Source organism: Grampus griseus (assembly GCF_964374135.1).
Source record: "Grampus griseus genome assembly, chromosome: 3".
In the NCBI taxonomy this organism is placed as follows: domain Eukaryota; kingdom Metazoa; phylum Chordata; class Mammalia; order Artiodactyla; family Delphinidae; genus Grampus; species Grampus griseus.
This window is the reverse complement of record NC_139019.1, coordinates 28105974-28353980: the sequence shown is the minus strand read 5'-3', so window position 1 is coordinate 28353980 and position 248007 is coordinate 28105974. Positions and strand designations below refer to the sequence as shown.

Here is a 248007-nt window from a genome sequence, read left to right as displayed (position 1 = left end):
GGCAGAATGCAGACTGCTTTAGAAAGTGAGAGCAGCCCCAGGGCATGGGGTCATCCTGGAAAGTGCGAGTGGTTCTGGGGCCTGGGGTCCTAGGTTTTTATGGATTAAGTAATTTCATAGGCTAATGAGTGGGAGGAATGTTCTCGCTATTTTGGGGTAGGGTGGGGATTTCCCAGGAATTGGATCACTGCCCACTATTTGGCATTTTATGGTCTACCTCGGAACCGTCATGGCATAACGGAGAGTGATTTTTAGGATTACAATGAAGGTATAATGAGCTAAAGGTCAGTGACTGGACTATTCTCAAAGCCACCTTGTTTTCAGCTGGTTCCAGCCAGTCTTTATCACGTCCCAACAGCTGCCCCTTTCTTCATTATCTAGCATTTGTATACTGCTGCTTTCCCTCCAGTCTCAATGGTAAGTGTGCTTGAGTTCTGTTCACTAACTCTGGAATGGAATGCTAGTAATCTGGGGACAGTGCTTTTACAGCGGGTTCACGTACTCTCCTTTGATCCTGATTACCGTAAGCTTTGCTATTGCAGAAATCACACAGAGGAATCATGTGTATAGGGTACTTTTAGACTCTTCCAACCCCCAATCAAATGGGATTAGCTCCAAATGATTCCAAACTCAAGGACTGTGAGACCTAAGAACAAGGAAATGCAAATAAACTTTCTCTTGGGTTGTGTGATTTTTTTTTTTTTTGGCCACGTTGGGTCTTCGTTGCTGTGCACGGGCTTTCTCTAGTTGTGGTGAGCAAGGGCTACTCTTCCTTGTGGTGCATGGGCTTCTCATTGCAGTGGCTTCTCTTGTTGTGGAGCATGGGCTCTAGGCGCTCAGGCTTCAGTAGTTGTGGCTCATGGGCTCTAGAGCGCAGTTTAATAGTTGTGGCGTGTGGGCTTAGTTGCTCTGCGGCATGTGGGATCTTCCCGGACCAGGGCTTGAACCTGTGTCCCCTGCATTGGCAGGACGATTCTTAACCACTGCACCACCAGGAAGTCCCTGGACTGTGTAATTTCTTAAAACACATTTTCCAGCTTCTCAAGGCAGGGTTAGATACCTTCTTTCTGAGCTCCCACGATATCCCATCCACTTGTGAGTCTCATAATGACTCTCACAAGTCTCTTGGCACTCCATTTACTTTTGAATTTTTCCATGCATCTGTCCATCCATCCAAGGAAAAATACCTATTGAATACCTGCTATGTGCCCGACACTGTTCTTTCTAAGCATTAGGGAAAGCAACAGCGAACAAATCGACAAAGATTTCACTCTCCTAGAGCTTCTGTTCTACCAGGGCTGCTAGTAAATAATATGACATCTCTGCAAGTTAGAAAAAGGCAGGTGGCTTAGGGAATAGGCAGCAACTTTGTGTGAATTAGGAAAACGCCTCTTCCTGCAGCCAGTCTCAGGCCCCTGCTAAGGGGTCCAGCTTTGGGAAAGGGATGAACCACCTGACATGGAAGTAACAAATTATATGGAGAAAAATAAAGTCAGGCAAGGGATCTGGAAAGTGATGTGGATGTGGGGAGGGGTATACTGGCTTATACAGTGTAGTTAAGAAGGGCTTCTCTGACAAGGTAGCATTGAGCAGAGACCACAAGGGAATAAGGGAGCAAATGACACAAATGTCGAGAAGAGCATTGTAAGATGTTAATAGCAAGTGCAAAAGCCCTGAGGCAGGAGCAAATTTAATGGATTCAAGAACAGAAAAAGTTTCAATTAAGAATGAAAAGAGAGTCGGACTTCCCTGGTGGCGCAGTGGTTGAGAGTCCGCCTGCCGATGCAGGGGACACGGGGTCGTGCCCCGGTCCGGGAAGATCCCACATGCCGCGGAGGAGCTGGGCCCGTGAGCCATGGCCGCTGAGCCTGCGCATCCGGAGCCTGTGCTCCACAACTGTGAGCCACAACAGTGAGAGGCCCGCGTACCGCAAAAAATAAAATTAAATTAAATTAAAATTTAAAAAAAAATGAAAAGAGAGACAGGAGAGTGGGTCAGCAGAAGAGGAGGTCATGCAGGGCCTTATGGGCAATCCATCCATCCAAATCTCCACCTACCCACCCACCCAGTGAATACTGAATATCTGCTGGGTGGCAGGCCCTGTCTGACCAGATGTGAGGTTCTTGTGAGCAGACTTATATCCACCACTGAGCCTTTAGCGTTCAGCACAGTGCCTGGCTTATTACTAGTGCTCAATAACACTTAAGAAACTGAGTAAGCTTCAGGAACTCTCCATTAGTAGAGATTCTGGCCTCTCTGTGTATATTGGGTTCCTATTGCTGCTGTAACAAGTTATCACAAACTTAGCAGCTTAAAACAACAAGAATTTATTATCTCCTCGTCCTGGAGGTCAGAAGTCTGCAATGACCATCACTGGCCTAGAGATCAGGTGTCAGCAAGACCGGTTCTTTCTGGAGGCTCTCGGGGAGAATTGTTTTCTTGCCTTTTCCAGCTTCTAGAAACCACCTGCCTTCCTTGGTTCATGGCTCTTCTTCCATCTTCAGAGCCAGCAGTGTAGCATCTTTAAATCTCTGACTCCTCCTGCTTTAAAAGACCCTTTTGATGACATCAGGCCTTACCAGGGTAACCCAGGGTAATCTTGTTTTAAGGTCAGCTGAATAACAACTTTAATTCTATGTGCGAACTTTATTCTCCTTTTGCCATATAACATAAACTATTTAAATTCCAGGGAATTAGGACATGAGCCTCTTTGGGGGAGTGTTATTCTGCCTACCAGAGTGTTTAACTTGATTTAAATGTATAGGTTTAAAGGATTAATTTACATGTCTGGGTTGCTCAAAACCTGCATATTCATTAAAAATGCCTATCTTCAGGAATGGCCTCAGACTGGCTCCTGGGAAATGAGTTCTGATCCATTAGAATATTCTGTCTGAGAACATTTTTGTACGCTTGACATTTTGGGCCAAGTGGTACAAATCCGATTAAATAGTTCATTCTTAAAATGTGATGTATGATGAATGCATGTCTTTGCTCTGGGGGGTCTGGAATCTGAATAGCTGAAATTGTTATGCAGGTACTTCAGCCTTCATGATAGATCCCCAATAAAGTCCTGGATACCCAGGCTTGGGTGGACTAATCTGACTGGCCAGACTTCCGAAGTGTTGTCACACATCACTGCTGGGACAATTAGCTATATCCATGTAACTCCACTGGAAGAGGGCACCTGGAAGTGTGTGCCTTGTTTCTACTGGATTTTGTCCCATATACCTTCAGGCTTTGCTAATTTTAAGGAAGGAGGATGAGAGGATGTTCTGGGCTAATGGTAACGTTCTATACCTTGATAGGGTTTGTTGCCCAGGCATATTTACTTGTCAAAACTTATCAGATGGTACACTTAACATTTATGCATTTCATTGTTATGTAAATTTTACCTAGAAAGAATTTCAAACAAATACTAAAACCTAGTTAATGATATGTGTACTGAAATTTTCAGGGTAGCCTGTGTGGATGTTCTGTCCTTATTTTAAAATGTCTCAAAAAGAAACATAGACCAATGGATGGAAATTGGGATAGATAAGTGGATAGACATGCATACAAGGCAAGTCTAGTAAAATGTTAAGGCTTGACTCTAGGTGATGAGCACATGAGTGTTCAGTGTAAACTCTTTTCAAGTTTTGTTTAAAAATGTTCCTAAAATTTGAAAAATTCAAAACTGGAACAACAAACTCTCCATTTTTACTGTGATTTTGAAACTGAAGTATTGATCTCAATAACGTTTCCTCAAGGTTTTTTTTGAAAAATAAAGTATAGGTTTAAAAACATCTGAAGGTGACAGGTAACTCTTACTACCCCCCTCCTTTATTAAAAGCTTACGTTATTTGGCTCTCCCCCCTCCACATCCTCCACTAATAATCTGACATCCAGTCGCCGTTCCTGAAATATTGTTTCTTCCCATTTTTAGGGCTTGGTTTATACTGAATGTACAGAAATGTCTCTTTCCTTCTCTTCTACTCGCCTCCACCTCTTGGGGATTTACTCCTCAAGGGAGCCTTTCCATCTCCTGGAACCCACTTTGATTGCTCCCTCAACCAGGTCCTATGACCCAATTATGGCGACCGTCGTAGTTGAGCTTTTGTCCTTTCTTTCACAGATATGCCACACACTCTCCGAATGCTGGACAGTTCTGTGCCCTGAACAGGTGAACAGAAATTGCTCCTGTGAATGCCTCCGTCTGTTACTTTCTCCAGCTCACTCTTTGCCTTGCAGTCTGCCTTTTAAACCTTGCATCACCCCCATCTTTGCTGGATGGTGTTTCTACTGCTGTCAGCGCCCAGCATTCCACAGTGAGGCCACGTGGCAAAAGGTTGTGCATCGACATGTTCTGGGAGCATTTTCCCCACGTGGCATATCGTGTGTTTATCTTAAGATTGGTGGGTTTAATTGTTAAAGGCTTTGGAGTCAGTCTGAAAGTGTATGTAAGAAAAACAAGTTGATGACCCTTCTGTAACCAATGTGAAGAAAAAGGCCATTCTTGCCCACTCACTGTGATGACCCATATGCTATTCTACTTTTATCCTCTGCATTCCTGTATCACATGATGGAAGCTAGTGTGAAAATGGGCAATTTGAAAATTATCCAAATGGTCCTCACACATATGCCTACATAGCATAGTCATCACATCATTTTTAGGACTGTAAGATACTGGAAGCAGATTAACTGCCCATCAATGAGGAGTTAGTTTAAAAAAAAAAAAAAGCACGTACTATGAAACATTATGCAGCAGTTAAAAAGGATGTGTGTGCTGACAAAGAACAATCTCCAGGATGTTTTAAGTGGAAAAAATATGGTCCAGAAATTTCTATATTTAAAGGGGAAAATAAAATACATGCCTACATGTACATACAGACATAGAATGTGTCAGGTCATTCAAGAAACTTAACAGCTGTTGCTTCTGGGGTGGTAAACTAAGAATCAGGAAGAGAGATTTATTTTCAGTTTATCTCATTTATCCTACAATTATATCCCGTGATCTATAACCACTGCTGCAGGATGACAGTTTCTTTTCAGACCCTGCCTTTGGCATATGAGGCAGTTCTTTTCATTTAAGAAGTCTGGTTTGGATTTATCTAGGTTAAGTGCTCACTTGAGTGTCACCAAGAAATCATCTTCTGGGACTTCCCTGGTGGCCCAGGGGTTAAGACTCCACACTTCCACTGCAGGGGGCGCAGGTTCGATCCCTGCTGTGGGAATTAAGATCCCGCATGCTGGGAGGCGTGGCCAAAAAAAAAAAAAAAAAGAAATCATCTTCTGAGTTGAATGGTTGGCCTCTCTTGAGGTGAGTTCTCCTTTCAGGGTGCACACTCGATAATTTAAAATAGTAATAACCTCAGACACTATTTGCATTATTTTCATTGATATCTTTTGTCCTTTTTCTTCCCAGAGGTGGGGCTTGAGGAAGGGTTCAGTTGAGTATGTACGGTATGCCTTGGCCACAGGAGCTGAGAGCAAGGCAGTAGAATCGTATTGTTCGCAAGGGAAATGGCCTTAATGAAGGGAGATGGCCTTGTTATGCTGTGTTATGAAGAACCATGTTAGCTATTTAAATAATTGCACCCATTTTCATTTGTCTGGTGTTTTAATTATGCTTTCAACCTGGAAGAATTCACCCTACAGGAGTTTTTTTCAGGAATGAATTAACCTTGTAATGTGATAGGATAATGTAAGAAAAACCACGTGTATGTATTACTTTTTCAAAAAAGCAAAGAAAAAAAAGAGAAAAAAAAATCTAGTGGAAGCTTTTAAATAGTTAAAAAAAAAAAAAGACTACAGATCAACTGAGAGGCAATTTTAAATGAAAGAACTGTGATGCAAGTGCCCAAAAGTGGGTGTTGCTTGGGGTAGAGTTCAAGGTGACCCCAGGAGCTAGGGGACGAAATGATATGACACACTGTGTGAGAGACTGCAGACAACGGCCACCGGTGGAGCACAACACGGTATAAAAACCTTTGCCCCGAAATGCTAGTTAGCTGAACTTCAGAAGCGGTACAGGCATGCCTGCGAAGGTGCCCCAAATCAACAACAGAGATGCAAAATGAAACAAAAGTTTATTTTCTGCAATACTTTCTGTAAATTACAAAGGCAAAATGCTAAACTACAGCATGTAACTTTTCAATATTTAACCAGAGTACTTGTAATAAATATGCATCCTGAAACAAGATAAAAGGCTACACTTTGTCAGGCTTCCTACAAAATGTCTCAAGTTTTACACTCTGCAGCATTTCTGTGTGGAGCTGGGAGGGGGATGGTTTTGTGTTTTCTTAAGTGCTGTGACAGAAAGTCCTTTCACAGTTTTCTTTGGAGGGTGTTCGAAATTGCCGAACTATAAACAACTTAAGAAAGGTAACACCAGGCTCGAAAGCCGGTGTTGCTTCGCTGTCGTTGGTCCTCATCCAACACAGTGCTACCAAGTGGCCTCTGAGCCCAGGCGGCCCTGTCGGAGCCGGCCTATGCTTTCAGTTCTATACTTTAGAGATTTCCGTAATTCAGTTTACATCTCTCAATAAGATCAAGGCTGTAAGGGAAGCTGCAAGCAAGTTAACCTGAAAGTAAAGTGAACAGGAATGTTTTCTCCCAAGACCTCAGCTAGGCACCATAATGTTTACCAGGATTTTTTGCTTCAAAGTTGAAAAACTCGTTGGTACTAACAGCCCTTCTAGAGATAATTTACAGGTGCTGGTAGAGTTGGGGCATTCAGAAATATTCAGTGGGTAAGAGGATTTACTATATTCAGAGACGTGCTACAGCTCTGAGAACACGATGGCAGGAAGTCTAGGGGTGTTGGTGGCGGCTCATTTTGAGTTTGGAATACAGAACCACCTCCTGCTATAGCTGAAAACCCGGAGGAAAAGGTTATATACTTTTTAAAGTCTTAAACATGATTACCTAAAAAATATTTTGCTGATACAGTCTAATGTAAATTTCACTTACTTAGGGATTTAGATATGAAAACATCTTTAACAGCCAATAAAAATATTGTAGAGGAAAAAAAACACTTTTAAAAAATTGAGGTTAAAAATGATGAGGCATTTCTTTTGGCTGTAAACACGCAATTTACTATCCCTCGTTGAACACAAATGTTTGGATTTCCTGAGCTTCGTGCATAAGAAACAGCAGGAGGCAAGTTTGCATAGAAAATTTGCAATATGTCAGCGGTTTACTTAAAAAGAACTTTTAAGGGCAATTTGCTTTTGTTTTAAAACTTCATATCTAAGTTAACAGTGCTCATCAAACTATAAGATTGATAAGCGGGGTGGTGAGAAATATAAGGCAGATGGGAAAGAAAAAGATGGAATTAGCATTTTTAAATCCACAAGATACCACGATAAAGGGTCTAAAGCATGCAGCTCATAACTAGTGCCATACTAATTTGGTTAGAAATTAAGTCATGTTTGGGGGATAGGAAACCAAAGGCAAAAAGAACACTGCTGTGCTGAACGGCACAGCCTGAGTGTAGGAACGGAAGCACGGCTGCGTGGAGCATCGATGTGTCACTCAGTGATGAAGTCCCTCAGCTGGGCAGGTACCAAGGAGGATGCCTGCCACCAGCGTGGACGATCCCAGCTCTGGAATCAGAAGGGATGACAGCATCTTTCGCCTCTGCTGCTTCGAAGTTTCTAAGCGGTTCTGAGGAGGACAGTCTTCTCCTGGGACCCATCCTCAGAAAGAAGCCTCTGGAAAGGGAAGAAGCTCTATTACAAGGGTCACAGTGATACCACGAATGAGAACAATGGCAGTGGTTGCCAGCAACTCCGGATCTAACATAAGGTGGACAACAAGGGGCCAGTGTCCTGCCAAGGAATCCACTTTACTTCTTCTGGGACTGGTTCTTACACATGGTGAGGATTTGCTTCAGTACTTTTTGGACGTCTTCATCCATCTGGCCCTAGGAAATTCCAACAAAAGACACTCATTAGAATAACCTACGATATCATGACTTGGACACAAATCACGCAGGACCATGGGGGAGCGAGGAAGGAGGTGAATAAAAGGCAGAGGCTGTTGCCCCACAGGAACTTCAAAATGCAGAAAACAACAGAGGTAGAGGGGGGGCTGAACACTGAAAAGCTAAAGCACTTGTTAGAAAAATAACATCAAAAAGGTGTAAACCAAAACAAAAGAAAACAACACTCAGAAACTAAATCCTGGCACTGCCTCACCTGGGGAGTGAGATGGCTGGCTGGGATGAGCCCTTGGCTTCCCACTGCCCTCCCACCCTCCCCGATCTTCAAGGAAATGTTGGCCCTACCCATTCCCACATTTCTAGGAGGAGCTGAGTCAAAGACACGACCCTGCTCTTTTTCCTCCGGAGGATGAGGGGGCTGGGTCTCCTACCAGACTCCTCAGCAAAGGGTTTCTGGCATCTCAGTAGCGAATGTGAGCCCAGCCAGCCAAAGCACCAACAGTTGCAGTAGTGAGATGGTACGGATAGCTCTGAGAATATCATCAAACCCGGAAAATAACACCTAGACCCCTCCTCCTGATGGGCAGCTGCTCCCACACCCTCCTTCAAGCTCCCAACAAAGGAGGCAGCTCCTGGTTAACAGGGCACGGGGCTCCCAACACAAAATCCAAAGCAAAGCAGAAGGTGTTCTAGAAAGCTTTCCAATGAAGAGCTGTCTTCTCAAATTCTCATCTGCTCTACTAGTTTCATGATGGGCGTTTGGGCAAGATCTGCTGTGGTATCTCTTTAGGATCCCCAGACACCATACCTGCACAGCGTACAGAAGGTGCATTCTGTAAACTGATATCACTTCCTGGTGTTGTTTCTTGCACTCCTAGAAAGAGATAATTTGACATTGTTCAAGAGCTTAGGAGACCTTTAAAAACAAAAACAAAAAAACTAGGAGAAAGCTGCGGCCAAACGCTACCCTAGTGATTCCTTCCACCAACCAGCATACGAAGCTTTCAGAATTGCTGTGGACTCAGAGGATTGTGTAGTTTGGAATGCTTGTCAATATTCTTAAGGAAAAAAACTACCTGTTTCACATCTTGGTATGTCAACCCTAGAATAAAATTCATGTAAAAAGTAGATATGATAATCCCGAATTTGTTTAAAAATATATATACATACTCAGGCAAAGAATACAGATATAGTCGCACAAAGTAAACAGTGCAAGGAACTATCTACTTTGTCAAATGCAAAAAGTTATTGTCTCTGAGTGGTTGGATTATAGGCAGTTTTAATTTATAGTAGCTTCTCCAGAGTTTTCTGTATCTTCCAACTTTTCTATCGTATACAATGACCAAATATTTATTAATTTAAAAAATTATTCTTTTAAAGAGAGTTATCGATCACCTTCTATATAGCCAAGTGGTGTATAATCCCTGGGGAATTCAATGATTTAGCTGTCAGCGTACCAAGGAGGTGAACAGGGTGACGGCACCAACCTCAAATGGTCCCTCAGCACAGCTGTTAATGATTTTATTTCTCCTTGTTGAGCTGTAATTCCAATTCCTCCTAGTGACTATTTCAAGGATCTCAACTCAGCTCTTAACTCGTCTAAGAAGAGGCCTTTCTGTCTACGTCATGATGGAAATTTAGACTATCACATATGGATCACTTTAAAAATCTACTGAAGTCTATCAGTAGCCAGTTTCACCTCCTCCCCAACAGTGTCAGATGTGAGACGTCCTTCCTATTCAAGGAAACCCTTTGAAACCTCAGTCTTTGAAGTTCCTGCCAGTAGAAGGTACGCTTGGTAGCCCTCTCTGTGCAGTTTCCTCCCACCTCTTGGTTGCCTCCACTCCATCATTTATAGCTTTGTCTTCTGATCACTGTCTTCCTTTCCGGTTCTGCTTCTGTCATCACTTGGCTGACTTCAGTATCCACGTGGATGAGCCACCCACCACCCTGGCCTCTCAGTCCCTCGACCTCAGCTTCATGACCTGTCCCTCCTTCCAGCCACCCGCTCTCATGGTCAGAGCCCTGCTTCAGTCATTACCTCTGAGATCTCAGTTGAAAGCATCCCACTCCCTCACCACCATCTCCCATCTTTGCAGCAAACCTGCTTTAGGCTTCCCCTGCCTCCTGCTGTGACTCTTCAGCCCCGGCAGATGCCTAGCTCCTTAGTCACTTCTCCAGCAGCCAGCCTTGGCCATCCATACTCCACCCTTCCACTGGAACTGTGGTTGCCATGGCTACCATGGGCCATCTAAATGCCACATCCCAGTCCCTGCTGCCTCCTACTCATCTCTTTGAGATTCAGCACAACCATCGCCTCCTGCAGGAAGCCTTCAGAGACTCACCCAGATTGGGTGAGCACATTGCCTCTCTATGCCCACAGCACGTTGGGCACCTATCAATGGACGCTTACTACACTGAAGGCAGGGACTGTGTCTTATTCATTTTTATATCATCAGCACCTTGTATATTACTGATACATAAAAGCTCATTAAATGCATATTGAATAACTAAGAATGACTGTATAAATCATTAGTACTTTATCTACAAGTCTGTGATAATCACTTGATCAGAAAAATGACCTGCAAAACACAGTCAAGAGCAACTTCTCCTTCCCTGACTACTCCTCCACTGCTCTAGTAGAGCTGGCGACACAAGAAAAGCTGGTTTTGTACTTTGTGGCCAGCCGGAGTAAGGACTGTAGAAACCTGCATTCACCAGTATTGAGTCTGTACTGAAGAAATCACAAAATCCAGGTCCTGTTTGTAAATGGAAGCTAGAGACAGTCCAGGATAGACTAACCTTCACGTGCAAAATGTAACATACCCTCAAGGACTAAAACTTTACAGACATTGTGATAGACTGACTAATAGCCCTCCAAAGATGCCCACATCCTAATCCGTAGAACCTGGGAGTGTGACCTATAAGGCCAAAGGGACTTGCAGATTAAGGATCTTGAGATAGAAAGGAAGATTATCCTGATTATCTGGGTGGATCTAAAACGTAACCACCAGGGTCCTATAAGAGGGAGGCAAGAAGGTCAAAGGTGGAAGGAGGAGATGGGAGGACGGAATCAGAGGCTGGAGTGATATGCGTTGGGGATGGAGAAAGGGGCCATGAGCCAAAGAATTCAGGCAAACTCTAGAAGCCGGAAGAGGCAAGGAAATGGATTCTCCCCTAAAGCCTCGAGAAGGAACCAGCCCTGCTGGCACCTTGGCTTGACTTTTGTGAAACTGGTTTCTTCGGACGTATGGATCTCGGGACCTGTAGTAATAAGTTCGTGTTGTTTTAAACCAAGTTTGTGTCGCTGTATTACAATAGCCATCGGAAACGAATACAGACATGAAAGGGCTTTCCTGGGTGAAATCAGGAGAGAGGCCAAGAAGCAGCTTCAGACATGTAGACATACAACTACCAGAGATCCTGGCCCCTAATAAGAAACAGCTCTCGCCGCTGCCAGAGACAGTGACGACCATGGCAGAAAAATGGAGAAAGGGTAAAAAGCGAGTGGAAGAGCGAACAAGAGGCCTCCTCCCACTGTCCTGTGGACTCCTCCCTTCCTTCTCACTGATACGTGTTACCCATCGCACTGCAGGCAATGACTGAGAAATCCATCCGCTCCCTCTCTGGCCTTCATCACAGAAGTTTGTAGTCAGCTGCTCACTGAGGCGCAACTCGCCTTCAGGCTGGGCGTCTGCCCGCTGGCTCCCTGCTCCCCCTGGTGTGCCGTCTGTCTCCCCACACCCCCAGCCAGGCCGCAGAAACACGTCCACTCACAGCCAGCTGCTGCTGCAGCGCCTCCAGCTGCTGGCTCTGCCTCTTGGACGAGCTCGTGGCGTAGGAGAGCTGCGAGAGGCTGTTCAGGGCCTCCTTCAACTTGGCGACTTCCTTCGACATCTCGTTTATCTGGCGAGAAAGGAAAGCTCTGTCAGTAGGCAAGAACGTGACAGCAGAAGCAAGACTCCACCTATTTTTCAACCTGTGACATAGCCTCTCCTGGCCTCTGGGACTGCAGCAACCCCTCTGTTATTTTTAAAAGAAAAGCCATAAAATGAAACATAAAATCAGATAAAAACAGATAAAATCAGGCAAACCAAACAAAGCCCTCTAAGGCCATTCCATGCAGACAAGAGCCCCCCGAATGAGAGACTGTGTTTTGGGGCCTGAAAAGGTAACAGAAGCTGTGACATGGATTTCCTTCGTTCACCCTTAAAAGGGGGACGGTTGAAAAAATAAATCAGAAACAGGATTTCAGGTATTCCTTATTCGAAGACAGCTAGGTCTTGCTCCATATTGCTGACGTGGGCAGTCAGGAATAAGTTTTAGAAACCCTGGTATCTCGGGCATCTTGCCTCGTAGTGAAGACAGTCGCCCACCTCCACCCCGTCTCTTGGCTTCAGGAGCTCTTTTTGAAACATTCATTATAATGAAGGAATAAAAGATAAAAAATGCTCTCATGAATGCCATTCAGAACATCTGACCCAGGAGACCGGGAATGCAGAGCAGATCCAGGCACGGAAGCATCATCCGCTTTTCCCTTTACTTTCCTCCTTCCTCCCCGCCCAGCCCATCTCACATCGCCTGCCCCTCACACTTCCCGCCTTATTATCCTGTACACCTTTGAAAATGGGGCCCGGGGAGGGTTTTTATACTGACTCAGAGGAAAGCTCGTGGGGTTTAGGGAAGCAATATCAAGTCTGGGAGTAATTGGGTTTTCATATGACAGAGGAATCTGTCTGGATTCCAACAGAGTAGAAGTTCAAGATGGGTCACAAATGCTTCTCAGTTGGTGGGTTCACTTCTGATCCCTGACACCTGGCAGGGCTTCTGTAAAATAATTTTTAAAGGGAAAACATGTCCCACACATGTGAAAATGCTTTGGTATGAGGGAAGCAGTAGAAGATGAGTTTTTTTTTTTTTAAATAAATATCCACCCTACTATCTTTAACGTGGCTTTGGGGACAGAGGGAGTCATGTGTGGAGCCGCTGACCATTCACAATAGGTCAGCGCTTACAAATGGTAAAAATGTTAACTACAGTAAGTGAAGGCTGAAAGTCCTAGCGTGTACTAGCTCGAAATTCAACAGCAGTACAGTCTCACCAACCTTCTTGTCTTTATCCTCTTCCAGTTTTGAAGCGCTTTCAGAATCTCTCTTCATTTCTGCAAGCTCTTCCTGAGCGTCCTGGCATTTTTGCAGAAGTTCATTTACTTCTTGCTCTTTGGATTTCAAGAGAGTCTGAATGTTTTCCCTTTCCCTTTTCATTTGTGAGACCTCGCTTCTAATCTGGGCAACCTCTGAATGGGCCTTCTCTTTCTCTTTCACGGAATCCTTTAATTTTGAGGCCAACACACTCACTTCGCTTTCCAAAGACGACTGGAGCTTCTCATAGGCAGACCTGGGCACCATCGCGTCGGTCACGGCCGCCTTCTCCTCTAGGAGTTGTTTCTCCAGCTTTGCCACCTCGCCTTCCTTGCTTGCAAGGTGCTCTTTAAGACTGCCTATCTTCTCCTCCATCTCTCTGGCAGTGGTCCGCAGCGTGGTTATCACTTGCAGATGCTCCGTCATGGAGACAGAGTTCTCTTTCTGCGCATCTACCAGCTGTTTGAGCTGGGTCAGCTCACTCAGCACTTGGGAATACTGCGACTTCATTTCACACAGGGCCTCTTCAGCCTTCGCTCTGGATACGCTGGTCACCTGCATCAGCTTCTCGTGCTCTGCCTTATGGATATATTCAGCTGTGACGTCTTCTAGAGATTTCCTCTTCCTGTAATCCTCCAGCTCGGCCTGGGCCTCTTTGTACAGCTGGGACAGCTCACTCACCTGCTTGTTGAGTTCATCTATCATCCTGTTCATGGCCTCTTTCATGTCCCCAGCTTCATCGCCCGCCTCCTGGGTCATCTGATTTTTCAGTGTATCTTTTAATTTCATGATTTCTTCTTGGGCCTCTTGGTATTTCTCAAACAAAAACGCCTTCTCCTTGTTCATATTCTCAATCACCGAGCAATACGAGCTTTTCATTTCCTCGTACTCTTCCCCAGGTAGCTTCATAACCACCCCTGTCTCCCTCTCTACAAGCTTTTCCTCCATCTCTCTCACTCTCTCTTTATTTCGTTCACTTTCTTCCAGTGCGTTCTGGAGATCCCGCTTTAGCACGTCTATTTCCTCCTCTGTGATCCTCAGCTCACGGAGGCCTGAGTCAGTATCCGCGCCTTCCGGTGAGACCAGACCTAGTTTCATCTGCTTCTGCACACTCAGGACTTCTTTCATAGCTTCCTCGTACTTACTCTGAGTTTCCTTAAGCTTCTGGCTGAGGTCGGAGCCGTTCTCTGAAATCTCCGAGTTGTTTAAGCACACCGACTCTGTCCTTCTGGCCTGGAGCTCGGCCTGCAGCTCTTTCCTCTCTGCTTCAGAGCTCTCCAATTTCTTCTGCAAGTCGTGTAGAATCTCCTGTAGTTGCTGGATTCTGACATCGCTGTCGATAGTGGATTTACTCAAGGAATGTGTTAAGACAGATGGAGATGGTCTGGAGTCTGGAGGAGGGGTTTCACTAGGTTTGCCCAGGGATGGGGCCAAGTCAGTTTCAGCAGAATGGTAAAAGTCAAAGCTCAGGTCTGCTTCTGCCTCCCTGGGTGTTTTGGCCTGGAAAGAAAAGGCAAGAATGAAATAGCACCAAAGGTGGGGTTAGATGAGCAAGCAACGGCAATGAGAGAGTGATTCCAAACCTTACACGTGGGAGAGCAGCAGGATGGCTCTGCACGCGTCCTCTTGCCCTGTGAAAAAATACGGTCCGGGACGCGGGAGTCGGACTAATGACTCTAAGCTTCTTCTGTGCTCTCTCAGGACAGATTATGTGTGCCACTTTAAAAATGTGAGATTTGTTTTGGCTGAAGAGCCTCTGACTCAAATTTTTCCTTTGTTTCTCATATTATTGTAGTTGCCAAGAGGGACAATGGGGTCAGTACAGCTACTTCTTATCAAGTTCTTAAATGTGCTAAGTGATCAACTTTACTAAGTGAATAACTGACTAATCATATATGTGTGTGCACATATATGTATATATATTGTCATATATATCATACTATGTATATAATCATATATAATTTACCAATTTGCAAAAATAGTTAATGAATAAACTCTCTCAAGAAACAAATAATTTGAAACTATAAAATGCTTAAGGCGAATTTTAAAAAGAAGAAACTAAGGTCAATGTCTAAAACAAAATATCACCTGACTAACCCTGAAAAACCCAATAGCTTGAACCCTACAGAACAGACTGTGTTGGCAATCTATTTACCTACCTGTAATTTATCTTGTAATTCCTTATTGTGTAAGGTAAGAGAAGCAACTTTTGCCTGCAGTAGGACCAGAAGATCTTGTTGGTCAGCTTCAGAACTTATATCCAATAAGCTATCAGCGCCTTGGAAAAGAGACAGGCAATTTAAAATAATATTTTAAAAATTAAACTGTTATTTCTCTGACCTCTTACAAACTCACTTTCTACCCAATCCAGTTCTTCTTCCTGGTCCAGACTATGACTGAAAGCCCCCTGCAGCTGGATAGATGAATAGCAATTCTCAGGTACTGGGGTTTCCTTACTGGCGTTCCCCTAACACATATACTAGGTGCCTGGATACAAATAAGCACATCTGAAAACTGATGGATTCGGTCACACATTTTCCGTTCACTTAATCAAGTGCCACACCTTGGTTGTTTTTTGTTCCTCCCATGCCTAATACATCCCATTCTGTGAATCCTTTCAGATAGATCTCTGGAATCTGGTTCACTTCTTATTCCCACATCCATCACTCTAGTTCAAACTTCATCACCATACTTGGTAACTCTACAAATGGCTTCCTAACAAATCTCTCTCTCTCTCCTCTAGTGAAAATGTAGCCTGTACCAACAACACTGTCAGACTAATCTTCCTAAAACATACTTTGATAGGGTCATTCCTTTGGTTCAAGTGCTTTAATTGCTCTCCCTCTAAAAATAACCTCCAAATTCCTTCATCTGGATTAAGGCCAATAGGATCTGGCTCCAATCTACTTTTTTTCAGGTTTATAACTCCTGATGTTTTTCTCTAGTATCCCATTTTCATCAGATTCAGCGCTTCCATCACATCCTCTATATTCTCAACACAAGGCTGCTTCTTTAATTCTTCATCCGTACGACTGCCCTCGTAGCATCTCTTTGGCTAGATAACTCTTAGGCATCCTTCAAGACTCATGGCAAACTCTGCCTCTTCCTTAAAACATTCTCTGACCACCCACCATGAAACAGCCTTCTCTGAATCCCACAGTAAACACTGTTGGTAAACCAGAACTATTTGAGATTCTACTGATTATCGTGCTGAAATAACCTTTAAAGCTGTGCTACTCAAAGTTCTCATTGAGACAAGACAAGAAACGTCCTCCAGAATGTCACTCAATGTACTGCTTCCTTCATCCAGAAAGTCTTCCTATGGAAACAAAATTGTCAGGTGGGCAAAACAGTGTGCTTGGCTGGATGACTTTCTGCTCTAAACTCCTTAGTTATTTTAGATTGGCAACAGTTTAGAGACCACACTCTGAATAGCACTGATCCAAATTTCTACTGTTACTTAAAAATTTTCTCAAGCCATTTAATGCAAGGATGAAAATTTTAATCTTTTTTTTTTTTTTTGTGGTACGCGGGCCTGTCAATGTTGTGACCTCTCCCGTTGCGGAGCACAGGCTCCGGACGCACAGGCTCAGCGGCCATGGCTCATGGGCCCAGCCGCTCCGCGGCATGCGGGATCTTCCCGGACCGGGGCACGAACCCGTGTCCCCTGCATCGGCAGGGGGACTCTCAACCACTGCGCCACCAGGGAAGCCCGAAAACTTTAATCTTAATTTGGAAGGATACAAAATGACATTTCTTCATAGAAATGCTTACTAATCATGTCTGGTGTCTAAACCACAGCTTTATGAGTGTTCTTGACAAAGAGTCTGGTCAGCTTGGAATGAACCAGGGGGTTGGGAGGGAGCATGAGGGTAATTCTAAGCAACAAAAATTACTTCTAAGCCATGATGGATGGCTTTTAAAGTATACAGTGTAACAACTGTTCAGTTATATTAACATTGTTCTCTGCCAGGAATATTTCTTAATATTTCTCAGTTCTGTAAGTTAAGGGCTCCAAACACATGTGAAATACATAGCAGACTAAGAAACTGAATGCTGGAGCAAAAAGGGGCCTTTGAAGTAATCTGCTCTACATTTCAAATTGATTCTGCATATACCGTCCTACATTCTTAAGAGGATAAAGCAACAGGATGGACTCGATACAATGAATTAAACCGTGTCTTGGTGAGGACAATATGATAGTGTGTGATTTCATTAACACTCTTTGTATGTGTCTTTTAAAAGTCAGAAGTAGAAAAGTTAGATTGTGGCGGCCGTGGAGGTGCTCAGTTGGCTCTCCCTTCAAGAAATAACCTGCTGCCCAGTTGTGAGGAGGGCCGCTAGCTGGCAGCGTACAGCCTATGGACCTCATCTCAAAACGATGTTTTAAGATGCATAAAATAAGCTGGGATGGAGAGAGAGAGTGGCACTGACATATACACACTACCAAATGTAAAGTAGATAGCTAGTGGGAAGCAGCCACATAGCACAGGGAGATCAGCTCCATGCTCTGTGACCACCTAGAGGGGTGGGATAGGGAGGGTGGGAGGGAGACGCAAGAGGGAGGGGATATGGGGATATATGTATCTGTATAGCTGATTCACTTTGTTATACAGCAGAAACTAACACACCATTGTAAAGCAATTATGCTCCAATAAAGATGTTTAAAAAAAATAGAATGTACAGGTTACAGTAATTGGCGACCTTTGTAACACACCAAACAACAAGATCTGGAAGCAGGTCTAATAACGGCCATAATTTCTAGCAGAGATACTGTAAATGATCTTTCAAGGTATCTGTAATAACAGCGAGGGGATATGATATTATCTGTGAATTTTCTTGGTGTCAGAATCAGTGATCTGCTAATACCACTGGGGCTTATTGCCTACCTTCATAATTGAAGGAAGTGCTAATGCTAAATTAGGAACGGATGAAAACAGAGATATATTTCACACCCAAGCTCAGGGACTCCTTAATCTAGGTGAAAGCCCCCTGAAGTAGAGAACACCGGGCTGTGCACCGTTGGCAGCCTTAGGGTGGCACCCTGGGTTCTCCAACTTCCCCAGACAGGGTACCCCTGCTTGGCCTTTGCTCTCTTAGAGGAACATGAAATAGAGATCGGTCAAGGGAACAAAAATGCCCCTTCATCTTACCCGTAGTACTGTCACTTAGTCTGTCTTTGTTTTCCCGTATAGAACTGATCTCAGCCTGCTGGAACACAAAAATGACTTAAAAGAATATTCCTGAATGGAACACGCTACAAAAGAATCAAGCAAATTTTCCTCCTTGAGTTTATACAAGTTGGTGCTATCCTACTAGAAAAACAGATAATCTCCAGGAAAGAAGATATTTTAAAATACAATAAAAGTGACAGTTATCTCCTGAGGTGCAATTTTTACTTAGAGGTTCCAGAGGGTATAGTCTCAAAATATTTTTCAGAAATTTCAGTAAGTATATTACAAATATCTTTGAAGATTATAATAAAATTAAATAATAGCTAATTTAGTGGGCTACGTGCTTAAAGCTTTAGATGGTGAATACTACTTTCATAACAGAGTCAAATAGAAGTTTCACTTAACTGGGTAATACATTAAAATACATTAGAAGCACTTTTCAGCTTTATCATTTCATAAATTAACTATTAATATATTATTATTAATTATTTTTAAGGGAAATGATAGTAAAGGAGACCTGTCACAGGAAATAAAGGTAGTTTTATAAGGGAATAAAAATTCTTATGGCTGTGGATTGACGATCCCATCAAGATTTCCTCTAAACCTGTATCCCTGAATATCTCTGTCCATTAACATATTGGAAAAATTCTTTACCTTCAAAGCCAGGTTCTCATTCCAAAACAAAATACAGTCACTTGCCAGAAATTGCCATGTTTTATCTAGATGAGCCGCAGACCATGATAAAAGAGAGAACTGTTCAGCAAAGAGACTTTTGAAAGGCTCAAATGCTAAAAATGAAGTGGCTCATTTTTGGCAAGTGCTTATCATAAAAAAAGCTGTATTTTCACTTAAAAAAATAAATGCTTATTTTTCAACTCTATTAAGGTACAGTAAACTACATCCATTGGAAGCTTACAATCTGAGGAGTTTTGACAGATACACACCCAAGGAACCACCACTATAATCAAGATTCAGAATATTCCCATTACCTCTAAAAGTTTCCTCATCACAGCCAATCCCTGCCATTCCCAGGCAACCACTACTCTCCTTTTTGCATTTTCTAGAATTCCTATAAATGGAATGTCAGAGGGGATGAATTTCTTTGAGCCTGGCTTCTTTCATTCAGCATGATGGTTTTCAGATGCATCCATCATGCTGCTTGGCCAGCACCTCATTCTCTTTTATGGCTGAGTAATATTTCATTATATGTATGTATCTCAGTATCTTTATCCATTCATTTGTTGGAGGACATTTGGATCTTTTCTAGTTTGGGGATATTTGAATGAAGATGCTATAAACATTTGTGTATATGATTTTTTGAGACATATATTTTCATTTCTCTTGGGTTAACGTCTATGAGTGAATGGCTAGATCATATGTTAGGTATGTTGAACTTTTCAAGAAGCTGTCAAACGGTTTTCCAAAGTAGTTGTACCATTTGACATCCAACCAACAGAGTATGAGAGTTCTAACTCTTCCATGTCATCACCAACAATTTGTATTTTTAATCTTTTTAAACTTTAGCTATTCTAAATTGTGTCCTTTTTATCTCTTTGTGATTTTTTTGAAAGAAATAAAAGTCTTTTTACACCTATTTCTGAAAAACATAATTTGTGATATTATTCTTTGGAACGCATTGCCTCCTTTGAGCCACCATCATATTAGAAGATACTAGGGTGGTAATTATAAGAGCATAACTTGCTTTCCTTGCCTTGTATTTTAATAAAATCTAGTTAAAGCAAGGGAAGTGATAGGTTGACAGAATCTTTTCCACATCAATGTGCATCCAAGTTAAAAGAAAATTCATTTTTAGTAATTCTTAGAAGGGAGAAAAGAATAAACAATTATGCCATTGAAATTTCATTTTAACAATTATAGATTTTACTTTCTTTCCAAGTACAATTTCCTAGTGATTGTTAGGTAAGCAGATATTAAATTGAAATACCCTCCCGTTCCTTAAAATACTTTCCAACCACAAGTCTAGAGAATCAGGTAGAATAAGACCTAATGGATTTTCTAAAATTCTAAAATAAATACATATTACTTTTATAGTCAGTAAAAAGTTTAATTAAAAATATACAATTAAAAAAATAAATTAAAAATAATATATAATTACTTCTTAGTAAGACATCAGAGAATAACCATTTCTTTCTTTTTGATTAGTATTATAGCAACTCAATTTGGTAAGATGACTGGTGATCTTAAAGTCTTATCTTTGTCCTTTTTTAATGAAGAAAATTAAATATTAGCTAACAAATATAATTGATTCATGCTACTCTTTTTGTATGGAGCCCATGCTAGGAAAAATAATCAAAGGGTGCTTTATGATGAAAAGGTTTGAACCAATGACTGAGAAATATATTCTGTTTCGCCCAGTGTTGTGTAACTTAAATTAAATCTATTATGTATCTTAAAATTCAATAATAAGTTGGACACAGAAAGGAAATACCTTGAAGGGTGGTTCAGCAAAAAATACTGATTCCTTTCCTGAAAGTGGTGTTGAAGTTATTGATCTTGGGGAAGACACATCACTCAACTAAAGAAACAAAGTGAAAACCATCAATAAAGAGTCCTTTTTCAAAGTCTTCTACAGTGCCAAAGAATTAGCCTATTTAACCAATGCAAATAAAATCTAACAATAATTATCCTTAGTTTCAATTAATTCAAGGGTAACATATTTTCAGTGTAATTCAGCTACCTCAAATACTTTTTGAAAGTTTGCCCAGTAGAATTAACTACGGAACTTCACTCCTATATTCACTAGAATTAACGTTAAAAATTTATAAAACTTCTATTGCAGATTAAGAATATTGTTAATGAATATGCTAACATATTTAACATTACTTACTGGATGAGATATTCTGCTCAAATATTTGATATGGATTATTCTTTTTATGGCCTATGATTCTTTTAATAACAAACCCTGGCCTGTTTTTATTTACCATTTCATAGATATTCAAGCTTCTTCCTCTGTTCAGTAATCACCATAAGCTCAGAAATGAAAGCTGTTTTTTAATATTAGTCAACCTTAAGTGTAACAGGAAAGGCAAATGTATTGTAACAACGTTTAATAAACCAACTAAAATTCATTTTCAACTAGCGCCTCACCAGCTACACATTCTCCCCCACTTTACTAGAGCTGTTAATACGAGCTCTGAAAGTACACTGAGCTCATTATCTCGAGGAAAAAGTTCCTGTCATGGATTTTAAGAATTTTGAGGTTTTTAAAAAAGATACGGTTCAATTCTTCAGTTTTGAAATAAGAATCAACATTATTTCCATACTAATAATCAAAATTCTTCATACCACTACTTGTAATTTAAAACCACTACAGAAAATTTCAAATGTGCATTTAAGGGTCAATTTTAAAACAGTTCTTTTTGGCCTAAACACAAAATGACAAAATTATGGCTTTGTTGTTATATGTTTGTTCATTGTTGGTTTTCTTTTATTTTTACCTGGGTAGGACTGATAGGAGGTGGTGGAGCTTTGCGTTTTTTTGGAGTTCCACTTCTCTCTGAGCTTATTTTAGAGACTTGATCATGCTGAAAGTTGTCACAGTCCAAAGAATGGAGGTGGGTTAGTTAGGTTAGTAAAGTCTGAGTAAATAGCTTCATCAAACAAATGAGAAAAACCTCAACAGTTCATGCATTTCTTACTTTATCCAGATCTGAAATCTGCTACCAACATAAAAATAAGTAATATGCATGCTCCAAGTTTTCTTCTAGCAGCCCATGCTTTAAAGCAAGAAAATAAAAAACACAAGACAAAACCAGATTAAGTTGGTATGGAGAACTGGGAAAGTAGAGAATAAGGGGTTGTTTACCACAACTTAGAACCCAGAATACATTCATAGTCTAGCTTCCATCTTAATGCAAAGCAGTGGTATTTCCCCGACCTTTTCATTACTTCCAGTCCTTTTCTTAAAGAGTATACAGTTGACCCTCCATATCCACAGTTTTCACATCCAGATTCAACCATCTGCATATCCCAGAATTCCAGATACAGAGAGCCAACTGTATCACACTATTTTATATAAGGGAATTGAGCTTCTGCAGGTTTTGTTATTCCCTGCAGATACCAAGGAATGACCATAAATATGGGAAAAAAGGGAGAACCTCAGCTCTGAAGGTTATGGATAAATATAACACAATTGGTACAAAATAAATTCACTATCAAGTATTTGCTGATTATGATAATTTTTTCAAGAACCTTGATGTATAAATAAATAAAACAGCCAAATATATATCTCATTAATAAACAGAGGTGACTATGCTTTTAGGAAAAACTCCAAAGTAACAGGGTAAACTTCTCAATTTCTATCTGTGTAAAATGAATGACATTTTAGAAAAGCTCTAATTAAAATAAAAGAAAATGCTAAATCTCTTACTTTCATTAACTAACATGGCTATGGACAGAGTTCTGTAATTCCTGCGATATTACAAGTAGTTAAAATACTGTTGTTCTCAGAGTTAAAATCACATCAAACCTTTTCACACCAGTAGGAAATATTAGTATATTTCAGAAAAAGATGAATATATAAGTAGCAAGTTTAAAGTTACATGCTTTGGAAATAGGGTAAATCATTAAGAAAATATTTACCACCTTACAATGAATCATTTATTCCAAAGACATTTTACTCCTTAAGTAGTTTCAGCATAGTCTTTATCACTTTCCTAATGGACCACAGAGTGGTTTAATTAGAACATGTTCAAACTCCCACAGGCAATGATGAAAAAGAATCTCCATCCCCAAAGATAAATACCTGCTTTGGTTTTGTTGGTGTCTTTAAATCTATAGAAGAAAAGTGAGGGAAAAAAAAAACCTATAAGAACCATAATTACTCATATGCACTTTGGGTGGCGGGGTATATAAACACACACCCACACACACACACACACCCATACACACAACATACACAATATTCAACACTATTTTTCTCCAGAAATATATTTAAAAGAATAATAAAATATATTGCACAAATTCCTTTAACCTTTGGGGAAAATGGAGTGGATAAATTTAAAACAACACTGGCTATTTTCTTTCACATACCAGCATCCTGAGAGATTTTTGATAATAGAAGGCTTTGAATTCCTGCATTTTCTGAGAGTTTGGAATAATGTAAGGCATTGTGTCCAAGAGAATCTACAAGGTTTAGGTCTGCCCCCTTTTTAATTAAGGCTTCCACAATGTTAGAGCTGCCAATCTCACAAGCCAGCATGAGAGCAGTTCTAAAGAATGAGGAGACAAAAAATTAGTACACAAAATGTGAAAACTTGTTGCTAGGAAATCATTTCATTTGTCTTAAAAACAGAGGAAAGAAGACTAAGTGCAGTTAAACCTGTACTACACTTAATTTTCTAGGAAATTCAAAGTGGAATGCTATCAAAATAAAATTGGGTTGCTGTTTTATAAAACTTCAGATTAAATCAGAACATTAAATATTAGGTCAAATAACATAGACATAATCTTCTAAATATGATGGAATTTAATACGATTGGCACAAATCTTGCCTTTTTTACAAATCAAGTTTTTTAAACAACCTATAACATTATTAAGACTGTTTTTAAAAAACAACCAATATGTTTACTTTTATTTTGCATGAAAAGGCAAAGGAAACGGCCTATTCATTTTAGCATTTAATAATCTCATCACAGACACAGTCAGCAATGATGCTCCCAGAGGTCTGGGGAAAATATTTTTTAAGTCAAAACAGATTCTTCTTTTTTTTTTTTTTTTAGTTTATTAATTTATTTATTTATTTTTGCTGTGCTGGGTCTTTGTTTTTGTGCGAGAGCTTTCTCTAGTTGTGGCAAGCGGGGGCCACTCTTCATCGCGGTGCACGGGCCTCTCACTATCGCGGCCTCTGTTGTTGCGGAGCACAGGCTCCAGACGCGCAGGCTCAGCAGTTGTGGCTCACGGGCCTAGTTGCTCTGTGGCATGTGGGATCCTCCCAGACCAGGGCTTGAACCCCTGTCCCCTGCATTAGCAGGCAGATTCTCAACCACTGCGCCACCAGGGAAACCCAAAACAGATTCTTAATTATCCAAAAAGGCAGAAATCAGTAAAAGAAAGAAATTAAAACTGCTTTAAAACAAACGATCCAAAATACATCTCTGATATTTTGAAAGCTTCTCAGAATGTGGATATCACTGAAATAACATGCTTTCTAATTCTGTGGTACCTTCCATTTTTGTCTCTGGAATTTACATCTGCTCCATGATCCAGGAGAAAGCGACAGACCTCACTGTGGCCATTTTGTACTGCAAGAAGCAGTGGTATATTCCCATCCTAGGAGGCAAATTCAGATTAAGATTTATAACTTAGATGACAAATGCCGGAACTGCAAAGGTCCTTATTCCTTCTACATTTATTCCTGACTTGTCCTGCTGGTCTTACATTTGACCCACCAAAGTAGTCTGCCCCCTAATAGGTCAACGTCACACCCTAACACTACCCTTGTTATGGAATCCCACTGACTGTGGGCTTTTCCTCAGGAGTCGGTCTCTCGGGCTGCTTGTTGCAACTATGATGTGAGGGAGAGTGGAACTCAAGGTATGTAAAGGCTCGAGGCAAGTATACCATGTTTATTGAGAAATGGTTCTCCATGGTTCTGGAGAAATGAAGGGTCGTTTCCATATGGCATTTGTAGGTCCCACTGCTCTAAGCAGTTTCTTCTAGTGAACTACACATATCCTAGTATCCTGCCATGCCACCAGTCTTCTCAGAAAGCATACCCTTTCATAATCTTACTAGGTATCGAAACATATGTTAAGAGTTTATTTGTTCATTACTGACACATGACTAGATAAAGGGACTGATGGAAAGAATGATTTGTTTAATATAACAATTGGCAGTTCCTTTAGAAAAAAGAATTAGATCCCAACTCATACAAACTATGTAAAATGGATTAAGAATCTCAACATTACAGTATGAAACGAATGAAAAAAAAATACTAGAATTTATAGGTGACAATTTCCAGAATCTTAATTTGAAGTGGGGTTTGACTCAAATTATGTAAACCATAAAGAGAGGCTTTTATTCTGCTCTTGCCTTGAACATACCCCACAAATGGGGTCGACAGTAATTTTAAGGTGGACGTATTCAAATAGGCAAAGGAAAAAAAAAAGTTACAATATATCCAATTATTTTAACATGGGGATATTTAAAAATACAATTGCTGCTTAAGGATTAAGTATCCACTCAAAGTCGAACTTCAGAATTTCTAGAAAATTATCTCTGTGAAGTTGTAATACTTTCTGGTTATAAAGTACCGAGATTCAGGGAGCGTGAATTTATTTACAGATTCTCAATGCTCACTTCGCAATGTCCCCATCAGGTATAACTTACACATGCCAAGTCCCATGCTACAGCAGGAAATTTAACCCTATAATCAGAAGCAGTAGGCATGTCAGTTTATTCTCAAAATAGCCCAGCAAGGTCAAAATCGGCTACAAGTGGTCTTTAAAATCGGAAAACCCTGGTACCAAAGGTAATATATGGGGTGCAAAAAGAAAATAATAGAACTTCTATTTAGACTTATTTTTTATTTATAAAAATCAAGAAATTAAGCCTTATTCGTATTTAGGTTGCTGGTAAGCCACGTGTCTATCCTTAGAAGCAAACAGAGGAAGTGCATGCTGCAAAACGTTTTATTAACGGTTTAAGGACCAACGGGGATAATACTTAAATCTGTTTTGCACAAGAGGATCTAGGTCAGAAAGCAATAGACTTTTACCAAATGCTTGGGTCTCTAAGGTCTTCGTGACTCCCAGAAGTAGCCCATGGTGCTCTAGACACCAGTGTCCATCTGCACCTCTAGTGGTCACCTGGTACTTACCAAATCCTTGAGGTTTATGGGGCTTTTGTGCTCACAAAGAACCTGCACAGCTTGAAGGCAGCCCTGTGCCGCTGAGAGAAAGAAGACACAGAAACCACAGCCAATCACAAAGCTACTCTCACAGCCAGGGGCATCAAACACTTCTATGAAGGAAAAGTTCACCTTCCACCCAGTTTGCATACGTTGCATTGAAGAGAAACGATGTCAGAATGGTTAAGTGGTGTTTTAAATTACTGTTTAATTTCGGTGTCATCCAGACCTAAAGGCAGTGCTTGCCAGTTGTTGCCTTTAGGCAAACCTTTGGTTTAGCTTTTCCTCAACTAGCACTAAAAGAAATTTGCAAATCTCATCATCCTGGACTTCAGTACCAATGTTTCGTCACTTGAAACTGTGTGACAGATAGTAAAACCAAATGTTGATAAATAAAACTGATTGATGTTCCTTTTGATCCCCAAGTAAAAAAAAAAATCTGTACCACACATTACCTGAAATCTACAAATGCTCATGAATATCTCTTAAACAAGAACCTGACGTTAATTAAAATATAATAACCAGGACAATTTTTACTAGTTGTTTGGCAGGCGACTGACGAATTCTAGCTGTATTCCTCCGTAAAACCCTACACAATTTGCAAACTGAGGAAAATGGGAATGATGTCTATGAATGACGACAGAAAACTGCATCAGGAATAACAATGGCAAGGTTAATGGCTTAAATAAGGAAAACGAACACTTACTGTTTCTCATGGCAGAAGAAGACAAATAAGAGAATGAAAGTTACCTGCATAATGTAAAGCTGTTTTCCCAGAGCTGTCGATACTTTCGGCTGGGCATTTAGACTGTAAGACAAAAATCAATAAACACGTAGAATAAAATTCAGTTCATCCTTTTCCTGCAAGGTAGGATGCAACTTCCTAAGAAAAGTATAATAAACATGAATAAGTCCCAACTGTTGTGCTCCAGGGGCCCAGGGTCTCATGGGGAGGGAGACTCATCTCCAAGTAATCATGACACAGGTGAACTGTCACCTCTTGGCTGCTTTGACCGTCCCCTCTCTCTTCTATCAACTCTGTTGCCAACAGATCATCCCCACCAGCTAACAAACATGCTCTAGGATTTCTCATCTCGATCCCACCTTTCCCCCCATTTCCTGCCCTAATTCTCTATCCGCCATCACAAAACCAACTTCCTGTTAAGAATTGTCCCACACAAGCCATGTTTCCTCGTCTCCCATTTATTCCTGGACTCACTGCAGTTGGGCGTCTGCCCTCAAGACTCCACAGGGATGGCCCTGATCCAAGTGGCCAGCCACCTTCGTGTTTCCAACGATGGCAAACATGCTTGCCCTCCTCTTACCAACCTCTCCCCGGCAATCCACTCCCTCTTCTCCAAACACTCTCTCCTTTAGCCCCTAGAGCCCTGCCTGGCCCATCCGATCTTGGTTTTCCCCCCACTGCTCTGGCCACGCCTGCCCCTTTAGCCAAACATAAAACTGTGGGGCTCCTAAGTGTTCTTTCTCTAAGCTCTCTCCCTCAGTAATCTCAACCACACCCATAGCTCGAAATCCCATTAGAAGCTAATGCCTCCCTAGTGTATATCTTAACAGTGACAACAGTACTGTGTAAGCATTGGCTATTAGTATGTGCCAGGTACTGTTCAAAGAATTGTTTTAAGGCTCTTGACAATCCTAGTTAGATACTGTTATTACCCCCATTTACAGATGAGGAAACTGAGGTACAAAGAAGTTAGTAATTTGCTCGGGTCACAGTAAGTGGCAGAGCCAGGATTCAAAGCCAGACAGGCTGGGCTACAGCCAGTGTCCATATCTGTACACAGCAGATGGCATCTCTGAGCCCCCGGCTTGACAACCCACAGCCTATTTCACATTTCCGCCTGATGTCTCAAACGCAGCACAGCCAACACTTCTGGCTTCCCCTCCCCGCCACGCAGCCCGAGCCGTCCCTGCCTCTGTCAACAGTGCTATCATCAGTCTAGTCACTGAGCCAGAAACCACCGAGTCATCCTTGATTTCTTCTCCTCTTCCTCCTGCCACGTCCTGTCAATTCTGTCCCCAAAACACACCCCGATCTACTCTCCTCCCTTCCTCCATTGTCACCACCTGGTCTGAGCCAACACCTGCTCACCTGGACAGCCTTGATGGCCACCTGGCCGTCCTCAGCTCTTTAGTCAATTCTCTATACAAATAGAGTGAACTTCTAAACCGTCAGTGTTGCTCTTTACTGCAAAGTCCTCCACAGTTCCACACTGTACTCTGAGGAATCACTGTCTGCCCATCATGACACACAAGGCAGCCTGGGCCCTTCTTTTTTTTTTTTTTTTGGTGGCCTCCCTGCACGGCATGACCAGAGATTACCCACGCCCCCTGCAGTGGAAGCGCAGAGTCTCAACCACTGGACCGCCAGGGAAGCCCCCTGGGCCCTTCTTTCTGCTCCTCATTGGCTTTGCCCCCAGCCCACCCACTGGCTTTCTTTCCTCCCCGGCTAGTTAGTGACTTTCCTACCTCAGGCCTTTTGTACTTGCTGTTCTCTCTGCTTGGAATGCTCTTCGCACAGCTGAGTTCTCAGCTTAAATATCACCTCCTCCCCGGGGGCCTTCCTGAACATCCCTCCTCACTCCCCTCTGACAATACTCTGTTAGATTTCTTCTCAGTGATGTGCAATCGGTCATGTGTATTTCTGTCTTCATTTACCAGAAGCCAAGCTCCAGCAGGATAGGGGCTGCTCTGTGAGTAAATACTCGCTGCTTGACAGAGCGCATGGTGCCCAGGGACCACTTGCTACAAGAGAGAGTGGGGGAGAGTTCATCTGAAGACTCTCACAAGGCTCTCTTTGTGCCCATTGCCTTAAGGAGGTGGAACTTTGAAATGGTAGCCACTGGAGAAGGGAAGTCTCTCCAGCAGACAGACAGTAAGAGCAAAAGGCCGGAGAGAGAGGGCGCAGGGTGAGGGGCGGCCCGAGATGGCAGTGGCCCCATCACGGAGGGCGTGGGTCGCCCAGACGAGGAGTGAAGCAGTTACCAGAGGAGTGCAGGACCCAAGGTAAGCAGCCCATTAGGAGGCCGTCAAAGCCTCCAGTTTTAACAACTATCCAGAAAGAGGAACAGAATTCAGACAGTTTGCAGAGAGCAGGCAATGGTGGAAATGTTTGTCTGCCCTTCAGTGGTAAGAAGAATAGAGATCATGTTACAGCTTACCATGTTTTGGCCTAATTTTAGAACAGCACAAGGAACTGTTTAAAGGCTTCAAAGATTCCAGGGAAAAACCAATCCATTTGCATAACCAGATATAAAATTACATTAGAGGCTAGAATATCTGGTCCTTGCCCATGAGGATTTCCAGCTTGTCAAGTTCATTCTTCCTTCAAATCAGAGCCAGATGCAAAGTCTGGATAGCCAAGCCAGGACGGGAATGGAAATTTAAAATACAAATAAGTTAAACAAAAATTTAAGGTTAAGGCCATGGGTGTGGAGGCAGGGAAGAAAAGTTCTATTGTAACTGTCTTTAGAGAGGAGCCTCAGAATAAAAATCATCATCATCATCTTCACAGGTGTTGATCTACGTTTCTTGAATTTCACTTCAAAGACCTGTTAAGGTTAAGCATTGCTGGTATTGGTGGTAGCTTGCATCAGGTAATGCAAGACAAGAAGCTATGTGATCAACAGACCAGGACAAGTTGAAGAATGTGCCCATGTTGCTGCATTAGAATTGCAAAGCCAAATTAAAGCAAGATGCTGGGTCCCAAACGATGCTCAGGAAGGCCAAGACAACAGCTCAAGAGAACAGACATTACTCCAAACACATACTTTATTGCTCTGTGCTGTTCCCGAAAACAGCCAGCTTGCATTTTGACTGGCATCAGCTGGAAGTTACTGTACAAACTGCTGTTGGGATTTCGCGAAATATTCATCTTTAAAGAAATACGGAAGTCACCCTAAGCAATCATTATAAACTTCCTGGCAAGGTTATCAAACCAGGGAGTTCACCTAAAATTATAAAGAAGAATAAAACCAAGAACTTGAACAAATACTAAGAACTAAAGGCTCATCAAGTTACATACAAGGAAACAGTGGCTGAAATTTCGCTTATCAGGAAAAGCTGCATTCTACTAATGATTGAGAGAGAATAAATACTAGGATACTGGAGATCCTGTATTATAAGGATCTCCAACAGCATGAAAAATTTTTTCAAGCTATGTAAAGGGTACAAGTTCTTCCAATAAGGAAAAAAGAGCTGAATAAAGCAGAGAAAAGGGCTGGATCCCAGGAAGACACTCCAAATTTTGATTAGGATCCTCTTCTCTACCAGCGCAACTGCTATGGAAATAATCTTCTCCTTGGCTATAATGAAGCTTCTTAGGAAACCCAGGTTCTGGGATAATATTTGAAGGAGTACGTGTGTATGTGTTTGTTCTTTCACCCACAAGGTTACTTTCAAATTTTAAAAATGACACGTTTATAATTTTCTGTTGTTCCACTTTACCTGAAGGAGCTTCTTGACGCATTCATGGTGGCTGTTCTTAGCTGCAAGGTGCAAAGCACTGTGTCCTAAATGGAATTAAAAAAATTGTTTTTTAAATCTCTCATCTCTGTAATGAAGACAACTATGAGGAAATAAATTGTTCTCCAACAAAGAGGGAATTGTTACTCTTGAGAATGAGGCCTCAACTTCTTCTCTGCAAAGTTCAGTGTGACAAAAGTGGGGAGAACACAGAGCATCCTGTCCCCTGGATAACATTCACAGGCCATGCCAGCTGCTGTCCTCTTGGGGTACAATCGAGCTCTGGGCTAGAAGCTGGCGGTGGACTCCTGGTATGCACCTTGGAAGTTCTGCTTTCAGCCGTCAGCACGGGTGCCAGACGCCCCACGTCCATAACAGTCACACCAGGCCACGACTGCCACTGGCCCAGGAACCCAGCAAAGGCAGCCAGAGAGCCAGCAGGGAGCACGCCGAACACCGGACGAAACCCCACTTCCACCTCTCGTTTCTCCCTCCCCCAAATGTGCTCCAGCTCTGTGTGGAAATTACCTGGAGTTCAGATGTCCCACGTTCTTACACGGAAGAAGGAAAAGGGTTATATAAAAACAACACACTAGCAAAGTAGCATCTTTTCACGCTCCCTTCACAGAACATTACAACATGAGACTCTCTGACCTTTCTGTGGCCAGATTACTTTAGGAAATTTTAATGCTATACCCAGGCCCCTCCCCGCTACCACCGAATGGGCCTCAGAGTTTCTATGGAAGAGGGGCTTAGAGGCAGCCCTACTAGACCAGCAGGCTCCCACCCAAGGGCCCTGGCAAATTACTCTTTGCTTGGCCTGGACCCTCCTCCTCTAAGATGACCACCCAGCTTGCCCTCTTACCTCCCTCGGATGCCACCAAAACACAGTCTTCTGACCTCATCTCTGGTCACAGACCAGCATCTCTGGTCTTTCCTGACCTCACCACTTAAAATTCCAGTTCCTCCCCCACCTCTTTTATCCCTACTTCCTCCTTCATTCTTTTATCCTTCATAGCACCCAGCACCCTCAACTCTCCCTTTCCACCCCACTCCTTTCTCTCCCTACACACACACACACACACACACACACACACACACTCTCTTATGTTTAACTGCTCTTCTTTCCCCACTAGAATATAAACTCTGTATCCCAAGAGCCTGCAGCACTGCTGGCACATAATAGGCTCTCGATACACATTTGCTCATTTGAATTAGAGGGTATGTCCACTACAGATGTCTGCAGAGTGGTATTTGGAGGGAGGGAACCAAAGTTACCACTGCCAGCCAACCCAATACACCTAGGAAACTCCTAAGTCCTGCGTCTGTAAACTGTTTGACCAAGATACCCCCAATGTAACACCTGTAAGCAACCCACACTTTGGAACAGGCTTAAAGCATGTTTCTCAGCCTTACTGCTTTTGACATTTGAAGCTGTGGAAGGTGGTCCTATGTACTATAGGATGGTGAGTAGCATCTCTGGCCTCTACCCACTGGACGTCCAGTTGGGACAATCAGAAATGTCCCCAGACATCGCCAAATATCCCCTGGATGGGTGGGAATCACCCCCGGTTGAGAACCCCTGGCTTAGAGGACCCCTCTTTTATATGGTGGTCCAGGACCCCTCTTTTATATGGTGGTCCAGGACCCCTCTTTTATATGGTGGTCCAGGACCCCTCTTTTATATGGTGGTCCAGTCTCCAAATACCATTTCTCCTTTCTGAATTAGTCTTTATAATAACCCTGACCAGAAATCCACTAATTATTAGGTTATCATATGGCTAGGAAATACCATATTTAAAATTAGAGGGTTTTAGGACCACAGTGAGCGGCACAAAAGCATGTGTGAGGTCAAAAGATCAGATTCCTTCTTTTCTGAGTAGCTGCACAGAGATTTTCTGGGTATGTGTGAGGGGAGTTAACTGATGGGGGTAGAACACTGACGCAAGGAATCCTTTGACCTCCTACCAAGTGGATGAGGGTGAGGAAGGTCAGGAGATGAGGGACTGAGACCCTTGGAAGCAGGAAGACAAAAGATCTTCTCTTCCCCTTCCTCCTTTTACCACAGGAGACCCCCTCCTTTCAGGATGTATAACACACAATAGTGAGTTCAGTTACACTATGGGTTAAATAGGTTTTGGTGGGTTAGCCTGGCCCTCAACCATCATTTATACCAGTGTTTCTAAAGACAAGCACATTCTGTGTTTTAAACAAATGCCTTACAGATGAACTTCTGGAACCCATCCTGATTGTAAGTAGAAGACTGTTTATGTCGTGTATGCAATGCCTTAACTTTTGTCTACCCTGTGGACAAAAGCTCTTCTACATAAATAGCACCCACTGGAAAAAGGCACAGTTCTCCAAAGACAAGAGGGGAGGGAGATTGAAACAATTCAGCATAAAATAAATAACAGGCTTTTATTTTTCACTCCAAGTGTTCTAGTCATACCTGGAAGTAAACGCTGTGTTTCTAGAGAAACAAAATTTTCTTATTCCTTGGCCCTGTGATGTGTTTTCCTAACCAGGAGCACAAAAGCATTTTTCACTTAAAAGCCTCAAAATTCAAATGATGCATCATTCCCTGGACATTACACTGGAGTGAGATGTCTCTCACTGCTACCATTAAAACAAAATTCTCTTTCCAAATGCAAAATTTTCTGGAGAGTATATTATATTAGTGACAGAACCTCACTGAAACGAGCCAGTGCATAAGTCTGGCCCCCACTCAGCTGTGGATCTGTCTGGAATATCAGGAAGCAACTTCCCTATAGGAAAATAACAGGGCAACCCTAATTCAAGTGCATCTCAGCAGAACTCTATAAGCGAACAGACCAGGGCTATTTATAAGTCAAGAGTCGTGGGCTATTCCAGGTGGTTTAAGAATCCTGTTATTGAAAGAGTCTAAGAAGGATGACCTAGCCATTGTAGCCATGAACACCATCCTCCAACCCACCTCAGAAAACAACCATTTATTCAGTGATTTAAGAGCGCTGCTGAAACAGAGAAGAACTCACTCATAGAGTGGAGGAACTACTACTGATGGCACTGAGAACACAGTCTTCAAGTGTAGGTGACAAATTTTTAAACCGATGAGGTCATAAGACACAAAGACATGACGAACAAGCACCAAAAGGCTGAAGTTTGAGAAATTATAGTTCCAGATTATAACATGGAGACATTTAGAAAAAGAAAGAGAATTAAATGATACTCGACTAGGTAAGGTTTAAAATATCTATTTAAGAACCAGAGTTTCAGAATGCTGAATATAAACAATAGAAGTGTAAATTAATTTGTTTCTTATTTACAACTTCAAATATATTTAAACAACTCTGTCCTCAGAAATGCTTATCTTTACATCAAGTTTTTAATCATTGAAGCATAAGTCTATTCACCTAGTTATAGTTCCAGGGGCGAGATCAGGGTATAAAAGATGTATTTCCTTTTTTAAATTTTATTTATTAAAAATAATAGATACATGTATAGTATAACTGAATCACTTTGCTGTACACCTGAAACTAACACAACATGGTTAATCAACTATACCCCAATATAAAAGTTAACAAAAGAAAACCCCACAACACTGTAAATCAACTATATTTCAATAAAAAATAATTTTTAAAAAATCTGTCTTTTTTTATTGAAGTATAGTTGATTTGCAATGTTGTGTTAGTTTCTGGTGTACAGCAAAGTGATTCAGTTTTACACAAACACACATACATATATAGAGGAGATTTCTAATAACCATTCTTACTATTAAATAGTTTTGAATTATCCCTTAATCTCCACAAAGTAGATTTGCATACTGTTTTATACAGAATCAAAAGATTTTTTTGTGTGTGGGTGTATCACCTGAAATATTTTCATGGCCAGGTTATACGGTTGGCCCTCCTGACATCCCATACACATGCGTGAACAGCAAATAAAGGACTATAAATCATACAATCGTTCTTTGGTTTGCCTTTAATCCAAATGAAAATACGAAATACACTTAGTGGGCTATAATTTGCAATTAACATTTTACATGACCCATTCCCTCAAGTGCCTGAATTTTAAGATGAATATTACCGTCTGTGTCTTCACATGGTGTCATATGTGAGTGGGATTAGGGGCATAATGGAATGGAGGGCCACCCAGAAATCCAAACGAAAGCTAAACCAGCACCTGAAACCCTAGGAAAGAGTAAGGGTTCTCAAGTGCCCCGTCCTGAGACCTCTGTGCATTAGGGTATCTCCGTACTTCAGTTCTCACTTTCCTAAGCCTCTCTTCTTCTACGAGAAAAGAAGTTTTGTGTGCAAAGGGATCAGGGAAAACGTTAGATATGGGAGCGTGACAGAAACTGCACATCATCCTTCAATCTGTTTCCATCTCCTTCTACAGCAAAACCTTCTATATTTTTAATTGGCTAATTTGCTGCCCAGAATTCCCAGCTTCCGTGAAAGCCAGGTGTGGCCACAGATCACTCTGTGGGCTGGGCTTGCCCTTCTGCCCACTGTGACTGTGATGCAGACTCAGGGGGAGCCATCCTGGGTCATTAGGACCAAGGCAACACCCTGGATGGTGGACCAGCAGGAGTCTGGGTCCCTTGGTGTGCAGCCAAGCTGCCATACCGATTTGGGACTTTCAACTGAGAGACAGAAAAGTCTATCTTGTTTAAGCCACTGGATCACACCGTGTCAAATGCATACGCTTGCTAATAAAGGGAGTCCGAAAGCTCATGCTTCAGATGAGCAGTGAAAACAAACAGAAGATTCTTTGGTCTTCTTCAATCTTCTGTAAATGCTTCTGTTTAATCCAATCTCATCCTCCCAGGTGCTAACTGCAGCCATTAAAAAAATAATAATAATAAATAAGCCTAGAAATCTGGGAGAAGTGATTTCTAAAGAAACAGACAGAAATGCCACTTCCTACATCAGTGAAGAACAAGAGCAAACAAAGCAACGAGAGGCGCTGGACAATTACGCAGGCCCTGTTCAGAGTCAGCGCTATGAGTTTAGGTGTGGACTTTCCCAGCTGATCGCTATATATACGCCTATGGCGTTGTTTGGCAAACAGGCAATAAGGAATGGGGGGAACCCCCCCCAAACCAAAAACATGAGTCATGAGCTTCTGCCAGTTTTGGAGTTTCTTTTTCTGATTTGTACTATGAAAGTATTTGGCTTGGGGATGATCACAATTTTTTTTTTTTTTTTAAGATGTGAAACCTCTGCAAAAGCCTGATGTGTAAAAGAGAATAAAGGTGATGTGGATGAAGTAGCAATAATCATCATAAAATAGGAGCCAAAGGCAGCGAGCACTCACTGTGTGCTGGGCGCTAAGATGCCCACACGTATTATCTCACCTAAGCCTCAAAGGCTATCTAAAATGACGATTGAGATGTACTGTACTGTACCCAAGGCCTTATCTTCTGACAGTGTTCTGCTCCTAAGATTGTCTGTAAAGCACTTATGAAAAGTCTCTGGTCAGGAGCTTCCCTGGTGGCACAGTGGTTAAGAATCCACCTGCCAGTGCAGGGGACACAGGTTCGAGCCCTGGTCTGGGAGGATCCCACACGCCGCGGAGCAGCTAAGCCCGTGTGCCACAACTACTGAGCCCGCGCTCTAGAGCCCGTGCTCCTTAACGGGAGAAGCCACCGCAATGAGAAGCCCGCGCACTGCAACGAAGAGTAGCCCCCGCTCTCCACAACTAGAGAAAGCCCGCGCACAGCAATGAAGACCCAATGCAGCTAAAAATAAAAATAAAATAAAATAAATTAAAAAGTCTCTGGTCGGACTTCCAAGCATTTTATGTGGAAGGATAGTTGATAAAGAAATAGATGCTAAAAACCCTTTGCTTCTGAACTTAAATCCAAGCACCAGTTTAAAATCATCCTGTAGACTTTGTGGATAAAAAGAATTAAAAGGGTTAGTGTAATGATATATTTTGAAAGCAGGTTTTTTCCAGAAACTCTATAGGGCAGTTGGATTTATGGTAACAGATTTTCATATGAGTTCTCAGTGGCTGTTGGGATTGAAGACGACTATATCTTAGAAATAATATGGCAATACTTCAGGTAGGTTTACTGAAAAGACAGCACCTATGAGAGCGGAGCCATTTAATTCATTCATTCGTCAAATGTTTTGGGCAAATGACGACCACTAAAGCACAGTGACTAATGTCCTTCCCTTGGATTCTGATACGTGTTCTTGAGGGAGAGATGGGACTGGGTGACAGAGCCGACAGGAGGGATGTGAGCAGTAAAGGCCATCACGTTTACCTGGTTCACTGTAACAGAAAAAAGTTTGAGAAGTGTTGTTCTACATAACACGACAGACTCTCTATGCACTTTTATATCCATGCCGCTTTCCCTTCTTTTGTTCCTGTGTTCTCTTTGCATGTTTTCAAGAAATCACAAGAAGTCAGTGCCTCACTCAGACTAAAGTAAAAGCAATAAGGCCAAGGACCAGAGTGCTGACCTCATTGTTTAAAACGTCAGGCAAGAGGGAAGTGACCGGCAGCTCTGAGACATTTCCAACTCATGGGATGTTTGGACCATGTTCTGGGGCTACAAAGTGCTGTGGATTCTCCCAGTTTCCATCAGAGTTGAAAGAAATGGGCTGTGGCAGTTCCCACTGACCAGCCCAGAGAAGCATCCAGGATGGGTCTGCAGTGTCCCCTCCAGCTTCTTTTTTTTTTTGGCCATGGCTTGCAGCACGTGGGATCTTAGTTCCCCGACCAGGGGTTGCACCCATGCTCCCTGCAGTGGAAGCGCAGTCTTAACCACTGGACTGCCAGGGAAGTCCTCCCCTCCAGCTTCTTGGAGGGCACTGTCATCTCAGCTGGCAAGGAAGAGGGAACTGCACTGGGGTGTCCAGGTCTCACTGCCCGATTCCCCAGGCTCTCAGAAACTGAGTGAGGGCTCTGGTAGTAAATACAAACTCCACCCACGTGGTGTTAGATGGCCACAAAAAACTATGCTTCTTAAAAGCTTTTAGTGCAGAAAATGATCATGGTAATCTTTTTTTTTTTTTAAGGCAGGATTTAGAGTTTATTATATAATGTGATCTCAACTATGTAAAAATGTGCCAGAAAAATCTGGTAGGAAATATACCTAAACGGTAAAATTTTTTTCTTCTTGGAGTAGAAGCACTCGTTATCTTCTTGGTAGTTTTCTGTATTTCCCAAATTTTCTACAATGAGCACGTATTGAAGAAACTTTTTTTTTTTTTTTTTTTTTTTTGCGGTACACAGGCCTCTCACTGCTGTGGCCTCTCCCGTTGTGGAGCACAGGCTCCGGACACGCAGACTCAGTGGCCATGGCTCACAGGCCCAGCCGCTCCGCGGCATGTGGGATCTTCCCGGACTGAGGCACGAACCCGTGTCCCCTGCATCGGCAGGCGGACTCTCAACCACTGCGCCACCAGGGAAGCCCAGAAACATTTTTTCCCTTTAATAAAAATATGGGGGAGAGATGTTTGGTTATGATGGAAATAACCAGATTCCTGTCTAATCTATTTTTTAACATCAAATGCAGTTAAACAAAACTGTATTACAGCTCAAATATATTCAGTCTAAGAAAATTCTTCTAGATTATGATTTTCTTAGAGAAGAAACCCTGTCTACTTAAGAGGACATATGTTTCATCAAGGCGACTGTAGCCACTCATACTGCCCTGAGTGTATGTGGTACAACTTTAAAAAGTAGTAACAATAAACTTTAAAACAAAATAACTGGGTCTTGGGATTAAAGATGATTTTAATTAGCAACATAGATTAGTGTTTCCTTCAAGGTGGTCACTTAGGGAAACCGTTCTTTCTTCTATTCGTATTGCCATTTCTCACAATATTTTTCTGGAGCTTTCTGTGGCACTGCTCAGGAAAATCATTCGGTTACTTCAATCACTCACTATTTTTGACCAAAAATGGTTTTACCAGGTTGACACTTCATTTATCTGACTTGACGTCAAGTGGCTCTTGGCCTGTCCTAAAAAAACGAATCTATTCTCAAAGAATAAAGGTTCCCAAACACTGAGATGATTTCTTTTTAATGCCACAGCCTTTATGAAGACAATTCCAAAACACCAGTTTTCCAGTCATGTTTTGAAAAAATTATATTTTCACAATACCTGATTGACTAATCTGCCCCAAGATGACTACTCTGAGGTGTCAGTGTTTTGGGGAAGGGAAAGTGATCCATTACGATTAATGAAAAGCCTAAATAAAGATTGTGAAATAGACTGATTTTATATTCCAGTAAAAACCACCAAAAGCCTATTAGAAGACAGATTTTCAAGTACAATATAGAAATGAAAAGCCATCAGTAGCTGCTTTGATCTTTTGGTGTGGCCAACAGGGGCAGAATCCCAGGCTGGAGACCCCAGGGGCTCCTTCCTGTAAAACAACGTTCATGAAAGACAAGACTACACTTCCTCTTCTATTTGCCTTAATCATCATTTAACAACACTGGCTTCACGTTAGAATCACCTCGGAGCTTTACAAAAAATACCAATTGGCTGGAAACGTTCGGACAATGGAATCTGAATTTCAGAAGGTAGAGTTTGGGTATCTATGTGTGGGGTTTTGTGTGTGTCTGTGTGCGTGCACTGTTTATTCTTTTCTTTCCTCTCCTTTCCCCCTTTCTCTCCCTCCCTTCCTCCCCTCCAGTTCCCAGGTGATTCAGATACACTAAACCACAGTAAGGGGTGCAGACCATGGGCAGCTGGTCCACATTAGGATCCTGGCTTCTGTCCACAGAGCTCAACTCAGCTAGTTGACAAAATGAGCGCCTACACAATTCATTCCATTCAGCACTTCATACCATGGTTCATAAAAACAAAAATTAGGGAAAGGTGCTTGGTCCATACAAATAATCTTAGAAAATAAAAATTTTTAATGGGGGATAAAAAGCATACAGTCTCTAGTTGACTAACCACATATAAGATGAAAACACCCGTAAAGGCACGAATAATGAAACCATGTCAGAGCTTGGTCAATGGAGTAGACTCTATGTTCTTCCTTTGGCTTATCTGTATAGATTGTAAGTTTTCCACAGTGAATATGTATCACTTTTGTGACACCTACTTTCCTGCTGGCCTGTTGACTTAAGAGAAAAAGACTACATACCGGCAGTATCTTGGGCTGTCACATCCACGCCATGCGTAACCATGACCCTGAGGCATTCCACGTGTCCTTTTGTAGCAGCAAGATGAAAACTGGAAAAGAGGTAACATAATCTCCTGAAGATTTCCACTCTTCAGAGTTCATCTCTGACCATGTTTTTGCCTCTTTGTGTACACTTTCTCTCACTTAAGCTCCACAACCATCTTGTGAGTAGGTATTATTATCAACCTCATTTTAAAGAGGAGGAAACGGAGGCTCAAAGCGGTCTGATAATTTGCTCATTGACACTTTTTATTAAGTAATGGATTAGGAGCTAGATCTTAGGTCTTCCAACGTAAAGACAAAGCTTGAAAAAAGTAAGACACAACTACATTCCTTGTCCCTTTAGGGAAGAAGAGCCAGTCCCAACTAGATCGGATTCCTAAATAAGAAGTAATTTATCAACTTTTTTCTGCTGTCTAGTGTTTTCACCAAAGCCATTATTTTTAAGTAATACACTCTATGAAGGGAAATTTGTCTGAGTCAAACAAAGGTCAAGGTTCTTGAACAGCATCAAGGTCAAATCCATTGTTGTGTTCTAGCTGAATAACAATAGTTGTACACAACTTTTAAGTGGCTGATGTGTGCCAACTACTCAGTTTGATACATTACCTCTTTTCATTCTCATAAAAGCCTTTTGAGGTGAGTCCTAACACCATCTCCATTAGATGGCAGGTGTCTACACTCAGTCAGGTGCAAACAGCATTAGAGAAGGTCCACAAATGCACCCATCGTCCCCACAGATCCCGGAGTAAAGTGCACTTCTACAAGCAGAAGGAAAGCACAGTTCCACTGGGCACTCAGGCCCAGAGGCTGAGAAGGCAAAAACCCCAGGAAGGTCTCCACTGCAGAGGTCTTCCCTCTTCACAGCCTCCTTCCTAGAGAAGGAGGTTAAGGAGCCTCCCAGCTCTCCTCCGCCCTATCTCAGGGACTTAACTTCTCAAGATACTTGCCATGCAGCACCTTGGTGTCTGTACCTCTGAATTAATACCCAGGCAATTTTTTTTCACAGGACAGGACCTGTCACTGGGGCCCAGGGTCACACTCAACTAGCAAATCCAAGAGCTAAACCGATTCAAACCCAAGTCAGCTTGACCCAGCACCTCTGCTCTGGAGAACGAGGCTTTGTAAAGGTGGGCAGGTCAGCAATTGGGGATAGGTCAGTCCTGGTTGCAAATCGGCCATACGTCAGCTATGTATCTTTGGGACGTCAGTTTAACCTCTCCGAGCTTAAATTCCCTCCACAGTAAAATGTGGGGATTGACTCAGATGATATCTGATGGTCCCTCTGGCTCTAACATTCTTTAAAATTATAACGAAAGCTTACCTGGCTCTGGTCACACCAACTATTTCTGCATTTGTGCAGCAGTTTATGTGTAACGTTTCTTTACAGTCAAAATCCACTCTGTAGGTGATTACACACTACGGTGAAACTCTGATCATCTGGAATGACTTGGGAACGTGGTGACTTGTTTAAATGGAATTCCTCATTAAATACGGCTTAACCCGAAGAACCTCCCTAAAAGGCACTACAATAATACCTCTGTTTTCAGTATTGTTGGGGTAACAACTTTACAATAAGTAAAGTTCATCTTTAAGCAGTGAATTGTGCAATCACAGTGGAAGGTTTCTAAAATCTCCCCAGTTTTAGTAACAGTGTATGTTACATAATTAAATTGCTCTCGAGGACATGATATTACCATTAAGAGCCTCAATTATTGAACTCTGCTTTCAAGGCTATGAATCTAAATGCCCCGCATTGTTAAGCTCTAATATTTATTAATATTTATCTTCTTAATATCTATGTGTTTGCTTCTAAGCTATTCATTCTTCTATCTCCTATGACCGGGGAGAACTCAATCAAAATGATCTGGACAGCCATATCTTTTGCTAAAGATAAAAGTACGAGGATTAGTAATTAGCACACTCACACACATGCACACGCGTGCACACACACAAAAAACATAAAAGTATGTATAGATACAGAAGTTTTGATTGAAGTTTAACACATATAAAGAAAGCTACACACACCGTAACTGTATAGCCTGCTAAAACTTCACAAATGGAACGTGCCCCTTTTACTCTGATACTGAAGAAACAGAACTTGGCCAGAGACCCAAAATCCCTCCTCGTATCTCCTGCTAGCAACCCAGAATCTCTTCAGTGTGCCCCTTTGAGTTACTAACCCTCTTCCCCCTGTAATATTTATATTCCTTCTACTCCAAGGCTTCCTGGATTACCTCTGGGTTGCACACTGTAATAATAGGGGATTGAAATTGCAGACACACGTGACAACGAAGCATTAGTGCAGGCCACCACTGCATGTTGATAAGTGTGCTCTGGCGAACACGACATGCTCTGTGGATGACTTGGCTGCCTTCCTCTCCTTCCTCTGTGAAGTTCACAGCTCTGTGGGCCAGCTCTTCCAAAGCTACAGCTGCAGCTCTTTCTGGGTTTTGGTCACTGATTTCTCTCCTTGCCTCTTCAGGTGTGGGTAGCAGTGGTGGTGAAATATTTCCCACTGTTACTAGGCAGGGCTGCTTTTCCAGCCTTGCTGGTTTAATCTGACCACATGTGTATAAACAGTTCCTTTCTTAACCACCCATCAGTTATCCTGTGTGAGTGCTACCTGTTTCCTACTGGGACCTTGAATGATACCAGTGTTAGGTATTTTGTGTGTGATTATCCACAGGAAGAACTATTAGGTTTCTGTGCACATTATCAGATTAATATTTATAAGGGCAAATTCAGCCTTAAAAAATGTTTTGATTAGAGAAGATGTCAGAGTAGAAAGACCCTCCCCTCCACGGGCACACCAAAATTACAGCTATTTACAGAGCAACTATTAATGAAAGATCAGAAGACTAGTAGAAAAGATCTTCTACAACCAAAGATATAAAGAAGGAACCACAACGAGACAGGTAGGAGGGGCGGAGATGTGCTATAGTCAAGACCCATACCCTGGGTGGGTAACCCACAAAGAGGAGGATAATTACAATTGCAAAGTTTCTCCCCAAGAAGTGAGGGGTCCAAGCCCCACACTGGGTTCCCTGGCCCAGTGGCCCTGCACCAGGAAGATGAGCCCCTAGAATGTTTGGCTTTGAAGGTCAGCTGGGCTTACTTTCGGGAGAGCCAGAGGGCTGTGGGAAAGAGAGACTCCACTCTTAAAAGGCTCACACAAAATCTCACATGCTTGGGGCTTCCCTGGTGGCGCAGTGGTTGAGAGTCCGCCTGCCGATGCAGGGGACACGAGTTTGTGCCCTGGTCCGGGAAGATCCCACGTGCCGCGGAGCGGCTGGGCCCGTGAGCCATGGCTGCTGAGCCTGCGCGTCCGGAGCCTGTGCTCCGCAGCGGGAGAGGCCACAACAGTGAGAGGCCCGCGTACTGCAAATAAAAAAAATTAAAAAAAAAAAAAATGGGCAGAGGATCTGAACAGACATTCTTCCAAAAAAGATATACAGATGGCTGAGATATACATGAAAAAATGCTCAACATCACTCATCAGGGAAATAGAAATCAAAACCACAATGAGATATCACTTCACACCTGTCAGAATGGTTATTATCAAAGAGATAACAAGTAACAAGTGCTGGCAAGGATGTAAAGGAAAGGAATCTTGGCACACCTCTGGTGGGAATATTAATTGGTGCAGACTCTATGGAAAACAGTATGGAGATTCCTCAGAAAATTAAAAATAGAACTACCATATGACCTAGCAGTTCCACTCCTGGGTATTTATCTGAAGAAAATGAAAACACTAATTAGAAAAGATATATGCACCCCAGTGTTCACTGCAGCATTATATACAATAGCCAAGATATGAAAGCATCATAACTACCCATCAACAGACGAATGGATAAAGATGTGGTATGTATATATATTATGGACTATTACTCGGCCATAAAAAAGAATGAAATCTTGCCATTTGCTTCAACATGGACGAACCTAGAGGGTAGTAACACTAAGTGAAATAAGTCAGGCAGAGACAAATACTGTATGATTTCACTTATATGTGGAATCTAAAAAACAAATGAACACACATAACAAAACAGAAACAGTTATAGATACAGGTGGTTGCCAGAGGGGAGGGGGGGTGGGGGGAGGAAAGAAATAAGTGAGGGAGATTAAGAGGTACAAACTTCCAGTGGCAAAATAAATGAGTCAGGGGTATGAAGTGTACACCGTGGGGAATACAGTCAATAACTATGTAACATCTTTGTATGGTGACAGATGGTAACTCGACTTATCACTGTGATCATTTTGGAATGTACAGAAATATCAAATCACTGTGTTGCGTAATAGGAACTAACAGTGTTGTAGGTCAATTATACTTCAAAAACCAACCAACCAACCAACCAACTCATAGAAAAAGAGATCAGATTTATGGTTACCAGAGGTGAGGGGATCGGGGGAAGGGGAACTAGACGAAGGCAGTCAGAAGGTACAAACATCCAGTTTTTAAAAAATGTATTAAAAAAGTGACAACTAGATATTTTTACTTCTTAGTTGTTTTATTCCTATGAATTTTTTATTTAATTCAGGCCATGCGTAATAACATCATAAAGAAGTTTAGTAAAATACTGGCCAAGGCAAAAGACTTATTTATGAGTAGAGGATAAGAATTAAACAGTACCTTTTTTAAAGCTAAAACAAAAAGAAAGCAAACAGAAAACCAAAAACAATGACTCAAAGTCACAGATCTTACTTTATCTATAAACTCATCCACTCTACCTCCTCCCCTGCCACAACTGGATTATTTTGAGGCAAATCTCATTATCTTTTTGTCTCTGAACTTTTCTACACGTATACTTAAAAGATACGCACTTTACAAAGGAGAAATAATAATGCAATGAAATCCTTTGTATCCAATACCATGTCTAACTTGAATGCGAAACAACCTTGTTTCATCTACACCCTTACCATTATTTTGAAGCAGACCTCATGTCATATCATTTCATTCATAAATACTTCAATATGTATTTCTAAAATAAAATAGCTCTTTGCAAAAATGTGCTAACAGTACCATCATCACACCTGTTAAATGGGCTGTGAGGAATCAATGAGGTACGTGTAAAAGCACTAGCAAAACGTGAAGCGTGTAGTAAACATCCAAGAAAATACCACCAATTATCAGAGCCTCATCGACACAAGACAAGGCACAGAGTCTGAGACATGTTGCTTAATAAAAGGATTTGTCTCAGTGTTCAGAAAAGACAGGTTAGCAGAAATTAGGTCAGAACCATCATTGCTTAAGAAATGAAGAAAGAAGGAAAGAAAGGAGGAAGAGGAAAGCAAGAAAGAGAGACTGGTAGACAGTCACAGATGACCAAAAAGAAAGCCATCTGAGACCAGCCTTGTCTAATGCTCACACTTGAGCTGCTAACATTCCAGCGCCTTCCATAGAAGTGATAATCCCCAAAGCAGGGTTTGGCAGCAACAAGTCATTAGCATTTAGCCTCTGAATGTGAACCAGAAGCAGAGCCAACTTTTAATAAGATACTCAAGTGGAAAGTTGGGTTCAGTTGGGTGGGAAAACACGATTAGTCACTGACAGAACCTAGGTTTGTAAATGACAGCGAGTAGGTTTCCCTTCCTCTGCAGTGACTGATAAATGCGGTCCCCTCAGGGCGGCGGTCCCCTCAAGGCAGCAGACCCTGTGACTGGTGGGTGCTGGTCTGGACTGCAGATGGGCATCTGTGGGGTTACCTCAGGCTTAGGGAGCAGATGGCACCCCAGGTCAGCACACCACTAATGAAGAGCATGGCTGGTGGCCTTTAATGGCCCGTGCCCTGGATAGCTGGTAAAACAACACACCTCTAGATAAAGACAGTTTGCAGACGGGGGTGAGGCGGGCAGGCAAAGTAGTAGGCTGATTAACAGGCCCCCCTCGCCGCCAAACAGAGACTGTTCTTGACAATGTTAATTCTAGGGCATTAGACCTAACCCAAGCATGGGATAATTTCGGTATTTCTATAGTTGTATATTTTTATAAATTGCTATAGCTAAATATATTAATTCACTCATATACTTACTATACTGGGGTACTTACGTGCCAGACACTGTTCTAAGCACTGAGAAACACATGGTGAATAAAAAAAAAAGCCCTCATGGATCTAAGCTTTTAGTAGGAAGACTAAAGATAAACCAGTGGTTCTCAACTGGGGGTGATTTTTGCCCCACCCAGGGGACGTTTGGCAACAGCCGGAGACATTTTTGATTATTCACAGGGTTGCGGGTGGGTAGATTCTCCTGGTGTCTAACGTATAAAGACCAGAGATGCTGCTAAACATCCTACAATGTACAGGCCCCACAATAAACAATTATCTGACTCGTCTAAAATGTCAATAACATCAACATATCAAAATGTCAATAGTGCCCAGGTTGAGGATCTCTGGGATAAACCATTTAATACAAACACACGATGCTGCGATATAATTCTATTAAGACAAGTTAAACAAAGGCTGAAAAAACATCATGAGCAGATCTCAGTCTTTTTATTGAGATATATTTTAAGGTACGTAAATTCACCATTTAAAAATGCACAATTCAGTTGTTTTTAGGATATTCACAGAGTTGTGCAACCAACATCACTATCTAATTCCAGAACACTTTCATCAGCTTAAAAAAAATCCTTGTACCCATTAGTATTCACTCTCCATTCCCATGCCTACCTTGGCCATCGTTAACCTACTTTCTGTACCCATGGATTTGCCTATTCTGGACAGGTCATCAAGATCGAATCACACACAACATGTGGTCTTTTGTGCTTGGCTTCTTTCATTTGGCCTGTTTTCAAGGTTCATCCACATTGTAGCACGTACCAGTACCTTATTCCTTCCATTGGGTGGATATATCACATTTTGTGTATCCATTCGTTGGTTATGGACACTTGGGTTGTTTCTACTTTTTGGTTATTGCAAATAATGCTGCTAAAACATTTGTGTACAAGTGTTTGCGTGGACACCTGTTTGCAATGCTAGTGGGTACAGACCTAGGAGTGGAATTGCTGAACCATATGGTAACCATGTTGACGTCTTTAAGGAAATGTTAGACTGTTCTCTAAAGTTGCTGCACCATTTTACATCCCCATCAACGACATGAGGGCTCCAATCTGTCCACATCCCAGCCAGGACTTGTTACTGTCTGCCAAATTTTAAGCGATGAGAATTTTAATTGCACCTAAATTTTCCACAGAAGAAACATTTAAGTCTTTCTTAATGAGCGCTTTGAGGTAGCTATTTCAGCTAATTATCAGCTGAACTTTCCCCTTAGAGGAATAGAAGAGTGAATGCAAAACAAATTCAGAACATCCTTTGGCTTTGTCTCTGTAGGCTTTTACACCTAATTAAAAAGTGTGGCCCTTCCTCTTAAAGACAAGAAATGTCATTCAAGAGTCAATAGCAATGTATTTGATGAGAGGTTCTATTGGCTTGTTTACCTCTTCATTTGGACAGGTCTCAGAATTCAGTGGAGGAGGGAGGGATATAAAATCCTTTATCCACCCCTCTAACTCCAGGCCCAGTGACAAGGACACTCGTCACTGCCCAGGGATACAGCAGGGTGGCTGTCCAGATTCTAGTGCAGCCGAAGTGAGCGCACTTCAATAGCCTAAAAGTCTTGGATGCTCACAGAGTGAACCACAGACCAGAAGCTGTTAGAAATGGAAGCTCTCAGACCCCACCCCCAATCACTGCCCCAAAAGCTGTGTTTTACAAGTTTCCCAGCTGACTCCCGTGCACATTACTGTTTGCAAAGCGCTGCTCTAAATGGAGGATGAGTTAAGAACCCCACACCATCCTTTTTACCAAGGTACCTATTGTTTCAAACCGCTTCTGAAAACATAATCCCCTTAAGCCTTGAAAGCAATCTTGTTGATATATCCCACAAAAAAGGAATCGATGCTGTTTTAAGTTTCATTATAATAGGCAATGTTTAGCTTTGCTTATAAAACTCAGCTGGGCCCTTTCACAGAGGGGTAACTAAAAGGCAGAATGGCCTGAAGATTTACATCGTGATCCTTTGATGCCTCTGCTGCTTATTGATATTTGGAATTTCTCTGTTTTTGTCACTTGGAAAGTTCCCAAGTTTTCTGTGCTTCAGAGTTTTGCGGCTCCCGATCTCTCCCCCACCAACCACCCCCCTTCTTCTTCCTCCTCCCTCCCTCCCACTCCCAAGAGAAGACCAAGATGACCTTGAGAGCCCCAGGACAGCAGCTGGATGGCATCCTGAAGGTGCAGAGGAAGAACCAGCAGAAACCCAGTGAGGAGGCCCGGATACCACGGCTGGGTTTGCTGCGCTGTGGTTGTGTCATCATGGCTGAGGTACCTAACTTCAGTTCCCTCACCTCTAAACCATGTTTGGGCAACTAAAAAACATGAGCATCAATAATAATAGCAGCTTATCTGTTGAAATACAATGCACTAGATACGTTTTAACTCATTACACCCCCCAACCAGCCTTGGGAGGGGTAATTATCATCATCCCCATTTTACAGAGGAGGAAACTGAGACACAGAGGAGTCCAGTAAGCTTGCCCGAAGTCCCAGAACCAGTAAGTAGGGGAGCCTGGATTTGACTTCTGCATTCTGCGTGCAGAGTTGGCCCTTCAACACCATGCTGAGAAACTGCACTATTTGTTAGATCACTCTGCAAACTGTGAAATACCACATAATATAACTTACTAGCTGTACGGCTCTTTAAGAAACAAAGTTTAAACTACAAAAAACTAAGTATTTGGCCAAAAAGCAAACACAGGCTTCTCATTGGGGCTGGTTAGGGTCGCCAGTGGTCTCCAACGGAAAGACGTGTAATCCAAGCACTGCAGCAAACGGAGCCTGCGACAGAGGTTTCGTTTATTACAAAACCGCTCCGCAAGTTGTACAAGCCTTCAGTGCCTCGAGACAAGGCCGGGATGTTTCTCAAGGCCCTTAACCCGAAGCGGATTTGAACTATTACTATTTAAAAGCCCACGACTGATGGCTGGGAAAGTTCCTTCCATCTTTCAGAGTAACAACAAACAGAGTTCTTCTGGTTTCTGACTGCCAGCTGAAGCACATACTTGGAGGAGACACAAACTCACAAGGCTACTTTCAGAAGACTTGGATTTTTTAGGCATATTCATTCACAGAAGATTTCACTCAAACCAAACTCTTTCTTGCGCCCTTGACGAGCACCCCAGCTCCCGATACCAAAAGCGCTGGCCAGCCGGGTGAGGTCGGGAACGCAACAGGCTGGCCACTGGCAGCCTCGGCAACCGACTTTTCACTCCCCAAGTCAATCAAGCCACAAAGAAACACCCATACACCAAACCCTACCAGCACGAGACACACCCAGAATCCCAGCGTGTTAGAAGGTTCCAGAAGGATACGCTGGCCCAACATCCTCACTTCACAGATGAAGACACTGAGGCTCAGAGAGGTCAGGAAGTGTGCAGAAGATCAGGACTCGAGCTCACTGCCCTGACTCTGAGAGCGGTTCCTCCCCGCGAAACCCACCTCTTCCTTCCTTCCTTTGAAAGCCCTTTATTTACAAGAGGGATCACCACGGTTGGCGTGACTCAGAAATACTTCACGGTAACAACCAACTTTTCATAATCCCTTGAGAGCTTCAGCATTTCCCAACACCTATAGTCGCCTATACTTCAGTTGCATTGCTTTTGTAAGACAATCTTTCTGGAGGGGGAAAAAATGATATTAAGTCACATAAAAATGAATCAGAGAAATTAAGTATTTGGAATTAGGATTTAATCCGAAATCCTTCGTGTGGCTCACCAGGCTCTATATGAGGAGGTCCTGGCTCCCACTGTGATCTCACCTTCTAGTTCTTTCCCGGTTTGCTGAGGCCACATCAAGTACCCTCCCGCCTCAGAGCATTCGCCTTGCTGTTCCCTCCACCAGGACAGCAGTCCTAGAAAAGAGCAGGCTTGGCACCCCATCCTAATTCAGGAATCTGCTCAAATGAAGGTGTCTGCTCAGAGGGGCCTTTCTTGCCCAGGTTTATTCAAAGTGGCCCCTGGCTGCTGCTTTTTCTCCAATGCACCTGATATTACATGAAAGAGGCATGTGGTTATTGTCTGAGTGCCCCGTTAGACTATACCTTCCATACGTTCCGTGAGGGCAGAGATCTCGTCTTGCCTATTGCAATTTTCCTAGCACAGAGAAGTGGTCTGGGGTGGGCGGGGGGAGAATGCAAGTCTTCCGTTTTGAATTTGCCTTTTCCATCTGAAGTTTCTATTTGGCATTTCCTTAAACCAAGGCACACCCAGAAACTGGCATGACCATGTTTTCTTCAGGTTGTACTATAAGTTCTTAAGGGAGAGGCTGTGTCCTTTATGTCGTTATTACAAGCTTTAGTTTGCTTCCCAACATCATGTCACATGGTGGTTTTCACAGTGTGGTCCTTGGGCCAGCAGCATCAGTAGCGCTGGGAGCTTGTGAGAAATGCAGATTCTGAGGATCCTGCCCAGACACAGGGCAGGGGCCCAGCAATCTGTGTTTTAACAAGCCCCCTAGGTGATTCTCATACACATCCCATTTTTAGGACCACTGGCATAGGAGGCAGAAGCATGAACTAAAATTCAGTATTCTTTGGTTCTGGTCTCAGTTCTGCCATCCCCAAGTATGGAACGATAAGGTCGCTCACTTTCACTGGCCTCAGTTTATTCATCTGGTCCACACGACCACTGAAGCCTTTTTCAGCTCTCAAGTCTACGATTCCAACCCAGCCTACCAATTGTTTCCTGGGACTTACTTGCTGCAGCATCTAAATTCTAATGAGGTCACTGAGCTCAAAAGAGGCTTAGCACACACCCAAGTATTTCAGCGGGACAAACCTTAATCCTAAAAGACCTGGATTCCCGTTTCAGATTATAATCCAAGGGTAAGGAAGGCATCACTGTCTAATAGCTTATAGTCAAAAAGGCGTTGAAAAACGAATCCTACTCTACTAGTTGGGATCAACCCTATGGGCCTAAGAGAAATCGCCTCTGGCAGAGAAGTAATAGGGCTGCCAGGCCTTCAGCTATTTCAAAGGCAGCTGCAACAGGGACTTTGATCACTGCCCCCGTTAGGGACTGAGGGGGCAGACAGTTTGAGAAATGGGAACACTGGTGGCCTTCTCCTGCTAAACGTTTCAGATAGATATAATAAATGGTGACTGGCATAAAAGAAATAAAGGCTGTAAAAATAGGATTCCTGTCCTTTAAGTGCCCACGATGTGCTAATGGAATCAGCCGTGCTTCTGGGGACAGAGATCTCCTGGGGACAGGAGGAGGAGAGGCTGAGAAGAAAGATCACATACTCAGAGCTAAGAAACCCTGCGACACTTAAGCTGAGAGTTAGCTCTTTTTCTTCGGGATTGTTTGGTTTCACAAATGCAGTAGGAAAAACAGCACTTGGGCAGTATGAAATCTCTTTAGGGCAAATGATTCATCTCTTGTGCTCAGAATAGACCCCCAGACTCCACCACCCAGAATGGGTGATTTGTACCAATTTCCAAACCTTTCTGACCCACACTTTCCTCTTCACAAATTACTCCAGGGTAATTGAGAGCATCAGATAAGAAATACCTGAGGGAAACTGACATGGTCTTTAAAATGGGTGAAAGAATCAACTATCTGTTGAATGAATGACACATATGAAAGCCCCTAGCCCAGTGCTGGGCCCTCAATATTAACACGATTAATAACAATTCCTTTCTTATTAATTGGATAAGACTGGGCTCTGACCCCGATAGTCGAATAACAGGGATAAGATAAGTACATAGGTAACCAAGACTCATCAAATCGTAGGTGTTTTAAGAGAGGCAGTGGTTGAGATCGAGCTCACCCCCTTAGGAATTTAGAAAAGGCTTCATGAATGAGACGGAAAACTGGACCTCGAATGACCCAGCAGCGTGGTGGGGCGGCGGCGGCAGCATTTTGGAAGGCGTGTATTTCAGGGAAGCAGGAGTATTTCTAAAGGACAGGCACGTGTCGAGTGATTTCATGCGCCTCCACCCTCGAACTGTCTGGTGACTGCCAGCGTGAGAACCTCCCGCCCCAGGTGCCCCCTCCTCTCGCGGGGTTAGGCTGAGTGGAGGTCACTGCCTGCTTGTGCTGCCGGCCACCGGCCCCTGCTCCGCCCTCTAACACAGCCAGCTGGGGTTTCCCAGGCTCTCCTGACCTCCGCATGCGGGGGCAGGTCCGGGCCAGCGGAGGGCATGGAAAAGCCAGATTGCTGCAACCCCGGGCAACAGTGAGCCAACTGAGTGTTTAAAATCCTCCCTTCTCAATATACTTAATCCTGCTTTGCAAACAGTTTTAAAATGAAAAATCCTGTGATCCCTCCAATATTTTAATCAGTGCAGTTCTTAATCCCCAAATCTATTCTCCTCAATTTGCACCACTTCCCTGGTTACAAGTGTTCCTTCCAAAGCACAATTTTGCAACATGATCTGTTCAGCTTTAACCTACAACACCATTTTTCCCTTTAAAACCCTTGTGAATTAGTTTAACATAATTTACTTTATGCCAAAATTTACCTTTAATTTTATTCTGTGCACAAGCATTATATATACATATATGTATGTGCGTGTATGCTAGGAAAAATTCCACCTGGGCTCCGTGGGCCTTCCTCAGTCTACCTGTAACCTATCATGGGGAAAACCTGTCGAGAAGCCTTGGGCTAAGAAGCCTGGGGTCTCACTGAAGAGTGTCCAGCGCTGTGGTTCTCAGTTTGGACTGACCATTCAAGTATCCTGGGTGCTTTAAACAGCCCCACTCCCAGACTGCACCCCACACCAATTACATAGGTATCTTAGAGGGTGACACCCCGCACAGCACTTTTCAAAGTTGTCCAGGTGCTTCTAATGGGAGTTGAGAACCACTGATCCAGTGTCAAGTGGGTCCCTGACCTTGAACTGCTATGATAACTCCGGAGGAAGGGAAGGAAACAGTGAGCACTGTGTTGTTTTTCCTTTTCAACTCGGGATGGCCTCCATCACATCACCCACACTGTCCTCCACTTCCTCTGTCCCCACCCACACCCTCCCAATCCATTCTCTCAGGTCCACCTTGCATCACACTTCATACCTCAGGCAGGAAGCATTCCTTCGCTGCTCCTGTGCCTAACCACCTCTTCCCATCTTGAACCCCTTACAAGTTAGTATTTTATGATTCAGCACTTAATTATTCTCCAGTACATCCATTGGTCTCGTCTTCTCGGCCAGATGCTATGCATCTTGTAGGCAAGGACCATATTTTCTCCTTCTTTTGTACGTGCTTACGATAGAGTTTGCAGCATTTTAGACAACAGAGTTTGGCACATTTTAGTACCTCCCAACTAGAAGCAAACGTCTGGGCACATTTGCAAGACAGGAACAGACGTTATGTCGCCTTCGAAAATCTACTTGACCAAAAGCAGAGCAGATACGCTATATAGAAATTATAGCGTTCAGTTCATCCCTCTGCCAAACATTAACAAGATTTAGACAAGACACAGGGTGGTTTTGCCTGGAAGGTCATTTTGCTGGGAAGGAGGCTGCAATGACATAAAATATACAGCAGTTTTAGGTAAATGAATTTGACAGCTGTGTGGGAAGAACTGGAGGAAGGTGACCAGGTGGTATGACTTGATTTCCAAGACTGTACTGAGAAAACCCTGTATCCATCCCTATTCTGCGAAAACAGGAAGAGTCAAAAGTACAACAAGTCACCCACCAGAGGAGCCCCTTCTTGTCCTGACTTGCAGAATTCAAGGACGACCTCCCCTATTTTACATGTAAGTTCCACAGAGTCATCTAAAAATACTAGCACAAGTTCTTGTTTTCAAAGCCAAAAAGATCAGGTTTCTGAAACGCGGGCTATGGATACCGACAACATATATATATATATATATGTATATATATGTATATATATATATATATATATATATATACACACACACATGGCTGGGTGGTATTTCTTCAAATACTACAGTCCCAGCAGTGATTTTATTTAGTCTGGTTGTTCCTAAAACAAACACACATAACTTTAATGAAATGCACATCCAAATGTAGGGGAAACCATCCTGAAACAATTAGACTGCTCTATGGTGAGAGGTTTTAGGGCAATGGCATCCTCCCCCTTCCTCACCTCCACGGTGGAAAGAGAATGGAGGGGTCGCAGGAAGCCAAGCCTGACTCCACAAACACAGCCTGCAGCCGTGGCTCTCTGCCCTGCTCTATTCTGTTCTCTTCTGACCCCAGACACCACCCTGCTTTTACTCTTCACAAAGTGAATTCCAGTCATTCAGCTTTTTTTTTTTTTAACCCCTCTTTGATCAGTTTTAGAGGGAGAAAATTTTCAGACAAGGTTTCTTATCTCTCCCTAAAGGAAATATTCCAGCAAGAACGGAAAAGTCTGAAGAATTACCAAACCACCCATCTGGTTATTGACCTTGGGTTATGGAGGCTTCTGGAGAATGTCTGCCGAGATGGCTGCCTCATTCTTGGGACTTTCTGGGTCGTCTGGTTCTCTAGGTAATGAAGGCTGAGTATTTCTCTACTGAAAGTTCACTGGAAGCTGGGAGAGACAAGTGTCAAGTTGTGACATTCACCAGGATAGCTTTTTGCCTCTCGAACCCCCAAGTTAACTCACCCCTAATAACTTTACCCGTGAGACAGTACCAGCAGAAAGAGAGTGTTTTCTCCATTAGAACCATGCTGAAAAGTTCACATCCACAAACACCAGCCAAATGCCTCTTCTATGCCTGGAACAGTGGGAGAGACCGACACAAACACTAAAATCATACGATCCTTGTCCTCAGGGACCTTCTGTGTTGTAAGGAAGCGGTCCCCAACCTTTTTGGCAGCAGGGACCGGTCTCATGGAAGCCAGTTTTTCCACAGGACAGGGTGTGGGGATGGTCAGGGGGTAACGCGAGCGACCAGGATTCAAGTCGTTCAGAAAACACAGATCTTATTTAAGCTGTAGAGACTTTTCTATTGTTGTAACAATATCAAGTTCTAAAGCAAGATTCTAGTATTTCAAAGAGAAGAAGAATCAAAAAAAAAAAAAGGACTGAGAATATCAGGGAGGAAGGCATTCTGGACCAGAGAACCTGGGACAACACCTGGATGGTCTTATAGGAGGGGAGGGGAGGGCAGGGAGCAGACAGCGCCACCTCCAGCAGAAGGAATGTGTGAGAAAACAGCTAAGTAAGGGCAGGGTCATGGGGAGGCCCCTGAAAGCCAAAATCGGGACTCTAGGCTGTCAGGCAATAGGAAAACATGGTGCATCACTGAGCAAGATGACAAAACGGGTTATCACAAAAGCTACCTAGAAAATATGCCTCCAAATTAATTTTGATATGGAGGTGTGTATAAATCAAAGGGTAAACCCTAATGAGCGGGCAGAGAATGAGGCCAAGTCCTGCCGAGGACCTAACCTTAGGTGTGTGATTTAGTCTTACCCTTTGGAGACAAATGCAGTACATTCCACACGCGTCCACCGACAAATGCTGGCCCTGCGAGCTCCGCGGGGCTGGTGAAGCCAAGACCTCTGGCAGGAGGGACACACTGCATTGGCCCGCCGTGAAGTTAGAACTGCTCCTAGGAGGTTCCCAATTCACCTGCTACCAAACCAAATGCCCGTGGGAAAGAACTGGCGCATGAACTGCAAAGTCGCCGCAGCTTGAGGGAGACACATGTACACTCGGGCAGGAACGCACAGACTGGACTAACCCAAATCCCAAAGTGCAGACTTCCAAGGTGAGAAGCCAAGGGAACAACACTGCTTGGGGCTCACAACAGAGCACTTGGCTGTGCAGAATGACGAGGTCCAGAAGGGACAGGAGAGATGGTTTCCAACGCCGCAGCGCACCCCTCCTTCTCAATACTAGGGCCATTAGATGTGAATGAAAATATGAAGCCAGATAGATTTAATTCCATGGTGCCTTTGAAAATTAAATTCTCATAGTTATCCGTTGATAACTTTAATCATCAAAAGGAATAGCCCAAGTAGAAAAGTTAAACGTTAGCAGATGATGACTTATGGAAAATCTTGCACAGAAAACTTAATGACCTCCTCTCTTCCTTTTCCATAGAGTTCCTCTAGTTTTCTACCTCAGTGTCACTGAAGGGAACGACAGTGGCTTGTAAGTGCAAAGGTAGAGATGTTAGAACTGGTTCTAGGGTTAGTTCAGGGAGAGATGTATCATGTGGGCCTTAGTTTTATCAGCTTCCAAATGGAGGTGGTGATTTTTTATAACTGCTGTGTGCATTTCTACAGTTGAAAAAAATAGAATAAACTACCGATTCATGCTACAATGAGGATGAAACTTGAAAACATTATGCTAAGTGAAAGAAGCCAGAGACAAAGGGCCCCGTATGTATGGTATGATTCCGTTTACGGGAAATATCCGTAATGGGCAAATTCCTAAAGACAGAAAGCGGATTAGTGGTTGCCAGGGAGAGCGGGAGGGGAAGTCGAGGACTGTCACCGTTTAATGCGTATGGGTTTCCTTCTGGGGTGATGAAAAATTTCTGGAACTAGATGATGATGGTTGTACAACATTATGAAGGTACTTAATGTCACTGAACTGTATACTTTAAAATGGTTAAAATGGTAAATGTTATGATGTGTATATTTTACAATTAAAAAAGAGAGGGAATAGAAAATAACAGTCTGGCCATCTATTCTATACATAATAAATGTCTTATTAACAAAAGACACAAAGGGATCAAGGTGATCACAATTGTGGCGAAACCACTAATCTAAATTTTTTAATCTTCTTTTAGTGAGTACTGTCTTGGACAGAACTATCAGGAACAGTTCCCTCCCCTTTCTCTCAGATGGCTACAAAGTTCATCTCGTGCAGACACCTGCAGAGCCAGACTGGGAGGAGGACAGGAGCCAGGGAAGCTGTAGAGTGGTACAAAGGGTAATGCGAAAGCACCATGCCTACAGCCAAAAGCCTCAGGACGGGCTTAGGAGTATGGCCTCTGCCACTGTAGCTCAGAGAGCACGGAATCCAAATGTGGCATCACAGGAAAAGGTTAACTGACTCATCCAACAAATATTTATTGACTATCTACTACAAACTGAGCTGGTTGGATGATATAATTATAGCCGTGAACTACAAGGTCACAGTCCCTTCTAGCAAGGAAATTACAACCTAGAGTGCAAGAGTGATAAGAACTAAAAGTTACACAAGGCCAAGTAGGCAAGTGATGCAACAAAATATTAGCCAACACCCAAAGCCCACCTACTACTGGGCATCCTAACGAGTCAGAGCTCACGGGGTATGGCCCTGTCCTCACACCTGAGACAGGCCAAGGAGGAAGTCAAACAGGCTGTGAGGTGGAGCTCAACCTGGGGTGACGGGCACGGAGGACAAGCCCAGCTCCTAGAGGACCAGACTCCGACCTGCGTGACAACGCATCCCTCTTCTCTTTGTGTACCAACTAGCCTGGTCTCTACACAAAGCTCAGCCCCTTAAGCTCTCTTGCGGCTCCCAAAACAACAGGGTCAGAGTCTACACTACGGGATCCCATGGGTGCTGGGAAGAGGGTTAACTGGCAAAGTATGCTAAAATGTGACAATTTTCTCCTGACAATTTTCCAGTCATGCCTGATACTTAGCCTTCAATCTAGAGTCAATCTAGTTTAGTTTCCAGAGAATGGTTCCCTCTGGTTGAACCTACATGGGATACTTTAAAAAGTATTGATTCCTGGGCCTCTCCCTAGACCAAACGACTCAGAACATCTGGGGTGGGCATGGCATCAACATGTTTGAAGAGCACCCCAGGAGAGTCTAATGCAGGAGCTGCCAGGATTGAGAACCACTCATCTAGGACAAGAAAGGAAGGCAGCTGGCTTTATCAAGTCTCTGCTGTGGGCTGGGCACTGTGCAGCTCTTTACACACGGTGTCTGTGGCTGTCGGTGCCCCTTCCTCAACGTCTTGGAAGTGTTCTGGCCACGAGCATTACGGCCCCTAGGAGAGGCACTCAACCTTGGGAGGGACAGGAGGTCAGGAATAGATACCCCAGTTTCCTTACCCCTCGGGTGGGATAACTCTGGGCATAGTTGAAGCCTGGGGTAAGCAAACTAGTTAATACGTCAGGCTTTGTGGGCCATACGGTCCTTGTCTTACCACTCAAATCTGCCTTTGTGGTGCAGAAGCAGGACAATGCTGAATGAATGGGTGTGGCTGCATTCTAATAACACTTGATTTACAAAGACAGTGGGCCACACCCTGCTCTAAATCTAAACAGATTCCCAGAGGTCCTTAGTGGGAATGAGTCTCGGTTGCCCAGAGCAGTATCGCGTCAATAACATGCTACGGCGGCTTCATTCCCTTACCGTGCACTTCCTGGGATCACGGGCTATAAAACTACTTACACTCAAATCCTCACCTCACAGCCTACTCCTGGGGGCACCCAACCAAAGTCAGTATCTGGTTTTATTCTTATAACTGCCCTAGCGGTTGAATACTGTCATCTCCACTGTACAATGAAGAAACTGAAATTCAAGGACTACACAACTCCTAAGTGATAGAGTCCAGATTAGAAGTCTAAAGATCTCTCTACAGTACGACCAGAGTAAGGATGGATACAAACAAACAAGCAAACACAAACACACACACACACACACACACACACTTAAATATATAGTTTTAATTATGGTGGACAAAAGTACCACATATGGCAAATCATAAAGCAAAATTTATACAAAATCACAGGTCTATGTGAAGGAAGGGGTTTCATAAGAAATAATACTATAAATAATAAGATTTGAGGGTTATGAAAAAATTACTTTCTCTTTTACGTTGTTTCTAATCTGGGGCAGAACTCTTTTCCCACCTATCAGTTAACTGGCTGCAAGCCTGGTGCTATGTTTTCTCTGGCAAAATCTCCGGTCACACCTGGGAGCAAATGTGGCCATTCAAGGTAAAGCCCAAATATGTAATTTGGACCTTGAAGAGAAAGGAACTGGATTAAAATATCCTCTCATACATTTTAACATGCGGGATGCGGTAGAGGCAGTAATTTCACAAAGTCCCCATAGATGCACTGGCAAAGTTCCCCCAGGGACCCCGGGAATTCCAGAGAACGGGTTGAGAACCCAGAGGCGGCCGTCAGAAGCCAATCTCTTTAGCTTACGCGGTCTTGCCCTCGCTGTCATGTTTGGTGGCGCTAGCCCCCTTCTTGCCCAGCAGCGAGGCCACCTTCTCTGCGTCTCCGTTCTCCACGGCCTGCAGCAGCCGGTCATCATTCTTGTTCCACTCGTTGGTCTGTGGAGCAAAAGGGAGATGCAGAGCCAGTGAGCAATATAGCGGCCACGGCCATGCAGCCGGCGGGACCTTGGTCCTCCCCACTCCCCAAGCCTCCCATGGCTCAGATCAGAACCTGCCCCCAAACGCACGACTTTAAAAATACCTTTCCCTTCACCATGGAGACACCCAAAAAGACCGGTTTCCCAAAAGAAAACATCCACAATTCGATGAAGGAGCAGCCAGTCACCAAACTCTGAAAGAAAAGCAACTTCTTTCAACTGAAACGGGGAAGATGAAGCAACTTAAAAAGACCAAGAGGCCAGTTTACACATTAGCTTAGTTCCAGCTAAACCTGACAGGTGCCACCGCAGAGCACTGACCTTGGACCTGGTCAGCAGCTCACTGGGCTCCTGATGTTACAGGACCAACCAGCCACCAGCCCAAGGTTCCCTGAGGATTTACACATGCGATCACCCGTCTGCTTCTGGCCTGTTTACTGGACTTGGAATTTTGAGCTGTATGCTGCTTTCTAGTAGTTGTCTAGGCCTCCGACTCAACAGAGTATCACCAGAAACTAAACTTCCTCCTGAGCAAACTATTCCACATCAAATAGCTCTGAGCAAAGTGTCCGCCACCGTGGACCCTCAGCCCCAAGAGAATAATTCTGCAAACCGCAGTAACAGTAAAGCTTTCAGCTGCACAAAAACCAGTTTCTACTCTTAGAAGGGAAAGAAGATAATAGAAGAGCAAAAAGAGCCTTGAGTACTAAGAACTGTCCAACGTGAAAAGGCAGCAGCGAGCCGTTGAAGATTTTAGAGCAGAGGAGAGAATAAACTCGGTGATGGAAGAAGAGTCAATGGGAGGTACGTGAAGCATGGGGGGGTTCATCGAGGGGGAGGAGATCCTGGGACACATCAAAGCCCCTGGGAAACTTTGCAGGCCCAGCCTGCCCTCCAGACACATCCCCACCCCAGCCTTTGCTAAGCCTACTTTCTGGCCTCTCCAGCTGTGGACACCACCACCCTGAAAGAGAATCTTCTTCCCTCCCCAATGCTTTCTGTAGACAGGTCTCTAGGGCTGGCTGCTTCCCTGTGACCCCGAAAATAAGAATCTCCAAGTAATTCATATTGAAGGCTTTGCCACAGGCTACTTCCAGGAAGACGCGAGGAGACTGGAGATTTAAAAGCTAGCAAGAGGGACTCTTAAAGGACCGCAGTCTTCCATGGGCCAGAAGCGTGTTCACGTCTCTCTGTACTCATGGAACTGGGAAACCCAACAGGACTGTGCCCTCTCATAGAGCAAGGGTGAGGCCACCAGATGTCCCCAGCACCCCTCCCACCCTAGCCTAGAGGCAGGGCTTTACAGAAAGCCACAGGCCGGGGAGGAGTGCAACAGGTATAACCCAGGGTTCAAGTCAGGAATTTGCTTCTCTGAGAGTCTCAGGGCGGGGTGTCTTCCATTTCTCAGGACTCCCTCCTTCCCGCATGAAGGAGGAAATCCTCCTTCTTTTTGCCATCACTGAGTGCAAGCACACAGCAAGCATGAGGTAGGTGTGAATGAAAATCACAAGTCTGTCCTCTAGGCTGCGTGAAGTCCAGAACTTTAGATGGACACCTACATGCTATGGATCTGAAGTCACCTGGAAAAAAAACACCTCTCTGCCTCAGTTTCCCAAAGCTTTGAACTGGATGACCACTGGGATTCCTCTAAAGCTTGAAAGGTTTAATCTATAAAATGTGCCACACCAAACAGTGTTAGGAATTATTCGAGAACAGTACTGTCTGTGATAATGGAAATGTTCTATATCTGCACTGTCCAAAACTGTAGCCACTCGGCCAGTGAGTCTCAACCAGGGGTGACTCTGCCCCTCAAGGGACATTTAGCAATCTCAACAGACAGTTTTGACTGTCATGACTAGAGAACGCTCCTGGCATCCAGTAGGTAGAGCTTGGGGTGCTGCTAAACACCCTACAATGCATGGGATGGCTCCCTCCCTCCAACCAAGAATTATCTGGCCCCAAACGCCAGTCTCGAATTAGCCACACGTGGCTACTGAGCAGTGGAAATGTGGCCAACGCGACTGAGGAACTGAATTTTTAATTTTAATTTTAAACTTCAAGTGCCAGTAGCTAGGGGCTATCAGAACAGCTTCACATGAAGGCTCTCTAAATACTGTTTAACAAAGAAAGAGTGTGTCTGGGCCAAATCATCCCCAATTCTCCTACAACCATCAATTTACTCACAAAGAAGACATTAGGTTTTCTCTTCAATTACAAATCAGGCTTCCTATTGAAGGGGAAGAAACAAACATACTGCCCAAGGCACAAGCATTTGCTAGTGGAATAGCAAGGTTTACTTAACAACAAAACGTAGCAAACACCAAGAAACAGATCAGCGTATTCCCCCCACTGCATTTTACTAGCCACAGACAAAACAAAAAAAGTTTACTGAAGCACATTTCGGACCAGTTACTCCTCCTACCTACATTATCCCAAACGCAGCATTATTATTAGTGTTGCCTTTTAAAATCCTTCCCTAATTTAAACTGACCAAATTAAAACTGGATTGGGCAGATCAAAAGGATATTAAATCTCAGAGGACTGACTGAAAGCACCTAAGCAAAGAAAGGCCACATGAAAGGATTTTCCTTCTCAGCGCCGCTAAGGCCCTCAACTCCGGCAGAGAAAAATCTGATTGCAGGGGCGCTCTAAAATTAGTTACGCGTGGATCCGTCACCGGACACGAGTTCGTGCCCAACAAACCGAAATGTCGGGAGTTTGAGGAGAGAAAGGTTTATTGCAGGGTCATGCAAGGAGAAAGGGTGGCTCGTGCCCCCCAAAACCCTGGACGCCCTGAAGGGTTTCAGCAAAGCATTTTTAAAGGCGGAGGCGGGGTGGTGGCGTCCCAGGGTATGTGATCAGCTCGGGCACGATTCTCTGATTGGACGATGGGCGGCTTAGGCACCAGAAGGTCTGGGGGCTATGTGCTCAAGATCATCCAGCAGTTCTTCCATTTGGTGGTGGTTTCTTAGTATCTGAAAAGCCCAGGCAACGTGTAGGAGATACCATTATCTGAGTACTTCAGAGAGGAGCTACAGCAGAGGATACGGGAGAGGGGTCTGTCGCGGGGAGGGTCCAGGGTCCCCGCTCGGCTACAAAGGTGCCGAGGACAGGGCATGGAAGCCTTGAGCTCCCACACGCATGCGCACACACACCCCATACCTTGCCCTATGCGTTTCTTCCATTTGGCTGCTCCTGAATGGTATCCTTTATAATAAGCTGACAATAGTAAGGGAAGTGCCCTCCTGAGTTCTGTGAGCCGTTCAAGCAAATCATCAAACCTGAGGAGGGCGGGACTTCCCTGGCGGTGCAACGGCTAAGACTCTGCGCTCCCAATGCATGGGCCCCAGGTTCGATCCCCGGTCCGGGAACTAGATCCCACGTGCCGCAACTAAGAGTCTGCATGCCTCAACTAAGGAGCCAGCGAGGCTGCCTGCCTGCCACAACTAAGACCAGGTGCAACGAAATAAATAAATATTTTAAACAAACAAACAAAAACCTGAGGAGGGGGGTTGTGGGACCCTTGGACTTTATAGCTGGCCAGTGAGAAGCATGGTTGGCCCAGGACCTGAAACTGGCATCTGAAGTGGGAGCACTCTTGTGGGACTGAGACCTTAACCTGTGGGGTCAGATGCTAACTCCAGGGCATTAGGGTCAGAACTGAACTGCATCGCTGGACACCCACTTTGTCAGGGAAGTTGAAGAGCTGGGTGTTGGTATGACAGAGCCCTCCACCCCCGCCCGCATCCGGGGCTGTAAGCAGACAGGTTAGGGGGTCCCCGGAGAAAGAGAACCAGGAATGGCTTTCCTGACATAAGAGAAGCCGTTCTGACCTAAGCCATTTTGTGATGTAAGCCTGGCCATAATGCTTGCCCTTGAACAGGTCTCAGTGATTAATGATCCCAAGGGAACAAAGGAATTCGGAAACAGAGAAAAGGCAGTCAAACAACAGTGCAGTGATAAAGCAGAGCCCTAGTTCCTCCTCAAGGGACAGACATAATAATATATCTCTGAGTTCTGCAGGAACTAAGGCCCCCACCCAGGAGGAGGATGGATGTTGACCCTCCTGACTTCAATCAACTAAAGCTTGGACTAGTTGACCTGTGCCCCAGTTCTATGCTGAATTCTCCTCTGCTCAGGGCCCCTCATGAATATGCATGTACCTGAGCATAAAACTTCCCCCACTTTGCTGTTCGGGGGAGATCCCCGGGGCTCTCCTTACTGGAAGTAAGGAATCCTTCCTTTTCCTGATCTTCGGCCTGGCTGTGTCTATTGGCTCGACATCCACCAAGAGGTGGATCCGGTTTTCGGGTAACAGTGTCAGAAGTAGATCACAGGACAGATGAAGTGTGAAGTCTTGCCATAACATTCCAAAGTAATTCACTCATACTCTGGAATCAAGGAAGGCTTCCGGAGACCACCAGCACATCAATAAACCCCCTCCCCCTGCTGGCACTCCCTCCACAGGGCAGGCTCAGCTCTGCCTCCACGCTGGGCTCCTGGTTCCCTTAGAACAGTGTTTTTAACCTCTTAGTGGATTAATCCAACATCAAAAAAAAAAAATAAAGTAGAAAAAAAATTTTAAACATCAGATGCATAATATTTAATAAGGTTAACGTTCTATGAAACTTCTAAGTGTGTAGTGGGTGGTGATATAAAATATATTTCTTACCGGGGAATCACAATAAAAAACGATGGATGCCACTGCTTCAGAAGGCAGTCATCCCATCCGCCTCTGGAACGGCTGACATCTAAAGCCCGACGGACCCTGCAGGCTCTTTAAGCCTTTCCAGGTGACCTCTCTGGGCTTCTCGCCGCTGTCAGTCCCCGAGGGCCCGCCCACTCACCTCCACTGAAGCCCACAGTCTAGACTTGATGAAATATCGCGTCCCGGCTTTTGTGCGCCAGCTCAGCGGGTGCTAGTTTTGTCTCCCGGTCTCCAGCTCCCTCAAGGCACGGACAACAGCCTTTATTCCTTAGCCCCGGGGTGCCTAGTAAAAGCTCAGTGTCTGATTTTAGTAGGAGTTTCTTCCTCTTGATCAGCTCCAACCTCTGACTTGGCAAATATTTCTTTCTTCATTTCTGAAACTCTTTCATCCTTTTGCAAACAACTATTTAATGATGTTTCAGATTTTATTTTTAAACAAGCTAAACAAATCCAGCTCCCTCAGCTTTTCTACTCCATTAACTCTTCTGAGGCCACTTTTCCGAGATTTTAATCCTAGGTACACTTCCTCCAAATCTCTTCCCAACCAAGGATCCACGCCCCATCAATCCATCAGGGTGAAACCAGTGTCCCCCAGTCAGGGGAACCGCATGTGAACTGGTTAAATACACAGACCCCCGGGTCCCATCCTGGAGAGATTCTGGTCCCAGCGATCTGGGGAGTAGGGTGGGCAGAGGGCCCTGGACTGACCCAGGTTCAACGACTGCTCTGTTTTGGACTGCAGGTTTGGGGACAATGGGAACCCATGCTAAGGCTACGTAGAGAATTTACTTGAAAGAATTTTCTTCCCCCACAAGGCGTCGTTAAGGACAGGGATGGGAGAAGAGAATTCTTCTTCACTTTTTCCTTACGGAACTAGGTATTTTGTTTCCTACAAAAGCTTAATAAATATTAGGCTTTCTCTAGGAGTTGCATGTGCAACCTATGTATAAGACATGTATGAAATGTCAATGAAAGCACTGTTCATAATAGGCAAAAATGACAAATCATCACACATCCAATAACAGAACACGGATGAATAAATTACAATATAATAAAACAACAGAATATCACACAGCAGTGAAAATGAACACAACTGCATGCAAGAACACGGATGAATATTTAAAACAATATTGGTGAAAGGAGCAAGACACAAAAGAACACAACAGTACGACTGCACGTATATAAAGATGGAAACGGAGAAAACGGATCCGTATTGTTTAGGGATGCATATATAGATGATAAAACCATAAAGAAAAGAACAAGGATATTGGCTGGGGTGGGTGGGTGTGGCATCTGATCTGGAAGGGACACCTGGGCACAGTCTAGAGTCCGGCTCAGTTCCCTGACCTGGTTGGTGCCTCTACAGATGTTCACTTGTTAAAGTCTACGTTCTTGTTTTGTGCACTCTTCTCTGTACGTGATTTTTTTCACACACACACACACACGCACGGAATTTAGAAAGAAGTCTTGTGGTTGATTTTCTGGTCAAATCATCACCAGACCAAGTGCCTTTGGACAGTCTGCATTCTCGCTTGCTGTCTCCTCGTCTCTAAAATAAAGGCGGCCTGCTGCCAGAATGTGGCTCTCAGGAGGCCTCACAAAGCCCCTGGAGAATCTGATTATCGTATGGACTTTTCTCAGAATAATGCACAAACACACAAACGTTTGCATACGAAAGAGGGTTCTCTGGGGAATTCCCTGGTGGTCCAGTGGTCAGAACTGGGTGCTTCTACTGCAGGAGGCCCGGGTTCGATCCCTGGTTGGGAAACCATGATCCCGCAAGCCTCGCACCTCGGCCAAAAAAAAAGAAAAAAAAGATTATTCAAAGAGGGTTCTCCAGCAGCGTAAACCCCTACCCCTAGGCCCATCTGTAAGCCTAAATTAAGAATGCCTGGCATAGAGAAAGAAAGAGCCTTCAGATATTAAGCGCTGCCGAGTTGAAATTCCAGCACCACCACCTCGCATTTAGGTGGTCTGGAGTAGGTCATCCACATTTAAGTCTCTATTTCCTTATCTGTAAAATGGGAGAAACCCTACCTACTTGCACATTAGCCTGGGAATTAAATGCAATGTACATAAAGGGCCTGCCACATATTAGGCACCAAAAAGATGGTGATTATGGTTAGGCTTAAACTAGATGATCTGCATGGCTCCCTTTTTGGTTTATGCTGAGTCTTCCAAAATGTACAAATTAGGACGGATGGTCCACTGCCCTTTCGGAGGCAGATAACGCCTTAAATTTGCAAATTTTCTATTATGCTTCTTAAGCATCACATTTTAAAGGGCTCTAGAGACAACTCTCACAGACATGAAATTAACTATTTTAGTGACTATGGCTCACTTCTCCAGGAGACTGTTTAAACAGACACTGTTTCAACAGAGCACGTTGGGCCCCACTTGCAAGTTCAGGAAGCCATATGTTACGCTCTGGAGACATGTGTAATGTGTCAGCTGTGAAGGGCAGCATGTGGGAAAGGCAGACCTTACCTTCCATGTGGGCTCCAAACATTCCTGCTAATATATCACAAATGGGATTTTCAATGGCTGGTCGGTAAGTGTCCTATTCGTCAAATCATTTCCAAATGACACTCTTACTTAAGAGCTTTTCCTTGAAGTTCGGCCCTTTTGAAAGACTTGCCTGCCTCCTGCGAGGGCTGCAGAGACCCTGTCAACCACGCGATGGACACTGGGGCTTTGGCAACTGGCGACGTCTGCCCTTGGCCAGACGTGGCATCACCTTCTTTTCTCTTGGTTTAATCACTGGGAACTGAAAAACCAGTGGAAACTCAGCGGTCGCAGACATCTGGCTAGTGGGCAGGTCTGAGTTTTGGAATACACCAACCCAACCAAAAGAATCCAGAGGCACAGAGCGATCCAGGAAGAGAAAGTTTCTTTGACTTCCTTTAGGAAAAATGCTAAAAACCCTACGGATCAAAAACTCACGGAGCTCCTGCTGGACACAGGTTGAGCGGCCATCCGGAGGAGTCTATTTGAGAGATTATCTTTGGCAAGACTGCCTTTCTCTCTCTAGTTTACGGAGAGTAGACTGTTTTGCCAAAATAATCAGTTCGGCTAAAATGAACATTAGACAAAGTAGACAGTGTTTTCACCACGGGGAAGGTTTCAGATTCACACCATCCAGGAAAAAAAAAAAAAAAGAGCACACACCTCCTATTTTAAGACAGAGGACAAGAAACTGGCAAGCCTGGGGCCAGATGATACCTTCCCCTGCTGACTGCACCAGCCAGCGCTTATTAGATATCTACCTACTGGGTACAAAGTAATATTTGAAATTCTATAGAGGTTAACATTCATGTATTTGTTCTTTCATTCATTCAAACTCGGTGCCTTTTACATGATTGGCATAGTCTTTACTGAATTTTCTATATAGTTGAGACAAAACATAGCAACATGAGAAATATGCCAACGATACAAGACAAGACTCAGAGTGGTAAAAGGAGTGAAATGGGGAATCAGTCCAATGAAAGGGAGGGACGACTTTCAGCTGGGCAGGAAGGGAAGGCTTTTTGACTGGATGATGAACTAGATCTTGCAATGAGTAATATTTAGGTTAATGGAAAGAAGACACAGCAATTGAAAAATGCAAGATGTATTTAGAGAAGAGTGTAAATAGTGAGCTGATCCACGTGAGGCCTTCCAAGACTGTCCTCTTTGGCATCCGTGGAACACCCAGGAAATTACCAATAGACCAGGACTTAAAAATCTGACCATTGTCCTGTCTTTAACAAGCCCAGCAGCTTCATATAATGTCAGTTACTTCAGACCAAAACGTAAGTTCATCTAAAATGAGTTTCCCTCTCCCCGCATTTTTACGTCAGATTATTCACACATGCAGGTTCCAGTGTCTCTGTGAATCACCCTGAAACCTGCCAGCGTCCCTTCAACAGACTGTGTTATGTGATCCCACATAAATGCTGAATGCTGCGTCACGGACCTAACACATAATTATCTACACCTCCACCCAGAAACAGGCTAGTCCCTCTGCCAGACCCACTTCACACACCGCCCTACTCACTGTTGGTCACCTGGACCGGTCACTCCCCCGGCTAGGCTCTCCCGTGCTTCTCTTCCACGGCGTTTGGCACAGCTATAATTAAACAGTGTTCCTCAAGTACCGGCCAGTCAACCTCTCACTGGACTGGGGTCTCCAGGGCACGGCCAATGGCCAGCATCTATCTTGTTCATCATAAGGCCTTGGGCCCTGGTCCACTGCCTGCCAGATGGTAGGGGCTCAACTCAGAGCTGATCCTCCAACAGCTTTGTTCTCCTTCCTTCTACCTCGGAAGCCAGCACTGATGAATCTTCTCCATTGACGCCTTTGTCTCAGTTCACAAATGCATGTAAAGGCTCCATAATCCTATCAAATTCCTTCCTTTGACTATGCTAACCAGTTTAAAACATTATTCTATACTTAAAACCACGTCACATCAGGGAAAAACAGTCTCAAGGGAACAGAGATAAATCTGGGAATAGGTCAAACCAACTTTACCCTTCAGGGAGGAAAATGGTTCCATCCAATTCAGTTGGGCTCAAGTATTTGTTTATTTTAGATACATACAACAAACAGGGGAGTATGTGTGTATATACATATACACACACACATACCCACACACACACACACACAGTACCATGGCAAGTCCTAGGGATAAAAAGATGGATATGAAGTAATGTGGACACTGAAGAAGTTCATGTACTTCTGAGGACAGAAACACACCCAATAACTACTTACATCATCATCTGTCAGTGCTCAGCCAGTGTTGAGAACTGAGTGCTACCGAAGCCCAGAGAGGATGCTATTACACCCAAAACAGCTAAAATCGCATAGTTCTAGGAACTGTACTACAGTTCCTACTTAATATTACATAATTGTAATTACATTAATATTACAAAAATGTAACCACATAAGAATATAAATACAATTTAATATTAACAATAACCCTATGAAGCAGGTACCATCGTGAGTTCATTTGACAGATGAGAAAACAGGCACCGAGAGGTTAAGAAGCATGAAAAGCTACTCTTGGTTCTCTCAAGAGAAGAAAGGTCAAGCAGCTCACTTTAAAGAAAATGAAGACACTTTTTAGGATGAGCAACATTTAAGCGTATTTACAGACTGAGGCAAGCAAGGGGGTCAGTGGAGAAAGGAGGAGTGCAAAACATAAGGAGTGGGGGGAGGAAGGGAGGATTCAGCCCAGGCAGAAGGCTGATCTCTGTGAGTGAGAGACTAATTAACTCATGTTACGGCTCAGAGACAGAAAGCAGGAAGAGGAGGGCAAGCAGAGACTCTGTGGTAGAGAGGACGTCAGTTTGTGTTTTATAGCTTCTGTTTTCTCGGGGAGACAGGAGCTAAAGTAGGCAGGGTCAGGGGTGGGCTAAGGAGCTCGAGAAATGTTCCCAGAAGCTCCTGGGGGAAATGAGAAAGGAAACCCACTTGGAATGAGTAAAGGGGTTTTCAAGCAGCCCTGAAGGTCCAGCTGAGAGCAGGAGTTATAACTCCATAAAGAAACCACTTAGTGGTGGTGTGGGATTTTTCACTAGAAGCATTAGGTAGGATGGGAGCAAGGCGTGGGTAGCTCGAGCCATGCCTGGAGACTGGGAAGACACATAAAGCAGAGATTCCAGGGTCAAGAGGACAGGAGGTACCAGGGAACAGGTATTTGAAACGACTATGGGATCAGGGCAGAGAAGGGTAAGATCTGGACATAGTCCTATAGACCAGAGGCAGGGTGTCAGATGGGTCATTTAGACGAATGTTAGAATTCCCGTGATGATAGCAGAAAGGAAAAGTAGGAGCTGGCAGCTAAATTCCTAGAAAAAGAGCCCCCAAAAGATGATGAAGAAAGCGAGATGAGGGTGCCCAGCATAACCAAAAAGAGTGATTGTCAACAGAGAAAGGAGTGATGAGGTTGCAGAGCAAATGGCACAAGCCTTAATATAAAAATGGCTTCCTGTGACTTAACTTGAGTTTCTACTATGTACCAGTCCCTTCTGGGTGCCCTCAAGAATTGACTTCATTTCAGTCTAAGCACCTGTACCGGCTTGAACAGTATCACTACAAATGTCACGCCCGCCCACAAACCCCAGAATGTGACCTTATTTTGAAAGAGGGTTTTTGCACATGTAATCAAGTTAAGAGCAGGTCATTCTGGATTAGGGTAGGCTCCAAGCCCAATGACTGGTGTCCCTGCAAGGAGAGACAGATGAAGACATAGAGGAAATAGAAAGAAGGTCACATGATGACAGAGGCAGAGACTGGAGTTATGCTGCCATTAACCAAGGAATGCTGGCAACCACCAGAAGCTAGAAGAGGTAAGGAAGGATTTTTCCTTAGAGACTTTGGAGGGAATATGGCCCTGTCAATGCCTTGATTTGGGGCTTCTAGCCTCCAGATCTGTGAGAGAATAGATTTCTGTTGTTTTAAGCCAATTGGTTTATGGTATTTATTATGGCAGCTCTAGGAAATTAATACACCATCCAGTGAGATACCTATTATTATCCTCATTTTACTGATGAGGAAACTGAAGATCAGAAAAATATAAGTATCTTGGCCAAAGTTACAAGGTCAGAAAGTAAAAGGATCAGGATTCAAACCCCAGACCTTTGTACCTTTTCCACTGTACAGTCCTGCCCCTCACGTATGTTCACTGCACTGGGGAAGACCAGGTAGAAGACAGATGGTGGGCCATGTGAGGCAGAGGGACACACCTCAGTCTGGTGGTACTAAGATGGGAAACTCTAAGCTCTAAATCCTTTTTAACAGCAGGAACCCCACTAAAGCAAACTCAATATGATACATGAACTTCATGGTTATACACAAGCATTTGAAGTATGGTTACTTATAAGCATATTCACAGTAAGGTCTCTTTGAGTAGTAAGCTCATATATATATATTTATTTATGAATCATATGTAAATGAGACTTGATTTACTCCAAGAATGTTCATTACTTAAAGGGAGATACATGTGTAACAATGAATATCTTAAGGCCTGAGCAAGGCTTTCCTTGCACACAGACAGGACACCTCTGGACATGTCTGGCTATAATCCAAGCACACACCACGTGCCAAGTATTTCTGGCATGCATCTGAGCATAATAGGCAGCCACAGCCCCTGAGCTTTGCTCTTTACCCAAGGGGCACAATATAGATTTCACATGAAGTATCCAGACGAAACGATTTCATCCATAAGGTCTTAAGCCAAATGCGTGAGTGCACTTTCAGTGCCTAAATGGTCAGAGAAGAGGATGGGGGGCGGATCCCTTGCCCTGCTCATGCCCAGGCATCATGCCCTTTATAGATGTTAAATGATGACCGCGGGACAAAATGACAGCTAAAGAAATCTACGAGAATAGGAAACAGTCCTTGAAGTTACAAATTCTACGAGCGTTCTCTGCTCTGTATTTCCTGCTCCCCCTGCCCACTCCCTGCACTGGTACCCCACCCCATACTCTTCCTTCTGGAACCAGTCAGTTCAGCAGGTGAAAGCTGGGATCTTCAATGGGGTAGATGTCGACCCAGAATCAGGATATCTCCATTGCCAAGGACTCGTTTTCTTGTTTGGGGACTAAGAATATTTAAGAACCTCAAGTTTAGGGTAGGAGACCAAGGCAGCTCCCCCTACTTAGTGTCCCCTAACCATATGCAAGTCACAGGTGACTATAGTGAGTCGATTCATATCCACCTAGAACCTCAGAATGTGACCTTAACTGAAAATAGGATTTTGAGATAAAAATGGGCCCAAAATCCAATGATTGGTTTCCTTATAAGAAGTGAGGACAGAGACACGGGGAAGAAGGCCATGTGAAGATGGTGGCAGAGATTAAAGTGATGTGTCTACAAGCCAAGGAGTGCCAGCAGTCAGCAGAAGGTAGGAGACAGGCATGGGGCATTTTCTCCATCAGGACCCCCAGAAGGAACCAATCCTGCCTGGGCCTTGATTGTGGACTTCTGGCCTCCTGGACTGTAAGAGAATCAATTTCTGTTTTAAGCCATCCAGTTTGTGGTAGCCCTAGGAATCTAAGACTGTGACCCACGGAAAGAGGGTTGCTTAACCAGCACAAAATGGCCCACACAGGACTCCATCCCCGCTGACTGCGGGTCAACAGAAACCTTCTGGGGGACCCACAGATGACACTGATTCAGTTCCTGTTTGTTCACAGCCAGCAGGGTACAGACACAGACATGGGGAACCTGCAGTAAGGTGGCTGTACCTAGCGTCTATCTCAAGGCTGGTGGGACGGCCAAATTTTAAAAAATCGACTTCTCTAAGTTTTTCAAAATTTTTAGAGGGAAAACCTTTTTATGATTAAAAAAATAATAATATACCTGTTTATACCCAATGTCTTTCAAAGAGCATGGTTAAGTGGCTACATAATAGAATCACCTACGTCTGTTGGAAAAAATATGAGTGTTAACTTTTAAAAATTCTCTACGTGATTCTGTTGTGAGCCAGAACTGTTCTTCCCTGGGCAACCGTGAAGATGACACATTAGCCTGATATTAACCGCATTTGTCTCTGTTAATATGCTGAACTAGTCGAGAGGGTGAATCTGAACATTCCGTACCTTTCCGCACATAAAGATGGCGTAAGTCCCAACAGGCAGTCGAGATGCCCCACAGAGAGAAGAGGACCTTAACCAAACTCACTGCACCCTCCTTCCGACGGGTCCCTTGTCCCGATGCCTGTGCCTTGGTTAGCGGTAAGTTCATCTGAGATATTGTGATTTATTAAAATATATATATATATCGAATATATATATCCGTCCCCATTTCCAGCACAGAGCTCCTAAAAAAAAAAAGTGTCTTTTGTTATATTAATGAGGTGACTTTTGGACCACAACTAAGGATGGGGGCTGGTTGCCAGGAGAAACAATCATGTGATTAGAGGGTTGGAACTTTCAGTTCTGTGCCCCTAGCCTCAGGGAAGGGGTGCGGGGCTGAAGTTTAATCCGCTGCCAATGGCAAATGATTTCATCATTCATGCCTAGGTAAGGAAGCCTCCGTGTAAACCCAAAGGACAGGGTTTAGAGAGCTTCCGGGAGGTGCAGAGAGGGCATGGGAGCTCCACGCCTGTTCCCCATACCTCGCCCTGTGCATCTCTTCCATCTGGCGGATTCTCAGTCATCTCCTTCTATAAATAAACCAGAGATCTAGTAAATGGAATGTTTCTTCGAGTTCAGTGAGCCGCTCTAGTAAATTCATCAAACCCAAAGAGGCGGTTGTGGGAACCCCTGATTTATAGCCGGACAGTCAAAGGTACAGGTGAGGATCTGGACTTGCGATTGACATCTAAAGTGGGGGCAGTCTTGTGGGACTGAGTCCCTAACCTGTGTCATCTGATGTTGTCTCCAGGTAGACAGTGTCAGAATTGGGTTGAAGAGTACGACACCCAGCTGATGTCAGTGAATTGCTTGAAGGCGTGTGGAAAACCCCACCTACTGTAATTGGTACTAGAATCATATTGTCAGTCAAGCCAAAGACCCTGGCTCTTCTCTCCCTCCACCTCCCCAGCCAATTACTCACCAACAACTGTTGACAACTGCTTCTCTGGTTTCCCTTGCGTTGACTTGTTTTCCATCCTACAGCCAATGCCTTTAACTAATCCAGTCCAGTTCCACAAACACATGCTTTTGTCAGGCATCATGCTAGACACTTCAGATGGGGCCCTCCTCTTCGGGCACACCGACAGGTACAGATACTTGGAGAACCAGGGAAGAGGTCTGACACGGACCACTGTTTACCTGGGACGCCTCAACAGCCTCTTAACTGGCCTTTCTACCTCCGGTCCCGCACCCTCCACCCACCTCCACCGCGGCCCTCCTTCTTCCCATGCCAAATTCCCTGGGGGTTAAATGTTCTTGCCTTCTGCTCTGGTTCACTTTCGTATACAAAATCGCCCATGGCTGTCTATGGCCAACAAGAGACCCAATACTCTTTAGCGCCCCTCCACACACACATACAATGGAAGGCTTCTCTTAATCCAGTTTCAAACCTTCAGTTCCACGCTGCCCACCTCTCCCTCTGGCCCCCGCCATGGCCCTACACAAACGTTCCACTTGAGCCAAGCTCTTGGGCTCCAGAATCCAACTTATTCTTTCCCCTTCCGTGTGAAAATTACTCAAGTAATTTTTCCTCTCTCATTTCTATCTTGCCATCTCTCTGTGCCAAGGAGGCGTAAAGCTGCTCCCTGCCTTCTGTTTTAACAAAGTTTTACACTAGCCTTTGAAGTGTATGGTTTTGCCATTTCACGTCTCACAGAGAGAAGATAGAGTGCAGGGCTAAGAGCTTGGATTCTGGGCTCCTGGATCCAAACCCTGGCTCTACCACTTACTAGCTGTGTAGCCTGGAGAAGCCATTTAGCTCCTTATGCCTCAGTTTCCTTATTTGTAAAATGGAAGATAACAGCACATTTAAAAAGATTTGACTCCCCAAACAGATTGTACTTGATGGCAGAAAATTTCGTATTCTTCCACAGTCCCCCTGCCCCTGTTAGTTATCTGAATATTTTTTAATGAATCAATACATTAAAATAAACCTTCTCCAGTTTGGAGGAAACATTCCAGGGCCCCACCTCACCACTACCACTCCAAATTTCTATCTATGCTGCAACTGGCTTTGGAAGGTGACTTAAATAATCAAAACACTACACACACATAAGCGCACTGTCTAATGTTATCAGAGGTTAATTTTAAATAGTCTGGATATTTCAATGTATTTTAGGCAAGAGATACCACTGATTTATTTACAACAAAATTCTTGTAGTTCTCAAGAAAGGGCATAGATGTTATAGCTTTTCTACACTCCGATAATAGCCAACCCAAAATAAACTCCAATATCCACCCACAGGGGAAAAAATCTTGTTCCAAGAAATTATTTCTGCCTGACGTCTGAAGGCAGAGGGCAGCGGTTTTTAAGAACACAAGACGAGGGGCCATGACGTTTATCATCGGTCTGATCTGTCTGAGGCTTCCCATGAGCATGTGTACAGATGGCCCGCCTGCACCACTGTCTCCCCGGTCCCCCAAGACAAAGGGCCCCCGAGGAGAGCCCAAGAAGACCGAAGCCCGTAACTGCACGTTTCTTAATAAGCACAACAGACAAGCCAAAACCAAGGACACTGACAGATACAAAGAACTTTGGAAAACTCATCAAAGTCCCCATATGTAAAGCCTCATTCATTATCCTTTTAGAGTCCAGAAGGGATTCCCAGAAAAATGTCTCGTCTTCGAGTTTTATGATTCAGCTAGATGCCGAGTGCCAAAAAAACACAGACAAAAGGCACCAAAAGAAGGAAAATTCTAGTCAAGCAATGTTGGAACTCTGATGTGTGGTCTTGGGCTATGGGTTTTGACCTTCGTCTAATATAGATGTCAGGAATCTGCAGTTTGGACATACACACTGGAAATGAATGAGTCTACTGGTAAAACAATGAAATAGAAATAGACAACGCAGATGCTTTTGAAATTCTGAAACTCCATTTTCCAGGGCACGTTACACACAACTTATTGTCACTCACAGTCCATTTCTACTGAAAGTTGCTGGGTGTACATCTAGTGGTGGCCCACAGACTGTGAAGTTCAAGGACAGGGGCTCTGACTTTCACATCTGTATCTCAGGCACCTCGCACCAGCGCCGACAGGTGGCCAGTGATGAATACATGTTCATCAAGTGAATGAATATTTGCCCGAGTGAAAGACTCCAGCAAAGCACTGGGCTTTTTAAAAGATAGTGTTGCTACTAAAATCACTGAGGAAGTAGCCAGCCCTCACAATTCTCCTAAGGTAGTCTTCCCTCTTCGCTGCAACTATTTAAAAGTTATTATCTTGACATTTTCATCTTGACACCTCCCTAGACTCCCGGCCATCAACAGACTCCCTTCTATCTATTCTAACAAATCCAAACTCTTCTCTCTATCAGATCCCCAATCTCATGGGCACTTACTGAAACGCAGTATAATATAGTGCTTTAAAGCATGGACCCGGAAGCCAGACAGCCTGGGGTCACAGCCCAGTTCCAGCCCCGTGACCCTGGGCAAGTTCCGTAACTCCTGTGTGCCTCAGCTGTAAAATAAGAGATAGTACGAGTCGCTTCTACCATAGAGTAATTGTGAGAATTAAGTGAATCAAATATCTGCAAGACATTTAGAACATGGTCTGGCATACAGTAAGCATTCAGGATGAATTTGCTAATATGGTTATTATTCACACTCCTAAGGGAATGCCCTTTGTTATTTTGAACAGTGGTTCTCGTCCTCTAGGATTACTGGCTGATGTCCACATTCACAATCCACTCCCATAGCCAATCCCAGATTGACTGATGGCTACAGCACATGTGAGACTGTCTACAAGTCCCGAAGCTCCAGCTGCAACTCTCAGCTAAGCTACTAAACTGATTGGGACCTCAGGAAAATTCAACAATGTCTTAAATATCTTGACCAATTTATCAGTGCCCCATTAAAATGAGCTGCAGAATATAAAATTAAGAGAAAACTTGTATCTGCACAGGAAACCATGGAGAGATGACAGCCACAAGCCAGAAACTTCAGGGAATTTCTTATAGTTTTGGGTCAGATGGGACAAGTTTGAAGAACGGCCAGTTGGACCAATGATGACAGCTGCCCTCTTGCCTGTCAGGAAGATGCCAGGAAGAGACTCCAACAAACTCCATTCATGATGCCTAATTCAGAGGGATAAAGGGAGATGGTGAGGGTGACCCCTCCGTGTTACCACAAAGTGCACCACATGACAACAGGACGCTGAAAAACATGGGAGGCCAACAGTGCAGGCATGTGTGGCTAGCCCAGAAAGGGGTGCTGCCCCAGTGAATTCCAGGCTGCCCCTGACACTGAACACAGACAAGGGTTTCTTGCTACAATCACCTCAGATTCACACACTCCTCAGGCTGCTAGGCTTCTGAAATGGCCAAGAACAGAATGACAACCATAGATCTCCTTGTACTTGTTTTCTGGATTGAAATATTTGAGAGGGAATCTTATCATATCTGATAGAACCCATCCTCCCCGCAATTCTGGATGAGCATAGCCGTCCTATAACTATTAGCTGTCGGCACAGCACAGGTCCTGAGAACAGCTCCAGCAAGTCCAAAAGAGGCGAATTTCTTTGAGGAATCAGAGCACATTTGTTCCTGTGAAACAGAATTACTCTTTAAGAAACCAGAGAGGTTTTCTAATATGTGCTTTTTCAACTAGATTCAGGAGAAAAATATGTCTAAGAAACTGCTCCATAGAACAATCTGGAATCAAAGACGACTACGTGAAGATGCCATATTTAAAACGTGTTGGCAACAGTGAACAGCAGACTGAGGAATCTAGGAAAGTTGGAGCTAAAGTAAGAGACAAGTTTAACTCAAAGGAAAAGAAAAAAGACACTACAAAGGAAAGGAAAAAAGGATCCAGGCAATATATGATGTAGAAATCTAAGCCAAGTTAAGGAATAAAAGAATGAATAAAAGAAAACTACCCTGAGCTGAAGAAAAGCTTGCCTATAAAATGAAATGACTCGCCAAGTTGTGGCTAGGATTAGAGAGAGGGGAGCAGGGGGAAAGAGACCAGTATCTTGAGACACATTCTGTTGACATTTTTTTTAATTTGAAGGATAAAGAAAAAAATGCTACTGGTATCCAGGTAGAAAACAGGTTATTTTCAAAGGCTCCCCCAATCAGGCTGGCTCAGATTTCTCCAAAACACTCAACACCAGGAGGCAGTGGCCCACGACCAACAAGGTTCTGAGAGGAACCGAGCATCCTGTGGCAATTTTATCTGACAAAACTGTCCTTCAGGTGTGCGGAAAACAGAAATTCGTTCTCAGACACCCAGAGCACGAGTATGCCCTTACCTAAATGCTCGCTCAAAGTTTTCAAAGCCATGGTCCCCTTGACCAAGGAACGAATCAATACAAGAACCCCCAAATCTAGGAAATTTGGTTGACATAAATCTTGTGTAGCAAAAGGAAGAAAATGCTTAATGTGGCTATAAAACAATGAAGATGTAGATAATCTTCGAACCTGAAAACGAGAATGCAGTGTTGATTGCCATCACTCTAAACATTTAGACTTGACATTTCAAAGTTCAAGACAGCATATTTTCCTCCAATGCACTGTCCTTCCGTAAAGGGCATCCTGCTGGGAGACGGTGATCTTCTTGGAATGAATGCCAGGTATACATTCAAATAACTGCACAATTCCCCAGATTGTTTTTAAAAAACCAAACCGCTCTCAGGATCTGCCTCCAAAATCTTATGCTGGTAGTACTACCTTCCTTAACGTGTCAAAAACCCTTCAAGACCAGCTTAAGTGCCACCACTTTTACCCCCAACATATCCTGCACTACGTCCCCTTACCTCTGGATTGCTCTGTTTAGTATCCTAACTATACCGATTACAGCACTCAGAACACAGAGGCGGATTCTACAGATTTCTAGATAATAAAGTAAACTGTGGCAACCGTTAAAAAGACCATTCTTACGACGTTTTCTCGTAACACTGAAGAATTTTTGTGCCTTCTGTTATCTCAATTTATGCAAACCCACTTTGTACAGAGACTTTTATGAAAATGGTCTAATTTAACCTGAATTTTAACTTAATCAAAAGGCTTTCGAAGGTGTGTCTGTAACTACGGAATTTGAGGCCAGCTTGGCAGCCAAACTACTGGCATTTTTCTCATATATCGCTCTATACACACTCGAGCTCTGCACCTGCCCCCCTCCCTTCAGAAAAGATTAAAAATCACCTTCTTCAGAGAGTTGTTTTGGGGGCTAAACAGGATAGTGCATGAAGACCACACAGCGGTGTGGTTTGTACACATCAAGAGATGAGTGAATGTTTGCTCTTATCATGACCACCTGTATCATGTACCATGCATTTTTCCAGGCCCGGGGGGGCCACAAGAAATTAGACCCATAGGCAGGTTCCTAACCCACAGAGCTTACAGGCTGATGCTCGACTCCTACAGACTGAAGACATGCAGACCCATGACGCAACGTTTCTCTGCCTGCTCAAACTCCATTCTAATTTATTAAGCCCTAGGCACTTAAGTCAACCCTGTGGAATTAATTTTCCTGAAACACTTCAGTGATCCGCATAAATTACAGAATAGTCAAGATATAAGACAAATAGCGTTTGGAGGCTCTTTCTACAAGTTAGAGTGTTCACATTTTCTGGTCTTCAAACTAAAGGCCACAACATCATTTTTAAAGTTACTTGGAAGATTTATATTTTAATAAAGGCGTTTTTCCAAATTACCATGTACCTTTATAAATGCCAAATAATATTTAGGACATTCAGTTGTTGAAATATAAGCCAGATTGTGGAATGATGTAATAGTTATTAGACCAAGTAAGAGAAAAACTGACTAAAGCCTCAAAGTTCAGATATTATAAGAAATATATAAATTCTTCAGTAATTAAGGATGTAGGACATGTAAAAGACAAAAGAGCTGAGACAAGTATGTATTCTAGCTTTTCATTAAGCTAATAGTATAATCTCTTTAAAAAACATTTTTATATATGTAAACAGATTCACTGCAGAAAAGTTCAAAACCTACAGAGAATTAAGAAGAATAAAACTTACAGAATCACTTTCAGTCCTATCATTCAAGAATAACAAACCTGTTACATTTTTGTACCAGTCCATATTTTTTCTATGCATAAAGCAAATATTTTGTTCTATGACCTGCTTTTCTCACCAGGTAACATATGCTAAACATTTTCTCGTATCAATAACGAGCCACAGCAAAAGTTTTTACAGCTGAAATGGTAATGACATCTAGGTTGTGACCAGGTTCTCATGATTATAAACAGCTCTGGCTTGAACATCTTTGAACATTCATGTCTGTATAGCGTAGTGTGATTTCAAGAATAAATGAGATAAGGCACAAATACTGCTAGAATCTTCCCAGCCTGCCAGTTAATGCCCCACTTCGTAAGTTTACAGGGTTTTTTTTAGCCCTTCAGATCATTAATGGTATCATTCAACATAGGCGCTCTTCCTTCTTACCCAAATGTCTTTGACACCTAAAATCTTGATATGATCTTCCCTATTGCCTCAGCATTAAAGACAAAGCCCACTGATGAGGATTAAAAAAACCACTAGGGGCTTCCCTGGTGACGCGGTGGCTGAGAGTCCGCCTGTCGATGCAGGGGGCGCAGGTTCGTGCCCCGGTCCGGGAAGATCCCACATGCCACAGAGCGGCTGGGCCCCGTGAGCCATGGCCGCTGAGCCTGCGCCGCGGCGGGAGCGGCTACAGCGGTGAGAGGCCCGAGTACCGCAAAAAAACAAAACAAGACAAAACAAAACCACTAAATGACCAAACTTCTAAAAAAATAATTGGGGTTATATACTTCCTCCAGAAGTTAATAAAAAGGTAACAGAGCCAGCCCTGTTAATATCAGCTTCCTAGTCTCTATTAGAACTAGAGGAGGGGGGAGAACAAGAGTCCCTTGAGGGGAGTGCAGTGCGCATGTTTCCAGGCACCGCAGCTGCCCAGCTCACTCCCCATCCGTAACAACTGGTGGGGTATCCAGAGAATCCTGCAGAGATTGGGGATGCCTCCAAGAAGAAAAAAACATCCCTTCCACTGGTTGCCCATCTATTTAGGCAGTGGACTGGCTGATTTCGCTGTGTCCTGAGCAACAGAAGAAGAGAGAAGAGAAATGAAGAGAAGGAGGGGCGGGGCAGAAGAAGAGAAAGGCAGCACCAGGAAAGCTGCCGACACACCCACAGCTTGGAGAAGCAAGGACCTGTGAGTTTCCTGGGACTTAATTGGACACCACGTTATGAAGCCTTACTTGAGCCATCTTGCTGGTACCCTGACTGAGATGGCTGTCCTGGGGTGAGAGGACGCCAGCAGCAAGAGGGTAGTGAGGGGGGATAGAAAAGGGCCAGCTGGAGGCAGAGCCCACCGAGTGAGGGTGCTGAGACCTGGGCCATGCTCTGAGCGAGCTGTTGGCGAGAAACAGCCTTGACCAGTGAGAAGAGGGCAGCAGCCGCACCTGGCTACATATAGAGGTGTTCACCTTCCCCGCCACCCCCGTGCTTCTTCCCTGTCCCTGCCCCACGCAGGGGGGGAGGCAGGGGATGGGGGCTCGATCCCCAAAGAGCAAGGGGCCACAGTGAAAGGGCAGAGTACTCCACGTCTCCCTTACTTCCAGTGCTTCGAGACAGGGGCAAGCCGCACTGGGGGAAAGAGAAAAGAAGATTTCAATCACGTTGGAAATTGATTTTTCAAACGGGACTCATCTCTGGAAGTGTATGGAGGTTGCACGCTGTGAAGGGACAGGAAAGGGAGATGGCATGGGCATGGCTGAAGGAAGGCAAGGACCGAAGAGAAATAAAGACCCTTTCACTTTTACACCTCACGGACTCGAGTCAGTTCAATAGACCAATTACAGCTCAAATAGGGTAAAACACACATGTTCTACAGGGGCACTACAGTACTGACCCAAGCCTGGGCTCAGATCCTGGCTTGGCCCATTCATTCATTCAGAAGATACTTACTGAGCACCTCCAGTGCACTGGACGGAGCTGTGAACGAGACCCACAGAAAAGCCCCGTGCCGTGGGAAGTTAAATTCCAGGAAAATATGCGATTCTGGGAAACTCTCTGAACCTTCTGCCTCCTTAATAAATTTCTAAGAATCCTGGAAATTAACTATAATAAAACAATCTTTTTCTTTTTTTAACTTCAGCAACACACTTTAGGCAGCGAAACTGAGATGAACAGCTTGTGTTTCAGAAACCCAAGCGCAAGTCACGCAGAGAAGTTACTCCAGGCTCTCAAAGTGGAGGAGGGCAAGAGGCTGCAGGAGGGAGGTCAGTAACAGCTCGCCTCCTGTGGGTCAGTTCTAGCCTCATGACCACTGTTTCTAGATATAAGGAGGAAAATGTCCTCTAAGTGCCAAAAAATCTATATGAATGACTTTATCCAGCAGGGTATATATTTTGCAAAATTAATGGTAAGGACTAGTACTTTTATAAGGTGGGAGAAACAAAGAAGAACTGTCTTGGTGAAATTAGCACTGGTAATTCAACACATCTAGTACTAGGGCTGTGTCTGTATATACCATCAAATCCATGAGGCAGATTCTTCTGGGTACTTGAAGGGAGTCAGGCCCCTCCTGGGCACTGGTCCATGGGCGGTAGCTCAGCATCACTGCAGAGCAGACGAGAACCCACCACACGGCCAAACGCCACCTTCCTGCAGTGGGGCAGCCCCAGCAGGCTGTGCCTTCAGGTCACAGGCTCTTGGGCAATCGCTGGGGGGCTGGCGGCTCCTGAGCACACCCAGGCTGGGCCCCAGCCTCTGGCTTTTCTTACTAAGTCATTTCCAGGGGCCACTTCCACTCCGGGGCCTGGGATTCACTCCTTGCCTCACTCCTTTCTTTACAGGCAGAAAACAGGTCGCGGGAGGATGAGGCAGTGCTTCACCATCCCCCCCAATCTTAGTGCTTTAGTACAACATGCACCCTGGCTGTGTCTGGACTTGGGGAACATCAGGCCATCGGTCACTGGTTAATCCTCAACTTTCCTGCTTTGAATCCATGTAAACTTCACCCAGCCGGTGCAATCCCATGCTTTTCAACTGTCTTCTATCAAAACAGGAGCTGAGATGACAACATTTATCAGCAACTTCACTAGTTATTTCCTTAAATTCTTTTTTCCCCCAAACTATTTACAAAATACCACTTGCTAGTTCCCTTTTTTTTTTTTTTTTTCTTTTTGGTCCTGCGAAAGGGAAGCACTTAGGTAGCTGGGTGCCAAGAAACTAGAAAATGGAAGAGCAATGTGTAAGACAGCTTTGCCAACAGCCTCCATATACCGGGACAGAAAATGCGAAAACCTCCCACAGGTCGAAAGTACCAAGGCTACTCACTCTTGCCCATTCTAAAATACATGAGTAAATGTACAAACATGCAAATAAATAAACATCTTATAGAAGCATTTTCTAGGGCATATAATTGCCAAATAATTTACCATTCACTTAAAATATAAAATAAACCCCCAAGATATTACTTTCTTAAATACAGTATCTTTGTTTTAGGTGAACATAAATAGTGTAGTTTAAATATACGTATGGGAGTATATTTTCTCAGCTCACATTATACATTTTAATCTGTTTACCTTATGGTTTTAAAAACAAAATATAACCACATAAGAGAAAATTATAAAGAGACACACAAGAGGAACATCCACTCCCATAATTTGATACTCTGCTAAAAATCAGGTCAAACATTTAGCTTTATTTCATTTTAGTCAATTTTCCTAAGCACTTCCTTCTAGCATAACTGATTTTTGCCCTGCCCTCTTTCACACTAATGTATTAGAAGCAAATTCATAGAGCAATACATTGTGATTTTATAGGATACAGAAAATTCCCTAAATTATTTTGAAAAAATTAACATTCCTTTGTTGTTTAGTATTTAGGTTATATTTTCAGGAAAGTGACATAAAGAACACAGCTAGAAACGTATCTGTGCATACAGCTTTCAAAAATATCTCGGATAAAACTGCTTTCCATAGGGACTTCCCTGGTGGCACAGTCACCAAAATTTGGATTTTTGCCTGGATATTTGATGTATTAAGGCATTAGTGTAATGTTTTTTAGATGTGATATGGTATTGTGCTTGTGTTCTTAAAAAAAAGTTCTTATCATTTAGAGACATATGCTGAAATATTTATTGAAGCTATGCTATGTAGTCTGGGATTTACTTCAGATGATCTGGGGAGGAAAGTATTTAAAATGGGAGGATAAGTGAAAGGAGACAGGCACCAGTTGATAGTCATAGAAGAGGAGTATAAATTATTTTCTCTACTCTTGGATATGTTTAAATATTTCCATAAAAAAATACCAGTTTTTGCTCGTTGTTATATAATTGTAAACATTTTCTACAGTGATGATACCTAGTGCCCTCATACTTTGCTGGCGTCCCTTATGGAAAACAAATTTTGGGGTTTTTTCTATAAATGTATTTATTTATTTTTGGCTGCACTGGGTCTTTGTTGCTGTGCACAGGCTTTCTCTAGTTGCGGTGAGCGGGGGCTACTCTTCGTTGCAGTGTGCAGGCTTCTCATTGTGGTGGCTTCTCCTGTTGCGGAGCATGGCCTCTAGGCACACAGGCTTCAGAGGCTGTGGCGTGTGGGCTCAGTAGTTGTGGTTCGCGGGCTCTAGAGCACAGGCTCAGTAGTTGTGGCACACGGACTTAGCTGCTCTGCTGCATGTGGGATCTTCCTGGACCAGGGCTCGAACCCGTGTCCCCTGCATTGGCAGGAGGATTCTTAACCACTGAACCACCAGGGAAGTCCCAACATGCCGATTTTCTGATCCACCCAATGGAGAACTGAGTCAGTATTTCTGTGGACTAGTGCAGAGGCCACACTTGGAGAAATTCACTTTCAAACAGAAAAGGTAGAGCATCTTCACTGTGCTTTTCATCAGTGGAAGGTGTTTCTAGCATGTTAGGGTGATTCGCTTCTGACACACCTGTCGAGGTATAAGGGCAGTAAACTTCGGGGTTTTTTCCCTTTCAGAAACCTCCTAGATTCCTTCATCGAGGCTCCTAGGTGTTCAGACTTCTTCCTCAAGTTTTCCCAGGGGCAACTGTAGCCACCCCAACTTTACCTGGCTCACGTGTGCTTTCACCTCTGCTTTCCGCAGTGTGTACCTGGGGAAGAGGGGCCCAGCGTGCATTAGACCACCTGCCCAGAAAGCAAGTGAGCATCTCCTCAGTACAGTCCTTCTGCCTTGACTCTGATGGGCAGGGATATGCCACTCTTCTCTCTGCACCTGCTACCGGAGAGGATAAAAGATAATGGTATTTAAAACATGGGGGAAATCTCTTTTAAATGTCTGTTTTATTAGATCTCTGTCACTTGATTTCCTCCCATCTTACTGAAGCCAGAAGGTGCTCACAAACCCCTGTCCAAGCTGAATATTCAGGTTCGAGCCCTAAAAACAAAATTATACTCATGTCTTAATACAGCAAATATCCAGTCAACATCCAAATTTTTCCAACTGGCTGGTAAACTTTTCTTGGTTTGCTGGGATCAGGATACAAATAATGTCCTTACGTTGTAAATGGCAGCTCCATCTCTCCAGTCTCTTCATCTGTAGGTTCCCCTCCCTCCCCACCTCTCTTTTTCTTTAATTTACTTTTTGAAGAAATGAGGTCAACTGTCCTACAGAGTTTGTACTGACTGCATCTCACAATGACATTTATAACATGTGTCTCTATCTCCTTACTTCCTGTAAGTCATCAGGAGGATATAAAGGCTTGATCAGATCCGAGTTCAGTGTTTGGGAAACAGTAAATACCTCATAGAAGGTGCTGTGTATTTCCATCGGAAGGCACAAAATGTCTGGTTTCCTCTTTCTGTGGAGTCTTTCTCTGGGTTTATTTTTTTTAAACATTATAAACAATTTAAAAAAATTTTTTTAATTCAAACAAAGGGATAGAAAAGAATATAAAGAATCCCATGTACCTGTCACCCAACTTTAACAACTCACTGGCTTCCCTCTCCCTTGTTCTATTTTATCCACACCCTCACTCACTTCTCTCTCTTCCAAACCTACACTAACTTGAAGCAAATCCCAGACATCATATAATTTCATCTCTCAGTATTTTAGTGTATATCTCTAAAAGACAGTGATTTAAAAAAAAACCACTATAAAACCTAAGAATTTTAATAATTCTTTAATATCAAATATCTGATCAGTATTCCCATTTCCTCCATTGTATTATGAGATATTTTTGGCATTTGATTTTAATTTGCAGCACTGGATTATTGGTGGGTGAGAACATTTCTACTGTGTTTGGTTACTGGCTGTGAATTACCTTCTGGTGTCCTCTGCTTGCTTAGAATTAAATTGATGGGTTGACAATAATAAAAACTGATGACCATTTTTTGTTACAAATATTTTCTCAGTCCGTTATTCACCTACTAATGGAAGCTGGAGTGAGGCAGTCTGCCCTCATGTCCATCTACTACCCAGTGAACTTAAGCTTTCTAATTTAAGCATACTTTGTGACTCCTTCTACTGCTTCTAGGCTCAGGATGTCTCCCTTCCTTCAAAGATATAATGAATATTCAAAACTATTTTCTTCTGGTTTGTCTAAGTAATCTGCGTTAAGTACATTCAGGTCATATACTCAGAAAGCTATTTAGGTTGTATAAACCCCAGAATTTATCTCCATGACCCCTACGTCACAGACACAGAAAGAGAATGGAGTTTTTATGATAGTGATATATTTCTACATGATTTGAATCCCTTGGTAAACTACCCATAGATTTATTTCCACTTGCTCCCAGAGAAAAATTCCAATCCCTTCTAGAGAAAGGGGAGCCCTGTCACCTGGTTTTAAAGCACTCTAACTAATTAGGGTGTTAATTAGTTCCTTGCAAGAATGAAAAGCAGGGATTAATTTAAATCACAATGAAGTTGGGGGGTGGGGTAGGGTTAATGGTTTCTTCTTTAACAGTTACCAACACATTTTAAATAGACCCAGACCCTTTTAAAAGGAGGGAATTTATGCTGCACAAGTTTGGTTACCTAGGAGACCCCATCTCTCCTTTCTACCAGAGCCTGTCCTCTCAGAAAAGCAGCTTCAATTAATAGACGGCTACTTTTCTAAGCCTCAATCGAATGGCCAGTAGGAGTAACAGAAGAAAAGTAAAACTCAAGTTATTACCTCAACTACAGCTTAGATTTTTTTTTTTTAAAGCAGGAATTCCCACGGTAGCAAAGTTGGATTATGATGCAAAGTACCAAGGAAAATTAAGCTACACATCTCACCAGTTTTCTATACTCTGCTTAAGACACCAAGGCGGGGGGGAAAAAAAAAAAGCGTAGACTAAGTGATTTAAAAAACAAGTGTAGCAAGAGTGTTGAAATGCTGAAGCGTTGTGTAAATACCAGCCCACAGTTGATATCACACTTAATGCTTGTAATCATCAACAGAAGTTTAGGGGAATGAGTACATTATGACTGAACGTGTATTAAATCAAGAGGTCGGATGATGGATGTTCACTAAACTTATTGTGGTAACCATTTCATGTTGTATGTAAATCAAATCATTATGCTGTACACCTTAAACTTACACACTGCTGTATGTCAATTATATCTCAATAAAACTGGAAGGGGAAAAAAAGTTTGGTTGAAAGGATCAAATGCGGCAAAAGCACATCATTAATAATAATACCATTTGAAAGTTAGCTTTTATTAGATTAGCTTCTGAAGTCCCACTTTTCTTATACAGTGAGCCCAGGGTATCACTTTTGCATTACCGCCATATGATGGGTAACTTCACGTGTCAACTTGCTACGCTCTGGTGCCCAGTTGTTTGGTCAAACACCGGTCTAGATGTTGCTGTGAAGGTATTTTTTTTAGATGTGATTAACATTTAAATCAGTAGACTGAGTAAAGTAGATTATCCTCCATAATGTAAGGGAGCCTCATCCAAACAGTTGAAGACCATAAAAGACTTATATACAGTGGAATATTACTCAGCCATCAAAAAGAATGAAATAACGCCATCTGCAGCGACATGGACGGACCTAGAGATTATCATACTAAGCAAAGTAAGTCAGAAAGAGAAGGATAAATACCGTATGATATAACATGTGGAATCTAAAATACAATATACATCAACATATCTATGAAACAAAAACAGGCCCACAGACATAGAGAACAGACTTGTGGTTGCCAAGGGAGAGGTGGGGTAGGGGAGGGAAGGATTGCGAGTTTGGGGTTAGCAGAGGCAAACTATTATATAAAGGATGGAAAACCAACAAGGTCCTACTGTCTAGCACAGGGAACTATAGTCAACATCCTGTGACAAACCATAATGGAAAAGAATATGAAAAAGAATATACATCTATGTATAACTGAGTCACTTTGCTGTACAGAAGAAATTAATAAAACATTGTAAATCAACTATACTTCGATAAAATTGAAAAGACTGAGATCTCCCCCAAAAAGGAATTCTGCCTTCCGACTGGCTTCAGACTTCGCACTACAGCATCGCTCTTCCCTGAGTCTCCAGCCTGACCTGCAGATTTCAGACTTGCCAGCCCTCACAACTATGTAAGCCCGTTCCTTAAAATTTCTAGAGAGACGGACAGATCTATATACACACAGACATGTATACACACATCTATACTCAGAGAAAGAGAGATCCTATCAATTCTGGTTCTCTGGGGAACCCTAACTAACACACACCATCACCATCACTCTACAGCTATAAAAGTGAAATTAAGTTTATATCTATCTGGTTGTTCCCACGTCATACAAACTTGGCTTTACAAATTTTTCACTAAAGTTAGAGAGCCTGTTAGCTTGCTGGCGCTGCTGTAACAAAATGCCACAGGCTGGGTGGCTAACACAACAGAAATGTATTTTCTCACAATCCCGGAGGCTGGGAAGCCAGAGGTCAAGGTGCCAGCAGGTTTGGTTTCTTCTGAAGCCTCTCTGGTAGGCTGGCAGGTGGTCGCCTTCGTGCACTGCCCTCAAATGGTCTTTCCTCTGTGTGCGTGCATCCCCGGTGTCTCCTCATGGGTCCAAATTTTTGACAACAGTCAGATGCGGTTAGGGCCCACCTTTCTAAAGGCCTCATTTTAACTTAGTCACCTCTTTCAAAGCCGTATCTCCACATACAGTCACATTTTGAAGTTCTAGGGGCTAGGGCTTCAACAATTCAGCCCATAACAGAGGGTCTATCTGAAACAAATCTGATTTAATATTAGCCTACACGGCATATATAAAACTCACTTTTGGGGGAAAGCAATTTAGGGATAGCCTTCCTCTAGATCAGTCAGAAGTGTCCAATGGAAAAAACATGCAAATATATGTCCACACTGGTTGGCAGAGAAAATAAAGAGATGATTTTAAAGAAGAGCCCCAGGCCTCCCTGGTGGCGCAGTGGTTGAGAGTCCGCCTGCCGATGCAGGGGACGCGGGTTCGTGCCCCGGTCCGGGATGATCCCACATGCCGCGGAGCGGCTGGGCCCGTGAGCCATGGCCGCTGAGCCTGCGCGTCTGGAGCCTGTGCTCCGCAACGGGAGGGGCCACAGCAGTGAGGGGTCCGCGAACGCCAAAAAAAAAAAAAAAATTGGCGGGCTTCCCTGGTGGCGCAGTGGTTGAGAGTCCGCCTGCCGATGCAGGGGACACAGGTTTGTGCCCCGGTCCGGGAGGATCCCACGTGCCGCGGAGCGGCTGGGTCCGTGAGCCATGGCCGCTGAGCCTGCGCGTCCGGAGCCTGTGCTCCGCAACAGGAGAGGCCACAGCAGTGAGAGGCCCGCGTACCGCAAAAAAAAAAATAATAATAATAAAATAAAGAAGAGCCCCAAATCCAAGGCATCAAGGCAGACACTGAATTTTAGGCACTGATTCGTCACACTGATGATATATTACATCTTGCTCAGGGGTAGAAAACAGCAAGGACTTAGTTATTTGAGCCCGGCTACTGAGTCTCCCCACAGGCTAGACAGTAATTATAAAATCAGTTACCAAACCCTCTTAAGCCTGGGGCCAGGAATGATGTGGTAGGCATGATATTAAAGACACAGTTTTGACCATAAGTTGTTCGGTGCTTAATCTAACGACATCAGCAGGCAGCAGTGGAGACCGAAGGCCTTAGAGAAGACAGAGGAAGAAAAAATGGCAGTAGGGAGACAAAGAAGAAAAGAGGTAAGAAAGGGGCTGGAAGGAAGGAAGAAAGAGGGAAAAGATAAGAAATGGGAAAGGAACAGTGTGGGAAGGTGGGGCTTTGTCCCTCCTCTCTCAGTAGCACTGCACCATGTCAGGTCCCACCTCTGACTAATAACGAAAAATGCCAGAGTTTCTCATAAGAATAGCACGTGTACATTTCCAAAGAATTTTCACCTCTGTTATTCCTCATGTACCCCAAACAGCCCAGTGAGACCTCATGGAACTGTGAATGAAAAATGTTGCCTGCCGTATCCGTAAAACAAAGGATGTCGCAGCCGTCAAGCCACTACAGCCGCCGATGGTGAGCCCTGAGGGGACTCAGATGGGGAAGAATAGGATCCTGGCCTGATAGCTAAGGTGCACATCAAAGGCATGATTTCAGTGAGCCCAGACTCTTGCACCTTCCCATACATAGAAAGCGATAATTCCTTAACCTCAGATATCTGGTTTTCTTTAATGAACAGTCATCTTTTGATGTCCCGACTGCCTGGTCTTTGTTGCAAAACCCCCTGTATCTCCTGGTTCCTCCCTGACCTCTTCAGAGCAGTCCCTCAGAGCTAGCTGAGACTCCTGTCTCCTGGGCTTGAAGTCCTCAGATGTCTGCCGAATAAAACATAATTCTCAATTTTAGCTTGCGTAATGTTTTTCAGTTGACAGAACTATTATTTTTATTTGACAAACTTAAAAAAATCTGAGACGGAGTCATTGAAGTGACTTGCAGAGACTGGAAGCAATTGAACATTTTACAGACTAACGCTCCTCCACAGAAATGATAAACAACTACAGTTTTTTTTTTTTTCCACCCCACCATCCCTCCCTTAAGCTTTCTGGTTCGTACATAATCAAACTATGTGATTTATATGTGTTTTTCAAATTCTGTGTTCACGCTTTCTCTACTAAAGTTCTTTTTTGGGCTTTATACTCCTGAGACCTCGGTTTGTTTAGCTTTAAAGATCTCTCTCTTGCAAACAAGTTCTGAGAGAAAAGTGATAGATACGTGACTATTTACTAGGAAAAATGAGAGTGATAATACTCGAAAGAACTCTTATCCCAAAGTAGAAGTCAACTCTCCCCCTCCAGAGGTTCCAAACACTACAACTTTTCTAGAAAAATCTAAATGAGTTTAAAATAAATCTCAGGAAAAAAAAGTTGATGAACTCTTATCAATGGGGACGAGGTAGGATACAGGTAACTCAGCTCTTGGCTGGAAATAAAATAAGGTTATGGCACTGGGATAAAGGTCAGTCCCTGGCTTCCTGAGTGTGTCTTACACCTTTGAGTTCAGTTACCAACACGCCGTTGACAACCAGACATTTCAGTGGCTTTCACATGAAAACCCAGGCTCAAGTTCAAAGCTGGAAGGTGATACCTGTCCTGGGACAGAGTTCAAAGTCCAGGCTTTTATGTTCAGGTCTCGGCTTTTGGTAAGTGCACCTGCTGGTGTGCTAATGCAGTAACCCAATGAACACCAGTGCTAGAATCTTCTGGGAGCTCTTCTGCCTATAAGCTTATAAACTGCTCATATACTGAGGCAAATTATATTTTCCAAAAATGGCACTGCAAGATTTCTGGTCCCATACACTCTTCCAGAACCCTGCCACCTGCATCAATAGGTAGAGTCTATTTCTCCTCCCCTTGAATCTGGGCAAGACTTCGTGATGGTTTCAACTGATGGAATGCAGCAGAGGTGACACCATGTAACTTCCAGGGCTGGGTCATAAAGGGTGATCCAGCTTCTGTCCAGCTGTCTCTCAAGGTGCTTCTCCTGGAAGCCAGCTACCATACTGTGAGGAAGCCCAAGCCACATGGAGGGGACAGAAATGTCCTGGCTGAAAGTCTCAGTGAAGGTCTTTGGTGTAAGCCTACATCAGCCATCAGACGATGAGTGAATGAGCCACTAGATGATTCCCACCCCCAGCCCTTGAATCTCCCCTGCTAATTCCCACATCATGGATCAGGGACGAGCTGCCCCAGTGTACCCTGTCCAGAGAACTGTGAGTATAATAAATGTTGGTTTTACGCCACTAAATTTAGTAGTCATTTGTTAAACAGCCCTAGTAACTGGAATGTACATTAATACCCAGAGGCAGAAAGAATTCATTGATTAATATGATTTTATACATGTCTGGCTTTGGGTCTTCTTGTAGGTAGGAAAGCGTAGGCAGGAAGCAGAAACACAAGCATTTAAGTGCTACCTTCCCTGTGCCAGGTACCACGTCAAGTACAAGAAAACTTCAAAACTTCAACTGCTCCAAAATCCCCATGAGGTTTAAGTGTGAGCTCCATTTGTTTTGTTTTGTTTGTTTTTTTGTTTTTTTTTTTCGATACTCGGGCCTCTCACTGCTGTGGCTTCTCCCATTGCGGAGCACAGGCTCCGGACGCGCAGGCTCAGCGGCCATGGCTCACGGGCCCAGCCGCTCCGCGGCATGTGGGATCCTCCCGGACCGGGGCACGAACCCGTGTCCCCTGCATCGGCAGGCGGACTCTCAACCACTGCGCCACCAGGGAAGCCCGTGATCTCCACTTAAAGATGAGGAAGCTGAGGCACAGAAAGGTATAGTACCTTATCCAGGATCATACAGGCAGTGGTAGAGTTGCAGTTTGATCCCATATCTGCCTGAATCTAAAATTCACAATATTTTTGCTCTCCCAGTGGAGCCCAACCTGGAAGCCTTGACCCTGGGTGGGGGCGGGGGGTTGTGGGGGGCAGCAGCGGAAGAAGCCTCAATTTAGTGGCAATGAGAAAGTTCTGTTAATCCATGAGCAGCAGTCACTGTATGTCATACACCCTCTCACCCTCACCACAAACACACACTTTTCAAATACAGTAAATTCCATAATAACTACAATTCAAATTCATTTCATACATTACTGATCTTGGTTTTTATTATGATTTTGGTACTGATTACGTATCTTCTCAACTAACATGATAACAGAATAGCTACTAGAAGTTAAAAGTCTGTAAACTTCTTACACATATATTAGGACAGGGTTTTCATACTTAAAAACATTGGGAACCATGAACCGTACACCTCCGTGCACAGAATTCACATTCATGCCTGGCAAGTTGGACAACTGTGTTACCACGGGAAAACTCAAGAGTTGCCAATGACCAACATTCCATCTGTGTTGATTTAATGAAGGTGGTTACCAAGGGATCGTTCTTAAATAGTGGGCACTGAGAGGAGAGGGTCCCCTCAGCCACAATTCATTAATTTGCTAATTGTGCAGCTTCCCTGGTGGCGCAGTGGTTAAGAACCCGCCTGCCAATGCAGGAGATAAGGGTACGAGCCCTGGTCTGGGAAGAGCCCACATGCCAAGGAGCAACTAAGCCCGTGCGCCACAGCTACGGAGCCTGCGCTCTGGAGCCTGCGAGCCACAACTACCAAGCCCGTAAGCCACAACTACTGAAGCCCACGTGCCTACAGCCCATGCTCCACAACAAGAGAAGCCACCGCAACAAGAAGCCCGCGCACCGCATCAAAGAGTAGCCCCTGCTCGCCACAGCTAGAGAAAGCCCGTGTGCAGCAACGAAGACCCAACACAGCCAAAAATAAATAAATAAATGTATTTTTTTAAAAAAATTTGCTAACCGTTCTCCCACTGAGCGCTGGCCAGCATTCTGTCTTTAGCTAATGATGATGTATGTGCCTTCCCACTTTCCATACACAGGCACGTGACAGGGATGGCGGGCAGAGAAGAATGGACCTGTCTGGGTCCTGGCCTCGCCTTGCCTCTGTCCTTCAGTGTATCCTCCTAAGCAGGCATCTGCTTCCCTTGGGATGAGAAGGGAGTGGTGGTAAGAGATGGGGGAACAACTTTATTACCCATCAGGAATGTAGGGCAAGTTCACTGCCTCCTTGAGAAACGGGAGCCCGCTCCATTCACATCTGTGCCAAAGAGGCAAGAATGCTGGTACTTAATGTGCCACAGAAAGGCTTCTTTCAGAAAAGAAAGGCAACTTCACCAGAGTCCTCTGCCGCCACATTCACATGGAATTCTGAGTAAGGCACACAGGGCCACCTCCAGCCTTCGAAAAATGGACGTGCACGGGGTGGGTGGGATGCACTCTCTCTTCCCAGGACTCTTTTCTTTAGCTGCAGTCATCAGCATTCATACCCTCAAGAAGACCTGGCTTTGGGAGGCAAGTCCTACCATGTGACCACCCCCAGGCTACTCTCCCCTGCCCTAAACTCTTAGATCACTGCATTCCACAAGGATTTCTTTCTTCCCCAAAAGGGGGAGGTAAAGGAGGGGAATTACAGTATCTAATGAAGTTGGTTGGTGCCAAAACAACAAAGAAATTCCAATTCATAAAACCACATTTTATTAAATGTGATTTGATTTTTTTTAAAGACTTTGATTTTTTTTTTTAAAGACTATGTGCCTATATACCAAAACCCGTGATTTCTACTTGTGAGCTGTTCACCTCTGATTAAATGGGGAAAAAAAGAAAATAAGACTCAAGATTTTTGAAAACACTTTCTTATTATCATTAACTTTACGTATGTGAAATTCAAATTTAAGGATTTTTTTTGGTGGTAACTCTTCAAACTAAACAGTCTTAAAATGAACTACCAATTAACCACTGCTTCGTTCATAAATGAAAGAAATGTATGTCTTTCATCTTACGTGCACAACTAGGATCCATTACACACACACACACACACACACACACACACACACACACACACACTTTTAAGATTCACATACTGGTCACCAACAGTCAGAGAACATATCTCCCAACCACAGAGAAGAAGCTTTAGCCCGAAGGGTCCTCCATTCTCTCCTAGAACCTCATCAATCTCCCATCCTTGGCAGAAGGCAGCAAGGGAAGACAGTCTCCCAGGTAGGTATCTGGTCTACCCAGGCTCTCTCCCTTTCCTTTTAAAAGAACCTAGAAAGCAAGCGGAGGAAGTGGAAGGGTAGAAGAAGTGGGAGAGAAGATATGTTAAGAAATTAACCCCCAATTCATAATTAGCTAGCCACATGGTTAAGAAATTAACCCCCAATTCATAATTAGCTAGCCACATGACAAAAGCTGTGGACGTTTCTGACTTTCACTTTATTTTCTGAATGGAGGTAGGATCACTGATCTAGGAGCTGCAGGGCCCCCAGGGGAACTGGCCAAAGCCAGGAGCTTCTGCTTCACCGGGATTATCACGTCCAAACTCCTATTATCTCAAAAGACGTGGGCCCCGTGAATCCACCCATACTTATCCTTTAAAACCTATGCCTTTCCTATAAATACAGAATAAATACAGAATATTTGCCTGTTTGCCTCACCGCTTGTCACAGACAACTCCAGATGTGTACTATCAGGCACTTCCAAGGGCAGAGTTCTTTACGGATTACAGATTCCTAGAGGACAGGAAATACGGTTGTTTTTCTTGCACTGTACCGCAATTACCCGAATATTGCATACAAAGACATACATTTCTGCCAGGAAATCTTTTTTTTTTTTTAATGGGAAGATGGATGATAACATTCTTAATTTATAACGGAGGTAACTGTGGTTCATTCATCCACTTATTCATTCATTCAGCAGAGATTTATTGAGCACCTCTTATGTGCCAGGCTGGGGATCCAGCAGTGAACTAGCCGAAGCCTGTGTCCTCAAAGGGCTGCTGCTGCTCTCAGGGAAGAAACAGGTCCCACACAAAGATGCAGGTATCATGTCACGGGTGATAAATGTTTAAAAAGTGGAAGTGAGGATAGGAAGTGACAGGAGTGTGTGATTTGAGGGGGGAGGGGTCAGGGAAGATGTCTCTAGGTGACATCTGAGCAGACAGATCTGGAGGAAGGGATCCCTGCAGATGCCTGGGGAGAAGCCTTCCAGGGTGGGAACAGCACGTGAAAGGCTGGGTGGGCTCAGGAACTTACAAGCAAGCCTGGAGCAGAATAAACGCAAGGGAGGCTTACAGACCTGGAAAGGACTCTGCTTTAACTGAGTGGGATGGGAAGCCACCCGAAGGACTCTGAGCACAGAGTGACAAAAAGGATCACTTGCGACCAATTCTGTTAAGTCAGGACAATGAGAGGCAGGCAGTCTGTGGACCTGTTTTGAAGATACAACTACTATGCTTTGCTGATGTGACACAGAGATGAGGGCATTTGCATTAGACAGGCCTGGAGTCAAACTCCAGCTCTGCCGCCTCCTAGCTGTGTGACCTCAGGGAAAAGTTTTAATTTTTGAGTGTCAGCTTCTTCTGTAAAATGGGGATAATAAATACCTTCACTGCAAAAGTAGAAACACTATATATAAGCACCTATTACAATCCCGGGGTACTTTTTTAACGAAAGATAAAAGAGGATTTTTTTTAACCCAAATTTCCCTGACCCCCAATACAACAACGTTCTTGCAGGGCGACGCCAGGAGAATTTTCATGGCCTTAAGGTCCCCTTCTCTGGCCCACCTTTTCTTTGATGGATGGCGTTGACTTTCATTACATGTGTGTTGTTTTCAAGGTTGGTTTACTGAAGTTCTAATCTGAATAGAATCAGCAAACACCATCCATGCCCCCTATCCGAGAGGTGGACAGAAATAGTAAATGAAAAACAAAGTCCTAAGGCTGAGAATTTCTGACAATGCCAGGAAGGTATTTGGACACAGTATTGCTAATTGCATATTAAACACTACTGGCTCCTGTACTCAACAAAAGAGGGTAAATTATTATTATATGTTATTAGATTTTTTAAGCTGGGTGTTGCTTCCTTTCCTGTCCAATAACTAGATGCCAATATTTCTTACTTATGGCAACATGTGTTCACAATCGTATGACCTTGAGTCCAGGAAGGAGTGAAACCACTCAGCCCTGAAAATCAAACAGAAAATCATTTTTCCGGCTTCTCGGCTGGAATGTCCGCTAGGAAGTACATATACTTAATTTTGGTTCCCTCCACTTTCCCATCCCAATTAACCCAATGCCACATTCACACGGTTGCCTCTCTAAAAATCTGAAATTATTTTGCAAACCTCAATTGTGTTTAATGTGACTTTTAAAGCTGGTCTAAAGAACACAGGTTGAGGAACAGAAACCATCAAGTAGAGGATTAAAATGATTTATTAATGGATGCTTTAAAAATGGTAGAGGGACCTCCCTGGTGGTCCAGTGGCTAAGACTCCGCGCTCCCAATACAGGGGGCCCGGGTTCGATCCCTGGCTAGGGAACTAGATCCCCCATGCTGCAACTAAGAGTTCGCATGCTGCAACTAAATATACCACATGCCACAACCAAAAAAAAAGAAAAGAAAAAAAAAATGATAGAGAAATCTGGTGATGGAGCCTTTATCGTTGAAAGTTAGAAATCGACCTGAAGAATTTAAACAGTTTTAATAGAACTAAAACTCACTACTCAAAAAGAAAATAAAATTCAAATAGAGCACCTTAGCATCCTCTGGCGTACTCACTGAAGGTGCTCTGAAATACTTATATTCACCTTAAAATTCACCTCGCAAAGACTGTACCTTCATCTGAACTTTTAAAGTCTTTTACATCACTCATGCTGCACTTAGATTCTGGCCTGAATACTCTTCTTCTACATGTAAATGTCTTGTCCCCCCCCCGCCCCCCCCGGTGAAAAGTGCAGGTTCCCCAAAGGCAAGAACCATGTCTCCCAATTTATGTATGGATCCGGGACCTTGCCCCTGGCAGGTACTAAATGTGTGTTCTGACATATTATGTGCTCTCCTCTACAAAGCTGCATTTCTCCAAGGCTGTTCTGTGCCTCAAGCTGCAGCCGTAAGGGTTGTGAAGCAAAGAGTATTACCATGTGGCATACTCCCCCCACCCCACGTACAACCCTCCCCTTTCTTAGACATGTACAATGTACATTAACAGCTTAAAGGCACCAAGCAGTCCTGTAATAAAGAAACCTATTTATTTTGCTGAACGGGACATTCTCCAAACTTATTTGACACAGGAAACTTTTCTTGCTTATAACGCCTGTTAAAACTCAGCAGTGCCACTTGGGGAAACTGTCCTGAAGTATCTGGAACAACATTCTGTATATAAAGTGCTCAGTAAGTAACATATGTGAGACATTTTACAGTTTACAAGGCACTTTCAACACATTATTATGACTGAACTCCCTCAATAGACAGACTTATATAGTAGGAAATTATAAAGAAGGGAAACTCTGTCTTCCTTTCCTCCAACCCCCTCGAGTTTTCAATCACATTCCTTCCTTCATGCATCTATCAGCTGAAAACTCCTTTCCTTTAGGACTCTGAGTCACTAAGGATACAATGTGACAACTTATTTCTCCCATAAAGGGACTTGTTCCCACTTCTTGGAACTGAGAGGGTCCTTAGATATAAACTCCAAACTGTTCATTTTACCCTTGCGGGGGTAAAAAGGCAGGTTTTAGTTTCAGGAAATCTACCTCAGAGACACACAGAAATTAGGTGACTTGGTCAGTAATGTGATTTTAGCTTACAGGAAACTCAAAGTTCCAAATTTAGAGATACATGAATAAGGATTAGGTTCAACTGTATATGAAAGAAAACCCCAAATAACGGTGGCTTAAACAAGATACAAGTGTCTACATATAAACAGAGTCTGAGAGGAGTCAGTCCAGAGCTGACAAGAGAACCCCACAGACAGTTGAGATTGGGGCTCCCTCTATCAGTTCCACCAACTTAATACAAGGCTTCCATCTTTAAGGTCACCGCAGGGCCCAAAATGGCAGCTGGAATGCTAGCCATCAAGTCCTGATCCCAGGCAGAAAAACAAAAGATGATGATGGAATAGGCAAAAAACATGTAGCTTTCAGCAGAGTGGTCAGACCCCTATGTAGAATTTCCCCAGACCCCCATGTCAAACTCTCATTGGTCACACAGCCAAAACTGTGTGAAAGAAGTGCGCAAAGAAGGCTGAGAAATGTGGTATTTGGGCTGAGCACACTGAATCCCAAATTTTAAAAACGAAGCTCTATTACTAAGAAAGAACAGGAAAATGGATATTGGGTAGTCCACTAGCAATCTCTGTCAAGAAGAAGGAATACGATGTTAGAATCTTACTATCTTAGGATGCTGGTCAGAAGCCATTTCGTCGGTGTTTCTCAAGTTCACTGATAAGAATCATGTGTGTGGGGTGGTGGTGGAGGGGTGGATAGGCTCCATCCAGATCTACTGAACCAGAACCTCCAGGGAGAGGACCTAGGGAATCCCTGTTTTCAACAAGCACTCTATGTGATTCTTATCAAGCAAGTTTGGGAACCACTGAAATCTAATCTTCCACCCAACTTGGCAGTCTCAGCAAATTCCTGAGCCTTGGCGCTCCAGAGGCAGTCAGTCCATCCTTGAGCAGCGAGAGACATGGACATCCTTCCTCTTAACTGACACAACTTCCATCAAAGAGCCAACCTAACAGGAAGAACCCGAGGGGGCCTCACCGTTATGGAATTATACCAAAGTAATTATGAATTGGGCAACCAAGTGCCTTAACCAACCAGCTCTATCACGTGAACAAATATGATTGCTAAAGAGAAAAACCACAGGCCTAAAAATGGTGTCACCTGTGCTAAAGCCCATAATACCAAACTTAGATTTAATACTAACCTAACAGCAGTTTCGACTTTCACCAGAAATGTAACCTTAATCAACCAGTCTGGAATTTTCTGATCAGCACCAACGAGGTCATCTGTGCCACCTGGGCCCTCTCTCAGCACCCCCACCCCCACCCCCAGAGGAAGAAGGGGTGGCAATCTGTATGATAAAGACCCTGCCCTTCCCTTTTCCCTCCCTAAGATGATGTCCTGGCCTAAAAAAAATCATCCTTTCTTTCCTTGGCTAATAGCCCCCTGCCCCTTCCTCCTATAAAAACCTTCCATTTTGTACAATCCCTCGGAGCACCCTTCTGGTTACTGGATGGGATGCTACCCATTCATGAATCACCTAAAAAAGCCAATTAGATCTTCAAATTTACCTGGCTGAATCTAGTGTCTTAACACGATCATATAAAACCAGCCCATTTCCTTACAGAAAGCTTTAGAAGGATGGTTCTCTGATTGTTTCAATCATACTTTACCAACTGGGACTAAGTCTGACAAGCGTCAAAGCCTCCCAGGCTCCGGGGTGCCCTGGGGTGAATCCGGAAGCTCCAGCAAGGTTGCCTGAAGTTGGCTGAAGGTCTCTAGCCTATGACTGGATGGGTTTCTCTTTGAGGATTAAAGCAAAGCTACAGATCAGAGGTGGAGTGCACTCTCACTTACTTCTAACATTTAGAAGTCAGCTATTCCTGATCTGTACTCCTATTTCCCTGTCCACTGCGACATTTATTTCCTCCAAACAAATGTACTAAGGACCATGTATTCTACCATCCCAGTAGTTCTGGAACCAAGGGGGACCCAAGGACACACTTGCTGTCATGAATGAACCCTGGGACTGATGGGGGATTCTGATTTCATTTGCCATCTAACCCAGGCTAATAGTGCGAAAAATCTGCTGAGGCGGAGGGCCCTAAATCACACCAGAAACTGCTTCTATCTGCCACGACCTTTCCACAGAGGAAAATGATTCCAACCCACATTTAGTCTGATGTTTCTTTATGAGTGAAGAATTATACCTTTAGAATGAATAAAAGAATGAAATAAACATGTTAAAGGAAGATTCTTTTTCATGTTTTGGTGTTACAGTTTGAATTCTGTTCTCCAAAGAAAAAGTCCTATTGAAGTCTTAACCACTGGTATATCAGAATGTGACGATATTTGTAAATAGCGTCTTTCCAGAGGTAATTAAATTAAACTGAGGTCAACAGAGTGAGCCCTAATCCACTGGACTTATAAAAAGGGAAATGTGGACAGAGACAGACACCTGGAGGGAAGGCAGAGGAATGGAATGAGGCATCTACAAACCAAAGAATGCAAAAGATTGCCTGCAAACTACCAGAAACCAGGAAGAAACATAGGAGACAAGTTTCAGAGGCAAACCTTGCTTTCAGACTCCTAGCCTCCAGCACCGTGAGACAATAAACTTTTGTTGTTCTAAGTCCCTCTGATTACGGAGCTTTGTTATGGCAGCCCTAGCAAACAAATGGAATTGGTTAGTGAGAATGTATTTCTTCACTCAGGTCAAATTCAATGTCCCTGATGTAAGACTGAAGCTATCTGCCAGCACAACTCAGTCTGAAAACAGAACAAAAAAACTCTGCAAAAGTCCATTTGAAAATAACTGAAATTGCATCTAAATGTAGGCGTTCAATTGCATTTGCTTTCTCCAGAAAAAAGACCAGGTTTTTCTACTTCTTATCATGGTGGGGGGCGGGGGTAGGTAGTGGGTGAAGATGGAGGGGATTCATTGTGATGCCTCTCAGATGAGGAATATCTACCATACTACTTCCTTGCTACATGACCCCTTGCTATCCTGGATCAGTGGCTCTGAACACTTTCTGCTCAGGACATTCACCCAGCCCAGGCTCCTCTCCAGAAGTTTTGATTCAGTTGGTTCAGGGGCAGGGGGTGAGAAGCAGAAATAGTCTGGGGCTTGGGTGTCTTTAAGCTCCCACGTAATTTTAATGTACAGAGGGAGTTAAGAACGATGCCCCAATATTACAGGAGTGATGCTTTCTTTCCATCAGTGGCTGGGGTCGGGGTGGGCGTCCAAAATTCAGACATAATTAGGAAAACCCATCCTGTGGGAAATTCACACTCAGTAGCCAGACTCTGAAGGCTGACTTTAGAGATCAATTTCCATATGAATAATTATTCCATCACGGTTTGATTGGCCAAATGGCTCCAGGCAGGCTCTCAGGCATCCAATTTTATCTGTGGCGCATAAGAGTCCTTTATATTCAATCCCACCCTCCATAGTTTTAACAGAAAGTAAAAATTTTATCTTAATTCTTTTTCAAGCTACTGATACTTTCACTATTGCAAGTTGGCAAAATATCTAAATCCAAAGCTACCCAGCACTTATGAAATAGGTCCTGAATACATTTAAGAAAAGTTTTTTCTCTTTCGCTTTGGTGAAAAGGGCAAGGTAACTCGCTGACAACTGTTCAGCAGCTGGCATGTTTACTCGATTGATCAGAACTCTACAGACTTCTTAAGAACTGTTAAATGTTTTTCTACTGTTAAATGTTAAATGAACTGTTAAATGTCTTCTTAGCTGCTTTATTACTTTCAATATGGTTCTAAAGAGCGTATTAAATTATATCTTCAATTACATGTAGATAAAACTTAGGAGGAGCTGAGCTTTTTCTGGACAAGATAACCTTTCCTTATTCTACTTCAGAAACAACACAAATTCATAAATACAGTCGATATCTAAGACATAAAGAGCCCTTTCCTTCCTTTCTCTCTCTCTTCCTATCTCAATCTCTTCTTTCGCCATTTTTCAAAGCTTTGGTTTTTCCCTTGGAGACAAGGTCAGAGACAGATTTCCTGTCTAAGGCTCTGCTTTGTGCTTAAGGAAACATGAAAAAAGACCTGCATATTTCAAAAGAAGGTCATTATAATCACTATATACAATAGGATCACATTCTTTCCCCTGTTCTTAATTAGTAGAGATTACAAGAAATGTCACGGGCAAGAGGAAGAAGCGTGTACATTCTGACAAGGTACTGCGGGAGACTTGAACACACTTCAATTAAGATGTGCATTCTTTTTCTCCAGATGCCCGTGGGACTTTGCGCAACTCCAGTACAAATAAATGTACTGCTTTCCGACTCTCTTACAGAAGCAATTACCAGTGGATGCAGAGATGAATGCGAGAGCAGAGGGGGCTGGAAAGAGACTTGAACAGGAAATACAGAACTTTAAAGCTTAATGGGACTTTTGAGAGCATCTTATTTTACCCACGTGGGAAGCCAGAGAGGTGAACTGACTTGCAGGAGTCACACATGGAATTGGCAGCGCTAAGATCAGTAAATGCAGCCCGCAGCTCTGTCCACCAAATTGGCTGCCCAGTCTTGACGCCATTCAGAAGAAACAGTAAAACGCTGAGCCAACACCCTTTTTGCCTCTGTGGCCTCATGTTTTGCATATTTATCATCTCTTAATATGCTATAACTGATGGCGGCGGTGGTGAGAGCTGGAGGTCTTGATTGAGTTACTGCCTCTTGTTAAGAAGATAAAAAGCTTTTCTGGAGTGGAAAGAGGATATTTCTCATGACAAGCGATTCACAGTACAAAAATTCAAGGTCAAAGAACCATGTGTGGCATATCCAGAGGGGGCACAAGCATTACTTCTGTGCCCAGAAGATGGCACAGATAACCTAGGGTTTCAAGCTGAGACACCAACAAAGAGTACACCACACAGATCAGGATGAAAAAGCTTACAGTACCTAGTGCTGTGGCATGACGATACAACAAGCAAAACACCAATGCAATGATGTTCCAAAATAAAAATTTCTTCCCCGAGTTCAGAACTCCATGGCTCAAGTGTCATCTTTAAACTGTCAACATAAGTGTATGAAGATCAGCCTCAAATCCATTACTCAGCCAGAGATATTTTGAGTAAAAGGGACCTCCAAATAGGACAAAAGCCATATAAAGGCAGAAAATAATCCTTAAGAGGCATTATATTTACTTTTACTTTATAAGAAATCTTCATCGCGCTCAGTTTAATGAGCAGCTTTTAATACAGGAAGATACACACATTCCATGGGTCACAAAGCCAAGGCTGCTGAAGTGGGTGATTTAGCGTTTCAGGGAAAAATATGAATTATATGAAGGTCAAGTCCCTTTTAAAAAGTATATTAGGAGGCATTACAAAAATAAGGAAGTGGTTATAAATCTGAATTCCAAGAATGGTAACTCCCTTGTATGGACAGAGCAAAACGTTAGGGCAGAACAATTACATTCCTATGATAACAGAAAAAACACACAAAGGCCAAAATCACAGTATTTAAAAAATGCATTAAAAAAATAATAAAATAAAAACAAATAAAAAATGCATTTCATTGAGATGCTCCGTATTGAAATTAGTGTGGCTAAACCAGCAGCTACAACTCAAATTCCTCTTAAGTTTGGAGGGCAAATGGTAGGCTATGACTTTTTCAAACACAGAGGTTGTTGGCATACATCAAAAGAAGAAAGGAGAGGGGCTGTAAATCGGTCCCACAAAGGCAAATTTAAGTGAGCGGGGTGCTGCTCCCAAGCGTGAAGACTCAGAGCTGATTGTGCTAATGTAAAGAAATGACTTGGGTGACCAGTTTTATCACTTTACTTGTCTTCCAGGTGTGTGGCTTGCTTTTTCAATTCTTTTGTTTCTTGTTAGTGTCTAACACAGTGCTGTCCAAGAGAAATATAATGCAAGCCACATCTTATATTTTCCGAGAGCCACATTTAAAATGTAAAAAGTGGGACTTCCCTGGCGGTCCAGTGGTTAAGACTCTGCGCTTCCGATGCAGGGGACGCAGGTTCGATCCCTGGTCGGGGAACTAGTATCCTACATGCCGCACGGTGCAGCCAAAAACAAACTAAAAAAAAAAAGCCAAACAAATTTTTAAAAATGTAAAAAGAAACAGACGAAATGAATAATGTTTCATATAACCCAATATAACCAAAATATTATCATTTCAGCATGAAATCAACATGAAAACTGTTAACAGGATATTGTACATTCTTTTTTTTATACTAAGTCTTCAAAATCCTGTACATTAACAGTACATCTCAATTCCGATGCTACTTTATCAGAAATACTTGATGTGTATTTAGATTTCATGAAATTTACTCTTGAACAGGTAAATTCACAAACTTAAGTTGTTCCAAACTGAAAAGTTTCCAACATCTCAAATGAGTAACCAGTTTTAAATTTAAATTAAAAATAAAATTTTAAATTCCATTCCTTAGTCACCCTAGCCATGTTTCAAGTGGCTACAGGAGGGGACAACACAGGTCTCATACAAACATCCCTGTCCCACCCTCACAGGAATCATTTCTCCTTCCGACTTCCCATGGAATATAAAAGCTGGGCAATAAGCAAATGTCAGTCCACAGGGAGAAAAAAATAATTCCTTCATTATCCAAAACCATCATGAAATTCAGCTTACGGAGTACAGAAATGGAAGAAATGTTTTAAAAAATAGATTTGATAGATGAGTTTATTACTGGGAACAAAATTAGAAAGTATTTGGAAAAGGGATCTGAATATCTTGAGCATTTTTAATCTTATTTAATCTTCACAATATCCTAGGAGGGAGGTACTTTCCTCATATTCCCCTTTTATTGAATACGAATCAGAGGCTCAGAGAGGCTAGAGCTAGTAAGTGAAGCGCACAGAAACTGGGCTTAACTAATGAATGAAATTAACTCTTAGGAGATAACTTTATGGATTCTGTATACAAAACACTGTCCAGCCAGCCAAGTAATTCTGGATACTGACTCCCTTGTAGACTTTAGGAAAGACAGAGCACGCTGATGAAGTGCTTTGAAGTGTTCACCTACACAGCTCTCCACTTTTGTTCAAAGTGCCATAAACTAACAATCCTTCACTTTCAGTGGTGATGCAACGTTCTCTCTCACAGGACAAAAGAATCTCCTGGGGTGAGTCCTAGCAATCAGCAGTTGCAAAGCTTTCTGGGTGGTTGTCATGTACAGTGAGGGTTGACAGCTACAGAGCCCGATTGGACCTCAAACTTGAGTTTGCACCAGAATTGCCTGGGGTCGGGGGCTTGGCTGGTCTCCACTCCCAGAATTTCTAGTAAGGCAGCCCCAAAATTTGCATCCCTAACAAGTTCCCCAGGAATGCTGATGCTGACGTCTAGGCATTGCACTTAAAGACTGACTGAACTATAAGAAAGAAAAATGCACTTAAATGAGGTAAAGAAAAGAACCACCACAAATTTTCTTAAGAACCTTGTTCTGTAGGGCAATTTACTAGGCTCGGGATCATATCAGCGGAGGGCCTAGAAGACAACTGCTGGAATCTGAGATGTGCTGGATGCCACAAGTTGTAGCCTCCTACTTTCAGAGCAGAAGATACCAAAATGCAGACCGAGGCCCCAGAGCTGCTTTATCCAGAAGCTACTGAGGCTTAAACCTCAGGGACCCCTCACTTGTATGGGTCCCTCGCAAGGGGCAATATGCTCCCAGAGCATGTACGTATATTTTTGTTTGTTTGTTGTCTTTGTAAAATTTGTAAAGTAAAATCTTTGGGTATTTTTTAAAAGGAGGTCTCCCATATATTTTGGTATAAACCTCAGGCTCCACAAAACTTGGATCTGTCCTTGGAGGCCTCTTACCCTGTTCATATCTTCCAGATTTTTTCTAGGAATAGAAAAACATTAAAAATTTTTAAACATCACAAATATGTTTAAGAACTTGCTTTTATCACTCAATAATAATATACAAAACAGCTTTCATTAATAGATGCCTGCAACATGTTTAATGGCTTTGTAATATGTACCCAAAAATACACTCAGCCAATCTTTTTTTTTTTTTTTTACTATAATGCTTAAGTGTTTTCTAGTTTAAGAGTATCACCAAGGTGAATATCCTTAAGGGTAAATATTTTTGCCCATCCTTATTTCCTAAGTATTACTCTAAGTGTTGATATGTACCATATGCATTTGCTTTTCGTTTGTTATAATTATAATGTAATATAATTTTGTAACTTGAATCTCTCTCCACTTAATTTATTAAATGCACTTTCCCAGTTGCTACATAATTTTTTAAGCTTAGTATTTTTAAGAATTCTAGAACATTCCTCTCTGTGGATGTAACATAATTTATTTGCCTACTCCTCCAAAATATGGGTTACTCTCCATTTTTTATTAATGTAAATAATACGACCAAAAAAACTCCATGTTTTAGATTCTTTTCTTCACATAGCTTCCCTTAAGTGGGCCAAAAATTATAACAGTGGCTAACCCGATAGATTATTCATAAAACAGCTTTATGGTAGAGAAATGAAATGTGTGAACAGGGCTCACAATGGGCTTGAAAATATCAAAGCCTCGAAGATAAGTAGCATTCACCACCATTATACCTGGAGCCATGAACTGAGACCTGTGTCTGTCTTGAGGGCTTACTAGACTATTCTAGAGAATTCCTCCCCAGCGAGGAGCAAGTTGTCCAGACTCTTTCTGACAAACGTTGGCTAAATGACGCAGAAATGTATAAAAAAATTGAACAATAATGCTATTATGGGTTTCCTTTAAATGAGGTTGGCACAGCTGCCCCATCATAACCTGGACCTAAGCACTGTTTTGTTTCTGGTAGCGAGTGGCCGTGTTCTTAATCAATAACAGTCAGGCTCTCTCATGACCAAAGAGACAAAGTCAGTAAGCTGGGTCTAAATTTAGATAATTTTTGCCCATAGGACACAAGCTAATTAGCCTACACCAGGTCCAAGTTCATGACTGGTCTTGTTGATGTGGTTCTCTAACCACTTCAGCTAATGAGCTACAGACACCAAATAATTTCACAGCCTGGATACAAAACCCAGGTAGGTTGTACATGACAAGCCAGGCCCTCTGATGATGCTTGTTAATGTCACATAACACAACCAGAGGTGGCCAAGAGGACATTCAGACCACTCTAAAGGAAACCCACCCAGAAAACCCCTAGGCCCTTTTGTTTCCACCCATGACATGGGGAGAGCAGTAAATATTGAGCAAAGAAGGGCCGGAGGAATGAGGGGGTGACACTGAACTGTCAGTGTTTCCCTGCCGCTTTCAGCATTCATTCATTCATCACACTCCCTGGAGCAGGAAGCTGGGCTGGATGCTGCAGACAGAGCAAGGAAAACGATCTCATCCTGCCTGCCTTGACCCAGCTGCCTCCTGTCACCCAAACGCATCAGTTCACTGCAGGGAAGGGCAGAGATGGCTTTGCAAATGCACTGGAAAAGGCAGGAGTCTACAGTACCAGAGTCCCTTGGCTGCAAGACTTACTTGCCGAACACTCACCAGAACTTACCAGACAACCCATCTTCCAGCTATTCACGGGGCACGGGCTGATGCCCTAAGACCTGTCCCAGTGCCACATCCACCACTCAGGGGACAACTATGTCCCAAACAGTCACAAACACAGCCAGGCCAGTCTAAGTGCTGCCCTTTGTCATTTTAAAAACAGAAAGCTGTACAAACATTACTTAAGTCTCAGGTCCCAATGCGCATTTTAGGTCCTCCTTTCCACTGCCCGATCCTTCCAGAAAACAGGTCTAACTGCCTTGCTTTCCATATTCTCCACCAACCTCTTATCTCTGGCACCAAAGTCAGACCGGATCAGTGTGAATCTGGCTAGTGGGCTTCACCGAAACATGTTCTGGTCATAGTTTATCCGTAATTATCATCAGTCAGTTGCCACTGGACAATGGAAAGAAGAATTTGAAATTCCAGGCCTCTACTTGGCTGGCTGGAATCATATTTTGCATCTCTGACAGCAAACACCCGTGCACAGCGGCCATCACAGACTGGGGGAGGCGTGGCTTCAGGGGCCAGAGTCCCCAGGCACAAGTCCAGGTTCCTGCTTTGCCTCTGTGATTTGGACAAGTGTTATGTTGAATTGTGTCCTCCCATAATTCATACGTTCAAGTCCTAACCCCCAGTACCTTATTTAGAAATAGGGTGGCGGCAGAGGTGATTAGCTAAGATCAAGTCATTCTGAAGAAAGGTGGGCCCCTAATCCAGTAGTACTGCTGTCCGTATAAAAAGGGGAAATTTGAACAGAGACCCACACACAGAGAATGCATGTGAAGGTGAAGGCAGAAATCTGGGAGATGCATGTGTAAACCAAGAAAACGCCAAAGACTGCCCGCAAACCACCAGAAGCGAGGAGGTGGGGCAGGGAACAGACTCTCCCTCCCAGCCCTCCAACTTGCTGACACGTTGATCCCGGACTCCCATACTCCAGAATACGAAAGGATAAATTTCTGTTGTTTAAACCACTCCACTTAGACCACTTTGCTAGCAAACTAACACAGCAAGTTAACTATGTCACAGTTTTCTCATCTGTAAGATGGGGATAAGAAGGGTACTCCTCTAACAGAGAGAATAAACAGATTACAATTTGGTGTTTAGAATAATGCCTGGCAGAGAAGTGCATTTGAAGGTTAATATTCTAATCAAGAAGATTCTCACTCTTTTTTTTTAACCTCTTGAAGTTTCCTAATGTCTCTTCCCACCAAGTTGCTTAGTAAAAGGCGAGTGTGATAACAGCCCATGCCAGATTTCTCGGGAGATGCAGGAGCTCTCTCGCTTGGCTGGGTGCCCAGGCCAGGGTGTGGCCTTTGTGGAGCAACAGGAATCTCGATTTCCTCCCTGCTCTTCATCCCACACCCACTCAAGGCACCTCATTCTTTCCCACCCCACGGCGGCCACCACCTGAGCCTCGGCCCTAGTCCTGGCCCTTTCCTCCAGTTAGTCTCTCAAAACCCCCGAATCATCCTAGCGCCCCAAGCGCGATCATCTTCAAACCTCAATTCTTCCGTTTTACCCACATCACCCACCCCCAGCTTCCGATGCTGTGCAGAAGTCCATCCCTCCCACCTAACTTGATAACTCTGTGCATCTCCCTCTTCTGTTGGTCTCTCCTCACCCCCACCTGACTCTGGACGTTCCCTCACCAGTACTGGTTTCCTCTGTTAATTCTAACCTACAAGTCAAGAAGGCCCAGCCTCAAATTCACCTTTCCAGTGAAGCCCTCCCTAAACTCCTATAGTATTTATCGCCTGGATGCCTGATTTTGTTTTGAATGACACAAGCCTTGTGCTGCTGTACCTGTTTCATGCATGTCAAGCACAGTATCTCAACTAGACAATAAACGTAGAGTCCATTCATTCATCACACACTACTAAAGACCTACTAATGTGAGGCAACAGGCAAGGCATCAGGGTAATGGGTATCATTAGTTACCATTTATCAAGAATGTACCGTGTGCCACATTTTATCCTAATCCTCACGACGATGCTGGAAGGTGCTGGCATCACCCTGGTTTACAGACGAGAAAGCCAAAGATGAGAGATTATGTAACTTGTCCAGTATTGCATAGATAGTAATAGATAAAACTGGGACAAGACAGAGAAACAGGGCTGAGAAATAGTATAATGGGTCAGCTGTAACCAGACCCCAAAGAATGTGGATTAAGGCATTGCCCATTTGGAAGGATGTCAATAATTATCACATACAGGCATACGTCAGAGATATTATGGGTTCAGTTCCAGACCTGCAAATAAAGCAAATATTGCAATAAAGCGAAGCCAGGAACTTTTGCTTTCCCAGTACATATAAAAGTCATGTTTACACTATACTGTAGTCTACTAAGTATACGATAGCATTACGTCTAAAAAAACAATGTATATAACAATGAAACAAATATAACAATAATGAAAACGTTTGAAATATTGTGAGAAATGCCAAAGTGTGACACAGAGACACAAAGTGAGCAAATGCTGCTGGAAAAATGGTGCCGATAGACTTGCTCGACGCAGCGTTACCACAAACCTTCAATCTTTAAAAAATGCAATAACTGCAAAGCACAATAAAACGAGGTATGCCTGTACATGATATATATATAATATGACAATGCCATATATACATATATGTATGTGTGTGTATATATATATGTGTGTGTGTATATATATATATATATATATATATATATATGAAATAACCATTGACATCCTTCCAAATGGGCAATGACTTAATTCATTCTTTGGAGTCTATATCTGTATCTGAAGACAGAGCTGTACATTACATTCATTAATGCCTTAGATTAAACAGGCATGCCCCTACTACGTTTGTGGATGACTCAATATAATTAGGATGAGTCAGAATTTAATGCAAGAATCAGAGCAACAGATTTATTGAACAAATTTAACTAAGAAAATAAAATTTAACTGGGATAAACATAGTGTCCTGCATTTGGGTTCAAATATCCAACAGTGCAAGCGCACAAAGAGAATGACAGGGCTTTGCAAGCAACAGTGGAAGAAAATAATCAACAGTAAACTGAGTATGGGGGCTTCCCTGGTGGTGCAGTGGTTAAGAATCCGCCTGCCAATGCAGGGGTTATGGGTTCAAGCCCTGGTCCGGGAAGATCCCACATGTCTCAGAGCAACTAAGCACGTGAGCCACAACTACTGAGCCTACGCTCTAGAGCCCGCGAGGCACAACTACCGAGCCCGCATGCTACAACTACTGAAGCCCGCATGCCTAGAGCCTGTGCTCCGCAACAAGAGAAGCCACCACAATGAGAAGCCCCCGCACCGCAACGAAGAGTAGCCCCCGCTCGCAGCAACTAGAGAAAGCCCGTGTGCAGCAATGAAGACCCAGTGCAGCCAAAAATAAACAAAATAAATTTTAAAAAAACACAACAGTACAGAGTATGATTGAAGAGGGGAATGTGGGTTAAAAAAAATTAATATTATGTCAGGTTATAGTAATAAAGCTACATCTGGGAAATGGAAATGCCACTATTCCAAGTTCTTTTGCAACAAATCTAATGTTTTGCTCAGAATTCTAAGTCCCAATTTGAAAGTAAGTCAAACTGGTATATATGTTCAAATGAAATTGATATAATTAAGACTCCTCATATTTCACAGTTTCATAGATTGCATGCTGACCGAATGACTGTATGCACTTTAGCGTAACCTAAAACTAAGTTTATAATGTATAATTGTAGGCTGACCTCACTCTCAAACTTTTCTGTGAAGGTGTGGGATCAGGTCGCCACAGTTCCCATCTATGTAAGCAATCCCAAAATGATGACCGTAAATGGTATACTTAACACAGGCCCTGTTAATCCCACTTCTTATCAAACCCAACATATTCCTGGACTAAAAGGAGAAGCTTGATTGATAACCTAATCTCACCAGCTGGCAACACTCAGGAGCAGTTTCCATTTCAAACATGGAAAAGGCGTTTAACTTCACATGAACAGCACGTCCACCAACAGAACAATGGGAAATTGGGCAAATGGCAACAAGTGTTCACTTCTGGGGTAAAAGTAATCAAAACATAGAACATCTGGGCTTCCCTGGTGGCGCAGTGGTTGAGAGTCCGCCTGCCGATGCAGGGGACATGGGTTCGTACCCCAGTCCAGGAAGATCCCACATGCCGCGGAGTAGCTGGGCCCGTAAGCCATGGCCGCTGAGCCTGTGCATCAAAAAACCATAGAACATCTGGCACACCTTTATCACCTAACTCTTTCAGCTGAGACTCACTGTGGAAATTGCCTGTGGCCATGTGTGTTTGTTTCCCAGGGCTGCCACCCTAAAGTACCACTAACTGGCTTAAAACAACAGAAATGTATTATCTCACAGTTCTGGCGGCTAGATGCTCAAGATCGATGTGTTAGCAGGGCTGGTTCCTTCGAGGGCTGTGAGGGTGAATCTGCCCCACACCTCTCTCCTCTCTCTGGTGGTTTGAGGACAATCCTTGGTGTTTCCTTGGCTTATAGGTGCATCACCCGGGTCTCTGCCTTCATCTTCCCGTGGTGTTCTTCTCCCTGTGTCTCTTCATATGGTCTTTCCTCTGCGCAGGTCTGCGTCCAAGTTTCCACTTTTCATAAGGACACCAGTCATACTGGATTAGGGCTCACCCTAATGACCTCATTCTAACTTGATTACCTCTACAAAGACTCAACTTCCAAATGAGGTCACATGCTGAGGTTGTAGGGGCTAGGACTTCAATATATCTTTTGGGGAATGGGTAGCAACTCAACCCATAACACTGAGTTCATCTTCTCCAGGACCCATTCCTCCTGCCCCTTGAGGTTTAGCTGATTTCGTGGCTGCCATCTAGAGAGTGTCTTCCAGCTTCCCTTACAGCTAGGCAAGGGCATGTGACTAAGCTCCAGTCAGTTCCACGCAAGGGAACGATGATTTGTGCACTTTCAGGGTTACATCCTTTAAAAAAGGAAGATGCTTGGGATTCATCCTCCCTCTTTCTGGTTCCATAAGACTTGAAAGCAGAATGACAATGCAACACCTAAGTCATTTAAAAGTTTCTAGTTGCCACATTAAATAAGAAGGAACGGGTGGAGTGAATTTTAAATTTATTTATTAGTCCATCATGTCCAGAATATTAGCACTTCAATGTGTAATTATAAAAAATTATTGATAAGGTATTTTACATTCTTTATCTGGTACTAAGTGTTTGAAACGCGTGTGTACTTCACACTTAGGGAACATCTCAGTTTGGACTAGCCACATTTCAAATGCACAAGAGCCACGCGTGGCAACTGGCTACTGCAGTGCGGTGCAGCTCTGGAGGGCAGCAGAAGGACACTGTAAAAGAACCTGGGCCCCTGGGTGAGCCCATGCAGCAGACCTGCCCTGCTGGCTCCGGAGTGCTTGAAACCTTTACTTAAGGAAACAGTTCTATCTTATTCAATTCCAGGGTATTTTGTTACCACAGCTCACCCCATATCATAATAAATACGTTCTCTGGGGTCTCACTGAAGGACCCTGCAGCTTCTCAGTTATGAAACATCCCTTCAAAGAATGGACACCGGCTCCCATGGGAGAAAAAAAAAAAACCCTCCAAAACTGTAGCCCAAGTTTGAAAGATTACCAAGGAAACATTCTCAGCATTGAGAAATACATTTCAAAATAAACCCATCCCAGGAGAACATGTCGTTCCTCAGACTTTTTGTTCTTTTTCCCACATTATAAATCTCTACACCTCCTGGTCAGTCAGCCCACTGGACAGCCCAGGAGGAAGGAGGGAGGGAGAGACCGTATCATTCAGCCTCCTGAGAAAACCAAAAATGAGATCCTTCAGGCAGTGCTTTTCAAAAAGTGAAAATATTTTCACGTGATAACACCTAATAATTAGATAACCAAGTCAATCAGAACACACTGACTTTCCTTGTTTAAAAGGAGGTGGGGACTCAAAAGGAAAGTCAAGACTTGTCACTAACGTCATCGGTTTTTTTTTAATATTTATTTTTATTTTTTTATTTATGTTTTTGGCTGCGTCGGGTCTTAGTTGCGGCACGTGGGATCTTAGTTCCCTGACCAGGGATGGAACCCGAGTCCCTTGCACTAGAAGGCGGATTCTTAACCACTGGACCACTGGGGAAGTCCCAGTAATGTCATCTTTATAGATACTGGGCCTTCGACTCATGCTAACACCTGCTGCCACAGAAATGAAAATAACCACCTCTTACAGCAAAGATCTGTGGATAGAAACACAACTGAAAATCTCCACGGAATGAATTCAGAAGCAATTCCTATTTCACTCCAAAGGAAAAGTTACATACAAGAATTTATCAAGCAAAAAACATCGAGGTCAGCAATAGTTCGAAATGATTACATAATTAATTCAGAATAAAGAGATAATAGGTAATAAGCTAGATGATTCACTGCTTATGTAGACGATCAGATTTCCCCAAGTTTAGGGGCCAGGTTCTGAGTTTCATATTGGTCTCCAGCTGCAGCTGGAATGGTATCAGGTTTAACCAAGAATTCCTGCAATTATGGTCTGGGGTAACTAGTTGGGTTGGCCAAAAAGTTTGTTCGGGTTTTTTCCATAACATCTCATGGAAAAGCCCAAATGAACTTTTTGGCCAACACAATAGAATGAGGCTGTGGTCCAGTTAGCCAGCAATAGGGCTCCATACAGAATCAGAATTGGTTTTCTTAACTGCAGCAGAAGAGCAGAAAGTAGCAGCATCTGTCCTCTCTTGCTTTAAAAGTTCAGTCTGAAGTGCATTTGCCTCTCAGGAAGCAACCCAAGGATTTGCCACCGTAGAGAGCACTGATAATAATAAGGTCATTCTATGGGTCTTTTTTGCTTAGGGCAACAGAGCAGAATTCACTTCCTGCAGTTTGCAGCTTTTGAACTTAGGAAAGGGAATGCCCTGTGCCAACAAGTGTGTACAGCTGTTGCCAGTACAAGCTCTGGCATCATGATAAACCGGGGTTCAGATCTCTCTGCCATTTATCGAATGTGCGACTTTGTCCAAGTTACTTAACTTCCCTCAACCTTAATTTCTCCCTCTGTAAATTGGTATTACAGTAATGGTCTTTACTGGATACAGTTTTGTAAGCATTACACGTAAAGGGTTTGTTACAGTGCCTGGCACACAGTAAGCATTCAATCAATGAGACCTCTTCTCCTAATTTCTGTTGCAGTAGGTCAGCGATCAATACGTGTTTACTCTTTTTTTTTTTTTTGCGGTACGCTGACCTCTCACTGTTGTGGCCTCTCCCGCTGCGGAGCACAGGCTCCAGACGCGCAGGCTCAGCGGCCGTGGCTCACGGGCCCAGCCGCTCTGCGGCATGTGGGATCTTCCCGGACCGGGGCACGAACCCGTGTCCCCTGCATCGGCAGGTGGACTCTCAACCACTGCGCCACCAGGGAAGCCCTCTTGTGATTAATCTTATGTGTTTACCCTTGTGATTAATATTATGTATTAGGCACTGACACCCACTAAAAAAATGTGATACTCTAGCCTCACTATTAGACACTGAAAATAGTCCAAAGATGAAGAAACTGTGGAGCTAAGATTTATGAGCACGCATGCTCAGTGGGGGAGTGCCAGGGCTCCTAAGAAACTGCTCTAGATAGAAAAGGATGGAGGTATGTTTTGGGTTGAACTGTGTGCCCCATCCTGACACACACCCTGCAAAACTGATAAGTTGGAGTCTTGAGTACCTCAGAATATGGCCTGATCTGGAGATGGGGTCTTTACAAAGATAATCAAATCAAAATGACATTATCAGGGTGGGCCCTAACCCAATATGACCGGGGTCCTTATAAAAAAAGGAAAGTTTGAAGAGAGATAGACACACACACAGAGATCACCATGTGAAGATGCAGGCAGAGATCAGGGCGACGCATCTCCAAGCCAATGACTGCAAACCACCAGACAAAGCTGGGAGAGGCGTGGATCCCATTCCCCGTCACAGCCCTCACGAGGAAGCAGCCCTGCCAACACCTTGATCTCAAACTTCTGGTCCCCAGAACCGTGAGACAATACACGATGGCTGCTGAAGCCACTCAATGTGTGTTTACGGCAGCCCTAGGAAACTTATACAAGGTGAAATCAGGCAGCAAACAGATTCCCCACTTAAGACGGGCTGACAAGACCTGGAGAAACTATGTAGCCTGACACGAACCTGACCAAATTCTCTGCAGAAGTTTCCAAGAGCCTCAGCCCTCCATCCCAAAAGGTCACCTCCGATGTATTTTTAAATTATGTCGATGAAAACGAAGAGGCTTAGCCTTACAATAGATTTGGCCAAGGCTCCCCCGTCAAGAGGCTCGGATTTTAAATACTCTCATTATTTTTTGCATGTATGGCAGGGGAGGGAGTCTTGGGCATCTGTAAAAACTTATCATAAATGACGAAAAACTCCTTGAAAAAAATACCTTGGCGGAGGTGTCGATTATTGACCTTCATGAGAGCTATTCTCTCAACAGGCAACAAATTCCAACTCCTGTCCGAGCAGGATGTGTCTGGCTCCTCAAGGTTCACGGGGTATGTGCATTCTTTGGCTGAAAGCTGCAGTCCTTAGTAGCTGCTACAGAAAGAAATACCATCAATTTAACCTCTCGTGGAGCCAGCCATTTTCAACTGGCTGCCTTTATCTTTTGTTTGTTTCCCTAAATGGCACGTCCACTGCTTCCCTATTATAATGGAAAACAGAATTGGGAACAAATCTTTCATAAAATTAAACACACACCCACAGAGTAAACTCTGAAGGCCTCGATCATGTTTGAAAGGCAGTTCTCAAGATTTGTTACAAAGATCTTTCAACCCCTTTTCCCATCCCTCAGCCTCCACCCATTTCACTCAAGGCACTAAAAATTGGCATTTACAAAGAAATTCCAGAAGCCTGAGCATTTTATTAGCAAAGGGAAATCCCAACCTTCTTGGCCTCATTTCTCATGATGACAGCTCATTTTTCCATGTGGAACCACGTACTAGTTGCTGCAAATATTTAAAGAGGTAAAGAAGCTACTTTCAAACTAGTCATAAAAGAAGTAAATAATGATGATTTAGTACTCTGTGCTTACTTTATAAGCGTAAAAAGTCAAGTACATCCATTTTTAAAACTAGAATGAAAAATTTATAGTGTTCTTGCTAAAAGACTCAGAGCCACGCCATGGGCACTTTCCTGGGCTCCTGAAGCTTCACTGTTCTGCATAGCAAGGGCAAGTTTTGGAAACTGAGTCTACCCACTGTGCTTCACGGCCGGCTCCCCTGCATTACCCTTTCCTCTGCTCCTCTCCTAACCATCGTTCCAAATCCTATGCACCCCTGAGGCCTGGAAGAAGCTTCACCTCCATAAAGCTCCCCCCAGTTTTCCCATTTCCAGTGATTTACCCTTCTCTGAAAATCTATAGCATTTATCATCCAGGTCTCACAATTCAACAAGTGGTTCTATCATCCTGGAGATCCTTTTACTATCTATATTATACATGGTCAGTATTTTGCCTTAGTTATTTCCTGTGTGTAGCTTTTCTCCTCCCACCTGGGCTTATGAGCTTCTTCAAGACAAGAACCATCCCTCACATTTCTCCCGTATCCTTTCCAGTATCTAACCCAAGTTCAAGGATGCCCAAAATCAAGTTAGCAATGGGAACTGGAAAATGTCATCCACGTTAGGATTTCTCTGGCCTCTGTGGATTATCTGCTCACAATCACGTTTAGGGATGAAAGCAAGGAGACAAGGACAGGATCTAACCACAGCCCAGGGAATCGGGCCCATTCCCCTAGGTCACACACATAAACCCACCCTTGACTTAGCAGCTGTCTGAGTCAAGGGTTCCAGAAAGGACACTCGGAGGAAATCTCTACCCGCATGATGGGCTTGGTGCGGCACAATGACCTTCAGGCCATCCACGGGGGGCTCCTTTGGGCCACACTTGTCCTTCCTCACTCCTGGGATTTGCTCTCAATGGCCACAAACTCATCTGGCTGCAGACCTCCCAGACGCAGGCTGGCTGAAACATGATCACGCCCGCGGGTCACCTGCCTTCCCTTTATGAGAGCACGAACATGATCTGCTGTCCCTCTTCTTCCTACCCCCCAGAAACACAAAGGGCCCTTTCTTTCCCATTCTCCTTTCAGCCTCACACAAAGACAAGCAGGAATATTTGATGGCCGAGGGTTTACGGTTGTTCTTTGAGAGAGACCACTCACTTCAGGTAAAGGAGATTATAGTTTGGCTCACTGAACTGAATATAAACAGTTTAAGACTTGTTTTTCTTGTAATAAGTGGTACATGTGGGCGCATACACGTATACCGAAAAAGGCAAACCCCAAGGCACTCGATGAAAAGCAAAACTCCCTCCCGCACCCACTCCTAGCTCTGAATCCCTCCTCAGAGGCAGCAAGTGTTAGCAGATTATTCCGCCCTCCAGACCACATACACCTTTCAGCCTACTTTTTTCATCGTGGATTTCTTTCTTGAAAACCCTAATTATACTCTTGACTCGTGGTTTACTTTTAATTAGCAATTAAATTAGCAATTTTAAAAAATTTTCAATTTTAGAAATATTCAAGGTCAGTAAAATATTTCACACAGGAAATAAAGTTGGCACCAACAAAAATGTGACTTTGCAGTCTGCCCTATTTGACTATTTTAAATTTTAGACACAAATAAGAATTCCCAATGGTCACGCAGAATAACAGAATTGAGAGAACTCTAGTTGTTTCTTTTGTGCCACAAGCACTCGGGTATCGGTCTCATCTCAAATCTACTGCTTAAACGGAGAAATACGTGTTGTAAGAGAGAGGAGGCCCTCACTGCCCAGGCTTGAGCTCTGAAGACCCCTCACGATACCCAAGCAGGAGGCAGGAACCCTCCCGAGGAAAGCCTGTAGTGAGTCTGAACCTGTCTGCCAACCACAGCGCTGAAGTCCTCTGAACTACATCGTGGGTTTCTGATTAAGAAAGAGGAAGAAAGATTTACCAAGCACCTCCTGAGTGCCAGGCCTAAGATGTGTGCCTTACAGACATCAGCATATTTTAACCTTCACAACAACTTCATGAGGCTAATACTATTTTCTCCGCTTTTCAGGTGAGAAACCTGGGGGTTCAGGGAAGGGTAGAGACTTGCCCAAGGCCACGGACCTCGGTCCAAAGTCACTTTTCCAAGCTACTGCCTGGACTGCTCTGTTTCATAAAATCAAACCTCCATCCAAATTTCCTCTTTCAGGAAACCTGGGCTCTGGAATCAGGCTACTTTGGCACAAAAACTAGCTATACAACTTTGAGCTAGAGGAACCCAGGCCCAGGCAAGGGACTGGAGCTCCCTGGGTCTCAGTTTCTTCATCTGGAAAATGAGCCTGACAATAATACCTACCACATCAGGTCTGTGGCAAGATTAAATGAAGTTCACGTAATGAGCCTGGCATAGTGCCTGACATATAGTAAATACTTCACAATGGTTAGCTCTTCAAGCTGGGGTTTGAAATGGTTTTCTTTTTTGCTTTTATTCCCTACGTCTCACAGTACAGTGATGGCACTCTGGGAAGCAATCTGGGATGAAACTGGGGAGCCATCTGAAATTGTCTGGCCCCATAATACCAATTTCTTTTGCTCTCCTCCCCCAAGCGTGCTCCTCTAATGTTTTTCCCCTTTGTCCTAACTGCCAAAACCACAGCCTTTCTGCGGCCAAATCCCAGATGCTTTTAATAGTGTTATTACTGTGACTTTTTTCCCTAAATCATGGAAATATTTCAGTTTTTATTTAAAAAAACTAGATTCCAGCAACACCCTCTCTAAGGCCACCAGTTTTTAATTTTTAAACCAAAAGTGTACGCTATCATTTCCCCCTGCCCCTGTTCATATACCATGGAATTCTAGACTGATTAAATTTTGCTAAATCAATCTCAATTTGTGCAAATGGAAGGTGCCCAAATTCCCTTGGAATGGAAAAGGTATTTGTTAACCTGGTCACGCAATTTACAAACCCGCATCTGCTCGACTGGGCAACATTTTCCATTTAATTGCCTTTCCCTTCTTAACTGAAAGTCCAATGAGGTCTGCAGGTTGTAGCATCATTGGGCCAGCAAATGAGGAGGTTGAAGGGGGTTTCTCTGGGGATTGGCAGGGACAAGGGGTTAAGGAAGTCAGATGACCAAGGCTCTCACTCCGGCCAAAGGCTAGGTGGACGACTTCAGCCAAGTCTCTTCACATTCTCTGAGTTGTAGTTAACTTACCTGAAGAATGAGGAGAGGCTCACTTTTTCCTAAAAATCCTTTCTAGCTCTAACTTCTTTTCAGCACGACAAGATTCTGCAATCATCCCACAAGCATCTCATCTGGTCTGGGCCTTATCAGGGCAGTAAGTTACATGTCATGATGCAGCCTCAGGAGATAAGCTTCAGCCAAAAGGAGGTGTGTGTGGGTGTGCGTGCGTGTGCGTGCGTGTGCGTGCGTGTGTATGTGTGTGTGTGATGTTAGCCATAAAAGACACGGCCTCCACTTATTGCAAAAATGCGGCTGTACCAAGCTGTCATATAATTCATGGCACAGAAATAAAATCCAGGTTCACCTTTAACTACCTAATGCAAAACGACAGCCAAGCAAACCCAGTAGGAGGGTGACACTTCTGAGCTTCCATCTCACACACTTCCATGAATTTCTCCCATTCAACCATTCTGCTCCAAGCATCTGGAGTGCAACTAGTACAAGACTGGAACCTCGGCAGCGTTTATAAGGTGACCTTTTGTTACGATAGCATCACGTATAATCCCGCTGCTATGTTATCTTTCTCCATTTTCTCCTCTGGGAGACTTTGTCTCGTAATTCTGACATCATAATTGGTTCCTCCAATCTAGTCTTTTATGATGAATAACAAATGAGGAAGAACCCCAGGAATGCTGGGAGAATAAAGGTGCAGGCAGCAATAGATATTGCTGTTTCACCACAAGAGCCTAACAGAATTTAAAAGTTTTCTAAATGCCCAAGATGAACCTTGCTAACACGTAATTCCTAACCACTTTCATGAGACTAGCTTCCTCTAAGAATGACATTCTGAATCAGATCTGGGGGGACTTTAACGATGCTGAGGCATTTGACTGATTCTTTTTGTTAAGATGTTTAATTTCGGCCGATGTAAGAACTGGTAGGCTGTTTTAAGGACTTTAGCTTTTATTCCAAGTGAGATGCAGAGCCGGTAGGTGGAGGGGGGAGGGTTTGAGCAGTAGTCTCATTAGAATTTTAAAAAGAATACTCTGGCACTCTATCGGGAATCAAGGAGGGAGGAAAAAGATGTTTAATTTGACTGTTGCTTTCTCTCCAAGGCACAGATACCAGGAGTAAAAAAAAAAAAAGTCATTTTCGGAAGCTATACACACATAGAGCAAAGAACCTAGAACACGCCGTTCACAAAAGCCACCCTGAGCTGGGCCCCAGAGTGCTTCTGGCTTCTGTAGTTGATTAACACAGCACCTTATCAAGGTATGAGGGAGGGTGTTGTTGCAGCCCCAGGAACGTGGGGGGAACAGCCAGACTACTTACGTCACTCTTCCTGAACTTGGCTTTCAAGCTCTTCATGTTTAGTCCATTCAGCCTTCCAGAGCTCTAGAGGAGACTTTCAGCACCTAACCAGAGGAAGAAAAGAAGAAATTAAGTATCTAGGTTCCCAAACAAACACTATAGATACTCCCTCCTGAATGGATTAGGACTTCGGGCCATGGGTAGGCGACTGGGGTTGAGTCAGGAAGCTGGTCAGAGTTAAGGGCTGGGAAGTGGTAAAGAACATACGTTATTCCCGTTCGTGATACTACCTGGAACCTTCTGACATTTTCAAGTTAACCGAAACTTGAAATTTTATCCCAACTTCCCATTCAAAGTAGAAAAAGCTTAAGTAACTGCTGACCTGTCACTGCACAAAATACAGTATCCATGTGCCTAACTCACTCCTCTCCACATCCTTCACATTATAGTTATACCCTCAACCTCCTCTGGAAGGGCCACCGTAGTGAAGCATGATAAGGAAAACAGTTCATATTCCAGATGCCATTCATTCCCTATTTATTTTTCTCAGTGTGGCTTCTTTCCTTCCCCCTCCTAGATGCACAGGGCAATGAGTGAAAAATGCAAGAAACAACAAAACCTCCCTCACTGAATACATCATTCCTCAGGAAGCCACTCAAAACAGTGAAAGACTCCCCCCAGGTCGTCGTGGGACCCAGTGATTCAGAGCCAGAGCTGGAAAAGTTTTAAGAAACCACCTCATTTAGGAGGGGTCTGTGGTCCCTTCAGAAAGTGAAAGTAATTTTTGGAATGACAGTATATATGTACTTTTTTTAAGAGAAGAACGTTCCTATATTCATCAGATTCTGCAAGGGGGTTGTCACCATCCAAAAGGTAAGACTATTGATCTAGTCTAAGCCCCTCATTTTCCAGAGGTCGAGACAGAGCCTCCTGAGAGAAGTGAAGAAACCTGTGTGCATTCCCAAAACCTCTGAATGATAAAAGTCAAAACCAGACCCCAAAGTCAGACTGACGGTTGAATGCCTTTTCCGCTGCCCTACAGCTTTAAAACTAAAACCCAACAGTAAACTGCTGTGCTAAAATATGGTACGAACTTGATCTTTTCCATCTTTAAACCTGGAAAATGTACAGTGTGGAACCCTCCCGTTCAGGTCAAAAAGGCCCGAAAAATCTTTGTGCAAGTTCCCATCACCTCGTAAGTGCTCCGGAAATGTAACTTCAAGCCTCAGTTGACAAAATGAGAACAGGGGACATCAACAGTCCTGTCCATTTGAGGACTAAGGAAGGGTGGTAGGATGTTGACCACAGTTGACCATCATTTTTCAAAAGCCTTTCAAGGTCATCATGTTTCTCCACCATCCTTATCATTCTGGACTAAACCGATTTGAGGAAACAGAGCAGGGGAAATGCAAGCAACTGAAAGGCTGGACTCATCCCTCCTCAGGTCTTCATCGCCACCTCCAGAAGTGGTCTAGCAGCTGCCTGGCTTCTAATCTGTTTACTTTCATTGCTGCGGCTGCCCTTAAGCAGGGCCCTTGGGCGAATGGTACCAAAACCCGGTCATCATAAAGCACCTCGATGACATTAATCTGGAGGCCACACCATTAGGCAGCCTCCCTGTGGTCCCTTTCAATCTTCCCAGCCTCAGCAGGGGTGACAGAATGTGTGTTGCCTTGGAAACCACACACACTGTAATTACACCTTGTTAACTGCCACGTATTTAACCACAGGGAAGGCTGGGCTGGGACCTGGACAGCAAAGTACCAACTCCCAGACAGTGTTTCTGGAAGTTGGCCCCCTCCTTAATCTGAATCAGAAGGACCTGGGGACAGTTTGCTAAATGCAAAAGTCAATGGAAATTGAATCTCAGGACCAGGGCCCAGGAACCTCCTTGGTTGAATATTTACTTGGCATACAAGTTTGAGAACCTAGAAATAAGGTACATGAAACAGGAACTATCCTTATCAAAGTTGCGTTGGTTTATAAAACAGCCCTTCTTCATGTCAAAGCAAACCACGTTTGATGAATCCAAGTAGAAATAATGACAATCAGATGTTCCCAACCTGTCACTGGCTCATGGTTCTCCATCAAATGTAGCTAGAAAACAGAAATCGCCCTTTCAGTTCAATTCCTTCCACCCTCTGGGAGAAGTGCTAATAACCAAGAAAAGAGGCCAAATCCATGCAGCAGGAAAAGAAGCAAAGAGAAACCCAGGCTTAGATAATCCACAAACTGTGTAGCCCACCAAGGTGGAACCACCCAAAGCATTCCTTCAGGCAAGAACGCAATGTCTTAGGCGACCAAGTTGGGTCGGATTTTTGTTTGAGGTCACGTTGGGGTGGGGGTGGGGGGGTGTTCGTGGGCGTGGTGCCAGTTTTTTGGGGTGTTTGTCTTCGTGTCTGCTGCCCCCCAACCCACCCCCAGCATGGCAGTGAGAAGTATGCAAACGAACAATTAAGACGATTAAGTAAATAAAGCAAGTAATTCCAAAAATTCCCAGGGGGAGGTAATTAACTGTGAAGTGAATGTTTTCCTGGAATCAAGGCTCTGGGTGTGTGAGAACTGGGTGGTCCAAGAGTATAACTCCAGGATGACAGAGATAGGGGTCAAGGGTAAAGAAGTTCTGGAAACCCACAGAATAGTAACTTCAGAAACAAGAACTGTAGCTGGGGGTAATTCAAGTTAGTAACAGATCACAGCTTTCTCAGTATTGGTAAAAGAACCTAACCCCTGGAAGCCAGGACTAGGGAGAAGTCACCTGCCCCTGAAATGATGCTGGGCTCCCTCTGCCTCAATACCTCTTCCTCTTCCCCAAGAGGACCCAGGAGTCAATGAGTGACTTGCCTTCCTTGGGTCAGCTGGAATCTTACAGCTCTAATTCCCAAATTCAAACTTCCAAAAGCCAGACTGGATAAAGTGATATCTATCAATTTAGCCAGGCTACACTAATAGCAGTCCTTGGAAAAGTCACTTAATCAAGATGCTTAGATCAAAAGAGCTGCGGTGAAGCCAAATTAATTGCACGGGAGTCTCATTTGAATGGTTCAAAAAGAGGATGAAATGTTTCACGTATATGGGAAAGGGTGTTTGAATCACATTCTCCCCTTTCAAGCATGTCTACTCACTGAGCAGAAATGTTAGTCAGTTTGCTGCCTGCGCAAACCCAGAATAAGTCACTGAAACACAGCTTCGTCACCCGTCATCACGTGATGTCACTCCATCGCGGAGGATGGAGTAGGGCAGAGATGCACAAACGTGCTGCCCTCTCATCTGAAATACTAGATCCAACGAACAGGGTTTGTTAATCCATTTTCCCTTTAAAAATAATGTAACTCTCAATCAAAGCTTAACATGAGCTACCTTATCTGATATAATTCTAGCCTGAATCAAAAAAGCTTGATATTAGCCTATAGGGCTACAGTATGAACTAATAAGTTAGACTTCTTTGAGTATTAAAAATGACTTATAATAGGGCTTCCCTGGTGGCTGTGAGTCCGCCTGCCGATGCAGGGGACACGGGTTCGTGCCCCGGTCCAGGAAGATCCCACATGCCGTGAAGCGGCTGGGCCCGTGAGCCACGGCCGCTGAGCCTGCACGTCCGGAGCATGACTTTTAATAGATACAGAGTTTCCTTTTGGGGTGATAAAAATGTTTTACATTTACTGCCATGATAGCTGTACAACCTGTGAACGCACCAAAAGCCATTCAACTGTATAACTCAAATGGGCAAATTGAGGAGGATGCGACTGAACAAAGCTGTCGTTTTTTTTTTTTTAAGTTTAATAATCTCCATTACCTCTCCGATGCTTAGGGTTAAAAAAATTCCAGGTTAGAAACGTCTGGACTGACTGAAAATGAACTTCGAAGGAACAAAGGCTAACAAGCAGTGCCCTTAGTGCTAACATGTGGTTGCTCCTAGATTCTCTTTTTTTTTTTTCTTTTTTTTTTGCGGTATGCGGGCCTCTCACTGCTGCGGCCTCTCCCGTTGCGGAGCACAGGCTCCGGACGCGCAGGCTCAGCAGCCATGGCTCACGAGCCCAGCCGCTCCGCGGCATGTGGGATCTTCCCGGACCGGGGCACAAACCCGCGTCCCCCGCATCGGCAGGCGGACTCCCAACCACTGTGCCACCAGGGAAGCCCTAGATTCTATTTAACCATTTCTCTACCATAAGCCACCCCCAGCTGAAACGGTTAGAAAAAAACGCTCCTGTCTTCTATCTTCCAACCACTCCTTCTCCCACCCGCCCCCGCTTCCATCCCGACATATGACGCAAAGATTATCTCATAAGACAACACTGGCAATTATGTCAGCACATAAGGGTCCTCCTGGAGCCCCAGCCAGGTATTTGGATTCTGTAATCAGAGGTGAGGCTCAGAAATCTGTCATTTTTCTTTTTTTTAAACTTGCCGAGTGATTTGGATGCTCAATTAGATTGGGAACCACTGTTCTAGACTCAGTGGTACCATACCTATGATTGACACCTTCACTAAAGATAATCTAGAGACATTGTATGAGTAGATATAATAGACCCACGTTTTTGAGCATTGACTGAACCTTTCGAAATATTGTGTGGGGTGAGAGGGGAGCCCTCTACACTGAAATCTAGGAGAGAAACTAGCAGGTTTCCCATGGCCACTAAGAAACGATATGAACTCGCAAAGGCAGATGGCAGTGGTACCCACATGTACATTTTCCTGAATCACAGGAATGTACTGGCATCCAAGATGCCATATCCCAGGATTCAAGGGCAGTGGTTTAAAACAATTCCCTGTGAATCACCACAGCATTAGAGGTGAAAAGAACATCAGACTTCAAATCCAAAGCCCTGAAGAGGATACTGAACCAATGCAAGAAACTAAAATTAAAATACTTCTCTCCTTGCCAGCATCTACTACCTATTCTCCCTCAAGTACCTGTTTTCTCAATCATCTCTCTCCCACAAACATGGAATTTGAACCAAAAGCTATGAACGCTCGATGCTTTCAATCTGGCAAGACAAACACTATAAAAGGTAACTCCCCAAGGAGCAGTTTGGATGGCATGACAGGCTCTCTCGTCAGGGACATCTTTATCTGGAGAGACCTTTCACAGCATCAGAGACATGTTCACCATAGGGGTAGGGTCTAAGTGGCTATAAAGGAAACTCAGGATTTGGGCAAGCTGATGAGAAAAGGGCACCTTGTCAGGCCTTTCCCACAAGATCGGGTACACCCATCTGAGGTTTCCCAGGCAAGGGTCAGACACCTGTCCAAGCTCTGCCCTCAGTCCTAGAAGCTTCTCTCAGAAGGCTGTGTAGGTATGGTGGGAATCATTGCAAAGTTCTCTCCAAAGATCCTCCCCCAATCTCCACACACCCTGGCCCTTTTAGACCTTGGATGTGAGCGAGGGGTTCAAGGGCCCCAATACCAATTTTTGACAAATCTGAAAGTGTACATCTCAGGCTGTTTACGTTGGAATGGAGGATTTTCAGGGTAGAGTTTTCATTTTGCTCATTACTCGGGTGCTAGCCATTGGCATAAAATCGGTAAGTGTTTCCTGAAGGAATGTGTAGGACAAAGATACAGGTCAGGTGCCTGGGTAGCCTTTAGACTTTGCCTTTGACCTCAGCAAGGCTCTCTTTGGTCCCAAATGGACTGGGTTAGCTGTACTGGGGTTTGAGTAAACTCCGTGATCAGTTTTCACATCTACATGTGAAAACACTAAGAAGTTAAAAACAAACCAACCAACCAAAACCACCACCTCGTTTGGCCTATGAATCTTACCAGGCTGGCCCTCCTTTCCCCTCCTGCCTGCCTCTCCTCTCTCCTGGCTGTGCTCCTCCTGCAGCATCTCCCTAAACACATGCTGAGCTCGGCCAAGGGAGCTGACCATTCCAGTAATGGAATGTAAGAGTCAACAGAGAGCAAGAACCATCCACTAGCATCCTGGGGGCAAGCGCTTAGGACAGAGATTTTATCAGCCTGATACAAAGCAGGCCAAGGACTCCCCCAAATCTACATGCCTGGTCTATTATTATTGCATGAAATTCTACCACTTCCAGTCAGGGAGCTTCTCAACAAGGAAAGAGTCCATCCTGGCCATGCCCAAGTCTTCACCACTAACCTCAGCAGGACTCTCTTCGTGGTCCATACTCAGCAGAAGTTCACTGAGGCTGAGAGAAAGGATGAGTGATCAAGCACTGAGTGTCAAATTGCAAGCACGAAGATAGAACAGACATTTCATTCCAAAGTAAGCGGCCAGTCCAGCACACATAGTTTCAAAGGATTTAGCTGAAAACTGGTTAACAGAACTCTCAAACCTTCACTCACGTCCGGGGTTTAAAAGGAGCAGAGCACGTGGAGAATGGGGGCGGATCTTTCTTCAGAGAGAACTATGCAATGATTGCCGTCACGCCTACTCAACCTCATGAGAAAGGCCTACAGGACCCCTTGGAGAGACTGGACAGGGGTCTGATCCTTGCCTAGAAAACCTAAAAGGTGGGAGAGAAACTGGCCTAAGCTGTGAGAATGGGGAAAAAAAGGAGCGGCGGCTGCTGGGCTGTGATCAGCCTGAACGCTGGAGTTTATCTGAGCACAGATGTACGCCTCCTGTAGACCAGATGTAGACAATTCATGAGAGACGGTAGTAAGCTGTCGTGGATCCTGTCTAACACAGTGGATTAGAGGGTGAAGAGAGCAGGAGAAACTGATTCCCAGATAGAGAAGCAGCAAAGCAGAGGTGAGTACATCACCTGCATCGAGGGAATCAGAGGGGTCCCCGGTGATGGTCCAGGAGCAGAAAAAGGAAAGGGAGAGGGATCTCCAAAGCCCTCCTCGACTGGTTTGCTAGGGCTGCCATAACAAAGTATCACGATCTGGTGGCTTACGCAAGAGAAGTCTATATCCTCACGGTTCTGGAGGCCAGAAGTCCAAAATCAGGGTGACAGCAAGGCTGATTTCGATTTTACTCTGAAGCCTCGCTCCCTCGTTGTGGGTGGTTTTCTTCTCCCATTGTTTTCACATGGTCTTCCCTCTTTGTGTGTCTGTGTCCTAATGTCTTCTTATGAGGACACCAGTCACACTCATATAACCCTATTTGCCTTAATCACATCTTTAAAGACCCTATCTCCAAATACAGTCACATTCCACAGTACTAGGGGTTAGGGCTTCAACATATGAATTTTAGGAGGACAAAATCCAAACCATCATTCCCCCCAAAAGACCCCAAGAGCGAGAGTCAGCTCAAAACATCTATCAGGTTCAGAGAGCACAGCACTATCTTGCTATGTACCATCAAGTAAGAACTTTTTTTTTTTTGCGGTACGCGGACCTCTCACTGTTGTGGCCTCTCCCGTTGCGCAGCACAGGCTCCGGACACGCAGGCTCAGCGGCCATGTCTCACGGGCCCAGCCTCTCCACGGCATGTGGGATCCTCCCGGACCAGGGCACGAACCCGCGTCCCCTGCATCGGCAGGCGGACTCTCAACCACTGCGCCACCAGGGAAGCCCAAGTAAGAACTTTCTTATCCCTATTACTTCGCATCTCCCCACTCCAACCCCCGGTTTACCATTGCAACCCTGGGGGGGTGTGGTGGGAACAAAACGTGACCATTAGATGAAGACAGGAGAAGAGGAGGAGAAAGCAGGGAAAGAGAGAAAAGGAAAGATATTTTCTTTTAAATCACATTTGAAATTTTAATTTTTATTTGAAATCAGGCATTCCAAGTTCTAAACTAAGAGTATTTAGCAATTGAAACTGACTGTAGAACTTTTTAAAAATCTAATCAGAAAAGTTACAGATTTCATCGAGAAGCAAGAGATAGACTCACTTCACTGAAAAAGTTTAAAGTGTCAGTGGGACACAAACAAAGCTGCTTTATGATCACAGCTTAGGTGTCTCATTTATTCAGCAAAGATACATATAAATAAATGAATGAATGAGTCAACACACATGCAAACTTTACTAAGAATTAATTATGGGCTAGATGCTTCCACATATGTCATCTCTTTTATGAATTCACTAAGGTGCAGGTGTGTTAAAAGAGTGCCCAGATGATAAGGAAGAGGGAAAGGTAAGGGGAAAAAAAGACATAAGCAATTGTTTCATTTTGGCAATGAATCTTTTCTAAAATACTCCAATATCTTACTTCCTCCCTCCAAAATATGATCATGTTCTTTGAAAACTGTAAATGCCATTCAGATTTTGTATCATAATAATCATGAAGTAAAACTCTTAAGAACATTAATCTCCCTCCCTATATCCACAACTTGCCTTTATTCGGGGATGACATTTCTTTTGAGAAACAAATACATCATTCTTCTTTAAAAATAAAACCTGCCATCAACCAGGACCGATCTTGGTCCATGAATCAGTCAGAGCCACCAGCACTGGTACGAAATTGGCCGGGGCTCTGGTAACACTACTATCTGGGCTGTCAAATCGCTGCTAACATGCTCTGATAAGCCTACCAAAGGAAAGCCCCAAGGTTACCCTGTGTCCTAAATCCATCCAATTTAAAAAGCATGGGCTTAATCAAAACAAGCTACCTCTGGAATATAAAAATCACTCTAGGACTAAGAAATTCCATGTGATTATCCCTCACATTGAGTTTTTTTTTTTAATTCATTTATTTATTTGTTTTTTGGCTGCATTGGTTCTTCGTTGCTGCGCGCGGGCTTTCTCTAGTTGCGGCGAGCGGGGACTACTCCTCGGTGCAGTGGCTTCTCTTGTTACAGAGCACGGGTTCTAGAGTGCAGTTTCAGTAGTTGTGGCCCACGGGCTTAGTTGCTCCACGGTATGTGGGATCTTTCCAAACCAGAGCTCGAACCCGTCTCCCCTGCATTGGCAGGCAGATTCTTAACCACTGTGCAACCAGGAAAGTCCCTGAGGTTATTTTTTAAGATGATCTCTAAAATGCCGTTCCTAGTGTACGTTTCCAAATCTTTAATGCTGGTGTCAACAGCTCTGTCGAAACACACCATGTGTCCATCTCTCAAGCAAAAAAGGCCGCCCTGCACACACCTAGTAATCAACCCGAAACGGTAAGCATATGTGCTAAGCACCTTACCTTCTTCATCTCAAGTCCATTCCATGGCTTTTCCCCATCTTAAGATCCAAAAGAACCAATCAAGTTTAAAAAGACAAGGCATGGGACTTCCCTGGTGGCACAGTGGTTAAGAATCCGCCTGCCAATGCAGGGGACACGGGTTCGAGCCCTGGTTCCAGAAGATCCCACATGCCGCGGAGCCTAAGCCCGTGTGCCACGACTACTGAGCCTGCACTCTAGAGCCTGTGGGTCACAACTTCTGAGCCCACGACCCACAACGACCGAGCCGCGAGCCACAACTACTGAAGCCCACGTGCCTAGAGCCTGTGCTCTGCAACGAGAAGCCCGCACACCGCAACAAAGAGTAGCCCCCGCTCGCTGCAACTAGAGAAGGCCACGCGCAGCAACGCAGACCAAACACAGCCAAAAATGAATAAATACGTTTATATTAAAAAAAAAAAAAAAAGACAGGGCCACCCCGCAAACGTTACTAGTTAAAATACAAAATGTGGAAAAAGCAAACAGTTACTGTGGCAAGCAGTTTGGCAGCTTCTTAAGTTAAGTATAAATTTACCATTCAGCCTGGCAATTACACTCCTATGCATCTTGCCAAGAGAAATGAAAACACACGTCCACACAGAGATTTGTACGTGCACGTGTAGCAGCAGTGTTCATAATTGTGAAAAAGTGGAAACAACTGAACTATCCATCAATCAGGTACACAAAACGTGGCATTTCCACACAGTGGAATGCAGGACTATCCAGCACCAAAAAGGAACAAAGTGTTGATACATGTGGCGCAAAACCATTGTGCTAAGTGAAGGTCAGACACAGAGGCCACATACCGTAAGATTCCATCTGTATGACACATCCGGAACTGGCAAATTTATAGACAGGAAGTAGATTAGCAGTTGTCTAGGGCTGGGAACGGTAACAAGGAGGGACTGCAAATGAGCATGAGTGCTCTTTTTGGGGGTGAGAGATGTGTTTTAAAACTCACATTGACTCCATTAAAAAATTCTGCCTAGGGCTTCCCTGGTGGCTCAGTGGTTGAGAGTCCGCCTGCCGATGCAGGGGACACGGGTTCGTGCCCCGATCCGGGAAGATCCCACATGCCGTAGAGCGGCTAGGCCCGTGAGCCATGGCCGCTGAGCCTGCGCGTCCGGGACGGGAGAGGCCACAACAGTGAGAGGCCCGCATACCGCAAAAAAAAAAAAAAACTCAGTGGTGGGAGGGAGGGTGGGAGGGAGGGAGACGCAAGAGGGAAAAGATATGGGAACATATGTATATGTATAACTGATTCACTTTGTTATAAAGCAGAAACTATCACACCATTGTAAAGCAATTATACCCCAATAAAGATGTTAAAAAAAAAAAAACCTCAATGGTGGGAGAGGAGGAACCAAGATGGTGGAGTAGAAAGATGAGCTCTCACTCCCTTTTGCGAGAACACCAGAATCACAACTAGCTGCTGGACAATCATCAACAGGAAGACACTGGAACTCATCAAAAAAGATACTCCACATCCAAAGACAAAGGAGAAGCCACAATGAGATGGTAGGAGGGGCGCAATCACAGTAAAATCAAATCCCATAACTGGTGGGTGGGTGACTCACAGACTGGCATACACTAATACCACAGAAGTTCACCCACTGGAGTCAAGGTTCTGAGCCCCACGTCAGGCTTCCCAACCTGGGGGTCCGGCAACGGAAGGAGGAATTCCTAGAGAATCAGACTTTGAAGCCTTGTGGGAATTGATTGCAGAATTTCGACAGGACTGGGGGAAACAGACTCCACTCTTGGAGGGCACACACAAAGTAGTGTGTGCATGGGGACCCAGGGGAAGCAGCAGTGACCCCAGGGGAGACTGAACCAGACCTACCTGCTAGTGTTGGAGGGTCTCCTGCAGAGGCGGGGGTGGGCTCTGTTTCACCGTGGGGACAAGGACACTGGCAGCAGAAGTTCTGGGAAGTACTCCTTGGCGTCAGCCCTCACAGAGTCTGTCATTAGCCCCACCAAAGAGCCCAGGTAGGCTCCAGTGTTGGGTTGCCTCAGGCTAAACAACCAACAGGGACGGAACCCAGCCCCACCCATCAAGAGTCAAGTGGATTAAAGTTTTACTGAGCTCTGCGCACCAGAGCGAGTCAGCTCTACCCAACACCAGTCCCTCCCATCAAGCCTCTTACATAGCCTCATCCACCAGAGGGCAGACAACAAAACAAGTACAAACCTACAGCCTGTGGAACAAAAACCACATTCACAGACAGATAGACAAGATGAAAAGGCAGAGGGCTATATACCAGATGAAGGAACAAGATAAAACCCCAGAAAAACAACTAAATGAAGTGGAGATAGGCAACCTTCCAGAAAAAGAATTCAGAATAATGATAGTGAAGATGATCCAGGACCTCAGAAAAAGAATGGAGGCAAAGATCAAGAAGATGAAAGAATGTTTAACAAAGACCTAGAAGAATTAAAGAACAAACAAACAGAGATGAACAATACAATAACTGAAATGAAAACTACCCTAGAAGGAATCAACAGCAGAATAACTGAGGAAGAAGAACGGATAAGTGACCTGGAAGACAGAATGGTGGAATTCACTGCTGCAGAACAAACTAAAGAAAAAAGAGTGAAAAGAAATGAGGACATCCTAAGAGACCACTGGGACAACATTAAATGCAACAACATTCTCATTATAGGGGTCCCAGAAGGAGAAGAGAGAAAGGACCAGAGAAAATGTTTGAAGAGATTATAGTCGAAAACTTCCCTAACATGGGAAAGGAAATAGCCACCTAAGTCCAGGAAGCGCAGGAGTCCCATACAGGATAAAAGGATAAACCCAAGGAGAAACACGCCAAGACACATAGTAATCAAATTGGCAAAAATTACAGAGAAAGAAAAATTACTGAAAGCAGCAAGGGAAAAATGACAAATAATATACAAGGGAACTCCCATAAGGTTAACAGCTGATTTCTCAGCAGAAACTCTACAAGCCAGAAGGGAGTGGCATGATATACTTAAAGTGATGAAAGGGAAGAACCTACAGCCAAGATTACTCTACCCAGCAAGGATCTCATTCAGATTCAGTGGAGAAATCAAAAGCTTTACAAAAAAGCAAAAGCTAAGAGAATCCAGTAGCACCAAACCAGCTCTACAACAAATGCTAAAGGAACTTCTGTAAGTGGCAAACACAAGAGAAGAAAAGGACCTACAAAAACAAACCCAAAACAATTAAGAAAATGGTAATAATAACATACATATCAATAATTACCTTAAATGTAAATGGATTAAATGCTCCAACCAAAAGACAGAGGCTTGCTGAATGGATACAAAAACAAGACCCATATATATGCTGTCTACAAGAGACCCACTTCAGACCTAGACACACATACAGAGTGAAAGTGAGGGGATGGAAAAACATATTCCATGCAAATGGAAATCAAAAGAAAGCTGGAGTAGCTATACTCAGATAAAATAGACTTTAAAATAAAGAATGTTACAAGAGACAAGGAAGGACACTACATAATGACCAAGGGATCGATCTAAGAAGAAGATATAATAATTATAAATATATATGCACCAAACACAGGAGCACCTCAATACATAAGGCAACTGCTAACAGCTCTAAAAGAGCAAATCGACAGTAACACAGTAATAGTGGGGGACTTTAACACCTCATGTACACCAATGGACAGATCATCCAAAATAAAAATAAATAAGGAAACAGAAGCTTTAAATGACACAATAGACCAGATAGATTTAACTGACATCTATAGGACATTCCATCCAAAAACAGCAGATTACACTTTCTTCTCAAGTGCACATGGAACATTCTCTAGGATAGATCACATCTTGGGTCACAAATCAAGCCTCAGGAAATTTAAGAAAATTGAAATCATATCAAGCATCTTTTCCGACCACAACCCTATGAAATTAGAAATGAATTACAGGGGAAAAAAACGTAAAAAACACAAGCACATGGAGGCTAAACAATACGTTACTAAATAACCAAGAGATCAGTGAAGAAATCAAAGGGGAAATCAAACAATACCTAGAGACAAATGACAATGAAAACACGATGATCCAAAACCTATGGGATGCAGCAAAAGCAGTTCTAAGAGGGAAGCTTATAGCTATAGAAGCTTACCTCAAGAAACAAGAAAAATCTCAAGTAAACAATCTAAACTTACACCTAAAGAAACTAGAGAAAGAAGAACAAACAAAACCCAAAGTTAGCAGAAGGAAAGAAATCATAAAGATCAGAGCAGAAATAAATGAAATGGAAACAAAGAAAACAAGAGCAAAGATAAATAAAACTAAAAGCTGGTTCTTTGAGAAGATAAACAAAACTGATACACCATTAGCCAGACTCATCAAGAAAAAGAGGGAGAGGACTCAAATCAATAAAATTAGAAATGAAAAAGGAGAAGTTACAACAGACACCACAGAAATACAAAGCATCCCAAGAGAGTACTACAAGCAACTCTATGCCAATAAAATGGACAACCTGGAAGAAATGGACAAATTCTTAGAAAGGTATAACCTTCCAAGACTGAAAAAGGAAGAAACAGAAAATATGAACAGACCAATCACAAGTAATGAAATTGAAACTGTGATTAAAAATCTTCCAACAAACAAAAGTCCAGGACCAGATGGCTTCACAGGTGAATTCTACCAAACATTTAGAGAAAAGCTAACACTCATCCTTCTCAAACTTCCAAAAAACTGTGGAGGAAGGAACACTCCCAAACTCATTCTATGAGGCCACCATCACTCTGATACCAAAACCAGACAAAGATACTACAAAAAAAGAAAATTACAGACCAATATCACTGATGAACATAGATGCAAAAATCCTCAACAAAATACTAGCAAACAGAATCCAACAACACATTAAAAGGATCATACACCATGATCAAGTGGGATTTATCCTAGGGATGCAAGGATTCTTCAACATACACAATTCAATCAATGTGATACACCATATTAACAAATTGAAGAAGAAAAACCATATGATCACCTCAATAGATGCAGAAAAACCTTTCGACAGCATTCAACACCCATTTATGATAAAAACTCTCCAGAAAGTGGGCATAGAGGGAACTTACCTCAACATAAAAAAGGCCATATACGACAAACTCACAGCAAACATAATTCTCAATGGAAAAACTGAAAGCATTTCCTCTAAGATCAGGAATGAGACAAGGATGTCCACTCTCACCACTATTATTCAACATAGTTTTGGAAGTCCTAGCCACGGCAATCAGAGAAGAAAAAGAAATAAAAGGAATACAAATTGGAAAAGAAGTAAAACTGTCACTGTTTGCAGATGACATGATACTATACACAGAGAATCCTATAAATGCCACCAGAAAACTACTAGAGCTAATCAATGAATTTGCTAAAGTTGCAGGATACAAAATTAATGCACAGAAATCTCTTGCGTTCCTATACACTAATAATGACAAATCTGAAAGAGAAATTATGGAAACACTCCCATTTACCATTGCAACAAAAAGAATAAAATACCTAGGAATAAACCTACCTAGGGAGACAAAAGACCTGTATGCAGAAAACTATAAAACACTGATGAAAGAAATTAAAGATGATACCAACAGATGGAGAAATATACCATGTTCTTGGATGGGAAGAATCAATATTGTGAAAATGACTATACTACCCAAAGCAATCTATAGATTCAATGCAATCCCTATCAAATTACCAATGGCATTTTTACGGAACTAGAACAAATCACCTTAAAATTTGTATGGAGACACAAAAGATCCTGAATAGCCAAAGCAGTCTTGAGGGAAAAAAACGGAGCTGGAAGAATCAGACTCCCTGACTTCAGACTATACTATAAAGCTACAGTAATCAAGACAATATGGTACTGGCACAAAAACAGAAACATAGATCAATGGAACAAGATAGAAAGCCCAGAGATAAACACATGCACCTATGGTCAACTAATGTATGACAAAGGCGGCAAAGATATACAATGGAGAAAAGACAGTCTCTTCAATAAGTGGTGCTGGGAAAACTGGACAGCTACATGTAAATGAATGAAATTAGAACACTCCCTAACACCATACACAAAAATAAACTCAAAATGGATTCGAGACCTAAATGTAAGACCAGACACTATAAAACTCTTAGAGGAAAACATAGGAAGAACACGCTTTGACATAAATCACAGCAAGATCTTTTTTGATCCACCTCCTAGAGTAATGGAAATAAAAACAAAAATAAACAAATGGGACCTAATGAAACTTCAAAGCTTTTGCACAGCAAAGGAAACCATAAACAAGACGAAAAGACAACCCTCAGAATGGGAGAAAATATTAACAAACCAATCAATGGACAAAGGATTAATCTCCAAAATATATAAACAGCTCATGCGGCTCAATAGTAAAGAAACAAACAACCCAATCCAAAAATGGGCAGAAGACCTAAATAGACATTTCTCCAAAGAAGACATACAGATGGCCAAGAAGCACATGAAAAGCTGCTCAACATCAGTAAGTATTAGAGAAATGCAAATCAAAACTACAATGAGGTATCACCTCACACCAGTTAGAATGGGCATCATCAGAAAATCTACAAACAACAAATGCTGGAGAGGGTGTGGAGAAAAGGGAACCCTCTTGCACTGTTGGTGGGAATGTAAATTGATACAGCCACTATGGAGAACAGTATGGAGGTGCCTTAAAAAACTAAAAATAGAATTAGCTTATGATCCAGCAATCCCACTACTGGGCATATACCCAGAGAAAACCATAATTCAAAAAGACACATGCACCCCAATATTCATTGCAGCACTATTTACAATAGCCAGGTCATGGAAGCAACCTAAATGCCCATCGACAGACGAATGGATAAAGAAGATGTGGTACATATATACAATGGAATATTACTCAGCCATAAAAAGGAAAGAAATTGAGTCATTTGTTGAGACGTGGATGGATCTAGAGACTGTCATACAGAGTGAAGCAAGTCAGAAAGAGAAAAACAAATATCATATATTAACGCATGTATGTGGAACCTAGAAAAATGGTACAGATGAACCGGTTTGCAGGGCAGAAGTTGAGACACAGACATAGAGAACGTACGGACACCAAGGGGGGAAAACTGCGGTGGGGTGGGGATGGTGGTGTGCTGAACTGGGTGATTGGGATTGACATGTATACACTGATGTGTATAAAATTGATGACTAATAAGAACCTGCAGTATAAAACAAACAAAAAAAACTAATACTAAACTTTCTTTGGGTTATTTGTATGGATGTATGTTAATATAAATGTTTCAGACATTACATGAAATTTTGAAAAATCTTATATATTCTGGTATAATGTTATAAGTCATCATTCTAGTTATTACTCTAAAATGTATGTCTCAGAAATAACTAAATTTCCTTGTCAATTGCATTATTATGAACTTTCATCAAATCTTTAACCGTGGTCATTTTTAAGTCTTCTGTCATTTACAGAGAGTTCTGGGTGTACTCTGATGCTTTTGCAAAAATGTTCCTATAAAAGGGTTTCATCTTCAAGGAATTCATGGAAAAGACTCTGACAAGTACATGTTTCTGGTAACTGACTATACGGCTGAACTGAATGAATAAGCATTTTCAGAACTCTAATGGAAAACTGATGAACTCATAAAAGTGCTAACAAAAGATCAAGCTGAAAAAAAAAATTAATTACATGGGACTGAATGAACTGATGAGGATGATTATAATTTTTGTGACTTTGAATAAAAAAAAAATCCCACAAGGACTCAGAGGCAAAAAATATACGAATCAATTTTCACTGCAAAGTAAAGGAGCTGTTACAGTGGAGGATTACTTGACTGAATGTCAATATTATGACATCGTATGAATTTGTTTCGTATTCGGTAATTGCAATCATTGTTGCTTCTGTTGTGGTCATCCATTTACAATGCTTGGTGTCAATTTATCTCTTGTAAAAATAAAATACAGTGCATGTGTGTGAAAAAAAAACCCTCAATTGTGGTGATGATTCCACAACTCTATAAATTTACTAAAAATTGAACAGTACTGTATACTAAAAATGGTGAATTTTGTGGAATGTAAATCATACCTCAATGAAGCTGTTTTTAAAAAGATGAAATACAAAAAGTCAAAAGGAGGTCCATATGCAAAGTCGTTAGGTAGTGAGAAACATCTTTAGAGTGAAAGGGTAGCTCCCTGGATGGTTATATTTGATTCCCAAATGTTGGCTTACCGTGACGTCATCGGTTCTTTGACTCGGTTTTTTTTTTTTTTTTTTTTTTTTTTTTTTTTTTTGTAGTACGCGGGCCTCTCACTGTTGTGGCCTCTCCCGTTGCAGAGCACAGGCTCCGGAGGCGCAGGCTCAGCGACCATGGCTCACGGGTCCAGCCGCTCCGCAGCATGTGGGATCTTCCCAGACCGGGGCATGAACCCGTGTCCCCTGCATCGGCAGGCGGACTCTCAACCATTGCGGCACCAGGGAAGCCCTGACTCGGTTTTAAAATGGGATAACTTGGACTCTCCACATTCTAGAATGTAGGAAATGTCATTTACGATGATCACAATGGTTCTGATGAATCCCTCCCCAGTCATCCAGTGCCTCAAATACTTCTGAGAATAAGGGATAAATAAGTTAATAACATGGATTCTGTGAATTCTGATACCCTAGGGGCAGGAGTGGCAGAGTAGATGGAAAACACAATGATTATTTCTGCTGCCCCAGCTACCATGTTTGGATGTCATTCGAACATCGTGTATTCATAAATCATATAGTCTCATCTCCAGTCCAACAGGGACGGGGTCCCTGCTCACTTGAAGGCAGGTCTCCACATTTTCTCTAACATAACGTGTTACCATGCACGCTGTCTGACCTGTGACCCTCAGTGCCCGCCTTCTTCTGATAACTGCACTCCTTCTAGAAAACTGTCCTCCTACCCCTGCCTCCCCATCACCACTGCAACCAGGTTATATTCTGACTGTAGCTGTTCCCTAGAGAATGTGTCCTTAGCAAGGCTATTCAGACACCCTCCCTGGGATTTCTGGGGGTGGGGCGGGGAAGAGGAGGGGGAAAGAGGAGGGGCAAGTATACGAGGAAGGGAAAAGAGAAGGGAGTGGAAGGGGGAAGAAAAAGGGAAGACAAGACCTTCCTCTCTGGCAGAGAAACTGGAAAAATGTGAGCCTGGCGGCTGCCCAAGGCTCAATCCTAACCCAGTGCAGAGAGCTGGTCTGAGGGAGGGAACCAGGAAGGCCCCTGACTCCAGGGATCCCAGAGGCCCTTACACCCTTTTAGCACAGGATTTGGCGTCACATGAGCCAAGGCACTCCGCCTTCTTTCCCGAGCTAGTTCAAGTTGTTTCCGTCACCTGCGATCTAAGAGTACTGACCAATCCTTCGGTGCCTTCTCACCTAGTCGACCTTGCTCAGGCTGTCACCTCAGATGCCACCATAAAAGAGGGGCCTAGGACCTCAGCAGCACTGCTGCAGCTTGCATTTCTGTCTGTTCAGCTCATTTCTGAAGACAGTAGCTCCATCCACTCCATGGACCTACAGAACTGAACTACACACTCTCCAGAGTTTAACTGGGCTGAGTACAACGAGGGGGCCTATGAGGGCCCCTCGGAACCCACAGGTTAGGGAGGGCACACTGGTCACTCATTTGTTTGGCTGTTAGGTGCTCCTTGAACTGGCAGCAACGCCTCACCGCCTCCACCTCCAAGCACTCCGTTCTTTCTTCACCACAGAAGACCTGGCCAGCAAGCCCCACCTTCTGGGCTACTTCCGTCCTGAAAATATGAATAGCTCTTTGGCTCTCCTACAGGAACCAGCCAACAAGGAAAACAATCATGAGTAACTGGAAATGAATAGCATTAGACTTTCAAAAACCCTCACGAAATAAAAAGCCATCCAAACAGCTGGGCCCTGGAGGGACCCAGTGCTGCGGCTAAGGATGAAGACGGAAACTTCAGGACAGCTGGGGACAGGGAGAGAGGGGCAGACAGCGGGGAAGCTGCCCTGGAGTAGGGGGTTGCAACGCTGGGGTTCAGCTGGGCCAGGAGACCTCGGGGCCCAAGGATAATTCTTGGAGCAGTTAATCCTTGAATATCCCTCACTCACCCTAATTTATTCTAAACAAGACACCTGGAAGAGAAGCCCAACGCAGTGGCTCAGTCACCGCGGCATCACTCCCCAGGGGCTATGCCAACCTGGATTTGCCACACTACTGTCCTGGCAGCGCAAATGGAAAAGCCCTCCAGATCCCTTCCATTAGAAGCTCCAGACTGCTCCATGCCTGTGCTCTGTGGGGTGCCTAGAACCGCCTGCCCAGCAAACACGAACTCCTGTTGACTGAATTTGATACCCTGGACCTTCTACCTTTCAATTTTGAACGCTTTGTTGTGTTTAGGGATAAGAAGAAAACAGCATTAACATAAAGGATGGGGAATGCTTCCGTCAACTGCAACAAAGATTTAAAACACACCCACCCTGGGCGCCACGCATATCCACAAACTCACATAGCTTGCATACGGGGGTCTACAGAGTAAAAATATCGTGCCTACGCAAGAGCTTGCAATTTAAGAGGAAAAATAAGAAACCTATACTGTTTTATTTACTCATATACACTGAATACCAACTCTGGGCCAAGTACATAGGGGATGCAGAAATGTGGCCCATACGCAATCCTTGCCTACAAGAAAGGAAAAAAGGTCCATGTAAATGAATGCATTTGCATGACAGCAGAGAGAGACAGACTAGTAAACCAAGAACACAAATATCCATTATTCCATGTGTAATCAGTTTGCGATGAAGCTTTTGAGCTACTGTACTTCTCTAAGGAAACACTGAAAGCTAAGGGCCAAATTCCAGATAACTGGGTAGAGATGCAGGGAAGCTTAATCAAGCATGCGTCTATTGAGGGCATTCTAGGTGTCCGGTGGTTACTGGGGTTACGGGACCTCCAAAATGACGTATTACTTAGACCAGCGCTGTCTAATACTGTAGTCATTAATCAATCACACGTGGCCACTGAGCATTTAGAACGTGGCTACTGCAAGCTGACACGCACTGTAAGTGGAAAATACACAACGGATTTCAAAGACTTACTATGAAAAAAGAATGTCAACTATATCATGAATAGGTTGACTGAATATATGTTGATAGTATTTTGGATAGCCTAGATAAAATAAATTATTATGATTAATTTCATTTGCTTCACTTTCCTTTTTGTGCCTACCAGAAATTTTTTTTTTAATAAATTTATTTATTTTTGGCTGTGTTGGGTCTTCGTTGCTGCGCGCGGGCTTTTTCTAGTTGTGGCGAGCGGGAGCTACTCTCCGTTGCAGTGCGTGGGCTTCTCATTGCAGTGGCTTCTCTTGTTGCAGAGCACAGGCTCTAGGCACGAGGCTCCAGAAGTCGTGGCATGCGGGCTCAAAAGTTGTGGTTCAAGGGCTCCAGAGCTCAGGCTCAGTAGTTGTGGCACACGGGCTTAGTTGCTCCGCGGCACGTGGGATCTTCCCCGACCAGGGCTCAAACCCCTGTTCCCTGCATTGGCAGGCGGATTCTTAACCACTGCACCACCAGGGAAGCCCTAGAAACTTTTAAATGACTTACGGTGGCTTGTATCTGTGGCTTGCTTATATTCTATTAGACAGTGATGATTTAGATCTTCCTTTCAAAGACTGATGACAGTATCCAATTAACAATAACAGCATTTACTTATTACTTACAAGGCAGGCACAAAATTAAGAAACAATGTACGTTATCATGTTTAATATTCACTTACTACCAAATCATAAAACTTAGATCTAGTAAATCCTGCAAGCTGATAATGGTTGAAAGTTAGTTTAAAAGATTCACTCTGCCACATGAAGAAGGAATGATTAATCAACAATTTTATTTCAAAACTGACAGACTTCTGTGCAAACTATTACTGTTATATATGGTTCAGAAAACATATCTATATTTCTCTATCAACAGTTGGACAATTTTCCAAAGGATTCAACAGGGAATTTAACTTCTCCTTCATTCTAAGTATCACCATCTTCATCTTAACCACAATGCTACTGCTCCGTGGCTAGATGATGACTGAAACAAGGCAAATTGTCTGGTGAGACTGAGGAATTTGTTAATACAGTTGGGAAGAGGACTGGTCATGATTAAAGGAAATGTGTCTTTACATTGTCCACATTACCCAAGGATATAAAGAAGGACTAAATGGAGGAATGACAACACAGGGAAACATAGTTCTGAACTACACAGAAGATGCCCAGCAGATGTGTTTCAGCGACATACGGGGGCAACCCGTCTTTATAGCTATAGATTATAATGGCAGGTACAGTCATATTAGCCAATCTATCAGCAGTTCTTCAGAGGTAGGATGATAAGGAACATGATAACATTAGCAATAGTAATAACAGCCACAATAGCTATCATTTATTTAAATGATTACTTTGCAACATTTTATTGTTTTACTATTTGATTGTAAGTGAGTATTATCTCATTTAATGCGCACACCACTTCGAAATTAGATGCTATTGTTTTTATTCTCAGTTTCAAGATTAGGAAATTGCAGCCAGGAACGTTTACTTAGCCAAAGTGGCACAATTTAAAAATGGAGAAGGCTGGATTCAGATTCAGCTCCCAAGCCCAAAATGCAACGCTGGGCTGCGTATTAGACAACACTAGTAATTAAAAAAAAAAAAGTCTGGCCAACAAACCAACCGTTTTACAACTTCAAAAAGATTTAGTTGCCTTTAAAAGTGGAACAGTCCTCAGATCGGCCGCTGGCACGTACAGAGCTCCCCCTAGGAAGTCTGAATGGACCAATATGAAAAAAGGCATTCCTTCTGGCTGTTTGTCCTCACAACATTCCGGGGAAAGGTGGCATTTTTATTTCTTTGTCCTTTTAACATGCGGAGCATGTGCATAATGAATAAATCTAATGAATTTATCTAATGAATTTTTCACCAGTCAGAAAAATCCTTTTCCATATAGCTTTGCTAAAGATACCGAGACAATAACAGAAAATGTAAAGATAATTACAGACAAGTGAAGCGGCTATTTTTATACTCAGCTGAGCTGGCAAACTACAGATTATGGCAGAGGTTTCCATAGTTTAGCAACAATATGGAAGAGCAGAACTTCGAGATATTTAGATGCTTCCCCATCATTAGGACATTTCTGTTCCTTAAGAAATTATTCTAGGGCTTCCCTGGTGGCGCAGTGGTTGAGAGTCCGCCTGCCGATGCAGGGGACACGGGTTCGTGCCCCGGTCCGGGAGGATCCCACATGCCGCGGAGCGTCTGGGCCCGTGAGCCATGGCCGCTGAGCCTGCGCGTCCGGAGCCTGTGCTCCGCAACAGGAAAGGCCACAACAGTGAGAGGCCTGCGTACCGCAAAAAAAAAAAAAAAAAAAAAAGAAAGAAATTATTCTAATGTCCTGTATAACACCTCTCTCCAAGCTATAAAACAATGAAATACTACAATGCTTTAAGACAATGAAAAGCACCAATATCATAATAAAAGTGCATCTTAAAACAATCACCAGTGAGACACTAATGGGGCGGGGGGGGGGCAGGTGACATTTGTTCTGGAAGCCACACATAGAAGCACCCCGCCGGCAGGCTGCCACCTCAGATATCACCAGGATAGGGTGAGCTACTCTTTCTTTTTCTTTTGCCACCGTGGATATAAACACCCACTTGCAATGTAATGAGAATCAAATGCGCTTTGTTCCAAGCAGTATGCACTTAAAATAATCAGGGGTTGTTTTAAAGGAGAAGAAGAAAGCAAGCTTGTTGCCAAACAAGGCACCAGCAGTAGCAGCCGTCAACAGATTGGCCAGGAGACAGGCTGGGACAGGAGTCATTCTGAAGAAATCTTGTTCTAGCTTTGAGACTGCAGAGGAAAAGCGATAGAAAAAGTCAACAAACAGCACACCAACATGGTGTAAAGTTGTATAGCACAGAAAGAATCTAATTACTGAGGAGTTGATCAAGATTGCTGACTGGATGTATACAGAAGGTTAGTGGCAGAAATGAGTCTTTTCTTTAAAAAAAAAACAAAAACCTCCTAGGAAATCCTGGATGGTATACAGATATTGGTTGGTTTCCACGCCTATATTTTCAGGTGTTTCCCAATTTATAAAAAGCTCATAGGAAAGAAATGTGAAACTTTTTTCTCAAAAGAGAAAAATGATACAGCCCCAAAGAAAATTAAGGATTTTTTTTTTCTTTAAACAAAGATTCAAGAAGCTTCTGAGAGTATTCGAAGCAGCCTGCATCCATGATGAATGTGGATTGGGCCTGAAATACGATTCAGCTTGAGCGAGAATGGTAGACTACCCCCCACCCAGCCCTGGGCGAGGCCTTCCCTGACATGGCTCAGTGCGGGACCTCAGGGCCCTACATATGTTTGTGGCCCTTGAACAACACAGGTCTGAACTGTGCAAGTCCACTTATATGTGAAAGTTTTTCAATAAATGGATTGGAAGAATTTGGGGAGATTTGCGACAGTTTGAAAAAACCCACCAATGAACCGTGCAGCCTAGAAATATAAAAAAATGTTTAAATGCTATGTCATGAATGCATAAAGTGTGTAGATACTAGTGCATCCTTACATAGGCATAACGTGAGTGATATTTAATATAAAATAAATGTGTTCGTTTTCTTACTGTTTTGTAACTTTGCTGTCAAAGAATTATATTACTGTAGAGTGTGCCTGTGTCTCTCATAACTGGAGAATCTGCATACCAGCCTATCATCACAGGTAAGTGTTTTTTTAAAATATGGAACGATGTTTCCAATACTGCATTATTAATATGACTGTAATACCGTATGTCATAAACTTTTATCAAGGTTCATTCATTAGTGTATAGGCTACACTACCATGAAGCAATTGTATCGACTACACTAGGCTACCATAAAGCAATCACATTGCTGCTTCTTCCTATAAATATGAATTTTTTCACAGATTTTCTTTTTTGATGTCTAGTGTTAGTAATACGTATAACATCTACAGGGTTTTGTATCATAAGACAATACCGATGTAGATACCGACAGACAATTCATCATACAAACAGACAACGTAAAGTTACAGTATCAATACATACAGTACAGTATTGTAAGTGTATTTTCCTTACACTATTTCCTTAACCTTTCTTTTTTCTAGCTTACTTTATTGTAAGACTACAATACCTAATATACATAACAAAATACGTGCTAATCGACTGTTTACCTTATCAGTAAGGCTTCTGGTCAACAGTAGGCTATTAGAAGTTAAGTTCTGGGGGAGTCAGAAGTGATACATGGACTTTCCACTTGGTGGGAGGGGGAATCCCCCTAACCTCCCTCACTGTTCAGGGGTCAACTGTGTTTTCCTTCTGGCTGCCTTTGGCAAGGAAGAAAGAAAAAGCAACCCACAAGTCCATGAGCCTTGTGGCTCACCAGTTCCCACGTCCTCTGGGGTAGCTGGGAGGAGGCTACTGTGAACAGGCTGCTTCTCCCACCAGTGAAATGACTATGGGTCAAAGCATCCACTGAAAGTTAGCACTCCGTTTCACTTCTGAAAAGCGGTCAGTCACCAGCAGCTCAACTCTCGTAGGAGGTGATGGTCAAGTTATGGGAGCATTCTCATCAAACGAAGAGGCTCAGCACAGAACTCGTTAACTCACTGACAAGCTTGACACATAGATTTGTTTATGTGGTTCTCGCCCAGCTGGATGTTAGGGGCCCGGGTTCCAGTTCCTTTTCCAACCTTCATGTCACTGCTCAATGTCATCTGCCCCACCCAGGACTCCCCACTAGTCTCCAACACAGCTTGTCCAAGTCTACACCAGTCTTCTTCACTGCTAAACAATTATAATTAGCTCCATGTGGGGCTCCCAAGGTCACTGCCTAAACCCGAGAGAAACAGAAATGGACAACATCTAGAAGCCTTGTGCCAAGAGCAGGCAGAACTAAGGTTCGCATCTAGCTTTGCCTCTTACTGACTGTGCCACTTTCCAAGGGATCATTTCTCTTCCTAGAGCTCAGTCTCCTCTGTAAAATGTGTTCCTGCCACCATCCCATTCCAACCACTGGAGCCTTGTGCTCCAGTGGAATGAAAATGTGTTAACCTCTTTAAAACTCGAAGCTCCATGAAGGCAGGCCTTGCTGCTCATCCCTGGATCTTCTATCTACTGCCCAACGACTCCACCAACACGTGCTGCTCAAGGGGGATCGGACACTGCGTAAGACGGCCCGCACCTCCGGAAGCTGCCAGCCGAGGAGCAAAGTGACTGGAGCAAAGATGGCGCTCGATTCAATTAAACCAACTAACTCGTTGAAAGAACCTGCATCGTTCACCCTGTTACACGTAGGCCCGCGTCCCTTTTGGCCCAATTACTGGCTGAAGAGATGGAGAATGTCGCCTAAGATGGAGGGATAGAACAGTTCCTGAGCGTGGTCGACAATGGCAGTACCTTCTCCCAGCACCTGCTACCTCCCACAGAAGGGCGAGTTCCTCTAGAAGAGCAGGCTTCCAGCTGAGGGCCAGCTCCCCAACTAGGAAACGTGGCCCTGACTTCCTCGAGTCCCTTTGGAGGCAGCCCCGTAGGCTAGGAGGCCGAGATGAGAAGCACAGAACAGAGAGCCAGTCAGGATATTCCCCCCACCCGGCTGAGCAGTCAGAGATCGACCCCCGTGAGCTTAGAAGTGTCGTGGGCTGGACCCAGGGACATCTCAGTTCCCTCCCGCAACAGCAAAGGGAGGAAACTGCTGTCGCCTGGAAAGCAGAGAACGGTACAGGTCCAATGCTAGACCAAGAAATGCTGCCCCTGGGGTGAGGAACTCATGACCCAGCCTTAGAATCCATCACATCTCTGCGAAATAGTCATACGACAGGTTCGCTTTTTATTACTTCTAAATAGCATCTTACCGCATCCAATAGAAGTAGTTCCTAAAAATGGTCAGTGGTATGTAGACTGGTTAGTATAGCGACTAGAGACTGGTTTTCCTACTGAAGGTATAAACCCCACAATTATTACTTTTCACTCGTGTATGATAGGTTATCAGGTCTGGGGAACAGTGGCACATGATAGAAAACAGACCCCCTGTCATTGCACTCCTGATCCTTATGCGGTGGCTGTTAAAGATAAACAGGACAAAGGCAACAAGGTTTTCTAGGTACATTTGATAGATCTTGCGTTAACCTGGGGATTCCAAAGAGGTTCATAACTGGGCTTCACACACAGGGACTTCCATGAGCCTCTTGAAACTGACAAGGATTACAAGTGTACAGCATCATTTCATATAAGTGAATTTCCCCCTAGGAAAAGTGGTCCAACACCTGCATCCAATTTGCAAAAGTGTCCATCTTTGACTCAAAAATATTGAAGAATCACTGCTAGATGGCCCGCCTCGGTTTGCAGGATGAACTCCTCTTGGAGGAAAACACTTGACTCTGTGCTGCCCTAGGGCAAAGGAAGCTGCTCAGCCTTTTACTCCCCACCAGTGAGCTCTGCCAGAGCTCTTTTTCCTGGCTGGGTTTCTGTCACTTCAGCCAGCAAAGGGAACTGGACAGATGTAGTGAAAGTGAAAAGAGAGAGATGCTGCTGGGCTGTTAATTCTAGAGTCATTTAGCTCTTTAAAAAGAAAACACTCTGGATTAAGCAAACTGAATTCATCTAGTAAGCAAAGGAAAAAGAAAAAAAGAAAAATACTGATACTGCTCTTACCAACTGCAATACTTAACAGGGATAAGAAAAGTTGAATTGAGGTTTAAAAGTAGTAATTGATTTTGAGGGAAACTGATATAGTAGAGGATGAACTGCTTACGTTTGGTTACTTGATGATAAACTTTGGTGTTCACTAAATGTCAATTTAAGAAAAAAATAAAGGAAAAGAGTATATATTTTCTTCCACTGTAGAATAAACTTCTTGGACTACAACCAACTTGTCTCACAACTGGATTCCGTTCATTTAGAAGCAGGGGTGGATAAGTCATGAACTCCCAAAGGTTGCCCCTTACCCAGGGGTGACCAATGGTTGTGGAATTTATAAGGCAAGACACTATTTCCAGTGAATGCCATTTACTACAGAAAGAACTGGACAAGATCCCAGGTAAGGTTAAATGAGGTGAGACCCATCACACAAAACCAGCTGGTGAAGCAGTTAAGACACAGTAACTGCTCCAAAGGGTGGATAGGGCAGAAAGGGGTTTCTTAACGATAGGCAAGAGAACCAAGGCTTATAGAGGTGATGTGACTTGCCTGAGAAAGAACTACATCTTCTGAACTTCAACCTTAGCATTTTGCTAACTACCTCTACTCCTCGGCCTTTTGATTACTGTTTAAATTCTCCTCTAGCCTCCGAAAGCTCAATATCTGATGGCCACCCTGAAGGACTATATGGCCCTGGGTGGGTGGGTGGGGGTGTGGGGGTGTGTGGGGGTGTGTGGGGGTGTGTGTGGGGCGGTGTGTAGTTCAATGTTAACCACCTACTATGTGACAGATACTCTACTGGACACAATATAAGCATGAAGAATGAGGCATACTTCAAAGAGAAAAATGTTTTGTTTTAAAACACATGGCTAAGTCTGTACAGTTACAGTTACTTATTAAAATATTGACTAAATTGACTAATAACCAGTGAGTCTGATATCAAAGGCTAGAGCAGTCTGTTCATTGTAGATGGCTAGAGTTGGGAAACTGAGGTTTGATTAACAACATTTCTCTTTCATTAAACCAACACTTTTCAGCTCGTGGGTAGCAATAAAACAAAAAGAAATAATCTCTAGATCATGCAGCATCTTAATGTTTTTTTTAAAAAGATACCATCAGTATCATATACCTATATAAATAAATAATGGGGGAAAAAATCTAGAATCCTTTTCCCTATCACCTATTTAAAACATACCCAAGAGGCCTTTGATATATTTAGCTTTGCTTTGTCAACTCCTATATTCATCATTTCTCCTACGTAGAGGAAATCCAGTTGGCTTTTAGCAAAATAATGCACGGCACTAACAGTGAATGTTTTCAGTACCACGAGTTAAGGATTTTATGATGTGACAGTTTTTTAAGTATTTCTGGGTACACTACTATATATACTGGTTTCTCCTGGATCTTCAGATTAAGGTCACCGTTCCCCTCAACCACAGAAAAAAGAAAACAACACCTCAGGATGAATGCACAAAATCAGAGCAATGATGAGTAAACCCTCTGCAACAATCCTGAGAAATGCACTTTCTATTCTTAGAAATTCAGTGTGGTGGGTGTTACTCGAGACCGTTTCTAGTCTGTTTGGATCCTGTATGGAATGGAGGGGGAACATCACTTGGTTATACATCTTCCACATTTAAAATGTGGGAAAGCGAAGGTACCAAGAAAAGGAAAGATGGGTGTGCTTCTGAGCATCGTGTTACTTATGTTTTCTTTTGAATTCAGGTTTAGGTAAATGCTGCAGAAAAATATGAAGACACAAGTGCTTTGTGGGATAGATCACACAGACTTAAATGAAGTGCTTTGTGTATAAGAACCTGTGTTTTTATCCTGATGCAACCTGTAAATACGACATCTGGGGCACTCAAATACAGCTGGGAGAACAGCCAGCACCACTTAGGATATCCGATATGTGCTAAGAGAAATTCTAAGTAGAAAAATCACAACAAAAAAGCATGAAATTCTTTCATTCAACAAACATGTGAGTACTTACGGTACGTCAACAATGTTCTAGACACTAGGGATTCAACAGTAAACAAAAAGAGACAAAACCCCTGTCTTCCTGGAGCACATATTCTAGTAAGGACAGACAGACTACTGATATGAACCAAACTAATACAAACTTCTGGCAAGTTTGAAGGCAATTAAGTGCCGTGGAAGAAAATAAAGGAGAAAAGGGAACTCTCCGTGTCCAGTGGCTAGGGACTGGTGCTTTCACTGTTGGGGGCCCGGGTTCGACCCCTGGTCAAAAATAAATAAGTAAATGGATGAATAAATAAACAAACAAATAAAGGAGAAAAGAGCAGCAGGACATGCTGGAAGGGGGCGGCCAGGGAAGATGGGCTGAGAAGGTGATGTCTAAGTGAAGAGCTAAGGGGTTGAGGGCCACAGCCCTGGAGACATCTAGGGGAAGAGCAGTCCAGAGAGTGGGAACAGTAAACGCGATGGCTCTGAGACAGGAGTGTGCCTGGTAATTTGAAGGAATAATGAGGAAACCAATGGGTTTAAATGCCTTGAACTGCTTCCAGATTAAGAGGTTACAATTCAGGGCAAAATGTCATGAACACAGCCATATTTTCATACACACTTAGAGCAGGAATGTGCCTTTGTACATGCATACTCAAGCCCCTTAATCTTTCCAAGTCTGAAGAAATGAGGACGAGAAGGTAGAGTGAGTAACCCAGGGTTACACCACCAGTGACTGGCCAAGAAAAGGCTTCAGCACACGTATCCCAAACGCAGCACCACACTTCTGTCTGATGCTCCAACTTTATAATTAAGAGGCACTCTTATTTTTTTTTAATTGAAAAAACTAAAGAATCCAGCCAACTAACACTCTTAGAGCTAAAAATGGATCAATTTCACTTTTCATTCAGCAAATAACCAGGAGAGACCCTACATACACCCTACATATTGCTGAGGAAGAAATAATAAATGCATCATTACCTAGATCTCACTACCCAGCAATCAAATGTATAGGTGTGTAACAAAGAAACTACTCAAGGGAACATGCCTCAGATGTTGACTGCAGCACTGTTACAGTAAAAAAGTGGGAAAGATCAACTGTCCTCTGAAGAAAAAGTATAACAGTGAAAAAGTGGAAACTCAAATTTTCTCTTGGTGAGGAAAAGCGTATGCTATAATTTATTCCTACACTAGAGTTCTCTGTAGCAGCTAAAGTAAATAAGATCTACATGTACCTCAAACACATAATGACAAATTTAAAAATGCAAGCCGTGTGTATATAGAATTATGCCATTTAAATAAAATGTTAAACACACAAGCTCGCAGATACAGTTTGCGGATATGTAATACCGAAGTACCAAACACCTCTGGGCACTGTGTACACTGACTTCACGTTAGTGGTTACCTGAGGATGGAGGCAGAGGAGGAAGGATGGATAAAATATTTCAGTTACAGTTTATTTTTAAGGGGCAGGTGTGGGGGGGTATGAAGCAAATATGGAAAGATTAGCAACTCAAACATAAGTCGTGGAAAAATGGAAGCCTTACTATGTTCTCTTTAGGTACGTTTGAGATTTTTCATACTTTTATTTGGAAAAAGAGGAAGGCTAGAAGGAAGGAACAGAGAGACAGACAAAGCTCCTTCATCACATTCCAGTGACTCCAAGGCCGAGTTCCCCGAACTTGCAAAGCTCAGGTTCTTCACCTTTAAAAGGTGAGTGATACTAGGTGTGCCGGCCTCAAAGATGCTATAGAAGTGGCAGTCTGGAGACAGAACTTCATTGTCAGATACACTACTAGCAGACAGGGGCACTACATCACGTCCCCATTGAATCTCCAAGGCCCAGCATCCATTACTTTATTTCAATTTCACAGATAACAGTAATAAGATTTTTCAACAGGGTTATAACCCTCCCTCCCTACCCCCCCCAAAAAGCCATAAAAACACATCTAAGGAGTGTAAATGATACAATACATTCATTACTGAAGCATTTCGATGAATGGAGACAGCCCAGAATGGGAGCACCTCTCCCAATCCAAGTTCTGCAAGCACTGGTTAAAAATTACAAGAACTGGATACATTTCCTCACATAAAATCTATTATCTTACAAGCGGAAGGGAAAAAATATGACACTGGTTAAGTAAGCATCATTAAGAAAGGATGATCTGATTACATCCATCAGTAATAAAATTCCCAGCCACACCTGTAAACGACTCTGCAGGCTGGGGACAGAGCAATCAAAATCCAGCCTCCCTGTGATACACTCTCTCTTTTCCAACTTTGCTCAGACCTCAAGGAGGTGAGACGCTCCTCGCTAAGATGAGCTTCTTTTAAGTCTCACTGATCAGTAAACCAATTTCTCCCTCTGCCAGGCCCTGACGGTCTTGAGATGACATTCTCCAGAGAACTGGCAGGGCGCTCGGTAGTCTCCTCTCGCGGAAGGAAAAGAGAAACCCATCTAAGTCACCTGTGAGCCTGTGGCCAAGGGAAGCCGCTGGTTCAGGTGAGCGGCCTTAAGTCCGCAGATTTGCCCCAATCACTGGAAACAAAGTTGCGCTGAGCTGGGCTCCTTGGAGAAGCCCAAGCCTGGCTACAGAGCCCAGGCGCTGGGAGATCACTTGCAGCGCCTCCACTTTCCCCTGGGCTCCGTCTGCCGCGTCTGCTGTCTCTCCCGGCCCTGAGGCCCACCCCCCTCCACAAAAGCGGGGGACGAGGTCCAAACTCAAAGGAGAGCGAGAGCCCGGGGTTAGCAGATGTACTCTGCAAACTGCAGAAACTAAACCGCAGGCACAAAAACCTGCCCGAGCCAGCAGCGAAGGGGGGTGGTTAGGGAGGGTACCCACCCTCCCGGGCAGAGGTTGGGATAGATGGCGGGCGGGCGCCCCTCTCGCGCGCGGCTCCACATCCTGCCTCCTCCCAAAGCCCCAGCTGCCCGAAGGCTGCCCGAACTCCAGCATCTCTCCTCCCGGCCCTCCTCGGAGCTGTGGTGGGGAAACGGACAGGAAGGACGGGGAGCGGGGTCAGTCGCAGGCCCGGAGTGGCCCTGCCAGCACCCTTGGGCCAGCGGAGGGCTCCCGGAGTCAGAAAAAGAACAATAGCGGACCCTCGGTCGCCGAGCCCCCCGAGTCTCCCGCTCGCGCCTTCCTCCCCAGCTCCTCCAAGCTCAGCGCGGAGGCGGGTCGAGCCCTGAAGCAGGGACTGGGGGGAGCCAGACGCAGGCGGGCCAGGCAGGTGGGACAGGAGCCGACTCGGGGCACCCAGAACGCCCTGCCAGGGACTGGTCATTCATTCCCACCCGCGCTCCCTCCGCACCCACCCCTGCCCCAGCCGGCCTGCGAGTCGCGGGGGCCGGTAGGAGAAAACCCCGCTCCTAACTTGGCTCGTCCTCCCTTTCTGCTCTGACGCCCACCATCCTCCTCTTCCTGTGTTTCCCAGTCTGCCCTCTGCAGACAGCGGGCGGCCGGCGGGGACAAGGGACTGGTGGCGGGACCCTCGCTGCCAGCCCGCCGAGCCACTCCGCCGGCGCGTCGTCCGCGCCTATCTGGCCGCCTCCCTCGTCCGAACCCCAGACACAAAGGCGGGGACCGGAGCCCGTGAGCCCGCTCCGGGGAGCCTCCCGACTCTCGGCGCCGCGCACTCACCCCATCTAGGCGGCGGCGGCGGCTCCCGGGCCCCGCTGGCTGCGCCACCCCGCCCGCCGCTTCCCCAGGAAAAACGCGGACGCCGGGCTCGCTTCCTGCTCAGCTTCCTGCGCCTCGGTCCCTCCTCCTCCCCCGCTGCGGGGGTCAGTGAGCGCCGCGGCTCCCGGGCTGGGCCGGCGGGGCGGGGCGGGGGCAGCACCACCACGTGGCCGCCCGGCGCCGGCCCCCGCCGACCCGGATCCCGCGGGAGCGGGAAGGGAGGTGCTAACCATTCCCCTCCCCTTCCACCCCGCGCGGCCCCAAATTCCGCGAGTCAGGTGATCCGGACCTGCGGGAGGTACTCTCGGCCCGCGCGCCCTGGGCGTCCGCGGCTTGCTTTTAGTTTTCCACGGATCGTGGGATTCTCCCCCGTGGATCTTTCATCATCATCACCTGAAGTTAATGGAAACCACCGGTGCTCTGACCCCAGGGTTTAGGACGGATGAGATCCTGAATAGTAATACATTTCTGGTTAACGTCCAAAGTCGTTTGCGGTCGTGGGGTGTTTTAAAGTCGCTGATCCAAGCGCTTTCTAACCAGAATCAAATCGGTCATATTTTCCAAAATTACTGAACAGAAAGTAAACTGGAACATGCTCGTAGTCTCTGGACTGAACCAGTTGGTTGGAATATGTTCGGTAACGCTCATCAGGTGGCAGGAGAAAACTACCAGCGTTAAGTATTGCTCGGAGAGTTAGGAAGGAGAAACCTACCGTCTGAACTGAGAGGCACCATGGGGAACGCCCTCCCCGCAGGGTCTGGGATGCAAAGGAGGCGCCGACAGCTCCTCTCTTTTCCCCAGCCCGCTGAGCCCGGCGTTTGAGTCGTGATGGGCTCCTCCTGTAGTTCCAAGGATTTCAAAGCTCTCCACCTCCCGTTAAATTTGGGACGGCTTTGCCACTCATTTTGATCATGTTAACCAGCTGTGGCTTAAAAAGTCTTCTGATGAACCTAAGGGCAGGACAGGAATAAAGACGCAGACTTAGAGAAGGGACTTGAGGACATGGGGAGGAGGAAGGGTAAACTGGGACGAAGTGAGAGAGTGACATGGACATATATACACTACCAAGTGTAAAACAGATAGCTAGTGGGAAGCAGCCACATAGCACAGGGAGATCAGCTCCATGCTTTGTGACAACCTAGAGGGATGGCATAGGGATGGTGGGAGGGAGGCTAAAGAGGGAGGGGATATGGGGATACACGTATACATACAGCTGATTCATGTTGTTATACAGCAGAAACTAACACAACATTGTAAAGCAATTATACTCCAGTAAAGATGTTAAAAAAAGAAAAGTCTTTAATCACCAAAGCCCCTGTGTTCCCCCCGTTAACTCTACGTCCTTTGCACAGGGCAGGAAGTTTTCTAGAATAAATGAGTGGTATGAGTCCTTTTTTTGGTGAGATCGACTCAATCAATTGATTTTTTTTAAAATTCCAACAAAACTGAAATTAACCTGAGTTCAGTTTATAATGTCTTGGTCAGATCTCCATGACCCCAGGTCAGACTTCATCTGTACCCCTGTCTCCCCCACCCATGGCCAAGCCAAGGGAACAGCCTGTCTTAGCTGTAACAGGTGACTTATCAAACAGAGAGCAAAAGCTGTGTAACTAGTTGCATGGTCTTCCCTTCCTAAATCATAGGTCAGAGATTCCTTAGAGAAGTGAGGAAGAGCGGGTTTAAAGCAAGACGTACACTCCTCTTCCTGTCTTTTATCCCTCTCAAATCACCCTCTGAAAGACACGGGAACTGGTAAACTTCTTTTTGGTTTAGTTCTGGCGATTTCCACAATACGGTTTTTCATTGCAGTTCATATGAATGGTGTGGCGTACGGTGTTTATCGGGAACAATACTGCCACGTGTGAGTTTTCTGTTCCCCTTTCAGCAGGTCAGTGTCATTCAAGCGGTGGCAGCTGGCAGGGTGGGCATTGGAACGGGGTACAGGGTGTACCGTGCTGCTTTGGAAACTTAATGTGTGTATTCTGTAGCTGAAGGAGTTAAAATATCAGACAAAACTGTGTAAGGCGGGGTCATCAGCCTTTTATTCATAGGAACCCTGTCCCTCTTCTTCTTCTTTTTTTTTTTTTTTCTTCTACATGGCCAGGCCCTGTCCCAGCTACCTGCTTGGGGGCTGGTAGGCCCCTGTCAGCCCTGTGGCTCCCATAGGTGGCTTGTGTGCTTATTCTCCTTAATTAATTTATTTATTTGTTTATTTTTTAATTTTAGAATTTTTTTATACAGCAGGTTCTTATTAGTTATCCATTTTATACATATCAGTGTATATATGTCCATCCCAATCTCCCAATTCATCCCACCACCACCACCCCACCACTATTCTCCTTGATTTATAATCCCACCATCTACATTAGTCTGGGTGAGAGATTGTTGTGGAGGGAAGGATTCATAGTTAATCTTTGTGCCAAGACCCTTTACCAGCTCCCACCCTCCGTTGAAACTCAAACCACCTGCTCGGACCACAGCTGACATTCTGCCACCTGCAGGGAGATTGGTGGTCAAGTATGGGATTGAACACCCATGCTTGACCACCAAGTGGTGTTATTGCCCAGGCCTTTTAGAAAGTGCTAATTGGGTTCAGGATACATTGAACACCACCCTTGGATGGAGAGCTGAACCGCGTGAAAGGGTTTGAGATGTGGAAGCAAGGATAAAATGACCATATAAACTGCATAAAGTTGGTAGAACCTTTTGGGAATGAACAGCATGTTGAATTTCAATAGGAGAAGTATCCCCAAATCAAAGCAACTGTGGTGTGATGTGCAATACTAAGAGTAATAAGAGCCAGGGGACCAGGTTTCCCGACCCCTGTGTTTGACTCACTTGCCCTTTGAACTGCACCACGTGTTTGAATCTCACCTGGCCCACTTTCCCACTCAGTAAAAGAGAACGTTGCATTACATGGCCTCTAACATCCTAAGACCATTCTCTTAGTTTGAAGAGCCTTCACATGCAACGTTGTCCCCACATGTTATGGCAAAGGGTCTGTTCTAGCAGGTCCTAATAGTGTTGCTAGCCAGTACTTAGGATCCATAAATGAGATTCATCGATTGGTGGGGCTCAATTTTTATTTTTGAAATTAAATAATATTACATTCCTTCTTTCTTGCTCCATCTCTCACCAATATCAGTTCTCCCCAGATTAAAATCTTCTTACGTTTGAGAAAACAAAGCTAAGACTTGTTGGGATAAAAAGAAACTGTCCCTGAAGGAGGAGATAGAGATAGCCGAAAAGTACCAGAATCAAAAAGTACCCCTCCACTCTTTGGTGTTTGGTCAGGATCTGACTGCATTTCTGGGTCTAGTTAGAGGCAGCATAATTTAGAGGAATGTGGTGATATTGGACCCAGTCCAGAGAATGGAACAAAAACACAATCAGAAGTTTGGAGAGAGATCGTCTACGGGGAAAAGGCCAAATGTTCATAGCAAAACCACCTTTTGTGTTTTCTTGACGATGTTTCCAAATAGGAGGAAACTGTGACATGGGAGAAATCAATACGTGTGGCATTGCTTTTCATAATTGAGTAAGACCATAGTAATAAAGTGGCGTGCAAACACTGATTAGCCCATGGTTTCTCCACTCGCCAGGAAGCCAGCAGAAATTTCTCCAAGGGTAGGTTACTACCCTTTCCTTCTCAGTGACTTGGGCACCCGATGGGGAGGGAAGGCTAAGATGTTTAGTAAAAATACATTCCGCAGCCCTGCATCAGAGCCCCGATTGTAGGAGTATGGCAGAGAAGCTAAGCATCTGAACCTTGACACTACAGACCTGAGAAGGTCTTAAGACCGTCTGGCCCATCATCTCCAATGAGGAATGGAAAGTCTGCAGAACTGCGCTGTCCAGTATGGCAGCCACTAGCCACGTGTGAACACCTGAAATGTCACTACTCTACTAGGCTACTGGGCATGTGAAATGTCACTAGTCCAAACTGAGATGTGCAACAAATGCAAAATACGCACCAAATTTCAAAGACTAACAAAGAAAAATATCTCACAAATAATTTTTACACTGATTACACATTGAAATGCTGATATTTTGGATATATTAGGTTAAATATATTATAGACACTAATTTCAGTTATTTCTTTTTGCTTTTTAAAATGTAGCGAAGTAGAAAATTGACAAGTTACTATCTGGCTTACATTGTATTTCTATTGCATAGCACTGCTATGGGGGCTGATATCAGCAGCTAACACACATTTAGCGCCTACTGTGTACCAGGCACTCTTCTAAGCGATATATACTTAATTTTACAACCTGTGACACTTCTGAGAGTGAAGTAGGGCAGGCGAATGCTGAACCAGCCAGGATACCGGACAAAAGGCATAAACTGCAACTGTCCTGAGCAAACTGAGATGTCAGGCCCACCTAATGTTAGGTCAAATTAATCCTTACGTCAAACGTATAAGTACCATTATCATCCCCGTTGGGCACATGAGGGAACTGGGGCACAGAGAGATTAAGTAACTTGCCCAAAGTCACACAGCTGGGAAGTAGTAGTGTTGGGATTCAAACCAGGGCAGTCCAGCTCTCGAGCCTTCACTCTTAACTGCTGTGCACCACTGTCTGCTCAAGAGCTAAGTATGGATAGAGGATTTAGTAGATGCCGTTTTCCTTACTTCGCACAGCAACTTGGACAGAGTATTATCCTGTTTTTAGAGTGCAGAAACTGAGCTTTAAATAGATCCAGCAACTTGTCCAAATCCTAGAACCAGAAAGAATGGAGCCAAGAATGGAGGTGTGGGATGCCCGACTCCAGAGAGGTCCTCGTAACCACCATGTCATATTGCTTTCAGGCCACCTCTGTTTAAAAACAACTCTCACATTGATCTCACTACTTCTCCCTGTTCTGGCAGAGGACTGGATAAGAGAAGATGAGAACCCAGGTGTCATCACCTTGGAACAAATACCAAAAGCTCAATCTTCTTGGCCTCTCCTTTCTTGGAAAGAGCATTTTAAGGTAATCCAAAGAGCGATCCATGTGCCACATTGGTTGTTCTGCTGTGCGTGTCAGAAATTCCAGAAGTATCTGCCATTGAGTCAGTGGAGGAGGGCATTGTGAGGAGCTCACAAACATCAAGGAGGGGGTTGGTTATCAAAAGGCTGAGAGTGGGCTTCCCTGGTGGCACAGTGGTTGAGAGTCCGCCTGCCGATGCAGGGGACACGGGTTCGTGCCCCAGTCTGGGAAGATCCCATATGTCGCGGAGCGGCTGCGCCCGTGAGCCATGGCCGCTGAGCCTGCGCGTCCGGAGCCTGTGCTCCGCAACGGGAGAGGCCACAACAGTGAGAGGCCCGCGTACCGCAAACAAACAAACAAACAAATTAACATAAAAATGGTCATAGGATATAGTTTAAACACTTCTAGGGCACAATTTGCTAAATCTTTATGGAAAATTACTGGCTAATATGTAAGGTACAGCATTGAGCACACATAGTAAAAAGAAATATGAGATGTCCTTGACCTCCAACCTATTTGAAGAGATGATCTTAGGCATACATGGACAAAGAGTCATGAAAAGAAAACAGCAAAGGCCTCCATGTTGCTTTCTAGCTCCTCAGCACTATTCTGTGGTTTTGCCAAGCCATGTTGCCAGGCAAGCTGTACCCTTGAAAACGCAAGGCGTACTATTCTGCTGAACTATTATGAAGCAGTGTGCTATGGGAACCAAAATACAAGTAAACTCACCTCCACCCACAGAGATTCCAATTCTAGAGTGCAGCCTGGACTGAAGACGACTATACTACGCAGCCTCCGTGCTAGTAAATAATGTGATTGAAACATCATGAGCGTTGGAATCAGCTGCCTGTTACAGTGATAACAGGGACTGTTAGGAGGTAACAGTGGCTTTAACAAAATAGGGGCTTGTTTTTCTCATATTCTGAAAAGTTGCTTTATTTAGATCAGTGGCTCAAGGCTGTCAGGTCTGAGGTCTCTGTGATTCTCTAGATTTTCCCCTCATTGTCAGAAGACAGCTTACCTGCCTACAGCATCCATTCTGTGTTCCAGGCAGGCAGAAGGGGAAGAGTGGACAGCCAGTGTGGCCTACCCCTCTTAGGGAGATCTTCTGAAAGCCCCACTCAACTTCTTAATTTTATTGGTCAAAACTGTGTCACATGGCCAGCCCCCTCTGAAAGGAAGGGAAGGAAATACAGAATTTTTTGCTGGGTACGTTGTACATAAAATAAAATTGGGGTTCTGCTAATGTGGAAACGGGGAGAATGGATATTGGGTTTATCTGTTGCTGTGAAACAAACGACCTCAAAACTTAGTGGCTTAAAACAGCAACAACAGGGGCTTCCCTGGTGGCATAGTGGTTGGGAGTCCGCGTGCCAATGCAGGGGACACGGGTTTGAGACCTGGTCCGGGAAGATCCCACATGCCACGGAGCAACAAAGCCCGTGAGCCACATGCTGCAACTACTGAAGCCTGTGCAACTGGAGTCCGTGTTCTGCAGCAAGGAGGCCACCGCGGTGGGGAGCCCATGCACCGCAGCAGGGAGTGGCCCCTGCTCGCTGCAACTAGGGAAAAGCCCACACGCAGCAAGGAAGAACCAATGCAGCCAATAAATAAATAAATAAATAATTTTTTAAAAAAAGAAGAAAAAAAACCAGCAACAACAATATTATCTATTATTTCTCATGATTCTGTGGGTTGACCAGGTGGTTCTGGAATGGCCAAATAACCTGAAACGGTCTCACTCCTAGAGCTGGTGGTTAGTGTTGGTTCCTGACTGGAGGTCAGCTAGGGATTGTTGGCTGAGACATTGGTTCTCCTTCACGTGGTGTCTCGGGCTTCCTCATGGACTGGTGGCTGGGTTCCAAGAAGGAACGTTCTGAGGGCATGCACCTCAGTGTGCAAGTGCTTATCAAGCCTCCACTTACACCATGCTTGCCATGGTCCCATTGGCCAAAGCTCATGGCCTGGCCGAATCCAAAGTCAAAGTGGGAAGCAATTACACAAAGGCATAAAATCCAGGAAGCAGGGTTCACAGGGGACGAGCAAAGTACCAGTCCACCGTAGGTAGGCATCTAGCTATCTCTGCCAAAGCATCTTTTTTGATAATATGTTAAAATTTAGCAATGCTTATTTTGCAGCAAGCGTAGAACAATATTTGGCAAGCATTAACTCTGAAAATCCTCACAACAACCTTCTGGGGTACATGCTCTTATTATTTCCATTTAGAGGTGAGGAACTAGATCAGGGAAGCTTAAGAAAGTTGCTGAAGGTCACCTAGTAAGAAAACACCAGGGCTGGAATTTGAACCCAACCTGAATATTCAGCTTGGACAGGGGTTTGTGAGCACATTCTGGCTTCAGTAAGATGGGAGGAAATCAAGTGACAGGGATCTAATAAAACAGCCATTTAAAAGAGATTTCCCCCGTGTTTTAAATACCATTATCTTTCATCCTCTCCGGTAGCAGGTGCAGAGAGAAGAGTGACATATCCCTGCCCGTCAGAGTCAAGGCGGACGGACTGTACTGAGGAGATGCTCACTTGCTTTCTGGGCAGGTGGTCTAACGCACGCTGGGCCCCTCTTCCCCAAGTACACACTGCGGAAAGCAGAGGTGAAAGCACACGTGAGCCAGGTAAAGTTGGGGTGGCTACAGTTGCCCCTGGGAAAACTTGAGGAAGAAGTCTGAACACCTAGGAGCCTCGATGAAGGAATCTAGGAGGTTTCTGAAAGGGAAAAAACCCCGAAATTGACTGCCCTTATACCTCGACAAGTGTGTCAGAAGCGAATCACCCTAACATGCTAGAAACACCTTCCACTGATGAAAAGCACAGTGAAGATGCTCTACTTTTTCTGTTTGAAAGTGAGTTTCTCCAAGTGTGGCCTCTGCACTAGTCCACAGAAATACTGACTCAGTTCTCCATTGGGTGGATCAGAAAATCTGCATGTTTAAGGAGCATCCCAAGGGACTCTTACACACAATACATTTGCAAATTATTGGTTTAAAAATGTTCTTTCAGTATGACGATTTTTAAAACAGTGCTTTCAAACTTTTAAAAAATTTTTCTTTATTTATTTTCTTTCTTTCTTTTATTTTTTTTGGCTGCATTGTGTCTTCATTGCTGCATGTGGGCTTTCTCTAGTTGCGGTGAGCCGGGGCTACTCTTTGTTGCAGTGCGCGGGCTTCTCATTGCGGTGGCTTCTCTTGTTGAGGAGCATGGGCTCTAGGCGTGTGGGCTTCAGTACTTGTGGCTCGCAGGTCCTAGAGCGCAGGCTCGTAGTTGTTGCGCACGGGCTTGGTTGCTCCGCGGCATGTGGGATCTTCCTGGCCCAAGGCTCGAACCCGTGTCCCCTGCATTGGCAGACGGATTCTTAACCGCTGCGCCACCAGGGAAGCCCTGGTTTTCAAACTTTAATGTGCATCTGAATCCCCTGAGATCTCTTGAAAAAGTAGGTTCTGATTCAGTAGATCTGAAGAAAGGCTTGAAATTCTGCCTTTTTAACAATTTCCCAGCCCTGATGCTGGTCTGAAGAACCAAGCCCCACACCTTGTAGCCAAGCTTTAAAAACCTTGGAGGGAAAAAACCAAAACAAACCCTTTTGGGTTGTAACATAAGGAGGCAGACAAACATAGTGGAAGTGGAGGCAGGGGTACCCTCGGCGCATCTGTGGGAGAGACAGAAGATCACTGCCCTTTCCAAAGGGACAGGTCACTGATAAAAGATACAGACGCAGTAGCAAAAGAGGGAGCTTAGAGATATCCAGAGCAGGCTCCCCAGTCAAGGTGAGATTGATGGGCAAGTGCAACAGGATAGAGTGATGAAGGTGTTTTTCTAATGAATCTGGCCTGAGGAGTTCAGACCATCGTTAAAGAGCTTGAAGAAACTCAGAAGAGTCAGATGGTGCAAAATCAATGGAACTGAATGAACACAAATATTTAGACAGGCTGATCTCCTAAGGTGCAAAAATACACAATTTGTATTTTAAGAGTTTGTGTGTGGTTTTTTCTTCAACCCTTGCTTTTTTTTTTTGCGGTACACGAGTCTCTCACTGTTGTGGTCTCTCCCGTTGCGGAGCACAGGCTCCAGAAGCGCAGGCTCAGCGGCCATGGTTCACGGGCCCAGCCGCTCCCTGGTATGTGGGATCTTCGCGGACCGGGGCACGAACCCGCGTCCCCTGCATCGGCAGGCAGACTCTCAACCACTGCGCCACCAGGGAAGCCCCAACCCTTGCTTTTTGCTGTGGTTTTATGTTGTTTATACGCAGAAGGAAGATACTGGTAGTATACGCTATGTGCTAGTTCCCCAGAAAAGTACATTTTTAATCCTTGCAAATGAATCTGGATACCTTCCTCAGGCAGATCCCCCCGACGCCCCGCCCCGGGAGGCGTATGGAGCAAAGTTCATTCTCTTTGCAAAGCGGAGCCTGATACTATCTCTTAGCTACACAGTGGCTGGCATCGATACCACTCTTTAGAGTTAACAAAGGATTTTTACACCCACTTGTCACATTTTTTACCCCCCCATTATAAAAAATAAGTAAGGCAATAATTACTGTCCTATTGTGCAATAAAAAAACTGAGTTGGTGGCGCAGTGGTTGAGAGTACCCGCATACCGGGTACAGCCCGCGTACCGCAAAAAAAAAAAAAAAAAAAAAAAAAAAAAAAACTAAGTTACACAGAGTTTTAGGGATTTGTCTAAGGAGCAGACTCAAAGCTGGAGCCCCCGCTCCTCCGCGCTTGCCGCCACCGCGGTAGCTGGGGCTCGGGGAGAGGACGAGCTGCCGCGGAGCCCGGAGAGTCCGTCTCGGTCGCTGTTTTTGCCTGAGGACCCTTCCTTCCTCGGTCGCACCCTGACTCCCTTGGTGTCGACGGGGAGTCCCTGAGGACACCGCAGCACGCAGTGGAGATGCCTCTCTTTGCTACCAATCCCTTCGATCAGGATGTCGAGGAAGCAACCGGTGAGATGAATACTGCTGAGGACTGGGGCCTCATTTTGGATAGCTGTGATAAAGCCGGCCAGTCTCGCACTGGTGGTTATTGGATGGATTTAGAATAGTCTTTGGGGATGGTGTAGCCCCATCACCAAGGCCTAAACTCTCTGCTGCAAGGACTGGCCACTTTGGTATGAGCTCTGGCAGCTGTGTGAGCTCTGGGAGCCCTTTAACGTAGAGCTCTCAGTCGCTTTTCGTCCAGCCTTGTGGGCAGCTGACCTCAGTGGACACCATGCAGACCTACGGTCTATTATGAGGAGGGTGAACCATAAAGATCCTCATGTTGCTATGCAGGCTCTGACTTTTCTAGGAGTATGTGTACCAAATTGTGGCAACATGTTTCACTTAGAAGTACGTTCAAGAGATTTTGCTAGTGAAGTAAGCAATGGATTAAACAAGTGTCACCCTGAAGTGTGGGAAAAATTAAAGGCTCTTATGGTTGAATGGATGGATGAATTTAAGAATCATCCACAGCTTAGTCGACTCTCAGCAATGGTTAATAACCTTAAGGAACAAGGTGTTAACGTTTCCAGCTATTGGCTGTCAGGTGAGGATACTGAGACCCAGAATGGCTAAGTGACTTGCCCAGGGCCACAGCTAGTAGTTGACAGAGCTGGAACTAGGACACAGGCCTCCTGACTCTCGGTCCAGTGTTCCTTCCACTACACGATCCTGCCTTCCGTTTGAGGCTGCGGAACAAGCAAAAGCAAGCCCAGCTCTTGTAGCCAAAGATCCTGGTACTGTGGCTAACAAAAAAGAAGATCTAGCAAAAGCCATTGAGTTGTCACTGAAGGAACAAAGGCAGCAGTCAACCACCCTTTCCAGTTTGTATCCAAGCACATCTAATCTCTTAACTAACCACCAACACGAAGGCCAAAAAGTTCGTGCTGTATACGACTTGGAAGCTGCTGAAGATGATGAACTTACTTTTAGAGTAGGAGAAATTGCTACAGTTCTTTTTTTTTTTTAATTTAATTTAATTTTTTTTATTTTTGGGTGCGTTGGGTCTTCGTTGCTGTGTGTGGGCTTTCTCTGGTTGCGGTGAGTGGGGGTTACTGTTCGTTGCGGTGGGCGGGCTTCTCGTTGCGGTGGCTTCTCTTGTTGTGGAGCACGGGCTCTAGGTGCGCAGGCTTCAGTAGTTGTGGCACGCGGGATCAGTAGTTGTGGCTCACAGGCTCTAGAGCGCAGGCTCAGTAGTTGTGGTGCACGGGCTTATTTGCTCCGCGGCATGTGGGATCTTCCCGGACCAGGGCTCGAACCCTGCATTGGCAGGCGGATTCTTAACCACTGCACCACCAGCGAAGCCCTGTTACAGTTCTTGATGACAGTGACCCCAACTGGTGGAAAGGTGAAACCCATCAAGGCCTGGGGTTATTCCCCTCTAATTTTGTGACTGCAGATCTCACTGCTGAACCAGAAATGATTAAAACGGAGAAGATGGTACAATTTAGTGATGATGTTCAGGTAGAAACGATAGAACCAGAGCCAGAACAAGCCTACATGGATGAAGATAAAATGGGCCAATTGCTGCAGATGTTGCAAAGTACGGATCCCAGTGATGATCAACCAGATCTGCCAGAGTTCCTTCATCTTGAAGCCATGTGTCACCAGATGGGACCTCTCATTGATGAGAAGCTGGAAGATACTGATAGAGAACATTCAGAGCTCTCAGAACTCAATGTTAAAGTGATGGAGGCCCTGTCCTTGTATACCAAGTTAAGGAATGAAGATCCAATGTATTCCATGTGTGCAAAATTACAGAATCAGCAGTATTATATTCAGTCACCTGGTGTTTCTGGTCCTCAGGTGTACCCAGGCCCTCCTCAGCGTGGAGCTTACCCGGTCACAGGGAACGCACAGATGGGCCAGCTCCAGAGCTACAGCCTTCCCCTGGAGCAGCTCTCTTCTCTCAGCCAAGGAACAGTGCCACTGACCGCGAGCCCGGCCCTTCCTAGTCAGCAGGCCCAGGCTTCCTACCTCAACACAATGGGCAGTTCTGTTCAAGGGAGCACGTAGCCCAGCCAGGCTTCAGTGGACAGTCCTCCTCCTGCCGCCGCTGCCGCCCCCGTCGTCATGATATGCCAGAACGCGGGGACCAGCCTGTCCCAGGTGCCGAACTATACTTTCACATCAGCGCTGCCCCAGCCCAGAGGCAGCTATCAGCCACCTCCGCCCCAGCAGCCGTACTCGCAGAAGGCCCTGCTATAGGACTGGGATTCCTCTTTATGGCAAGTATCTGCTAAACGCTGATGACAATGTTATGAGATTCTTTGATATCTTAAGATTTGTTTATCCTCAGCTTATAGGAATCGTATCTTGGTCAACAAGTTCCAATATTCAAGAAGGGAGACCTCTCTTCAATTTGCACTGACTTTTTAGAGGCCCTCCCCTCCCCCTCCCCCAGAGGAATGAAACTACTTACAACATTTAATTGCTTTCAACATATGAAAGAATCAATGCAAGATTATTTGTCTCATAAAATTACCTGGTCTGCAAAGCAGTCAGACTGGCAAGCACCATTGTGGCAGATGTTGTGTGCATAGATCGCTGTGTAACTTCTCTCGTGGCCACTTTGAATCACAGTGGTGATCATGTGAATATATTTAACACTGTTAACTTAATTGACATTGCTGCTTTATTTTAATCATGAACAACTACCATGTTTCATAATGTTTTGTGTAAATTTAAGATAATTACACTGTCTCTTTAAACCGCAAGAGAACAAAGTTGTAGCATATGTACGTGAAGGCATTATGTTGTCCATGTTGCAGTTTCCCATTAAATTGAACCTTCCTTGGAGTAAAAAAAAAAAAAAAAAGCTAGAGCCCCAGTTCTCTGAGGCCTGACCCCTTGATCTGTTTGCTACACTACAATATTTCCATGGATTATTGGAATCTCATAGACACCCAAAGGATAGGGGCACTCCGTCCCACTAAACTGAAGCAAGAGCACAATTTCTTCAGGCATAACTGAGAAAGGCCTAGGTGGTTGCGGAAGCCCCAGCTTACAGAGCTGGGGAATGGACTCTGGCCTCCAGCAACATGGCTGATGGGATATTCTGAAAAAAATTTCCCTACAAACACGTAGAAACACTGGGTACTATACACCAAGCATTTGGTTTAAAAAGCACAGTTAAACTTGTAAGAAAGTGAGATTCACAGGCAGCAAGAAAAAAAGTTGAAACCAGAGTGGCTAGCAGACCCTGAAGAATGGGGCTGTTTGGGGCATCTGCTGATCCAGGGAGCTTGGTTCTCTGTGGGGGGACTACAGGCCTGTTGGGATGAGAACTGAGACCCTGGAGAAAGCTAGGGTCTCAAACATCTACATTCTCAAGTCAAAAGTTGGTTTAGGGAAAAAAAATCCATCCTCTAGCAGAAAGAAAGCCAACCAGGAAATGTCTTTATTTCAGCCTTGGTAAAAGGCATGAAAAATGAAAACAAAATAGGTCTTGGCTGTGAATTTATAATCCCAAGCCTGACATCATGGTGATTTAGTATTTACTCTACTTGCATGGTCCAGGAAACTCCAGGTAGAAAAATTATTTAAAGAATACATCTAGTTCATAACACCCCAAGGCACCTGGTATTAGGAGGGACGCAGCTTCAACCCAGAGTCTTCAGGATTCTTACATTTAAGAGGAGCCTTATTTGAACTGACAGTAAAAATAAGAGACACATGAAAAAAGAGCCACCACAAACTGGGCTCAGCAGAAACAATGGAGAACAGAATTAGCCTGCAAGAACTTTGGGCATAGGATTATCTAATACAAAATGTAAAATAAGTGTGCTTAACATATTTATGAAGTAACAGAGGGAATTGTAACCATAAGAATTGAACAAAAGACCATCAAGAATAAATGGGCACTGTGGTGACCTAAATGGGAAGGAAGTCCAAAAAAGAGGGCATATATGTATACGTATAGCTGATTCATTTTGATGTACAGGAGAAACTAACACACAACATTGTAAAGCCACTATATTCCAATAAAAATTTTTAAAAATAAAATGCTTATAAAAAGTAAATTAATGTTAATTTCAAATTTAAAAAAAAAGGATAAATGGGCAGTTTTGAAAAGAACCAAATAGAATTTCTAGAAATGTAAAATATAATGATTGAAATTTAAAATGTAATGGGTGGATTAAATGACAGGTATATCACAGCTAAAGAGAATTACTAAACTGGAAGAGAGGGATGAAGAATCACTTCATAATGCTGTACAGAGAGAGAAAGACATGGAAACTATGAAATTGAGGCTAAGAGATGTGGAGGAAAAAAACAGATGTTCAAAATATATCTAGCTGGAGTTCCAGAAGGAGACAATAGACAAATGGAAGAAAGGCAATATTCAAAACAATAATGAAAAGCCTGAATTGGTGAGAGACCTGAATTCTTAGATTGGAGAAATATATCAAATCTGAAGCAAGATAAATAAAAATGAACCCATTACTACAAGCATCATAATGAACCTTTAGAAAACTAAAAACAAAACAAAATGAAAAAAGGAAGAAAAAAATCATAAAAAGAACCAGAGATAAAGAAGAGATTACCCAAAAAGGAAAAATAATTAGATACCAGTCTTCTCAACAGCAACAAGAGAATTCAGAATCCAGGGGGACAATTCAAAGTACGGAAAGAAAATAATTGCCCCTAGAATTGTATACCCTGCTAAACTATCATCTAGGACATGAGGCAAAAAAAGACATTTTCAGAAGAATGTGGGAGGATAGCCTCATACGCTGGGAACTCTTAAGCCTCTTCAGGGGATTCTCTATGCCTGTCTCTATATCATTCAAATCTCCATGGTCATAAGAAGTATGGACAGTGCTGTACCTACATTTTATCACATTAGTAACATTTTAAAAAGTATTCAGGCTGATAGGTTCCTTATGTTAGATGACACTGTGCTTATCTTGAGATTCTAGCCATTCATTCTGCATACCCCTCTTTTTTGTTTTGTTTTTGAGAATACATCTGAGTTGCACACAGATACACATATACACACATATGTATACACACACAGTGTTGGGGAGGTTCTGCCAGAGGAGATTTAGTGAAAGGCAGGAAGTTCAGGGCAGTCATACTCAATATCCATTATCGATCTGAGCAGGGTGAGGAGTTTCAGGTATTTTTAATATACCTGCTAAGAGTCCACATTGTGGGCTGAACTGTCTCCCCTAAATTCATATGTTGAAGTCTTAAACTCCCAGTACTTCAAAATGTGACTATTTTTTGAGAAAGGGACTTTAAATGGGTAATTAAGTTGAAATAAGGACATTAGGGTGGGCCCTCATCACAGAGAAACACCAGTGGTGTGTATGCACTTCATGACAACCACGTGAAGAGGCAGGAAGGTGGTGACTACCTGAATGCTAAGGAGAGAGGCCTCAGAGGAAACCAATCCTGCCAGCACCTTGAATTTGGCCTTCCAGCCTCCAGAACTGCAAGAAAATAAATTTCTGTTGTTTAAGTCACTCAGCCTATGGTATTTTGTTATGACAACCCTAGCAAACTAAGACAGCCCACTTTTTTCTTTTCGGTGCATGCCTTCCCTCCGTTGGTAACACTCATCAACAGGCTCTGCTTTTTGTCACTGGACATGAAGTTTTCACTTTTCTGGGTCAAAATTCATCTTCTGGATAAGTGACAGAAAGTATACTCCCTTCTTTCTCCCCTAGGATGCCCATGCGCTGCTCTGCACCAGCAAGTAGTTCAGTCCTGGGCCCGAGTGAGATCCTTGAAGATCTTCCTCCTCTCTTTCCATAGAATTCCTCCTTGTGCTCTTTTTCTCACCCAGGACTCCCAAAGAGCAAAAGACTGATTTTCCCCAGCTGGGCCATGATGCTGCTCTCTGCCCCAACTACACCCCAGATGCTCAGTTTGTTGGCTCTAGGGCTTGTGTTGATTTCTAGAAGTGAGATGAATAAGACGCTGAGAGCCCAGGCCGGACAATTCCCCACCCCAGATATGGAAACTTTGGGAGACAAACATTTCTTCTGCTCTGCACCAGAGGCCTGCTGCCATCCAGGAAGGAATGCAGAGAGCTCCCGCTGCAGCTGGACCTGGGGAGAGCGTTTTTAGCCTTGAGAGCTACAGACCCATGTTAAGCAACTCAGAAAGTTCTAAATTCCTGAGTATTGTTTTGATATCATTTGCTAGATTATTTTGGTCTCAATAGAGTTTTAAATGTTAAAGTTAGTTACATATCTGATAGAATATTGCAGCCTATCTCAGATTCCATTGGTTTTTTAAAAACAATGGTACTTGGAGCCTGTCGTTTCCCAGAGTACCTCAGGGGGTAGAACTCAGGAAAGAGGCCACTCGTTCTGGCTTTAAGTCCTGTGGATCCAATTCTCCTTGGGATTAGTACCCACGGCCCTGATCCTAATCCACTACTTTTCCTCTTAACACAAGTACTTACAGAATAATTATAGGTAATTATAAAGTTCCCACAAATATTGAGAGGGTTATACATCCTCATCCTGATGAATTAAGATGCAGCCATAAGTCTTCCTTTGTATAAATATACCATATCCTCTTTATCCATTCATCTGTCGATGGACATTTAAGTAGTTTCCCTTCTTCCTCTTAAAACCTCTGTAGTCATATCTGAAACTCCTTATCCACAATTGGAAGAAACAGACTTAAAATGCAAAAGCACGATGGAGGTCACATTTTAGTGTGAATGAGCTTTGTTTGAACTGTCATTGGCCAATCCAAGTATCAGTGTGAGTGATGATCATACTCTGTTTTGTCTGGAGAGGTGGGGAGAGGCGGAGAGTGAGAGGCTTTGTGTAAATCCTGGCTAGAATCGTAACTTCTTCGTGGGATCTAGTTCCTCTTTGCATCCCTAGCTTCTAGCCAGAGATGCAGGGAGCCCACCGGTGTGTTGAGTGGAAGAGAACGTGAAGAGATTTGAGAGAAGATATTTCTCCCCTGAGGGGGAAAGGAGCCCCAGAGACCTGGCAAAAAACGATCAGCTTCATGATTCCTCATCCCTCTAATGTTTTTTCCTTCCCTTAGGCAACTTTGCTTGCACAGTTTATATGGAAACTTTGTGTGCTTTTTGTTTTTACAATGTTTAGTTCCCAGGGATCTTTTAATTAAGATCTTACTGCTCTTATTTTCAATCCCACGCATTGAGGCACTTAGTAAATGCTCAATAAATGCCTGCCCCTTGATCGCTGTCCTTGGTAATTATGTTCTAGAAATAGAAGTCTATTACTGAGCTGGATTATTATTTTCCTCCCCACTATGCACTTTTGTGCCTCACAAACATTTATGGTTAACCTAAGAGAAGGAGAGTGGAATGCAATTTTTTGGTTTTCTCTAAGTGGATTTTTAAAGTCTGAATGCATGTGCAGAAAGATACTTGATTGAAGAATTTTGCTTGGAAAATGGGGACAGAATCTTTTCCACAGGGTCTCCTTCACTTTCAACAAGTTTTACCAATTCCGAACTATAGGAAGAAAGAGCTGCAATTGATGATTTGGTCAACTGCTAAGGAGAGGCCAAGTTTTGGATGAAGAATTCCTGCCTTCTCTCCAAATCCCTGCTGGTTGAGATAAGGAATCCTCCCATTTATTTATGGGACAAAAGGCATTTTGAAAGTCTGAGCCTTTCCTGAGACATGATGCCTCTAATGCTTTAGGCTGGCCATTCTGGAAAACATGGACTGTTTGTATGTTCTGAGAACACTGAACATACTACTCATTCTTTTAAAAAAATTAAAAAAAGTTTAATAACATTATTAAACATTACTTTCCATTTACAGTTATTATAAAATATTGACTATAGTCCCCATGTTGTATAATACATCTCTGAGACTATCTTACACCCAATAGTTTGAACCTCCCATTCCCCCCACCAAAAGTGCCCCTCCCCCCACAACTGGTAACCACTAATTTGTTCTCTATACCTGTGAGTCTGCTGCTTCTTTTTTTTTTAATAAATTTATTTATTTTATTATTTTATTTAATCTATTTATTGTTTCTGGCTGTGTTGGGTCTTCGTTGCTGTGCGTGGACTTTCTCTCTAGTTGAGGTGGCGAGCAGGGGCTACTCTTCGTTGTGGTGCACCGGCTTCTCTTGTTGCGGAGCGTGGGCTCTAGGCGTGCGGGCTTCAGTAGTTGTGGCATGTGGGCTCAGTAGTTGTGGCTCATGGGCTCTAGAGCGCAGGCTCAGTAGTTGTGGCGCACGGGCTTAGCTGCTCCACGGCACGTGGGATCTTCCCGGACCAGGGCTCGAACCCGTGTCCCCTGCACTGGCAGGCGGATTCTCAGCCACCGCGCCACCAGGGAAGCCCTGTGAGTCTGCTTCTTTTATGTTATATTCACTAGTTTGTTGTATTTTTTAGATTCCACATATAAGTGGTATCATGCAGTAAATTATCTTTCTCTGTCTGACTTATTTCACTTAGCATAATGTCCTCCAAGTCCATCCACGTTGCTGCAAATGGCAAAATTTTGTTCTTTTTTTTAGTGGCCTCATACTACTCACTCTTAACTCTTATAAATGAAGTATCACCAAGCCTCTATTTCAGATGAGATTCTTTCTAATCACCCCTCAATATATAGAATGAGGCTATCTTTTGCTTTGGGAAAACCATTTTTAAAAAATCATATTAAGTAGTCAGATGCAAGCTAGCACAAGTGATAGCAAGGGTAAGGGCTGGAGCTAGGGTCTACGGCTTTGAATCCCAGGACCACCGCTTGCTGGCTGTGGGACCCTGAGCAAGGCAATTTGTCTCCCTGTGCCTTGGTTTCTCATCTGTATAATGGGACTAAAAAGAGTGCCTGCCTCACCAGAGATTTTGTGAGGATTCAATGAGAAGGTGCAAGTAAATTGTTCAGCCCAGCGCCTGACACATAGGAAACCCTCTGTGAGTGTCAGCAGGGGTTCTAATCTATTATCGGTCATTAACTGCACCGCTTTTGGTGATATATTTCCAGAAAGAAGATGACGTTTCCTCTTTCCTTTCTAAAACACAAGAGAGTTATTGAACACTAAACACTGTGGCTGAAGGGCTATTTAGGAATGAAAAATATCTCCAGACCTCATCATTTTAAACCTCTAAGTTTTATCCACAGTTTTCTAAAACCACTTTTAAATCATTTGGCATTTCAGTAGTAGCGTAATAATATGCAATATTTTAAAAAGCAGATGTTTAAAAAGCAGTATTTTTAAAATGGGGGATTAAATTACATATAATGTACAGAAAGAAACTCTATTCTTTTTTAGGGGTTTGGTTCTATTTATAAATCAATTTCCTCTTCCTATTTAAACCCAAACAGTTCACATTCCTGCATAAGTTTATGGTTATTGGTGTTTCTGTGGAAACAACCACCTAGGAAGTGGTATTTCTCAGCCTAAGAGCTTCGCCTTAAGTTTTCTTGGCAAGATGAGAGAAGGGTGTTTCATGCCCATAAAACCTATAATTTTAGCATAATCGTCAGATAATAAAGATAATAACAGAGTTGTAGAACTTTAAAAGTAGAACATTAGATCCCATCTAGGCCAACCCCCTCATTTTACAGATGAGTAAATACCATATGCTTGGACCTTGTTTTACAGTCCTAGGAGGGTTTCCCCTCCTAGGGAAATGATATAGCTGTATCATTTGCCTTTCCAGCAACCCTTTGAGGTAGTCAGAGGGTAGGTTTATTTATCTCCACTTTGTAGATAAAGAAACGGAGGCTTTGGAAGGATGAGTGACTTGCCCAAGCTATGGAAGGTGTCAGTCAAAGGACACATCTACAGCTCCAGCTTTCCACTGCCTTGTCGATACTCTTCCCACCAACGAGCTGGATGCCACTCAGGACTCTGCATGCCTACAGGACTGTCTAGACTTCAGTTCTCCCAGGCTGGATACTTTTGGACTTTGAAACTCTGCCATGTGTAGAACTAACCCCAACCCCCCCGCCTAGCATGAATACACGAGGTCCCCCACGCCTGGCCTTTGTACATCTCTTCAGCATCGTCTTCTACCATGCCTGGGTTCCACTTTTTGTTCCAGCAACTCTAAAAGCAGTTACTTCTTCTCATATCCTTCCATCTTAGTGGTTTCATCCAAACCAACTTCCTTTAAGAATGAGCCTGAGATGCTCATCATTTTTGTCCTGCCCCCATATACCCTTCCTGAGAACTTACCTTAGCCATAGTTCTCAAGAAGGCAGGTCTACACACTACCTGACTTCCCCTGAGCCTGATCGTACCAGAGGTGGCCATGAAATCCAGAGAGAGAGAGAAAAATGAAGAGATGTGTGGGCCTAAGGAGAAATAGGAGGCCACATGGCTCTGGAAAGACTGATGAAAACACAGAAATGATCTCTGTTCTTGGTAACTTTACATTACCTGGCTCCAAACCCTAGCAAGGCTTCCACAAGATACTCCTGTATAATCCACAAATCCCCACTTTGGCAGTGAGATGCTGGTCAACCAGCTCTTAAAAAGCAAACAACAAAGTCCTGATTTATAGCGATTGCCAATTTCCAAGGTGTAAATACTCCCACCGTGGACTATTTCAAGCTACCATGATGTCTCTGAATGCAGAGTGGGGGAGGTGTGCCTTTTGTGAGCTTGTATAAGCTGGCTCTAGCTCACTATTGCCTTGGGCTTAAGCTAAAGTAGGTGGGTTCCCATTCCTTGCAACCGAATTCTATATTATATCAGATGAAGACATCATTTATCGGCTAGTTTATTTATCATCAATAAAGAAAAGAACACTCTACTTTTAATACTATGCCATGAGGCTTTAAGCGCTGTCCTGTGCCATGCATGAATCAGGACCACCAGCCTTTGCTCTTTTGACAATTTCTTGTATCTATTTCTCTGGTTTTAGCAATTTATCCTGCCTTTAGCTGTGTTGCTTGGTGTGTGATAGATGATTCTTTGTTTGGTATCTTAGTAACAAAATGTAACAGAGCTTCATTTACTTGTATCTCTTTTTCTTGAGTCCTATAAAACACTTGCTTTTTTGGGAGAAAATATAGAACTGTGGTCATTCTTCCAATGATACATATCTGCTTTCTTTGTGTCCAATGTATGATCTTTTACTCTGTTCCCATACTCTTCTATGTAGACAATAGCTTCTTGCTGTAATACCAAATCATATGTAATTTCTAGAAGACATTTTAAATGGCAATTAAACTCCACGTTAAATGTTGCAAATAACTCAGACAAACTGATGACAAAATGACCAAGGTTGCTCTTGTGCGGTAATGACAATTATGTTATGACAGCTTGCCTGGTCTATAGCTACTATGCCTCCATCGATTATAAGACAGATCTCAATTTGGGAGATGTTACAATGTGGAAAACAGCGCATCTTAGAATCATCTCCGCTACAGAAAGCCTGTTGGCTCAGCTATCACCTCCTCCATCCTCCTCGGAAATAGATGCCTTTCCAACCATCTTCTCTTTCTCTCTTGGAGCTGGGCTAAGCACCCTTCCTTGGGTCCCCATGGTACCCTGCATACAGCTCTGCTTTTGCACTTACCTGCCTATCATGGTGTCACCGAATGCAGAGTTAGGCAGACACGTGGTGTCCTAAATATCTGTTAACCTGAGGAATGTAGCTTCAATACTCTTCGGGTGCACAGTAGAGTGTCTGACACATAAGAGGCCCCCAGGAAGTGCTTAATGACTGATTTGTGAATCCTAGGAGAGAGGGCTCATCTTTCAGGCCAGCAGCATGCAAAGTTCTGAGTAGGACAGTCCCTGTCTGTCTCAGGTCCTCTCCTGCAGCAAACCACCCCTGACCATCCCTACTTGTTATTATCAAAATGCCAGAGTCCACTGTCCTCTTGCTTACACTCTCTCCCATGGCCTTCATGTGGGAAACCAAGTCATACTAAAATTCTGATGAGCAATGATAGCATCATGCTTACTCCTCCAAGACAGCTCATACCTTTTGCCAGGAAGTTAGAATGAGCTAAGTCACAGAAGAGAATCTTGGTAAGAATTTTGGGCTGATGTGAGGACAGGCTGTTTTTCTGAGTCCCTACAATCGTACCACTTAAATGGTTGCCTGAGTTCACTTCATAACCTAATTTTGGACCATGATATAGTCGTGATATTCTCATCTCTGCATCTCTCATCTCTGCATTTCAATCTCCTGCTCTGGGACCCTTTCTTCCATTTTTATGGGATTGGGTTGGACAGCGGGACCAGCACTCCTGAGGGAGGACCTGTAAGGGAGGCCACTGGAAGAAACCAAGTTTCCTCTTCTCCACAGGGTGACCCACTTGCTTGACTAAGTCAACCATGTTCCATCATCTCCCAGCCAAGAGTCACAACACCCAACTCAAGTCATGATGATACACTGTTCTCCCTAAATGAGGAAAATACTCAATCTCTTCCAGATCTTCCTTCTTGATCTCCATCCTGGGTGTATCTCATTCTCCTCTATTTATTTTCAAAACTTCCAAAAATAAAAGTTACTTCTGATATTTGATTTTCTCACAATGCTCTTTCTTCCACACATTGCTCGACTGTCCGAGGTCTAACATAAATGAGGAAAGTTGAAGAAGGAAGTACTACTTATAGGTACCAATTAAATAAACAACAGTGATTCAAAAAATTACATACAGTTTTCCTGGGTTTGGTGTCTTGGACATTGGGTTACTGGAAGGAATATCAAAGGATTGGAAAGTGGGGCCCCTTCCAACTTCTAGCTCCTGTTGATTTAATGTTCAGACAGAGGTGGGCGGAGGGGTGCCCTCTCCCCTGCTTTGCAAAGGCAGAAATAAGCCTCTGATAACTCTTCTACAGGGAGGCTCTGTGGATACAGGACTTCTAGAATGAAACACTTAATTATAACCAAACATGGAGCGAACGAAGGAATGAGAGCTGAGTTGGGCGGTTTTATGTGACTCCTGCCTACAAAAGAAGCAGCTTCTTCCAAATTTTGTAAGAGATCAGTGACAAGCTGGAATTTTTCATTTCTGGGCACAGTGAGAAGTTACATTTAAAGAACCATCCTTGTTTATGTTTCAAAAACAAGTAAGTTCTGGCTCACCACCGTGGTGAGCTTTGAGGCCGTTGAATGTTCTTGGAACTTTCATATGGACAATAATTTCATGACTGGGGAAAAATATTTCAGTCATTTCCCTAACTCTAATAGTTTCCATCCATAACCCCAAAAAGGAAGGTAAAAAATAACAAACGGATATGATGAGGTTGTTGCTCCTGAGTCTTTGTTACTGTTGAGTGAGCCAACGACAGGGATGTAGGAGAGGGTCTGTGCCGACTTGTCCTCTCTCACCGAGAACCTCTTCTGTGTAGCTGCTTGTATGCATCAGGGCTTGATACAATCTGCGGAGGTAGAAAAGAGGTTTCTTTTCTTTTCCTTTTTTGAAATAAGATATCCATTTCATGTGAGAAAGAAATCTGTGTCCTTGGCCTTATAATTATAATACTGATATTTATCAAGTGTCTAGCAGGGACCAGAAAATTACAACTACTATTCATAATCCTTACAACCCCCATTACACAGATGTGAAAACTGAGACTAGGGAGTTCAAATGACTTAACCAAGACAAGAGAGCCAGACTATGGCTGAGCCAGGCTTTGAACACGTTCTTCTCCAACTCCACAATTTACATTCTTTCCCTTCTACTTTGCAGCCAAGTAAACTCACCAGCCTATGTTGGAATAAGGTCTCAGAAAAGTATATTGGAAATAGAGAAAGGAATGAGAATTTTATCATTTTATCAGTTTAGAACATGCTATATATATATAGGGTCTCTGGGGAGTCTACAAACCACCAAAAATAAATTTGAGTTAACTATAAAAGAGAACGGAGGGTGTTGTTAGGACACGGTCACTTGCAGATGGGTGCAAATCACCTCTCTCTATAGATCCTGCCATGACCCACCCCACCGACTCCCCACCTCAGGATGCTGTGCAGAGGCCCCTCACGTTGACTCTGATCTACACATTGACCTCAGAACCTCATACTGTGAATCTCCAGTCTGGGGACCCCACCGTGTTCTACTCCCTTACCCCTTGGGCTTCTAGAATTTCCAGCCTGAGGAGGTGCTCACACTGTAGCCAGAGCTTGTCCATTATCCCCCTTAATGGCCTTTCTTAGCAATCAGCGGTCTTTTCCAGGTACACATTGCCAACATGGTGCATTTGGGGGAAATTGTCCAGGAAAAGGTTGGGTATTCCTGCCGAGGAGTCTTTGGTTCATAGTAGATTCAAATAGGCTAACAGTTTCAGGGCAGAACAGATTTCAATGGCCTGTGGCTGGCTTCTAAGGAATTCTCCCTTCTGTTTCCACTCTCACTTGGGCTACTGCAGAACCTCCCACCAGTCCCTTTGCTTTTCCTCTTCCCTGCACTCACCTCTCCTGCCCAATCCCCAAAGCCAAAGTAATCTTCAAACGGTGTAAATCAATTTCCTGCTTCGAACATTTCAATGGCCTCCCATCACGCTCAGAATCAAACCCAAACTCCACACCCCAGCCCGCAGGATCCGGTAAGATCTGACCACTCTCTTCCCCCCACCTCACCTCACCTCTCTTCTTGTTCGCCGGGCCCCGGCAGAGTTATCTTCTCTCTCTTCCCTCAACATGCCAAGCCCTCTCCTCCTCAGGGCCTTGGCACTCACGGTTCCCTCTGCCTGGAGTGGCATTCCCTACATCTTCACCATTTTCATCCTTTAGGTCTCAGACCCCCTCAGATAGCTCTTCCCTGGCCACCTCATCGGATGTGGCAGACCCCCTCCCCCAATCACTCACTACCATCTTGCCCGACTGACTCTTTCTTTGTAGCACTTCCCACTAATTGCAATCCTCTCATTTTCTTATTTATTTTTTCTGGTTTAGTGTTCTATCACCCCTAATAGAATGTAGGGTCATGAGGATATGGGGGCTTTATTTTGATCAGCACTGGGTCCTGAGCAGTAAATATTTGTTGAGCCACTGAGTCCCTTAAATTCTGTGGCCCTTTGTCTTTCAGTGCTTAGGAAAGCTTGCTCCCGCTCCTTTAGGACCTGACTCTAAATCCATACCTCCTGGGGAATCCTCCCACGTCCAGCCCTATTATTCCTAAATCCCTTCCGTAAATTTGTACCAGCTTTCTTAAGAGGAGTATGTTCTAGACAGGACCTAAAATATTATGAGAACTTCCACTTGTCAAATGATAAATGTGAAACATTGGAAAATGTTATTGCTATGAAGGGTTGACATTTTGTAAGTCCAGTTGTGACATCCGTATGTTACTGTTAACCATGTCTCTAGTAGCAACACATACTTTAGATCTCTCTTCATAGTAATGTGATTGTTTTTTTTTGTTTTCTGTTTTTTTTTGCGGTACGCGGGCCTCCCACTGTTGTGGCCTCTCCCGTTGCGGAGCACAGGCTCCAGACGCGCAGGCTCAGCGGCCATGGCTCACGGACCGAGCCGCTCCGCAGCATGTGGGATCTTCCCGGACCGGGGCACGAACCCGTGTCCCCTGCATCGGCAGGCGGACTCTCAACCACTGCGCCACCAGGGAAGCCCCGTAGTAATGTTTTTGTGGGTTTTCTTGGTTTTCGGTTTTGGATAGCTGACTTCAAGTGAAACTCAAGTTTATTACTCTTTCTCTGTCTTCTCTTTTGGTTCTTTTTTCTAAATGTTTTTTATTTTATAAGTTTATTTATTTATTTATTTTTGGCTGCACTGGGTCTTCATTGCTGTGCGCGGGCTTTCTCTAGTTGTGTTGAATGGGGGCTACTCTTCGTTGCGGTGCGCGGGCTTCTCATTGCAGTGGCTTCTCTTGTTGCAGAGCACGGGCTCTAGGCATGTGGCTTCAGTAGCTGTGGCACGCGGGCTCAGTAGTTGTGGCTCGTGGGGCTGAGTTGCTCCGCGGCATGTGGCATCTTCCTGGACCAGGGCTCGAACCCATGTCCCCTACAATGGCAGGTGGATTCTTAACCACTGCACCACCAGGGAAGTCCCTCTTCTGGTTCTTAAAACAGAATATTACATATGCCTAGAATTCTAAAATGTGCGCCTCTGATATTTGTGACTAGAAACACCAAGTTCTAGGAATACAGCTCACCTTAAGAGGAATTTAAATTGCTTTTATTCACACAATGCTTTTGCAATCAGCAAATATGTGACTCTTCCCTCCTCCTCTGCTCTACATATCTATATTTGCAGTTTACAAAGCACATCTGAATTACAGATCTCATTCACAACCTGTGGAGGTGTTAAAGAAGAAATGACGCCCGTTTTACAGAGGAAGAAAGCAGTTCAGAGAGGTTGGGGATCCCAAGCTGTGTCCCAGTTGGCCACCCTCAGGTCTTTGGGGATGAAGCTTTTACTTCATTACTGTCACAGTGTGGTTTTCATAAGAAAATGGAGTCATCTTTAAAACAGGATCATCAAAAGGCTGATTAAATCAAGTTGTGTATGACCCACACACACTTCACAGGCTGCTGAAGGGTCGAGTTCTCTTCATCTAGAACAGTGTTTTCTGAGGTTTTCCTCACAAAGATGCCTCTTTTTTTTTCATTGTGGATTTCCTGGACACAGAGGGTCCAATGGCCAATCAGTTTTTGATCCTCTTTTATAACTAGCATTTTTATGGGGACTTCATTAGATTCCAGTCAAAAGTGATGAATTTTTGTTTCACTTGCATGTGTAGCCTCACCGTGGGTAGATTTAGTTGTTTTCTTCCACGAGTTTTAAAATGTTGATAGCAACACAAGGCTGCCTCCCTTAATACCACCTTGAGAACCCTCAGTGACCCGGGGATAATTTGTGCATAGGGTCTGAGTGTGTGTAATCTAGGTCTATACTGGGAAAGGCATTTATGAAATCAGGTGGAGTGCAAGTTAAGTCATCCTTTAAGGCCTGTCCAAAATCTTCTATCATAAGGCAGTTTGAAACATTACCTGAAATAACGAGTTACAGCTGCGGGCGGGCAGGTAGTCCTTCCCCTAATCCATCATTTATTATAGTGATACTGAACGTTGCAGGGTTATTAGGTTTTTCCAATTTCCAGAACAAAAGGCAGTCATATACCTTTGGCTGAAAGATACAAGGATATTTTCCTTTTTAAAGAAACATTCTAGGGCTTCCCTGGTGGCGCAGTGGTTGAGAGTCCGCCTGCCGATGCAGGGGACGCGGGTTCGTGCCCCGGTCCGGGAGGATCCCACATGCCGCGGAGCGGCTAGGCCGCTGAGCCTGCGCGTCTGGAGCCTGTGCTCCGCAACGGGAGAGGCCACAACAGTGAGAGGCCCGCGTACCACAAAAAAAAAAAAAAAGAAAGAAAGAAACATTCTATACAGATGTACACATGTACCGACGTATATTATTTTATTCTCCCAAAAGCTCTGTGTTGTTATCTTTGCTTACAATTGAGGAGACCAAGCAGAGAGCAGTTGAGTCTTTGTTCCCAGACTACCCAGAATACCAGTGACAGAGGAAGAACTCAAACCTGCTTTCAGACTCTGCAGCCTACTTCCCTCAGAGGCCTTCCACTGGCAGCTTCCGGGGCTTCCCCCACAGGATTGGACCACATCGTGGTGAGATCCCTTTGGTGGAGTTTTCTGAAATGTTCAAGTTGGAGGAAGAGAAAGTGCTAATCACTTCTGAGGCCCCATCACCACTAAATTCCTGGTAAAAAAATTTCTAATTTGACTTGTTAATGAATCCGCCAAGATAACCCTGCCATTGGATAACAAGCTGCTAAATAATTTGAAGTTAGTTGTTTTCATTTTAAGGGTGTGTGAAATCTATGCCTGGCCATTCTAGGGGGAAAAAGGAAGCTGATTTGATAGTCGTGAGGTTTTCCTTGTCCCTATGCCCCTTCCATTTGGACACAGACATACTCTGAAACAATGTGGCCATTATTATAACACAATGGTATGGAATTTGGCCCTTGGGTGTCGGAAGATAAATTATGTTAGCTTGACAGTAGTCTTGGCTCTGTTTAAGCTGCCTCTCTTTCTGGAGTCACATTTTCAGGGTCAAGAACAAACTAACTTGCCGACACTTTTTTTTTTTTTTTTTCTGTACGTGGGCCTCTCACTGATGTGGCCTCTCCTGCTGCAGAGCACAGGTTCCGGACACGCAGGCTCAGCGGCCATGGCTCACGGGCCCAGCTGCTCCGTGGCACGCGGGACACTCCCGGACCGGGGCACGAACCCGTGTCCCCTGCATCAGCAGGCGGACTCCCAACCACTGCGCCACCAGGGAAGCCCTTGCCCACACTTTACAGCTGAGCAGACTTGATAAGAAACAAGAAGGCTGTTGCCAGAGGGGCTCCGTGGCTGAGTGACCCGTGCAGTCACACAGAGCCTGCTCTTGGTTAATGCTCAGCTGTTGCCATCTTGGAATCCTCACTAAGTTTTGAACAAGGCGCTCTGCATTTTCAGTTTGTGTTGAGTCCTCCCAATTATGCAGCCGGTCCTGCTTGGTGTCTCAGGAGATTAGCCTCAAAGACAGTGATCCGGCCAGGTCAGAGCGCTGCCAAGATTTGAGGTCTCCTGAGAGAGCTTGGGGATGAGCCAATATCCTGCTGACAGGTCCAAGAGTGTGGGTCAGGACTGAGGGGGTGCCACAAAGCCCCCAGTCCTCAGCAGGGGCAGAGGGTGCTGCCCAACACCTGGCAGAAGGTTCCATCTTAGTTGAAGCCAATGAGGTGGATGCCTGGCACCCAACCCCAAATGCCAAGAAGATATGGAATGCCCCCAGGATACTAGTCTCTTGTTTGGGGCCCACATACCTGCTTAATCTACTTATCAGAGTGTTGGGCATGGTCAGATGGGAAACAGGTTCAGTATCCAACAGGCTGCAAGCTTTTGGATATTTTTAAAACCCTGTTAGTTTAGAAAGCACTTTTATTTTTTAGATGTTAACCTTTTTACTTATTATAGAATAATATTCTTTGAGAAACAGTATTTCATTACTGATGAGCAGAAAAAAAATGTAAATATCACCCAGAGTCGCACTCCCAGGAGATGATCATTGTTAATATTTTAATGTACATATATACATATATATACTTAAAAAATAGGATTATATGGTATATGGAATCATTTCGTTGCTTTTTTTCATTTAATATTTTGAGAACATGCTCCCATGTCATTATATATTTTACTACTTCATCCCATTAAATCTACGATGATGCTAACCACATTTATAGTTTATTGAACTAACCTCTATAGTTTGATGTTTAAATTGTTCCTCATTCCTTGCTATTTTAAACAGTGCTGTGATGAACAGGCATGCAGCTATTTTTGCAATCATCCATGACTACCTCTTTAGAATAATTTACTAGAAGTGAGTTTTCTGAGTTAAAGATGTGAACATATTGAGAGATCCCTGCCCAGTTGGCTCAAAGAACTGTTGAAACAATCTCCATTCTCACCAGCAGTGTAGACTAGTTTGGGACATGTTCTTAGAGTCCTACAGAGACTCGGTTTTGTGGGTGGGTGGGAGGGTGTGATTCACACCTAGAAGAGGATCCTTCTGGAATCTAATGGAATTTCTAGAATCGCAAGTGGTCAATAGGATGGGCGTGCAAATGGCGGGACTTTTTATAATTTGGAGTCTAGCAATCGGTATGGGTGAGAATAATCCTAAAGAGATTACCGCCAAGAGGTCATGCAAATATTCTACTTGCATATGATCGCAGCTTCTAGCCTTATGTAACTGTGTAATCACATGGTGTTGAATCAAGGATTTATAAAAATTGCACTCAACCCATGTTCTATAATTTGAAAAAACAAAATAAAACAAGACTTTGGTGTTTTTGGCTCCTTATTTAATCATTAATAATTTTTGGCTTGTTTGGGTTCCCTGCCCCCTTCCCTTCCAGATACCTTTAAGATTTTTCTTTTTTGTCACGAAGAGAAGTAGAGGTCATATACTATGTCTGACCATTCACAAGTCAGGTCCTTAATCTTCAGCTTCCTTTGTAAATAAAAATTTCAGCTCAAGTCTCTTTTGTATTTATAAACACTGAGCTTCATAACCCCCAAGTCCCATTTTGTATCAGATTTCTCTTTAGGGAATCCATTTGTAATCCTTCTCTACAAAGCAGGCCTGCTTCTGGAAAAAATCAATAGGAGGGAAACATAAGTCAATCTACCAGAAGTGCAGCTGGACTTACAGGCTGGGTCAATCATAGGACGCTTTATATTTATGTATTTCTTATAATCAACAAAGATTTTATTATTGTACTATAGGGGTGATAGATATAGAATAGAATCAAAATTCTTAAAAATTATTATAGGCTCCACAGAGACTTTCTAGTGAGGGGATATGTGATGTACAATGTCCTCTGAAGAGAAATCTCCCCCGTGGATTATGGGTGATGCTCCAGGAAAACATGCTAATGTCAGGAAGAACCATTACCCACCAATATGCTGCTAGTCATTTTCAGTGATTAGTGGTTTGGGTCTGTGGTGTGTTTATTTTCCTGCACAAAAATATAATGGATTATATAACCTCTGCAGTGGGCAGTCTTAGAATTCCCATGGTACAGTGGCTCCTTCTTTTAAAAATGCATTAAATATGAATTAACCACTTCTCATTAATACTAGCATACATTATTTTCTCGCTTCTGTCTCTTCTTTCCCTTTCTCCTGCACGCAGCCCTGTTTTCTGTTCCCAGCTCCTTGCCCACACTCATTTTCATTGCTTTCAGAGCTTACTCTCACATCCTTTTTACTTTCCTTTGTAACAACTCCAACACATTTCCTTTTACATTGGTGATTGTGGCTTAGCTTCTCTCCTTTGCTTTTTCCACCAAACCTTGTTTATTTTCATTTTTCTCCCAGTGGTCTAATTTTTCTCTGGGCCTGTCACATTTAATTGAGGTTTGTGGCATGGTTAAGATGAAGAAAGTCTTTTCTTCTCAGGCTCAAAAAGGAAATTATAGTTTCAGTTTATACAGTTTCAGTTTATCCTAGATTACTGACTCTCTTGAAGAGAATCCTCAGCTCTTTCCTTTATCAAACCAGTCAAGGAACAGTTTTGTGCTCTGTATAGAACACACCAGGGACATGTAGGTTCAAGATGTGTGTTTCTGAGTTCTCAGTGTTGCTTTCTTAAACATTATGGAACATTCTTATCACCAGCTTCCCCCCCTTTTTCCCTTTCACTGCTTCTGCTCTTTATGGATGTTTTGAACTAGAATTCATCCTTCTTGTCAAAGGGGAACTTAGTAGCCCTAAGATCACTGATCAGAACGCAAAAGATATTTAAAGAGAGGTGTTAAACTCAAATGATCACCCTGAGAGGCTCCCTCATTTGTGTAGTAAGAAGACTTGAAGGAGCATTGAAAAAGAATTCTGAAACAGTGAAGAGTTACGAGATGGGTTTCGTGTGGGGAACAGTCCCCTCAGCTTGTGAGTCTTTATCATCACTGGATCTGTGTCTCTCTTTTGGAGTGTCTCTGGAACATAGATATCCATGTGAGAGGAACATCTTATACTTTTCTGAGGTCTTTTGAGGTCCATTCTTAAGTGAGTGCATGTAGGGGATAATATGAATTCTAAAATGTTCAGTATCTCAGACTCTCCACTGAGTCATTTCCTTATTTTTATTAATTGGCTTAGACCCAACTACAGAATGAAAGCTATTTTTATGCATTTGCTCACAACTGAGAGATCTATCACAAGACTTAAGCAACACAATCTTCCAGTTTAAAACAGGAAAAAAAATGCCTTACTATATTCCATTAAATTACGCTGACAATACGTTTCACATTTTAAGATCGTCTTTGCCTTTTAAAACATTCATAGATAGGTTAAGAATAAACTTCGGGGGATGTAACAGTGCTTGGAGTTAACGAGGATATTCTCTCTATGATTTTCCCTCTATTGTGGCTTCCTTGGGATATATTTTGTCTTGCTTCACTTCTTCATAGTCTGATGGATTGAAGCTCTGTCAAACGCAAATGCTCTGGAATAAGATGTGACTCACGTCCTCACTCCACTGTAAAAGTCATAAAGGCAGTAACTCAAGTGTATGGCTGACTCAGTAACTGCCCAGCATTATCTTTATTGAAATTATCCTGCAATCTAGAAATTAGAAGTGAAATAACCCATGAAGTCATCCTGACCCCGCTATTGTGGGCCAAGGTAAGAGATTTTCTGGGCTATTTTTCTATTACTCTTTCAATTTAGTTTTATAACTATCAGTCATGCAACAACTCTCATCATTTATCTGACAGATTTCTATTCTAACTAGCTGCAAAATGATAGAACTTATCACTAATAAGCAAAGCACCTCTCCTGAGATGAAGTAGCGTTTATTTTTCAAAGAAATAAGAGATGGGAGGCCAGCCCATAAAACCCGGGAAAACCTATGGGATGATTAGAAAGTTATTCATGAATTCCAATCTTGTCTGTGTCTAGGTGTGGAGTAGTAAGGTTTATCACAGGATGGAATTTGTCCAGGCAGCGTGCCTGGGGCAGTGGAGAAAGGTCTATATGTCTGAGGGAAAGGACTGCCCACTGAGCCATCGTCTTCCTTCTAGCTGTCAGTGTTGAGCATGGGAAGACTAGAAATAGACAGGAAAGGGAACATAGGTAGGTGGATTGGCCAGAGTAGACAGAGCAGTAGATTGAAATGAGTATCAGTTCTAGAAATGCAGGTCTGATGGTGGCTCTCATCCCCCTACAAGGTGATCTCCAAGTCTCTTAGTTTGGTGAAACTGTGGCCATCAATGTTCCACTCGGCCTCAGTGTTTGTTTCATTCCTGATTCCTTGGTCGTTCTGCTCCCTCTCTCTGGAATACCCACTTCCCTTGCCTACTTGAAATATTTGAATTTGTTTCTACCAAACTTAGTTTAGCTCTCATTTCTTTGGGAGGCTTGCACCGACCCCAGAGACAAAGTCCATAACTCCCTTTCTGCCAAGTGCACGCTCTGATCGTTTTACTTACCCAAAGCCGTGTAATTTATTTATCTACTTGATTTTTTTGTCTGTTTCCTCTAATGAACTATGAGCTCCCTGAGGACAGATCTGAGTCTTTATTCACGTTGTGTCTGCTGTGCCTAGCACAGAACCTAGCACAGAGCAGGAGCTCATGACATTTATGTAGAGTGAATGAATGAATGAGTGAGTGAATGAGAAAGGAGGCACAGTTTTGGTGTTAGGAATTCAGGAGAGCATCCAGAGATACCACAGCGGGTGTTTCTGTATTGTGGTGGTGCTTGGATTAAATGTTTTCTAAGAAAATGATATTCATCAAATAGCTTTCCTGACTTTTACGGGGTCATAGATTCAGCACGAAGGAAAATTAGAAATCATCTTTTTCAACATCCCACTTCAAAAGAGAAGTCCATTCTAGGGCATTATTGACAGTGAAGCACCTGGCTTGCATTGGAATAGCCCAGCAGCAGCAATTTACCAGGGAGTCCGCTCTAGCCTCAGATGGCTATGTTTGTCTTTCATGATTGGGCATAATTTGCTTCTTTGAAATCTTCACCTGAGTAAGCTCTCAGTAAAATTTAGCTATTACTATTGTCATTTTCTTTTTCTCTTCGTGAAAAATACCTAAAGGTAGTTATCAAGGTTTCCATCTCTTTTCAAGTTTAATTTCCTTGATGTCTTAAACCCAAGACTTGGTTCCCAGATCCCTGACCCTCCTGGCCCCTTTCCTTTGACTTGCCACGAGACACACCAGCCACCAGCGCGTGACCAGTGATTCTTGCGATCTGCTCTCTTGGACATTTCCTGGCTCAGTTCATTCCAGAGAAAGGCCCCTTTCATCCCTCTGCTCCATGCTTATCAGAAACAAATGCCCAAAGCAGAAGGCTGAAGTTGTGATTAGTTGGTATGGGAGAAAAATATATATGGGCTCAGAAATAATCAAATCCTGGGTAGTAGTTATCTGCCAAAGGAGAGCTCAGTAGGGAAAGTGCTTCTAAATAAGTAGTCAGGGACATAGGAAGCTCATATTTTAAAAGAATTTGATAATATTAAGTAGAAATTATAGAAGAAAGCAAGCTTTCTTTCTGTACTGTTTATTCACACATTGCCATTTGCTCTTCGAAAAGCAAAACAAATAACCTTTATTTCTTGGCAGCAAAGCCATTTCAAGCTCAAATAATAAACTGAATTGTCAGAGAATCAGAGACTTGTGGGAGATTAAAAATAGTTTCTTCTGCACAGAAACTGAGATCATACATTGCATATATGAGATTCTTTTTTTTTAATTGAAGTATAGCTGATTTACAGTGTTGTGTTAATTTCTGCTATACAGGAAGGTGATTCAGTTATACATATATGTATATTCTTTTTTAAAATATTCTTTTCCATTTTGTTTCATCATAGGATATTGAATATAGTTCCCTGTGCTGTACAGTAGGACCTTGTTGTTCATCCATTCTATATATAATAGCTCACGTCTGCTAACCCCAACTTCCCACTCCATCCCTCCCCCAAGCCCCTCTCCCTTGGCAGCCACATGTCTGTTCTTTGTGTTCAGGAGTCTGTTTCTGTTTCTTAGATAAGTTCATTTGTGTCACATTTCAGATTCCACATATAAGTGATATCATATGGCATTTGTGTTTCTCTTTCTGACTTACTTCACTTAGTATGATAATATCTAGGTCCATCCATGTTTCTACAAATGGCATTATTTCATTCTTTTTTATGGATAAGTAGTATTCCATTGTATATATGTACCACATCTCCCTTATCCATTCATCTGTCGATGGACATTTAGGTTGCTTCCATGTCTTGGCCGTTGTAAATACTGCTGCTATGAACATAGGGGTGCATGTATCTTTCTGAATTATAGCTTTATCTGGATATATACCCAGTAATGGGATTGCTGGGTCATATGGTAGCTCTATTTTTAGTTTTCTGAGGAACCTTCATAATGGTTCTCCACAGTGGCTGCACCAACTTACATGCTCACCAACAGTGTAGGAGGGTTTCCTTTTCTCCACACCCTCTCCAGCATTTGTTATTTGTACACTTTTTAAAGATGGTCATTCTGACCGGTGTGAAGTGATACCTCATTGTAGTTTTGATTTGCATTTCTCTAATAATTAGTGATGTTGAGCATCTTTTCAGCACATGAGAGATTCTTAAGTTCTTCTTGGATGGCCTGGGGGGAAAACAAAGCAAAAGATTCTCCTTTTTGAAAAACTTATATGAATTTTAATATTAGCCACCATAAGTAAATGCATTTTCAATATCACAAATATTTATAGATGTAGTCATAATCTATTTTAATATTTAGTAAAATACAACCCTTTATTTCTTTTTCTTTTTTTGCAGCTTTGAAATTTTATTGAAAAAATATTTGACATATAACATTGTGTAAATTTAAGGTGTACATGTTAGTTTGATACACTTATGTATCGTAATATGATTACAATAATGAACACCTCTATCACATTACATAATTTTTTTTTAGTGGTTGGAATAATTAAGTTCTAGTCTCTTAGCAAGTTTGATGATTATAATACAATATTGTTGTCTGTATTCCCTATACTATGCATTAGATCTCTAGGGCTTACTTACTGCTTGTTGTAAGTCTGTATCCTTAAACAACATCTTTCCTATCCTTCTACCCATTCTCCTTTCTTGATGCAAATAATACCAGAATGAAATCAACAAGTAAGTAGAACGTCCTTCTAAAATTAATTAATTGTCAGCAGTAAAGGAATCGTTTTTAAATGATATTGATAAAGAGCCCTGTGTTAACCAGCACGTGTCAATGATGTTCCAACGAGTAACTTGCCATTTGTGTGACACAGCTTTCAAGTTATTTTCTTAATACTGGTGATGAGTTTGTGCTGAGTGATCCCTATTCTCTTATCCAGCTCCTCTTGTTCTAGGTGATACATATTTGCACAATGACTGGCTAAGGAGAGAGCTCTTACATCTTCTGCACAGAAACTGAGATCTGGGCTGCTAGCTGCATATAAGATATTGGCTGTGTCAAAAAGATGCAGCTAAGCATGGGGTGGGGTCATGGGGAAGAGAAGACACAAGCTGGAGGCAACTGCCCATTCCAGATGAGTCAGCCCAGGGAAACTGATATTTCTTTCTTTTTTTAAATTTTTTTTTTTTTTTTTGATGATGAGAAACAATGCCGTATTTTATTTTATTTTATTTTTTTTGCGGTACGCGGGCCTCCCACTGCTGTGGCCTCTCCGGTTGCGGAGCACAGGCTCCGGACGCGCAGCACAGGCTCCGGACGCACAGGCTCAGCGGCCATGGCTCACGGGCCCAGCCGCTCCGCGGCACGTGGAATCCTCCCGGACCGGGGCACGAACCCACGTCCCCCGCATCGGCAGGCGGACCCTCAACCACTGCGCCATCAGGGAAGCCCTGATATTTCTTTATAGCGCTCTTTATTGCAGGTGCAAAGATTGGCTTTACCAGCAGCATCTAGACTGAAAATCACAGGGTTCACAGTAACGGTGAAATTCAGAGATATGGCCCAGGGAAAGCAAGAGGGCAAACTGTTGCAGCAGACAATGTTGGTTTCCATTTTGCCCCTTCCTTGTTCCTCGTAGGATCCTGATTTTGCACAGGTATTTCCCTTTTTCCCTCTCTCTCTCTCTCTTTTTTTTTTTTTTTTTCAAAAAAAGCAACACTGTGCTCCCAGGGAGGCTGGGGATGAATTGTGACTAGCCTAAGCTAAGCATGCCGGTCTCTCTCTCTCTCTCACTGGGAATTAGTTTAAGCAAGTGCACATGAAGAGATTCTGGCCAGTGAGAAAAGAAAAGTCTACGCTGGATCCTTTGAATAGGATTATAAATAGAGATACCTAGGAAGACACAGTTTATTACTCTACTAGGCTTATCCCATCTGACGTGATGCCCAGAACAGCAGCAGTCATTTTACAACATGAGGAGCTAGGCTAAGGATCGGATCCACACATTGAAGATGACTGAGTAGAGACATGGCAACCACTAGGGCCTGAAACACTGAATTAACCAATCACAGAGCTGTCTATTATGAACTGAATTGTGTCTCTCCAAAATTCATATGTTGAAGTCTTAACTCTCAGTGCCTTGAAATATGGCTGTATTTGGAGATAGTGCCTTTTACAGGGGTAATTAAGGTCAAATGAAGTCTTATGGCTGGGCCCTAATCCAATCAGACTAGTGTCTTGATAAGAAGAGGAGAGTTGGACACACACAGAGAGGCACAGAGATGCAAGTGCAAAGAGAAGGCGGCTGTCTGCATGCCAAGGAGAGAGGACTTGGGAGTAACCGAAGCTCCCACACCTTGATCTCAGACTCTGAGTCTCCAGAGCTAAGAGAAAATAAATTCCTGTTGTTTAAGCCACCCAGTCTGTACTATTTAGTTAGGGCAACTCTTACAAACCAATACACTGCCCTACCTTTGGCCTCCTTAATATATAGGGCCATACAATTTTTCACTTTTTAAGTCACTTAAGTGGGGTTTTCTATTCTATTCTAGCAGGGTTGCTAAAAAATAAAAAATGATATTCCAGCAATATTATTCTATTACAATGAAAGCAAGTCTGAAGATAGGAGATGTAGCTATAATATCTAACACTGAAGGTCAGAAAAACACAGAGTCATCCGAAGTAATATTGTCATAATGCAAGGAGTAGCAGGTCATCTAGTAACCAGGAGGAAGCTGAAGATGTCAGAGGAGTGGTAGCATTTTTATTTTTTTCCAAACACTAGGGTAGGGCTTTGGTTTCTGTTCTCCCAACCCTCCCATAGCTGGACCTAAGGATGGAGCCTCACGAGGATATGGTTTGTGGCCAAGGGACAGAATGAAGCTGACAGTCCCATGTGTGGGCTTAGACCGATGACTATGACCTCAGCTAACCAATCAAATTAACTAGCAACAGATGAAAAACAAATTTTGACCAGCTTCAGAGAATGAGAATTTACAAAGTCCTATGTAGTAGTTAGAGTAGGACAGCATGGAACCGACTTCATTTTATGGGTTTCCCCCTACTCATTAAGTTATCCCAAGTTCTAACTTCAAAGCAGAGAGTTGGGCAACCACTGGATAAAGAGAGATCAACTGCCAACATATAATAGTGTTTTTACATATTATCAAATAGCTCAGGCTTGGCTCTGAGCTATGAAATAAGAAATGTTCCTCTCATGACTAAATACAAAGTTATATTTGTTGAACCAAGTATATTTTTCTAGAGAATAGGGGTCGAGTTGACCATAAGCACATTATTTTAAGTTTTCAATGCTTAGATTAGAATAGCTCATTTTTGGTCTTCCTGCTTCGAGAATGTTCACTTTTAAGCTGTTCACCTTCCTGCTGAAGCTTCCTGAGATCACTTCCATTATTTCTTCACCCACCGCCAAAACATTCATTTGGCTCTAAAAGTATTGAAGACATCCCCTAGGGCATCTGTCCAGGCTGCAGTCCCATATTCCTCCTCTGAGCACGGCTTCATCCTGGAGGTGAGCCCCAGAAAGCCATGTTTATTCAATGACATCACTTCTGTTATTGCACTAGGAATAGACAATCAGATCCTCTTTCAATGGAAATTTGAATTGGAAGTCAAAGATGCTGGTGGCCTCTGCTGGTCATTTGAACTGAAGAGATGTAAGCATGTGAGTTATGGGGAGGATTGTCTTATACCACATTCGTGGGGAGCAGACAAGTCTGTTGCACAGAGAGAAAAGGATGAGGCAGATATGCAGAGAGAAGCTGAGGTGAGCAAGTATATGACGGGGGCTGGAGTTGTGTGATGGAGACTAGGAAACTTGTAGCTCCAGCTCCTGGTAGATTTTCATTCCTGGTTCCAGCCCTTGGGGAGACCCATCTGTTCATTTTGCCCTTGAGTTCCTCCAAATCCCTTTGTTTTTAGGTTACCTTACTCCCTGGGGCTTATACTCATTTAAGTGGTTTTCTGTTATTTGTATCTAAAACCACCTTGGCCAAGGCAAAGCTAAAATTCAAACCCTCGGCTTGATATTCAGCATCATCCCCAATTTGGCCCTCATGTATCATGTCCATCTTCATGTCCCCCTGCCATCATACATGGAGCTTCATTCATACCAGTTTGCCTTCTTTCCTCCTCTCACACCTTATATTTCTTATATTTTTCTTTCATTCCTTATTTCACATAATTTCCTCTACTTAAAATACTCTCTTTCTCTTCTTGGCCTACTTGAACCCTACACACTTTTAAAGGTCAACTCAAGTTTGCCCTTCTAAGTGAAGTCTTCCATAAGCTTCCCAGCCCACAACAATTTCTCCTTCCTTTAAACTTCTATAGTGCTTTTTCTTTCTGTTAACACCTGTTTTGATGTAACAAGAGCTTGTAGTAATGGAGAAAAATAGGTTGGTTTCAGAGAAACACCTCGATGACAGAAACTCTAGCACCAGAGTTTGGAAATAATGTGAGAGACCAAGGAACATATCCCGGGATGTCAGAACATAGGGGTGGTACCAAAAATATCTTCAAGTATTACCTTTAATAAAATAATATCCAATATGTTGGAAAACATGAAACATGCATGTTCGCATGACATTTATTATTTAGCTTTCTCAACAGCACCTACATTGAGTATGGTAATGAAACATGCATGTTCATATGACATTTATTATTTAGCTTTCTCAACAGCACCTACATGGAGTATGGTAAAGCAATTAGATGAGAGGAGACAGAGATGGAGAAACAAGGGGATATAAAGGAGAAGATGGACACTGTGGCATTGGAGAAGATGCAGACGGTACAGAGAGGAGAGGAGAGGACAGAGAGGATGAGAAAGAGGTGAGGAGATGGTGAAGGGTCCTCCTTCCTTCTCCTTTCAGGCAAAATCAACTTTAACCCCGACTCTCTGACACTACTTCCTCTCTCAAAGAAGAGAATGGTTAGAAGAAGTTATGAAGATGAAGTAAATACAGAACAGTAGGATGACAAGGAAGACCAGGACCACTTCTTCCCCTAGGCAAGGGAGACTTAGAATCCCTCACCTTTGACCCAGGGTGGGATATTCCAGTCTTTACGACAAGAATTAACCTGTAAGTACAAATTAGTATTTTTCATAATGAATATGTGAATCCTTATAGCCCTGCCCACTCAACAACATTCACTCAACAAACAGTTATTGTACTTTCTATTATCAGATGGTTCATTAACATATGGATTAGTCACAGCCATCTCCTGTTGCATATTGTAGAAGAACAAAGTCTGATAACACTGGCGGTAAATAGCACGCAGCCATAGGCATTTTGATAAGGCTGAGTCTTTGACTCACCACTGACCTCTGGTCCATGAGAGCTTCCCACCCCTGTCTGCCCCTGGGGTTTTCAGAGGCTGATGCTCCCTGACTTGGGTCCTTATTTTCTCTCAGTATGCCGTGCTTTTAAAAGTTTAAGATAACCAACACGCTTCAGCTTCTCTCCCTGTTGCCATCTAGAGACAGCACTCTAGGGAGTTTGAAGCCCAGAACATATCACCCTTTGTGTCTATTTCCCCTCTTCCAACATCTTTCTTCAGTTGTATCAGAACATCAAAGGCACTCTCACAGGGAAACGATGTTCCATACTGGTTTCAGCTCTGCTCATGGGAGGTTGAAAAGATCACTGCATTTCATTTGTTCTTTCTTCCAGTCTAAACCCATGTGGAGACCAACTCTGTACCAAGTGTTGACCTTGAGTAGCCCATAGCCTCATGGAAAAACAACCTGGAAGCCTGGCTTCAAGATGGTGGAAGAGTAAGACACGGAGATCACCTTCCTCCCCACAAATACATCTACACGTGGAACAACTCCTACAGAACACCTACTGAACGCTGGCAGAAGACCTCAGACCTCCCAAGAAACTCCACACGTACCTGGGTAGGGCAAAAGAAAAAACAGAGACAAAAGAATAGGGACGTGACGTGCACCAGTGGGAGGGAGCTGTGAAGGAGGAAAGGTTTCCACACACTAGGAAGCCCCTTCGCGGGTGGAGACCATGGGTGGTGGAGGGGGAGCTTCGGAGCCGCGGAGGAGAGCTCAGTCACAGGGGTGCGGAGGGCAAAGCGAAGAGATTTCCGCACAGAGGATCGGTGCCGAACGGCACTCACCAGCCAGAGAAGCTTGTCTGCTCACCCGCCGGGGCGGGCGGGGGCTGGGAGCTGAGGCTCGGGCTTTGGACAGCTAGCCGGGAGAGGACTGGGGTTGGCAGCGTGAACACAGCCTGCAGGGAGCTAGTGCACCACGGCTAGCCGGGAGGGAGTCCGGGGAAAAGTCTGGAGCTGCCGAAGAGACAAGAGAATTTTTCTTGCCTCTTTGTTTCCTGGTGTGCGAGGAGAGGGGATTAAGAGCGCTGCTTAAAGGAGCTACAGAGACGGGCGCGAGCCGCGGCTAAAAGCGCAGACCCCAGAGACAGGCATGAGATGCTAAGGCTGCTGCTGCCACCACCAAGAAGCCTGTGTGCGAGCACAGGTCACTATCCACACCCCCCTTCCGGGGAGCTTGTGCAGCCCGCCACTGCCAGGGTCCCGGGATCCAGGGACAACTTCCCTGGGAGAATGCACGGCGCGCCTCAGGATGGTGCAACGTCACGCCGGCCTCTGCCGCCGAAGGCTCGCCGCGCACTCCGTGCCCCTCCCTCCCCCCGGCCCGAGTGAGCCAGAGCCCCCGAATCAGCGGCTCCTTTAACACCGTCCTGTGTGAGCGAAGAACAGACGCCCTCCAGCGACCTACACGCAGAGGTGGGGCCAAATCCAAAGCTGAGCCCTGGGAGCTGTGAGAACAAAGAGAAAGGGAAATCTCTCCCAGCAGCCTCAGAAGCAGCGGATTAAAGCTCTACAAACAACTTGATGTACCCTGCATCTGTGGAAGACCTGAATAGACAACGAATCATCCCAAATTGAGGAGGTGGACTTTGGGAGCATCGATATATATATATTTTTCCCCTTCTTCTCTTTTTGTGTATGTGTATGCTTCTGTGTGTGATTTTGTCTGTATAGCTTTGCTATTACAATTTGTACTAGGGTCCTGTCTGTCCCTTTTTTTTTTTTTTTAAGTATAGTTTTTAGCACTTGTTTTCATTGGTGGATTTGTTTTTTGGTTTGCTTGCTCTCTTTTTATTATTACTTTAAATTTTTTTAACAATTATTTTTTATTTTAATAACTTTATTTTATCTTCTTCTTTCTTGCTTGCTTTTTTTCCCTCCCTTTTATTCTGAGCCATGTGGATGACAGGCTCTTGGTGCTCCAGCCAGATGTCAGTGCTGTGCCTCCGAGGTGGGAGAGCCAACTTCAGGACACTCTCTCCACAAAAGACCTCCCAGCTCCACATAATATCAAATGGCAAAAATCTCCCAGAGATCTCCATCTCAATGCCAAGACACAGATCCACTCAACGACCAGCAAGCTACAGTGCAGGACACCCTATGCCAAACAACTAGTAAGACAGGAACACAACCCCGTCGACTGGCAGAGAGGCTGTGTAAAATCATAATAAGGTCACAGACACCCCAAAACACACCACCAAACGTGGACCTGCCCACCAGAAAGGCAAGATCCAGCCTCATCCACCAGAACACAGACACTAGTCCTCTCCACCACGAAGCCTACACAACCCACTGAACCAACCTTAGCCACTGGGAACAGACACCAAAAACAATGGGAAATACGAACCTGCAGCCTACAAAAAGGAGACCCCAAACACAGCAAGTGAAGCAAAATGAGAAGACAGAAAAACACACCGCAGATGAAGGAGCAAGATAAAAACCCACCAGACCTAAAAAATGAAGAGGAAATAGGCAGTCTACCTGAAAAAGAATTCAGAATAATGATAGTAAAGATGATCCAAAACCTGGGAAATAGAATGGAGAAAATACAAGAAATGTTTAACAAGGACCTAGAAGAACTAAAGCGCAAACAAACAGTGATGAACAGCACAATAAATGAAATTAAAAATTCTCTGGAAGGGATCAATAGCAGAATAACTGAGGCAGAAGAACGGATAAGTGACCTGGAAGATAAAATAGTGGAAATAACTACTGCAGAGCAGAATAAAGGAAAAAGAATTGAGGACAGTCTCAGAGACCTCTGGGTCAACATTAAACGCACACACGTTCAAATTATAGGGGTCCCAGAAGAAGAAGAGAAAAAGAAAGGGACTGAGAAAATATTTGAAGAGATTATAGTTGAAAACTTCCCTAATATGAGAAAGGAAATAGTTAATCAAGTCCAGGAAGCCCAGAGAACCCCTTACAGGAAAAATCCAAGGAGAAACATGCCAAGACACATATTAATCAAACTATCAAAAATTAAATACAAAGAAAAAATATTAAAAGCAGCAAGGGAAAAACGACAAATAACATGCAAGGGAATCCCCATAAGATTAACAGCTAATCTTTCAGCAGAAACTCTGCAAGCCAGAAGGGAGTGGCAGGACATATTTAATGTGATGAAGGAGAAAAACCTACAACCAAGATTACCCTACCCAGCAAGGATCTCATTCAGATTTGATGGAGAAATTAAAACCTTTACAGACAAGCAAAAGCTAAGAGATTTCAGCACCACCAAACCAGCTTTACAACAAATGCTAAAGGAACTTCTCTAGGCCGGAAACACAAAAGAAGGAAAAGACCTACAATAACAAACCCAAAACAATTAAGAAAATGGAAATAGGAACATACATATCGAAAATTACCTTAAATGTAAATGGATTAAATGCTCCAACCAAAAGACATAGACTGGCTGAATGGATACAAAAACAAGACCCATATATATGCTGTCTATGAGAGACCCACTTCAGACCTAAGGGCACATACAGACGGAAAATGAGGGGAAGGGAAAAGATATTTCATACAAATGGAAATCAAAAGAAAGCTGGAATAGCAATTCTCATATCAGACAAAATGACTTTAAAAAAAAGAATATTACAAGAGACAAAGAAGGACATTACATAATGATCAAAGGATCAATCCAAGAAGAAGATATAACAATTGTAAATATTTATGCACCTAACATAGGAGCACCTCAATACATAAGGCAAATAATAACAGCCATAAAATGGGAAATCTACAGTAACACAATAATAGTGGGGGACTTTAACACCCACTTTCACCAATGGACAGATCATCCAAAATGAAAATAAATAGGGAAACACAAGCTTTAAATGATACATTAAACAAGATGGACTTACTTGATATTTACAGGACATTCCATCAAAAAACAACAGAATACACATTCTTCTCAAGTGCTCATGGAACATTCTCCAGGATAGATCATATCTTGGGTCACAAATCAAGCCTTGGCAAATTTAAGAAAATTGAAATTGTATCAAGTATCTTTTCTGACCACAACGCTATGAGACTAGATATCAATTACAGGAAAAAATCTATAAAAAACACAAACACATGGAGGCTAAACAATACACTACTTAATAACCAAGATATCACTGAAGAAATCAAAGAGGAAATCAGAAAATACTTAGAAACAAATGACAATGAAAACACGACAACCCAAAACCTATGGATGCAGCAAAAGCAGTTCTAAGAGGGAAGTTTATAGCAATACAATCCTACCTTAGGAAACATCTCAAATAAACACCCTAACCTTATGCCTAAAGCAATTAGAGAACGAAGAACAAATAAACCCCAAAGTTAGCAGAAGGAAAGAAATCATAAAGATCAGGTCAGAAATAAATGAAAAAGAAATGAAGGAAATGATAGCAAAGATCAATAAAACTAAAAGCTGTTTCTTTGTGAAGATAAACAAAATTAATAAGCCATTAGGAAGACTCATCAAGAAAAAAAGGGAGAAGACTCAAATCAATAGAATTACAAATGAAAAAGGAGAAGTAACAACTGACACTGCAGAAATAAAAAGGATCATGAGAGGTTACTACAAGCAACTCTATGCCAATAGAATGGACAACTTGGAAGAAATGGACAAATTCTTAGAAATACACAACCTTCTGATACTGATCCAGGAAGAAATAGAAAATAGGAACAGACCAATCACAAGCACTGAAGTTGAAACTGTGATTAAAAATCTTCCAACAAACAAAAGCCCAGAACCAGATGCCTTCACAGGCGAATTCTATCAAACATTTAGAGAAAAGCTAACACCTATCCTTCTAAAACTCTTCCAAAATATAGCAGAGGGAGGAACACTCCAAAGCTCATTCTCCGAGGCCACTATCACCCTGATACCAAAACCAAACAAAGATGTCACAAGGAAAGAAAACTACAGGTCAATATCATTGATGAACATAGATGCAAAAATCCTCCACAAAATCCTAGCAAACAGAATCCAACTGCAGATTAAAGGGCTCAAACAGCATGATCAAGTCAGATTTATCCCATGAAAGCAAGGATTCTTCGATATACACAAATAAATTAATGTGATACACCATATTAACAGATTGAAGGAGAAAAATCATATGATCATCTCAATAGATGCAGAGAAAACTTTCAACAAAATTCAACACCCATTTATGATAAAAACTCTCCAGAAAGTAGGCATAGAGGGAACTTTCCTCAACATAATAAAGGCCATATATGACAAACCCATAGCCAACATCATCCTCAATGGTGAAAAACAAATCATTTCCACTAAGGTCAGGAACAAGACAAGGTTGCCCACTCTCACCACTATTATTCAACATAGTGTTGGAAGTTTTAGCCACAGCAATCAGAGAAGAAAATGAAATAAAAGGAATCCAAATTGGAAAAGAAGAAGTAAAGCTGTCACTGTTTGCAGATGACATGATACTATACATACAGAATCCTAAAGATGCTACCAGAAAACTACTAGAGCTAATCAATGAATTTGGTAAAGTAACAGGATACAAAATTAATGCACAGAAATCTCTGGCATTCCTATACACTAATGATGAAAAATCTGAAAGTGAATTTAAGAACAAACTCTCATTTACCACTGCAACAAAAAGAATAAAATATCTAGGAATAAACCTACCTAAGGAGACAAAAGACCTGTATGCAGAAAATTATAAGACACTGATGAAAGAAATAAAAGATGATACAAATAGATGGAGAGATATACCATGTTCTTGGATTGGAAGAATCAACATTGTGAAAATGGCTCTACTACCCAAAGCAATCTACAGATTCAGTGCAATCCCTATCAAACTACCACTGGCATTTTTCACAGAGCTAGAACAAAAAAATTCACAATTTGTATGGTAACACAGAAGACCCCGAATAGCCAAAGCAATCTTGAGAAAGAAAATCTGAGCTGGAGGAATCAGGCTCCCTGACTTCAGACTATACTACAAACCTACAGTAATCAAGACAGTATGCTACTGGCACAAAAACAGAAATATAGATCAGTGGAACAGGATAGAAAGCCCAGAGACAAACCAAGTACATATGGTCACCTTATCTTTGATAAAGGAGGTGAGGATATACAATGGAGAAAAGACAGCCTCTTCAATAAGTGGTGCTGGGAAAACTGGACAGCTACATGTAAAAGAATGAAATTAGAACACTCCTGAAAACCATACACAAAAATAAACTCTGAATGGATTAAAGACCTAAATGGAAGGCCAGACAATATCAAACTCTTAGAGGAAAATATAGGAAGAACACTGTATGACATAAATCACAGCAAGATCCTTTTTGACCCACCTCCTAGAGAAATGGAAATAAAAACAAAAATAAACAAATGGGGCCTAATGAAACTTAAAAGCTTTTAGAGAGCAAAGGAAACCATAAACAAGATGAAAAGACAACCCTCAGAATGGGAGAAAATATTTGCAAATGAAGCAACTGACAAAGGATTAACCTCCAAAATTTATAAGCAGCTCATGCAGCTCAATATCAAAAAAACAAACAACCCAATCCAAAAATGGGCAGAAGACCTAAATAGACATTTGTCCAAAGATATACAGATTGACACCAAACACATGAACGAATGCTCAACATCATTAATCATTAGAGAAATGCAAATCAAAACTACAATGAGATATCATCTCACACCAGTCAGAATGGCCATCATCAAAAAATCTACAAACAATAAATGCTGGAGAGGGTGTGGAGAAAAGGGAACCCTCCTGCACTGTTGGTGGGAAAGTAAATTGATACAGCCACTATGGAGAACAGTATGGAGGTTCCTTAAAAAACTACAAATAGAAATACCATGTGACTCAGCAATCTCACTACTGGGCATATACCCTGAGAAAAGCATAATTCAAAAAGAGTCATGTACCACAATGTCCATTCAACTCTATTTACAATAGCCAGGACATGGAAGCAACCTAAGTGTCCATCAACAGATGAATGGCTAAAGAAGATGTGGCACATATATAGAACAGAATATTACTTAGCCATAGAAAGAAACGAAATTGAGTTATTTGTAGTGAGGTGAATGGACCTAGAGTCTGTCATACATAGTGAAGTAAGTCAGAAAGAGAAAAACAAATACCGTATGGTAACACACATATATGGAATTAAAAAAAAAAGTTCTGAAGAACCTAGGGGCAAGATGGGAATAAAGACACAGACCTACTAGAGAATGGACTTGAGGATACGGGGAGGGGGAAGGGTAACCTGGGACAAAGTGAGAGAGTGGCATGGACATATATACACTACCAAATGTAAAATAGGTAGCTAGTGGGAAGCAGCCTCATAGCACAGGGAAATCAGCTAGGTGTTTTGTGACCACCTAGAGGGGTGGGATAGGGAGGATGGGAGGGAGGAAGACGCGAGAGGGAAGAGATATGGGGACACAGGTATATGTATAACTGATTCACTTTGTTATAAAGCAGAAACTAACACACCATTGTAAAGCAATTATACTCCAATAGAGGTGTTAAAGAAAGAAAAAAAAAGAAAAGAAAAACAACCTGGAAAACGTATTAATCATATAGAAGAATACTAGTCTCTTTGTTTCTAGAACTACTTATACGAATAGAGCTGCCATCTCTCTCACCTTCCTATTTCCCGCCCCCCCCCCCGCCCCAATATCTGTTCTAATTCTCTTACTTCATTGTATTTTAGAGACGGCATTAACTAGCATTTTAAAGGTGGGTATACTGGCTGTGTGTGTGTGTGTGTGTGTGTGTGTATGTATATGTGTGTGTCTTGTAATTTGTAAACAAGGGAGAGGTGCTCTAATTTAATGGTTCATTTTTAAGAAAACCTGTCCCTTAGCTCATAGATTTTGCTCCATTCAATCCCTTTAGATTCCAGCCAAACATATAAGTCCCATTTCTTTTTTTTTTAATTTTATAAATTTATTTATTTATTTTTTTTTTTCTGTGTTCGGTCCTCATTGCTGCACGCGGGCTTTCTCTAGTTGCGGCGAGCGGGGGACCACTCCTTGTTGTGGTGCACGGGCTTCTCACTGCGGTGGCTTCTCTCGTTGTGGAGCACGGGCCCTAGGTGCACGGGCCCCAGCAGTTGCGGCATGCAGGCTCAGCAGTTGTGGCACACAGGCTCTAGAGCACAGGCTCAGTAGTTGTGGCACATGGGCTTAGCTGCATCGCGGCATGTGGGATCTTCCCGGACCAGGGCTCAAACCCATGTCCCCTGCCTTGGCAGGCAGACCATCAAGCACTGCTCCACCAGGGAAGCCCCAAGGCCCATTTCTTAGCCTTCCTTCTTCCACCTGAGAAGTTATCATGTGCTGCCTGTTTGGGAGACATCTTTGATTCAGGATACACTTCTACTCAAGGAATGATCAGGAAGCGTCTCCAAAGGTGGTACATATTATTAGGCTGCCATCAGGATGCACGGGAAGCAGTCCTGCCTTCCCTGATGCCTGGCAGAGTCATGTTTTCCTTAAGTGGACAAACCTATATTCTGTTTTTACTCCTTCACCCTCTGACAAGGTTACAGCACACCTACTGGGTATAAAATGTTACCTCGAGGAGATAATCATTCTGGGAGCTTCTTTGCATTTTCAGTTTTGTAGACTTCAGATCCTGGAAAAGTTATGCATCATTCCTCAAGTCATACCAAATTTGGTATGGTGTTCCTGGACAAATCCTTTAACTAGGATTTTAGCTGCCAGTTCTTCTAATTGAGTTTATATGATTCACTGTCCAAATCCAAGTCACAGTTCTGTGATGAAATAAGAAACAATTTTTTTTTCCCAAGGCTCAGATACCATAGATATGACTGAAACCTTCACAGAAAGGTCAGTTCCAATCCCATCCCATGTTGATCAACTCAGCCTGGAATCACAAGGCAGGAAATTTTAGGCTCAGAGAGGTATTGGCTCGATACCTAACACATACCAGCTTTTGGCAGGTGTTTATTCATTGATTAATAGTGTCTTAACACCAGATGCCATCTTTTAAGAGTCTCATTTCCTTTTAGCTAGTTGTTGATGAGTTTATGTCTGATACAAAAAGAAATTGCCGATTACACAGTGACATCAATGATTTGAAAAATAAAGTGAGCCCTCCCTCCCAGACTGGCTACATAATTTGTGGAGCCCTCTACAAAAAGAAGATGCAGGACTCTTTTGTTCAAAAATTACTAAGAATTTCAAAATGGCAACTGAAGAGTATTAAACCAAGTGTGGTGTCCCTTAAAAGGACACATCACGCACTTGTGAAGCTGGCCCACCCCTCCTGCCCCTTTTGATTGGTACGTATGAGTGCCTACAATTTATCAGCCATGGTGCTTCTCTTTATCATATACATCATCTTCTATTATTCCCATAGCACCCATATGAGTCTGGGAGATTTCTTAACTGACTCAGGATCATACACAAAAGACTGTATACAGTGTCAGTTTTTCCCACCAGAAAGAATGTATATCAGTTCTGAATGATGTGTTTCACATAGGCTGTCTTGTACAATTTCTCCTCATCTTGTTATGTAGATAATAATCATTAACACAAACTGAGAACTTGAAGGTGTCAGGCAATGTTCTAGTTGTCTTACATGCCTTCACACGTTTGATACCTAGCGGTGCATTCATGCTGCTTTGGTTAGGATTTGGCAGAAAGCCCAACTCAGAGGATTAGCTGAAGAGATTTTAATGAAGGGACTGCTTTCAGAGGTGTGGATAGGTTGAAGGGGATCTTCAAGAAATATGGATATGTATGGAACTAGCAAACACAGGAAACTGATAGCATTTCAGGCTGGAAGGAGCAGAGGGAGGGAGGACAGAGTCACCAAAGTTACATCTTCAGTCATGGCAGACGGGCCACTTGTCAGATACAGCGGTCAAGGAAGACAGTCATTGCCAAATCCTGGTAAGGAGGGAGGGTGTGGAGGCTAAATGTTTCAACCCCCTTTCCTGTTGCCCTCAAATCTCCTGCCCAAGGCCTCCCTGTGGCCCGACTCAAGAGAGCCCAGGGGGCTGAAGTCCATAGAGCTTAGGGTCCTAGAACATGGATCAGGATAGAGAATGGCAAGGGCAACTGGAGAAAAACAGAATAATTATTATCTCCCTTTTACAAATGAAATGGAGACACAGAGAGCCTAAGTAACTTGCTCCAAATCACTCAGGTAACAACTAGCAGAGCCAGGATTCAGACTCATGAAGTCTCAAGGCACCACTATGTTCTAAAACATATTCTCAAATGTACCCATAAACTCTCTGCTACTAAACTTGTTGGTTTGGAATATTGTAATCAGGGAAATCCAGCCTGAACAAATAAAACTGAATTTTAATTATTAAAAATGTGTGCAGTTGGATTACCTTCAAGATGAAGAGTAATTAGGACGAGGATTGCAAAGCATTTCCTGGGAGACGATTTGGGGGGAACTTGGTTTAAGAAAGGAGAGGGGTGGCTTGCAGTAAGCTGTGTTAGTTTCAAAGGAAATGAGTAATTCTGAAACGGTGTCAAGAGCACTTGAAAAGTTCGATTTCTTAATAGGGTACATATTCTTCCCAATTTATATTCCTTGTAGCTTGTTTAGATCATGCATTAATTCAAGGGCTATGTAATGAGAGACTCCTACGTGTCTGCTGTTGTTCTAGGTGCTGGTACACAGCTACAGACACAACAAATAAAATCTCTACTCTGGAGGTACTTAATCTCTAGTGGCAGGAGACAGATGATAAACAAATAATGAATAAATATCTGATAGTGCTATGAAGAAGAATAAAACAGAGTAAGAAGATAGAGGGTGACAGGGGAAGGAGAAAGATATTATTTAATATAGAATTATCAAGAAAGTCACTCTGACAAGGAGACATTTGAGCAGAGAACTGAAGGAAACATCTGTTTCATTGATGGTGCAAAAGTGAACTTTAGGGCTTCCCTGGTGGTGCAGTGGTTGAGAGTCCGCCTGCCGATGCAGGGGACACGGGTTCGTGCCCCGGTCCGGGAAGATCCCACATGCCGTGGAGCGGCTGGGCCCATGAGCTGTGGCCGCTGAGCCTGCGCGTCCGGAGCCTGTGCTCCGCAACGGGAGAGGCCACAGCAGTGAGAGGCCCGTGTACCGCAAAAAAAAAAAAGTGAACTTTAGCCCAGTTACATAGAAGAGGATTTTAGATCTGGAAGGGACCACAGAGATGCTCGCCTTCTATTCATGAAGAAACTGAGGCCTGGGAGATTAATCCTTTATCCAGAACCATACTGTGAATGATTATCAGTGAAGCTTGGGCCAAAAAATCACATATTGCAACTCTCATTCTGTCATTCAACAAATATTATTGGGCCCTCATTATGTGCCAGGCACCCAGTCTCATGCTTTTTGCACAGGAATCCTACTGTTTACTGATTCAGAATCAATTTCAAATTACTGAGTTTTTACTGTGATTTAAGTTTCAGCTACCTTGAGGTGTGGGTTCCCTTTGTGTAGTGTGTCCAGATGCCCTGGAAGATAAAAGAAGTCCTAGCAGTTGTGGCTGGTGGAATGAGACTTATAAACTACACCCTAACCCTTCTTTCAATTGAATTATTATTTTTGTGTGTGTAACTTGAGAATTAGACTCTGGTGGTTCAAGTGGGCCAGTTAAAAATCATACTCTCTCCCTCATCTAGGATCTATATTGACAAAAAAATGGATCACAGCAGAGTTATTGTCCTAGTGTGGGAGGCTGGGCAAAAGGAGAAGGATTCAGGCAGGAAGAGAGCCAGGGCTTTCAAGCTCAAATCAAGGGAGATGCAGTGTCGGAATGTGACACAAGATGTTCCCAGGGTGTTACACCAAATGCAGGGTACAAATGTAGGAATAGAGTCAGTGACCAGAGTGAGGGCATGGAGACCTGGACGAGCCCAGAGGAGGTAGCTGAAGAAGAGAAGAAAGACATGAGTTTAGCCGGACCAGGTATCATGGACCAGGGCGAAAGCGAGAGGCTAGTGCCAGAGATGATTCTTAAAGATGTGTGTCTCTAAAAGCTGCATTCAAAGGCCCAGGTTCCACCTCTTGCAGAGTTGACAATGATTTTTAATATAAATTCATTTTAAATAGCATTTTTAACCTTACAAACCCTTCACACATACACAGCATCTTATCTAATCAGTAAAGTAATGGATGAAGTTATTTTACCCATATTTTATGGATGAGAGAGTCGAGGTCCAGAGAGGTTGAGAACAAAACCCAATATCTGATGATGAGCTGATGCCAGAGCAGGGAAGAGAACTCAGGTCTTCCAACCTCCATCTCTCATACAGCTTTGACCCAGACTACAGGGCCATGTGATGGGAAGATGGAAAGGAACTGTCAGTGGCAAGACTAGGAAATTTACACCAAAATTGTGGGATCTGTCCCACAGTGGAAATTCATACATCTTAAGAAATAGTAATTTGCTTATGTAATCTCCCCCTTCTTTTTTTGGGAGACCAGTCACCTCATTTGCAAAGGAAGACAACTTCATGGCTTTGGTCCTTATCTTGAAGCATTCAACCTAGTTGAATTTGAAAACTGCCAAGGGTTGTCTTACTTTGGGTTTCATCATGTGAAGTCTCACATTAGTTTTTATCATCTGAATGTAGACCCTACAGGAGATGATTTACCAACTCTCCTTTGGGTTGGAAGTTCCAGAGAATTAATGGCCCTGGGGACAGACCTCACCCAATGAAGCTGGAGGATAAACAGCCCAGCATCCTTTCACCTTGAGTAGGACACTTCTGCAGCACACTCTATATGGTCTTCCAGAACTCCCCATTGTTATTGTGTCCACAATGCCAACAACATTAAAATGCTCCTTAACACACTTTGTATTTGCTCCTTTCCATTGCATCTATCACTAAATGATGCTTCCTGGTTTCAGCTCCCAAGTAAAATACTTCCACTCAAATCTTTGTCTCAGGATCTGTTTTTTTGGAAACTCAACCATGACAGTTGGATGAATTGGAAGTGGCCCGAGAAAACAGACCTACAAGTATGATTTGGAAGCTGATAGTTCACTGGCCAGAAGGTAACAAGTATCCTTTGTTGATGGTAAGTTAGGTGGTGAAAACCCCTTGTGTGCTGGAGCATTATACTTACTAAGACTCACCTGTGGGGGATTGGGATGGAGTATCGATGGAAAGGGATGCCCTGGCTTATGCTATAGCTCCAGCACTTGAGAGATTTGGGGGCAATGGTAACTACAAAGATTGGGGGTTGGCTTCTGCTGTTTGCAGTAGTTACTCTGAAAAAAGAAGTTAACAGGCTCATGTCAGTGAAGAAGAAGAAGGTAAAGAGTCCTCTGTGCTGGTGTATAAAGAGACTCACATCTTCTGCAGCTGGAGGTCAGACTGCTGAAAACCAGGCCTATAATTTGATTATAAGAATGACAGGGATGGAGACACCAGCATGGGATCCCCTTATCAAGGCTGACCTAGCTACTGCTGCATCTACTGCCTGACCCATTAACAGCGGAGGCTGATGCTGAGCTCTCAGTTTTGCACCATCCCTCAAGGAGTCAACTTACCACTGGCCGAAAGTTGATTATATTAGACCCATCCCACTTGGAAGGAGACACAGACTCGTGCTTAGTGGGGGCGGATTTAACTTCCCTGTCTACCTTTATCTAAGGATTCACAGAATGTCTGGTTTACCAACATGGGAATCCACATAACATCACCTCAGACCAAAGGAACAACTTTACAGTGAAGTCGAGACAACAGTCACACAACCACAGGATCTACTGATGCTACCACACACCCCATCATCTGGAGGCTGCTGGCCAGGTAGAGTTTTGGAATGGACTCATAGAGACTTAGCTACGATGCCAGCTGGGGATGATACACCATGGGCTTGGGACACTGGTCTTCAAGGTACGGTATATGCATCAAGTCATTATCCTGGGAGGTAGAATTCACAGATCCAGGAATTAAAAGTAGGAAGTGGTCCTCTCACCATCAGTCTTACTGACCTACTTGGAGAGGTTGTACTTCCTGTTTCTGCAACTTTGATTTCTCCTAGACTAAAGACCCCGGTTCCTGAAGTAAACGGAGGTGAGAGGAACTTCTGTACGAATTTAGACAGGGCTTCACTAAATTTAAAGCTGTGTCTGTCACCTGGTCATTTAAAACTCCTGGGTCAACAGTCCAGTAAGCCAAAAAAAAGAAAAAAGAAAAAAAAGAGTTTTTATACTGGCAGGAATAATTGACCTTGATTATCATAAGGAAGCAGACTTCTTTCTACCCAGTGGGAACAGGAAGAAGTGTGTCTGGAACTCAAAGGACAGCTTGGGTCCCCTCTTGATGCATCTAGACTGTGGATGGGCAATTGCAGCAACTACACCCTTGACAAGGACATGGAAACCTGGGGTTCAGACCCCTCAGGGATGTGGGTGTAGCTTATCCCACTGGGCACACAACCTAGACCAGCAGAAGGACTGGCCGAGGGTCAGGGGAATTCAGAGTGAGGGGTAGAAGAACCAGATGATGAAGGGCAGAGTTAGATCCTTTGGACTAACTGCAGCAGAAGGGGCTGTGGCTTATCTCACCCATGGGACTGTTATAAATTGTTTTTTTCCCCTTGGAAATTGTGACCAGCCACTTTCAAAGCTCAGTGACAAGACAGATGCATGGATAGATTTGTGTGATGACAGAGGTGGACTGTAGCAGAGGCTGTTGGTCCTCCACCCCCATCCTTTGGTTCTCACTGGTCCCAAGCAGACAAGCAGTTCCCCACTCCTGCCAGAGGACTTCTGTGGCCACAGGAGCAAAATTGGCTTGTAAGGGGGAAGGCCAGGGAATTCACATACTAGGGGGTAGCTCTCAGCCAATGAAAGATGGGAGATGGTAGATAAATACTCAGCTTCTTTGCCCCTTGGGTGAAATGCCTCTGAAGCACATTCTCTACAGTTTTCCAGAGAAACACCCTTGGACTAGAACCCCAGACACCCTTAGGTACCCTGCCCCTTAATGCACACCATGTTGTCTGTCTTCCCTTTCCTGAACCACCTCTCCACTCCCTTACTGGTGCTTCCTGGCATTACCTCTCAGATAAGCCATTTGTACCCAAATCCTTATCTCAGATCCAGCTTCTGGGTGAACCCAAATTCCTAGAGTGGCTGGTCCAGAGTATGAGTCCATGTAGTTTGGCCCCAGAGTCCATGACTTTAACCACTACATGTGAAATAAAGGATTACTCCTTAAATATAATGGATGCTAAAGAGGAGAAAAAGGATCCAAATATCCTTTTTTTTTTTTAATTTGGGGAGATCGACCCCTGCCCTGACAGTGAAAGTGCCGAGTCCTAAACCCTGGACCGCTAGAGGATTCCCCAGGCTTTCCCCCCGCCGCCAAATATCCTTAAAGTCAGTCTCAGAATCAAATGATTCCGACTTTACAAGCCTTATGGTCAAGTGTTCATTTTTTTATAGAATGGTATTTCACTCGGTATCAATGTCTGTAAGAAAGTTGGTGAACACTCATCTGGATGTCTCTTTTCTTGTCCATTAAGATGTGAATCTATTTATCTAATATTTTCTTTACTTTTTCACATTTGAGAAAAATGTGATTGCATGATACTCAAAGAGGAGCCCCCTACTCTTCAAAAAAAAAAAAAAAAAGGCAAGCATGGAAAGCAAAATTGTGTTTATTTTTTAGTTGTTTTTACCAACTGAGATCAATGTTACCCCACACAGAGAGCAAGAGTCTTGGCTTCCTCTACATCCAAAGTTTCATTAGGATCTTTGGGAATTATCCTCATCTTCAGAGGGAGGAAAAGGGAGTATAAAGAAACAGGAAAGGATCCCATGCCCTATCCCTTTGCAGTGGGTCTGGGGAGGCTGTGGCATTCTTCCTCTCCGCTTCTTTCCAAAGCCTTCGGTCCAGTTTGGAGTCAGACTGACATAAGCAAGACCACTCTGAATAGGCAATGGCCTGGGAAGGGGTTTGCACATTTCTTAGAGAAGGAGGCAATGCCCAGTAAGTTGCCACATCTACAATGTGAGCCTGGTGGCCTGAGTACTGAGAACTGATGTGGGGAGGTAGCCTAAAGAGGCCAAGAAAGTACAAAGCTGCAGTAGTGGGGTTTGCACTGGCCACGTCGTGGTTATTAGCTCCATAAGCTATGTTGGGAGGAGAATGTAGAGCCCAACTCTGGGACCAGGCTGTCTGGGTGCCTGGTTTGAGTCCCAGCCCCACCAATTACTTGATATTATTACTCAGCTTCCCTGGGATTCAATGCCATCATCTAGAAAAGAAGGGCAGAGACCGGCAGGTGGGTAGACAGAGATGATCCAGCTCAATAATAGTGTCTGTCTCATAGGGTGGTTGTGAGGATTAAATAAGTTGCTATATAGAAATTCTTAGAGCAATGTAGGCACACAGTAAGCACTATTTCAGAGTCTGTTACTTTATTCTCTCATATTTCTCTGTGCCTTTCAGCCTCCAGGTTGCTGCAGGATTGATTGAGCCATTCCTTATGTGTCTAGCGCCAGCCTGTTGCCTGGAAAATCTCTCTGCCAAGGCCAAATGTCTGCTTCTTGTCTCTGGGGTATTGCTCTTGAATGACAATGTTGACCTCTACAACCGGGCCCTGCATTATCTCTGAGGCAAGGAGCTTATGAGTTGGGCACAGGGAATGAGCCTCTGGTATGCTGGTCCCATCTGGAAAGACTTGCAGTCTCACCTTATAAAGTAAATCTCCTTCAGGGAGTTAGACACAAGTCAACTACGTCTGGGCTGAGCAGACAGCAAACCTACACTTGCTTCTTCTCTCCCTATCAGTTAGGGATCAAAGGGCAAGGGTCTCCTACAGTGAGTCCCATTCAGTTCCAGAACTGAATCTTGCCACCTACTCCCTCCAGAGTTCAATAACAGAAATTGCTACCATGTCCTGGGCATCTAATTATGGACCAAACACTATGTAGGAAGCCTTAGGACTGGGTTGGCCAAAAAGTTCGTTCGGGTTTTTTTTTCGGTAATATTTCATGACATCAATACTCTAAGCAACTCTGCCAAGTATTAGTGTCCCCTTGTTACAGGTGAGGAAACTGAGACTCAGAGGTTTCAGCTACCTGTTGAGGAGGTGGCAGCTTCGAGATTAGTCTGACTCCAAAGGCCTTTCCACCCCACGATGATGTCAACGGATCCATCATGCATTCGCTTCTAAATTTTTTCTACGGTCAATACAGTTAAGTAGAGGAAATAGATTTCTATCCTTGAAAACCTTATCATACTGATGGAAGACAAGATTCACACAAATGGAGCAGTTTGGAAATGATCTGTTAAGTGTGGTGAATCAGGTGCTAAACTGACCACCACAAACTCTACATGTTGAGGGAGCTTCGAGAACGGGAAGAATACGAGAACAAAGTCCTCGAGAAGCAGGGCTTGGATGGGGAGGTGTGCTCTGCAGAGAGAGGGAAGGAACATCCATGGAGGGTGAAATCCGTGCAGAAAGAGAAGGAAGACAGAAAGAAGCCCAGCCAGTGGAGGAGGAAACCGATGCCTCTAGAGGGAGGACCAGGGGGCCCAGATGGGGAGGACAGCTGAGAGCTCTGAAGAGAAGTTTAGACTCAGCGTGAAAGCAAAAGGTAGTTGTGGAGGGACAGCGGCACATGAAAGAAGAGTGTTAGGAAGCTTCAGCCTTTAGGAGGAAAGGAGGGGAAGAGAGGCTATTAAAACACGCTAGTGGGCTTCCCTGGTGGCGCAGTGGTTGAGGGTCCGCCTGCCGATGGAGGGGACATGGGTTCGTGCCCCGGTCCGGGAAGATCCCACGTGCCGCGGAGCGGCTGGGCCTGTGAGCCGTGGCCGCTGAGCCTGAGCGTCCGGAGCCTGTGCTCCGCAACAGGAGAGGCCACAACAGTAAGAGGCACGCGTACCGCAAAAAACCAAACAAACAAACAAAAAACACACGTTTACATAGTAGCTGTACAATATTTAAGTGTGCAAGAAGTTACAAAAAAGAGCAAGGCCATTAGACTCACCACGTGAGCGGTTGGGAGACTTTGTTTCATGTAAACTCTCTAGAACTAGCCAAACCCCACACTACAGCGTTTCCATCCACCCACCGACATTAGCGTTTCAATAAAAGCAGAAAACAAGCAGTTAGACAAGTCTACACTTTCACGTTATTTCACTCCAATGTCACTTTCAACTTCCACCCCGTTTTAATATTAACATGTGCTTATTACTCATATTGAAAGGAAAGGTCCAGGGCTTCCCTGGTAGCGCAGTGGTTGAGAGTCTGCCTGCCGATGCAGGGGACACTGGTTCGGGCCCCGGTCTGGGAGGATCCCACATGCCGCGAAGCGGCGGGCCCGTGAGCCATGGCTGCTGAGCCTACGCATCCGGAGTCTGTGCTCCGCAACAGGAGAGGCCACAACAGTGAGAGGCCCGCGTACTGCAAAAAATAAAAAAATAAAATAAAAAACACGCTCGTGCGAAATCCCAAGGACAGAGATAAGAGAAAGTTGGAGCCCCCCTTCAAAAGCGCTGGCCAGACTTGTTGAGAAAATAGAGCAGAGGAGACAAGGATGACTTCATTTGTTTTCATCGTGCTCAAAAAAGGGGGGACGGAGGAACAGAGACGGAGGAGAGTCATCCATATGTCCAGTTGAATGGAAGCTTCCCCCAAAGGAAATAAAAACTGCCCCTCTGATCAGAGAAGCAAATTTTACTTTTTTTTTTTTTTTTGTAGGGCAGAGGGGATACCTAGTTTTACAAAAAGCTCCTCTATCCCCCCATCTGGTAGTTTCAAGAAGGCATTGAATACATCTCTCTCAACACAGAGGTCCCCTCTGTATATCCCGACCTGTGTGTGACTTCAGGGTTGGGGAACTCAGGGTCTGGGAAAGGGTTCATCAAGGAGGTTCCCTCCCCCTCCTCCCTATGGGAGAGGTGTGTCAAAGTGTTCTTGCTGGTCCAAAGGAGAAATCTAAACAAGGCCAATTTGTTGTCTTGTTAAATCTCAAGGAATTCAAACTACAACCTTACTTTTTAAATTTTATTTTATTTTTTGCGGTACGCGGGCCTCTCACTGTTGTGGCCTCTCCTGTTGCGGAGCACAGGCTCCGGACGCGCAGACTCAGCGGCCATGGCTCACGGGCCCAGCCCCTCCGCGGCATGTGGGATCTTCCCGGATCGGGGCACGAACCCGTGTCCCCTGCATCGGCAGGCGGACTCTCAACCACTGCGCCACCAGGGAAGCTCAGAACTACATCCTTATTAATCAACCAATCCAACACTATTTACTCATTGAGCGAAAGTCCCGACCCTGGAAAGGTTTTAAGCACATCGCTTCTCTTGGCCTAAGTTCATTAAAATATTGACTTTCATTTTTGTTCAGATGTTTAAGGAATGGTTTCCGGTAAACTATTGCCACCAGTAAATTGTGGTTTCCATCATCTTTCCATGAATATCTTGTCTTTCCTTGACATCTAGCCCTTTTTGTTAATTTAGGTGCCTCCCTGCAAAACTAATTAATTAATGAATGAAAGATAAACTAATCAGCTCTGCTTCTCTGATCAGAGGAGCAGTTTTTATTTCCTTCTGGGGAAGCCACAATTCAAGTTGTTAAATGCACGTGATTTATAGATGACTCTTCTCCCTACCTGTTCCCCTCATCCCCATTTACTGAGCACCAGATGAGAGCTGGATTTATTTGTTCTTACAAGCCTTTTAAATATTTCCTCTCTATTTCATATAAATTAAGGGAAACTGTTATTCTTCCTTGAAAACAAACAACATACTTCAGTCTCAAGAATACCTCATGTTATGTGACGTTTCGTCCAAAGAATGTGTGTGTGGTGTGTGTGTGTATGTATTGGAGGTGCGGTCAGGGACAGGCGTGGGGCAGAGGGAGAGGAGGGGGGATGGAGAGTTTTGGTGGTGACCGGCGTGTGGCGTCAGTCCTTGGAGAGACTTGTTAAATGATGGCTCCCATCTAACCTCCATCAAGCTTTCGAAGAGACTTTGCAAGACCAGACATAAAAAGGCATTTCCTGATTAGCTGTCAGGAATACTATGTGTCTACAGACATGAATCACATCCCCTGTTTGTACATTCCATTTCACAACAGGAACACAAGACGTACCCACCCAGTCCTTACCAGCTTCGGGGAGAAGGGGGAGCTAACCAGCCTCTCTCCTGTGGGGTGTGGGCACCAAGATGAGAGAAGATTAGGTCTCTGGTTGGTTTGATGGTGTAGACAGCCCAGTCAAGAAACCCAGCTCCATGGTGAGAGGAGAAATAAAAGAGCGGGCTCTGGATTTTCCCCACATACTAGGACTTTTGAATGCCACCTGAATCACTTAACTCAAGGGACATGTCCAGCACTCTATAACCTTTCTGTCAGAATTAGTTAACCTATACTCCCCTTCTCTCCTTTTCCAACCAGATGCTGCCATTTGCCTTTCTAACTTTGCATAATAGGAGGTAGAGCAGCTTCCTGTTCCAGCAGGACTGGAAACTTATCTCAGTTTCATTCTCACTGTATGGTTCCTCCGTTTGTGTAGCCTTGCACTGTTTTCCATCCGGATTTCTGATCCTTTGTTTCCTAGTGACAAGTAGGTATTCTGTACACCTTTACCCATGACTTCCTGTTTGGGATTCCTGTCCTACCATGGGCTGGAAGGAAGCCAGGGGCCAGACTTTCTAAGTCATATTACAGAGGGTGAACTTTACCCCAAAGACCACCAGAAACTCCGAGAAGACAAATAATGGTTCATATGTATTCAGCAGTTACTATATACACTATGTGTAGTTTTCACACTTCGATATTCTCACAATATCCTTCAGAGATGGGTATTCTTTATTACCTTTGTTTTACAGATGAGGAAACTAAGGCTTAGAGAATGTATCAATCAGGAACAGAAACCCAACAGGAAACAGAAAGCCTCTGAGTATTTAAAACAAAAGATATTCAATCTAGGGAACTGGTTCTGCAGGTGATTGGAAGAGGTGAGAACCCAGATAGCAATGACGAGGAAACTGAGAGGTTAGCAACAGGAAGCAAAAGAAAAAGGGTTGAGTTATGGAAGCTCAGAGGCCAGCACAGGGTAGAAGCTGGAACCACAGGGGCACCACTGAAAGCAAAGGAGGACACACATGGGCAAGTTCCTGCTTTCCATCATCCAGTATTTACCACTGTCCTTATTGGCTGATCTCACTTGGAAGCCTAAGCGCCTGGGGAGTGTAGTTCCCTATGATACAGAGAAAAGCAGGGAAAGGACTTTGCATTTGTGTGGGTCCCAAAGGGAATCAGGTATGCACATGAAAAGTAGGATAATTTGAGGAGGGTCTATTTACTAAGGGCTTAATTATAAAAGTATGTGGGAACAATAGGGGAATCACAAGGGATAGTGCTGTGGATTCTAGGGCTGGCAGCAACAGAACTGCTCCCATCCCTGGGGCCAAGGGGACGTGGGAAAGGAGAGGCTACTGGAAACTGGAAGGGAAGCAAGTACTGTAGAGCAGGCGACCTGGAGAAGTACAGCAATGTTTTGTGGAGGGCCATGGCCACAGCCCCACAAGGAAGGAAGAGACCTTCTTTCTCTTCTCTTCCCTTCTTCTGATCGGTTGGTTCTCCCATTGGCCAAACCCAAAAGGAAGCCTGAGGGCACAGGAGCCCTTTCAAGGTAGCAACATTTACAATTTCCATTTTAGAGACAAGACACCAAGCTTTGGACAGTTTAGGTGACTTTTCCAAGGTCACAAACACAATTTATAGAGCTGGAAATTGAATCTAGATACATGTGACTCCAAACCCATGTTTGTTAAACGCTATACTAGACTTTTCGCCTAGAGAATAATTTCTTGCTTTAATCTTCAAATCTGGTACTTTAACTCTTTGTCCACCTACCTCATTATAGAGTCCAATTTGCACAGAATCTCAGAACCTTCTACATCATGTGACTATTTCCTGTTATTTGGATTCTGGTCCCCAACATTACCTTGGTTCTCTCTGTCTTAGCAACTGAACATCTGTTTGCCACTTAAGACCATTTGTATTACTAACATTTCCTGCGGAAAAGGAACAGTTCGCACAGTTCATTTCACAATCAAGAGTGTGGCACACACAAGTTATAGGGTTCCCAAGTAGCGAACAAAATGTCACAATATAAAAGTGTTGTCCTGCCAGATGCGAGGTGTCTGCTGGCTAAAACCAACAGGTAGAATGATTCACCTTAAGAAAGAATTTCAAAGATAAAAATATATATATTTCAAGGTATTTGCTTTTGCATTATTTTTAGTCGTGAACTATTAGAAGCAGCACAAATGTCCAACAAAGCAGAATTGCTAGTATGAGTGTCACTCATCAAATACTGAGTGGGGAGAGCTTTAAGCTTCCCATTTCTGCATTCTGATAAAGGTTGAGGGCGTATTTCTGGACAAAGTCCTTCGGGAATGTATTTTCAGTAGGAGGGAACAAAGTGTTAAAAACTCTTGTCCATACTTTTGGCCTTAGGTAAGTGGGGATTAGGCAAGCTGGGCGCTGTTCCCTCTTGTGGGGATTTCCTGCCCTGGGAAAGATTAGCCAGACCAGAGGACAGCCTAGAGGATGGAGTAAGTGGTTTGGGGAACTCTGCCAAGGGTCTGAGGGACAAAGCCTTTTCTTTGGGATATAGATAATTTTTTAGAAACATTTTCCAGCTTTATTGAGAAATAATTGACATGCATCACTGTATAAGTTTAAGGCATACAGCATGATGGTTTGACTCGCATATATTGTGAAATGATTTCAGTAAGTTCCGCTAACATCTGTCTTTTTATGTTTTTATGATGTTAATTCATGTTCTTTTATTTCCACTCAAAGAACTCCCTTTAGCATTTCTTGTAAGTCAGGTCTGGTGGTAATAAACTCTCTCAGCTTTTGTTTGTTTGGGAAAGTCTTTATCATACCTCCTTCATTTCTGAAGGACACCTTTGCAGCGTATACAATTCTTGGGTGACGGCTATCTTCTTTCAATGTTTTGAATACGTCATCCCATTCTCTCTTGGCCTGAAAAGTTTCTGTTGAGAAATCTGCCTGTAGTCTTATGTGGGTTCCTTTGTATGTAACCTCCCTCTTTTCTCCCTTTTTTTGGCCGTGCCGCTTGGCTTGTGGGATCTTAGTTTCCCTGACCAGGGATTGAACCTGCGCCCTCGGCAGTGAAAGTACGGAGTCCTAACTATTGGACTGCCAAGGAATTCCCCCTCTTTCTTTTCTCTTGATGCTCTTAAAGTTCTTTCTTTGTCTTTGACTTTTGACAATTTAATTACAATGTATCTCAGCATAGCCCTATTCAGATTCAACCTATTTGGGGTCCTTTGGTCCTCATGGATCTGGATGCCCATTTCTCTCCCCAGGTCTGAGAAGTTTTCAGCCATTATTACTTTAAATATACTTTCTGTTCTTTTCTCCAGGAATTCCTGTAATGCAAATATTGTTTCTTTTCATTGTGTCCCATAAGTCCCATAGGATTTCTTCACTCATTTTCTTTTTGCTCCTTTGGCCAGGTAATATCCTATCCTCCAGGTCACTGATTCTTTCTTCTGCATGGTCAAGTCTACTTTTGAAACTCTTTTGAATTGTTCAGTTCAGTTATTGTATTTTTCAACTCTAGTTTCTGTTTGTTTTTTTACGGTGACTGTTTCCTTGTTGCACTTCTCGTTTTTGTTCATGCATTGTTTTACTAATTTTGTTTAGTTGCTGTCAATATTTTCTCGCAGTTCACTGAACTTTCTTAAGAGGCTTATTCTGAATTCTTTGGCAGTTCATAGGTCTCCATTTCTTTACGGTCAGTTATTGGAGCTTTGTTAGTTTCCTTTGGGGGTACCATATTTACCTGGTTTTTCACGATCCTTGTTCCCTTACATTGGATATCTATGCATTTGAGTAACTGGGCTCCACTTCCTGACTTTACAGGTCTACGTTGGAAGACACAGTTCTTCACCAGTCCGCTCAGTTTGGCTTTCTGAGTGTACTTACTGATAAAGTCCTTGGGCAGGTTGGTCCTGAAGTCATGGTCTATTTTGGGGCAAGGCAACTGTTTGAGCTCTGAGGGGTGGGGATAAGGGTGTGTGTCACTGGCTGAGAACAGTTGGATAGGACTGCTGGGGGGTAAGTCCTAAGTGAGGCTAAGCGAAGCTCTGCAGTTCCTTGGATTCTTTGCTTGGGCTTACTAGACGGTCAGGACTGGCTACTATATTTGCAGTAGCCGGGGCTATAAATTAGCTTCCCTGCTCTGTCAGGGCAGCAGGATGAGACTCAGGGCCTGGACGGCTCAATTGTTTGGGAACCCGAATCGGACCAGAGTGTGCACTGAATTCCCTGGTGAGCTGAGGCTACCAGTTTTGCTTTGCAAATGGGGGGAGTCATGGGCCGTGCTCTCTGCTCAAGTGTCACTGTACATAGGGCTGTTGAATGGGCTGTGCAGCTTCCTGTGTGCTCCGGATAGGTTCCCTGGTCAGAGAGACTGAGGGCTGTGTTCAGCAATAAGTGGGGGATATGGATTAGATTCCATACCTGGGTGTAGCGGGAGAAGCAGCTCTAAAATTGGTCAAGATCTTTGTTGTCTTAACTCAGGCCAACTCCACCCCAAGTTTCCTGGCTGAGCAGGGTCACTGGCTTTGCTCTGCAAACTATTGGCTCCGGCCTGCCCACCTCTCAGCTTGAGCACTGCTGGGCAGCACAACTTGCTTGAGTTGTCTCCAGCTCTTCTCGTCAGATGGGGTCAGAAGACACTCTCCACAGTGGGTGGGGCTGTGAATCCACTCCTTGCCTGAGAGTGGGCAAACCCAGCTCTAGGGCCAGCAGAACCTCTCCTTTGAGGACCCGAATCAGGCAGATCTCCACTCCCGCTGAGTTCCCTGGTCAGAGAGCTCCCTTGACTTGGTTCCGCAGATGAGCGAAGCTTCTAGTTGCGTTTAGTACTTGGAGACCACAGGTGTGAACTCGGTCAGCCAACGACCTGTGCTAGCTGTTGTAAGCCCTTCCCTTCTCCATCACAGTCAGATTCCCAGGGGTTGGGCCCCACAGATTCTCCTGAAATCCCCATGGGGCGAGATCAGAGTAGGGGTTTCAGCAAAGCCATCCACAATGCTGTGGATGGCTGGTTGACCCCTTGGGTTCTCTTTTCCCACTGGAGGAACTGGAGGTTGCATTGGCCTGGGAGAGGGGCAAGGCAGTCAGTGTGTAGCTGTTTCTCTTACTTTCTAATGCAATCTCTGTTGGTCTCTCTGGTGCAGGGAAGTGTCTCAGCCTCACCCCCATGTTCTAGGATTCTCTCAGTGGTGTCTTGTTCTTGAATAGTTGTTAGTTGTACCTGTGAGGGGGAGTAAGGTCAGGACAACTCATGTTGCCATCTTGGTGATGTCACTCTGGGATATCTTCAGATTGGTAAGACCTAGGGGGTTGAGGAAAAGGGTATGGCTGAGGAGAAAGTGGCCAAGGACCCTTGGTTCTCTTTTAGAATAGTCTCAGAGTAGAGAGATCAAGAGTCCTTATAACTCACATATGTCCCACTCAGCTCACCCCAGATAGGAGTCTGAGGCCAACGCCAGAGCAGTAAGTATTCCTTTGCCCAGAGTGATTCATCCCCAAACTTTCCTAGAGCAGCAGTTCTTAAGTTATGATCCACAGACTCTCAGGAGGTCTCTGGGGTCCTTTCAGAAAGTTTCCAAGCTCAACCATCTTCATAATAATACTATGAGGTTATTTGCATTTTTTACTGAACGGTGCAAAACAATTGTGGATTAAACTCTTCGGCACCACGATATCAATGAAAACATTGACTTTATGCCCTAATGCAGCGTGGTATTGAAACTGTATTTTTTACCACCATACAGTCATAGTTTTTTAAAAAAGAATCAAGCTCACATAAGAACTTTTTTTAATATGCTGTGTGATGAAATGGCAAGTATAAAGCATTTCTGATGCAAAGCTAAGGACACCGGTGGTCACAAGGAAAAGCGCTTGTGCAAACTGAATGAGTTACAAGCCGAACTAATTGCATTTTTCATGGAGCACAGAAAAATGACAGAATGACTGACAAACTATGGCTATTGAGATTAGAGTGTTTGGCAGACATTCTTCCAAAAATGAATGCAGTGAGTCTCAGTTCAAGGAAAACAACTGATAGCATGTGTTGCTAATGATAAAATTCAAGTTTTTAAGCAAAAAAAAAAACAAACTCATTTTTTGGGAAAACTTGTGTTCTCGCTATGAGCTTGAGAGCTTCCCAATACTTCAAGACTTTTCTGATGAACTCGGTGGTGATATGAACAAATGTGATTTTTAAAATACTTTATAATAAACTATGTCAACATTAGGAAACTCTGTATGACTCAGTGAACCAATATCTTCCAAATGACCAATGTATGATGTTTCAAAATAATGCATGAGTAAAAGAATGATCCCAAGTACAAGATAGACAAATATATTTTTTATGTGACGGATGTAAAAAGTTTATTGCTATCATTTCAAATTCCACATTACAGCTGATCTTTATAAAATCTGCTTGTTAAGATTTGGATAGGAACAAAGAACATCCACAATTATTTTAAAAGACTTAAAATACTCCTCCCTTTTCCAATCACACGTCTGGATGAGGCTGGACTTTCTTCATATACTTCAACCAAAAGCGTATACTACAAAGACTGAATGCAGAAACAGTTATGAGGAATCCAGATGTCCTTTATTAAGCCAGACTTTAAAGAAATTTGCAAAAATGCAAAACAATGCCAGTTTTGTCACTAACTTTTCCTTTGTATAGTATAGTTACTTTTTTTTGAAAAGTATAGTTACTTTTGAAAAGTATAGTTACTTTTTCATAAAAGTATGTTTTGAAAAGTATCGTTACTTTTGAAAAGTATAGTTACTTTTTCATAAAAATATGTTATTTTTTTACATCTTTATTGGAGTATAATTGCTTTACAATGGTGTGTTAGTTTCTGAAAATATGTTATTTATGATGACATGTAATTCATTATTTTTTTAATGAATAGAGAAATATTTTTAAATTTCACAGTTTTAATTTCTACTCTAGCACATATTGATACCTATAACCTCCACAAACAAAAGCTCTTTGAGGTCCTCAATAATTGTTAAGAATGTGATAAAGTCACAAAACCAAAGGTTTATTTTATTTTATTTTTTTTAAACCAAAGGTTTGAGTAAATCAACTATACTGCAATTTAAAAGAAAGAGAGAGAGAGAGAACAAAAAACCCCAGAAAACAAAGCTTTGAGAACTGCTGTGTTAGGGCATTTGGTTGAGCACAGAATGGGGTGGCAGTGGCAGCAGTGTATGGCTGGCTGGTGTTTTAGGGGTTCTCTTCCATCTTCTCTCACACCTTACCTTTTAAAGAATATAATACCAACATTAGAAACTAGACTTGTGAAGATTTTAAAAACATCTTTTATAAAGAAAAAAAAACTTTAGACACAGAGTGCAAACCTGTGTGTGGGACATGATTATAATGGTGTGAGGATGACGTACCAGCAAAGACAGGAAGGGGACCTTGGAAAACGAGAACTGTAATGATGGGATGATGCTTGATGGATTTTCTTTGGTGTTTTTATAATAATATTTTAACAATTAAAAACATTCACATACGCAACAAAAACAACATTTTACCAGGAGATTCAGAAGCAAGAATTCCCTAAGTTTTCCTCCAGTTGGTTGTAAAACCAAACTGTCTGTTAAGTTGATGGGGCCAGGAAAGTCCCCACGCTGTTTTGCAAGACAGAAAATTTCAGCTCTTGGATTATGTCGAATACGATGGCTATGAGGCTGTGTTTCTCCTTCACAGTTCTTGAAGGTGGGATGAGGATTGCACAGTAGACTCTTGAAGCTGAGAGTTGAGCTAAATCTCTGAATATCGCTATCGGGAAGGAAGCAGTTAGCACCTGGCTTTGTTTACAGTGCCGTGATCAAGCTCTTCCACTGTGGCCAGGGAGAGATCTGGACCACTTCCACCAAAGGCGGTGAGCAAAGTTACACGAAGCTGGCTGTGCGTGAAATCTCCAGGTGCTACAGTTTTCTGTATACACAGAAGAAAGAACAGGATGGGCAGGTAACACCACAGGCTACCACTCCAGCAAAGAGCTGGCTGCCCTCTGGCAGTAATACCCGTTGGGGGTGTGGCACTGAGATAGCAAACACCTTGCCCCAAGCTGATAGGGACGCCTGAGCCATGGGAGTGTCAGTTTCAGCGTCCTCTGGGTCAGTCTGCCTTAGGAGAAGAGGTTGCCGATGACGTTTGCTTACAGAAATGACAAGCTTTTTCCTTTCGTTCAACCATTTCATTCATTCATTCAACAAACTGAATGCTTACTAAGAGTTATCTGTTCTACGGTCTAGGAATATAGGACTGATCAAAACAGGCAAAAATCTCACCCTCAGGGAATTTACGTTCTAGAGGAGAGACAGAGAATCACTAAAATAATTAATCACTGGGTGGTGATAAGAGCCATGGAGAAAGATAAAGCAGGGGAGGGAAAGGGTGAGTTGTGAGAGTAGGGGTAAGGGTCTTACGGAAGCCTTACCCAGACGGTGAAACACGAGCAAAGACCTATTCCAGGTTATTGTGGAAACTAAAGAAAAAAACAAACAAGAAAACACTTATAAATTTGAGAAAAACTACAACAGAAAGCACCCATTCTCCCATATTAATATTAATATTTTGTTGGTATCCTTTCACACTACTTTCAATGCATGTATGAACATATGCCATTTTTTCAAAAGTGGATGCGTTCCTGCCTGTACAGGCATGGAGTTCTTATTTTCTCACTTTGCAGTACATCCCGAGCAGCTTTCCATCTTTGTTCTTAGATCTGTACCACCTCTTCAGCTGGTCACAGAAGATGGGGAAGGGTATAGCATAATGGGGACCAAGGGGTCTCGCCCCAGACCTGTCACTTATGTAAGCTCTCTGTGTCTCAGTTTCTTCATTACTAAGGTAAGGATATAGGATTTAACTCATAAGGTTGTTTCCTCACAGGAAGGAATTAAATGACTCACATGAAATGATGCATGTAAAGCAGACAGTTTTGGTAACTCAGACAAGAGATGGTGGCTTGAACTAGAAGGATGGCAATGAACGTGATTAGAAGTGATCTGATTCAAGATACATTTTGAAAATAGAACCCTCCTACACTGTAGGTGGGAATGTAAATTGGTACAACCATTATGGAGAACCAGTATGGAGGTTCCTTAAAAAACTAAATATAGAACTACCATATATGATCCAGCAATCCCACTCCTGGGCATATATTTGGAGAAAACCGTAATTTGAAAAAATACGTGCACCCCAATGTTCATTGCAGCGTAATTTACGATAGCCAAGACATGGAAGCAACCTAAGTGTCCATGGACAGAGGAGTGGATAAAGAAGATGTGGTACATATATACAATGGAATATTACTCAGCCATAAAAAGGAATGAAATAATGCCATTTGCAGCAACATGGATGGCCCTAGAAATTGTCATAGTAAGTGAAGTACGTCAGACAAAGACAAATATCATGTGATATCACTTATATGTGGGATCTAAAAAAATGGTACAAATGAACTTATTTACAAAACAGAAATAGAGCCACAGAGGTAGAAAACAAACTTATGGTTACCAGGGGGGAAAGGGCGGGGAGGTATAACTTGGGAGATTGGGATTGACATATACACACTACTATATATAAAATAAATAACTAATAAGGACCTACTCTATAGCCCAGGGAACTCTACTCAATTCTCTGTAATGACGTATATGGGAAAAGAATTGAAAAAAGAGTAGATATTTGTATATGTATAACTGAATCACTTTGCTGTACACCTGAAACTAACACAACATTGTAAATAAACAACACTCCAATAAAAATTTTTAAATATTAAAAAAAAGAAAAAAATAGAGCTGATGGTGTTTAATTACAGGGCTCTGAGGAAAAGAGGAAAGAATCAAGGGCGATTCCTGGCTTGGGGGATAATGGGAGCATCATTTGCAAGGGGAGGGCCAGGAGAACACATTCGAGGGTGGGTGGGTGGATGGATGGCTCTCATTGGGCCACATTAACTCTATTCTCGTTGCCCTTCATCCCTATTACCGTCACCTTAGTTTAGGCCTTGTCCTCTGAAGACCAGGCAGGCTATGGCAATACCGTGTCCTCCGTAGACCCCCTGATTCCAGCCCCTCCCTTTCAGGGCAACTGGCCTTCTCACTAACTCTCTCCTACGGTTCTCCCGTTTCTTCCTTAATTCTCCCACCCACCACCCCAACCACTGTTTGCCTAAGTCTAACTCACCTTCCAAGGCCAACTCCAAGTACCACCTTCTTCACAAAAACACCTCTCCTCCTGAATTTTGATACAAATTAGGTACATCATTCATTTGGATTTTAGTATGTTATTCACCCTTTCTGTTAAAAATGTGTTAATTTTCCTTCACTGTTCCCTGAACCCTTCCTGATAAGACCCTTAAAGATGGGGACAGCATCGGGCACTGTGGGTTGCATGTTTGGGGACCTTGGCGAGGCAGGGTGGGGATTAGAAGGGCTCTTAGGGGACAAGAGGGACCCAGAGGGAAACTCCATATACCTCATGGGTATATGGGTAAAGCACCTGCTTTAGTCCCAATTCCACTGAGGGTGCTACTCCTATTTCCAAGGGACAATATCGTCAAGGCTTTTTACTGCTGGTGAATAATTTGAGACCATTTTCTCTGGTGTGTAAACTGTCCAGTCAGAGATGGTCAAAGAGCAGCCTTTGGGATAATCGGCCACTTGGCCTCTATTCCTACCTGCCTGGTTCTGTCCTCAGTCAAGTTCGGCGGCTAAACAGAGGCTGGCCCAGCCCCACAGAGCTCATTTTAGGCCATGCCACTGTGTTTATAAAGAGCTCAAGCTGCTCTCCTTAACTGGTCTTGGTCACCTGCCCCTGCCTATTGGTAAGTTGATATAGTTTATCCTCCAGGGCCTAAACAAAGGTCTCCTCCTCATGGGCCTCTCCAGGGCCTGCAATTACTTTGTTCATCCTTTCTTTGGGTCTAACTAGGTATTAAGATTATGCATGCCAGTGTTAAAAGTGCTTCACATCTTGGCTCAAATCGATTTATCTTGGTAGCCAAGGAAGCCAGGAGCAAGGTCCTGGGGCCATCCCACCCGCCTGCTTCTCTTTCTCTTCTCTGAATATGTTTGTTTACAGGTGCATCCTGGCGGAAGTGGGGCCGGGGGGGCCCTGCAGAGGTGTGGATGGCTGCCAGGGCCCTCTGGAATTCAGGCCTAGGGTGGGGAGCTGCAGGGAGGGAAGCCGTAGAGCAGCCTGGGGCAGCAGGAAGACCCCGAGTTTCTCCCATAGAGCACCAACTCACAACTGCCCTTGAGGCAGCCTGAATAGTGGCCCCCCAAAACAGCCACCCTTAAATGCCTGGAACTTGTGAATGTTACCTTATATGGCAAAAGGGGCTTTGCAGAGGTAATTAATCCCTCCTTTGTGAGGGGGAGATTCCTAGGTGGTCCCTAAATGAAATCATAGGCATCCTTATACAAGGGAGGCAGAGGGGAATTTAATACAGAAAGGAGGGAGACGTTGTGACCACAGAGTCCGAGACTGGAGCGAGGAGGTCACATGATGAGCCACGGGTGGCCGGCAGCCACCGGAAGTTGGAAGAGACAATTATGGGATGCTCTCCTGGAACCTGCAGACACCTTGATTTAAGCCCAGTGAGACTGAGTTCACACTTCTGGTACCCAGAACTGTAAGAGAATAAAGTTGTGTTATTTTAAGATCCCCAGTGGGAAGTGGTTACAACAGCCGTAGGGAATGAATCCAGCCCCTCAGCCCACCTGAATCCTGGGTCCTCTAAGGAGGCTCCTCTTACCTGAGGGTCCAAAGTCATTCAGGACATGGCCTGGGGAGTGTGTGGACTCAGCATGGACACCCCAGGCTGAACAAGGGCCTTTGCTCTAGGACAGCTTTGCTCTACCAGAGGAGGCCCAGCCAGGACCAGATGGAACCTGGGGGGTGAGCCTGAAGGCTGTTGTGTCCCAGGTGGGCTTTGGTTTGTAGCCTTACATCTGAGATGGCCATTTTCTCCCCTGAGCTCCCTCCTTTGTCCTCTGAGAACACAAGGAGGAACTTCTTAGAAAACAGACCAGCTGGCCGGAACTGGCTGCATCGTTTGTGAGGTCTAGTACAAAATGAAAATGAAGAGGCCCTTCTTCCAAACTTTTAAAGAATTTCAAGCTGGTGACAACCATGCATTAAACAAGTTGGGCCTTCTGAGGGCAGGCCCCCGTGCAACCCCTGGAGGGGGCCTCCTGCCTTTGCACTCTGCTCCATCCTCAGGTGGACTTCCACCTCCAACACCATTTTTCTTTCTTGAAACTTTTTAGAAAAGTCATTTCTTTTTAGCTCCTTTTCCCTTTCACGAAGAGGTTCAGCTCTCCAAGTTGTCAGGCCAAAAATAAGGCCTGCCTGCAGAGTGAAATAAAACTCTTTCAGGATCTGACTGATAACTCCAATGTTTTCAAAACAAACAAGAACAGCTATAAAGAATTTATGGGCCCAATAAAATTCCCCAACCAACAGCATCAGCCATGGGACAGAGAGTGTCATTTGAGAGAAACTCTGTAATGCTTTCCTGCAGCTCCGCAGTGGCCCAGAGGCCTGAGGCTGGGCTGGGATGCTTCTCAGAGTGAGCAGGGGAATGGGTGATCCCCAGAGGCTCTTATGGGAAAAGAAGGCTCTGGAAGGTGCCCGTGCCATCACAGGACATACCATTTTTTTTTTTTTTTTTTTGCAGTACGCGGGCCTCCCACTGTTGTGGCCTCTCCCGTTGCGGAGCACAGGCTCCGGATGCGCAGGCTCAGCGGCCATGGCTCACGGGCCCAGCCGCTCCACGGCAGGTGGGATCTTCCTGGACTGGGGCACGAACCCGTGTCCCCTGCATTGGCAGGTGGACTCTCAACCACTGCGCCACCAGGGAAGCCCGGACATACCATTTTAAGTGGTTTCTGCAATGGCTGGCCCCAAGCCTGCCTCCTGTCCCTTTCTCCCCAAATCTTATGCTGTTCACTGCTAGGTGGAAAGAAAAGGGAAGCAGGCCCCGGCCTGAGACCCTGTGCTGCACAAGAACTTTCCAGATCAACCTGATTTTTCTCTAGCCGTTCCTGCAATGCATGTCCTGCTACCTGAGCCCTTATGGACTCTGGACTCTTACATAGCACTTGCCTTTAGGTAAAGTTGTTTTCATCCCTGATTCTGGCATCCCAGACTTTGACTGCCTGTTAGGCTGGAAGCTGAGCTCTGAGTTCTCTTTTTGGTAAAATCCATCAGTCAGTCGAGAAGAGACTTAAAAATCTGTTAACCAGTTGGCTGATCAATGTCTCCATGAGGCAACCGCTGGGAAGTAACAGCTTAATTGGCCAATTTTACTTTTAGCTGTGATGGCAGGTGACCTGCAATGACCCAGAGATTGTGCCTTGCTAGCTTACCTTAAGAAATTCAATGATTCCTAGAATATTGTAGCTGAAAGTGCTTCATTTTCCTGATGAAGAAAGGGTTCTAGCTGGTGGCAAGGATTTTGCTGGCCTGGGGAGGTTGTTCCCGCTGCTGGTCTCTCCTCTTGCCCTTACCTCTCTGTGAGGCTATGATGTCAGCAGCTGGAGCCCATGCTTGCCTGGCTCAGGCCTGGGACCACCTCTCTCAGGGAAGCCCAGCATCCACTATGGCAGATGGGGCACCAGCCTTGTCCGAGTAACAGGCTGTCCCTATTCTCAATGTATAGGCTGTTAGAGGAGCCAGGAATCCTGGGAGAGGATGGGAAGGAGCTATGACACACAGGATGAGCTCCGGGGCCACACCTTGCGCAGGTAGCCCCCCTAAGGCTGCCTGCCAAGAACACACCCCGCTGCGATTTATGAGGTCACACAGCAGGGGATTTCATGGACTGCAGATCCATTTGTGCGAACATGGATTCTCTTTTGAAAGTCAAAGTCCTCTGGGAGGGAGTAAAGTCTCTGTTTGTTGTAGGTTGAAGGCGACTGATCTCTTTGAGCCCAGCTGGGATGAGCTGCACCTGGAGAAGGGGCTCTGTGGTGGGGAAGGGGAATAGGAAGCAAAGTTGAAGAGGGGGATCTTTTATGGTGTGGGTCCCATGTGGATGGGCGCTGACTGAAGCTCGTAGGATAGCGCGAGGTGCTCTATGTTCTGAGGCTCGGAGGCTGAGAGATGAATGATGTTAGAAATAAAAATATCCATTGACTTCAGAAGTCTATCCCGGCTGGCCCTGTTCTCAGGGAAGGAAGAGGAAGCTCCTTGTAGCTGGAGTATTGGAGTCACCATTTCACTGCTTTGACTGCGGTTTCTTGTCCCTTCCATTCAGTTTGCTCATTCTTGCCAATTTTACTCTCCTAAGTGGTAATTCATGTCACTCCCCTGCTCAAGAACATACAATGGCTCCCTTTCACCTGTAGGACCAAATTCATAATTTAAAGTAATCTGGCTTTTAAAGCAATCTGGCTCCGACTTAACCTTAATATTTGGTATCTTGGTAGAATGTCAAAGTCAACGTAAATTTCAACAATGATATCTTTCTACATTATAAGAATGGCAACCCTGGACTTCCCTGGTGGCGCAGTGGTTAGGAGTCCGCCTGACAATGCAGGGGACACGGGTTCGACCCCTGGTCTGGGAAGATGCCACGTGCCTCAGAGCAACCAGGCCAGTGCGCCACAACTGCTGAGCCAGTGCTCTAGAGCCTGCAGGCCACAACTGCTGAAGCCCACGCACCGCAACTACTGAGCCCGCGTGCTGCAACTACTGAAGCCCGCACACCTGGAGCCCTTGCTCTGCAACAAGAGAGGCCATCACAATGAGAAGCCTGCGCACCACAACAAAAAAGTAGCCCCTGCTCGTCACAACTAGAGAAAGCCCGCGCTCAGCAACAAAGACCCAACGCAGCCAAAAATAAAAATTAAAAAAAAAAAGAATGGTAACCCTAAGGAGGGTGTCATATTTCTAAGACATGTATCATGATCTTTGTGTGCCTTAAAACTTTTACTGTTATAGGTGAATCATTCAAAAATTGTGGAAAACACTGGTTTTCAAAATGAGTTCACCGAACATGAAGAATGTAGTTTTCAAAATATAATAAAAATGCAATCCATTTGAGCAGAAAAATTCTACTTTTCCAAGTATTTCTTTTTCACTTCCACTATTTCTTCACAGTCTCATAGTAACTGTGGATACTCTCTCTCTCTCTCTTTTTTTTAGTAAATGAGCCTGAGGCTTGCTGAACCCTCCCAGTGTGTACGGATAGAGAAGGGAGCAGGACACGATTCCCTATATTCTGATCCATGTTCTTTCCTCTCTTCACACAAGCTCACAACCGTGTGTGGTTTCTGACCAGCATTGTCTGTCTGTCCTTACAAGGTCCTGTTCTGTCATTAAAATGTGAGGTGAGCGGTGATCATTTTATAATGTATAGAAATATTGAATCACTGTGTTGTGTACCAGGAACCAACATGGTGTTGTAGGTCAATTATACTTCAAAAAAGGAACAAGCACACAAGCTAATAGAGAAAGAGATCAGATTTGTGGCGACCAGAGGCGGCGGATGGGAGGACGGGGAATTGGATGAAAGCGGTCAGAAGGTACAAACTTGCAGAAGATAAATAAGTACTAGGGATGTAATGTACAACATGATAAATATAATCAACTCTGTTGTATGTTATACATAAAAGTTGTTAAGAGGGTAAATCCTGAGAGCTCTTATTGCAGGGAAAAGTTTTTTTTCTTTTATTTTGTACCTATATGAGATGAGGGATGTTCACTAAACTTATGGTGGTAATTATTTCATGATGTATGTAAGTCAAATCATTATGCTGTACACCTTAACCTTATACAGTATTGTGTGTCAATTATATATCAATAAAATTGGAAGAAAAAATATGTAAATAAAAAGATGAAATGTGAGATGAAAATGTCAGATCTGCTGGTCTTCAGGCAACAGCTCACGTCTGTCAAAGGCAGCAGTACTCCGGGGCATGTGAGGATGCCCAAGACGCCAGGCCTCACCCCTGTGAGTGTGTAGAGAGTTGGTCTCCAGCCCTAAGTACTACCAGACACGTGGCCTCAATCCCAGAGCATTTGTTACATTTTACATCCTGGGCTTTTAGTCAAGTTGTTCCTCTTCACCAATCCACAAAGTCTGGGCCCAGACCTCCTTTCAAAACTCATTTCCTTTATGAAACAGAGAACGAACCCCACTGAAGGCAACACTTTATTTTTTTTTTGCCTGCGTTGGGTTTTCGTTGCTGCGTGTGGGCTTTTTCTCTAACTGCAGCAAATGGGGGCTACTCTTCGTTGTGGTGTGTGGGCTTCTCATTGCAGTGGCTTCACTTGTGGTTGAGCACGGACTCTAGGTGTGCGGTCTTCAGTAGTTGTGGCATGAGGGCTCAGTAGTTGTGGCTCACTGGCTTAGTTGTTCTACGGCATGTAGGGTCTTCCTGGACCAGGGCTCGAACCTGTGTCCCCTGCACTGGCAGGCGGATTCTTAACCACTGCGCCACCAGGGAAGCCCAAAGGCAACACTTTTAAGAAAGTTTCTTAAATCACAAACTTAGAGAGATAGTCAGTGAAGGGTGTAGGAAAAGGGAGAAAGAGAGGAGGAAAAAAGAAAGGCAAAAAAGAGAAGCAAGATGTAAGAACTTAATTTTAACGCCAAGGAGCCTCTTAGAGACTTATGGCCCTGTGAGCCTTTTTAATGAGTCAGCCACTCTTTGACCACAAAGGCAATATAATTTTGTGCACTAACTTTTAAAATCTGGTCACGTGTCATTTATGCAATCAATGGTCCAGTGAACTCATGTTGAAGGTTAATTGCAAGACCTCCTCCAAGAGCTAAATTCCAGGATGGTGCATGTGTGTGGCCATGAAGGAGTGCCACTCACTCGCTGAGGACCTCTGTGGCTGACTTAAGTAGACCCAGGTTCCCAGCCTCGTGGAGGAGCAATATGGAGGCGTTGCTGGCCACTGCCCTCAGGTGAACTCACTGTCTACTGGTCCAGCAGCATAGCTTCATTCTTTTGCACTTAGAAGGCATGTTTGGTGCTTTCGAGCTCCAAATGAACATTCCCACAACCCTCTGAGGGGGCACATTTTGCTTGCTTATGAAGCAATGCTTATACTTGTAGTTTATATTTTTGGAAGATTTATCAGAAATGGAGCCCAGGGTAGTGCCTGGGGTTGGGGAAGGAGTCAGGGCAGCTAAGAAAAGGACACAAAGAGGTTGCACATGAGGATGAAAGAAGAAAGGTGTGCTATGGGTGGGCATCAGGACAAGGCCCATCAGGAGGTCCAGCTGTGGGGTCCTCAACTTTATTTGTGCCCTGGAATCCCTGGCAGCCTGATGAAACCCAGAGGCACTTTCTCAGAATAAATGTTTTAATAATGTATGAAATAAAATTCCTAGGATTCCAAAGTAGACTGCAATGATGTCAAAATACAGTTATCAAAATGCTTCATAGACACATTTGTAATATAAAATGTACGTGATTTTTTTTGCTAATGCATTGAATAAGATCTAGTGGTGGGTCTGGAATTATTTTAGAGGTAGTGATGCTGGTAAATGTTGTTTCGAGATAACAACTTGCAACAACTCCCTATGGATTCGGAAATATCTTTGATTTTTCCCAGTAAAAAAGTTGTAGGGACTTCTATAAGGACTGTGACTGTTGACAACCTTTATAATTAAAGGAAATGCTAAATATCTTTTTGAGGTTTGTGAAAATAAAGTTGTAGTTTTTTCCATCCGACTTCATGAACATGCTGAATTCCCTCTATGGAACACTCGTGGGTCTGTCGGTCCCCAGATGAAGAAACGCTCTGCAGAGGTTCAAAATTACCTGAGCCAACTCGGGGGGGAGAGAAGGATCAGGTCCCTGAACTCTTTACATCATACGAACATCTCGGCTTGATGTTTGCTGATTGCTGTAGTTGGAAGGCTCAGGCAGAGGTTTCTCATTTCATTTTGACGCTGGTTTTATAAACACTATTATTTAAAGGTCATTAAAATGTGCCCGTGGCTCATGAATTGCACACAGCTGAATTCACTAAAAGGATGGTTAATTAAGAAGCTGCCATAGAAGAGGAATGAGGGCTGTCGTGGGCGCATCTGCATGGCATTCAGGAGGCAAGCCTGCTGCTCCTTAAGTGGGTCTCACTGAGCTCATCTCCAGCCACCTTGGTGATGGATGTTTGAATGTTGGCCGCCTCCCAAGAGTGTTTCATCAGGATGTTGCTTCCCTGTGGACACAGACGGGGTGGTAGCCAAGCAACGTCAAAGGGCAACAGGCTCATATTGGGATAATTTTCTTCTCATGTTGTTTTTGCTCTCGCTGTTTTGGTTCTTCCAACTCTTTAAAACACATAACGTCTCAAGTTAGTTCTGCAAACCACCTGGTTCCACGTGCCTATAAATGGTACTGAGAAGAGCGTGGAGCCAGGCAGCATTCAGTTACGCACAGAAGTCCTGAAGTAAACAACCATGGCTCCAAATTTGCCCAGGCAACTTGCCTCTGCTGACAGTACCGGTGGCCCTGAAGGGGATGGAAAGAGGAGACACTTTGCCTCCCTTTAAGAAAACTCCAGAATCTATTGAGTGGATGAGTTCCTTATATATTTTGGATATTAACCCCATATTGGATATGTGGCTTGCAAATATTTTCTCCCGTTCTGTAGGCTCCCTTTCCATTTTGTTGGTTATTTCCTTTGCCGTGCAGAAGCTTTTTAGTTTGATGTAGTCCCACTTGTCAATTTTTGCTTTTGTTGCTTGTGCTTTAAGTGTCGTATCCAAAAAATCATTTCCAAGACTCATGTCAAGGAGATTTCCCCCTGTGTTTTCTTCTAGGAGGTTTATGGTTTCAGGTCTTACATATAAGTCTTTAAACCATTTCGAGTTAATTTTTGTGAGTGGAGTAAGATAGGAGTCCAATTTCATTCTTTTCCATGTTGATATCCAATTTTCCCAGCATTATTTATTGAAGAGACTGTCTTTTCTTTATTGAGTATTTTTGGCTCCCTTGTCAAGTATTCATTGAACATACATGCCAGGGTTTATTTCTAGCCTCTCAATTCTGTTCCACTGATCTATTTGCCTGTTTTTATGTCAGTACCGAACTGTTTTGATTACTATAGCTTTGTTGAAATCAGGAAGTGTTATGCCTCCAGCTTTGTTCTTTTTCAGGATCGCTTTGGCTCTTTGGGGTTTTTTATGGTTCTATACAAATTTTATAATCAGTGCACTGTGACCTATAATAAAATCTAACACTTGATTGACCAGAAATAAAGCAGTGTTCTAAGCCTTTATATATTGCCTTATTTAATCCTTTATTTAATATCAAAGAGGTAGACATTATTATTTCTAAAAGAAAATTTACATAAATGACCAAGGTGACAGAGCTGGAACTTGAACCTATGTAGTCAGGGTTAGTGTATTATGGAAGGATTCTTACATTTATGCAAAAATGCTCCTTTCTTTATGTAAAGAGCTGTGTTCCTTATACTTTTAGTAGCTTGTTTATAGATCATGAACGACCAGAAAGGCTGAATATAAGGGAGCTTAAAGTTAAAAGTTTAAGAGGGATTGGTCTTCACATCTGGAGGAAGAGTTTCTTAGGAAGATAATCTGATGTTCAAAATCATTTGCATTTGACTTTTCTAGCAAAGCTCCATGACATAAACACAGGCAAAGTGATGAGCAACCCTTTCCCCCTGCCAGGATGCACTTAGCATTAAGTGGTTTATTTAATGACAGCCACTTTTTATTCAGTAACAAGATGAGCAGCCGAGTTCAGTTTGAAACCTATTTTGAAAGTTTTCTCAGCGATTCCCAAACTACTTTTAAAATCCCAGGGTGGACGCAACTGAGGCACAACATCATCTTTGTCACCTTTGTCGTCATCATCAGGAGATGCAGTGTTCCTGGAGCCGGTGACGTCTCCTCCTTTAAGGCAGCTGTCTCGTTCATGGGCCCAGGGCCTGTCCAGCTGAATAATTTGTTGCATCGGGCAAAGAGTACTGGCTTTGAGACTGGGATCTGCCTGGTGACTTTGGAGAAATCATTAACCTGTTTGATTCTCATTTCTCTCCATCTGTAAAATGAGACAAGCACAGCCTGAGGTCATTGGAAGGATTGCTTGGAGAAGTACTTGTCTCTTTGTCAATGTTTTATATTGCTTGAGTATCCTCGTGAATCCTGAAGGGCATTGCTCCTTGTAGAAAGTGCTTCTATGAATTCTGTCCCCAGAGGGGACACAGGCTACCAAGCCATAGGCTGTCCTCCTTTTCAGTTACCAGCAAAGCCAACCACCACTTAGCATGAGCATATGAAAATTTGTATCATTTATCGTTAAAGTCTCTGCCATTAGATGGCAAGTACCTTTGGGGCAGAAGCTTTGCTTAAGTCAGTTTTTGTCCCTACTGCCTCCTCCAATGGCTCCTGCAAGTAAAAAGCACTCAGAAAATATGGGCAGCTGGTAACATTTATTGAGCACAAACCATGTACCGGGAACTGTTCCAAGTATTCCACATCGATGAATGCACATGAACTTCACGACAAGCCTTTGAAGTAAGCCTTTTATTATCTCTATTTTATAGGTGAGGAGACAGAGGCAAAGAAAGAGAAGAAGCTCACATAATGTGAAGGCAGGGTTGAAATGCACATGCAGACACTGACCGAGAGTCTGGAATCTAACACGCTCTGCCATGTTGCTTTTTAAAAGCATCTTCAGGATGGGCCCCAGCTGATGGGAAAGAAGAGAGGACTTCAGCAGTCTTCCAACCATGTCCACACCCCTTTTGCCTTCTGTACTGGGTGGAATAATGTCTCCCCCCATTAAATTCATGTCCACCCAGAACCCCAGAATGGAAATAGGATCTTTGCAGATGTAATTAATTAAGATGAGGTCATACTGGTTTAGGGTGGGCCTTAAATCCAGTATGATTTGTGTTCTTAGAGGAAGAGGGAAATTTGGACACAGACATGTCCCCAGGAAGAAGGCATGTAAGACAGCGGCAGAGATTGGAATGGAGCTTCAACAAGCCCAGGAATGCCAAGGGTTGCCAGCAAACCACAGGGAGCCAGGAGAGGGGCCTGGAACAGATTCTCCCTCGGAGCCCGCAGAAGGAATCAACCTGGCTGACATCTTGATTTCAGACTTCCGGCCCCCGTAACTGGAGAAATACATTTCTCTTGCTTGAAGCTACGCAACCTGTGATACTTTGTTATAGCAGCCCTAGGAAACCAATATACCCTCTTCCTCCCTGTTCTCTGTTTTTCAGTGAAGTGAAGGAAGGCACTGCACAGATGACTCAAAAAACCTAAGGATCTGAGGCTTTGGGGGGGTTTAGTTTGCATTAGCTCATTTCCTCTTTCACTGATTAAACCTCACAGAAAACCAGCCCACTCAGATTAAAAAAGAGTGAGATTGCCCCATGGGCCATTATCTCTTGGTAAAGTAAAACCAGTCCCCAAAGATGGACTGCTTGGACAGCCCATCTTCAACCAATAATGTTGCAAAGTGCAAAGGTACCCTTCCTTCTGCCTCTTTTCTGGGGGAGCGTGGGGCTGAGTAGGCGCTGGAGAGAGGTCATCCCGGACTAAGAATTTGAATGGGTCTGTGAAAAAAGAGAGAACTATAATTTCAAACGTCTGCTCTGTTGCTTAGAGGTGGAGTCCTGGCTCAAATGGCCTGTTCGGCAAATCATCTGACTGACTGTAAGCAGAGTTATGGGCTGGAGTCTGGGTTTAGGAAGAAGCTGGAGGTTGCTCAATTTCTTGGCATGACTGAGAATAAGACATTTAAAGATTGTCGAGGAGCACATGAGACAAGGGAGGCCCAGATTCTACCCAGAGAGGCCACCCTGCAGAAGGCCTTGGACAGTGGGCTTGACCAGTGTCTTTTAAGAAGAGGCACGGTTGATGTTCAATTTTAAGCTGGGCTGTGTGAGACTATGATGTAACTGCCCAATCTGGTTGCATCAAACCATCAGAAAAAGTTTCCTGAATATGCAGCCCTGTATTAATTGTTCTTTGGGGAAAAGAAGGAAGTAGCCTCAAAGGCACAATGGGGAGATATTATACAGAAGAGATGCGCAGGAGGGGAAACATGGAGGAAGGAACAGAATTCAGAGAAGCCAGGAACCATAAACCTTTCTGACCACTCACCTACCCCCATCTCATCCCACTGTGAGCTTGGAGTTGATGTCCATCTCGAATAAATCGTAAAGGCCAGCAAGCTAGGGGACTGGCAAACCCATGGTCTGGCTGCTGACATCTAGGTCTCACTGTAATGAGGGAAACTATGGAAAAGTGCGCTGGGGACACGAAGGCTTATGGAACCTAACCTATCTCCTGAGAGCTGACAATACTGAGAGGCAAAGTCCTAACTATAGTAGGAATGCCTTAATAGGAGAAGAAACGTGGAGCTTCATAACTTCAGAAAGAAGACTGAAAGAGAAAAAGAAGAAAAAAGAGCACTTCCTGCCAGAGTGATCAAGGAAGCAAAGTGAGATATGTGAGCTAAAATACAGACAGGTAGAATAGAGGGGTGTGTGTGTGTATGTGTGTGTGTCCATCCTCCAGGCGGGCCACAGAGAACATCGTTCACACAGGATATAATGTGAACGGTGCCCCACGGAGCTGTGCCATGAGCAGTTCTCTTCCAGGTATAGCTCCTGGTATGCATCAAAAGGTGCAGAGGGAGCTATGTGAGGGAGTTCAAGTCTTGCAGTTATGCTCTTCCTGGTAAAGGAGTGAAGGAGCAGTGATGTGGTGGGCTGGTAACTTGAAGAGCATGAAAAATATTTTTGAGAAAAAATCTGGGGACATTAAAAAAAAAAGCTTATATAAGCACTGCAGAATGCGGGATGTAGGAGGAATTCCAACGGACCTGGAGTGGGAAGAAAAGGATCAAGACTTGAACATTTCCTAGAGGGGTCCTTAGGGTCCGTACTAGTTTCCTATGGCTGCTATAAAAAATGGCCACAAACTTAGCTTGTTGGCTTAAATAACAGAAATATATTCATTCCCTGTTCAGGAAATACAAAATCTGTTTTCCTGGGCCTAGACCATGGTGTCTGCAGGGTCATGCTCCCTCCCGAAGCTCTAACGGGGAATCTGTTCTTTGCCTTTTATGGATTCTGGTGGCTGCCAACATTCCTTGGTTTGTGGCCACGTCACTCCAGTCTCTGTCTGCGGTCTCATTGCCCCCTCCTCTTCTGTCTGTGGGTAGTAAGATCTCCCTCTGCCTCCCTCTTAGAAGGATACTTGTGATTGCATTTAAGGCCCACACAGATAATCCAGAATAATATCTCCACCCCAACATCCTTGACTTAATCACATCTGCAAAGATCCTTTTTCTGCCACAGATGTTAACAATTACAGGTTCCAGGGATGAGGACCTGATGTCTTTGGGAGTCATTATTAAGCCTATTATAGGGCCTTTTCAGGCAGGGGGAGCAGGAAAGTGAAAGCCAGGGAAAGAGATGGAAAAGGCACTTGGACTTGGTATCTAGGCTGAGCGGAAGCCACTGGAAACAAAGCCTCCACAAAGGACTGTATATGAGGGCTCAGGTAGGCAACATCGTATAGGCCAGCCCCCTGGGCATGTGGAACTGTGGTCATCCTACCTTTTTTGAATTCCTTGAAGAGTTGTTTTCTCTAAATTCTTTGCCAGTTTCACTAGTATTGCAAAAAGGAGAGGAAGATGCAGAAAAAGCAGCCCTCTTTGGTCATGAATTTGAAAAGCTTAGCTACAAATGTAGTGTGAAATTGTCTGAAATTCCTGGCAGCAGGCATGAGTCACATATGACTGTCTGACATTTACAGAACATTCTTCACAGCAGTTCCTAGATTTTGTTAAGAGAGAGATATTGACTTTGTTGGATGGCAGAATCAGTATCCAAAGACCTTTTTGTTACAGCAATGGGTCAAATCCAAGAAGATGAAATGTTATAGGCATAGATTAAAGGCCATGTACTTGGCCCAGGGAGCCAGCTGAACAAATTATACAAGAAGGAGGAGACAGGGTTTCCCTGGTGGCACAGTGGTTGGGAGTCCGCCTGCCGATGCAGGGGACATGGGTTCGTGCCCCCGTCCGGGAAGATCCCACATGCCGCGGAGCGGCTGGGCCCGTGCGCCATGGCCGCTGAGCCTGCGCGTCCGGAGCCTGTGCTCCGCAACGGGAGGGGCCACAGCAGTGAGAGGCCCGCGTACCGCAAAAAAAAAAAAAAAAAAAAGGAGGAGACATGGATGAACTGCAGTACACATATATACTTGTTATCAGTAGTAATAAGCTGAATCAAGAAATTGTGATGAGGGGAATTTAGAAAACGTGATGCCTAAAAAGCCAGTGTGATCTTGGGCTATATTAATAGAAAAATAGAAACTAAAACAGGGAAGGTAATTCCAAAATTGCCAGAGGGAGAACCAATTAATCGAGTAGTCAAATCCATTGGGTTGGAGAATATTCTCGAATCTGGAGTCAACACTGTTTCTGGAAACACACATGCGATCTTATAACAGCTTTAGCCAGCTGATATTGAAGAGGAATAATGCTGGTGAGAAGCTGAAAATAAACTTGAAGAGATGGGTGGATTCAGGATAGACTGGGGAGGAAAATATTCCAAAGAGGAAAATAGCTTATAGTGATCTTTGAAAGTTCACCAGCTTGTTAAGGTATTTGTACAGTAAATATACATTACCTTTGCTACTAAATCTAGATTAACTTAAATTAAAACAATGAAGCAATAGTTGGTTTCTGTGCTATACTGGAATCCGGAATTTAGTGGGCACCAGGCAGGAAAATTGGAAGACGTCTGTAGAAGAATGGCTAGTATTGTGCAAGTTTTCAAAACCATATGATGAAGACTGGAGAAGGATTGGCTATATTTAACTTGGAAGGAAAAAGCATTAATTATTGGAAAGGCCACTTTTTGGAAGAGAAAATCCTCTTATTCTGGGTGACCTAAGCAACACAGAGAAGACTTTAGAATTAAATTATAAAGAATAAAGGATAAACTTTCTAATAGTTTCTTGGAGAATTGTGCCTCCATTTATTTAAGTAGAGCTTTGAAGCTTTGATTATTGGAAAGGTGGTTAGGTTACATTAAAGTGACTGTGTATCCTAAGGTTCTATGGCAGATACTGTGGAGTGTTACATAATGCCATACTGCCTTCTTCTCTGGCAGCATGTTCAGGGAAGAAAGACTCATCCCCAACTCAGGGGGCAGTGGGGGGCCGTGGTGGTCAGAGCAGGATACACCCTGACTGGTCTCAGTTGAGTATGTAATCCTAATTCCCATAACCACTGATTAATTTAGTGTCGGGCACAATGACTAGTTATGGCCAATAAGACCTATGACGAAGTCAACTGACATAATTTCTGAGAAGGATTTTGCTCCCTGATAAAGAGAGGGAGGGTGAGGAGACCTGCCTTTTTTTGTTGTCTTTAATGTGATTATACAAGAATATATATATATATATATATATATATACACACACACACACAAGAATACATATATAAGTATGTTGCAATCAAAAGTGCCCCTCATCAGACCTAAATAAAAACAAAACAAAACAAAACAAACACTACACACACAAAAAACTCCACAAACCCAAATCACCAAACTCTGAGTACATATTTCATTTTGTGAGATAATCAAAGATCTTTATTTCTTAAGCCACTGTTTGTTGGGTGTTCATCACTGCAGCCAGATGCATGCTAACCCAGTTAAACCCCATGAGTCTAAGAAAATCTTTAAGTTTTCAGTGGCATAATATATTTAATATACAAAGATAGATGTAAAGAAGTTGATGCAAGTCGAATGTTTTTTTAATAATTAAAAAAAATTTTATTTATTTTTGGCTGCGTTGGGTCTTCGTTGCTGCACACGGGCTTTCTCTAGCTGTGGCGAGCGGGGGCTACTCTTCATTGTGGAGCACGGGCTCTAGGCCTGTGGGCTTCAGTAGTTGCAGAGCATGGGCTCAGTAGTTGTGGAGCACGGGCTCTAGGCCTGTGGGCTTCAGTAGTTGCAGAGCATGGGCTCAGTAGTTGTGGTTCTCGGGCTCTAGAGCATGGGCTAAGTAGTTGTGGCACACGGGTTTAGTTGTTCTGTGACATGTGGGATCTTCCAGGACCAGGGATCGAACCCACGTCCCCTGCATTGGCAGGAGGATTCTTAACCGCTGTGCCACCAGGGAAGTCCATTTGAAAATTATTTTGAATGCACAAATGAAATTATTATCCAGAAAGCATCTTGAATATTGAGTTCCATTCTAGGCCTTACCTTGAAAGATGAAGCTAGAGGTTTCCTGGAGGAAAACAACCAGGATGTTGGAGAACCTGGAACTTATATGAAAAGGGGATTAGGAAAGGTTAGCCTAAAAAGAGAAACCTGGTGTTTTGGTGGTTGGTGGTGGAAGGGAGTGGTATTTGAAAGTTTTTCATGTAGAACAAAGCTGAAATGTATTTATTATGGCCCTTAAGGCAGAACTAGGTCCAGTGGTAGAAAGTCAGGGAGGTAAATTCCAGTTTGTCATAAAGAAAACCTTTCTAAGAACTAGAGCAAACAGCAATAAACTGGGGGCGTCATGAAATTGTGGGGTCCCGGGGCTGGTCAAGCAGAAACTGGCTGCCATGTTCAAGGGGAATTCTCACCTTCAGTAGGTGTTGGACTAGATGATTCTAGAAAGTGCTTAGAGACAGAGTGCTCTTCATTACCACAATTTTACAAATGAGGAAACTAAGGATTACTGAGGAGAAGTGAGGTGTCCAACTCTCATAGCCAGTTAGATGCCAAGATAGGGCTAGAGAGTAGGTGGAGTACAGGGCTGGAATGATGTCGCAAACCTTTGAGGATGCAGGGCTGGCTCTTCGAGCACTTTGGGGACTTTGGAGTTTGGACGTTGCAAGACTTTGCACTTTGTTTCAGACATTTGAGGTAGCGGGGCTCCTGAGCTTTGTAGACTTGTGATGGAAATTCAGGAAGCTGCCCTGAAAGACTTCAGGCCATCGTAAAGAAAGGTGCTTAAGCAGAGGTGATATCAGAACATGATACCACTGGTGTTGATCAGTCAGAAGGAACCTGACTGGGGAGTGGGGTGGAGGTCTGGCCCCTGAATCAGCCCTGCCAAGGCCGTGTGGACCCAGAAGTAGAAAAATGTCCTTCTGGTGCCACTCCTGGGACAATACCTCACCCTCACTTGAGTCAAGCCTAGCTGCAGAGGGGGTTTAGAGAGCCTCCGGGCAGCCACACTGGTACAGGTTGGAGTCTCCAAGGAATAGACCCTGAGCCTCTGAACTCTGCATGTAGATTGATTGAAGTGTGCTTTGGGAATAGCTCCTGTTGGGGGGGGGGTGCGGGAAGTCAGATTGGGCAAAGGGAGAAGTGGAGCTGTGACAGAGGCCTTAGCTGGTCCTGCAGAGAGCTCTAGAGCATCTGTGGGGATGGCCCTGCAGAGCTGTCCCAACTGAGGCTGGGGGGACAGGGCTTTGTATCCCATAAAGACCAGTCTCAGGATGCAGGCTGTCCGCAGAGGAGAGACCACATCCTTTGGCAGAAGGCAGTTCCTGAAGAGGGAGTTGGCTGTGAGCTATCAGTAGCCGACAGTCTCTGCAGTTGGGGAAATGAGTGTGTGGGCCCTGAAGGAGGACGCTGGGTGGCACAGCATGGCATTGCCAAAGGGAACCACTCCCTTCCTGCAGCTGAATGCTTTGGCAGGCTGCCAGGAAAATCACTTCCATTTCCTCTGGGGAGAACTCTTCTGGCATATGATGAGGTCCCTGTGGCCAAATTAATGCTCCAAAGCAACAGATTCTATCTGGGGAAGGAAGAGGAGACACGAGGAGCATCTGGTGGGACCGGCTTCTTTCCCCTGCACCCACCCCGAACAGCTTTGCTGGGGCTCAAGCATGTCCCCATGGGATGCTTCATCCAAGCTGTCCACTCTGGCACCTCGAAGGTGCCCCAGGCAGGTGGTGGCGGCCGTAAGAAGGGGACACTCTCAGAAGGAAACACCACTGTGTTATCAAAGCTGGTCAAGGTTTGAGTCATTTATTTTGACAATCTGGTGATTCCCCAGCCAAAAGATGTACGTCAGACCTGATGACCGGACACACCCAGGATGTATATACATCCTCTGGGGAAGAAAAACCCACAATCAGGATGCTCCTGGTGTCCTTGACTAGGTGGGATGGTCATGGCCAGGATGTGGCCTCTAGGCTGCTTCAGGCTTCGTGGAGTCTCTCAGCCAACTCCACTCGGCCCGACAAAATTTAACCTTGAAATGCACAGTGTGCTGTGCTGTCCCTGAACCATATGGCTGGGACTGCATCCGTCATCATCTATAAACTCTGCGTTACATAAGAGGCACCTCATGCTTCTTTGCATCTGCCCGGCACCTAACACCCCTTAGGAGACTGATTTCAAACTCCGTTAGCAGACTTTCTGTTTCCATATCCCCTCTCTCCCACACAGGGTGGTTATTACGAGTTGGAAGGAAACAGATTTTGTTGTCTCTAAGTAGAGTGATGGGAAAATAAGTGCAAAATTCCCCCACCTCTTTTCTGAGGGGTAGCTACTAGAAGTGAGGGGAATTGAGGCCTGTGGCTTGTTTGTGGCGGGAGAGGCTGGGCTTGATCAGAATTTCCTGTCTGCCGGGCCTTGGGGACTGGGGCAGAAATAAGGATCAGCGTCACTCACCGGGCTGCATAAACCCACCTTCATGTCATATGAACCAAGCAGCTCTGTGAAGTAGGGTCTATTATGTTTTTGTTTTTGTTTTTTGTGGTACGCGGGCCTCTCACTGTTGTGGCCTCTCCCGTTGCAGAGCACAGGCTCCGGACACTCAGGCTCAGCGGCCATTGCTCACGGGCCCAGCTGCTCCGCGGCACATGGGATCTTCCCGGACCAGGACACGAACCCATGTCCCCTGCATCGGCAGGCGGACTCTCAACCACTGCACCACCAGGGAAGGCCTATTATGTTTTATTTTACAGATGAGTAAAGTGAGGCACAGAGAACTTGAGGTTATGCAGCTGGTGAGGGGTGGAGCTTGGGTTGGCCCATGGCCCCAAACCTGTGCTCAGAGCCATGGTCCTGCACAGGGAGGGGTCGGGACCACTGGTCAGTGACCTGATGGAGCAATGGGTTAGTTCCTGGGTGGTCGGCTGAACTACTGACATGCAGGCAAAAAGGGCAGTGGAAGGAAGGCACCAAAGGACTAACTCTTGGGAATAAATGAAATCAGTTTATGAAATGAGCACAAGCTGGAAGGGAATAAGACAAGACAACTTAATTCTTTCTTACCCTCCTTGGGAAACTAATAGTATGTTCCCTACCCTGGAGGAAATCTCAGACAGTACTCACTGCTTTTCCAGAAAATTTTAGATTACAAAAAGTGAAATCCAGTGCAATGTCTGAACTCTAAATTTCACTTGGTTGAGAGCACCCTCTTTTTCCCTGGTGTATTATATTTTCCCACAGTTCTGGAGGCTACAAGTTCCAGATCAAGGTGCCAGCAGGTTCTGTTCCTGGTCAGGCCCACTTTCTGATTTGCAGACAACCACCTTCTCACTGCATCACACATAGCAGAGAGAAAGAGAGAAGAAAGGGAGAGAGAGAGAGCTCTAATGTCTCTTCATCTTCTTTCAAAAGGCACTAATCTCATCATAGGGACCCCAGCCACATGACCTCATCTGAACCTAATTACTTTACAAAGGCCCCACCTCCAAATACTATTACATTGGGGGTTAAGGCTTCAACATTTGAGTTTGGGAGAGAACATGAACATTCAGTCCATAACAGTAACACTCTATTATAAGATAGTTATTGACAAATATGAGAAAGACAGCAACACTAGAAATGGAGGTTTATTCAGCAAACATCTGTTGTCTGCCTATAGGTGCAGAGGGTGGGAGGCTGGCAGTGGAGATTTAAGGAGAAAGGATCCAAAGATGAACTTGATGTTGTTCCCTCACCCAAGGCTTTCCTGCTCCTGATTTCATCATTTCTGAAAATCCACTGCTACAGGTTTGCTCCGACATCAAAGCTTTTGTGTCGCCCTTGCTCTAGTGCCCATATCCTAGGGAGAGGTTCCTTGTTAAGGCCTGATCAGCATGGCAGCTCGGTTTCCCAGGTTAGCCAAGCCTCCAGCAGCTCCTTGGGGTAGGGATGGGGGGCTCATTTAAATGTCAGCTCCAGTCCAGCCCCTCTTTGTCTGCCTTGGTCAAGTTTCACGCCTTCATCAGCTTCAGCTGGGATTGTCATTGCACACCCTGGCAGCCTTAGTTTTGCAGCTAGAATAACCCGTCTGTATTTGTGAGGGTCCCAGCAGGAAGCAGAGTTCCATTCTGCTGGTACAGCAGAAGAACTTCAAGGAAGGAAGTATTTACGGAAGTGGAGTCGGGGCCAGAGCACAGGCAGGAGTTGTGGGCAAGGAGATTAGCATGGGAGGGGGACATCTTCTAGGCCTAAAAGGAAAAAAAAATACGGAAGGGAGGCCCTGAAGCTGTCGAAGAGAGAGTGGCCCTGCAGAAACCATGTTTGGCACATATAGCAAAGGCTTTTGTGTTCCTGTCACATCCCCTCAACCTCCCTGCGACTTCAGCTGCAGCTGTGGTCTCACCCTGACAGCTCTGCACCAGAGCGAGGCGAGTGTCCTGATTCATTTCTAAGGGCCTTCTCTGAAGTTGCACCTGCTTGGTTTGCTTGAAAGTGCAGCAGGAAAGCACGGGGTGCTGCTGCCCCGGGGCACCCAGCAAACTGGGTGGAGCACGGGAGACTCCACCCTCTGGCAGAAATCCCAGAGGCATCCCGTACCCTTCTCAGAGGTCCCCGAAGAGGCGCATTGCGGTTACTCCCAGCGGGGATCTCAATCACACTCTCCGTTTGTTTTTCTCCCTCCCCTGGCCGACCCTCCCTGCCCCTTCACTCCTGCAATCTCCTTCCAAATGAATTTCTAGAACCCAAGTCCTTGCCTCAGGCTTTGCTTGCACACCAGCTCATCCAAGGTGTGGAGAGTCACAGCCACAACCAGAAGAGCTGCCCTGAATCAGGAAGAGCTTCAGGAGGAAATACCCCAACCTCTCTTTTCTCTTCTGTAAACTCCTGCTGGTGCCTCCTATTAGCTCAGTCAGCTAGAAACCAGCAAACAAGGGAGCCTGGAGGTGCAGTTTGGGTGTTACCCTTTCAGGACAGAGCAGGGCAGGGAAAGGGAGGAAATGCATCTGGTGGGGCAAGCAGAGAATAATCGGTAGATACTTTAAAACACAAAGCTTGCCATGTCACTCCTTTACTAACAATGATAATAACAATAGTAATAATGCAAATGAATGGCTTCGCTTAAGACCTCATGTGCTAGGGATTTTGCATTGATGATGTTATTCAATCTACACAACTGCCCTGTGAGGTAGATAAAATTCTCATTTCACAATGAGGAAGTTGAGGCACAGTGATTCAATCAATTCATCTAAGGCCATGCCCCTAGGATGAGCAGATCGGGGCAGTCTGATTTGACTCCATGACCTTCACAGTTAAGTTTAAATTCCTTAGTGTAGAGTTGGGGCTCTACCTTCAGTCTTATGACTTATCTTCTTCCAGACTCCTACATTTAGACCAATCCTAGGCCATCCCAAACTACCTGATATTTCCTAAGTGTGACCTGAGTCATCTGTCCCCCTTGTTAGCGGGCTTCAGTGGGCCTTCGAGTCTCAGCTCAAGTATGACCTCCTGCTGGATTCTTCCATCCCTGCTCTGCCCCCTGTGCACCCACCCACCTTCTCTGTTCTTCCATGGCTCTCAGGACCCAGCCCACGTGGCATTCATGGGACTGAACAGAGATTTGATTTGCTGGTTTGTCTCTCCCCACACTGTGAGCTCTTGAAACGATTGCACCTGGATCTGTTTTTATTTCTATCCACAGTACCGAGCACAGAACCTGGCGTGTTTTAAGTATTCAGCAAATGTTGGTAAGGGGGCAGAGAAGAGGGCCAGGTCTGGAACCTGGGGCATTGCCAGTAAGACAGACTGATTAGGGAGGCCCAATCTTGGGCAGCTGAGAGCAGCATCCGTGAAAACCAAGGTGGTTGCAGGTACAAAAATCCCCTTTCCTTCTCATAGAGTCAAGGTCTTGACCCACACGCGGTGTTCATGCACTGGGATCGTGTCCTGCGGATCAGGGAGGTTGTAGTGGACACAGGGCTTGGGTTTTGTTTCTGATCTGGATGAAGGTGTAAGTTGTAAAGCCTGTTTTAGGAGGATTGATGTGAAGGTCAACAGGGACAGGCGTGTGAAAGCTCTCTGGGAGGTCTAAGCGATCACGGCTCTCAAGATGTCAGCAGTGCAGAGGGTGTGTGCCCAGGGGCAAAACTTTCCCAGAGAAGGTGGGCCCCTCTGGGAGCTGCACTCGCTCACTCCACGCTTCCCACTCTTTCAAGCAGTGCTTCGAGCCATCTAGGGATTTAAACTTTTTAAATGAAATATATATAGGATTCAAGCCTTCACAGGGATTCCCTTGAAGTTGCTATTTCCTATCACAGTTTACTTGCTTTCACCACCCCATACTTGCCTACTTTTAACTTAAAGGTGAATGAAAATTCATTTTCTTTCAGTCTTAAAAGTTTTCCACGCCCTTTGTTATTCTTGATACCCCAGGGTGTGCAAAATCGGATTTCACACTTTGTTGCAGACCTTGCTGATTGCATTGGGCATTCGTGTAAAACATTGCGCTGACTTTCCTCTGGTGCTCATTTGGAAGAAACCGCGTCCCACGGTTGAGGTGCAAACTTCTCCCTCCGGCAACCAAGAAATCAGTGCAGGGTGTTATTTCTTCTGCCTCTCCTCGTGTTATTATCCAGTCGTGACAAACTGATGGATTTGCCTCTGAAACCATCTAGAGCATTTTCTCTTTCTTCATTTGACTTTGAAAGATCAGATAGCCAGAGGGGGTAAGAAAGTTGCCCAAGGTCCTGTAATGAGTAAATAACCAAGGTGGGGCTGGAAGCCAGTTCTTATGATTCCTCATCTAGTTGCTTCTGCCATTCCTCATTTAATTTCTCATTCCATTATGCTGTCACCCATAGACTTCTTATGACCGATGATTCCTGTTATGAGCTGACTTGTATTCCCCCCAAATTCTTATGTTGAAGTTCTAGCCCCCAGTACCTCAGAATATGACTGTATTTGGAGGCAGATTCTTTAAAGAGGTAATTAAGTTAAAATAAGGTCATTAGAATGGGCCCTAATCCAATATGACTGATGTCCTCATAAGAAGAGGAAATTAGGACACAGACACACACACAGGGAAGACCATGTGAAGACACAGGGAGAAGATGGCCATCTACAAGTCAAAGAGAGAGGCCTCAGAAGAAATCAGCCCTACCGAACCCTTGAGCTTGAACTTTCAGCTTCCAGGACTGTGAGAAGATGAATTTCTGTTGTTTAAACCACCCAGTCTGTAGTACTTCGTTATGGCAGCTCTAAGAACTAATATAATTCCTTATAAAAAGTTAATTGAGGGACTTCGCCGTCGGTCCAGTGGTTAAGACTCCATGCTTCCAGTGCAGGGGGCACGGGTTCGATCCCTGGTCGGGGAACTAAGATCCCACATGCTGCGTGGCGTGGCCAAAAAAGAAAAAAATAATAAAAGTAAAAAATAGGGTTTCCCCATTGGCGCAGTGGTAAAGAATCCGCCTGCCAATGCAGGGGACACGGGTTTGAGCGCTGGGCCGGGAAGATCCCACATGCCGTGGAGCAACTAAGCCCGTGTGCCACAACTACTGAGCCTGCATTCTAGAGCCCATGAGCCACAACTACTGAACCCATGTGCCACAGCTACTGAAGCCCAGGCACCTAGAGCCTGTGCTCCGCAACAAGAGAAGACACCTTAATGAGAGGCTTGTGCACCGCAACAAAGAGTAGCCCCCGCTTGCTGATTGACATATATACACTAATATGTATAAAATGGATAACTAATAAGAACCTGCTGTATAAAATAAAATAAAATTCAAAAAAAAGAAGAAGAAAGAAAGCCTGTGCACAACAACGAAGACCCAACATAGCCATAAATAAATAATTAATTAAAAATTTAAAATAAATAAATAAATAAATAAATTGAGGGAAAAAAAAGGAAAAGCAAAAAAAAGAAGATAAAAAAACTTCAGCTCTCTGTCTTCTATCATTAACCCTACCCATGGAGTCAACAAATAAATAGAATAAAAATGATACATTTCTTTGATTAAAAAGCAAATTTTTATATATGTGAAATAGGTATATTAGGATACAGAAAAGGAATGGAAATTTGGTACAGTGAATATCTTTTTTTTTTTTAACTTGTAATTGGGGTGGGAATTAACAGCTAGTAATTTTTCAGCATTCCTAACTCTAGATATTTTTTGATTAAAGTAGGCAATCTGACTTGCTTCTCTAGTAAGAAATACCATTTTTTTAACTACCATGTAGGAAACTGTCTCCTTACCCCAGACAAAGAAATAGTCACTCTCTACTTCCTGAAAACGTGAGCTTCAGCCGTGCAGATAATGTTCAAAAATCTTTCCTAATTGTCCCAACCCTGACTTCTTTGGAAAGAAACCCAAAAATTTCTTGTCAAAAGAACCAGAAAGTAAAAACATACTGTTGTTAACACAAAAAGC

At 43.7% G+C, this 248007-nt stretch overlaps 2 protein-coding genes across 2 annotated transcripts; one reads left to right on the top strand and one right to left on the bottom strand.

Annotated features, from left to right (window-relative positions):
* Positions 1-6048: 6048 nt before the first annotated feature.
* Positions 6049-153266, bottom strand: RAI14 (retinoic acid induced 14). Its single transcript, XM_082652304.1, has 18 exons — positions 153143-153266; positions 120825-120907; positions 58843-58973; positions 39690-39778; positions 30574-30638; positions 26857-26914; positions 26077-26147; positions 24421-24527; positions 23289-23467; positions 23002-23030; positions 21695-21781; positions 20686-20772; positions 18216-18270; positions 15222-15340; positions 13027-14562; positions 11699-11827; positions 8730-8795; positions 6049-7903 (listed from the first exon to the last, which is right to left on the bottom strand). Exons 2-18 carry the CDS (start codon positions 120858-120860, stop codon positions 7826-7828), a joined length of 2922 nt encoding a protein of 973 aa, XP_082508430.1. The 5' UTR covers positions 120861-120907; positions 153143-153266; the 3' UTR covers positions 6049-7825.
* Positions 153267-163055: 9789 nt separating this feature from the next.
* LOC309820355 (signal transducing adapter molecule 1-like) lies at positions 163056-165348 on the top strand (the record flags this gene model as incomplete). Its single annotated transcript, XM_082651057.1, is given in 6 exon segments — positions 163056-163179; positions 163379-163662; positions 163664-163687; positions 163829-164092; positions 164455-165153; positions 165157-165348. Coding segments are annotated over 6 exon segments (1587 nt in total).
* Positions 165349-248007: the final 82659 nt, after the last annotated feature.

Excerpts from the sequence above, each read along its gene's own strand:
- RAI14 (XM_082652304.1), bottom strand. The coding sequence starts at position 120,860 with ATGAAGAGCTTGAAAGCCAAGTTCAGGAAGAGTGAC. Across the intron at positions 15,341-18,215 it reads ACTAAGTGACAGTACTACGG|GCGCTGATAGCTTATTGGAT; the intron begins GTAAGATGAAGG and ends CTCTTTTCCAAG. Across the intron at positions 7,904-8,729 it reads ACCTTCTGTACGCTGTGCAG|GGCCAGATGGATGAAGACGT; the intron begins GTATGGTGTCTG and ends GGAATTTCCTAG.